Source organism: Bos indicus x Bos taurus, chromosome 5, assembly GCF_003369695.1.
Source record: "Bos indicus x Bos taurus breed Angus x Brahman F1 hybrid chromosome 5, Bos_hybrid_MaternalHap_v2.0, whole genome shotgun sequence".
Classification (NCBI taxonomy): domain Eukaryota; kingdom Metazoa; phylum Chordata; class Mammalia; order Artiodactyla; family Bovidae; genus Bos; species Bos indicus x Bos taurus.
The window spans coordinates 32,119,439-32,392,426 of NC_040080.1; the positions used below are offsets into that span (position 1 = coordinate 32,119,439).

The window sequence follows — 272,988 nt, forward strand, 5'->3', positions numbered from 1 at the left end:
TTGGCAAAGTAATATCTCTGCTTTTCAATATGCTGTCTAGGTTGGTCATAACTTTCCTTCCAAGGAGTAAGCGTCTTCTAATTTCATGGCTGCAGTCACCATCTGCAGTGATTTTGGAGCCCAAAATAATAAAGTCTAACACTGTTTCCACTGTTTCCCCATCTATTTCCCATGAAGTGATGGGACCGGATGCCATGATCTTCGTTTTCTGAATGATGAGCTTTAAGCCAACTTTTTCACTCTCCACTTTCACTTTCATCAAGAGGCTTTTTAGTTCCTCTTCACTTTCTGCCATAAGGGTGGTGTCATCTGCATATCTGAGGTTATTGATATTTCTCCCAGCAATCTTGATTCCAGCTTGTGCTTCTTCCAGCCCAGCATTTCTCAGGATGTACTCTGCATATAAGTTAAATAAGCAGGGTGACAATATACAGCCTTGACATACTCCCTTTTCCTATTTGGAACCAGTCTGTTGTTCCATGTCCAGTTCTAACTGTTGCTTCCTGACCTGCATACAAATTTCTCAAGAGACAGGTCAGGTGGTCTGGAATTCCCGTTTCTTTCAGAATTTTCCACAGTTTATTGTGATCCACACAGTCAAAGGCTTTGGCATAGTTAATAAAGAGAATAAAGAGAAAACTCTACACATGGACATCACCAGATGGTCAAAACCAAAATCAGACTGATTATATTCTTTGCAGCCAAAGATGGAGAAACTCTATACAGTTAACAAAAACAAAAACAAGACCAGGAGCTGACTGTGGCTCAGATCATGAACTCTTTATTACCAAATTCAGACTTAAAGAAAGTAGGGAAAACCACTAGACCATTCAGGAATGACCTAAATCAAATCCCTTATGATTATACAGTGGAAGTGAGAAATAGATTTAAGGGTCTAGATCTGATAGATAGAGTGCCTGATGAACTATGGATGGAGGTTCATGACATTGTACAGGAGACAGGGATCAAGACCATCCGCAAGAAAAAGAAATGCAAAAAAGCAAAATGGCTGTCTGGGGAGGCCTTACAAATAGCTGGGAAAAGAAGAAAAGTGAAAAGCAAAGGAGAAAAGGAAAGATATAAGCATCTGAATGCAGAGGTCCAAAGAATAGCAAGGAGAGATAAGAAAGCCTTCTTTAGCGATCAATGAAAGAAATAGAGGAAAACAACAGAATGGGAAAGACTAGAGATCTCTTCAAGAAAATTAGAGATACCAAGGGAACATTTCATGCAAAGATGGGCTCGATAAAGGACAGAAATGGTATGGACCTAACAGAAGCAGAAGATATTAAGAAGAGGTGGCAAGAATTCACAGAAGAACTGTACAAAAAAGATCTTCAAGACCCAGATAATCATGATGGTGTGATCACTCACCTAGAGCCAGACATCCTGGAATGTGAAGTCAAGTGGGCCTTAGAAAGCATCACTATGAACAAAGCTAGTGGAGGTGATGGAATTCCAGTTGAGCTATTTCAAATCCTGAAAGATGATGCTCTGCAAGTGCTGCACTCAATATGCCAGCAAATTTGGAAAACTCAGCAATGGCCACAGGACTGGAAAAGGTCAGTTTTCATTCCATTCCCAAAGAAAGGCAATGCCAAAGTATGCTCAAAGCACTGCACAATTGCACTCATCTCACATGCTAGTAAAGTAATGCTCAAAATTCTCCAAGCCAGGTTTCAGCAATAAGTGAACCGTAAACTTCCAGATGTTCAAGCAGATTTTAGAAAAGGTAGAGGAACCAGAGATCAAATTGCCAACATCCGCTGGATCATGGAAAAAGCAAGAGAGTTCCAGAAAAACATCTATTTCTCTTTTATCTCCCTTACCAAATTGTAAATTTCCTACAGACTGGGTATAGAACGTAGTAATTTTTATATTCCTCAAAAAGATCAGTGTAGTGCTAATAACTGATTCTCAATAAATATTTCTTGAGTTAACATGACATAAAAACTAAACAACTAAGCTATCAATATTTTCATTTGACATGTCATTGTGTGTGAGAGCCCCCTAGCGTGCAAAAAGAGCTTTGTGAAGGAGCCCAGGTCAATGGCAGTTTGAGTGCGTTTTCAAGGGAACCATCTCATACTCACTCCTTTGATTCAAGATCCTTTTTAAAATTTCTCTTATCTCTCTGATTTATTCTTCTGAGATAGAAAGATGGGTTTTAGAATATTAGAACTCATTAATTCTCCTTGACAGCAGCACTGACTGCTTCAGTCTCTTTCACAAATGCCTTTTCATTCATCCCATTAATGGAAAATAAAACATGTTATTGATTCTAACATACACCTTTTCACATTTCTGAAGTCAAACAGCATCTTAAAATCGATGCCTTTCACCATCACTCTTAGCTGAGCAGTATTCCTAACATAGCTGCCATTGTCTACACGTGGGCACACTTGGTTATGGCACATCTCACATCAGTTGAGTTATGAGCACTGTTTATACCGTTTGTTAAATTTATCTGTCATTTGAATATCTTTTGAAAGATATATATTAAGACACACTTAACAATTGCACATCCATATTTATACACACACATATACATATACATAGAGAGATAGAGCCACACTTGTCTTTAAAATATAAAGCTAGTGCATATGCAAAAACCACAGGAAAATTATACTAAAATCAATTAGTGTAAGCTGATTATTTTTTTAAAAGAATTATGATTGTGTTGCACAACAACAACAAAGTTTCCTACAAGGCCTAAGAGGGGGAAGAGACCAGAATCAATGGAGCTGTGTTGCATTCTATTACTGAGATACATGCAAAAAGATTGCTTAGTATGTGCTGAGCAATGCAACTAGAGGCAGGAAATTTGGCAACTCTCCCTCTGAATAGACAAGAGAAACTTCAGAGTAACAAGTGACGATGTGATCTATTTGTACTTTGTGTAGGGCTATCAATAAGATGTTAATTTGTCATCACATTCCTGATTTTTTGGAACAGAAAGAGTTTGCTTGTAAAGGTATATGATTCATTTGAAGTAAAAATGGAAACAGTGATAATGGTACATTGAACATCCTGATGAATCTCTAAGGTAGAAACATTTCTCAAGATCATATTGATGATGATAAAAGCATTAACAAGATCAAGATAATGAGCACAAGTAATAAATCAGCATAACTGCAGCCACTATAGAAAACAGTGTGGAGGATCCTCGAAGAATTAAAACTAGAACTACCATATTATCTAACCAGCACGCTTCTGGGAATACATCCAGAGGTGAAAAAAAAGCACTAACTTGAAAAGACATCTGCATTCCCATGTTCATTGCAGCTTTATTTACAATAGCCAAGACACAGAAACAACCTAGTGTCCATCAGTGGACGAACGGATAAAGAAGTTGTGCCATATATGTACGTATTTTACAAATTACTTTGTAAAAGACCTGTGAATTTTTGTAGTATTTGTCATGGGATGACATTTTATTACTTTCTTGCTATGAAAGAGAACAACTATTTTTTTCAAATTGAATTTTCTAGCTGTTAGAATATACTAGTGATAAAAAATGAAATTGATTTTCATATGTTGATGATATATCTGGTTCAGTTCAGTTCAGTTGCTCAGTCGTGTACGACTCTTTGTGACCCCATGAACTGCAGCACACCAGGCCTCCCTGTACATCACCAACTCCCCAAGATTACCCAAACTCATGTCCACTGAGTCCGGTAATGCCATCCAACCATCTCATCCTCTGTCGTCCCTTTCTCTTCTTGCCCTCAATCTTTCCCAGCACCAGTGTCTTTTTGAATGAGTCAGCTCTTCACGTCAGGTGGCCAAAGTATTGGAGTTTCAGTTTCAACATCAGTCCTTCCAGTGAACACCAGGGCTGATCTCCTTTAGGATGGACTGGTTGGGTCTCCTTACAGTCCAAGGGACTCTCAGAGTCTTCTCCAATACCACAGTTTAAAAGCATCAATTCTTTGGTGCTCAGCCTTCTTCATAGTCCAACTCTCACATCCATACATGACCACTGGAAAAACCATATCCTTGACTAAACAGACCTTTGTTGGCAAAGTACTATCTCTGCTTTATAATATGCTGTCTAGGTTGGTCATAACTTTCCTTCTAAGGAGTAAGTGTCTTTTAAGTTCATGGCTGCAGTCACCATGTGCAGTGATTTTGGAGCCCCCCCAAAAAAGTCAACCACTGTTTCTACATCTATTTGCCATGAAGTGATGGGCCTGGATGCCATGTTCTTTGTTTTCTGAATGTTGAGTTTTAAGCCAACTTTTCACTCTCCTCTTTCACTTTCATCAAGAGGCTCTTTAGTTCTTCTTTGCTTTCTTCCATAAGGGTGGTGTCATCTGCATATCTGAGGTTATTGATATTTCTCCCGGCAATCTTGATTCCAGCTTGTGCTTCACCCAGCCCAGTGTTTCTCATGATGTACTCTGCATATACGTTAAATAAGCAGGGTGACAATATACAGCCTTGCTGCTGCTGCTAAGTTGCATCAGTCGTGTCCGACTCTGTGCGACCCCACAGACGGCAGCCCACCAGGCTCCCCCGTCCCTGGGATTCTCCAGGCAAGAACACTGGAGTGGGTTGCCATTTCCTTCTCCAATGCATGAAAGTGAAAAGTGAAAGTGAAGTCTCTCAGTCGTGTCTGACTCTTTTTGACCCCATGGACTGCACCCCACACAGCTCCTCCATCCATGGGATTTTCCAGGCAAGAGTACTGGAGTGAGGTGCCATCATCTTCTCTGATACAGCCTTGAGGTACTCCTTTTCATATTTGGAACCAGTCTGTTGTTCCATGTCCAGTTCTGACTGTTGCTTTCTGACCTGCACAAAGATTTCTCAAAAGGCAGCTCAGGTGGTCTGGTATTCCCATCTGTTTCAGAATTTTCCACAGTTTATTGTGATCCACACAGTCAAAGGCTTTGGCATAGGCAATAAGCAGAAACAGATGTTTTTTGGAACTCTTACTTTCTCGATATCCAGCGGATGTTGGCAATTTGATCTCTGGATCCTTTACCTTTTCTAAAACCAGCTTGAACATCTGGAAGTTCATGGCTCACATATTGTTGAAACCTGGCTTGGAGAATTTTGAGCATTACTTTACTAGCGTGTGAGATGAGTGCAATTGTGAGGTAGTTGGAGCATTCTTTGGCATTGCCTTTCTTTGGGATTGGAATGAAAACTGACCTTTTCCAGTCCTGTGGCCACTGCTGAGTTTTCCAAATTTGCTGGCATATTGAGTGCAGCACTTTCACAGCATCATCTTTCAGGATTTGAAAGAGAGCTCAACTGGAATTCCATCACCTCCACTAGCTTTGTTCATAGTGATGCTTCCTAAGGCCCACTTGACTTCACATTCCAGGATGTCTGGCTCTAGGTGATCACACCATCATGATTATCTGGGTCATGAAGATCTTTTTTGTACAGTTCTGTGTATTCTTACCATCTCTTCTTAATATAGTCTGCTTCTGTTACATCCATACCATTTCTGTCCTTTATTGAGCCCATCTTTGCATGAAATGTTCCCTTGGTATCTCTAATTTTCTTGAAGAGGTCTCTAGTCTTTTCCGTTCTATTGTTTTCCTCTATTTCTTTGCACTGATCACTGAGGAAGGCTTTCTTATCTCTCCTTGCTCTTATTTGGAACTCTGCACTCAAATGGGTATATGTTTCCTTTTCTCCTTTGCTTTTGGCTTCTCTTCTTTTCACAGCTATTTGTAAGGCCTCCTCAGGCAGCCATTTTGCTTTTTTGCATTTCTTTTTCTTGCGGATGGTCTTGTTTCTTGACTCCTGTACAATGTCATGAACCTCTGTCCATGGTTTATCAGGCATTCTGTCTATCAGACCTAGTCCCTTAAATCTATTTCTCACTTCCACCGTATAATAATAAGGGATTTGACTTAGGTCATAGCTGAATAGCCTAGTGGTTTTCCCTACTTTCTTCAATTTAAGTCTTAATCTGGCAATAAGGAGTTCATGATCTGAGCCACAGTCAGGTCCTGGTCTTGTTTTTGCTGACTGTATAGAGCATTCTCCATCTTTGGCTGCAAAGAATATAATCAATCTGATTTCTTTGTTGACCATCTGGTTATGTCTAGGTGTAAAGTCTTCTCTTGTGTTGTTGGAAGAAGGTGTTTGCTATGATCAGTGCATTCTCTTGGCAAAACTCTATTAGCCTTTGCTCTACTTCATTCTGTACTCCAAAGGCAAATTTGCCTGTTACTTCAAGTGTTTATTGACTTCCTACTTTTGCATTCCAGTCCCTTATAATGAAAAGGACATCTTTGGGGGATGTTAGTTCTAGAAGGTCTTGTAGGTCTTCATAGAACCATTCAACTTCAGTTACTTTAGCATTATTGATCAGGGCATAGACTTGGATTACCATGATATTGAATAGTTTGCCTTGGGAATGAACAGAGATCATTCAGTCTTTTTTTTTTAATATAAATTTATTTATTTTACCTGGAGGGTAATTACTTTACAATATTGTATTGGTTTTGCCATATATTGACATGAATCTGCCACAGGTGTACATGTGTTCCCCATCCTGAACCCCCCTCCCACCTCCCTCCCCATACCATCCCTCTGGGTAATATCAGTGCACCAACCCCAAGCATTCTGTATCATGCTTCAAACCTGGACTGGTGATTCATTTCACATATGATAATATACATGTTTCAATGCCATTCCCCCAAATCATCCCACCCTCACCCTCTCCCACAGAGTCCAAAAGACGGTTCTATACATCTCTCTCTTATGCTGTCTGTCTTGCATACAGGGTTATTGTTACAATCTTTCTAAATTCCAAATATACGCATTAGTATACTGTATTGGTGTTTTTCTTTCTGGCTTACTTCACTCTGTATAATAGGCTCCAGTTTCATCCACCTCATTAGAACTGATTCACATGTATTCTTTTTAATGCTGAGTAATACTCCATTGTGTATATGTACCACACACAGCTTTTTTATCCATTCGTCTGCTGATGGACATCTAGGTTGCTTCCATGTCCTGGCTATTATAAACAGTGCTGAGATGAAGATTGGGGTACATATGTCCCTTTCATTTCTGGTTTCCTTGGTGTGTATGCCCAGAAGTGGGATTGCTGGGTCATATGGCAGTTCTATTTCCAGTTTTTTGAGGAATTTTCACACTGTTCTCCATAGTGGCTGTACTAGTTTACATTTCCACCAACAGTGTAAGACGATTCCCTTTTCTCCACATCCTCTCCAGCATTTATTGCTTGTAGACTTTTGGATAGCAGCCATTCTGCCTGGCATGAAATGGTACCTCATTGTGGTTTTGATTTGCATTTCTCTGATAATGAGTGATGTTGAGCATCTTTTCTTGTGTTTGTTAGCCATCTGCATGTCTTCTTTGGAGAAATGTCTGTTTAGATCTTCGGTCCACTTTTTGATTGGGACGTTTATTTTTCTGGAATTGAGCTGCAGGAGTTGCTTGCATATTTTTGAGATTAATTGTTGGTTGCTTCATTTGCTATTATTTTTCCCATTCTGAAGGCTGTCTTCTCACCTTGCTTATAGTTTCCTTTGTTGTGCAGAAGCTTTTAATTTGAATTAGGTCCCATTTGTTTATTTTTGCTTCTATTTCCAATATTCTGGGAGGTGGGCCATAGAGGATCCTGCTGTGATTTATGTGGGAGAGTGTTTTGCCTATGTTCTCCTCTAGGAGTTTTATAGTTTCTGGTCTTACATTTAGAGTTTGTTTTTGTGTATGGTATTAGAAAGTGTTCTAGTCATCCTTTTACAATTGGTTGACCAGTTTTCCCAGCACCACTTGTTAAAGAGATTGTCTTTTCTCCATTTGCCTCCTTTGTCAAAGATCAGGTGTCCATAGGTGCGTGGATTTATCTCTGGGCTTTCTATTTTGTTCCATTGATCTATTTCTGTCTTTGTGCCAGTACCATACTGTCTTGGTGACTGTGGCATTGTAGTAGAGCCTGAAGTTAGGCAGGTTGATTCCTCCAGTTCCATTCTTCTTTCTCAAGATGGCTTTGGCTATTCGAGGTTTTTTTGTATTTCCATACAAATTGTGAAATTATTTGCTCTAGCTATGTGAAAAATACTGTTGGTAGCTTCATAGGGATTGCATTGAATCTATAGATTACTTTGGGTAGTATACTCATTTTCATTATATTGATACTTCTGATCCATGAACACAGTATATTTCTCCATCTATTAGTGTCCTCTTTGATTTCTTTCACCAGTGCTTTATAGTTTTCTATATATAGGTCTTTTGTTTCTTTAGATAGATATATTCCTTCTGTCGTTTTTGAGATTCCATCCAAGTACATCTCAATACAGCCTTGAAGAACTCCTTTTCCTATTTGGAACCAGTCTGTTGTTCCATGTCCAATTCTAGTTGTTGCTTACTGATTTGCATACAGATTTCTCAAGAGGCAGGTCAGGAGTTCTGCTATCCCCATCTCTTTCAGAATTTTCCACAGTTTATTGTGATCCACACAGTGAAAGGCTTTGGCATAGTCAATAAGCAGAAATAGATGTTTTTTTCTGGAACTCTCTTGCGTTTTTGATGATCAAGTGGATGTTGGCAATTTGATCTCTGGTTCTTCCTCCTTTTCTAAATCCAGCTTGAACATCCGGAAGTTCACAGTTCACGTATTGCTAAAGCCTGGCTTGGAGAATTTTGAGCATTACTTTACTAGCATGTGAGACGAGTGCAATTGTGTGGCGGTTTCAGACTGGTCCCACATAGGAAAAGAGGTATGTCAGGGCTGTATATTGTTACCCTGCTTATTTAATTTATATAAGAGTTGGACTGTGAAGAAAGGTGAGCACTGAAGAATTGATGTTTTTGAACTATGGTGTTGGAGAAAACTCTTCAGAGTCCCTTGGACTGCAAGGAGATCCAACCGGTCCATCCTAAAGGAGATCAGTCCTGGGTGTTCATTGAAGGACTGATGCTGAGGCTGAAACTCCAATACTTTGGCCACCTCATGCAAAGAGTTGACTCATTGGAAAAGACCCTGATGCTGGGAGGGATTGGGGGCAGGAGGAGAAGGGGACGACAGAGGATGAGATGGCTGGATGGCATCACTGACTCGACGGACATGAGTTTGCGTATACTCTGGGAGTTGGTGATGGACAGGGAGGCCTGGTGTGATGCGATTCATGGGGTCGCAAAGAGTCAGACATGACTGAGCGACTGAACTGAACTGAATGCAGAGTTACAACATGAGAAACACTGGGCTGGAAGAAGCACAAGCTGGAATCAAGATTGCTGGGAGAAATATCAGTAATATCAGATATGCAGATAACACCACCCATGGTAGAAAGCGAAGAAGAGCTAAAGAGCCTCTTGATGAAAGTGAAAGAGGAGAGTGAGAAAGTTGGCTTACAGCTCAACATTCAGAAAACTAAGATCATGGCATCTGGTCCCATCACTTTATGGGAAATAGATGGGGAAATAGTGGAAACAGTGGCTGACTTTATTTTTGGGGGCTCCAAAATCACTGCAGATGGTGATTGCAGCCATGAAATTAAAAGACACTTACTTCTTGGAAGGAATGTTATGACCAACCTAGACAGCATATTAAAAAGTAGAGGCAGTACTTTGCCAACAAAGGTCCTTCTAGTCAAGGCTATGGTTTTTCCAGTAGTCATATATGGATGTGAGAGTTGGACTGTAAAGAAAGCCGAGTGCTGAAGAATTGATGCTTTTGAACTGTGTGTTGGAGAAGACTCTTGAGATTCCCTTTAACTGAAGGAGATCCAACCAGTCCATCCTAAAGGATATCAGCCCTGGTGTTCACTGGAAGCACTGAAGTTGAAGCTGAAACTCCAATACTTTGGCCACCTGATGTAAAGAAATGACTCATTTGAAAAGACAGTGATGCTGGGAAAGATTGAGGGCAGGAAGAGAAGGGGATGACAGAGGATGAGATGGTTGGATGGCATCACCGGACTCAATGGACATGAGTTTGGGTAAACTCCGGGAGTTGGTGAGGTACATGGAGGCCTGGAGTGCCACAGTCCATGGGGTCACAAAGAGTCAGACATGACTGAGTGGATGAACTGACTGACATCTCAACAGGTACACAAATGCATTTGTAAGTAGCAACAGTCACCCATGGTAACAATTCTCAAAAAATCTAGCAATAGAATTCAAATTTTTCATTCTGGTAAGTGGCATATACCAAACAAACAGACTAGAGCTAGCATCATTTTAATGCTGAAGGATGAAATGTTTTTATTTAAGATCAGGAATAAGGTAAAGACATCTATTCTCTGCATTTCTATTCAACACTATTCTTGTAGTTGAAGCCAACTCAATAAGGCAAGAATAAAATTAAAGGCATTCTTCTAATTTAATTCTTTAAAATTAAAAGCATATTGAAAAAAATAAATACATGTGTCTTTATTTTCAGATGACACTAAAGTGTTATCTTTATGGAAAAACAAAATGAACTTCATAAAAGTTAAAATTCTTTTATTTCCAATAGATATCATTAATAAAATGAAAAAATAATTCAGACAAGTAAAAATATTTGCAAATCTGAGAAAGGATATGCATAAAAAATAATTTTTTTAAATCTAAGAACTCAGTAATAAGAGGAAACACTCCTCACTCCAAATGTACAATGCAAAGGATTTTAATAGACATTTCACCAAAGGAGATATATGAGACTAACAAACACTGAAAATACACTCAATTAGTCCTTAGGGAAATGAAAAGTCCATAGAGATATTATTATACTCTGTAAGAGGGATATTTTTGTTTACTTTCTTTTTATATCATTTTTTATTGTAGTAAAAACCGTGTCACATGAGCTATAACCTCTTCACCGAGTTTTAAATATATGGTATAATATTGTTAACTATAGATGCAATGTTGTATGAAAGTTCTCTAGAACTTTTTAACTTCATACCCATTGAGAAGAGGGATATTTTTAAAAAGATTAACAACATACTAATTGTCATGGAGTATGTGGAGAAACAATCATATATTTATGTTGGGTGTGTAAAATGGCATAGCTACTTTGCAAAATAGTTTTAGTAGTTTCTTAAAAGGAAAATATTACCATGTGAATCAGCAATCTGCACACAAATGTTTACAGAGTCATTATTCAAAATAGCCAAAGGCCTAAGCCAACCCAAATATACATTAATAAATTAATGAATTAATAATCAAAATGTATTAAATGCATGCAATGGAATGCTATTCAGCAATAAAAAGGAGCAAACTACTGATACATGCAAAAACAGATAAGTCTCAAAAATATTTTACTAAATGAAAGAAACCAGACACAAATAACTGAATATTGTATTATTTCATTTATATAAAATACAAATGCGTTTATTTAAACTTTATTTACATAAACTTATGTACATAAATTATTTCATTTATATTATTTCATTTACATAAACTTTATTATTTCATTTAAATAAATTTTCCATAAAAGGCCAAACTATAGAGACTGAGGGAGAAGGCAATGGCACCCCACTCCAGTACTCTTGCCTGGAAAATCCCATGGACAGAGGAGCCTGGTAGGCTGCAGTCCATGGGGTCGCTAGGAGTCGGACACGACTGAGCGACTTCACTTTGACTTTTCACTTTCATGCATTGGAGAAGGAAATGGCAACCCACTCCAGTGTTTTTGCCTGGAGAATCCCATGGACGGGGGAGCCTGGTGGGCTGCCATCTATGGGGTCACACAGAGTCGGATATGACTGAAGTGACTTAGCAATAGAGACTGAAAGCAGATTCATGGTTGTCTGGGGTTAAGACTGAGAGACAAGGTTTACTACTGGAAGTAGGAAATTTGGGGGACCTATGAAAGTATTATAAAACTGGACTTTGGTAATGGTTTTACAACATAAACTTTACTAAAATTCATTGAACTGTACATTTACAATGGGTAAATTGTGTGGTACATAAAATACCCGAAAATATAATGGTTAAAAATATATTAGCAACCCAATTCTGTTTTAACCTTTAAGATGAAATGTAATATTCATCTCCCACAGAGACCTTAGGTAGGTTGTCTATTAAATAGCAATAGCAATAATAACTCTGTCAAGCTATTAGCAATCAGAGCAAAGAGGACTGGAAAAGTCCTCAGGTGCAACAACAATTTACTTGGCCTGACACTTCCTGCCCTAGTAAACTACTAACAACAACCTTCTTGATGTGAAAAGCTTAGTTAAATTGGGCCTGAAAAATGTAAGAACTTACATAGTTTAGCATACTCTGGTGATATCTAGAACTGGAGACTTTGTTGTTAAATCCAAATGTAAAATCTGTGTCATGGTGCTGAAACACAAAGATAAAGAAAAATATTCTAAAAGAAGCTAGAAGGTGAAAAAGAAGCTAAGATCACACATAATATGACAATAATGTTAGCAAAATCCTCATCAAACACAAAGCAAACTAGAAGACAATGGAGTAACGTATTTTAAATGTTAAAAACTAAAAAGCTACATTTCTATATCCAGTGAAACATATTTCAAAAATGAAGATGAACTATAGACATTTTCAGATAAACAAAAGCTGAGAGATTTTACTGCCAGCACTATTAGAAAAGGAATTTTCGTCAAGCTGTGAGAAATGATACCAGTTCTACAAGAATAATAATAAAGCATGAAATTAGTAAATGGGGGTAAATATGCAAAGTATATTTTAATATGCCAATTTCTTTGAAAGACAAAGTGAAACAACAATATTGCATTGCAAGGTTTTGTAACTGTATTGCATAAAATACATGGTAAAAATATACATATTGTCTTCATGTCAGTCTGAGCAGCTAAAACAAAGTACTACATCTGGGTGGCTTATAAACAACAAAAGTTTATTTCTCATATTTCTGTAAGCTAGAAGTCTCAGATCAGGGTGCCAGCATGATCAAGTTCTTGCGAGGCCTCTCTCTGAGGTTTCAAATTTCTGATTTCTAGTTGTGTCCTCAAATGATAGAGAGCAGAGAAAGGAAGCAAATTCTTTGGTGGTTCTTCTATATACACTAATTTCTTTTATGAGGACTCCACACTCATGACCTCACTGAATCCTAATTCAAGCCCTAAATCAAAAGCCTTACATCCTAATACCATCACATTGTGGTATAGAATTTCAATGTTTGAATTTGGGGGGGACATAAACACTTATTTCAAAACACACGAAAATATGAATAAGAGGACAGGAGAGACAGAGTAAAGTGACTTTGTTGTTGTTCAGTCGCTCAGTTGTGTCCAACTCTTTGCGACCCCATGGACTTCAGCATGACAGGCTTCTCTGTCCTTCAACATCTCCAGGAGCTTGCTCAAACTTAAGTCCATTGAGTCACTAATACCATCTGACCATCTCGTCCTCTGTCATCCCCTTCTCCTGCCTTCAATCTTTCCCAGCATCAGGGTCTTTCCTAATGAGTTGGCTCTTCACATAAGGTGGCCAAAGTACTGGAGCTTCAGCTTCAGCATCAGTCCTTCCAGTGAATCCAGTGAAGATTTCCTTTAGGCTTGACTGGTTTGGTCTTCTTGCATGCCAAGGGACTCCAGAAAATCAATGCTTTGGCTCTGTACAAACCTGGTGAGGCCGGGACAGTTTCTCCTCATGAGGCCTGCCAGGCAAGGCCTTGAATTACCTATGGTTGGGGCATAAAAGATCAGACAATTGTTTGGCCTGGACTCAGATTCCTCAGTGTATGTACTTTACAAAAGAAATGCAAAGTATATAAGGATAAGTTTTATAGCACTAAAAATAAATGGAATACAATTGGAAACTTTAACACTTCTTTTTTCTGTAACTGAAAGAGCAAACAGGTAAAGTGTGAGTGAGGATACACTTGACCGAGTAAACAGTTTTAGTACACTCCTGCCAACAACTGTGCTCGTGCACACTGGGCTATCAAACCAGATTCAATAAACTTCAAAAAATTTAAATCATGCATAGCATATTTCCTGATCATGAGAGAATTAAATTTAGAAAGAGATAGCAAAAACATACTAGTAAACCTTCCATATATTTGTAAATTGAAATGTATATGTCTAAAACCCATGAACTAAAGAAGAGTCACAATGCAATTAGAAAATATTCTGAATTAAACAGCAATACAAGCATGTAGTTGTTGTTTTTCAGTTGCCCAGTCATGTCCATCTCTTTGCAACTCCATGGATTACAGCATGCCAGGCTCCCCTGTCCATGGAATTTTCCATGCAAGAATACTGGAGTGGGTTGCAGTGCCCTTCTCCAGGGAATCTTCCCAACCCAGAGATTGAACCCACATCTATGTCTAATGGATTGGCAGGCAGGTTCTTTACCACTAGTGCCACCTGGGAAGTCTGTGATAAAGAGTAATAGTTGTTAATTCCATAGACATAAGCTCCTTTCTGCACTTATTTTGCTGTAAAATATTGTTGTTGTTCAGTCACTAAGTTGTGTCCGACTCTGCGATCCCATGAACTGCAGCATGCCGGGCTTCCCTGTCCTTCACTATCTCCCAGAACTTGCTCAAACTCATGTCCACTGAGTCAGGGATGCCATCCAACCATCTCATCCTCTGTCATCCTCTTCGCCTCCTGCCTTCAATCCTTCCCAGCAACCAGGTCTCTCCTAATGACTCGGCCCTTCACATCAGATGCCCAAAGTATTGGAGCTTCAGCTTCAGCATCAATCCTTCCAATGAATATTCAGGGTTGATTTCCTTTAGGATTCACTGGTTTAATCTCTTTGCTGTCCAAGAGACTCTCAAGAGAGTCTTCTCCAGCACCACAGTTCGAAAGCATCAATTCTTTGGTGCTCAGCCTTCTTTATAGTCCAACTCTCACATCCATACATGACTACTGGAAAAACCATAGCTTTGACTATATGGACCTTTGTTAAGAAAGTAAGGTCTCTGCTTTTTAATACATTGTCTAGCTTTGTCATCAGAGAGGGCAATGGCACCCCACTCCAGTACTCTTGCCTGGAGAATCCCATGGATGAGGAGCCTGGTAGGCTACAGTCCGTGGGGTCGCTAAGAGTCGGACAGAGTCGGACACGACTTCACTTTCACTTTTCACTTTCACGCATTGGAGAAGGAAATGGCAACCCACTCCAGTGTTCTTGCCTGGAGAATCCCAGGGACGGGGGAGCCTGGTGGGCTGCCGCCTATGGGGTCGCACAGAGTCGGACACGACTGACGCGACTTAGCAGCAGCAGCAGCACCTTTGTCATAGCTCTTCTTCCAAGGAGTAAACGTCTTTTAATTTTGCAGCTGCAGTTACTGTAAAATACGTCCATGGTCAAAAGGACGCTGTGTGTTATATATACCAATATGGTACATAAGTCGTTGTAGATGGTGATGTATGTAATATATACATAAGCCATAGAAGATGGTGGTGATAGCAGGAGCACTGAGGACAATAAAGACAAATCCAGAATAAATGTCTACTTCAATGACAACAAACTGCTGCATCTCCATGATGGAAAGCACTGAAAGCACTCTTGACCTTTTAAGGTATTAACTGCCCCCATCTCAGTCTTAACCTTTATAAGAGATCGAGACAAAACAGTACGTTGTACAGATACCATGAATCTTTTCTCGGTTCTTGATAGTCTTCTATATACAAAATTCTTTTAGTAATTGTTGGTGACTGCAGCCATGAAATTAAAAGACGCTTACTCCTTGGAAGAAAAGTTATGTCCAACCTAGATAGCATATTCAAAAGCAGACATTACTTTGCCAACAAAGGTCCGTCTAGTCAAGGCTATGGTTTTTCCTGTGGTCATGGACGGATGTGAGAGTTAGACTGTGAAGAAAGCTGAGTGCAGAAGAATTGATGCTTTTGAACTGTGGTGTTGGAGAAGACTCTTGAGAGTCCCTGGGACTTCAAGGAGATCCAACCAGTCCATTCTGAAGGAGATCAACCCTGGGATTTCTTTGGAAGGAATAATGCTAAAGCTGAAATTCCAGTACTTTGGCCACCTCATGCAAAGAGTTGACTCATTGGAAAAGACTCTGATGCTGGGAGGGATTGGGAGCAGGAGGAGAAGGGGAAGACAGAGGATGAGATGGCTGGATGGCATCACTGATTCGATGGGCATGAGTCTGGGTGAACTCCGGGAGTTGATGATGGACAGGGAGGCCTGGCGTGCTGCGATTCATGGGGTGGCAAAGAGTCGAACACAACTGAGCAACTGAACTGAACGGAACTGATGGAGATTGTACATACAATCAATAATCCTGCTTTCACCACTGCTGGGTGCCCAAGCATTAACAGCATAGGCCAATATAAAACCATTTCCAAACAGATCAGTAATTCACCTGGTGTGATGTTAATTACAGCAGACTCACCGAAGGAACACTCATACTCCATTCTTACTGTGCCCTCTTCCACCACACACAAAGGTCAGAATCCTCTTGATCAAAGGATATCTTGAGACCAATAGACTCTTGATTGTTTTGTAACATAATTTTTGATTTCATTGTTTATGATGAAAAAGTTTCCAAATATTGAGGCTGATTTTTTAATTCATGCCTGGAAACCATGACTCTTGTGGAGGACAGAAATTAACTTTCTATCCATATAAAAGAGTTAACAAAGTATTTGTTTTCCCATATTTTCAAAATCCTAGAAACTAGTTAATATGTTTCAGAATCACGCATTAAGCATTAGGAGATAGGGCCTCAATTTCATTCCATGGTTTCCTGATCACTCACAATGAACTTCACAAGATTTAATTCAATCATCCTATGTGTTTAGACCTTTATCACCAAGAATCTAACTGAATATCCAAATAATAATTTTTCAAGCAAAAATACAGTCTGTGACATGTAATTACCCTTTACTTCGGTTTAGGAATTCTTGAGTAATTAATGCCTTTGGACTCTTAATATCTGCTTTTGAAGGCTTAAATCAAAATAACATAGAACAGCAGGATTCAGTAATACCTAGATTTTTTTACTTAACGATAGTTGGTGAAAACAAGCAGGATCTATTTTTCTCATGTGATCTGAGAATAGATTAGAGTAACCCACATTTATGCTGGAGCTCTGTCCTTTTCTCCCAAGTGATTCAGCTAAACCTCATGAAGATTTAACATTAGGTAATAGAATGTCCTTTCCTAAAATAGCTACAGTCCAAAAAGCTGTTATGTGAGAATGAAGTCAGAGAATTAATAAGGAGAACTGCACAAAGCACCTGGTCATTTCTGAGGTGAAGTGCATGGTAATGGATGGACCAAGGTCATTTTTCCTGATATCTCTCCCTCTTGAAAAAGTGGCAGAACGGGGCCACCAGAGCTCAAGGGAAAATGGGAGTTTGAAGCAGTTATCTAAATAATTTAGGCAAGAAGGCACACTTAGGCTTGTCCAAGTCACTGAATTGAAATATTTTAAAATGTATCTCAAGGACACACATACTGATACTGAATTATTGCATTCAGGAAAAATGTTATCCCTGGAAACAGTGGGTTCATGTACATACACCATGTTAAATAAATATTCCATTTTCTTTCTACTTTATGTTGCCCAGTAGATAGTAACTTTCACGGGCATAAGAAGTACAAATAATGTCCTTGTATCCTAGACACAGCATTTATAATTCTGTATTTCTAAAGTAATTTTCTCACTAAATAGCACTGAATTTGCACCCAGAAAGAAAAAAAAAAAAGTGTAGCTGATATGCATACAAAAATAAAGGAAGAAAAGAAAATAGAATTACCCAAATGCTTCTGGGAAATAAAAAGACTTCACAAGCTATATAAAAAAACATTTTATTCACAGAGTACATTTCCAAAATTTCTCCAAGTAAGGGAGGTAGAGAAATTGAAACTTACTGAAACTTCTCAGTACCAGCCATAATTACAATGAACACAGCAAAGAAAAAGACATGTTTTAACAGCAAACCTCCTCCTATGACATTGCGTTTAAATTCTGTGGAAAGAACAACTCAGCAGAACCAACAGAGATACCGTTTTTTTCAAGTCATACTATAAAAAGTACCAATTAAAGTTTTTTTCTTACCTGCTACATTTTCTATGAAACAAAACAAAAAAAAAAAGAAATGAAGAGCACTGATTTTCCCCATACCTACTGCCAGTGGAGTTTGGCTTTATTAGGAAGAAGTAATTTTACATACAGTTCAAAAGTGATTTCAATTTTATGGTCTAATCTAACATCTTTTCCAGAATTACTGCATCTATCGACTTGGAGTCAGACTACACTGCATGAGAAAGTCTATTTGAATTTTTCTATTTTTTTCCTGAGCTCTAGTCTCTGCAAATTTACTCTTGAAAAATAGCCTTCACACATGCAGAATAATATATAATGTTCAATCATCAAGTTAAAGAGAAATTTTCTTTTTCAAAGCTTTTCAGACCAACTATGTTGTATAGTGACTGAAGTTCTAGTCATGTTCCAGAATTTCAAAAATTTAGGCAAGCTTTTTCTTTTTTCCTTTTTAATTTTCCTTTTAATTTTTGGGCTGTGTCACTTGGCAGGAGGGATCTTAATTCCTGGACCAGGGATGGAACCCATACCCTCTGCTGTGGAAGTACAGATTCTTAACCAGTGGACCACCAGGGAAGCCCCGAGGCTAGCTCTTCAGTGGAGCTCTGTTGTTCAGTGGAGCTTCCGTGTTGTCTGTTCTCACCCCTTTTTAGTGTCTCTGACGTACCCAAGTGGTCATCAATCATCACAAATTGTGAACCCTATACACATTATTATGAGGGCTTCCCTGGTGGCTAAGTGGTAATGAATCCTGCCAGTGCAGGAGACATGCATTCCATCCCTGGGTCAGGAAGATCCCCTGGAGAAGGAAATAGCTACCCACTTCAGTATATTTGCCTGGAAAATCCCACGGATAGAGGAGGCTGGCAAGCTACATTCCACGGGGTCACAAAGAGTCTGACGTGACTTAGTGACTAAACAACAACAATACACATTATGAAAGTCTCTAGAAACCTTTCAACAAGAAAGCCCAATGGATTGGTGTTAAAGAATAAATGAGAAATGGGAAAAAAATTGTTTTCTTGCTTCCACGAATGCTAGAATTTGCTGAAAAAACAAGCATTTTTAGTCTGTGTCCTTCTGCAGCTATCACCTAAGGCATTCCCTATGAGCAGGTTCTACTACTTCAACAAAGGATATTTACATACTGTTATCAGATGTCTCCAAGGCCTAGATACTATTGTGCATTTATATAAAATAGTCACATTCACTACACTTGTAAGAGTTCTTGCTGATGATAAAGATACAACTTGGAACAGACATGGTTACACCTCTAGAGTGACAGGGGTACACGAAGGAAATACATAAGGAAGTGGGAGCCAAGCCAGAAAAAGTTAAGGCACCCTCTGCCACCCCCAACCAGGTCAGCCATCTTTCTCTTTCAATGGGCCTAACTAATGTAAGGGGTGTGTGTATGTGTGTGTTTACACTAGCACATAGGAGAGAAAACACATCTAGTCTGCCTAAGTAATAATGAATATAAAAGCCTTTTACTGAGGTATAATTGTGGGAGCAGTAACGAAAGCTAACTTTATGCATAGCACATGGTGATCATGTTTCAAAGGGTCAAGTTCAAGGTGACACTTGCTACTATATTGCTGCCTCATCATGACAAAAAATCAAAATCACCTTATTTTGTGAGTATGCATCAAGGTAGAGATGGACAAGGGTGTGAGAATGGGAGTGTTTGCATATTCAGGCTCAAACACGAAAGAAAACCCAACGTGGAGAGGACAGGAAGTGGGGAAGAGTTTAGACCCTGAGGGTCCAAGTAGGTAAAGAGGTACCACTTCTTCTTTTTTCCCCAAGTGTTGCACAGTCTCACACTGCTTCCTCTAGCATGTTTCCATCATTAGCAATAACAGTTACATGACAATGTATTTCCTTTAAAATGTTTTGAAAAGGTTCTTGGGGCTGACAACAAGGACAACCACCTCCATGCTTCCTCTTCACTGCACACTAAGATCCCTCCCACTGACATACATACACTGTGTATAAAATAGATAACTAATGAGAAGCTACTGTATAGCTTAGGGAACTCTATCTACCCAATCCTCCATGGGGAACTAAATGGGACAGAAATCCAAAATGGGGGGATATATGTACATGTATCGTTGATTCACTTTGCTGTACAGTAGAAACTAACACAACATTGTAAGCAAATGTACTTTGATTAAAAAAATAAAGATTCCTCCCAGTGGTCCCTCTCAAAGCCCTGATTTTTGTTCTGTCATTTTCATTAAACTCCTTTTTTTTAATGACAGTTCTCCATTTGTCTTATGGTAGAGAGAAAAACAGACATATCTATCTCCTAATTTTCTCTGCCCTGGATAAAATCACATCTCTTAGATGTTTATTCGTATCATGTGAAACAGGAGCTTTTAAAATGACAAATAACTGGAGAAAATCTAATTATATAGAAGCAGAAAGAGACATGATCAATACATTTAGACAGTATTCTATAAAACTTCAAGGTCGTTGCACATTATTGATTATATCCCATAGCTTCAACAAGAAAGCAAATCAGAAAGAATTTTAGCACAATGTAGAGATCAATATGAATACAAGAGGTAGGTAAATGAGTGACCATAGCCAAAATATAATTCCTCTTTTGTGCTTTAGAATTTATACTTATGGGCTTTGGCTATCGTACAAGTGATCTCAAGTATTATAAGTTAATTTATAATGTTATTTATTCCTTAACTATTAGAGCAGAACAAATCAGAAATGCTGGCACCAGAAAATCAGAAGGAAATGGAAGCACATATTTTTTTCTTATTGCAATGACAAGTGGAATTTTTGTGTTATGTGTGAATGAGTTTTCCACTCATGTATTTATTTCAGGTAAAAAATTCAGATAGGCCTACGCTCGGAGTAAAGTCAGTAGTATCCATTTTCTTACGATAGGAAAAAAAATGGCCAACACAATTGGAGATTCACATAAATTTCCTTTCACTTACAAAATAGAAATTCTATGGTGTTCAACCTAAATACAGTAGCTTCTTATTTAGGAATTTATAAACAGGCAGTCTAGGCCTTTGCATGCATCTCCAGAGCTTTCTCCAGGCTACTGGAGAACTAGCAGAATATTTGATATCTTCCCAGGTTCGAGAACTTAGAAAAAATGCATCAAAGTGGGGGGAAAATGTTTCATTTTTAATAAAGGCTGGCAGGGCCATAATTAGGTCAAGATGATCAGAATTCTATCATGGGACACCCAAATTTACAGAGCACAAGTATAAATCAAAAAAAAAAAAAAAGAAATGTTTAATGTTTAAGTGTAAAATTTTAAGCTTCCCAGCAAATTTGCACACCAACTCTCTAATCACAAGACTACTAGCTTGACCTCAAAGCCTGGAGATCTTCTGTGGTAGTAGACAGAGATAGAGAGTGCTGGAAGGCCAAAGCCAAGAGCAGAGACTTCTCTGACCTTTTGTACGTGGAAAGCTTGGGGACTGGGTTTTCCTTCCTTTCCATTTGCCTCTTCTTCACCCCAGCATGCTGTTCACTGAAGTTGCCTAAACTGCTAGTCATATTCAGTTGTATTTTCTGTTCATTTGGGGCTTCCCTGGTGGCTCAAAGGGTAAAGAATCTGCCTGCCATGCAGGAGACCTGGGTTAGATCCCTGGGTTGGGAAGATCCCCTGGAGACAGGCATGGCTACGCACTCCAGTATTCTTGCCTGGAGAATCCCATGGACAGAGGACATGGCAGCCTATAGTCCATGGGTATGCAAAGAATCAGACACAACTGAGTGACTAACACATACATACATACACACACACACACACACACACACACACACACACACACACACACACACCACACACACTGTTCATCTTCTAAGAGGCTTGACCCACGTTGCAGGTGCCTCAGTATTGTCCGCCCATGTCCATCCCTGATGTGTGCCCACCAAAATCAGATCATCTCAGAGGAGACCTCTACACTGGGAAACAGAAGAAATAAAAAGCACAGTATTGTTCTCAAGCCTTATTCCTCCACATGCTCTTCCTAAAGCTCCCATAAAAGTCCTCTTAGAGTTTGATCTTTGAAACTCTACTGACAGAGAGCATACATTACCTGATTTTGGTGGGAAAGTTTTTATACAATCCAATAAGCATTTCCTGAAGTTTTCAGTGGACTGTGACTTTTTTTTTCCTCTTTAGGTCCCTCCTAACAAGGGTTTATCAGTTAAAATTTTCATACAATCAGTATTTTTAAACATAGAAATGAAAACCCTAGGTGACTGATTTTCCAAACTGAGAAACAGGAGGTGGTATATAATAAAATGACAAACCTACCTGAGTTGCTGACAATGTTATGGGTTATTATTTCTATTTGAAATTATCACTAATACTACTGTAAAGCTTTGGACTAATCTCAGAATACTTTTGGCAAATTCAGAATCCTAGGATTTCCCCAGTTGTTTTCCAAATAGATTTTTAAGCCAGGTTGCCCATTGCTTCAGGTACAAGTTATATTTAACCTAAACAAGGTTTTTAGTCCAGAAAAGGGCCTAAAACAGCACAAAGCCAAAAAACAGAGTACTGTTTGAACATCTGTCACTCTGGATCTCTGTATCATTTTGAATCATTTGCCCTTGTTAAAACAGGTAAAAGTGAACTATACAGAAAAAAAATCCAGGAAGCACGCCTTAACTTCTTGTGTTACTTTCAATTTAGACGCACAGTGTTGTATAAACTGTTGGTCAAATACTCTATAGAAAGCATGTGTCCAGTGTCTTCTTCCATAAAAAATCTTTCATATAAAAAATTACTTTCTTATGAAAGACTTAATCCTTCAGGCATCTTAATTTGACCTAAGTCTGATTAAAATCAAACAGAAGTTTTTCTTACTCATGATCCATAATATTAGTGCAGCTCTCCATATGGAGCTAATAAAAATAAAAATTCACATCAGGTACTCATTTTCAGTCTCTTCATCCCCTCATTTATCCCCATGGAGCAACCTAATTTTTGCCACTGAAATGTAACTTAAAAATTAGACTAATATGTTAGAGGATGATGCCTTCTCCTTGCAGGTGCATCAAAAGTGATGAAATACTTTCTTATGAAATGTGTCTACAACACATGTGTGCAACCTAACTCTCTTCTGAGCTGAATCTTAAGGGTCAGTAACATTAAAATGTACTCAACCAAATTTGACAAATAATGAGGCCCAATTCTGAAGGTCTCAATTTCAAAAAAATAAAATAATGGGAGCTTAGAATTTAACTTAAGAGTAATAGAGTATGCCAGAGTACTGTGTGAGATAATTCTAGAAAGATCCTCACTTAGGAACACATATATTTCAATAAGGATGGATATACTAACTTTATGCTATAAGCACATGTACACACACATAAGCATACACACTCACAACTCCTACATTGAGATATATCTAACCACAGAAAAGGAAATATGTATGGCATACTTGTGAATTATCACTATAAAATAATGCCAAACTGTAATCTACTCTGAGAAAGCATTCCCATTAAATTGTAGTCATACTTTGAATGACATGAGCATATAAGTGAAGATAATATGGGATAATCAAAATATCATTTTGGTCTAATCTGGGGTTTCTCAACCTTGGCACTACTGGGATTTTCACATGGGTAATTCTTTGTTGGGGGTGCTGCTCTGTGCATTGTAGATCTTTAGTAGGACCCCTGGCCTCTATCCACTAGATACTGGCAGCACCCTCCAAGCCACGACCATCAAAAATGTCTCCTAAGAATTCCCTGGTGATCCAGTGGTCAGGACTCTGAGCTTTCACTGCCGAGGGCCTGGGTTCCATCTCTGGTGGGGGAACTAAGATCCCACAAAAAAGTCTGCTGCTGCTGCTGCTGCTAAGTCGCTTCAGTCGTGTCTGACTGTGCGACCCCATAGACGGCAGCCCACCAGGCTCCCCTGTCCCTGGGATTCTCCAGGCAAGAACACTGGAGTGGGTTGCTATTTCTTTCTCCAATGCATGAAAGTGAAAAGTCAAAGTGAAGTCGCTCAGTCGAGTCCGACTCTTCGCGACCCCATGGACTGCAGCCTACCAGGCTCCTCCATCCATGGGATTTTCCAGGCAAGAGTACTGGAGTGGGGTGCCATCGCCTTCTCCAACACTGGCAAATGTCACCAGATAGAGGAGGAGAATCACTCCAGTTAAGAAGCCGGGATCTAATTATACTCTATCCATTTGCTTGCCTTTCAGAAGCCCCAAATGTACAACTAACCACTGTACAAATCTCTTGCACAAACCTAGCCCAGGAATTACAAAATGCAAAATTTCCAGAAGACATCTTCAATGGAGCCAAGACACATGAGTTCGATGGAGTTCATTAATTACTGATTTTAACAATCAACAATTAAAGCACTAATTTGAGTATTATCTATTTTATTAACTTTTATGTGTGTTTTTTGTTAGGCCTTTTATATTTTGATGAAGTGTATAGGTAAAAATGCATTCTTTTTCAGGTAGTTATTAAATAATAATAACAGCTCAAAAGAGGAAATATATTCAGGATTGCACATACAGTGCATATTTAGTGCAACTCACTCATAGCACATTCTCATTACATTTTTGCTGCCAAATAGGATCAAAAGAGCAAATCAGATCTGTACAGAATCAATATCCTTAAATTCTTAACTTTCTAAGTATCAATAGAATCTGTGTTATGTCACCAGTCATATTTTAATTGTTGATCTCTATAATAACCTTAATATTCAATCTTATTTAGAAATTGCCTGGACAGGAAGAACCCCTGGAGTAGGAAATGGCAACCCACTTCAGTATTCTTTTCTGGAAAAGTCCATCGACAGAGAAGCCTGGCGGCCTACAGTCCATGGGGTTGCAAGGAGTCGGACACGACTGAGCGACTGAGCACCACCACATCCCAATGATGTAGAATTTTCCCAAGGGCTTTGTTATCTCGGTATTATTTAAATGAATCCATCCCAAAACTGCCACCTGGTTTGGTCTACATTGTATACTACGTCTTTTTCATGGAAAATGAAGCAGAACTTTTGGGTACAGTTTACCTACATTTTGGTGACACTTCAAAGAATCAAGTTAGTGATATGTACTGTCTCCTTTTAGATTAAGATATTCCCAAACACAAAGACCATGTGAGGTTTCTTTTACCTTTCTCTGTATGTAAACACATCTGGCTGCCTGTAAACTGTCCACAGAGTTTGTGTGCAGTGTGTCAAAGCTGAGGTAGCAAGCCTTCTAAGCTGTCCTACCTGTTACTAAGGAAATCAACAACTACTAACTCACATCCCTGTACTGCTGCGAACCATGTGTTGATGACCGCATGTGACACAGGATTTACTCATGAGATGTTGGTGGGGGGGAGTCACATACACTAAAACAGTTCTGTTCATTTGGAATGATTTGGGGCTAAGGCTCACATCTCATGCTGGTATGAGCATCAGAGCAGCAACCAGTAAGCTGGTTTGTCTTGTAGCAAGGTGTGGTAGGTAGCACATAATGCATTCATAGCTCTCCAACACGAGTTACAGATTTCTGCCATCCCAGGTCATATGGGTTCCGCTTTCATAGCTGCACAGGAATTAGCTTTGTCTGAGTGTGTGTATGAGTGTACATGAGTCTATGCATGCTTTTATCTGTGCATGCATATGCTTCATCTTGGAGAGAACCTATTTACCATGGCAGAAAGAAAAGGGAGTATCTTCCAGTCTGTCTTCCAGAGACTAAGCTTGATGTCATTGTGCTTTACTTCATCTCCGAATATTAAATTATGAAGATAATTATGCCAATTTGCAAACAAATAATGCACTTGTATTTCTAGTTTTTTGCACTAAAATAATAAGCAAGAGATATGGGTTTCGGTCCCTGGGTCAGGAAGATCCTGTGAAATAGGAAATGACAACCCACTCCAAATCCCATGGACAGAGAAGTCTGGCAGGCTATGGTCCATGGGGTCACAGAGAGTAGGACACAACTGAGCAACTGAGCACACACAATAATAATGCAAATAGGCTTGCATAATGCAGACCTAAAACTGAGTTTATGCCCTAAATTCTGAGGAGGGAAAGTGATTTGTCCTCCTGACAATGAATCAACACAATCTAAATTCAACAATGTTTCACATTGTCTAAGTGGACTTGACAAAAGGGGAGGAAGTAATTCTTATTTAACAATTTTTTAAATGGAAGGGAGGGGAACTCTAGTTAACAAAGACTTGGTTCAACAAATTACAATTATCAGCTGTAGTGTTTTGTATCCATATTACTCAGTAAGGGATTTTTTAAAAATGCACCCCATCACCTACTCACTGCCCTTAAATAGGGCAAAATTAAATAAGAATTTTTTAAAAACCTATAGTTCTAATGTTAGTCTGATTAAGATAGCTTTTTTTTTTTAACTAAGTCAGTTCAGGTTGATAACCAGTAACACTTCTACTCTGGCATTTCACTTAATCTACCTTAATTCCTCAGCTTCAATAACTAGTTTTGACTAGTTTGTGAACTGTACCTTCTCATGTAAATGTGCTTTACCAACATCACTTCATCAGCATATTACTAGTTGCAAATCCACCATGTGCCAAATATTTCATGGGATGGTTCACTTCTTTTTTTGTCTTCCAAGCCATAGTCAAAGCAGAGTTTCCCTTGGGTTTCTGTTGTCATTTTTTTCCAAGTTGTCCATGCAAATCCATGAAATGACCTGATCATTTCCTTTTGAAGTTACGTAGAAAACCTAACAAAAATACCCTGGCTCAGTCCTTTCTTTTTCCACAGTCCCTAGGAAGTGGGCTGGAGTGAGTTGTCCTCACATGGGTCTAACTGCATTCTCAGTGCACCAATTTTATGAAGATACCAGAGTTGAAGAAATTCCTCCGGCATGGCATGAAAGCCAGAAAAGGGCAGGACATTATCATAGTAGTGGTGGCTGATGGGCTGTTCATGCATATTCACCGAGAAGGGCCAGAAGCCATAGATGGCCACCTCTTCACAGAGGCCCAGGGCTGCGCTCACCAGAAAGAGTCCTGTGGACAGGCGCTTGGCGTGAATTCCCCTACTTTTCCAGAACTTCCCAATGCTACGCAGAAAGTTGGGGTTGGCAAAGAGCACTGTCTGATTGGCACCAACATCTGACAGTGTGTAATAAACCCGGAGGGATGGCTCTGTTCCCGTCTTCATAGAAAAGGCAGGCATGTAGATGTAACTGTGGTTATAGACCTTCATGTGGTCCACAAACGTCTTTCTGGACCACAGCAGGTTCTGAAACCTATCAAAGAGAAGAGGCTCAATTAAACCCAGGGAAAAGTAACTCATCAATACCCACTCTACAGTTCTTCTGATGCCCTGATAGGCATGTCATCTCTGCAAAAAACATAAAAAGCACTTCTCTTGATTTAAAACCCACCTTGAACTTACCAATTATCTCTCATCAAGTAGCCTGGCTTTCCCCCACCCCAACATCTTAGGTTAAGATTTCTTAATGAGATTCTGTTTGAACTGAAATGCATCGCACATGCTGTTCTCTTTTAGAATTTACTTGCCTGGAATATAAAAATGATTTAATACTCATGAATTCACAAAGGTTGTTGGTTGTTGAATAGACTTGATAAAAGCTACCTGTGGGGCAGACATAAACACAGGACTTTTTTCTTCATCTGCAAATCAAAAGAACCATTTCAGAGATACTCTTCCTACTGAAATGCTCTGATTCTACAGGTACGAAGCTTTATTAATGAATGCTACAACTATAATAATATATGGAAAAAGAAAGACTTGTTTCTATTAAACAAGGTTGCTGAGAGCTGCTCACATTGCTAGCTCCAAAGAACTCTACTTTTCTATGTTCTTTCAATTTGGATTATATAGGAGGATTTTTGACTGAAATGTACTCAGTTAAAACTTATGGTGGACATCCTATGTGTCAGGCATTGGGGAAGTAAAATTTTTGATCTAAAGAAATTCAAGTCCAGTTTTGAAACAAAAATATAACTGAGCACATTAATATAATATAATAATATTACATTAACATTATATATTAAGCACTTAATATAATAACTTTAATGTTCTAAGACAAACAGTTGACAGTTATATAAATTACTATGGAATACAGATGAAAAAATAATTCTGCCTTGGGAGAGTGGGTTCCAAAAAGAGCTACATTGAGGGGATGGCACTTAAATACATTTCCTTAGGGGAACAAAAGAAGAATAACCACGAGACTATAAAAGATACCAATTGCAAGGGTGCACAGAGTCCTGAAGCAATGATAAAGATCCTGGGATAGAGATTCTGTGTCTCTGGAATGAGCGAGGCAGGGATGACTGGAGGAGGCAGTGGCAGAAGACGAGGTGTGTTGCAGAAACCCTTGTGTGTCTCTCATTTGTTTGGACTGCACTCTGATGATGGGGAACCTTCACAGAAGTGAGTACGCACAGCACTTTACTACCTGGATTACAAATATTCCATCATTTGTTTAGCTCTCAGTCTTTGTCAAGAAAGCTGACTCTGGTGATCTGGGGAAGGAAGAAGCTGATGGCCTGGAGACCAGTTAAGGGACTGCTGATGTAGATCAAATGAAAAAAGACAGAGAGTGAGAGGAAGACCTTGCAACTTCTTCTTCTTCCACATGGAAGTCATTTGTCTCAGGTTACATGCAGGTAAAGAAGCAGCATCTGATGAGGTGGAGAGGGAGCCAGGAGCGGGGTTCAGGATGGGAGGACACATGTACACCCATGGCTGATTCATGTCAGTTCAGTTGCTCAGTCGTGTCCGACTCTTTGAGACCCTGTGAATCATAGCACGCCAGGCCTCCCTGTCCATCACCAACTCCTGGATTTCACTCAAACTCATGTCCATCGAGTCGGTGATGCCATCCAGCCATCTCATCCTCTGTCGTCCACTTCTTCTCCTGCCCCCAATCCCTCCTAGCATCAGGGTCTTTTCCAACGAGTCAACTCTTCGCATGAGGTGGTCAAAGTATTGGAGTTTCAGCTTCAGCATCATTCCTTCCAATGAACACCCAGGACTGATCTCCTTTAGGATGGACCGGTTGGATCTCCTTGCAGTCCAGGGGACTCTCAAGAGTCTTCTCCAACACCACAGTTCAAAAGCATCAACTCTTCGGCACTCAGCTTTCTTCACAGTCCAACTCTCACATCCATACATGACTACTGGAAAAACCATAGCCTTGACTAGATGGACCTTTGTTGGCAAAGAAGTATCTCTGCTTTTCAATATACTATCTAGGTTGGTCACAACTTTCCTTCCAAGGAGTAAGCATCTTTTAATTTCATGGCTGCAGTCACCATCTGCAGTGATTTTGGAGCCCAAAAAAAGAAAGTCTGACACTATTTCCACTGTTTTCCCATCTATTTCCCATGAAGTGATGGGACTGGATGCCATGATCTTAGTTTTCTGAATGTTGAACTTTAAGCCAACTTTTTCACTGTCCTCTTTCACTTTCATCAAGAGGCTCGTTAGTTCTTCTTTGCTTTCTGCCATACGGGTGGTGTCATCTGCATATCTGAGGTTATTGATATTTCTCCCGGCAATCTTGATTCCAGCTTGTGCTTCTTCCAGCCCAGCGTTTCTCATGATGTACTCTGCATATAAATTAAATAAGTAGGGTCACAATATACAGCCTTGACATACTCCTTTTCTTATTTGGAACCAGTCTGTTGTTCCATGTCCAGTTCTAACTGTTGCTTCCTGACATGCATATAGGTTTCTCAAGAGGCAGGTCAGGTGCTCTGGTATTCCCATCTCTTTCATAATTTTACACAGTTTATTGTGATGCACACAGTCAAAGGCTTTGGCATAGTCAATAAAGCAGAAATAGATGTTTTTCTGGAACTCTCTTGCTTTTTCCATGATCCAGCAGATGTTGGCAATTTGACCTCTGGTTCCTCTGCCTTTCCTAAAACCAGCTTGAACATCTGGAAGTTCACGGTTCATGTACTGCTGAAGCCTGACTTTGAGAATTTTGAGCATTACTTTACTAGCGTGTGAGATGAGTGCAATTGTGTGGTAGTTTGAGCATTCTTTGGCATTGCCTTTCTTTGGGATTGGAATGAAAACTGACCTTTTCCAGTCCTGTGGCCACTGCTAAGTTTTCCAAATTTGCTGGCATATTGAGTGCAGCACTTTCACAGCATCATCTTTTAGGATTTGAAATAGCTCAACTGGAATTCCATCACCTCCACTAGCTTTGTTTGTAGTGATGCTTCCTAAGGCCCACTTGACTTCACATTCCAGGATGTCTGGCTCTAGGTGAGTGATCACACCATCGTGATTATCTGGGTTTTGAAGCTCTTTTTTGTACAGTTCTTCTGTGTATTCTTGCCACCTCTTCTTAATATCTTCTGCTTCTGTTAGGTCCCTACCATTTCTGTCCTTTATTGAGCCCATCTTTGCATGAAATGTTCCCTTGGTATCTCTAATTTTCTTGAAGAGATCTCTAGTCTTTCCCTTTCTGTTGTTTTCCTCTATTTCTTTGCACTGATTGCTGAGGAAGGCTTTCTTATCTCTTCTTGCTATTCTTTGGAACTCTGCATTCAGATGCTTATATCTTTCCCTTTCTCCTTTGCTTTTGGATTCTCTTCTTTTCACAGCTATTTGTAAGGCCTCCTCAGACTTAAATTGAAGAAAGTGGGGAAAACCACTAGACCATTCACGTATGACCTAAATCAAATCCCTTATGATTATATAGTGGAAGTGAGAAATAGATTTAAGAGACTAGATCTGATAGACAGTGCCTGATGAACTATGGACAAGGTTCATGACATTGTACAGGAGACAGGGATAAAGACCATCCCCATGGAAAAGAAATGCAAAAAGCTTCATGTCAGTGTATGGTTAAAACCACCACAATATTGTAAAGTAATTAGCCTCTAATTAAAATAAATTAATTAATTAAAAAGAAAAACTAATTAGGGAATAATATGTAGCTATCAGAGAAAATGAGGTAGTGCACATGTATACAGAAGTCAAGACATACATATATGCAGAAAAGGTGTCAAGTATAATAAATATATGAAATTATAAAAGAGAAAAAAAAAGCAGCAGCATCTGAGAATGGAACTGAGCCATATCAGCAGAGGAAAGTCTGGTCTGACGGGTTGGCAGGGCTCATCAGAAATAAGTGAAACTGAAATTCTGAATACACAAATCCACAGGATTTTATGTTGCAATCAGTGTTATGAACTCTGCCTGCCAAGAAAGGTGGGTCTCTCAATCCCATAGGAAAGGAAATTGCTCAGGTTTTCTTCATGTCCTTGATTCAGCAGCCTGCCTTAGTAACTTTTCCTGGGCCCTGACAAATAGAGAAGTGATAACAGGTTTTTAGGTGTGATTACTTTAACCTATAAGAAGCCATGGAAGCACACTGATCCCTACCGTGGAACTGGGCCAGCCTCTTCAACACAAATGCCTACTTCCAACTTCCATAGGCTCTGTCTAATATTCTTTTTTTCTCTCCATTGCCCACCCATATCTGCTGCTCACCAATGCTTTCCCGATCATATAGACATATCCTGCAAATTACCTCCTACTTAATTTGAACTTTGGTTCTCCAACTTTAGTTAGAATAACTTGTATCACAGATTCCTAGACTTTGATGACAGTCACACAGGGAGGTGAATTTTTATCCAGCCCTCCCTGCTGATTCTGATGCAGACGTCAGAGGCTACAATTATTCAGAAGATCAACACCATCAATGTAAGTTATCTAACTCTCTGTACACATCTATGGGCATCTCTTTCTTTACATCTTCTAATTTCATCCTTGTTGCTTTTCTAAGAGGAAGAAGTTTCTCTTAGAAACTGTGAAACAGGCTGTTTCACACCCCCTAGTGCGGGGGTGTGAAAACAGTCAAACTCTCCATCTCTATTGAATCATTCCCTTTTATCTACTAAACATGGTTCTAACTTAATACAAGAAAATTCATTGTATGCCCAGGCTGTTCCAAGAGCTACCCTCTAGTCCTCTCATTTCATCATCAACATTCTAGAGCAGTACGTATACTCCTGCTTGTTCTCTTTCTTGCTTGCATTCCCTCCTCATTGCTGTACAGAATGGTTTGTATTCCATAGGGTTCTGTTGGCAGTTGGAACTTATCCCTATTTTTGTAGTAGACTACATACTAAAGAGAATAACAGACAGCTCCAATAAAATCAGGGCGATTGAGTTTGTGTTCCCTGTCTTAAAGCTGACTGATTATTCACAAAGAAGGCAGTCTTCCTTCCTTGAGTTTTAACCTTGAAAAGAAACACACATCTTGAATGTACTATACTCCCAATTTTATTGGTGTGGTTAAAAAGAACCTATGTATTTTATTATTTTTATCTACCTCATTCTTCAGAATAGCTCAGAATTGCTGTATACTGTATGAATGGAAAACTATTAAATAACAACTGAAAAATAAGAAAAATGAAACTGACCAGTCAATAAATCATTAAGCATAGAAATGATTAATATGTCATGAATATGGACATGTAGTAGAAAAACACAACACAAAGCACAGAAATACAGCACATTTGACAAATGAATTTAATATGTGGTAGTAGAAAGTTGATGAAATTTTTTAAATTAATTAATAGACAATATCAAGATAAAGTATTAGTCACTCGGTCATGTTCGACTCTTTGCAATCCCAAGGACTAGGGCTTGCTAGGCTCTTCTGTCCATAGGATTCTCCAGGCCAGAATACTGGAGTGGGTTGCCATTTCCTTCTCCTTCTTATGTCAAGATAAAGTGTTAACAGTTTGGAAATTTGAGGGGAAACATATTTGTACTTGACAAGAAAATTTCAAAAAAAAAAAAGGATAAATATTTAAAGTCCATATTAAAGAATACAACTAAAACTAAAGAAAACAATCAAAATCTTATCATTTACAAAGTACTTTTTCCAAAGAAAAATACTGACAAAATTATGTTGAGATGTGAAATTTCATTGCCATGAAAAATAAGATAAATGAAATAAAAGAGGGAATGACTCCAAAAAATATGTTCAGCCAACATGACCAACAGAATGTTAATGTTGATAACATTATGAAAGAAAGTATGAAAGAAAGTGTGAAACACTAAGAAAGAAAGTAGCTCAGTCATGTCCAACTCTTTGCGACCCCAAGAACTATAGACCACCAGTCTCCTCTGTCCATGGAATCTCCAGGCAAGAATACTGAATTGGATAGCCATCCCCTTCTCTAGGGGAACCTTCTGACCTAGGGATCAAACCTCGGTTTCCAGCATTGCAGGCGGATTTTTTTTTTTACTGTCTGAAGCCACTAGGGAAGCCACCAACATGAAAATGGACAAAAACAGAAAATCTGAACTGAAATTCATAAAATATTCAGCTTCAGGTTGCCAGTCAAGATGCAAACTGAATAGAATCAAGGAAGATTAAAGGTCCAGCTCTCCTCTCCTACAGCAAATCTCTAGAAATGAGAGAAAAGACATTTTTAAAATCTATATTTATTCTAAAAAAAAAAAAGAAAAAAGAAAGCAAACCTTCAGTGAATTCCCACATCTGGAATACTTCTGAAAACAGAAAGCTTACGTAAAAAAAGCAGAACATAAACTAATTTGCCAAGTATTGGTCTAAAAGTTAGCTGTGCCCTATGCCTTAAGGCAGGAGACCCTGGAGAATGTAGGTGTCTTGGAACAATCAACAAGGTTATTATTCAGATTATGGAGCAGCAGGGACATGCAGATGCATTGAACCCTAAAATCCTGCACTGGCCAATTATCACTGTGTTTAGTGAGGAGGGAGTGTCGATCTCCAGGGAAGGGCAGTGGCTGTGTGCATAGGTGACAGCTGGCTCAGCCTATGGGAAACTGAGGCTTCTTTTCAACTCATACAATATTGGCAGCCAGGCTTATACCAGGCTTGACGCTGATGGGTCAAGAGAGAGATCTATATATTATGACATCTGAGAGTCACCCAAGAGAAAGCCACCTTGCCACTTTTTTTTCAACTGAAAGTGAAGCCCACTTGTCAACAGGTCCAGTCTCTCACAGAGCTCCAAACAAGAACAGATACTCAGGATTAGAAGATGCTGAAGGGAAGTCTTCAGTATGAGGGTTAGAGAACAGAATGGAAGAAAAAAAGAACTCAGAAAAGGCCAAGATCAGAAGACTCTTGGAAGTCCATAATTTGTTTAGAAATAGTAATAATTATCACACCTATGAACTAAGATTGGGATGCTATAAAATGAAAGAGAACATTTAGGTAGAAAGAAAGAGCTACTGGTAATTAACATACATAACAGATGGATTCTGGTAAAGGAAAGCCCCAGAAAGTCAGCGTACACAGCAGGCTGAGAAAGCCATCAATCAGATTCTAGTGAGAGAAAAGTTTCTAAAAGGATGTCTCAACAGTAAAAAAGAGCCCCTGATAGATTACATGCTGGCAGTAATGAAAGAAGATTTGCAGCTCTAATGAGAGTCTGGAGATGAATTAGTGACTGTTGCATCAAAAGTCCTTATTCACTTTGGAGAAATATTAAAAAAGTTGAAAGTGAAAGTCACTCAGTCATGTCAGACTCTTTGTGACCCCATTGACTATACAGTCCATGGAATTCTCCAGGCTAGCATACTGGAGTGGGTAGTCTTTCCCTTCTCCAGGGGATCTTCCCAACCCAGGGATCAAGCCCTGCTCTAGCACATCGTAGGCAGATTCTTTACTAGATGAGCCACAAGGGAAGCCCAAGAATGCTGGAGTGGGTAGCCTATCCCTTCTCCAGCAGATCTTCCCGACCCAGGAATCAAACCGGGGTCTCCTGCATTGTAGGCGGATTCTTTACCAACTGAGCTATCAGGGAAGTATCATTAAAAGTTGAACTGAATATTAAATATTTGTAATAGATTTTTTTTTTTTTGGTCTCAGATGCGAACAGGACTTAGACACTAAGGTAGGCACTGACCATTGATCTGATTGTGATGTATCTGGATTGAGAGATCAGGAAAGTATAAGTGTATGAGGTGGGGAGCGGTGCTGTGAGGAGCACTTTAAGAGAGGAAAAATCTTAATTTTCCACAAGAAATCAATAGGTAAATGGAAAAAATTTTAAATTACAATTAATCATGTGGCTTTAAAATGTGAGAAGAGAAAAATCAGCTAGAGAAGCTGAAGGCTTTGGAACATTTTTTGAGAGAGTATATGACCGGAGACTGCTGCTTTCTGTATGAAGCTTTGTCATATCATTTGATCTTGAAAACTGTATACACATTTTGGTAAAATTAGAATCTAAAGTTTTTAAATCATAAAAATATGAAGTAAAGAATATATATGTGTGCAACCGAATCACTCTGCTGTATAGCAAAAATTAACACAAGACTGTAAATCAACTGTACTTCAACAAAATAAGTTTTAAAAACATAAATGAATGTATATTAATCCAAAGAACAATACCACCCAAAAGAGTAATAGTCAAGGAACTTTATGCACCTAACCAGATAGTTTCAAATATACACATAGCAAAACTAATTAAAATTCAGATAGATATTCACAAATTCACATTCATAATTAAGTCTTTAATTTTAAACTGTCTATTATTTTTAAACATGAACAGAAATTTTCTAAAATGATCAGATATTATGTCAGAAAAGAAAACATATAGTATGATATATATGTATACACAAATATATTAAAATAATTACCACCATTCAGTCCAGATCATCTGATCAAAAATGTAATAAAATGAGAAGTCAACAATAAAAATACACATCAGTTCAATCAGTTCAGTTGGTCAGTTGTGTCTGACTCTTTGCGACACCATGGACTACAACACGCCAGGCTTCCCTGTCCAATACCAACTCCCAGATCTTACTCGAACTCATGTCCATCGAGTCAATGATGCCATCCAACCATCTCATCCTCTGCTGTCCCCTTCTTCTCGCACTCTATCTTCCCCAGCATCAGGATCTTTTCCAATGAGTCAGTTCTTCACATTAGGTGGCCAAAGTATTGGGGTTTCAGCTTCAGCATAAGTCCTTCCAATGAACATTCAGGACTGATTTCCTTTAGGATGGACAGGTTGCATCTCCTTGCAGTCCAAGGGACTCTCAAGAGTCTTCTCCAACACCACAGTTCAAAAGCATCAACTCTTCGGCACTCGGCTTTCTTTATAGTCCAATTCTCACATCCATACCTGACTACTGGAAAAACCATAGCTTTGACTAGATGGACCTTTGTTGGCAATCTGCTTTTTAATATGCTGTCTAGGTTGGTCATAGCTTTTCTTCCAAGGAACAAGCATCTTTTAATTTCATGGCTGTAGTTACCATTTGCAGTGATTTTGGAGCCCCAAAAAATAAAGTCTGACACTGTTTCCACTGTTTCCCCATCTATTTGCCATGAAGTGATGGGACAAGATGCCATAGAAAACATATTTTAAGAGGAAATTTGTCAACTTTTACAGATGACATAATTACCTATTAGAATATATAAGAGAACCAACTGAAAAATTATTTATTTAAACCAAAAAAGACTGGATAAACTTCTAAAAATCCATAGTTAAACTTCATGGATAGAGGTGAAATTCATCAGCTTGATAAAGAATATCTACAAAAAACCTTACACCTAACATCATACTTTATGGTGAGAAACTGGAAGTTCCCCCACTAACGTCAGGAACAAGTCAAGGATACCTTCAAGTCAAGGATCTCACCACTACTTTTCAACATTATCCTAGAAGTCACTGCTAATACAATTAGATACGAGAAGTAAGTAAAAAGTACACAGATGTGGAAGAAATAAGCAAAACTGTCTTCGCAGATGACACATATAGAAAATCTGAAAGAATGGAAGCTGGTGGGACTAATAAGTGATTATAGCAAGGTTGCAGGATTGCTTTCCTATGCACCAGTAATAACAAGTGGGATTTGAAATAAAAAAAACACAATACAATTTATACTAGCAACCCCCAAAATGAAATACTTAGCCAGAAACCTATCAAAATATGTACAAAATCTATGTGAGGAAAACTGTAAAACTCTAATGAGCTAAATAAAAATCAGGCAACTAAGTAAATGGAGAGACACTACATGTTCACAAATAAGAAGACTCAATATTCTCAAGACGTCAATTCTTCCCAACTTGATTTATAGATTCAATGCAACTCAAATCAAAAGTCCAGCAAGTTCTCTTGTGGCTATCAACAAACCATTTCTAAAGCTTATATGGAGAGGCAAAAGCCTGAGAATAGTGAATACAACATGGAAAGAAAAGAATGAAGTTGGAGGACTGACACTATCTGACTTCAAGTCTTACTATAAAGCTATAGGAATCAAGATAGTGTGGAAGTGGAAAAAGAATAAATAGATGAATGTAACAGAAGAGGGAGCCCAGAAAGAGACTCATAAAAATACAGTAGGTCTTTGACAAAGGAGCAAAGGTAGTGGAGCAGAGACAGTCTTTTTAACAAATGGTGCTGGAGCAAGTGGACATCTACATGCCAAAAAAAAAAAAAAAAAAAGGAATTTAGACACAGACTTTACACCTTTCACAAAAATTAACTCAAAATGCAACATAAGTCTAATTGTAAAATGAAAATCTATAAAACTCCTAGAAGATAACAGAACAGAAAATCTAGATGACTTTGGGTATGGCAATGACTTTTTAAATAAAACACCAAGGCACAATCCATGAAAGAAATAATTGATAAGCTGGACTTCATAAAAATTAAGAACTTTTGCTCTGTGAAAGACAATGCCTGGAGAATGAGAAGACAAGCTACAGCCTGGGAGAAAATATATGCAAAAGAGACAGCTGACAAAGAACTCTTAAAACACAAGAAGCAGAAAACAACTCAGTTAAAAAATAGGCCAAAGACTTTGACAATTCACCAGATGGCAAATAAGCACATGAAAAGACGTTCTACATCATGTATTATTGAGTTCAGTTCAGTTTAGTTGCTCAGTCGTGTCTGACTCTTTGCGACCCCATGAACCACAGCACACCAGGCCTCCCTGTCCATCACCAACTCCCAGAGTTTACCCAAACTTATGTCCATCGAGTTGGTGATGCCATCGAGCCATCTCATCCTCTGTCATCGCCTTCTCCTCCTGCCCTCAATCTTTTCCAGCATCACGGTCTTTTCAAATGAGTCAGATTTTCGCATCAGGTGGCCAAAGTATTGGAGTTTCAGCTTCAACATCAGTCCTTCCAATGAGCACCTAGGACTGAGCTCCTTTAGGATGGACTGGTTGGATCTCCTTGCAGTTCAAGGGACTCTCAAGAGTCTTCTCCAACACCACAGTTTAAAAGCATCAATTCTTTGGGGCTCAGCTTTCTTCACAGTCCAACTCTCACATCCATACATGACCACTGGAAAAACCATAGCCTTGACTAAACGGACCTTTGTTGGCAAAGTAATGTCTCTGCTTTTTAATATGCTGTCTAGGTTGGTCATAATTTTCCTTCCAAGGAGTAAGTGTCCTTTAATTTCATGGCTGCCATCACCATCTGCAGTGATTTTGAAGCCCAAAATAATAAAGTCAGCCACTGTTACCACTGCTTCCCCATTTATTTGCCATGAAGTGATGGGACTGGATGCCATGATCTTCTTTTTCTGAATGTTGAGCTTTAAGCCAACTTTTTCACTCTCCTCTTTCACTTTCATCAAGAGGCTCCCATAAGGGTGGTGTCATCTGCATATCTGAGGTTATTGATATTTCTCCTGGCAATCTTGATTCCAGCTTGTGCTTCTTCCAGCCCAGCGTTTCTCATGATGTACTCTGCATAGAAGTTAAATAAGTACGGTCACAATGTACAGCCTTGATTTACTCCTTTTCCTATTTGGAACCAGTCTGTTGTTCCATGTCCAGTTCTAACTGTTGCTTCCTGACCTGCATATAGGTTTCTCAAGCCAGACTCATCAAGAAACAAAGGGAGAAAAATCAAATCAATAAAATTAGAAATGAAAATGGAGAGATCACAACAGACAACACAGAAATACAAAGGATCATAAGAGATTACTATCAACAATTATATGCCAATAAAATGGACAACGTGGAAGAAATGGACAAATTCTTAGAAAAGTACAACTTTCCAAAACTGGACCAGGAAGAAATAGAAAATCTTAACAGACCCATCACAAGCATGGAAATTGAACCTGTAATCAAAAATCTTCCAGCAAACAAAAGCCCAGGTCCAGACGGCTTCACAGCTGAATTCTACCAAAAATTTAGAGAAGAGCTAACACCTATCCTGCTCAAACTCTTCCAGAAAATTGCAGAGGAAGGTAAACTTCCAAACTCATTCTATGAGGCCACCATCACCCTAATCCCAAAACCTGACAAAGATCCCACAAAAAGGAAAACTACAGGCCAATATCACTGATGAACATAGATGCAAAAATCCTTAACAAAATTCTAGCAATCAGAATCCAACAACACATTAAAAAGATCATACACCATGACCAAGTGGGCTTTATCTCAGGGATGCAAGGATTCTTCAACATCCGCAAATCAATCAATGTAATACACCACATTAACAAATTGAAAAATAAAAGCCATATGATTATCTCAATAGATGCAGAGAAAGCCTTTGACAAAATTCAACATCCATTTATGATAAAAACTCTCCAGAAAGCAGGAATAGATGGAACATACCTCAACATAATAAAAGCTATATATGACAAATCCACAGCAAACATTATCCTCAATGGTGAAAAATTGAAAGCATTTCCTCTAAAGTCAGGAACAAGACAAGGGTGCCCACTTTCACCATTACCATTCAACATAGTTTTGGAAGTTTTGGCCACAGCAATCAGAGCAGAAAAAGAAATAAAAGGAATCCAAATTGGAAAAGAAGAAGTAAAACTCTCACTATTTGCAGATGACATGATCCTCTACATAGAAAACCCTAAAGACTCCACCAGAGGATTACGAGAACTAATCAATGATTAGTTGATTCACTATAATCAATGATTATAGTAAAGTTACAGAATATAAAATCAACTCACATAAATCCCTTGCATTCCTATACACTAATAATGAGAAAACAGAAAGAGAAATTAAGGAAACAACTCCATTCACCATTGCAACGGAAAGAATAAAATACTTAGGAATATATCTACCTAAACAAACTAAAGACCTATATATAGAGAACTATAAAACACTGGTGAAAGAAATCAAAGAGGACCTAATAGATGGAGAAATATACCATGTTCATGGATTGGAAGAATTAATATAGTGAAAATGAGTATACTACCCAAAGCAATTTATAGATTCAATGCAATCTCTATCAAGCTACCAACAGTATTCTTCACAGAGCTAGAACAAATAATTTCACAATTTGTATGGAAATACAAAAAACCTCGAATAGCCAAAGCTATCTTGAGAAAGAAGAATGGAACTGGAGGAATCAACCTGCCTGACTTCAGGCTCTACTACAAAGCCACAGTCATCAAGACAGTATGGTACTGGCACAAAGACAGAAATATAGATCAATGGAACAAAATAGAAAGCCCAGAGACAAATCCACGCACATATGGACACCTTATCTTTGACAAAGGAGGCAAGAAGATACAATGGATTAAAGATAATCTCTTTAACAAGCGGTGCTGGGAAAACTGGTCAACCACTTGTAAAAGAATGAAACTAGACCACTTTCTAACACCATACACAAAAATAAACTCAAAATGGATTAAAGATCTCAACGTAAGACCAGAAACTATAAAACTCCTAGAGAAGAACATGTGCAAAACACTCTCCGACATACATCACAGCAGGATCCTCTATGACCCACCTCCCAGAATATTGGAAATAAAAGCAAAAATAAACAAAGGGGACCTAGTTAAACTTAAAAGCTTCTGCACAACAAAGGAAACTATAAGCAAGGTGAAAAGACAGCCTTCAGAATGGGAGAAAATAATAGCAAATGAAGCAACTGACAAACAACTAATCTCAAAAATATACAAGCAACTCCTACAGCTCAACTCCAGAAAAATAAATAACCCAATCAAAAAATGGGCCAAAGAACTAAATAGACAGTTCTCCAAAGAAGACATACAGATGGCTAACAAACACATGAAAAGATGCTCAACATCACTCATTACCAGAGAAATGCAAATCAAAACCACTATGAGGTACCATTTCACGCCAGTCAGAATGGCTGCGATCCAAAAGTCTACAAGCAATAAATGCTGGAGAGGGTGTGGAGAAAAGGGAACCCTCCTACACTGCAAACTAGTACAGTCACTATGGAGAACAGTGTGGAGATTCCTTAAAAAACTGGAAATAAAACTACCTTATGATCCAGCAATCCCACTGCTGGGCATACACACTGAGGAAACCAGAAGGGAAAGAGACACGTGTACCCCAATGTTCATCGCAGCACTGTTTATAATAGCCAGGACATGGAAGCAACCTAGATGTCCATCAGCAGATGAATGGATAAGAAAGCAGTGGTACATATACACAATGGAGTATTACTCAGCCATTAAAAAGAATACATTTGAATCAGTTCTAATGAGGTGGATGAAACTGGAGCCTATTATAAAGAGTGAAGTAAGCCAGAAAGAAAAACACCAATACAGTATACTAACGCATATATATGGAATTTAGAAAGATGGTAACAATAACCCTGTGTACGTGACAGCAAAAGAGACACTGATGTATAGAACAGTCTTATGGACTCTGTGGGAGAGGGAGAGGGTGGGAAGATTTGGGAGAATGGCATTGAAACATGTATAATATCATGTATGAAACGAGTCGCCAGTCCAGGTTCGATGCACGATACTGGATGCTTGGGGCTGGTGCACTGGGACGACCCAGAGGGATGGTATGGGGAGGGAGGAGGGAGGAGGGTTCAGGATGGGGAAAACATGTATACCTGTGGCGGATTCATTTCGATATTTGGCAAAACTAACACAATATTGTAAAGTTTAAAAAAAAAAAAAGATGCAGGTCAGGTGGTCTGGTATTCCCATCTCTTTCAGAATTTTCCATAGTTTATTGTGATCCACACAGTCAAAGGCTTTGGCATAGTCCATAAAGCAGAAATAGATGTTTTTCTGGAACTCTCTTGCTTTTTCCATGATCCAGTGGATGTTGGCAATTTGATCTCTGGTTCCTCTGTCTTTTCTAAAACCAGCTTGAACATCTGGAAGTTCATAGTTCACATATTGCTGAAGCCTGGCTTGGAGAATTTTGAGCATTACTTTACTAGCATGTGAGACGAGTGCAATTGTGCAGTAGTTTGAGCATTTTTTGGTATTGCCTTTCTTTGGGATTGGGATGAAAACTGACCTTTTCCAGTCCTGTGGCCACTGCTGAGTTTTCCAAATTTGCTGGCATACTGAGTGCGGCACTTTCACAGCATCATCTTTCAGGATTTGGAAAAGCTCAACTGGAATCCCATCACCTCCACTAGCTTTGTTCATAGTGATGCTTCCTAAGGCCCACTTGACTTCACATTCCAGGGTGTCTGGCTCTAGCTGAGTGATCACACCATCATGATTATATGGGTAGTGAATATCTTTTTTGTACAGTTCTTCTGTGTATTCTTGCCACTTCTTCTTAATATCTTCTGCTTCTGTTAGGTCCCTACCATTTCTGTCCTTTATTGTGCCCATCTTTGCATGAAATGTTCCCTTGGTATCTTTAATTTTCTTGAAGAGATCTTGTGTTATTTACTTGCTTTTTTAATATTTTGGATCAACTACTATGTTCATAGTTGCTGTCATTTTTCTATCTCTGTGCAGCTGTTTACCAGCTGTTGCTTCCTTTTTCTCTGTCAATGAACACTGATTTGTTAATTTATAATACCTTCCTCCTCTGGACCTTCTCAACCTACAGGGGTGTCTTTTCCACAAGAAATATTTTACCAGATGGCAAACAACACATAATAAGAAGCTATTCTCTTCATATACAGTACATATTAAAATATGCCCTAAGAAGGCAAACTTTAAAAATATTTTCAGGGTGAAGCTTTCAAACCTAAACTGAGGATGTTGCTAGAGGATGTTCCTCTTAGAGAGAAATTTAGGACAGGCCTTTAAGAGATGGATATATTTGAACTGAATTTTGAAGACTGAGCAGAAGTTAGCTATGTATATGAAATTGAAAAAAAAAAAAAGAGCATTTCTGCCTTGAGAAAGCAGCATGGGCAAAGGAACAGAGGGAGAGAGGGGGTTCTGGGAAGTGCAATTAATTTAATATGATAGAGTTTTAGCACCTTGGGACTATCTAGAGTTGAAGCTAGCGTGGTGCACATATGTGCATGCTAAGTCACTTCAGTTGTGTCTGACTCTGTGCGACCCCATGGACTGCAGCACTCCAGGCTTCCCTGTCCTTCACTATCTTTTGAAGTTTGCCCAAATTCATGTCCATTGAGTCAGTGATGCCATTCAACCATCTCATCCTCTCTTGTCCCCTTCTCCCCCTGCCCTCAATCTTTCCAAGCATCTTTACAATCTTTCCAATGAGTCAGCTCTTCCCATCAGGTGGCCAAAGTATTGGAGCTTCAGCTTTAGCATCAGACCTTCCAATGAATATTCAGGGTTGATTTCCTTTAGGATTAACTGGTTTGATCTCCTTGCAGTCTAAGGGACTTCAGCACCACACTTCAAAAGCATCAGTTCTTTGGTGCTCAGCCTTCTTTATGGTCCAACTCTCACATCTGTATATGATTATTGGAAAAACCATAGCTTTGACTATACCAGCCTTTGTCAGAAAAGTGATGTCTCTGCTTTTTAATATGCTGTCTAGTTTGGTCATAGCTTTTCTTCCAAGGAGCAAGCAGCTTTTAATCTCATAGCTATAGTCACTGTCTGCAGTGATTTGGAGCCCAAGAAAATAAAATCTGTCACTGTTTCCATATTTTGCCCTTCCATTTGCCATGAAGTGATAGGACTAGATGCCACGCTCTTAGTATTTTTTCAGTTGAGTTTTAAGCCAGCTTTTTCATTCTCCTCTTTCACCCTTATCAAGAAGCTTTTTAGTTCCTCTTCACTGCCAGTCAAGGTTGAGACTTTACTCAAAAGGAAAAATGGAGACTAATTAGCAATCATCACTCTGTGAGGAAGATGATGAGGGTGTTACCCTCAGAGCTACAGTAGAGGAAGGAATAGCTGCCCCTGCTGACTGAAAGGGACACTGAAGAGTGGTGTAAGCAGTGGAGGTCTACGATGCAGTATCCATGCTGATTTAGTGTGAATTCTGTACCAGTTGTCAGATTTCTGTCCCTCTAAGATGTGCCGGTGGTTTCGGTTCTTGTGGCTCTTACAATGATATGTAACACAGGAGAAGGTTGTCTGAGGGGAAAGATTATTACCCAGGTTTGAACCTGTTGAACTCTGGGCACAGGATCACCCAGAAGAACAATGTGCCAACCCAGGAAAATATTGACAAATCATAGCATTTAAATGGTGGGCAATGTGGGTAGAAATTATAGCAAAAGGTATGATGGGCAGTGAGGTAAGGGGACACCAGGAATGGGATCAATAACAGAAGAGAAACGAGTTTCAGAAGTTTGTCAACAGTGGTAGGTGGTGAGGAGAGATTATGCGAAATGAAGATAGAAAACGCTACCTGGAGATTCAACAACATACCCGTTTTCGGCAGCATCAGCTATTTTAGTAGAAATCAGTCTAGATCATGGGTTGAAAACTCACATGTCCAGGGCCAAGCTAATTAGGAAAATATGTAAAGGGACAAAGAATCAGACAAGAGGGAGTGGATCTGAAAATGGAATGTCCATGTCCAATTTAAAAGGATTTCTAACTAAAAATAAAAAGTAATGGCTAAGTAAATGTTATGCAGACCAGGTCCGACCCAATGATAACAGCTCAACCCTCAAAACTTATTCAAAATTCTGAATGACAATGACACCATGGAACTACAATCCCTTTGAGGCAGATGAAAAAACAAATATAGTAGATATGGCCTCTTTTTTATGACGTTAGTGATAGTCTCAGATAAGAAACAGGAAGACCTATAATCAAATTACAGAAATAATAAATTCTATCATAAGATGCTTGCTTAACACATGTTATCCTACTTAAGCCTTGTAGTAATTCTATGAAAAGGGCATTGCCTGTTTTCTGCTATGAAGGAAACTAAGGAGCGAGTGGTTAAGTATTCCAGCGAAGTTTCATAGATGGAATGTATACAGTAGGCTCCAGATTTCAGCTCAGCTCAGTCTGACTCTTGACTTAACACTCTTTCAATTCCACTGTGTAGCTTTTCCCTGATGGAAACACAGATCCTTCCTGCACTGATTGGAATTCATTCCCATGATCTAGCATATACTCCTTCTCACGTTCTCATGGATTTGGCCCACGTTACCCTCTTTATTGCCCTTGTCTTCATCCATTTCCTCCCAGTGGCCCATTTCACCCACACGAGCTCTTGACCAAGTCTTCCTCACTGAAAACCAACTAATAACAAACAAACATTTTTTCAAGAGTGTATTTTTCTCTAGCTGCTTCCAGATCTCTTTCCTTCCATCCATAACTGATTTCTTCTTATCTCAAGTCACTCATACTCTGAGAATATTCATTCACTTTCATTTCCCAAACTAGGATTGTACTCAGAGATCAGATAAGATCAGTCACTCAGTCGTGTCCGACTCTTTGCGACCCCATGAATCGCAGCATGCCAGGCCTGCCTGTCCATCACCAATCCCGGAGTTCACTCAGACTCACGTCCATCAAGTCAGTGATGCCATCCAGCCATCTCATCCTCTGTTGTCCCCTCCTCCTCTTGCCCCCAATCCCTCCCAGCATCAGAGTCTTTTCCAATGAGTCAACTCTTCACATGAGGTGGCCAAAGTACTGGAGTTTCAGCTTTAGCATCATTCCTTCCAAAGAAGTCCCAGGGCTGATCTCCTTCAGAATGGACTGGTTGGATCTCCTTGCAGTCCAAGGGACTCTCAAGAGTCTTCGCCAATACCACAGTTCAAAACCATCAGTTCTTTGGCGCTCAGCCTTCTTCACAGTCCAACTCTCACAGCCATACATGACCACTGGAAAAACCATAGCCTTGACTAGACGGACCTTTGTTGGCAAAGTAATGTCTCTGCTTTTGAATATGCTATCTAGGTTGGTCATAACTTTCCTTCCAAGGAGTAAGCGTCTTCTAATTTCATGGCTGCAGTCACCATCTGTAGTGATTTTGGAGCCCAGAAAAATAAAGTCTGACACTGTTTCCACTGTCTCTCCATCTACTTCCCATGAAGTGATGGGACCAGATGCCATGATTTTCGTTTTCTGAACGTTGAGCTTTAAGCCAACTTTTTCACTCTCCACTTTCACTTTCATCAAGAGGCTTTTGAGTTCCTCTTCACTTTCTGCCATAAGGGTGGTGTCATCTGCATATCTGAGGTGATTGATATTTCTCCCGGCAATCTTGATTCCAGCTTGTGTTTCTTCCAGTCCAGGGTTTCTCATGATGTAGTCTGCATATAAATTAAATAAACAGGGTGACAATATACAGCCTTGACGTACTCCTTTTCCTATTTGGAACCAGTCTGTTGTTCCATGTCCAGTTCTAACTGTTGCTTCCTGACCTGCATACAAATTTCTCAAGAGGCAGATCAGGTGGTCTGGTATTCCCATCTCTTTCAGAATTTGCCACAGTTTATTGTGATCCACACAGTCAAAGGCTTTGGCATAGGCAATAAAGCAGAAATAGATGCTTTTCTGGAACTCTCTTGCTTTTTCCATGATCCAGCGGATGTTGGCAATTTGATCTCTGGTTCCTCTGCCTTTCCTAAAACCAGCTTGAGCATCAGGAAGTTCACGTTTCACATATTGCTGAAGCGTGGCTTGCAGAATTTTGAGCATTACTTTACTAGTGTGTGAGATGAGTGCAATTGTGTGGTAGTTTGAGCATTCTTTGGCATTGCCTTTCTTTGGGATTGGAATGAAAACTGACCTTTTCCGGTCCTGTGGCCACTGCTGAGTTTTCCAAATTTGCTGGCATATTGAGTGCAGCACTTTCACAGCATCGTCTTTCAGGATTTGGAATAGCTCAACTGGAATTCCATCACCTCCACTAGCTTTGTTCGTAGTGATGCTTCCTAAGGCCCACTTGACTTCACATTCCAGGATGTCTGGCTCTAGGTGAGTGTGAGTGATCACACCATCGTGATTATCTGGGTCGTGAATATCTTTTTTGTACAGTTCTTCTGTGTATTCTTGCCATCTCTTCTTAATACCTTCTGCTTCTGTTAGGTCCATACCGTTTCTGTCCTTTATCGAGCCCATCTTTGCATGAAATGTTCCTTTGGTATCTCTGATTTTCTTGAAGAGATCCCTAGTCTTTCCTATTCTGTTGTTTTCCTCTATTTCCTTGCATTGATCGCTGAAGAAGGCTTTCTTATCTCTTCTTGCTATTCTTTGGAAGTCTGCATTCAGATGTTTATATCTTTCCTTTTCTCCTTTGCTTTTCGCTTCTCTTCTTTTCCCAGCTATTTGTAAGGCCTCCCCAGACAGCCATTTTGCTTTTTTGCATTTCTTTTCCATGGGGATGGTCTTGATCCCTGTCTCCTGTACAATGTCAAGAACCTTATTCCATAGTTCATCAGGTACTCTATCTATCAGATCTAGGCCCTTAAATCTATTTCTCACTTCCACTATATAATCATAAAGGATTTGATTTAGGTCATACCTGAATGGTCTAGTGGTTTTCCCTACTTTCTTCAATTTAAGTCTGAATTTGGCAATAAGGAGTTCATGGTCTGAGCCACAGTCAGCTCCTCGTCTTGTTTTTGCTGACTGTATAGAGCTTCTCCATCTCTGGCTGCAAAGAATGTAATCAATTTGATTTCAGTGTTGACCATCTGGTGATGTCCATGTATAGAGTCTTCTCTTGTGTTGTTGGAAGAGGGTGTTTGTTATGACCAGTGCATTTTCTTGGCAAAACTCTATTAGTCTTTGCTCTGCTTCATTCCGTATTCCAAGGCCAAATTTGCCTGTTACTCCAGGTGTTTCTTGACTTCCTACTTTTGCATTCCAGTCCCCTATAATGAAAAGGACATCTTTTTTGGGTGTTAGTTCTAAAAGGTCTTGTAGGTCTTCATAGAACCGTTCAACTTCAGCTTCTTCAGTGTTACTGGTTGGAGCATAGACTTGGATTACTGTGATATTGAATGGTTTGCCTTGGAAATGAACAGAGATCATTCTGTCATTTTTGAGATTGCATCCAAGTACTGCATTTTGGACTCTTTTGTTGACCATGTTGGCCACTCCATTTCTTCTGAGGGATTCCTGCCCGCGGTAGTAGATATAATGGTCATCTGAGTTAAATTCACCCATTCCAGTCCATTTCAGTTCGCTGATTCCTAGAATGTTGGCATTCACTCTTGCCATCTCTTGTTTGACCACTTCCAATTTGCCTTGATTCATGGACCTGACATTCCAGGTTCCTATGCAATATTGTTCTTTATAGCATTGGACCACTTGCTTCTATCACCAGTCACATCCACAGCTGGGTATCGTTTTTACTTTGGCTCCATCCCTTCATTCTTTCTGGAGTTATTTCTCCACTGATCTCCAGTAGCATATCGGGCACCTACTGACCTGGGGAGTTTCTCTTTCAGTATCCTATCATTTTGCCTTTTCATACTGTTCATGGGGTTCTCAAGGCAAGAATACTGAAGTGGTTTGCCATTCCCTTCTCCAGTAGACCACATTCTGTCAAATCTCTCCACCATGACCCACCTGTCTTGGGTTGCCTCACGGGCACGGCTTAGTTTCATTCAGTTAGACAAGGCTGTGGTCCTAGTGTGATTAGATTGACTAGTTTTCTGTGAGTATGGTTTCAGTGTGTTTGTCCTCTGATGCCCTCTTGCAACACCTATCGTCTTACTTGGGTTTCTCTTACCTTGGGCGTGGGGTATCTCTTCATGGCTGCTCCAGCAAAGCGCAGCCATTGCTCCTTACCTTGGATGAGGGGTATCTCCTCACCACCGCCCTTCCGGACCTTCAACGTGGGATAGATCCTCTAGGCCCTCCTGCGCCCGCGCAGCCTTGGACGTGGCTCCTTGGACGTGGAGTTGGTCCTCCTGGCCACCATCCCTGGCCTCAGGCGTGGGGTTGCTCCTCCCGGCCGCCCTTGCCTCAGGCGTGGGGGTGTGGGGAAGCTCCTCCCGCCCACCGCCTCTGGCCTTGATTGTAATAGGGTGGAAAATACCATCTTAACAACAGACACCAGAGTCTCTTTTGGAAAGATAATTCCCCTTGTTTAAGTGGTGCTAGAGAGGACTCTTGAGAGTCGCTTGGACAATAAGGAGATCAAACTAGTCAATCCTAAAGAACATCAACCCGGAATATCATTGGAAGGACTGATGCTGAAGCTGAAACTCTAATATTCTGGCCATGTGATGCAAACAGCTGACTCATTGGAAAGGATCCTGATACTGGGAAAGATTGAGGGCAGGAGGAGAAAGGGAGAGCAGAAGATTAGATGGTTGGATGGCATCACCGACTTAATGGGCAGGAGTTTGTGCAAACTCAGGGAGATAGTGAAGGACAGGGAAGCTTGGCATGCTGCAGTTCATGGGGTCACAAAGAGTCGGACATGACTTAGCAACTGAACAAGTTTAGAGGTGCTTTTGGGTGTTAAGGTTATATTTTAAGAATAGGTCCTGGAAACAGAAAGGAAAATAAGTAACTAACCTCTCCTCATATGTAATTAAGGGGAATTTGGAGGTGGAGAGAGCCAAAGGTTGAAATGAAGGGAGAATTTAAGAAAGGAAATAAAGAGTAACAACACCCTGAGAGGCTAGTGAGTAGCTGTAATACACCCAGTGGGACCTTCTCAGTGACAGGTACTGAGAAGAATTGTCCTTCAAATACTTTTACAAACAGAAATGTCAGATGTTTCCTCTTTATATTCTTTGCTTGAGTTTTTCAGTGTTTCTGCTCTCTTACCTCTAACCTTCTATAGATTTCGCTACTTGCATAATGCCTTTGGGAACAGTTATTCTGGAAAAGCTAGGGAAAGAAAGCTTTCATCCATGTCTACACTGATGTGAAGCAGAAAGAGAGGAACAGTCACAGGAAATCCTATGAGGAGACAAGTAAACTAAAAGTAACTAAAGGAAATAGGTAATTGTAATAGACAATGGTCTAGTAAATTTAAGCTTATGGAAATTCCCAAAATAATGGGGAGAGCAATGAACTCTGGCAAATTCAGGGTAAGAGTTCCAGGTCAATCTGAAAAAAATTTCAATGCATAGTTGACCTCTACTCACATTTAAATTCATCTGATGACTTCATCCCCTGAAAGAGGAAATGGCAACCCACTCCAGTATTCTCGCCTGGAAAATCCCATGGACAGAGGAGCCTGGTGGGCTGCAGTCCAAAGGGTCACACAAAGTTGGATACAACTGAGCACACATGCACTGATAACTTCTTAATCTCAGGCTCCAGTCCAGCTCCCAAACGTTTTAAAATTAAGTGTCAGAATAGCATAATGGTTAAGAGTGTAAACTCTGAAACCCTAATAACTACATTTGAATCTCATATCTAGCACTGTGAACTTGGCCAAGTCTCTTAAGCTGTATGCACTATAGTTTCTTCATCTGTAGAACAGAGATACTAGTTGTATCTAGCTTACAGGCATGCTTTATTACATGAGTTAATACTTGCAATGTATTTAGAGCAGTATCTGTCCCATTGTCAATACTCAATAAACATTAGCGTTCATTACTACAACCAATAGACTGCTGGCAACTTCCACTTTGATTCATTTACACACTCAACACTTACTTTTTGAGTACCTGTTACGTGCCAGGCATTGTTCTATGCAATATGGGAGACAGTGGTGAATATAAACAAAGTCATTTTTGCTCTCTTGGAGCCTGTATTTGAGTGAGAAGAGACAACTAATAAGCAAAAAATGAACACTATGTGGGGAGTTCCATAAAGAAAATAAAGGAGGATCATAGGGAAAGAGAGGGTGGCATGCTGCTATTTTATTTAGTGACATTTTAGCAGAGGTCTGAAGAAAATGAGACAGCATGTCCTGTGGAGATCTACAGGAAGCATCTCAAACTCAGCATCCTCTTCTCATTATCTTTTGCAATGACCATGTTACTTATGTGAACAAATAAACATACATTCTTTCCCTTCTCGAAGCTTCTGTACCCAACTGGTCACTATTTTCCTTTTTATAACATCCTTTGAGTCTACTTTCTTGTCTCTATTACATACAGATTGAGCCACATGAAATGGACATTTTATAGATTAAAAATAGTTGAATATGGGTATGTGCTCGCCCATTACTTACATACTTATGCATGTATATATAGGTATAGTCAAAGCTATGGTTTTTCCAGTAGCCAGGTATGGATATGAGAGATGGACCATAAAGAAGGCTGTGCCAAAGAATTGATGCATTCGAACTGTGGTGCTATTAAAGACTCTTGAGAACCTGGACAGCAAGGAGATCAAACCAGTCAATCCTAATGGAAATCAACCCTGAATATTCACTGGAAGGACTTACACTGAAGCTGAAGCTCTAATACTTTGGCTACCTGATGTGAAGAACCAACTCACTGGAAAAGGCCCTGATGCTGGGGAAGATTGAAGGCAAAAAGAGAAGAGGTCAGCAGAGGATGAGATGGTTAGATGGCATCACTGACTCAATTGACATGAGTTTAAGCAAACTCTAAGAGATAGTAAAGGACAGGTAAGTCTGGTGTGCTGCAATCATGGGGTCGCAAAGAGTCAGACATGACTTAAGTGACAGAACCATGCTCACCAAGCTCCAGAGCACACAGAAGGACTATATCCCAGAATCCCTTGTGGCTGGGTAGAGCCACATGATGTGCTCTGGACAGAACTACTGTATGACACTGCTGAGCAAGGACCCTCAAATCTCTAATACTCAATATTTGCTGCCCTAGTCTTTATTTTGTCAGTAAGACAGAATAAAGTAGACATAGTCAAGGATTCTATGGCTCTAGGAAAATGGTGGAACCACTGTGGAGAAATTTAGGTTCATAAATGACAACATGGAATTGATCCCTTCCCCTTCCTCAAATGACCTCAAATTATATTTGAATGGGAAAGGTTATATTATTGTATCAATAAAGATTTGGAGTAGTTCATTAGAGCAATTAGCACACCCTAACTAATGTATATCCTCAATGCCACAGTTTTATTTCAGATAATCATATATCCTCCTCTGTATCATAGCAACAATATCCAAACTGATCTCTCAGTTTCCAGTCCATCCTTCTCAAGGCTCCCCAAGTCACTGTCCCAGGTCCCAGTGTGACCATATCACTCCCTATCAAGGAGGAATTCTTCAATGGTTTGTCCTTAGCTTGTCCAACCAATCTGGATATTCAAAACCTTTCATGATATAATCCCTGTCTACTTCTCCAGCATCTCTTTTTGCTATCACCATCAGCACTCTTTGCTTTTGCTCAGGCCAATTACCTGATGTTGCTCAAGCGGTCCACACACACTCATGCCTCCAAGCCATTGTACATGCTAGCTTTCTGTCTGAAGTGAACACCCCTATTGCCCTGCTAATTTCTACTAATTTTTCAGGACTCAACTCATAGCATCTGCTAGAGAAAGTTTTCCATGACCCCAAGCCTCGATTAGGTAGCTAACTTTTAGCACTCCTCTAGCACTTTAGTTTTATTAAGGTACTAATTACCTTGTCATGTAATCTTCTCTTTATGTTTCCTTTACTGAATTCCTTCAGAAAAGGCTAATATCCTTTATCTCTGTGTTCCCTAAGCCAAATACTGTGCCTGACACAGTGAAAGCATTCACTGTGAATAAATGCATACAGGAATCAAGGAATTCCTAAGCATGTTTGCATCTTTGTCACAGAATGTATTTAATCCATTCCAAAATATTCTGCAGAACAAAATGTCTTTTTTTTTTTTTTTCAGGAATACTAAGAAAATACAAGAGATACTTCTGATTGCCTTCACATTTGTCGAGCAACATTTTCTTTCACTAGCTTTTATGCAAACTATTACCCTGCCTTACCAGAAAATGGGTAATTAGAAACTGAATAACGCACTGAAATACAAATCTCTCATTACAAGCTGGTTCATTTTCCTGTAAAAAGAATATGATAATTCTTGACAAACATCAAACTCTCTAAGAATCCAATAATCATTTTTCAATCTCAGGAACCATTTAGAAAAATTTCATTGTTTTCCAGGACAAATAAAATTGTGCTTATTTTTCTGATCAAAGTTGTTCTTTTGTGGCTTCTTTTGTAGTTCTCAGAATAACAGTTATATTCATTTCTCTAAATTTCCATATTTAAAGCCTGGCCTTCCCAAGTGGCACTAGTGGTAAAGAACCCATCTGCCAATGCGGGAGACATACAAGACACAGATTTGATCCCTGGGTAAGGAAGATCCCCTGGAGAAGGAAATGGCAACCCACTCCAGCATTCTTGCCTGGAAAATCCCATGGACAAAGGATCCCAGCGGACTACGGTCCACGGGGGTCACAAAGAGTTGGACACGACTGAAGGGACTTAGCATGCATGCAATAAACACTTTACTTGCTTCACTGCTTTCCATCTTTGTGGGAATTTAATGCCACCAGTAAACTTTAAAAACGGAATTTCTTTTAAGATATAAAGTTAAGTGAGGTATATTCTAATCTGTGGAATATGACCATATAAGTAACAATATATGGCAATGTTGGTACCAAACAGTAATACTGTATTTTAAAAAAATAGATTCCATTTTAAAAGCCAACAGATTTTGCTATATTTGTATCTCACGAAGATTTTAATACAGTAATGGGCTTCCAATTATAGAGAGGGTACTTTAAGACTACACACTCAGTCTCTTCCTTGCTTAATGCAAACTATGCAACCTCAAGCAAGTTACTTCATCTCTTTATGCCTCAGTTTTCCTTCTCTGAAAAAAGATGGAAATGACAAGAGCACTTGTCATAGTTATAAGGTCACTGTGAGGTCTAGCTGAGTTCATATATATGATATGAAGAGTGTGTGGCACATAAGAATTCTACAATTTTTTCTCTTTCGTCATTACCACCATCATGATCATTACTATCAACATGGTCATCATCACCACGATCACCATCATCATCATAATCACCATTATCATATTCACCATCATTACCACCATCACCATCATCACCACCATCAGCACCATTATCATATTCACCACCATCACCACCATCACCATCATCACCACCATCATCATCACCACTATTAACACTGTCATCACCATCACCATCATCACCAGCATCATCACCATCATCACCAGCATTATCATCATAATCACCATTATCATATTCACCATCATCACCACCATCACCATCATCACCACCAGCATCATCACCACCATCATCATCACCACTATTAACACTGTCATCAGCATCAACATCATCACCACCATCATCATCACCATCATCACCAGCATCATCACCACCATCATCATCACCACTATTAACACTGTCATCACCATCACCATCATCACCACCATCATCACCATCACACCACCATCATCACCACCATCATCATCATAATCACCATTATCATGTTCACCATCATTACCACCATCACCATCATCACCACCATCAGCACCATTATCATATTCACCACCATCACCATCATCACCACCATTATCATCACCACTATTAACACTGTCATCACCATCACCATCATCACCACCATCATCATCACCACTATTAACACTGTCATCAGCATCAACATCATCACCAGAATTATCATCGTCATCACTGTCATCATCTTTCTATCTCTTTTCTCTGCAAGAACAAGTGATGAAAAACTGATTCTTAAAGAACCCAGAGAAAGAAAATATTACTGCCAAAGGAACAAGTTATAAATGAACAGAAAAGCTACTTACTAGGCAGGATATGGCTGGCACAAGTTTATATAGGCATTACTAGAATACTGAAGTGAGTATTAACTGTACATTTGTCAGTTTTTACTATTTTGTGGAAAAAAATTAAATACATGACTGATATTCAAACTGTCAATGAACACTTGGAAATAACAAGAAAAGAATAAGTCTAAGGGTCAGTGAAAATGGTCAATGTCAGGTAATTTGTCAGAGATTTATTGAGAGCAAAAAAGGAATATCAAACAATCTTTTCTATAATCAAAAAGAGAAAAGCTAAATATCATCAAAGTTTTATGAAAGAATGAGATTTCTCCAAAATACAATAAAATGTAGCATCTCTATTTATCACAAAGAATGTATTTGTGCCCTCCAAAATGTAATTTAAAAGTTAATGGAACCACTTGTACGAACACCTTTAATGTTTATTCTAGGTATCACATTTACTTAATTAATGATATATTTCATTATTTGACTATTTAATTTAAAAATCTGTCAATAAAATCACTGTCATAAATCTAAAGTAAATAATGTCTTAATGTCATTGAATGTGAATGTGTTAGTCGCTCACACATTAGTACAACTCTTTGTGATCCCACGGATGGTAGCCTGCCAGGCTCCTCTGTCCATGGAATTTTCCAGCCAAGAATATTGGAGTGGGTAGAGTCTTTATTTCTTTGATTACTTCTCAATCAAAAAGTTAGAAGATAACTTACATTTTATTTTGTGGTATAAACTCAACTCAAACTGAAAATCTGGGAAAAGTCTGAAGAAAGGGATCTTTTCCCTCTAGGAATCTGGGGGCAGGGGTATAGAGGAGGATATCAGTTGAACTTAAGAGCTAAGAAATAGTTAAGGCAGGAGCACTTGATACCACTGTGCAGTCTGCTGACTGATCCAAAGAAACAAAGACTTCATGTTCTACTCGACTTTGGATGACTTTGCAGGTTGAATGCTAGATACTACCACCAAAAGATATGACTAATTTGGGGAGATATTTTCATGAGAATTTTTTAAAATGAAATTATTATCAACTAATCATTTACAAATCCCAAAAGCCACCAGAGAGTGTATTTAATAGTCATGGGAGAGCTAATGGAAATATCCCACTAGCTGTGCCACCTGTACCTTGCAAAGAATACTTGTACAGGCAGCCACAAGACATGTCAGGGTGTCCATGACTGATCTGCAAAGAACACTCATTGTATTTGATGTGGTCATTACATAGAAAGGTCATTATCTCTAAAACATAATCAACTACCAGACTTAACTTCCACTGAACCTTTCTAATCCATTCTTGTGTACGGTCATTTGATCACTAGGGTTTTGTGCTACTCAAGCAAGCTTGCTCTACTTCTGAAAATCAAGACAGAATGCTGGTTTGTATATAATCACAACACGGTAGGTCTAAAATTGTGAATGAAAAGGTCTGTGTAGGAAGTAAGCTCTGTATAAACTCTACAAAATGATTACTGAGAAGCTTGGAATTTACAATTAACTAAACTCATAAACATTCAGAAAACTAAGATCATGGCATCTGGTCCCATCACTTCATGGGAAATAGATGGACAAACAGTGGAAACAATGTCAGATTTTATTTATGGGGGCTCCAAAATCACTGCAGATGGTGATGGCAGCCATGAAATTAAAAGACACTTACTCCTTGGAAGGAAAGTTATGACCAACCTAGATAACATAATAAAAAGCAGAGATATTACTTTGCCAACAAAGGTCCGTCTAGTCAAGGCTATGGTTTTTCCAGTGGTCATGTATGGATGTGAGAGTTGGACTGTGAAGAAAGCTGAGCACCGAAGAATTGATGCTTTTGAACTGTGGTGTTGGAGAAGACTCTTGAGAGTCCCTTGGACTGCAAGGAGATCCAACCAGTCCATTCTAAAGGAGATCAGTCCTGGGTGTTCACTGGAAGGACTGATGCTGAAGCTGAAACTCCAATACTTTGGCCACTTCATGCGAAGAGTTGACTCGTTAGAAAAGACCCTGATGCTGGAAGGGATTGGGGGCAGGAGGAGAGGGGAAGACAGAGGATGAGATGGCTGGATGGCATCACCAACTCGATGGACATGAGTTGGAGTGAACTCCGGGAGTTGGTGATGGACAGGGAGGCCTGGCGTGTTGTGATTCATGGGGTTGCAAAGAGTCAGACATGACTGAGCGACTGAACTGAACTGAAACTCATAAACATATACTCGGGAAGAGAAGAATCCAACTTCAAGGCTTGTTTACAACTCACATGGTGGGATACAGATCATTGAAATACCCCATCTTTGAGTAAACTGGATAAACTCATTTTTAAGTAGCATTAAATGATGTTTTTCTCTTTATGTAAGTGAAGCATAGTAATTGTATAATTGTAGAGAAATTAAGAAATATAGATAAGCATAAAGAAGCATGTTTGGCATATGGTAAATGTTCAATAAATACATGTTGAATGATGAGAAGGAAAAATAAAATAATAATCACATAACAATTTCACCATTCAGAGTTGACCTCTATTAACACACCGATTTCCATCTTTCAACACACACACACACACACACACACACACACACACCCCTAAAAGCAGGACTGAAATTTATATACTACTCAGAAAAATCTCACTCACTTTTTACCCTTTACAGTTGCCTTCATCTTGTTAGATTCTTACTAATGACAGAAGAAAACCTTCAATTTGTCAGTTTAAAGTAATTCAGTGTCTTTTGAAGTAAAACAGTCTTTGGGGTAAATATTTTATCCATTTAAAATGCAAAACTAGGGGCTTTCTTGGAGGTCCAGTGGTTAAGACTCTGAGTTTCCAATGCAGGGCTTGGGTTCAGTTCCTGGTAGGAGAACTAAAATCCCACATGCCTCATGGCCAAAAAAACAAAACATAAAACAGAAGGAATATTGTAAAAAATTCAATAAAGAATTAAAAAATGGTCCAAATTTTTAAAATCTTTAATAAAATAAGATAAAAAAAATAAAATGCAAAACTCCATCAGAGCTATTTTTCCTCTTTCAGGGAGTCTCTCCTGCTCATCTCTCTTCTTGAGTCTCATAGTAATAATGGATTCTCTGGTCATCTCTAACTTGGTGTGGTTGCTGTTATCGGATTCTTAGGGTTTAGCTCTAGTGTCTCTGAGATGTGGCTAGTATCTCTGGGTTTTTTGGACACCAAGCTGACTTCTACTCAAGTCATGGTCCCCTCTGCTGTTCTGTAATCCATGGCTGCCTGCCTTTCCCCAATGTGGGGCCTCTTCTTCTCCACTGGTACTTTATTTTTTTTTTCCCAGCCAGGCAGCACCGCATATGGGATCTTAATTCCCCAGCCAGGGATCAAATCCATGCCCCTGAAGTGGAAGTGCAAAGTCCTAACCACTAAACTGCCAGAGAATTCCCCCTCCATTGGTATTTCTAATGTTTTTGTATCTTTCTACTGGAAATATGGAAATGTCATAATTCTCAAAATATCCAGGGAGGCTATGGAGATGTGGAGATATTATCTCAAGCCCACCTTTGGGCACACTCTTCAGTCATTTTTAATTCACCTCCCAGCACCAACACCAGTAAACTCCACTTGGGCTACCAGTTGCCTTGGAGAGATATGTGGTCCTTTCAGACACACACCCTGCTCATACACTCTCTGAATACCCCAACTCTCCAATGTATACCATCACCTGGAAAAAAGAAAAGGAGGCATGAGGACAGATGGAAAAGAAAGGAAAAAACAGAGAACAGAAGAATAGGAAACAAAGGGACAAGAAGAAGAGGTGAATGAAAAATGCTACCAAGAACAAATGGGAAGGTAAAATCAGGGGATCAAAAGCTTGTGTGCTACAGAATTAGAGAAATAAATAGAGAAAAGGAACAAAAATCACTTCACTTCTTTCCCTATCACTGACTCCATTCTTTATATGCCACAATGATCAACAATCTAGAGAGAAATAGCAAAGGGAAGAAAATAATAAAGAAGAGGAGGTGAAAAGGTCTGTCCCACTTGCTCTCTTCAACTTCAAGGACTAATTATACACCCATTCCTCTCACCTCTAATTCTTTCTAATCATGAACTGCAAACAGCCCCAAACAGACCTCAGCAGACTGCAAAACAGTTGATTCTATGGCTAGGCAAGAACAGAGGCTAAGAGTTAATTATATTACAGTTGTTGAAAACAGAACGTCTATTTTAATGTTGTGATTCAAGTTTTAGTAGATTACATCAGCTTTTAAAGTTAACCATCTTTGGCACTTACACGTAGATGTGGAGCAAATAGCGATTTCTTCCATTTCTCCGTCCTGAGTCACTGCCTACCTAAGCTAGAAAGTATTTTGATAACAAATTTAATATTTTATATATACACAAAAGTCATTCTCCTATCTCTTGAAAACATGGTTAATATCAACTTCTCCCACTGTTCAAAACTGGGAAAGAAAGGTTAAAAAAAAGAGAACAGCACATATGCTGAAATCATCTTAATATCGTGCTCTATAATCACAGTGTTTTAGGATGATAGACCAAATATATTTGTAGGAAGGATCACTTTGGGGGAAAATGCATTGATTTATTATATCTGCTTTTGGGTTAATTTTATTTTTAACACATGAGTCAATATCATTTAGCATCATCCTGTAAGGGTTTCCTGCAACTAGGTGGAGCAGTTAAGTGCTCCTCAGAATCTCTGGAAAAAGTCTTGTTAGGTCATATGCTGAGTTGAAAAAGCATGGTCCAGAGAAATGTTCAGCAAGAGAAGCTGACTCACAAGAAGGCGTCATAGGGGGGGAAAAAAAAAAAACACCTTTTTGCTCTTCTTGAGTAGTTTTAATCCATGAATCAAGGTACATGAGAAAACCCCTAATTTTCCAAAAAGAAAATGTCCAATACTTAAAGAAGAGAGAAAAGACACTAAAGAGTTTGTGTCTTTGTCATAGTTGGTAAAAATTACTCATTCAAAATACCAAAGGAATATTAATTAAATAAGAACTCAATGTGGAAGAAAAGCAAGTAATATTCAGTCAGTTCCATCACTTAGTCATGTCTGACTCTTTGTAACCCCATAAACTGCAGTACACAAGGTTTACCTGTCCATCACCAACTCCCGGAGCTTGCTCAAACTCATGTCCAGTGAGTCGGTGATGCCATCCAGCCATCTCATCCTCTGTCGTCCCCTTCTCCTCCTGCCTTCAATCTTTCCCAGCATCAGGATCTTTTCCAGTGAGTTAGTTCTTTGCATCAGGTAGCCAAAGTATTGGAGCTTCAGCTTCAGCATCAGTCTTTCCAATGAATATCCAGGAATGATTTCCTTTAGGATTGACTGGTTTGATCTCCTTGCAGTCCAAGGGACTCTCAAGAGTCTTCTCCAACACCACAGTTCAAAAGCACCAATTCTTTGGCACACGGCTTTCTTTGTGGTCCAACTCTAACGATTTTCATAGTGACTGTTCAGTTGAAGATTCTAGGTTCTTTTTTCAAGTGTTTAGCTTTTTTAAGAGACAGATATTCTCCGATTGCCATTTCTGATCTGAACATCATAGCTGAGGCAAGCAAGGAGAAAGAAGTATTGGCCGCAGGAAATTCTACAGAAGTGGGGGACAAAGGACCAGAAGGACCTTACCGAGGCTGTGGAAACTCAACTAACTCCAACTGGGTGTCTTTGCTTGGTCATTTCCTATGGAAATTCAGCCAAATGAACAACTTCAGTCTCGGGAGTGCAGAGCAAAACTGGAAACAACTGTCTTTATTTGCAAGTCAGATTCTGACTAAAGAAGCTGGAGTCTGGAGCTGGCAGCTGCTGGTGTGGTTTCTCACTGTGGCAGGCTTCCTGCTCTGCACCCTACTGATCACACTTGTTCAGCAGTCTAGCTTTGGGAGTTGTTCTCTGTTTCCTCAATGTTTCATCAGCCTCCCAATGATTTTAAGATCCATTTTTAAAAGTCCCTTTATGCTTAGACTACCTAGAATGGATTACATTCTCCACAATAAATCTTCAACAATAGAATGTTTCTAATTATTAAAAAAAAGACTTAATTCTTTGATTCCCTCCTTCCTATTTTTTTTTGTTTTGTTTTGCTATACAGATTTCAAGATTATCATTGTAGGATTGACTTTCAGAAGTGTTATTACTAATTCAAAAGGTAAGAACATTTTTAAGTTTCTTAATAGATGTAAATTCTTTTGTTTTTCTAAAACAAAAGATTGCACTAATTTAGTCCCCCACTGTTCTCCTGTGAGAATGAACATCATTATTGTTTCTCTTTATTTTTGCTATTCTGATGGTTAAAAATAGATAGCTTGCTACTTTGATATAATTGTATTTAACTATCAATACTGTGAATACTTGCTCATCTCATGGGCCCTCTGTACTTCTTTATGACTTTTCCACCTTTATATCCAATTATCTCCTGGGCTGTAATATTTTTGGTGTCTATTTACATACTATCTTTAAATATGGAAGAGTTCTACCCTTTTTCTTTTCATAGCTGATGTAAATTCTCCCCCAAATCATTGTTGGATTTTCTACTTTATTCATGTTCCGGGAATGAAGAAATTTAAAAGTTCTGGAGTCAAATAATCATCCTCCTGTGATTTCTGCCAGCAGAAAACATTCCATCCTCAGAACAATAGTAACATTAATGTTATTTTTGTGTGGTTGTTGTCTTTTTCTAAAAAAACTTACTCTTATTTTAAGATTTCATTTATATATTTATTTATTTGGCTGCATCCGGTCTTAGTTGTAGCATGCAGTACCTTCATTGCGGCAAGAGGGCTCTTTCCTTTCTCTGGTTGCAGAGTGCAGGCTTCTCTCCAGTTGTGGCATGTGGGAGCCCAGTTCCCTGACCAGGGGTCAAACCTGCGTCTCTCTCATTGAAAGGTGGATTCTTAACCAATGGACTACCAGGCAAGTCCCTGTTTTCTTATGTTTCATGTATTAATCCTTACACTGGGTTGAATAGAGTCCTTCCCAAAATCTCTGTCCACCCAGAAACTCAGAATGCAACCTTATTCGGAAATAGGGCCTTCATGATGTAATTAGTTATGTCAAAATTAGGTCACAGCAGATTAGGATGGGCCCTAATCCAATGACTGATACTCTTGTAAGACGAGAAGACACAGCCACGCAGAAGCACACAGGGAGAATGCCATGTGATGGCAAAGGCAGAGACGGGAATGATGAATCTACAAGTTGATACCTGGATTCCAGACTGCCAGCCTCTAGGGCTGTGAGACAATACAACTGTTGGTTTCAGCCACCCAGTTTGCTATGGCAGCGCACAAACTAATATAAGGAGTATACAATACATACCAAGGATTTTGGTATGTGAGCTTAGAGAGAATGTTTAAACTATTTTTTTTTTCTCAAATTGTGAATAACAGATCAGCTGAAGTTAGCTCCTACAGGCACATGAGTCCTTTGCACTTCTCAATTCCAATCAGACATCACACTTGCAGCTTAAAATTGGTCACCATGGCCACTCTTATACCATGGTGGTAGTGGTGATGGTACAGTCTCTCAGGTGTGTCCAACTCTTGTGATGCCATGGACTGTGGCCCACCAGGCTCCTCTGTCCCTAACATTTCCCAGGCAAGAATACTGGAACGGATTGCCATTTTCTTCTCCAGGAAATCTTCCTGACCCAGGGATCGAACCCACATCTCCTGCATTGACAGGTGGATTCTTCACCACTGAGCCACCTCGGAAGCCCAAATCAATTATACCTCAATTTTAAACGAAAGAAAAGCATCTCAAGGGAGGAGAAAAATGTTCAAACAAATAATAACTGAAAGCTCCTTCACAATAACACAAGTGTTTCTAATCAGAAAACAAGTATCTAATGAGAATTCATTAGGAAGCCTATGCCTTCTGGACTTTTTAATGATATCTGGCACAGGCTATTATATAGCAAAGATTTGAAAAAGGCAGCCTTTTTGTTTCACAGAATTTGTTGCAGTGATGAGCTGAGATGTAACCTAAGAAGGAGACAACCTTTCAGGAGCCTCTGGTCTTAGAAGACAGCAGCAGACCACAGGCTCTGTGACAGAAAAAAAGCAGAGTCTGTTTCCTATTAGTTCTCCAAAAACCATCATTAATCTTGTGGCAGCAGGGTCAGCTCTAGGAATAACCAGCTGTATACCTATTGTGGCACAAACAGCCCTAAAGTTGACTCCTTTCCAATCCTTCACATAAAATACCTCCCCAGGTCCCACTCCTAAGATAGTGGAGGTGTCTGCCATTTCCAGAGTTAGAGAATTATTCTCATTTGCTAAAGCACTTAGATTCCTCCAGGTGGTTCCATAAAGACACTGAGAGGAGTAAAACACTAACCCATTATCAGTCATTAATATGTCAATAAAGATCTGTTCATCAAATGACTTGTTACTGTCTTAGGGAAAAAAGAGTAGGGACTGGGCGTTGAAAAGATCTGAATCAAAGGGTCCTGCCTCTGGGACAGGGCTCTTGTAAAGAAGGAACTCCCCATCACTGGAATGGGAGATAGGATGCTGAAATAAGAGAAAGAGATAATATAAAGCAGAGTTTCTCAAACCAAATTTCTCCTTAAAAAACATTATGGATTTCCCTGGTGGGCTGTGGTAAAGAATCCACCTCCCAATGCAGGGCACACTGGTTCCATCCCTGGTCCAGAAAAATTCCACATGACTCAGATCCCTAGAGCCCATGCTCCATGACAAGCGAAGCCACCACAGTGAGAAGCCCGTGTGCCAAAACTAGAGAAAGCCCTCACACAGAAACAAAGACCCAATGTAGCCAAAAATAAACAAATAAACATTATGATCTCTTGGATCACTGTCCCTACACTGTACTTCCCAAGGCAGCTGTGACGTCCACTAAGAATCACAAATCTTTAAATCCCAAACAACCAAAAGAAAATGTGGCTGAACATGATTTCATTTAATTTGAATTGTGAAAACAACAAAAACGTTTCTTAAATTTCCCAAATGTAAATATTTAAATATACAATTATATTATAATCCTGCATATGTTTTCCCAAAGACCCATGTCCTGCTGGAGATCCTGATGTGAAATACCATCTGTACTACCATCACTACCCCGTCACTAACATCTGCACTCCCAGACAGGTAAGAGGCAAGCAACTGAGCAGATTAACAAATACTAGCCATTTTCCCACCCTTGAGCTGAAGAACATCACAGAAAATAATTGTTTTAAGGCTGAGGCCAAAATTTAAAGCAGAAAAACCAGCCCATGTGGGAAGAAAGTGCCTGAAAAGAGAATGAGGAAACAAAAGAATTTGGGATGGCCAAGACTAACTCTTCCATTTTATGCTAATACTTAGATTGGGTTGTTGTGGGTTTACAAGAAGACAAGAATAAGAATTTCTTATCTGTGTGGTGACTGGCTTAAAAGTGTTAGAAAAACTGCCAATGGATTCAGGTACTGCTATGGAAAGGGACGGTTGCTAGTGTAATGCTATAAGAATCATAAGAAGACAGGAAACTCAAGGATACAGATAGGAAATCCACAGGATGCCAAGAGGAAGAAGAAAGGCCCTCTTCCTCCAGTCTCTGTCTATTGCCCCCTATTGGAAAGCCTCAGGGAACCAGCTGGCAAAGGAAAAATATGATTTGTAGAGTCCTGGTTCCAACATCACAAAACACTGTATAGGAAATTGTGTCCATAGCTAAGAGACAATAGCCTACTGAATGGCACACGTGGTAAGAGTGGAAGCATAAAAATTTGTTGGAAGACTATTGCATAAACCAGAAAAGAGACCGTGGTGGCCTGGACCAGGTAGTAGCTGTGGATAAGGTGAAAAATGGTTACAATGTTTAAGAGAAGGTTCATCAGCACTGGCAGTGGAGTTAATCAAATGCAAGGTATGCAAGAAAGAGATAAGCCAAGATAGACTCGAAGGTTTATGAACTTAACGAGTGGAATCTTCTGAACTGAACAACTGAAAATTTTTCTTTGTTTTTTCTGACAAAGAAGATGACAGAACCCATGGGTCTTAAAGGGAGAAAAAAAGAGTTCTGCACAGATAATTTGAATTTGAAATTCATATTCAATATCCAAATAGATTAGCCAAGCTGGGAGTTGGGTATATGAGCCTGGAGATTATAGAATTAGGTCCTGGCTACAGTACAAATTTAGGAGTCATCAGAGTACATATAGTATTTAAAGCCATGAAACTGGGAGAAATCCTGTAGAGAATGAACAAACAGTGAAAAAGAAACGTTAGAGGATAGATTCCTGGGCCACTCCAATGTTTATAGATTTAGAAGATAAGCCAGAAAACGCTACTAAGAAGCAGTGGCTTTTGAAACAGCATGAAATCAAGAGTGTGAAGTTAAGTGAAGCTAACTAAGTGAAGGAAGCTTCAGGAAGCTAACTGAAGACGCATTAAGAGGAAGGATCAAATGTGTCACATGGTACTACTAGGAAAAGTAAGATGAGAACTAACAAGTAACAACATGGAATTAAAGAAATAACCCAAGGCAATTTCCTAAAGTGGGAGGACATGAGCTTTCAGATTTAAAAGGTCCAGAGTTCTAACATGATAAATGAAAGTAGGCCAATAATAACAAGGCCCATCATTGTGAAATTTCAAAATACTGGGGGTGCTGGAAGACGAGGAGGTAAAGATAAGACCAGTTTGGAATGCAAGGCGAAACAGAACTCCCGGTCATATACAAAAGTAAGGAATCAGAATGACATCACTTTTCTCAAAAGCAACTCTGGAATCTAGAAAATACTGGAAAAATGCCTTCTAAATGCTAAAAGGACTTCCAAACAAGAAGTAAAATTCTAACAATAATGTCAATCAAGTGTGAGAGCAGAATAAAGATAATTTCAGACACTGCTGCTGCTAAGTCACTTCAGTCGTGTCCAACTCTGTGCGACCCCATAGATGGCAGCCCACCAGGCTCCCCCATCCCTGGGATTCTCCAGGCAAGAACACTGGAGTGGGTTGCCATTTCCTCCTCCAATGCATGAAAGTGAAAAGTGAAAGTGAAGTCGTTCAGTCGTGTCCGACTCTTAGCGACCCCATGGACTGCAGCCTTCCAGGCTCCTCCGTCCATGGGATTTTCCAGGCAAGAGTACTGGAGTGGGGTGCCATTGCCTTCTCAGAATTTCAGACACACAGGGTCTCAAAACCTTTAATTCCCTTGTACCTATTCTTGGTAAGCTATTGGAGACTATGCACTAGCAAACTGAAGAGATAATCAAAGCAAGATGATACAGATTACATGAATTCAGCGATCAATACATGTAAAAGGTGAAGGGAATCTTTAGGATGATAGTAAAGGAAGATTTACACACACACACATACACATATACAGACACACACGGGAAGATTCTAGACTACCAACTTGCATCTAGTAGATTAGAATGATGCTTCCCAAGTGGTGCAATGGTAAAGAATCCACCTGCCAATGTAGGAGACACGATGTGGGTTCCATCCCTAGGTTGGGAAGATCCCCTGGAGAAGGGCATGGTAACCCACTCCAGTGTTCTTGCCTGAAAAATTCCATGGACTGAGGGGCGTGGGGGGCTTCAGTCCATGGGGTTGCAAAAGAGTTGGACATGGAGCACGCAGCACACACATATTAGAACACGTGAAAAGATTCCAGGACTCATTCTTTAAAAAAGCTGAAACTGCTGATACAGCTAAATGTCATTTAAACCAGGGGTCCCCAACCTGAAGCCTGTTAGGAATTGGGCCACACAGCAGGAGGTAAGAGGTGGGCGAGTGACCAAAGCTTCATCAGTATTTACAGCCACTCCCCACTGTTCGCACTACTTACTGCCTGAGCTCTGCCTCCTGTCAGACCAATGGCAGCATAATAAATGAAATGAGCTTGAATTATCCTGAAGCTATCAGCCATCCCTGGTCCATGGAAACATTGTCTTCCATGAAACTGGTCCCTGGTGCCAAAATGGTTGGGGACTGCTGACTTAAACAAATGGTTAAGATTTGGGAAGCTATACTATAAACAGGTACTTTAAAAAAAAAGAAGGAATAAGAGGTGGATTAACTCCAGGCAAGAGGAACTGGGATTGTGGAGGGGGAGCGGGGAGGTTTCCTTCTCATCTATTTTCTCTGGAAAGTGGAAAGCAAGGTTATCACCTTGAAGAAGCGGGATGAGCAGGAGATGCTGGAAGTCTGAGAGAGAAGACAGTATATAATCATCTAGAAGTGGAAGAGTAAATGGACTTGGAAAATGCTGTGGAACTGCCTACCAGTTCTTAGTGGCACATCGGAAAGCTGGTTTCTTTGGCCTGATAAATACCGCTAATGGAAGGGGAGAGCAGTAAGAAAGAGAAACTCCTCCAATATGAGAAAAAAGGACACTAAGCAGAGAGTGTGGCTCACAAGCCTGAGTGGTCACAAGGAAGAGCGGAAGTCAGCTCCAGTGGAGAGATGGCAGGAGTGGTCCAGCAGAGGAGGTACGCCGGGGAAGAGTACTCCCACAGCAGTGCGCGTTGAACTAGAAGGTGATGACAAGGGCCTCATCTGAAGGAAAGCAATTGGAGGCATTTAAAGATCTCAGTTAAAATATCACAAGATAATCTGGCTGTGAGAATTGACTGTAAAAAGGTGAATCATAATAGAAGAAGAGAACCCAGTGAGGGGTAATCACAATTTATCCTGAAAACGAGTAATCAATTTCCTTTTGTGCAGGTGGGAAATACTTGTTGCTGTTGTTTAGTTGCTAAGTCACGTCCAACTCTATTGCGACTCCATAGACTGTAGCCCACCAGGCTCCTCTGTCCATGGGATTTCCCAGGCAAGGAATACTGGAGTGGGTTGCCATTTCCTTCTCCCTAGGATCTTCCCAACCCAGGGACAGAACCCAAGTCTCCTGCATTCGCAGGCCGATTCTTTTACTGCTGAACCACAGGTGAAGCCTGGGAAATGCTTAGGGGTGAGTTTAAAGCTATAAAGAAGAAAAGCAAGTATTTAGTGAAGGGGTGCTTCTCTTTGAAACAGCCCCCAACAAAACAACTTGAAATAGGAGAGATGGTAAATTCAGCCTTAATACAAAAGTTTTCTGTATTAACTTGCAGTGGCCAGGGTCTTTTTCTTTCTGACTCTTCATGTCTCAGTAGTAATCCCGTGGTTTCTTCTGTTTTTCTTTTTTTTAACATTTATCGAGATTGCGTTCTCTCTTTCTTTCCTGCTGCTGTCAGAATCTTGCTACTACAGTATTTTTGCTGTTGTTCAGCTACTCACTCATGTCCAACTCTTTGCTACCCCATGGACTGCAGCATGCCAGGCTTCCCTGTTCTTCGTATCTCTCAGGGTTTGCCCAAATTAATGTCCATTGAGCCGATGATGCCATCCAACCATCTCATCCTCTGTTGCCTCCTTCTCCCACTGCCCTCAATCTTTCCCAGCATCAAGGGTCTTGTCCAATAAGCCAACTCTTCCCATCAGGTGGTCAAAGTATCGGAGCTTCAGCTTCAGCGTTAGTCATTCCAATGAATATTCATGGTTGATTTCCTTTAAGACTGACTGGTTTGATCTCTTTGGAGTCCAAGGGACTCTCAAGAGTGTTCTCTAACACCACAGTTCAAAAGCATCAATTCTTCAGCACTCAACTTTCTTTATGGTCCAACTCCCACACCTATACATGACCACTGGAAAAACCATAGCTTTGACTAGATGGACCTTTGTCAGCAAAATAATGTCTCTACTTTTTAATACACTGTCTAGGTTTGATACCTGGGTTGGGGAGATCCCCTGGAGAAGGAAATGGCAACCTAGTTCCAGTACCCTTGCCTGAAAAACCCCATGGACGGATGGGCCCTGTAGGCTACAGTCCATGGGGTCACAAAGAGTCAGACATAACTGAGCGACTTCACTCACTCACTCTAGGTTTGTCATAGCTTTTCTTCCAAGGAGAAAGCATCTTTTAATTTCTTGGCTGCAGTATGTAGTATTACAAATGCATAAATCACTTCTTTTTATGTCCTCAGGAGTTTCACCCAATTGTTTCCTAATCAAAAATTCTCCCTTTCCCTTTTAAATGGTAAACTCCTTCCTGGCCTCTTGGAGTTTTCTCTTCCCTCTTCTCCCAGAGATAACAATTAATTATAAGCTGTGATAGCAACTATAAACCCCTAGGTGATAGTTCTCCAACTACTCTCCAGGAAAAGAAAGGAGTCCAAAGTCCTAGGTTCAAGCCAATTTGACACAATATTTGATTGAAGCCAATCTCTTCACTTGCCTGTCATTGAAAAATCAGGATAATGCTAATACTTGTCTTAGCAGCCTCTCCATGGGTCAGTCCTATATACCTAATGCTTATGCAATGGTTAGTGTTTCTTTCTGGTATGGGTCACTCTTCCTCCATTTATTCTTTCCTTCTACCTAATAATTTTTATTTCTCAGTAATTAGCAAGTATTATTTATATAAAAGAAATAGTATTTAATCAGATCTGAGATGTTATTATAGTATTTAACAATAATACACACAAAAAAGAATACTGCAATGAAACTACAACTCAATGATTTTACAACAGTGCTACAGATAGTCCTACACTAGCCTCTTTTTTTTTTTTTTTTAATCTTTTAGGCATGCAGCAGGTGGGGTCTTAGCTCCCTGATCAGGGATCAAACCTGTACCTGCTGCATTGGCAGCATGGAGTCTTAACCACTGGACCACCAGAGAAGTTGCCACTAGCTGAACTTCCTCACTTAGATATTTCCTTGATCCATTCTAAGAAACTGGGGAGCCTGGCGGGCTACAGTCCATAGGGTCGCAAAGAGTTGGACACAATTGAGCACACACAAGCAACACAAAAAGGAACCAGCAATTTTTCCTACTTTCACTTTGCACTGTTTGACATTTGATATGAAGACAATCATTTTGCACCCATCTTGGTAACTATTTATAATACAGTTTCATCTACTTGTGGGTATTTTCTTCCTTCGCTTCATTTTGCGGCCTTACAAGAAAATATAGAGTTGCTTTCAGCATTTCTCTGAAATCACTTGTTTATAAATCAAATTGGCAACTCATTGCTGTTTCCATGCCTTCCTTTATACACAACAGACACTCCAACATTTTGGTTATATTTTAAATGTCAACCAAACTTAACATGCAGGACCCACAATGCACAAGGCCTACATAGGCAGTGTCAACTCTGCCTCAGCTTCTAACTGGTCACCAGAGACTGTAAAAGGCAGCTCAGTTTCACTAATGGTATAATATGAAATTGGACTCCTCTGATCAATTATTTTATCTTGTGTGTATCCCTTTTTTTTGCCCTTCCCTTCATTAGTACTTGCAGTGTGTGTGTGTGTGTGTGTGTGTGTGTGTGTGTGCACGCATGCACGTTAGGAGCTCAGTTGTATACGACTCTCTGCGACCCCATGTACTATAGCCCCACCAGGCTCCTCTGTCCATAGAATTCTTCAGGCAAGAATCCTGGAGTGGCTTGCCATTCCCTTCTTCAGAGGATCTTCGGAACCCAGGGTTTGCGTCTCCTGCATTGCAGGCGGATTCTTTACTGTCTGAGTCACCAAGGATCATATTTATCAAATATGTTCTCTCTCTCACAAGTGTACATTCCTCCCACGTCAATAATTTACATCATGACTCTGATCCTTAAGACGCTTGTTCTCATGGGCTGTGGTTGTGTGTGCAGGTATGAGTCATACAGAGATCAGATATGAGAGCATATCCAGATATCGTTTAAATTAAAATGCATATCACAATTTATAGGGTCAAAGAATAGACTTCTTATTTTTTAAAAGTTCTACTAAACAAATGAAAGCAATTTACTAATAAAAACTTACAGAGGCATGCTCTTATAATTCAACCTGTTGCAAGTAAATATAGTAACTTAGTAACTCTGCTGGGTCAACCCCTTAAGGTTTCTCACTGGAGTGTAACTTACTCTCAATGGACCTGCATGAAAGCATCATGAGAATTTAGGCTACTTCAATATTTATTTATTCATTAAGTACTAATTATTCTTTTTACAGTTACATTTGATCTGACCAGCTACTTAATTCTGAGGATCAGAACTTCATAGATGGAAAGAATGCTGCAGTCCATGGGGTTACGAAAAGTTGGACACGACTTAGCGACTGAACAACAATAACAAGAAGGAAAGAGAAAGGGAAGAAACAAATGGACATTGATGTGATAACTACTCCATGTCAGGAGCTGGGTTCTTATTGCCAGGCTCACTTCTGCTGCTCCTGGTACAATGTTCCCAAAAAGATGCATAGAATGTTCTAACTTTCGGAATTTGGTATATAAAATTTGGGTATCAAGCCAATCCCACTTAGATCTGGAAAAGCAGGAACACACACACACACAGAAAATCAGGGCTTCATTCTATTGTTTGCTCCTCTATTGCTGGAGGAACTACTATATCATCAAAATGAGTTAATATTAGGAGATAATGTAAAACAACTAGGCTTTCTTTTTAAAGATTTTTTCCTATTATAAACCTTTGCAGCAAAATCAGAAAATGTTGATTTATCTCCTTAGGCACGTAATTTTATATAATTGAAGCAATGCATTTATATATTTATTTTTCACTTAAATAAGCATTTTACCATTTGCTAAAATTATTCATGAACATTATTCCATAACATCACTGCATAATATTCCATCAACATGGACACAAGTTACAAAACCATTGCTATATTTTTGGATATCTAAAGAGTGCAACTATTTTCAAATTACTTACAACATGATATATGTGCTTGCACACACTAGAGATTTTTCTCTTTGTTTTTAGGATAGATTTGTAGAAAAAGGATAAAATGTCTCTTTTAAGTAATTTTTGTCAACTTTTCAGAGAATTGATTTTAGCTTTTTGGATCCCCTTTGTTGTACTTTTGTTTTCAAGTTATTCTTTTTTGAGTTTCTGTTATTGTTGCTGCTCCTTCTTTCAACTCTTCAAAGATCCTGGGACTTGAAACTGATGCTGTGATGAAGTAAGTCTTCATGGAGGAGTTAAGTTTATTCTGAATAGTCGAGGGATATGAATTGTTGTGACGTAAGGCAGACAGTAGCAGATTATGTTGTCCAAAGATGACCTAGCATACACAAGGATTCCCTTATGGCTCAGCTAGTAAAGAATCTGCCTGCAATGCAGGATACTTGGGTTCGATCCCCGGGTTGGGAACATCCCCAGGAGAAGGCCATGGCAACCCACTCCAGTATTCTTGCCTGGAGAATCCCCACAGACTGTAGCCTTCCAGGTTCCTCTGCCCATGGGGTCACAAAGAGTCAGACATGACTGAGTGGCTAAGCACAGCAGCATACATATTCTTTTTTGGGGGGAGGGGGCTGCACTGGGTCTTCGCTGCCACACATGGGCTTTCTCTAGTTGCAGTGCGTGAGTTTCTCATTGCAGTGGCTTCTCTTGTTGAGGAGCACAGGTGCTAGAGCACAGGCTCAGTAGTTCCAGCAAAAGGTCTTAGTTGTTCCATGCAGAATGTGGGATCCTACCAGACCTGAGCATGTCCTGCTTTGGCAGACAGACCCCACCACTGGACCACGAAGGAAGTCATATTCTTTTAACAATGTGACTTTGGCACTTCTCCTAATATCAGGAGGATCTGTGCCAGGACTCTTCCGCCTCAACCCTGGATGGGTCTTTGTGGTTGCCTCAACCTAAAAAGTGTGATGGAACTGACCTATACATCATTCCAATGTGAGGTCATAAAAACACCATGACTTCTGCCCGCCATGTTCTTTCTGGATACTAGCTTTGGTGGAAGCCAACTACCATATAAACAGTGCAACTGTCCTGAGCGAGCATGCTGTGAGTGACCACAAAGAGATTCCTGAGACCACAAGGAGAAAGAGAGATGCCCAGCCTATCCCAGCTGCTCCAATTCTTCACTATTTCAACTCCAGCCACCCTCTGAAGTTGATTTGATGCATCAGATCTCCCGAGCCTGGTCCTTCCTGAATTCCTGACCCACAGAAACTGTGAAAGACAATAAAACGACTGTTGTTTAAGCCATGGAGAATGACTTGCTATTGAGCAACAAAAACTGAAACAAGAGTTTTAAAAAACATCAGTCTCTCCTCAATTTAAGTGATGCTACTTTCCAGTACAGTCATCCCTTGGTTCCAGGACCCAGTTCATGGATGCTCACAGCCCTTAAACTGGGCTCTCCATATCTGTGGCTTCTACATATCAAATGTAAAGATAACACATAATTATTACTTCATGCAGGTGAGGTTTGTTTAGATCTGTTTATATGTTTATCAACTTCTTTGCATCTCAAATTTTCTTTCTGAAGTAACATTCCTTTTTCCTGAGATACAATCTTTAGAATTTCTTTCAGTGAAGGTTTGCTGATGATAATTAATTTTACTGTTTTTCTAGAAAAGGTTTTATATTATTTGAAAGATAATCTGTACACACTCCTATGTTGATAGCTTCCTTCTCTCAGCACTTGGAAGATCTTGTCCCACTGTCTTCTGACTTCCATTGACTGTTGGAAGAAGTCTGTTTTTAGTCTAATCTTTCTTTTGCAGATAATGTCTTTTTTCCTCTAGCTGCTTTTAAAAGCTTCTTATTATCTTTAGTTCAATTTTACTGAATTGCATTTTTAATTTTAATTTCACCCATGTTTGATACCTTGCTTTCTCTATTTACGGAGTATATTATTCTTTAATTCTGAAGATGTCTCAGCCATTGAAAGTAGTGAAAGTGTTAGTTGCTTAGTCATGTCCAACTCTTTGAGACCCAATGACTGTAGATGGCCAGACTCTTCTGTCCGTGGAATTCTCCAGACAAGAATACTGGAATGGATAGTCATTTGCTTCTCCAGGGGATCTTCCTGACCCAGAGATTGAATTCCGGTCTCTTGCATTGCACCTCTATTTTATAATTCCACAATTCCATTTAAATAAAGATTGGATTTTAGGCCTTCTCATTCCATCCTCCCTGGTGGCTTAGATAGTAAAGTCTGCTTATGATGCAGGAGACCACGGTTCAATCCCTGGGTCAGGAAGATACCCTGGAAAAGGAAATGGCAACCCACTACAGTATGCTTGCCTGGAAAATCCCAGGGATGGAGGAGCCTGGCAGGCTGCAGTCCGTGGGGTCCCGAAGAGTTGGAGATGACTGAGCAACTTCTATTCCATCATCCAAGTTTCTTTGTCTTATCTTCATATTTTCTAGCAAATCTAGCATATTTTCTAGCATATCTCGTATCTAGCAAATTATCTGCTCTATCTCCCAGTTCACTGATACTCTCTTCAGGTATGTCTAATCTGATGTCTGTTCATCTCAACAATTATATTTTCATTTCTAAAATTCCTATTTGGTTTCTTTAAAGCTATCTATGTAATTTTCATGTTTTACTACTGACTTAACTCATGTTTTTTTTTCTATAAGAATTTCATACTTAGTAATATATTGCATCTGAAAATTTCAGTAAGTTCTCAGGCATGTTTATCCACAATTTTTATTTTCTATTTTTTAATCTCTGAGGACTCTCAATATTGCTAATTTCAATATTTTCTTAAGAGCTTATGTCTGTTTGAAACCCCATACAGATCTACACCCTTTCAGAGGTGTTTCTTCTCTGTCTTCTGTTTGTTCTCTGTAGTTCCAGTTTTAGCATCTGTCTTTTAAATTCCCTTACATCATGGCAGATGTTAAGACAGAATGGCTATCAGTGACTGCCAAAACTTGGTGCAAACACTGATAAGTTGCTCTAAGTTTGGAGAGAAAAGGAAAAAGAAGTCAGCTGGCAGAAGAGACGAGGACATTTTAGGAACACAGTCTGGGGCATGAGTCATATAAAATATTAAACAGAAGTTGCTATAACCCTTTTAAGCTCAAATTATTTTTAAAAAGTACATCAATAAAACAAATAATTGTTCTCCCAGATAATATCTCCATAATCCCAACTGCTTTGAGTAAAATTAGAGGTGATAACCATTGGATCCCATGGACTGTAGCCCTCCAGACTCCTCTGTCCATGGGATTCTCCAGGCAAGAGTATTGGAGTGGGTTGTCATTCCCTTCTACAAGGGATCTTCCTGGCCCAGGGATCAAACCTGCATCTCCTGCATTGGCAGGCAGATTTTTTTACCATTGAGCCACCAGGGAAGCCCATATATATTCGCTGAGATCTCAAAAGCAAAGATAAACAATTAGTGACCCCAAGCTGTTCACCCTGATACTACTATCTCTATTATCCTACATGGAAACACACAAACGGAACATTGCTGCTCCTTTTTGTGGCTGCAAATAATAACTTCCCAAGTTGAAGTCTCAAAGTTCGAAAGTGAATTCTTAATATCATAATAAAGCAATCAATTAAGTTCCAGTTTTTATTTGTTTAACCATCATTGGCCCAAATATGTATTGACCTTCTGTTATGGGCAAAATGGCTGAGTTTTCAATTCGATTCAGAAACTGAGAAACAAGCTTTGAGAACTACAATCTCTCCTTTTATATCATGTTAGGATAAAATGACTCAGTTTAGGCCAGTGAATTTTAAACCGATTAAGAGTAATGGAAACCTTCAAAAAGCTGATAAATAATATATAATACATACACATAAATCTTTAAAATAAACTTCAGGAGGTGTTCAGAGATCCCCTTAAGCCCCTTATGAACACTTAGACCACAGAATATCTCTTAATTGGGAGTAACTTCAGGGTATAAGTTGTCCATCTTCTTCAACTCTGTATATTCTGTCCCAGAGTAGATTTCAAACTATATTTGTCGAATGAGCACCTCTGCAACTCTGTTCCTGTAAAGCTCCCATATTAACACCCCTCCCCCCCATGAATTTTTAAACCTCAACCTCTACATACATGTTTTTTGAAAACATTTACTCAAGACTAATCTGATGGTCTAAACAACTATTTTCCAAACTCCACTTCCATAATTTTCCCTTTTCCACTTCACAAAAGAAAGACATACCTCCTATTATCCCAAATATTATAATGATGCATTGCCCCAGAGTGCAAACACCAGCTGGTCACCCAGGAAAGAAATATTGGTAAGGTACACAGCTTCTGAAAGAGTGTCCTCTGAGAAAAGGCAAAAAGATCTTTATAAGAAATAGAAAGAGGCTGTGCCTTATTTTATCTGGGGGACAATTCTTGGAAAGTTCTATACCTTATTTATATGTTGAATAATTAGAATTCAGAAGCGAGGTTATATGCTAACCTTGTAACCATATAAGGTGTTATATGTTAACACTTTACTGAATAGAAGGTAGTCAGTTTTTTTTTTCTGACAGAAAGCCAACTCAACTTAATGAATCAATTTGACAAAGAGCTTTGGCTTTGCTCTAAGGACATGTAGCATACAAAAAGTTAAATCCGCACTGCACTTCAGAGATTTTGTAACCATATATTTAAACATGGACAATGCAGCATGCTCTAAAAGTACATATTTGGCAACAATTTAACTTTATGCCAAAAATATTAGGTAACTTGTAAAAGATGAAGGAAATAATGTTGGATTTAAAAAATTATATTTTAAAAATATTATTTATTTTTAATTGGAGGATGATTGCTTTATAATATTAATGCTATATTAATGCTGTTTCTGCTATATATCAACATGAATCAACCATAGATATACGTAACACACCCTCCCTCTTGAACCTCTCTTAGTTCTTTTAAAGAGTATTTGAACAAAAATGTTTGCAGACCAATGGGTTAGAGCCGGTATATGTTAATGAAGAGTAAATTCATGAAGAGATCCTTATTGCCTGCAAGACCCAGCAAAGGAAAGAAGACGATGACAGCAATGGGTCTAAAAATCCAACAGACCCTGCTGCCACATTAGAATAACCTCACTTCTCCTAGGCCATTAAGGTACAATCCAGAGGGTGACTGCAACTGCAGAGCCCTTTCTAATCTGTGTCCCAGACACCTTAACTAATCCTTTCATTCTGGGTGCTATCAAAAGGAGTTCACTTTCTACCCATTGAACAACAATTTGTTAACAGAGCAGATTTCACGTTAAGTGTTCTTATTTTTACCACACACTCAAAAAAATTAAAAAAAGGACACAAGGAAATTTTAGGAGGTGATTGCTGTTTATGACCTTAATGATGGTGATAGTATCACGAGTGTTTGCATATGCCCAGGCTCATCAAATTGTACACAATAAACATATGCAGTTTTGGGGGTATATAAACTGTGCCTCAATAAAGCTGTTTTTTAAAAAATAAGAATGTATGCTGGACAAGATATTCTGACAAAGGCTATAGCAGAGCTCCTTCTTACTGAGTGAAAATTTCTATTAAAAAATGTGTATTTATTTATTTGGCTGTGCTGGGTCTTAGCTGGGTCACGGGGGATCTTGCATCCTGGTTGTGGCATGCAGGATCTTTAGTTGTAGCATGCAAACTCTTAGTTGCGGCATACAGGATCTTAGTTCCCTGAGAAGGAATTGAACTCGGCACCAACAGTGAAGGTGCCAACTCCCAGCCACTGGACCATCGAGGAATGCCTATTGGCTAATTGTTAAGTATATAAAGTTCTCTAATATTATTGTAAGTGGTATGTTTTTCCTTATTTCACAAAATGGAATTGCTGTATGCATTTTGATTTTGTCTTCAAAAACCTTGCAACATTGAATACATTTTGTTAAATGAAAAACTTTCACTCCCTTTTCCAAAATGACATCACTTGTGAAAACTTAATTGTCTCCTTGTGCAATATATGGCTCATCTGGAAAGATCAGGTGTGCAATGGTCACTGGTTAAGAGTGACTTTGGATTGAGACAAGTCTGGGTGAGGTCCCAGACCGATGAGTAGCAGCTGTGAACATAAGCAGATGACAAAATTTACATCTTGTTTTCCGTAAAAGCACACATTAAGACACTTCCTTATTAGGATTATTCTGAGGATTAAATGAAGCAAAGCACAAAAAGAACACAGAACCTGGCATGCCAAAACACTGACTAAATGTTGACCCAAGATTAATCATAACAACTCTTGCTTGCCTGGTATTAATTTTTTATATTAAATTTTTTCCTTTTAAACACTTAATTATTGTGTTTAAAGGAAAGAAATACTTTGCTTTCTCCTGCTGTAGTTAAAACATTTCTCAAAATCACCATCTCAACCTCTCATCTTGCTCTAAGTCTTGTTCTAGATAAATACTCTTTTTCACATGCTTTTAAAAATCTTATCACCAATTCCACATAGTCAGGTAGAAAAATAGAATCTTTTATCCTTCAATATAATGTACTGAATGTTTCATTTCCCTTCATAAGAACATTTATTTGTTCTTAAAAGTGATTTTATTTCCTACTCAAAATGAGAGTTAAAGTATTATACTGCAGTTATACAAGACACTACCATTTGGGTACACTGGTTGAAGAGTACAAAGGACTTGCCTACATATTTTTTGTTTGTTTGTTTTACAACTTCTTGTGAATCTGAAATTATTTTTTAAAATTTAAATAAGCAAAGAAAAATAATTCTGCAAGTATTCTCTTGATCTTTTGCTCATTCTCTTGTATCTGATATGAATCCTTCTCAATTTTCCCAGAACCTCAATCCACTTAATTGAATTAAAGAGACATCACCATCATCCCTGGTGATTTTCTAATATTTTCCTGATCAGACCTCTCATTCCCCTCAAAAATAAAATAACCACAGAAAACCAAGACTGAGTGAGGGTCAGTAACTAAACTATAAAATAGAAATGTTTCATTTTCTTACTCTTACTAATTCCTTGCTATGCAACATTAGCTATGTCAACAAACAAATCACACTAAAAATAATACAGAGCACTAATTTGGGGAAATTCAGTTAAGTTACTAACTCATAAATTTGACTGGCACTTTTGGTTTTCAGTGATACTTTTAAAACCAACTATTTTAAATATACTCCACCAACAAAAAGGCTTATCATATAAAAATGAACAGAAAATTAAAGTATAAATTTTAGAAAATGTCATTAAGTCCAAAAAAATAGGAGGAATAATCTGCATATAGAAAGAACAAAAACACAAAAGTTGTCTTGATGATAACTAAGAGGACATTATAGCCATAAAAAATGATACGGAAAAATAATTTGGCTCATGGAAAACAAAAACACAATTAAAAAATGGAAGTAGACTACATAGCAGAATGAACACAACTACAATACTTGGGACATAATACACACACACACACACACACACACGTATACACACACAAAGCTACATAGTACAAGGAAAGAGTTACAAATAATGGTAATATGCCCAGAAGTTCTAATATCCACCTAATAGGAGGACTAGAAAGAGAGAGCAAACATAATGGAGAAGAAGACATTATCAGGCATCTGAAAGAATGCTCACAAACATGAAAAACAATGCTAATGGTAACTAACATTTATATATTGCTTACATATAGCAGGCATAAATAAGCATATATAATATATTGATACAGATATACCCACATATTTACCATATACATACATACATAGTTTAATTCATTATATCTATTATGTAAGAATTATTATCCTTGCTTTATAGATGAGAAAACTGAAGGAGAAGCTGTTAAGTAACTCCGTCAGGCTCACACAGCTGTGAGTGGGTGAGAGGGAAGTGCAACCTGAGTCATCATGCTTTAGTGGACAGACTCCTAACCACTACATCCCAACTACTACATCCCACGGCGTCCAGCAACATTAATGAAAGAAGACCCACTCTAAGATAAAACATGTCTTGGTAAACTTTCTGAATTTCAATGATAAAAGGAAATGTATAAAAACTTTAGTGGAGGAGATAAAGATTTCCCTCAAACAAAAAATGAATAAATTTCTATTAGGTTTCTGACTGGCAACTTTGAGTGAAATGAAACAGTACACTCAAAGTTCTGAAGAATGTAAGAAATATCTGAAAAAAGTTCACCTCATGTTAATTACAGTTATCTACAAATAGTGAGGTTTGGGGTAAATTTTTTGTTACCATCTTTTTCTTCTTTTTCTCTTTTAATTTCTTATAATGATCATATATTTTTGTTGAGAAAATTAAGATCGTTGTTATAAAAATAAAGATATTCAAATGGATTAAATTTCTTAATATAAAAGTGAAACTATAAATGCACTAAAATATTAGCAATAATTAATAAATTAAAAAATATTAGGATAATATTTTCTCATTGAAGTGGATGTGGTAAGGAAGACTCTCTACAGAAAAATTTTTTTGAAGAAAAAGACTAATAAATTTCACTGTATAGAAATGTTGAATTCTGACAGAACATAAGCTAAACAATATGTGTCAGGTTAGAAGAAAACATTAATATTTGCTATATACATAATATAAACTGTTTGTATAAATCAACAGGAAAATAGTTTTTAAAAAGAAAAAAGCACAAAATTAGCAAAAAATACAGGTAATTTACAGAATAAAAAATACAGAGTCAACACCCACTCAGCTTTCTTGTATTCAGAAAACAACGCATATGAAGTAAAAAATCAAGTATCATTTTTAACTCAACAAACCGAAAAGAAAAGATGAATAGCACGTAATGTTTTCAATACTGGGAAACAGGCAGTCTGATGCATTATGGAAGAGGAAGTAATGGTACATTCTGGAAGTGTAATTTCATGGTATCTGTCAAATTAAATGTTGTTTGGTTGTGTTTCTGAACGTCTATTTTATGGGAATACTTACTTCAGAACTGAAACAAGGAGCGCAGCATTGTTTACCAAGTGACACTCAAGTGCTATTCAGTCGGATAAGACTTCCTTAGGTGACAAGTGCCTGCGCCCAGACTGTCTGGATATTTTACCCTTAACTGCTGGTGTACATGAGACAGCGTTAAGGTGATGCTCAAGTCTTCTTTTCACAGAGATCAAGAATCTCCACATGAGCAGTCCTTGGAAAAACAGCTCATGGCTCACCGCTGGGCTTCATCAGATAGAGACTGACCCCCAAAAGCTCCCACAGCAGCTGCCAAGATTTCTGGAATCGATACTAGAGCAGGAATTTCCCATCTCTTCCCCAAAATGTGACTGGATATCATTTGATGTACTATATTGTATTATCATATAATCACACATTCTTGTACACTCCCACAATATTGCTATTTTCATGCATGCAGATGCAGCAAAGTGGTCATTTCTTTGTCTTTAATAAAACTGATCTGATTTCAGTTCACCAATCAATGCCAATCAATGAGTTGGGACTGAAGCCAACAAGTTGGAAAGTAGTAGTAATGAGTAAACATGATATATTATTACTTCTTTGAGCAAAAACGGTGGATTCGCATGTTATTTTTTACCATCTCTAAAGGCAAAAAACAGAAACCCAGCAGAAGCATGAAACAGTGTTTGGATTCCCTTAATCCTGCCTAGTTTATTTACAATTCCCTCCTTCATCCTTCCTGCCTGTCCAGATGGTTTTTGTCTGTTTCCCAAGCTGATTTATGTTCACTGTCTTTAAGATGTTAAATACCCTGAAAGCCTTCTTTCTAATTCCTCACAAGCAGAAGTCATAAATTCTTACCTTTGTCGAATTATGCTGGGGTTAGCTGTCACTAAATGACTTTTGGATCCAACATCCTTAGTGTATTCACTTGACAACGGAGGAAGATTGCATCTAGAAAAACAAAAACAAGCACTTCAGAATGATTTACATACTTTTAAAACAAGTCAACTATCATGGCAAATAGGAATTTACTAAGTCTAGCTCAATTCACAAATAAATGATTTTTGTCACCTCTTCCTTTTAATAGATGTTAGAGGACTATTACAGAATCTTCAGAATGTTGTCATAAAAACTATTTCTGTGTTAGAAGAAAGAAAATGTCAGCAAGAGAGGTAAGAAATCTACTAAAGGAAAGATACAACTAGAGTTAATTTATTCCATTCAAAATATTTTTGAGGTGAGAAGTCAGGGTGCATTAGACTTGAAATGAGCATTTAGGGGTGTGGCCCCTGGGCAGTGGTCCCCAACCTTTTTGGATCCAGGGACTGATTTTCATGGAAGACAACTTTCTCACGAACTGGGTGGGAGGGAGGGTCTCAAGATGATTCAAGCGCATTACACTTTGTGCACTTTATTTCTATTATTATTACATCAGCTTTACCTCAGGTCATGAGGCATTAGATCCCAGAGGTTGGGGATCCCTGTGCTAGAAGATACAGGACCTACAGTCCTCTCTGTGGATACCAACAAGCCTCAAGAGAAATGGAAGAATTGTATTTGCTTGTGTTTCTCATTCTTTTCCCGAATTCTAAATTATGAGTACATTTGAGGCAAACTCTGCCACCTAAATCAGTGCATGCATGACCAACGTATGGTTGACTTCCAGTGAAAATGTTTTGTCATCCAAAAAAATGCAGTGATTCTCCACCATCCCAGTCTAAACAAAGGAAAGAGTGCAGGTGACAGAAATAGCCCCTCCCCCCTCCCACACACAACACCCTGCCCTGGGTGCTCTCCTTGACTGCAATGTCTTATGAATGCTTACAATGGAAAATGCTGCAACTGCAAATCCAATCTCATGGCTTTCTACTAGTGGGCTGTCATCCAAGTTATGACATCTGCCTCAGTTTCCCCATTACAAAATGAAGATAATGACTTTTCCTTCAATAAGCTGGGTGTAAGGATTAAAGTAAGAAATGTATTAAAAAGTCCCTACCTTGATGCCTCACACATAGCAAAAGCTCAAAAATATTCCATATCAGAAATATCATATCTTGGTAACTCAGTTAGTCACTCCGTCATGTCTGACTCTTTGCGACCCCTTGGGCTGTAGCCTGCCAGGCTCCTCCATCCATGAAATTCTCTAGGCAACAATACTGGAGTGTGTAGCCATTACCTCCTCCAAGGTATCTTCCCAACCCAAGGATGGAACTCGAGTCTCCTGCACTGTCAGCAGGCAGATTCTTTATCACTGAGCCACCAGGGAAGCCCCAAAAATACTGGAGTGGGTTGCCATGATCATATAAATATAACTAAATACATATTTATTATTTATGACCACCCCAAATAAGTCTATAGCTTCCACTGGACTTTTCTTTTATTACTGAGTACTGATTTCTCCTCTCTAGCCATATCTCTAAGTTGACTCCAACCATCAGAGCACCTCTAACTTTGTATTATTTCATCAAAGTAAAGAATCATTTATTTGTTGTTAGAGATCTTACAAATATCAAGGCCTCAGCCACTTCCCAACTATTAAAATTTCCTGGACAAATTTCCTTCAGGACATGGGGTTGTCCAGAATCGACTCAGCTGATTAGCACAAGTTCCTTGATGTTTTCTTGTATTTATCCCCGTGACTCCCACCACATCAGGGCATCTGAGGTAGAAATTTGTCTCACTTGATTTGGAATCTTACTTTCATCTGCTCTTTGGTAATAAGATCCTGATTCTTCTGACAGCTCCCCACAGAGTAATGAGTCAGCCAGTTGGTGACTTTCGCTGAGTGCCCATTGAAAACAAACACAATGGGCATTGTGAGAAGCCCGGGGGAAGCCGAGTCTCAGAGCCTACTTGAGGCGTCCACAGTCTAACGGTCCCATCACATCCATGCGGTTTCTGAGGGCTGTGCTGGGGAATGAGCTTACTCATAATGGCCAGGCTCATCTGACCATGGTGCTGACCTTGGGATTCAACTGATCTCTGCTAAGATCAGTTTTATCTCAGGATAAAACACAGGCTAGAATTCGAGCACCTTTTTCTCTCTTTTCTTGGATGAATATAATTATTTACTTAGTTTTTTTTTAGTTTTTATTGGAATATAGTTGATTTACAATGTTCTGTTAATTTCAAGTGTTTACAGCAAAGTGAATCAGTTATACATATATATTGATATGTTTCCATTCTTTTTCAAATTCTTAGGTTATGACAGAATATTGAGTATAATTCCCTGTGCTATACAGTAGGTCCTTCTTAGTTGACTATTTTATATATAGTAGTGTGTGTATGTTAATTCCAAACTCCTAATTTATCACTTCCCCCTCGATCTTGATGGCCCTTCATAACATTTGAGAATCAATCTCACTATATTAAAACTGTAAACTCTATTGCTACAAAGTGCAGTCAACCTATTCTGTCATCAGTAAATGAAAGGAGTTGGTGTTCATGGATAACAACTTTGTTTTTCCGTGTGTTCCTTGTAGGTTGATCCACGGCTCATATGTCTGGATCCCTTCACATCTCCTTTGTTGTCCAGTTGCTCAGTCATGTCAGACTCTTTGTGACCCCATGGACTACAGCACACCAGGCTTCCCTGTCTTTCACCATCTCCCGGAGTTTGCTCAAACTCCTGTCCATTGAGTCGGTGATGCCATCCAGCCATCTCATCCTCCATCATCCCCTTCCCTGCCTTCAATCTTGTCCAGCATCAGGGTCTTTTCCAATCAGTCAGCTCTATGCATCAGGTGGCCAAACTACTGGAGCTTCAGCATCCATCCTTCCAATGAATATTCAGGGTTGATTTCCTTTAGGATTGACTAGTTTGATCTCTCTGCTGTCCAACAGACTCTCAAGAGTCTTCTCCAACACCATAGTTTGAAAGCATCAACTCTTCAGCGCTCAGCCTTCTTTATGGTCCAACTTTCACATTCATACATGACTACTTGAAAAATCACACCTTTGACTATACAGACACCTCCTATTACAAAGCAAAACCTCAGAAATACACTTCCAGAGACTAAATGCCAAATTCTATAACATAGTGAAATGTTTAAAACAATAAGGATAATATTTTATACATCCATTTCTGGAAAATAATGCCATTGTACTCTGGTATAAATAACTGTTCTTCTGGGTAAACTTTGTCTTCAAGTATGAATGCTCGTGATACTTCCCTGCAGCTCCCAGGGAAAAAAAAGCACACTGTAATTTTAGCTCAACTTCTAAATTGATAATTACATAGATTTACATAAAAGGCACATTTAATACAATCAAATTGTTTCTTATAAGGCATAATTGTGTAAAAGTGTTTCAAACTTTGCTTTATTGTTTATTGGCACAATGAACGGATATTACTGGCTGAAGTGTCTTAGTAACTGTGCCCGGGATCATAGAGGATGTGACCACAGAATTGATGAGAAATGAAAATTCTTTGAAGTGGGGAGTGAAGATGGGTGGGGAATGGGTAGAATGGAATAGAATACATTTAAAAATTCCTTTTTAAATTATATGTATACTTCAATACATAAAACACATATAATTGAGTATAATTCACAAGCACCAAAATTATACTGTCTTCACTCATATTCCTGAGCCAGCCAATTTCTTGCCAGGATATAATCACTGTTACCTCTGTCTTTCAGACCTTCAAGCTAAATGATATTTAACAATATTATTTTTTTTAAGTGTCACTTTTGGTTACAAATGTTTAGAGCAAATGTTTACTTTGAAATATGGGAAGGTATATTTTAGCATTAAAAGACGTGTTTGAAAATGTCCAAGCAAAGGAAATTATGGCATTGTTACAATTCTGGAAAACATCTTGAACTGTAATCCGGTACACCATTGTGTATAGGTAAGGCTATTTTGGGATCTCGTCTTTCACTGTAATGGTGCATGTACCCTATAGTCTAGGATCAGACATACATGTTTCTAATCATATTCACTAAGTGTTTCATTTTGAACATATGCTATTACCTCAATTTTCGCAAGGTGCCCCCAAAATGTGTATTAATCAACCATGTATAAATAGATCCATAAGTGGTCAAATAAGAATAATTTACAATTAATCAACATTTAATTACTCCCATATTATAAATTCTTTGTGTGTATGTGTGTGTGTGTGTGTGTGCTCAGTTGTGTCCGACTCTTTGTGACCACATAGACTGTAGCCTGCCAGGCTCCTCTGTTTTTGGGACTTTCCAGGCAAGAATACTGGAGGGGATTGCCATTTCCTTCTCCAGAGGATCTTCCCGACCCAGGGATCAAACCCGTGTCTCCCATGTCTCCTGCACTGCAAGCGGATTCTTTCCTGCTGAGCCACTGGGGAAGCCCCATAAACTATCAATTCCATTCAGTCACTCAGTCGTGTCCAACTCTTTGTGACCCCACAGACTGCAGCATGCCAGGCTTCCCTGTCCATTACCAACGAGCTTACTCAAACTCATGTCCACTGAGTCGGTGATGTCATACAACCATCTCATCCTCTGTTGTTCCCTTCTCTTCCTGCCTTCAATCTTTCCCAGCATCAGGGTCTTTCCAGTAAGTCAGTTCTTCCCATGAGGGAGCCGAAGTAGTGGAGTTTCAGTTTCAGCATCAGTCCTTCCAATGAGTATTCAGGACTGATCTCCTTTAGGATGGACTGGTTGGATCTCCTTGCCGTCCAAGGGACTCTCAAGAGTTTTCTCCAACACCACAGTTAAAAAGCATCAATTCTTCAGTGCTCAGCTTTCTTTATAGTACAACTGTCACATGCATACATGACTACTGGAAAAACCACAGCTCTGACTAGACGGACCTTTGTTGGCAAAGTAATGCCTCTGCTTTTTAATATGCTGTCTAGGTTGGTCATAGCTTTTCTTCCAAGAAGCAAGTGTCGTTTAATTTCACGGCTGCAGTCACCATCTGCAGTGATTTTGGAGACCAAAATAATAAAGTCTGTCACTGTTTCCATTGTTTCCCCATCTATTTGCCATGAACTATAAATAAAGCTTTTTAAAGATTCAAATGTGTTATGACAATGGCACCATTCTTGAAATTGAATCAAAGGCACATGCACATATACCTCTAGTTTTGATGCTGCCTTCTTTGAATTCTTTTCAATCCTCACCTCTCTCATCATCCCATGAACATCCCATGAACATTGTTTAATCCTGTGCTGTGCACCCTAATCACAGGCACTTATTAATTTTGAATGTGAATATATCAACAGTGATTGTATACAATGCAAATGTGGTCTTGTGTATTTGTAATAAATAAATGTGGATAACCCCATAAGATGCTTAATACTGATCTTCTACACATTAAGTTTAAAAAATATCCATCTTCCTAAATGTGGTGCCACACACATGTGTGCTCAGGAATAATTTAAGAAAACACATTTATTGTACTGCCTTCTTCTACATTGTACTCAGACATCTTAAAATCAATTAACTTTCCTGAATCTGTGAATATAATATTTCCACTTCCTCCTTACATAGTTTCTGGAAAAAGCAAGTCAACTTATACTTGAGAGCAATATGAAAAATCAAACTAGACTACACGAATGTGTTACAGTTGTGTGATAGTCACATTATCACAGAATCAGAGTTTCCACAATGGAAAGGCTTAGGGAATTGTCTGCAGCCACCTCTGCAAGATTATCAGAAAGCTGAGCTGCAGCAAAGGTACCATGGTGCGCTGTGGGTCACAGAGCGAGTCTGTGGCAAGGGCTGGTTCTTTGCCCTCAGACCCCCCCTAACGCCAGTGTCATGGAGGGAGTGCCTCTGCTCTCCTCCTCCACTCTGCTCTCCAGGTGATCGTCTCCGCTTCTATAGCTACCATCTCACCATGCTCACCCCATGGCTCACAACCCTGTGGAGCCTTGGTGTCCTTCCCACATCAGAGCTTGGAAAGGCTGGCCTGTACCCAGAGTGGAATGGACAGAGGGCTCCATCCAGACACCCCTTCCCCACAGAAGGACCCCACTCACTCATCGTTCACCTCTGAGCCACCCTGACCTCGGCAATGACACAGCTCCAGATTCTAAGTCCATGATGGACCTGTCCAACATACCATTTCCAACCCCAGTGAAGACCCAATACAGATCAGATACTCGTGAAGCAGATGTTGACCTGAATTAAGAGAACTACATTTTTCTCTTCTCCTCGCTTCTATTTTTTTTATCTTTCTTGTCTTCTATTTTTATTGCAAAAATTAATCATTACAGTGGAGAGGAAAACACAGTCTCACACTGGAAAAACTAGGGCAGGGTACCTCCATAAAGGAAAGATACAAAAGGATTCCCCCTCTGCTGCAGGCTTCACCAGTGAGATGAAGTCTTCTGAGGAGCCCAACCCTTGCTCTCTCAGAAGGAATCTGACCCTCCCCTTGAAATGGCTTCCTTGAAACACTCTCAGACAAGCTTTACTCTCCCCTACTCCACTTAGCTCAGAGTCCAGAGGAGGCCAAATGTTCCCTCAGCTACCTTTTTTTGGTTTGTTTCGTCACTTTAGACCATTATTTATTTATCCTTATTATCCTTAAAAATGAACACAAAACCCCAACCTCCACCCCACTTCAGCTTTCCACCCTCTGTGTTGCTTGAGAGTCAGTCGTCCTGGCCCCAGAGCCTTCTCAGAAGGTAAAAAATCTGCCTGCAATGCAGGAGATCCAGGTTCAATCCCTGGGCTGAGATGATCCTCTGGAGAAGGAAGTGGCAACCCACTCTAATATTCTTGCCTGAAGAATTCCATGGGCAGAGGAGTCTGGCGGGCCACAGTCAGACACAACTGAGCGACCAACACAAAGCCTCAATGCCTCACTTACTCCCACTTCAAGGAGACTTTGGGGCCATCGTGTAAGACACTCCCCAGAGTAGCCTCCAAGCTCCTACATTTCTTCAGTAACAAGTGTCCTCTTTGTCTATAACATATCTGCTCATCCCAGAGAAGCTGACGTCAGATTCTTAAGAAGTCACATGTTCCAGCGGGCCATTCTTTGACACTAACTCTCATTTTTCCATCTTCCTTTATCTTTCCCATTTCCACTCCCTCAGGTCTGAATGGTCCTGTCGTATGGCCCCATTGCACCCCTTCCTTTCTCCATGCCTCTCAGGGCCAACATCCTTCCAGCTCAGATTCCAAAGCTCTCTCCAGCCATGCTGTCCCTCCTCACCCTTCTCCTCTCTCCCCCAGACAATCCTAAGCCTGTGTCCATCTGATCACTCACTGTCTTTCTTTCTGGTCAAAATCACCCAGTGGTGCAGGTTGGCACCATTTCAGTGTCACGGTCTCTATCCTCGGCTGGGTGTGTCTTAGCAGTCCCCTTACACACCCCTGCAGGAACCTCCTGTTTTCCAGTACAAGCGACATCACGTCACCACTCCACTCAGTCCCCTTACTAAGCTGCCACCTTGCTCAAAATGCATTCCCCCTCCTTCCTTCCAGTTTTCCTAGTCCTGCACAGATCCACTCCCTCTTTGAATTCCACTCACTACTTCCAAATGCTTTTGTGAAAAACAAAGCAGCAAAGTGTGCAGAATGAAATGAAATCGTTTATTCATTGAGAATTCGTCTTAAGGACAAGTTTTAAAGTTGGAGTCACCCAACTGTATCATCTAAAATAAGATGAGTGTTTCCACTTTGGGTATCTCCCCTTGGCCTCTGAGTGTTTCTTTTCTTTGTGCTTTCTTGGGGCCTGTTCCCTGGTTCCCTGGCCCTCTCCTCAACTCACTTGTATGTGAACCTGGAGGGAAGTCGAAGAGAAGCTACAGCTGATTAATCACCAGTGACTGGTCGCCAAAGGCCCCGGGGCTGGCGGGAGGGGTGAGGGAGAGGAGAGAAGGCGGAGGCCGCGCTGTGGGAGCTCTCTCTTACCGCATGACAAAATCTGCTTCATCTATTTGACGGCCACAGCCACTCTTCTTCAGAATCCCACCATTTCCCACCACCGCGCATTTCTTCAAGGGCAGCTGGAATGGGGTTGCCTAGCAACAGAAAACAAGGCGGGTTTTCACTGCAGAGAACACACAACCGCTCACCAAATCATTGTTTACAGCAGACCCGGCCGGAGAATTTGATTGAAGACTGGGCAAAGTGAAAAGAGTGCATAGAAAGAAAGATGCCAGGAAGCCTGCAAGGAGCAAACTAGCCCATTCCTTTGAAATAAAAACATTTCTTTTTTAACTCCCTGAAGTGGATTTCAATACAACCACATTTTGGGTCTCAAACTGGCCATGCATATAATAGGGAGTGACTGCTAAGGAAAATGGAAAAATCCCCACTAGACACTGGATTCTTTTCAAAGGCATTAAGCTGGGAACAAACTCAAATGAATTCTACTCCCCTATTTAGATGCACTTTCATTCGTTCATACAATCAGTCATTCACTCAACAGACGTTGCTGAGCGTTTCCTATGCTAACTGTTGGGGATAAACACAAAGACAGCGAAGTCACAGGTCTCAGGATTCACAGTTTGGGATGCGAGGAGAGTGTGAATATATAAGCTTATGTAACAGACCGTATTGTGAAGGTGACCTCGCTGTACAACAGGAATGTTTCACATGTGGTGGAGAAGCCAGAGAGGGATGAGAAGGCACGTCTGTGAAGCCGACTCAGGGAGAGCTTTCTAACTTGAGATGAATCTTTAAGGATGAGTAGGATTTTGCAGGCAGGGAGAGCAGCATCAACAGAGGTGCAGAAGTATGTTGAGAGCGAGTGCAGTGTTTATGAGCAAATGCACACTCTGGGTCTGTTTAGAACTTAGGAGCGACTCAGGGGCAAGTGACTTGTATCTAACCAGGCAGCATGTGACTTTCTGCAGACACTGACCTGGACTGCAAAGAAAATGTCCCATGTACCTGAATGTTCCCTGGAGTGCTATTTATAGTACCAGGGACTATCAAAACCCAGCAACAGCCCTGGAAGTGAAATGTGACATTCAGTCTCTTTTAGCTGGGTCAGCAAGAACCACCAGCACAGCATTTCCTGCTTGCTGAAACCAGGCACAGTGGCTGGCAGTCTCTGGCGGAAGACCTTACATCTGTATAAAACAACCATGACCATATTAAGTCACCACTGTTGATGAATCTGAGGGCATCATATGGATTACACCAAAAGAATAAATGATTATATGACCATATGCACATAGGTATAAATAATTAAAGCAGAAAAATGAAATTCCAGGAATGTACATAGTCACTGGGAGCTGAGGGGCACTCAGCAAAGCTCAAGAAGGAAATTTAACTTCCTTGATTTCTAGTTTGTAAAAGGAACAGGCAGAGCTCTGACAATAAAGGTAATGAAGATACAGCACTGAAACTGCAGTGTTAAGCATATGCCTGCAGATGGAAAGGCTTTCCGGAGACTGTCCAGTGACCTCCAGAGCAGGATACAGAGAAGGAGGGTCAGGAAAAGGGCTGTACTCCAGCTCTCCCGGATGAGCCAGGATGATACATGGCATTTTTCTCACTCACTCCTGGGAGGAAGATTTGAATCAATACTAGAAATACACAAGTCAGATCTGTAATTTGCTAGATGTAGATTAAGGTATTTATGCTCAAGTTAACTGCCCTTTTATTCCACAAATATTTACTGAGTTCCTACTATGTTCCAAGCACTGTCCTGGGTGACCAGGATATAATAATCCCTGTTCACAAGGAGGTCAGATTCCAGTGGAAAATGGATGATAAAGACAAATGAATAAAATAAACAGAATATCATATGGTGGAGAGAAAGAAATCACTGGCATGAGAAAATCAGGAAATACTTTTGAAGAAAACCTGCCATTGAACTAGGGTGGTCAGGAGATATGGAAGCAAATCCCTTGAAAGTGAGGGGATAGTGAGCCTTTCAGGCACCTGGGGGAGTCGCTGGGGCAGACATGGAAGAGGGACATTCCTGGGTTTTAAATGAAGAGAAAGAGGTCACTGTGTCTGGAGATGAGTAAGCAAAGGACAGAGGAGAAGAGATCAGAGACTTAGCTGGTAGGAAGGTTGGGGAATAAATTCTAAGGGCTTTGGAGGATACTGTAAAGACTCTAAGTTTTATTCTCAGATGAGAATCAAGTCAAGGTAGGGTGAGCAAAGGAGTGGCATTCTGTCATATTCTAGAACAATCACTCTGCTGCTGGGTGAATAGGCTGCAAGATGTCACGCACAGAAAGAGAGACCAGTCTCCTGAAATGACAGGCTAGAGATTATGGTGGCCTGGGCTAGAGTCAGAGCAGTGGGGGTGGCAAGAAGTAAGCAGATTCTGGAGATGTTTTGGAGGAAGAGCTGACCAGAGCTGCAATGAAAATAGGATAAGGGAAGAATCAAGAACAATGCCAAGGCCGGGGCTCAGACAACTGCAAAGAGGGACTTGCTGTTTACTGTGACGTGGACAATAACAGAGAGGCAGGTCTGGGTGAGATGATTTGGAGTTCACTTTTAAGGACATAAAATATGAAATCTCCATAAGCCATTTAAGTGGTGATGTCAAATAAGCAGTTGAATATATGAGAATACAGTCAGGGAACCTATTTCTCCTGAAGATAGAAAGCATACAATTGGTATTTAAAATCAGAGGACTACCTGGTGAGCGAGTTTAGACAGGAAAGAGAGGAGGTCTTAGATCTGAATCTCCAGATGCTCCAAGAAAGAAATTAGGAGACTGAGAAGAAATAGGTAAAAGACACTGAGGAGTGGTCAATGGAGGAGAAAAAAAAAAAAACAGGAAAGTAATGTGTCTTAGAAGTAAGTTTTTTCTTTTTTTAAAAGTAACCTAAAGATACTCAAGAAGAACAGGAGAAAACTGCAGCAAATGCTATTGATAGATTATATAAAATAAGAGCTGAAAATTGCCATGGGATTTTGAACACAGAGGTCAATGGTAACCTTCACCAGGACAGATCTGGTTCAGAAGTGAGGATGGAAGCCTGATCGGAGTACAGTGAGTAATATGTGGATATTTGCAACTATTCGTATATAGTTTATATGAAAAGTACGGTCTCACTCATGCTCAACTAATATTTAGTTTGCTTTGTAAAAGTCAACTTAAGCCCCACTTCCAGACCCCCACCCCACCCCCGTTGTTAAGGAAAAGTCCCTGGACCAGATTGACTGGCAATCTCAGTTTTCTGAACAAGAATCTGGGCACAGAACATGCAAATCTGGAAAGCAGTAGTAACAGCATAAACCTGGGCACAAATACTACCTCCTAACTTCCAGATTTTGGGACCCCTTGACATTTCACTTCCTGTCTCTAAAGACGGAACATGCTGCATAGGATTACATGAAACGACAGAGGTAAAGCATTTCACCAAGCTACTAGCATGGTGGTTCGCCCATTACCCTTCCCCCTCTTCTTTCACCTTTTTCCTTCTCCTAGCAAGGTTACTGACTTGTTAAAGCCGCAGAATACTCAGATTCCATGAGTTTTGGGGAATACATGGTAAAAGAGTGATTCTCAAAATCTGTCTTAACACAGATGATCTTATGGCAGAAAATTTACCTATTTTCTATGGTGTTCACCTATTTGAGGTGACCCTAGTGGTAAAGAATCTGCCTGCCAATGCAAGAGACGTCGGTTTGATTCCAGGATCGAGAAGATCCCCTGGAGGAGGAAATGGCAACCCACTCCATTTTGCCTGGGAAATCCCATGGACAGAGGAGCCTGGTGGGCTACAGTCTGTGGGGTTGCAAATGAGTCGGACAAGACAGAACACACACACGTACATATGTAATCTTCCTGTATGTATAAAGTGAAGCCACTTAGTCGTGTCTGACTCTTTGCGACCCCATGGACTATAACCTACTAGGCTCCTCTGTCCATCGGATTTTCCAAGCAAGAATACTGGAGTGCGTTACCATTTCCTTCTCCAGGGGATCTTCCCGACTCAGGGACTGAACTAGGTCTCCTGCATTGCAGGCAGACACTTTACTGTCTGAGCCACCAGGGAAGCCCCTTCTGTATGTATATATGTATATAAATATATATACTTTTCAAAGCCTTTGAACTGAAGTCTGGTTGAGGAGGAAGCCATTTATGAGTTGGAGCTGGTAATATTTGCTTACTTCCTCTTCATTTGGTCAATACTGGCCCTCACACAGCAATTTCATTTCAATAACTATTTCTCCAGTGCCCTGAGTGCACTCTTCAGGGCATTGGCAGCAGCAAACAGAAGAGCTCACCAAAGTTTAAAAAGGAAAAACTTAATAGGGAAAATACTGTGAATTTTTTTTAACTAATTGAGATAATACTACCATTATTCTATTTAAGATGCAGAATATCTCATCTTGGCAATGGTCAATGCTTATTAGAATGATGTGTGAACAAGGTGTTCTCCATTTGGTTGTTTATTACACAGAAAGGGGGGCTTCCCAGTTGGTGCTAGTGGTAAAGAACCCACCTGCCAACGCAGGAAACTAAGAGATGTGGTTTCAATCCCTGGGTTGGGAAGATCCCCTGGAGGAGGGCATGGCAACCTGCTCCTGTATTCTTGCCTGGAGAATCCCATGGACAGAGGAACCTGATGGGCTACAGTTCATAGGGTCACAAAGAGTAGACACAACTGAAGCAACTTAGCACATATGCATCCACATAGAAAGAACTGATAATGTTTTGGATAGTCCATTTCCACATAAAGATTGTGATTCTGTTAAGGAGTATTTTTATTAAGGTACTAACTTCATTCTTTCTTTTCAAAGGTATCTCCTTGCATCCATGTAAGAAAATATCTACTAGATCTGAGAACACAGCACTATGCTACAACACTCCTCGTGCTAACCTTAAAAGTACTACTCTAAATGAAAGGCTGGATTAGGCAAATTGATTACAGCCATGGGCTCAAAATATTGCATGACCACCAATTCACCTTATAAATCTTTGTCCACGTTTTTTCACCTATCACTCTTCCATCTGTTAATGGCCATCTTCTTAATGACTATATTATATTAACCATCTGGATTCAGATTATGGTTTGCCAGGCCCCTCAAACTCTCAGTGCTTCACTGGAAGTCAGGCATGATAATAACCATTCCCATCTGTCTCTCAGTATGATTATGAAAATTAAAAATGAACTGAGGTGTTGAAACTTATCAGAAAACTCTGAAATCCTATATAAATGAGATTAGTACATTACTAAACACTAAAAAACTAAATTCTCTGGAGAAAAAATATCATTACATTGCTGGACCACTACTATTACATGTAGTTTATCCTTGTGTGAGGGGCTTGCAATGTCAAAGGTTTTATATAGATTTTAAACAAAGCACTTTTTATCATTGGCCCTTTGAGGGTGTATCTACTTGACCAAAGAAGTTTTTTTTTTAAATAATTATTTATCTTATTTATTTATTATTTTTACTTTTGGCTGTGCTGGGTCTTTGTTGCTGTGCACGAGTTTTCTCTAGTTTTGGAGAGCAGGGACTACTCTCTAGGTGCAGCACACCAGCTTCTCATTGCAGTGGCTTCTCTTGTTGCAGAGCACAGGCTCCAGCATGCACAGGTTTCAGTAGTCACAGCACACGAGCTCAGTAGTTGTGGCTCCCGGGCTCTAGAGCACGGACTCAGCAGCTGTGCTGCACAGGCTTAGCTGTCCTGCAGCACGTGCGATCTTCCTGGACCAAGGATTGAACCAGTGTCCCCTGCATTGCAAGGTAGACTCAACTACTGGATCACCAGGGAGCCCAGTCAATGAGTTTTTAAATGCACATATTTGTATGAATCATTCCAAATACCATATTTTTTTTTTGCTCACTGCTCTACACACAAATTAAGAATAGATGAGATGATCAACAGCTTGCTCAATAAGCTAATTATTTATATTTAATCCGAAGAGTTCTGTTGAGCATCCAATCTACTTGAAAGAGTGTCTGCCCTAAACAGTGGCATTTTCTTAACATCATAATGGATATATTATTTTATTTATTTTTAAAATATATTTTATTGAAATACAGTTGATTTACAGTGTTAACTTCTGCTGTACAGCAAAGTGATTCAGTTACACATATACATACATTCCTTACTTATATTCTTTTTCATTATGGTCTATCACAAGATACTGAATATAGTTCCCTGTGCTATACAGATGGATTTTGTTCTTTATCCATACTGTGTATAATAGTTTGCATCTGCTGATCCCAAACTCCTACTTCATCCCTTCCCCATTCCCCCTTCCCCTTGGCAACCACAAATCTGTTCTCACGTCTGTGAGCCTGTTTCTGTTTCGTAGGTTAAGTTCACTCGTGGCATATTTGAGACTCCACATATAAGCAATATCACGTATTTGTTCTTCTCTGTCTGACTTACTTCACTTAGTATGATCATCTCTAGGTCCATCCATATTGCCGCAGATTGTATTATTTCATTCTTTTTTATGGCTGAGCAGTATTCCATCTTCTTTATCCATTGTCTTTTGATGAACATTTAGGTTGTTCCCATGTCTTGGTTATTGTGCATAGTGCTGCTATGAATTTAGGGGTGCACGTATCTTTTTGAATTATCACTTTGCCCAGACATATGCCCAGGAATGGAATAACTGGATCACATGACAACTCCATTTTTAGTTTTTTGAGGAATCGCCACACTGCTTTTCACAATGGCTGCACCAATTTGTATTCCCACCAGCACTGTAGGATGGTTACCTTTTTTCCACATCCTCTTCAGCACTTACTGTTTATAGATTTTTTCAATGGTGGTTACTTTGACCACCGTGAGGTGGTACCTCACCGTAGTTTTGACTTGTACTTCTCTAATAATTAGCAATGTTGAACATCTTTTCATGTGACCATTGGCCATCTGTATGTCTTCTTTGGAAAAAATGTCTATTTAAATCTTCTGCCATAATGGATATATAATTTAATCTCCAAACTTTAAGAACAAACACAAATTCCACCACTCTCTAAATAAGAGTCAATTAATGAAGCCATTCAGAATCTTGCTTCTGAGATTACCTCATCCTCATCACTGTCCATAGCCTACACTCTCTGTGTCTCTTCTTAAATAGCTCTGATGCCTGGTTTGCCTTTAATTCAACAATTATTTGTTGAGCCCTGTTAAGGAGCAGGAGCTGTTTTGAATTCTGGAAAGGGACTGATGAACAAACGTGACATATATCTTGCTCATGGAAACAGGAAACAAAATTTAACAAATAGGAAAGTATAGAGTGTTATATAAGGTTAAGAAAAAGATCTTTCTGAGGAAATGACGCTGGGACCTGAGGACTACAGTTTTTAGGCATAAGAAAGACAGTTGAGATTTCTGGCCTATTAGATAATCTTCAGTTCTGTTCAGGTCAGTTGCTCAGTAGTGTCCGACTCTTTGCAAGCCCATGAATCGCAGCATGCCAGGCCTCCCTGTCCATCACCAACTCCCGGAGTTCACCCAGACTCATGTCCATCGAGTCAGTGATGCCATCCAGCCATCTCATCCTCTGTCATCCCCTTCTCCTCCTGCCCTCAATCCCTCCCAGCATCAGAGTCTTTTCCAATGAGTCAACTCTTTGCATGAGGTGGCCAAAGTACTGGAGTTTCAGCTTTAGCATCATTCCTTCCAAAGAAATTCCAGGGCTGATCTCCTTCAGAATGGACTGGTTGGATCTCCTTGCAGTCCAGGGGACTCTCAAGAGTCTTCTCCAACACCACAGTTCAAAAGCATCAATTCTTCGGTGCTCAGCTTTCTTCACAGTCCAACTCTCACATCCATACATGATCACTGGAATAACCATAGCCTTGACTAGACAGACCTTTGTTGGCAAAGTAATGTCTCTGCTTTTCAATATGCTATCTAGGTTGGTTATAACTTTCCTTCCAAGGAGTAAGCGTCTTTTAATTTCATGGCTGCAATCACCATCTGCAGTAATTTTGGAGCCCCAAAAAATAAAGTCTGACACTTTTTCCACTGTTTCCCCATCTATTTCCCATGAAGTGATCGGACCAGATGCCAAGATTAAAAAAAAAAGACAAAAATTAGAGTCGCTGATGTCTTATGGCATGAATGAAGGTAAAAAGACTTGTTACAGGCTGGAAGACTTTTTCAGATAAAAACCACAAATGCCAACTGTGAAAATATTCCTGGCTGAGAATATGACTTTTGACAAAGGCTATTAAAAACTGAAGAACTTAAACCCGGTTCTTCCTGCCTTACATAAATAGCTCCAGAGGATCCAGGAATGGATTTTATAATTAAATGAATAAAAGCTTTATTTGAAAAGTGAAAGTCGCTCAGTCATGTCCAACTCTTTGCGACCCCATGGAATTCTCCAGGCCAGAATACTGGAATGGGTAGCCTTTCCCTTCTCAGGGGATCGTCCCAACCCAGGGGTCTAACCCAGATCTCCCGCATTGCAGGCAGATTCTTTACCAGCTGAGCCACAAGGGAAGCCCAAGAATACTGGAGTGGGTAACATATCCCTTCTCCAGCGGATCTTCCCGACCCAGGAATCGAAGCGGGGTCTCCTGCATTGCAAGTGGATTCTTTACCAGCTGAGCCACCAGGGAAGCCCTTAAAAGCCTTATTCAACAAGTCATGTCCAAAGCCAAGTGCCTGACTTCTGCCTCCTCCTCATGGGCAATCCACACAAGACAACAAAGTAGTAAGACACAGTGACCACGATCACTTACTCCTCTTCCATCCCACAGACCTAACTAGATGTCCTGAATGATAATTACACTACCTCTGTGGAGGACTGAGTCGACCACCATCAATCTCTAAAACTCTTAGGAGCTTGAGCTGGCCTTGGGAAGAGGGGAGGAAGGACAGGCATGGGAAAAAAGAAACATGCAAACCATTTAATATAGAAAGAACTGGGCTAAAAAATGTTGCCGTTAATTATTCTCACGGGAATATAGAACATTTCAGTAAGAGTGCCTCTGACTGAAAATTAAGTTACAACAGTCTTGGAGAGAGAGGGTAACTTTTAGGCATTCAGTGTAAAAACTAGCATCACACACTGATGTAAACTCAGAATCAAAGAATAAAAAGTGTTCTACAGAACCACGGTAGGGCAAAACTGAGGACTAGGTTGCAGGCTGTAATGTCTCTACATCGAAGTAATAAATATAACTAACTTTAAAGCCAGGGGCTTCCCAGGTGGCACTATGGTAAAGAACCCGCCTGCCAATGCAGGAGCTGCAGCAGACACAGGTTCAATCCCTGGTCAGGAATGTCCCCTGGAGAAGGGCCTAGCAATCTACTCCAGTGTTCTTACCTGGAGAATCCCATGGACAGAGGAACCAGGTGGGCTATAGTCCATAGGGTCACAAAGACTCGGACACGACTGAAGGAACTTAGCGTGCAAGCACAACCTTAGATCTAGGCTCCAGTACTCTTGCCTGGAAAATCCCATGGATGGAGGAGCCTGGTAGGCTGCAGTCCATGGGGTTGCTAAGAGTCGGGCATGACTGAGCAACTTCACTTTCACTTTTCACTTTCATGCATTGGAGAAGGTAAGGGCAACCCACTCTAGTGTTCTTGCCTGGAGAATCCCAGGGATGGCGGAGCCTGGTGGGCTGCCGTCTCTGGGGTCGCACAGAGTCAGACACGACTGAAGCGACTTAGCAGCAGCAGCAGCAGCAGAAGTAGGAACACCAGGAAGTCAAAAAGTTTGAAATCTTGTAAGTGTCCCACTTAGATTCTTTCTACAGTGGAGTTCAACCAGAAATAACTTAGGTTCTCAAAAGGTGAGAAGCAGCTCTGGGGTGCCTAGCATTAGGAAAATTAAGTAACAGACTGAATTAGATTAAGCAGACTAGTGGCCAATTAAAACACTTTAATATCAAGAAATTTCTGTAAGCAATAAACTTGTATGTTTTTGATAGACAAGGAGTAGATGTATTAATATAGGATGCTTGTGAGAGATGCAAATGGGCAGGCAAGGGGGCTCTGCCCCCAGGATTAAGTGGACTACAATTTTATAATCAAAGGGAAGTGAGAGAGGGGGAAAAGACCACCTTCTTTGAGAAGATTTCAGGCTTACATCACTAGGTCCTCCTTTGAATTGAGCAGGAGAGTGTTTGACCCTATGAGGTCAAACTAGAATTACCATAGTGCTGGGCCTTGTGACATTTTTCTTCCACCTAAAGGCCTGGGGCATATTTTGTGCTTTTACTTATGGCTTTATAGTTAAGCAAGCCAGCTTCTGAACTTGTATTTTAAAATGCCCTCTTGCTTTTCAAGATGGCAACAAAAGACACCACTGTTTCAAGTTTAATATAGGATACTTCGGTTATTATAATTCTCACCATACTTCACTGATTCAATATAAGTTTCTCAGACTCACTGAGTGATTTTCACTTACCCGCTACTCTAGATTCTTCCTCGTCTAGCTTTCTTCTCTCCCTCTTCTATCCCTCTTTCTTCTATCCCTACTGTATCTATAACCTCTATTCCTCACCTTGTTGCTTTTATACTTGGAGGGAAGGGGAGAAATGCCATAAATATTTCTGAATAAACATGGTTTCATAAACAAACAAAAAAAGATGAGGCTGTCAAGCTAAATTTTGTTGGTTTTGTTACGCACGTAACTTTACACTGATACTTTTAGCTAGAAGAGTTGGCATTTCTATTTTCACAATTCAAGGGAAATCTTTTTTGTTACCTTTCAAACTCCTCTTTGATAGGAAGGAAAAGTAAGTCTTCCTTGTCATGCAGTTGTGTTTTCAAGCTGGAAAATTTACCAAATCTTTCAGTACTTAGAACACCGTAAAGTGCCATGATTAAGAAGAATAATCAATGTCATTGTTGGATGTGGGTCTCAAGTTCTAATAGAAAAACAGGGGGGTTTGATTTGCAGCCCTTTAGAATGGCCTGAAAGGCTGTCACTAGATGTCAGCTGCTATTACTCATGAAGTCAAAACATATGCTTGCCCTTACTTGATGAAAATATCAAGTTTTTGTCCAAAAGAAGATGAACTCACACCTAACTGCAGTCCAAACCATTCATTTCTATGTACCCTCACCCACATATCCACATGGACTCCCACATATAATTATGCTTCACCCACACACATAATTTAATTTCTCATCCCTATGTTAATTATATCCTCAGTCTAAGCATCTAAATACACCCCCTGCCTCACATCTAATTACAGCCCCCCCCTTATGAATGTAATTATACCATTCAGCCACCCATCTAATTATGCCCTCCTTGACGTATTTAATTGCACTGTCCTGCTCAAGGACCTAATTACATTCTAACCAGTCCATCAATTAAGCCCCCAACCCTCCAACCGTATTCTTCAGATGCACATCTCTTTATCTCTGTACCCCACTTTATTATTTCAACTAGAGACTGCCAACTTCCCACAAGCAAATTCCTAGCAAGTATGGCACCAAGATAAACATGCAAAATAATGATGCATGTTCAGATGCAGCTGAATCAAAAGCAGCTTTGGTGCTTTCAAGTAAATAAGCTTTTCCGGTATTTGTTTTTTCAGTTTTATTTAGCCAGGCCCTTGGAAGTCAAAATTAAAATTTCAGCTGTATTTTTTTTTAACTTTGCATGCTTAAGCATTTTTGTGATGAAAAGATCTAGTAATTAGTTAATTTATTTCAGAGACAAATGCTTCTCATTACAGATATTTAATTATTGAGCCCTTTAAAAAAGCATTACCCAAAATTTTGCCTGGGGATATATATTTATAAATACTAATGATAGAATATTTGCACATCCCTTCCATTTAAAAAAGGTTAACTGTTCTTCAATTACACAAAATGAATTTCCAGAAAGCTGTTGCTAAGATCTGTATTCCCCATTCCACTAATAAAATTATGATTATAAAAAGACTAGTTCACTATTAATAGTTCTGTTACACAGGATGCATCTCTGGCAACTGAATGATGTTGAGTATTTATATGTGCTGTACTGTGCTGAGTTGCTCAGTCTGACTCTGTGACCCCATGGACTGTAGCCCACCACCTCTGACCATGGGATTCTCCAGGCAAGAATATTGGAGTGGGTTGTGATGCCCTCCTCCGGGGTATCTTCCCAACCCAGGGATCAAAACCCAGGTGTCCCACACTGCAGGCAGATGCTTTACCTTCTGCGCCACCAGGGGAGCCCGAGTATTTATATATGCAAAAGTAGGAAGTCAAGAAACACCTGGAGTAACAGGCAAATTTGGCCTTAGAGTACAGAATGAAGCAGGGCAAAGGCTAATAGAGTTCTGCCAAGAGAACGCACTGAAGATAGCAAACACCCTCTTCCAACAACACAAGAGAAGACTCTACACATGGACATCACCAGATGGCCAACACTGAAATCAGACTGATTATATTATTTGCAGCCAAAGATGGAGAAGTTCTATACAGTCAGCAAAAACAAGACCGGGAGCTAACTGTGGCTCAGATCCTTATTGCCAAATTCAGACTTAAACAGAAAAAAGGAAAACCACTAGACCATTCAGGTATGACCTAAATCAAATCCCTAACAATTATATAGTGGAAGTGAGCAATAGATATAAGGGACTAGATCTGATAGACAGAGTGCCTGATGAAATACGGATGGAGGTTCGTGACATTGGACAGGAGACAGGGAACAAGACCATCGCCAAGAAAAACAAATACAAAAAAGCAAAATGGTTGTCTGAGGAGGCCTTACAAATAGCTGTGAAAAGAAGAGAAGCGAAAGGCAAAGGAGAAAAGGAAAGATAAACCCATTTGAATGCAGCGTTCCAAAGAATAGCAAAGAGAGACAAGAAAGCCTTCCTCGGTGATCAGTGCAAAGAAATAGAGGAAAACAATAGAATGGGAAAGACTAGAGATCTCGTCAAGAAAATTAGAGATACCAAGGGAACATTTCATGCAAAGATGGGCTCAATAAAGAACAGAAATGGTATGGACCTAATGGAAGCAGAAGATATTAAGAAGAGATGGCAAGAATACACAGATTTATACAAAAAAGATCTCCACGACCCAGATAATCATGATGGTGTGATCATTCACATTCACTTAGAGCCAGACATCCTGGAATGTGAAGTGGGCCTTAGGAAGTGGGCTTTAGGAAGCATCACTACGAACAAAGCTAGTGGAGGTGATGGAATTCCAGTTAAGCTATTTCAAATCCTGAAAGACGATGCTGTGAAAGTGATGCACTCAATATGCTAGCAAATTTGGAAAACTCAGCAGTGGCCACAGGACTGGAAAAGGTCAGTTTTCATTCCAATCCCAAAGAAAGGCAATGCCAAAGAATGCTCAAACTACCGCACAGTTGTACTCATCTCACATGCTAGTAAAGTAATGCTCAAATTTCTCCAAGCCAGGCTTCAGCAGTACGTGAACCATGAATTTCCAGATGTTCAAGCTGGTTTTAGAAAAGTCAAAGGACCCAGAGATCAAATTGCCAACATCTACTGGATCACTGAAAAAGCAAGAAAGTTCCAGAAAAATATCTATTTCTGCTTGGCTGACTATGCTAAAGCCTTTGACTGTGTGCATCACAATAAACTGGAAAACTCCTCAAGAGATGGGAATACCAGACCACCTGACCTGCCTCTTGAGAAACCTATATGCAGGTCAGGAAGCAACAGTTAGAACTGGACATGGAACAACAGACTGGTTCCAAATAGGAAACGGAGTACGTCAAGGCTGTATATTGTCATCCTGCTTATTTAACTTGTATGCAGAGTACATCATGAGAAATGCTAGACTAGATGAAACACAAACTGGAATTAAGATTGCCAGGAGAAATATCAATAACCTCAGATACGCAGATGACACCACCCTATGGCAGAAAGTGAAGAACAACTAAAGAGCCTCTTGATGAAAGTGAAAGAGGAGAGTGAAAAAGTTGGCTTAAAGCTCAACATTCAGAAAACGAAGATCATGGCATCTGGTCCTATCACTTCATGGCAAATAGATATAGAACCAGTGTAAACAGTGGCTGACTTTATTTTTTGGGCTCTAAAATCACTGCAGATGGTGACTGCAGCCATGAAATTAAAAGATGCTTGCTTCTTGGAAGAAAAGCTATGACCAACCTAGACAGCATAATAAAAAGCAGAGACACTACTTTGCCAACAATGGTCCGTCTAGTCAAGGCTATGGTTTTTCCAGTAGTCATGTATGGATGTGAGAGTTGGACTATAAAGAAAGCTGAGTGCTAAAGAACTGATGCTTTTGAACTGTGGTGTTGGAGAAGACTCTTGAGAGTCCCTTGGACGGCAAGGAGATCCAACCAGTCCATCCTAAAGGAGATCAGTCCTGAATTTTCATTAGAAGGACTGATGCTGAAGCTGAAACTCCAATTCTTTGGTCACCTGATGTGAAGAACTGACTGATTTGAAAAGACCCTGATGCTGGGAAAGATTGAGGGCGGGAGGAGAAGGGGACAACAGAGGCTGAGATGGTTGAATAGCATCACTGACTCAATGGACATGAGTTTGGATAAACTCTGGTAGTTGGTGATGGACATGGAGGCCTGGCGTGCTGCAGTTCATGGGGTTGCAAAGAGTCGGACACGACTGAGCAACTGAACTGAACTGAGCTCCCTATTAAACTATTTGACTCAATTCATTATTTAAAAATAACATTTAATCATTCTAAGGAGTAATATGTATTTTCACATATCCATTATTCTGGATATAACTTCTGGAAACCAACTACAAAATAAAACATCAGTTTAAGTTTCAATTGTTGTATTATGTATTTTGCACATATTTGGATATAAATTCTGGAAGCCAACTATAAAACATCAGTTTATATTATAATCAGTTCAGTTCAGTTCAGTTGCTCAGTCGTGTCCGACTCTTTGCGACCCCATGAATCGCAGCACGCCAGGCCTCCCTGTCCATCACCAACTCCCAGAGTTCACGCAGACTCACATCCATCAAGTCAGTAGAAAAGAACAAATCTGACTCCATATTAGATCTGTTCCTTTTCTTGTGCTTAGTCATTCTGGTTTTGCATCTTTTGTAAAAGAATGTTACAGGATGGCTTGCTTATTCTTAGGGTTCTGACCTTTAGAGTCCCTTCATATGGAGATAAAAAGTTGCAGAACAGAGAATAACTTTTGTTTCATTGCAGGTTTGCAGGACATTATGACCTGACCTATGTAAACAGCTGCAAGAACAAAGAATTCTGATGCCAAGAAGTTTGCAGCAAACTAATCACATCCCTCCCTCAACTTGCTTTAAAAGTTCAGTTCAGTTCAGTCCATTCACTCAGTTGTGTCCGACTCTTTGCAACCCCATGAACTGCAGCACGCCAGGCCTCCCTGTCCATCACCAACTCCCGGAGTTCACTCAAACACACGGCCATCGCGTCGGTGATGCCATCCAGCCATCTCATCCTCTGTCGTCCCCTTTTCCTCCTGCCCCCAATCCCTCCAGCATCAGAGTCTTTTCCAATGAGTCAACTCTTTGCATGAGGTGGCCAAAGTACTGGACTTTCAGCTTTAGCATCAGTCCTTCCAAAGAAATCCCAGGGCTGATCTCCTTCAGAACGGACTGGTTGGATCTCCCTGCAGTCCAAGGGACTCTCAAGAATCTTCTCCAACACCACAGTTCAAAAGCATCAATTCTTCGGTGCTCAGCTTTCTTCACAGTCCAACTCTCACATCCATACATGACTACTGGAAAAACCATAGCCTTGACTAGACGGACCTTTGTTGGCAAAGTAATGTCTCTGCTTTTCAATATGCTATCTAGGTTGGTCATAACCTTTCTTCCAAGGAGTAAGTGTCTTTTAATTTCATGGCTGCAATCACCATCTGCAGTGATTTCGGAGCCCAAAAAAATAAAGTCTGACACTGTTTCCATTGTTTCCCCATCTATTTGCCATGAAGTGATAGGACCAGATGCCATGATCTTCGTTTTCTGAATGTTGAGCTTTAAGCCAACTTTTTCACTCTCCTCTTTCACTCTCATCAAGGGGCTTTTTAGTTCCTCCTCACTTTCTGACATAAGAGTGGTGTCATCTGCATATCTGAGATTATCGATATTTCTCCCAGCAATCTTGATTCCGGCTTGTGTTTCTTCCAGCCCAGTGTTTCTCATGATGTACTCTGCATATAAGTTAAAAAAGCACCCTGGAGAAGGAAATGGCAACCCACTCCAGTATTCTTGCCTGGAGAATCCCATGGACAGAGGAGCCTGGAAGGCTACAGTCCATGGGTGGCAGAGTTGGACATGACTAAGTGACAACACTATCTACCCTAACTGGTATGACCAAACCCAGCAGGGCCCAAGTATTGGATGGAAGATTATTTATAGTAATATGCCTAAATTACAGTGATTTCAGTGAGACAGAAGTGTATATGTGAGAATATTTTGACAGAAAAATCAATAGGACTCTCATCAGTATTTGGTAAGGCAAGAAAAAAGATCAACCAACCATAATTTAATGAAAGGAGGACAACACACTCTTAATTGAAATAGAGAAGTCAGAAGCAGGTTAGGTTTGAGAATGATGAGATCAACTTTCACCATTTAGAATAAGACATTCAAAAACAAAAAAAAAGCAGGGTGACAACATACAGCCTTGACATACTCCTTTTCCTATTTGGAACCAGAATTATCTCACAGTAAATCTTCATATAAACAAAGGCTAGTGTGAATCACTTCCCTATCAAAAGAAAAATGTACAAAATATGTTTGCTCTTTATTCACAGGCAAAAATGTTTGAGATCTTCATTGAGACACTAAGGACCCATCAACATGCTGAAGTCCCTGTTCATCCTTTACTCAAACCACATCATCTATGCTCACACCCCAAGTTCTCTCCACACCATTTTATTTACAACTGTTGACCTCCAATACAGCCTGAATTTCTTGTCTCTCTGTACTTTTGTTAGAGACTTTCCAGGTCGCCCAAGTGGTAAAGAACCTGCCTGCCAATACAATGCAGGAGACATAAAAGATGTGGGTTTGATCCCTGAGTTGGGAAGATCCCCTGGAGAAGGAAATGGCAACCCACTCCAGTATTCTTGCCTGAAAAATCCCATGGACAGAGGAGCCTGGCGGGCTACAGTCCATGGAGTTGCAAAGAGTCAGACACGACTGAAGGGACTTAGCACACACGTTTGAGGCTGCTCCAGTGCCTCTTCCTCTCCCCTCTTCATAACTTCCCTCCTCTATTATCTACCAAACAAATTATTTTTTACTGTTAATATTTATGAAGTGTCTGCAGGTTTATGTCCACTAAGATCCCCTACAAATTCAAGGAAATACTCCAAAAACTAAAGCAGAAGAGAAAAACATTGTAACTCATTTATGCTCAATGAGTCATGAGAATTAGGTATTAAAGCTCTGCACAGAGGCTTGTAAATATGTGTGGAATTGAATCAAATCACTTCTTCAATACTTCAGAGACTTTTAAACTTACTACTGTTGATGTTGTTATTCTGTTTGCTTTGAAATGGAAGTCTCTTGTTTTTTCAAACAAGATTGTATGAAGAAAAACTCCATAAAAAAAAAAAGAAATACAAAAAGCAAATGAGAAGATGTTGTTTTGAGGTCAAGGTGGGCATCCTTCCACACTGACCTTTTGTGTTAGTTGCTCAGTCATGTCTGATTCTTCGAGATTCCATGGACTATAGTCCACCAGGCTCTTCTGTCCATGGGATTCTCCGGGCGAGAAAACTGGAGTGGGCTGCCATTTCCTTCTCCAACTGACCTCTTGGTCTCTCTCAGTTTTGAAAGTGACACTGAGACACAGTGAGGAATTTGATACTGCAGAAAACTACTAACCTAATCAAATTCCTCTTTCCCCCCAGGAATGAAGAACCACAAACATCAAACACCTTTTAGCTAAGAAAATGCGACAAGTATTTACTGAGTGCCAACCAGCCATAAACCAGTTACCATATGATGTGTTGGGGCAAAAACCCTGACCCCCAGTTCAATGTTTATTCCACTAAAATATGGTGGGAATTAAGACATCTGTTTTGTTTTCAACTATATATAGTGCACAGTTACTCAGTAATGCAGCAGACTCTTAAACCGTTAATCCAATTTAACTGATTAAGCACTTGAAGTAGCAACTGCCTGCTAGTTAACTATTAATTATTACATTTTTAAAAATCAGTATTGTCCCATATATAGCTATTTCCATTAAAAATGAAAAAGGAGGGAAAAATTGGGAGATTGGGATCGACATATACACATGCTCAGTCGCTGCAGTCATGTTCTACTCTTTGCGACCCTATGGACTATATAGCCCACCAGACTCCTCTGTCCATGGGATTTCCTAGGCAACAATAGTGGAGTGGGGTTGCCATTTCCTATTCCAGGGGATCTTCCCGACCCAGGGATCGAACTGGCATCTCCCGCAATGGCAGGTGGATTCTTTACTGCTGATCCACTAGGGAAGCCCAGGACCAAGAATACACATCTCTAATAAGCATGGCGGGGGGACTCTGACATACATGGGCCACACTGAAGGAACTGGGGAGAGTGGGAGGGTGAAATAAACAGAGGTAAGGATGCGAGTATGGAATTTAGAGGCTGTAAAATTTAGCTGATTGGAGGTTTGTCGGGTAAGGGCGTTCCTGGGAATTGACTAAGGGAGCAAAACTGGGAAAAGGGGTGTTCTAGAAAGAACTTTTCCTTTTTTCTCACAAGTAAGGATGACAGATTTTTTAAAAAATACAGTTAGGGGAGGTAGGAAGCTCAGAAGCCAGTAACTCTGGAAGAGAATATTCCCCACTTGATTTCCTCATTTAAAAAATGTTTTTATTGAAGTATAGTTGATTGGCAATGTTTCATTAGTTTCATGCGTACAGCAAACTGAATCAGTTATACATGTACATGTCTCCATTCTTTTAAGATTCTTTTCCCATAAAGGTTATTACAGAGTATCGAATAGAGTTCTCTGTGCTATGCAGTGGGTTCTTATTATTTATCTGTTTTATACAGGAATGAATGCATGCTCAGTCACATCTGATTCTTTGTGACCCTTTGGATTGTTGCCCTGCTGGGCTCCTCTGTACATGGGATTCTCCAGGCAAGAATACTGGAGTGGGTTGCCATGCCCTCCTCCAGGGGATCTTCCCGACCCACAGATCGTACTGGTGTCTGCCTGTGTCTCCTGTATTGCAGGCGGATTCTTTATTAACTGAGCCACTTGGGAAGCCCTGAAATATACACACTACTATATATAAAAAATGGCTCAGTGAGTAAAGAATCTGCCTGCAATGCAGGAGCTGCAAAGATGTGGGTTTGATCCCCAGGCTGGGAAAATCCCCTGAAAGACAGCATGGCAACTCACTCCAGTATTGTTGTCTGGGACATCAGAATCACCCTGCCATGCATAGCTGAGATGAGTATTCTTGGCCAGACACGACTGAGTGACTGAACTGAACTGATTCTTGGTCCTGGGCTTCCCTGGTGGATCAGCGGTAAAGAATCCACCTGCCATTGTGGGAGATGCTGGTTCGATCCCCTGGAATAGGAAATGGCAACCCCACTCCACTATTGTTGCCTGGGAAATCCCACGGGCAGAGGAGTCTGGTGGGCTACAGTCCACGGGGTCAAAAAAGAGTCAGACACAATGAATCGACTAAACAACAACAATATTCTTGGTCCCACCTCAGCCCTCTTGAATCACTATCTCTGAGTACAGCGTGAAAAGTTGAAAGTGAAAGTGAAAGTCACTCAGGCATGTCTGAACTCTTTTCAAGGCCAGAATACTAGAGTGGGTACCCTTTCCCTTCTCCAGGGGATCTTCCCAATCCAGGGATTGAACCCAGGTCTCCCGCATTGCAGGCGGCTTCTTTACCAGCTGAGACACAAGGGAAGCCCATTGAAAAGCTGAAGTTCTATAAAATTCACGTGCACGATAAAGATTGTGAGTCACCAGATTCTGCCAACTTTCAAATACAGGCTAAGGTCTTCCTTCCTTAGAACTTCCCCTGACCAATCTCATTTTCTAGGATTGTCATCCACAGTCCTGCCCACTGCCACCAAAAAACCTACACCCTCTAACCAGACACTCTGGACACTAGGCATTTAGTACCAATTGCTATCCTCCATTGTACGTATACATCCTCCACAAATGGAGAATAAGCCACCCAAGAGTATAAAGCATGTCTTGTAACTCCTAATGTCCTCAGACATTATACACTCACCACAGTAAGTACGATGAAAGCATCTACGTACTTACTGTGGTCAGTATATATAGATGTTTTCATTTGATTGGTTTCAGTTCAGTTTAGTTGCTCAGTTGTGTCTGACTCTTTGCGACCCCATGGACTGCAGCAGGCCAGACTTCCCTGTCTTTGACCAACTCCCAGAGCTTGCTCAATCCCATGTCTATTGAGATGATTGATGTACCTACCCAGAAATGCCAAGAATATAAGCAAATGAAGCAAATCTGTTAACTTTCTCAGGCCACTGGTATAAAGGTTAAGGATACACAGCTGCGCTAAAAAGAGTCTAGCATAGAGAAGTTGCAAAATCACACATCTACAGAATCCAGGTTGGAAGCACAAGCAGAATGGAAGGAAAATAACAGGGAGTGCTGAGGACTGGGGTAAACAGAAGACACCTGATCAAACTGAAAAGATCAGGAACTGATCCATATTCTGTTGATGGGCACTGCGACTCAGTGCTGCCAGATATACTGATGCTTTTTCTAAGGAAAACTAAAAACCCATATTTTTATATGAAATCTAGTCTTTAATATTGATCGTATAATTCACATGGCTTTAAAAAAAAAAAAAAAACAAACAGTAAAAGCCAAACAAAATACACTTGAGGGCCAGTTTTGCCTTGCTGGTAGCAATTTTTCCTCTAGAACCCAAGGAGGGCCCTAGCAGATTTATATTCATTCAAAGAGTAGGAAGCTAGAGGAGAAGGGCATAGAAACCCACTCCAGTATTCTTGCCTGGAGAATCCAATGGACAGAGGATCATGGTGGGCTACAGTCCCTGGGGTCGCAAACAGTCAGACACGACAGAGCAACTAAGCGCCAGCACACAGCACAGGAAGCTCGAGATGAGAGTAAATCTCAAGTTATTCAGAAATACATAGGAAAAGACATGTGTTAGAGAACCTTTAGCCAAAAACTGAGGAAGACTCTCTTCCCCTTTTCAGGCCCAGAGAAGAAACAGGTCCTTTCAGAAGGCAGTCTGTGAAGAATTCAGGACATGAAGAGACAACAGATGGAAAGTTTTTTGAGAAGTCTCCCTAAGCCTTACTTTAAAGTAATATTGTCATATTCAGATATTACCCACTGTGATTTCTCAACCCTTAGTGGCTGAAGCCTCTCATTCCAAACAGTTGTTTGTTTTCTAACCAGAATGGGATCATCTTATCCCTGCTATTGCAACATACAAGCTTATTTAACAAGATATGATGGGCAAAGCTTATTTAATGGTATGGGCCCATACCATATCTTTATTTAAAGATATGAGCATATCTTATTTAACAAGATATGATGGGCATTATTTTAATGCCAGGATATTATTTGACTGGATAGGTGGCTCATAATTTAACCAGTTCCTTACTGTGAGTATTTTAGTGCAAAGTTGCTTCAGTTGTGTCCAATTCTTTTTGACTCTATGGATCACAGCTTGCCAGGCTCCTCTCTGTCCATGGGATTCTCCAGGCAAGAATAGTGGAATGGGTTGTGATTTCCTCCCATTGGGGTTTTCCCAACCCAGGGATCAAACTGGAGTCTCCGGCGTCTCCTGCACTGGCATGTGGGTTGTTCACCACTTAGGGCCACCTGGAAAGTCCCGTGAGTATTTAAGTGGTTCCTAATTTTTCACTTGTGTTAAATAACACTGCTAGAAACATCTTCAGATTGTGGCAAATCCAGGAAGGTGGATGGGGAAGAACAGATGAATCCATTCTTCTTTCTCCTTTTGTATAAACAATCAAGTTGGCTTAATTTTATGTAAAGCACCATGCAAGAGTCTCTTCACGATTGCCTTCCAGAAAGATTGTCATCCCTAACCCATTCCACACAGAATTCCTTATGGATTGTCATCCCTACCCCATACACACAGAATTCTGCATGAGGAATATATATACTGACCTGATACATATAACCTTGAGAACTTGATCAATTATTTTAAAGTAAATCCTTACTATATGGAATCACTGGGTCAGATAACAAGCACGTATTTAAGGCTTTTGATATACACTGTGAAATTTCTCACCAGAAAAAAGCTGTACCAGGTTCACTGACACCAGTGTACCCTGCATTGAAAATAACTTGGGTCGTATCAATAAAAGGGAGCAACTGACCAAGTATTCATCCATTTCCATAAGAAAAGCACAATGGAAATTTCCTTGTATACTTATAGCTCTCTCTCCCAGACATACTAAAGGAGAGACTTTATTGTGTAGTAATCATTCTGTGGCAGTTACTTAATCTGAAGAAAGGCAGTGCCGTTTAAATGGATATATTCACAGTTTGGCATCAGTGGGCCTAAGTTCAAATCCAGACTCAGCTTGGAACCAGTTTCTAGCTGGGAGACCTGGGTCCCATTAACATCTCTCAGCCTTAATTTCTACATGTAAAATGGAGATGATAAAACCTTTATCAGATGAAGCGTTTAGCAAGAAGCCTAGCACATAGTAAGTCCTCAGCCAACTACAGCTGTACAGTATATCTACACTTCACTGTGCGTGTTAGTCGCACACTCGTGTCGGACTCTTTGAGACCCCATGGACTATAGCCCGCTAGACTGCTCTGGCCATGGAATTCCCCAGGCAAGAATACTGGAATGGGTTGCCATGCCTTCCTTCAGGAGATATCCTGACCCAGGGACTGAACCCAGTTTTCCCACATTGCAGGCAGACACTTTACCATCTGAGGCACCAATTACAAAAATATAATTAACTCCCTCTTTCATAGATTTTATTTAACATATTTGATTTTCATGAATATTTATTAGACATTTTACTTAAAAGATAACAGTTTTATAAATGTATTTACTTTAAATTAGAAATAATACATTATTTAAATAAATGTACCTATTGTTTCTAATTTAAAATAAGAACAGTGAATTAAAACAAAAATATGTTCAACATTATTCTTCTTCTAAATAGAAGTATCGCAATTAAGGAACTTGTAGAGGAGTCATAAGCAGCTTATACTCATTGCTTTATTTGCATATATGCTTGTTGTAGAGTCATAATTAGTAAATTGAAACGTATTTGAAACTCCATTATGTCTTTTTTCTATTTATTTGGCCATCTTCATTTGCATGCACTCCTCACTGCTACCCTGTCTCTCCTGCATTTACGGCAGCCTTTCATGTGCTGTAGGATAGTTCCATGATATCTTTCTTTTCCCAGAGACACAAAGATTTTTTTCACTTACCAATAAGATTCTCAAGTAAATGAAGCTTCATTGTTTTGTCAGCAGCAGCTTTGATGGACCATTTGGCTCACATAACCCTCAACTGACTTACTGAGAAAAACTGTGCATTGACAGGGTGATTTTCAAGGCTAGAACGAATTCAAGTGTACTAAACATAATGCCAACCCCATAGCAGCACTGGCAATAGAAAGTTCGAGGTTGGCCAATTTAACCCTCAGCACTTCTCAAACACATCCTAACTGAAGAAAACTTTGCAGACAGATAGAAGAATAACATATACAGACTGCATATTTATACGTGCAACATAACACATCTATATTATTTGTCAATCATTCTCTAAGTGTCCAGGTCATGGAAAGGACTCAAGTCGTGGAGGGCGTAACACATAAATGACAGTCAGAGATTCTCCCACCAACTGTGTGACCCTGAGCTTTTTACTGAACCTGAGTCTCAGTTTTCTTTTCTATAAAATGAAAATAAAAGTACCTTCTGAGAGGTATTAAGAGAATTAGATAAGATGATAATTAAAAAACGTGCCAAGCCTGGCACTTCAAAATTACTCAGTAAATATTAGCAATTACTAACTTTAATTAACCACTTCAGTTCAGTTCAGTCACTTAGTCATGTCTGACTCTTTGTGACCCCATGGACTACAGCACGCCAGGCCTCCCAGTCCATCACCAACTCCTGGAGTTCACTCAGACTCATGTCCATTGTGTCAGTGATGCCATCCAACCATCTGATCCTCTGTCATCCCCTTCTCCTCCCGCCGTCAATCTTTCCCAGCATCAGGGTCTTTTCAAATGAGTCAGCTCTTTGCATCAGGTGGCCAAAGTATTGGAGTTTCAGCTTCAGCATCAGTCCTTCCAATGAATATCCAGGACTGATTTCCTTTAGGATGGTCTGGTCATAACCAATAGCCACATTGCTTTGATTTCCTCCCTGTTTTCCACCGTTTTTCCAGTGCCCACTTCCCCATGTCTGCTCTGCCTATCCCCATAGCTTACATACTCCTGCCCTATTCAGCTTACAACTTCTCTCAACTATCTACAAGGGTGATTGACCAAGATTCCAGTGGTTTTTACAAACTAAAACATAAAACCCGAGTTTCCTTCAGGCACTCTCTTTTTAAAGACATGAGATTATCCATTACATTTTAATGCCACTATTTTTTATTAATATGATAACAGTTTGCCTTTCCTGCCCCCAAGGTCTCCTAGTCCTCACTTAATCCACCTCACTGCTGACAAATCCTCACCATGATTTAATTTTCTGGACCTAAATCTTCATGTTCCAAACCTTTCCTTGCCTCTATTTGTTCCTTAAGGGAAAGGTCAGCAATGAAGTGATAAAATGCCTTAAGAACTTAATGCCTGTCATTGACTTTTAATTTTTGACCTGTTTTATCGTCTTCCTTCTGAATATTATAGAGCATTCCACTATTTTAGCTGCAAAGTCTTTTCCATGAAATAGGATTACAATCTGAAAAAAGAAGTCTTAGAGGATTACTTAATTGGCTTTTACTACTTCCTGGAAAAGTCATGAAATTTTCAAGTCAAAAGATGATTCTTCTAACCACACACTCAACATACTAGTTTAGTGTCTATAATCTGGCTGAAATATTTTTCCTTATTAGAGTTCCAAGGGGCTAAAATATTATCACAGTCTCTGGCAAGGGGTTGTTTGGGAGCTATATTGATTGGTTTGTTTCCTAAATATCTTGACTCTGCAGTGCTACAAAGACTAAAAAATGTTTCCCTCCAGCAGCTGAGGCAAGATACCTTGAAAACAAGCAGGGAAAGAGTATGTTAATTGAAAAGATGGTGGTATTTTAAGAGCCGTCATCTCAAAATACAAATCCCACACGTTCGTTTTGCAAGAAAATTGGTGCTGGGATATCTGATGGCTGGAAAACTGAAGAAGAGAGCATGATGGCCTCAACACAGGGGCCTAGAGCCGGGGGATGCCAGCTCCAGGCAGGGAGGAGACCCAGGGGACACCTACTCTTCTAGCTCCATCACTGCTCCTGCCCTTTAGTTCTGCTTGGGCAGAGGGCAGAGCCTGGCTGAACTGACATCACTGACAGTGATTTTAAATCTTTGAAAAGAGAAGCAATTTCTTCATTGTTAAGATTGCAAGATTGATTTCACTGCAACACCTGAGACCCTGTATTGATAAATAACCACCTAAGGGCAATAATAGTTACAGCAACAATAGGGGTTCAATGTCTATTTGGGCTGTTCAACCCTACTTGAGCATCACCACCAGGCTTCTCTTATAGGCTTCAGTCTCAGACAATCATTTAGGGGCTTCCCAAGTGACTGCATCCAATGTGGGGCTTTCTCCCTCTGCTCTGTGATAATGAACTCCAAGTTTCTTACATATAAATATATATGTGCGTGTGTATATATATATGTGTGTGTATATATATATGCCACACCTAGCTGGGAGGTCTATCAGGATTACAGTTGGTGATTTTACACAGTAAAATCAAGCTGCTTCATTCCTTCCACTAAAATTTACTGACCCTCTATCACATCCCAAGCTTCAGGGTAATAACTGAGATACTATAACAGAGAACAAACCTGAAATATACTCAACAGCCCTTTCTCAAAGCTCTGCCTCCCAGGCTTGACTTTTACAGCTATAACACTTTCATTCATATCGAGATAAAAAGTTGCAGAACAGAGAATAACATTTGACTTCCTGGATGTTTACAGGATGTCCTAGAGAATAACATTTGTCTTCTTGTATGTTTACCTGACCTGTGGAGACAACTACAAGAACAAAAGGATTCTGCGCCAAGAATTTTGCAAAAACCAGCCATACCTCTTCCCCTTTTACTACAGAAGACTGAATCCGAATTTGGGTAAGATGGATCTTTGGGACACTAGTCTGTCATCTTCTCCGTCTGCGGGTTTTCTGGATAAAGTCATGATTCCTTGTCCAAACATCTCATCTCTCCACTGACTGGCCTGTCGTGTGGCAAGCAATATGAGCTGGGACTCAGTAATAGAAAGTACTACAGAGCTCCCTATCCTCCCAAATTAAATACTGTCCGTGGGACAGTGAATACTGTCTCAAATGAGAGAGAACCTTGAATCAAATACCTAAACAACTAAATGTGAAGTGATGAATGAGAGGTGTCTGAAGAAAGGTACCTGGAGGAACTGATACTCAAACAGGATCCAAGGGATTAACATGAGTGAACCAGATAAGAGAACACAAGAGCTTTCCAGGGAAAGGGACAGAGTGTCAAAAAGCTGTATAGAAAGAGAGCACATAGTATTTATTAGGGACTGAAAGCAGGCCAGAAAGGTGAAGAGTCAAGGGTGAGAGGGAGCACCATGCAAACTGCTGCTAGAGCCCCGGGCAGGGAACAGAGTAGGCAGAGCCTTGTGGCCTAAGAAGGCTGTCTTATCCTGAAATCAATGGAATAGCTGATCAAGGATTTTAAACAATGGGATGACACAATCTGATCTGCATTCTAAAATAGTAACTCAGGCTGCAATTTGGAAATCGACTGGAGAGGAGGCCAGATTAGATAGAAGGCCAATAAGGGACTACTATAAAATCCTGGGCAAGAGGCCACTGTCACCTGGAACAGGAGGGGAGAGGCAATGGTGGAAAATAAGGAAGAGAGATGTGAAAGAGAAAGAAATGATCTTCACAAACATTCAAATGCCCTTCAGCTCTATCCAATAACAATTTCTCAAGAATAATATATTTGAAAACTGGTTTAATAATAGCAAAACAAACTAAAATAAAATACAGTAATGGCAGAAAGTGAAGAGGAACTAAAAAGTCTCTTGATGAAGGTGAAAGAGGAGAGTGAAAAAGTTGGCTTAAAGCTCAACATTTAGAAAACGAAGATCATGGCATCTGGTCCCATCACTTCATGGGAAATAGATGGGGAAACAGTGGAAACAGTGTCAGACTTTATTTTTGGGGGCTCCAAAATCACTACAGATGGTGACTGCAGCCATGAAATTAAAAGACACTTACTCCTTGGAAGAAAAGTTATGACCAACCCAGATAGCATATTGAAAAGCAGAGACATTACTTTGCCAACAAAGGTCTGTCTAGTCAAGGCTATGGTTTTTCCAGTGGTCATGTATGGATGTGAGAGTTGGACTGTGAAGAAAGCTGAGCACTGAAGAATTGATGCTTTTGAACTGTGGTGTTGGAGAAGACTCTTGAGAGTCCCTTGGACTGCAAGGAGATCTAACCAGTCCATTCTGAAGGAGATCAGCCCTGGGTGTTCTTTGGAGGGACTGATGCTAAAGCTGAAAGTCCAGTACTTTGGCCACCTCATGCGAAGAGTTGACTCATTGGAAAAGACTCTGATGCTGGGAGGGATTGGGGGCAGGAGGAGAAGGGGACCACAGAGGATGAGATGGCTGGATGGCATCACTGACTCAATGGACGTGAGTCTGAGTGAACTCCGGGAGATGGTGATGGACAGGGAGGCCTGGCATGCTGTGATTCATGGGGTCGCAAAGAGTCGGACACGACTGAGCGACTGAACTGAACTGAATCCCCTTATATACAAACCTTCAAGTTACAAACTTTTAAAGATGTGAATGTGTGTTTCATCAATGTCAGGCATCAGTGACATTTTAGTTTGCCTTCCGTCTCCTATTGCTGACCATCCTTCAGCTCTACCATCTCCCACCTCCTCTCCCTCCTCCAGTCAGTAACTCTTCTTGCCTGTTCACTCGATGCCAGCCCCCATATGCCTTGGACTGTACTACTGCACTTTTCAAGGTACTGTACTATAAGGCTAAAAATGCTTTTATTTTTGTATTTTTATGTATTATTTGGGTGAAAAGTATTATAAATCTATTACAGTACTCTACTATATAGGTGATTGTTAGTTAGGTACCTAGGCTAACTTTGTTGGATTTAAAAAATATTGGATTTATGAATGCGTCCTTGAAACAAAACTCATTCATATGTAGGGGACTTACTATAACAACTACATGTCCAGCACCAAAACTGTGGCTTAACTTTACAACTGTATGATTGTGTTCATCTCAAATCTAGAATGAAACCCTAAGTGATCTCGGACATGCCACATCCCACACAACGTGGATCACTGTTAACACCCACTCCCTTTCCTTCTCCCAGTATTGTGGCCTTCACAGGACTGATCCTGGGTCCTTCCAGTACAGGCAGCATCTCCTTCCAAAAGAATGAAGCTGCAGTCATGTGGTTGCAAAGGCTCTGGAAGAACAACTCTCCCTTCTATTGTTAATTCAGCTTGTTTTCACTTACCATCTGCCATGCTATGTGCCAGAACCTGTCTAGATACTGCCCTCAGAAGCTTTCTGGTGTGCAGAAAGCATGTGAACAAATCACTGCTATTCAGTAGTACAGTGACAGAGATATACAGGGCAGAGGAGGGGGAGAACAGATTTTTAATTGACATGGCAGGCAACAGAGATTTTGGAGAGGAAACTGGGAAGATAATACACATATGAAGATGTTTTAGCTGGATCTTGAAAGATGAAGAAAAATTTATCAGACAACAAAAGGAAGAATATGCTGGGCAGAGGGAATAAAAAAGCACAACTTCTGAGGGAAAATGCAAGTCACGTGGTAATCACAGAGTACAGCTGATTCTTGAATGTAGGGGGAGGGGTGGTTAGGGAGCCCAATCCTCTGCACAGTCAAAAAATTCTCATGTTAACTTATAATAAGCCCTTCTTATACATGGTTCCTCTGTATTCATGGTTCTGAACCTAAGTTTCAACCCACAGGAGATGAAGTAGTACTTTAGTATTTACTATTAAAAAAAATCGGCATATAAGTAGTCCCATGCACTTCAAACCTGTGTTGTTTGAGAATCAATTGTATAAAGTAATAAGCAGCAGGGGAAGAAGGTGGATGGCTATTACTAAACTGATACCATCTTATATTCTCCAAGAGTTCAGATATTGAAGGCCTGTGTGCCACTGCATGAAGTCTGACCTTTATCTATAGGTGGTAATCAGGCAGGATTAACTTGTCCAAGACTGAGGGCCTGCAGTCTAGAAAAGGAAGTGGCCTCTGGGAAAAGCACCATTGAGGCCAGCAGTGGTCTGGCACTGAAGGCCCTCAATCCAGGCCAATAGCAAGGCAGGATCCCAGCCCTCCCATCATGCCAGGGAAGAGGCCAACTCTTATCCATCCCTGAGCCAACTGATAAATCCTTTTCTGGCAAGCTATGTTATTCACCCATGGGTGCAAGGCTTGTCCTCTGGCTGCTAGTCATGACTACAGAGGGCTCTCTATCAGCCACAAACACTGAGATGATAAACCAAGACAAAGTCAAGCTCTGCTGCATCTTAGTACAAAAATACCACAGTGTTTTGATCACATGAGAGGAAGGGTTCAGTTCAGTTCAGTTCAGTTCAGTCCAGTCGCTCAGTCGTGTCCGACTCTTTGCGACCCCATGAATCGCAGCACGCCAGGCCTCCCTGTCCATCACCAACTCCCGGAGTTCACTGAGACTCATGTCCATTGAGTCAGTGATGCCATCCAGCCATCTCATCCTCTGTCATCCCCTTCTCCTCCTGCCCCCCAATCCCTCCCAGCATCAGAGTCTTTTCCAATGAGTCAACTCTTCGCATGAGGTGGCCAAAGTACTGGACTTTCAGCTTTAGCATCATTCCCTCCAAAGAACACCCAGGGCTGATCTCCTTCAGAATGGACTGGTTAGATCTCCTTGCAGTCCAAGGGACTCTCAAGAGTCTTCTCCAACACCACAGCTCAAAAGCATCAATTCTTCGGTGCTCAGCTTTCTTCACAGTCCAACTCTCACATCCATACATGACCACAGGAGAAACCATAGCCTTGGCTAGACAGACCTTTGTTGGCAAAGTAATGTCTCTTCTTTTCAATATGCTATCTAGGTTGGTCATAACTTTTCTTCCAAGGAGTAAGCGTCTTTTAATTTCATGGCTGCCATCACCATCTGCAGTGATTTTGGAGCCCCCAAAAATAAAGTCTGACACTGTTTCCACTGTTTCCCCATCTATTTCCCAAGAAGTGATGGGACCAGATGAGGGGAAGGGTTAGCACTCCTAATTAGATGATTAATATGCCAGCCTAGCTTAAGGGTCCCTCTCCTGGAGTCTAGAACATCTAGAATCTCATCATTTTTAATCATGCAAAGGCAGCAGAGTATCTGCCAGCTGCTACTTGTCCTTCTCCATGAGTTTCCTGCTCTGACCCTGTTCCAGCAGGCTTGGCGAGTGTTCAGTCTGGCCACTTGCTTTTGTTTGCTTGCATGGCGAGCAGAGAGGAGCAGCCTAAGAGAAGCTACACAAACCATTTACATTTTGTCACGACAGCCACTGGCATCAGGGTGCAGGGCATTGCAGGGAAGCAAGTTCGTTAACAGTGAAACTTGTCAGAAAGTTCTCGAATGAACCCATGTAACAGATGACAAACCCTGACCTACTGCAGTGGCAGAGAGGTCTTGAAAGAAGGGGTGAAATCAAGAGATATTTACAAAAGGAAACGGCACTGGAAAAGTGGTTGGTACAGAGGATGGACTCAAACGTAAGTACAACTCCAGTGATTGAGTGGGTTATGGTATCATTTCCTGCAGCAGAGAATAAAGAGAAGCTGATGGGGAGGGAGGGAGTTAAATTTTGAACATGTGGAAGGTAAGGAGTCTCTGGGACACTGAAGACAGGACCCAAATAAGGGGAGAGAAAGGTCTCTTTTCACCCACCACCACCTCCCCAGGAGTGAGTCCAGTCCCTAGTACACAATAGAAGTTGCTTAATAAATGCCTGATGAATGAATGTGTCAACTCTCTATTTTGTACAGAATTACCCAAATTTTAAGAAAGCATAGTTTTTCTGGCACAGGGCATATTCATTTTGGTGGCAAGTTCAACACACATGAAAGGGAATTTCTGGGGCAGCAAAGCCTTATTTTAAAATTTAACTCAACTCTTATTATATGTTGTTGATTCTCGATTTGTGCTAAATTTTATGGATCACATAGAAGTACTATAGTTTTTATATAATCAACAAAGACCTACTGGAAAGCACAGGAAACTATACTCAATTCTTTGTAACAAGGGAAAAGAATATGAAAAAAAATACATATGTCTATATAGATGTATATATACGTACAACTGTGCTGTATACCCATAACTAACATGATATTGTAAATCAGCTATACTTCTTTAAAAAAATGACACTTGAACAGGACCAATAGATACTTGTAAATAAATAAGTAAATACAAATAAAATTAAGATTAAAGCTTATTTTTATTGGAAAAGAAATACTATACTTTTCCCTGGAGTCCATACCTATCACTGGCCTTCAGGTTTGAAGAACTCCAACAATCTCCATCTCATCTGGAAGCACCTGCCAACTGCAGTTATTTCATTTCTTAATGACCTTGTGTGTAACAGTCAACATCTATGTCAGGCTTTAACAAACAAAACAAAACAAAACAATTTGGAAATGTATATGTTTTACGGTTCCAGAATAATAATACTTTGTGAATGTGCTATCATCTGAATAGTAGATGAGACCCCAAATTGTATTAGATTGGTCTAAAGGTTCATTTGGGTTTTTCTGTAAGATGGTATGGAAAAACCCAAATGAAACTTTTGGCCAACTCATTAGAGTAGACTGAACCCTAAGAAGAGAAAATTTTAAGCAAAATAGTCATATACTTGTAAGGAGCTGCTAGCCAATGCATTAACAGCAGATCGCCCAGAGTAAAAATTCTCGAATGAATTTAATTTGCTATTGTCTTTTTGCTCAGCACCTTTTTATTTTCCTTAGCAAAGAGTTAAAAGTCTGAGTCTCAGCAGACAGGAAAAATAAAATGTAGCAAGAAAAATTTTATGTGTAATAGTTTTCAGAGTATAAAATGTTGGTTATTCTCAGAAAGCACTTCTGTTTCCATTATAGTCAGTGAATCTTGATCCACACTCTATCCATCCTAAATTTCACCACACTTAGCCGGTCACCTATCCCTCCAGCCTCCTCTGTCCATGGAATTCTCCAGGCAAGAATATTGGACTGGGGAGCCAGTCTCTTTTCCAGGGGATTTTCCCCAGCCAGGAATCAAACTCATGTCTCCTGCATTGGAGGCGGATTCTTCACCAGGGAAGTCCCATATTTTTCAGACAAACTGCTAATACATTGCCTTGGTTAACAATTTGCCCAGATTCTCTCCTTCACTGAGTGTCTGTGTCCTCTGGACTGTCAGTCCACAGAGGTGACCCAGGAGAGGGTAAGAACTTAATATTTTGTCAGAAAATTCTTCTTTATCAGGCCTAATTCTCAGCCTGAACCCACACTCAGGTCACTGCAGACTTGGCAGGAGCCCTGGGAAATGTGGACCAGCCCTGGCTTCAGGGAAATGATCTGGGGAAGTAGCCACCCAAAGCTGTGGGAACCAACATCAAGTTACCCACAGTCTTCTGCCTCCAGCCTTTTGGTGTGACGCTGGTAACTTGGCTTCTGTCTTATTTTCAAAACACACTCCCATGTTGCTCTTCCAGATTCCTGGTACCCAGCTCAGACTCAGTTCTAGAAATGTGCCTCTGCCTTGTTCTCAAAAATTGTCCCAATTAGGCCAGGATTAGGGATGAAATTAACATCGTTGACTTCAAACACTCCTTGGAAGGACTGATGCTGCAGTCATTTGATGGGAACAGACGACTCATTGGAAAAGTCCCTGATGCTGGGAAAGACTGAGGGCAGAAGGAGAAGAGGGTATCAGAGGATGAGACATCTGGATGGAATCACTGATGCAATGAACATGAACTTGGGCAAACTTTGGGAGATGATGAGGAACAGGGAGACCTGGCATGCTGGGGTCACAAAGTCCCTGGGGTTGCAAAGAGTCAAACATGACTGAGCGACTGAACAACAACAGGGATGCATTTGAACCTGCAGCCATACGGATAGTGTTTCATGCCACCATGTTTTCAAATTCATCCACGTTAGACTTAGCAAATCTCCACTTCCTGGACATATGGATTTTCTGGCCACCAGGGAACTTGAACTTGGCCCTGCAGAGGGCCTCAATCACATGCTCCTTGTCCTTCAGCTTGGTGGGGATGGACATTACGACTTGGCCAAAGTGGACCCTGGCCACTGTGCCCTAGGGCTTTCCAAAGGCACCACACATACCAGTCTGGAGTCTATCAGCTCCAGCACAGAACAACATCTTATAGAAACAGATGACATAATGGGGTGGAGCCACACCAGGATGTGAAAACCACCTTTGCCACAGCTTTTCACCATGTGATGGCAACTCATCCACTTTTGCCTTCTTCCACCCCAGGTCAAAGATGTAGATCTTAGCATCTGAGACACCTTGGCAAAAGGGAGACTTTGGGTATGGCTTTTTCTTATAGTATCCATAACACCGTGCGGGGCAGCAGCAGAAACTTGGGACACCAGAAATACGGGACACCAGAAACTTCGGTGGTGGCAAAGGGAAAGAGCCAGTAATTCTCTGCTTTTTGGAGCTGTGGAGCTTCTGGTGGCCAGGAAACTTGAACTCGGCCCTGGAGAGGGCCTCAATCATATGCTCCTTGTTTTTGCAGCTTGGTGTGGAGGGACATTATGACTTGGCCAAGTCCTAACAATGTCCATGCTGGAAACGTCCATCCTGTTCCCCTGGGTCCCTGCCTGGATTAAAGAATCAGCTCCCAAGTCTCTAGAAGGATGGGACCCTGCCCTCCTCTGGTCTGTACCTCCCTGAAGCTGCCAGTTCCCAAAATGTCTAGCCCAGTGGCTGGAAACTTGAAATCACTGACAGATGAATCTGGCTCTCTGGATAGAGCTTCACACTAGTGGAACATTATTTTATTTTTTCTTTTTTAAAGTATAATTGATTTGCAATGTTGTGTTACTTTCAAGTGTACAACAAATTGATGTAGGTGTACATATACATCTATTCTTTCTCAGATTCTTTTCATTACAGGTTATTACAAGATACTGAATATAGTTCCCTGTGCTGTACAATAGGTCCTTGTTGTTCATCTTTTTATATATAGAAGTGTGTATATGTTAATCCGAAACTCCTAAATTAACCTTCCCTCTCCTCCCTTTCCCCTTTGGTAACCATTCGTTTATTCCCTTTTTATTTTATTAAAGTATAGTTGATTTATAATATTAATTTCTACTGTATAGCAAAGCGATTTGGTTTGTATACATTCTTTTCCATATTTTTTCATTGTGATTTATCACAGACATTGACTATACAGTTCCCTGTGCTATACAGTAGGACCTTGTTTATGCATTCTCTATATAATAGTTTGCATCTGCTGATCCCAAACTCCCGCTCTATCCCTTCACCACTCCCTCTCTGCCTTGGCAACTACGAGTCTGTTTTCTATGTCTGTTTCTGTTTTACAGATAAGTTCATTTGTGTCCTCTTTTCAACTCCAGACTTATAAGTGATACCATATGGTATTTGTCTTTCTTTTGCTTCTTATTATCTCCTGGTTACTGACAATAGTTACCTAAATTGAGAATCTTAATCTACTTGGCTACTACTGGCTGGACCTCCTTTTAGTCTCCATAGCTAAATTCACTTCCCTATTCTATCCCCTCCCTACCCCCTCTTCACCCTGTTGGGCAAGTCTACCCTGAAGTTCTGACCTGCAGATAAGAAGGTGTGTCAGGCCATGAAGGATGACAAGAACATTGCATCAGCTCCCAAGGGACCTAAAGACTACAGGCCAATTAGCAGAAGAAAGAGAGTAAATTGATTTGAACAGATACAAACATTAAGAAAATGTTCTCCATACTCATTTTGTATCTTTTTATTCCCTGACCAAACTAATTAAGTTAGAGAAAATTTAGTGTATGCTCTAAGTTAATCAAATGTATCTTTATGCAGTTACTGCTGCTGCTGCTAAGTCGCTTCAGTCATGTCCGACTCTGTGCGACCCCATAGATGGCAGCCCACCAGGCTCCCGCATTCCTGGTATTCTCCAGGCAAGAACACTGGAGTGGGTTGCCATTTCCTTTTCCAATGCACGAAAGTGAAAAGTGAAAGTGAAGTTGCTCAGTCGTGCCCGACTCTTAGCAACCCCATGGACTGTAGCCTACCAGGCTCCTCTGTCCACGGGATTTGCCAGGCAAGAGTACTGGAGTGGGGTGCCATTGCCTTCTCCGTTATGCAGTTCCTGCTGCTGCTGCTAAGTCACTTCAGTCGTGTCCGACTCTGTGAGATCCCTAATAGAGTTAAGAAGTACAAATGAGTACATCAAGAGCAAAAAAGAAACAGAGGCTTCCTGGTATGAAAACAAAAGCTCAAAATGAAATCAAAATCAGAAATACCTCTCTACATCTGGACATTGGCTCCTAAGAAGGACCAAGATAAAGACACCAGCTGAAGAAAAACAGAGATATACCAGTTTTCTCTGCAGGAAAACACCCTGTCATGTCAACCAAATCTAAGAAGAAAATGTTCTATGGAACATGCAAACCTCCTGAAAAGAGTTATCGCTCCCATCACACCTGCAGATGAGACCTGACTCAGTGGTAACTGGTGTCATGCAGGCTTTTCAACTGTTTCCAGGAAGTTGTAAGTCTGAGCCATGATCAGTCTTTGCACTAAATTTTATACACTGCAAACATTTTAGAAAGGTCCACACCATGGCAAGATAGACCACTCATTACATCTCATTTTCATTTTATCTTCAACCATAGACAACCTATGATAAATATTAGAAAAGTGAAAGTGTTTGTTGCTCAGTCATGTCCAACTTTTTGGGACTCCCTGGACTGTAGCCTGCCAGGTTCCTTTATCCATAGACTTCTCCAGGCAAGAATACTGGAGTGGGTTGCCATTTCCTCCTCCAGGGGATCTTCCCTACCCAGGGATCCAGCCCAGATCTCCTAGCATTGCAGGCAGAGTCTTTACCATCTGAGCCACCAGGGAAGCCCAATTTTCATTATTGAAAGATCTTAATTTGTAATTATTTTTAAGTTTGAAAGACAAACACATCTTTCAGTTTACCTTCAACTACTCTGTGGGGCAACTCACTTCTTTTTTTTTTTTTTCCTTTTATGTTTATTTTAATTGGAGTATAATTGCTTTACAATGTTGTGTTAGTTTTTGCTGTACCATAGTGTGAATCGGCTATATGCATACATATATCTCCTCTCTTGAGACCCGCCCCTCATCCCACCCCTCTAGGTTATCACAGAGCACTGAGCCAAGCCCCCTGTGCTATACAGCAGGCTCCCACTAGCTATCTGTCTTACAATGGTAGTGTAGTGTATATATATCAATCCTAATTCCCCAATTAGTCCCACCCTCCTCCCTCATTGCGTCCACACATCTATTCTCTGCTTCTGTGTCTTTATTCCTGTCCTGCAAATAGGTTCATCAGGGCCATTTTTCCAGATCCCACATATAAGTGTTGTTGTTTAGTCACTAAGTGATGTCTGACTTTTTTGCAACTCCATGGACTGTAGCCCATCAGGTTTCTCTGTCCGTGGGATTTCCCAGGCAAGAATACTAGAGCCTGTTGCCATTTTCAGCTCCAGGGGATCTTCTCGACCAAGGATAAAACCCGCATTAACTGCATTGGCAGGCAGATTCTTTAGCACTGAGCCACCAGGGAAGCCCCAATATACGTGATATATTCTATATTTGTTTTTTCTCTTTCTGACTTACTTCACGCTGAATGAAAGACTCTAGATTCATCCACAACTCACTTATAATCTTGTGCTTTCCTCTCCTCTGAGGATAACAGACATGCGGAAATCCTGGGATGACCCACTCTCCTTATCCTCTCAGTTACAGAACAGTATGAGGAACAGTAGCTAATCCACTGTTTAGACATAGAATCTTAATTCACTAGAAATTAATAATGTTTCTCACACTGCATATTTCTCACATCACATTTCAGCATATCATCATTATTATCCAACTATAAGGATACAAATGTCTGACTGCCAGAGTCTGAGGCATTCTCCATCACTCCTTATATTTTCCCAAATCCAAGACTCAACAGATTTATCTCCTCACTACTCACCAGCATGGAAAACTGACCCCTTTCCTAGTGCTTCCACTCCCCCATTGGTTCCTTTATTACCAAAATTCCCAAGAAATGCTTACATGCCATAAATGCTTAAAAAGATAATAAAAGTAACATTATTATATGTTTGCATTGTGCATTCATTACAAAGTACTTTTACATCCCTAATTTCATTTTAACTTTGTTTCTCATAAGAACACTGAACTATGAACACCAGGTATTATCAATCCTGAACTGAAAATTCTAAAATTCAGGCTGAGAATAGTTACAACCACTAATGACTTACCTGAGATGACAAATACCATCATAGAAAGGCCAGGTCTAAACCCTAGATCTTTAGATTCCATTCCCTACATATTTTTTCTCTATCGCTGGCACTCAACCAATGATGAAAGAATAAATGCCCTGAGGTAGTTAATGGCAGTGGAATCGTGTTCTGGGTTTCTGTAATAAAGAAGCAATGTACAGAGAATAAAGTGCTTCCCTCTGAGAACCTGGATTTCTCTATGACAGATGTGATGTGATTTATAAGGAACAAATATATTTGGTCATTCAGATGACCAAAATATGTTTCTGAAAGATATTTGGTCTCCTGCCTTATGGCTCCCCAAACTCTTGTAATTTCCTGAGTAATGAGTGAAGGGAGCATCTTTTATAATATTTGGTCTCTTGTCCCCAGTTCTTGGGGGCTTCCCTGGTGGCTCAGAGGATAAAGCGTCTGCCTGCAATGCAGGAGACCGGGGTTTGATCCCTGGGTTAGGAAGATGCCCTGGAGAAGGAAATGGCAACCCACTCCAGTATTCTTGCCTGGAGAATCCCATGGACAGAGGAGCCTGGCAGGCTATGTCCACGGGGTCGCAAAGAGTCGGACACGACTGAGTGACTTCACTTCACTTCGCTTCACTTCCCCAGTTCCTGAAACTCCTTCAGAGCCATAAAGGTGAAATGGGTGTCTTGTTATTCATCACAAGCCCCTTCACACCACAACTGGCTTTATGTTAATGCAGATGGGGGCTGGTTGTCAAGGGAACTCATCATGAACAGAGGATTGGAAGTTTCAGTCTCACTCCCTGGATCTCCAGGGAGAGGAGAGTGGCTAGAAGTTGAATCAAATACCAATGGTCAATGTTGTAATCAATTATGCTGACATAATAGAACCATCACAAAACACCCTAAGGATGAGGTTCAGAGAACTTCCAGGTTGTGGAAACAGGGTGCTTCCGCTTGCAACCAAGCAAGGCCTCAAGGTCCCCAAGAACAGAAGCTCCTTTGTTGGGGACATTGCTCTATGTAACTCTTCATCAGGCTGTAGATCTATATCCTTTAATAGCCTTTGTAATAAATCGGTAATGGAGAAAGTAAACGGATTCCTTGAGTTCTGTGAGCAGTTCCAGCAAACTCACAGAACGCAAGAAGGAGGTCATAGGAACCTCTGATTTATAGAGGGTCAGTCAGAAGTCAATCAGGATAAGACCTGGACTTGCGACTGGCAGCCTGAGTTGGAGAGAGTCACTGGAACCTCCAGTGCATAGTCAGTCAGTCAAAAGCAAAAGCCATAACCTGGGCTTGCCACTGATGTTTGAAGAGGAGGGCAGTCTTATTGGACTGAGTCCTTGGTGTGCTTCAGTTGTGTCCTCTCTTTGCAACCTCATGAACTGTAGCCCACCAGGCTCCTGTGCCCTTGAATACTAAGCAAGAATACTAGAGTGGGTTGCCATGCCTTCCTCCAGGGCATCTTCCTGACTCAGGGATCAAACCTGCATCTCTTAGTCCTTGGAATCTGATGCTAATTCCAGGTATGTAGTGTCAGAATTGAGCTGAATTGTAAGACCACCAGTTGGTGTCTGAGAATTGCTTGGTGGTGAGGCGAAGTCTCCAGTCACACACATTGGAATTGGGCCCAAGAACCCATTTAATAGAAACCAAAATAAAGGGACTAGTCTTATTTCTCCTTCCTAAGTGGGCCAAAAGGCACTCAAAGTTAAAGAGAAGCTACACTGCTTCACGAGATCCTAGAGCCTGCATGTCTGTACTCTGTTTTTTTTTTTCTCTCAGATAGCTACAAAAAGAATTTCTCCATTTCCTTTAAGAATATTCATCTAAGGGAAGTAAAAAACTTAAAATGGTTTCAAGGTGACTGATATAAATTAACAATAAATAGCCAGAACCCATGATTGTTCAAGAAGAAAAAAAAAAGAGAATAAACAATAATACATTGGAAATCAGATGGGCCGGGTTTTACATGTCAGCCCTCCACTTGCGATCTCTAGAACTGTGCGTAAGTTATTTAGCCCATCTCAGTTCTCAGTTTCACCTATGAAATGAAGGCCACAGTAACCATCACACAGAGTTGCTATGAGGATAAAGCGAGCTAACACGTGAAAAAAACTAAGGCAGATAGTGCAGGTCAACACAAGGCTTCTCAGGTGGCACTAGTGATAAAAAATCTGCCTGCCAACATAGAAGACAAGAGACACGGGTTTGATCCCTGGATTGGGAAGATCCCCTGGAAGAGGGCATGACAACCCACTCCAGTGATTTTGCCTGGAGAATCCCATGGACAGAGAGGCCTTGTGGGCTACAGTCCATGGGGTCACAAAGAGTCCTGAAACGGCTTAGCAGGCATGCACAGGTCAGCACATGGAGTGCATCTGTCCAGAGATGAAATACTAAAATTTCCTAGCCTCTCTTTTGGTTAGACACAGCCATGAGACTCAGTTCTGATCACTGGCACATCAGCAGGAGTCTATCCAAATTTTCCTCTTCTGTTTCCTCTCAATCCTACAGGGATCCTGGATCAAAACTAGGTTACCTGGCCATCAGCTAAGGCAGGAGCCTGAGAACTAGATGGCACTGTGTGGCCACCACCCAGCCTTAAACTACTCACCTAATTTCAAATTACTGCTTGAGATAAATAAGTACCTATTTGGTTAAGTCCCTGTGTCAGAATTGGAGAAATTTGATAATAAAGCCATGGGGAATCGTAAGAGGTCCAAAGTTTAGCCAAACACAAGTCTGACAGCATGAACCAACACTGGCTTGGCAAAGATCTATGCCCACCAAACATTAGTCTCTTTAGTTTCCTTCAGCTGAAATGGTATGTATTTGGAAAATGACTACCATCATATTGGTAAGTAAAAAAGCTGAATTACTGAAAGCCATAGATCGCACAGTTGAATCTAAATTTTGTTAGGAGAAAAAAAAAAAAAATTGCTCTGTGAATGTCCAGAAGCTCAGAGGATTCTATTAAGCACATTACTCAGAAGGAAAATAAAAATGTGTATTTTCATTTTAACAAAGTCATTTTGACAAAACTGCTTCAACATGTTCTGCTGGGTTTCCCACGGGCCAAGGGTATGGTGGATCTAGGCCAAGTGGAAGTCTATGGCAACCAGAGAAACTGGAAATGAGTGTCTGTTTGAGGTGCATTAATTATGTGATTCCTTACATATGGCCTTGGGTGGATATTTTGAGGAAAAATGACTCATCTAGTTTGTGATGTATATCACGTGACTATCCAGCACAATGTAAGAGAATGGTAGGCTGACCATGTTTTTATTACACCAATGAAAAATATTTCTCAGATTATATTAGCACAGTTGTGGTTTCTAACATTCCTGCTACTTCCTCACTCATTCCCAAAGAAATTCATGCTCTTTCTGGGCAAAAATATGTTATAAGTCAAGTGACAGTGAAAGTCGCTCAGTCATGTCCAACTCTTTGGGACCCCCATGGACTGTACAGTCCATGGAATTCTCCAGCCCAGAATACTGGAGTGGGTAGCCATTCCCTTTTCCAGGGGATCTTCCCAAATCAGGGATTGAACCCAGGTCTCCCACATTGCAAGCAGGTTCTTTTCCAGCCGAGCCACCAGGGAAGCCCAAGAATTCTAGACTGGGTAGCCTATCCCTTCTCCAGCGGATATTCCCGACTCAGGAATCGAACCGGGGTCTCCTGCACTGCAGATGGATTCTTAACCAGCTGAGCTACTAGGGAAGCCCCAAAATAGTATTTAGTCGGCATTATCTACAAATATGGACCACGCAGGCTTCAAAGAGACAGGCAGAGCAAGGAGTTGATTCCAACCCAGGGGATGGAGGGATCCTAAAGTATTCTCAAAATGGGAACACCTATGAACACACCTTCCCCTCCAAACACACACATACAGTACATTCTAGAAAACTCACATAAAGATTAAAATTCAGCCTTTCATGTCTAAACGGTACATGTGTGCATGCTCAGCCATGTCCAACTCTCTGCGACCCCATGGACTGTAGCCTGCCAGGCTCCTCTGTCCATGGAATTTCCAGTCAAGAATACTGGAGTGGGTTGCCATTTCCTACTCCAGGGGATCTTCTTGACTAAGGATTGAACCCACATCTCCTGAAGCTCCTGCATTGGCAGGTGGATTCTTTGTCACTGCACCACCTCATACCTAATAATAATCAAGAAGTATCTCATCAAAATACATTGATAGAGCCATTTGGAAACAACTACATCTAACTATCCTGCTTGGTCTCCTGTGGTTCAAGCCAGAGCAGAGCAGTGGTCCAGCCCAGGCGGGATGTTTCAGAGGAGATCTTGGCAACCGTGAGCAGCTAGAAATGAACCTCTACACTGAGTGCAAAGCACAGTACAAGGCACAAAAATTAGTTCCCACAAAACCTCACAAGATAGTATTGAGATCAGCAAATAAAGAATTTTAGAAAATTGTGATAGATAATTATGCAGATAATTGCATACGATGTGAAACTGAATAAATTAAAGCCAGGCTACTCAGGTGGCTCAGTGATAAATAATCTGCCTGCCAAGCAGGAGACGCTGAAGATGCAGGTTTGAACCCTGGATCAAGAAGATCCCTTGGTAGAGGAAATGGCCACTCCAGTATTCTTGCCTGGGAAATCCTATGGACAGAGAAGCCTGGTGAGCTACAGTCCATGGGGTTGCAAAAGAGTCGGACATGACCTGGCGACTAAACAGCAGAAGCAGCAGCAGATAATAAAGCCATGGGATGTTGTAAGATGTACAAATAAGAAGCCGCTAACTGTAATTACAAAATACACACCATCTCTACAGGGCCTCTGTGGACCCTCCAACCTTGATTCAGGACCTATTACTTTACGCATCAAACACATAATCTTGGATTGCACCTCAGCAACAACAATAAAAGCAGTGGATAAAAATGGGCGAAGGAATAATACCAATAAGAACGGTAGCTAACTTATATTGAGCCTTTAGGGGAGACGTATAATACATAATTAAAATAAATACATTAAAATATATAATTAAAAGTGTAATATAAAGCTATACATCTCAGTTAGAGAAGGAGTGATTTAGCATTATTTTGCTGAAATACAGGGAAAGGAGAGATGTTATACTCAATTGACAACATGGAGCCCAGCTCACCCACCTGCATTTCTGCCTAATGAGCACATGGCAGTTTCTTCTCGCCAGGAGCATGAATGAAGCCTAACAATTAACTGACAATTTAGCTTCCTGATAACAAACTAGAATTCTTTCACTAAGAAATAAGAGGGCCCAGGGATATATACCTTTTGTGTTGCTGCAAACTGATTTTCCAGGGTTTCTATAAATTAATTAGTCATTTCAGAATCTCATCAGAAGAATATACATGTAACTTTTTTTTTTTCAAGTCCACCCATTGAACTGGTTCAGGCCTTTGGAATGACTGTGCACACACAGTGATAGAATGGCTTAACGCTTTCTAAGAAAAAGGTACGTTTCCTTTATTATTCAGGGATGGTTCCTTGATCTCGAAGCTGGCAGGGAGAGACAGAATTCATGCGCATGCACTTGAAAAGGACAATGTTTCCTGCTATCTGACTGCTGCAACTTACAGATAAGATGGGAGGTTAGTTTGTATTTCTTTAATCATTTCTTTTCTTCAAATCTATTTCCTAGCACAGAGTCAGTTAGTATGACTGAAAGCCTTCATCTATAAAATCCTATTTTGGATTTCTTTAAATATTTTTCTATTTGATGCGCTGTTAAAGGAGATTGCTTCCTTATCTCATCTTTATTTCATAGCAAGTTGGTATCAGTTTTTGCACAAAGAAGATACTGCAAATTGGCTCATTCAACCTCAATTCCACTCTTTTTCTAGCTTCCTGCTAAAGCTTGACTGCTTTAAAGAAAACTGCCCCTCTTGGATTCTCTGCAACTAGTGTTCCGGATGCAAATTAATCTTCCCCTTTAGATGCACTGGAGGAAGGTCTGGAGGGAGGAGGTGAGTTGAAACAACTTCTCGGGGCTCGTTTCTGCTAATGGCAGTGGCCACTGTGTTTTCCTAATCTCTAAACCACAATTATGGCAGTAACTTCTTGTTCTAAGTAATTTCAGGAGCGACCTCATGACTCCTACTCCACCTTTCACCTAATGACTTCTAGGGCTCCCTAGAAATAAGGATTTCCTTTCTTTCCCCCTCACTTGCTACATAGATTCTCTGTGCTGTGCTAAGTTGCTTCAGTTCAGTTGAGTTCAGTCGCTCAGTCGCTCAGTCGTGTCCGACTCTTTGAGATCCCATGAACTGTAGCACACCAGGCCTCCCTGTCCATCACCAACTCCCAGAGTTCACTCAAACTCACGTCCATTGAGTCGGTGATGCCATCCAGCCATCTCATCCTCTCTCGTCCCCTTCTCCTCCTGCCCCCAATCCCTCCCAGCATCAGAGTCTTTTCCAATGAGTCAACTCTTCACATGAGGTGGCCAAAGTACTGGACTTTCAGCTTTAGCATCATTCTTTCCAAAGAACACCCAGGACTGATTTCCTTTAGCATGGACTGGTTGGATCTCCTTGTAGTCCAAGGGACTCTCAAGAGTCTTCTCCAACACCACAGCTTTCTTCACAGTCCAACTCTCACATCCATACATGACCACAGGAAAAACCATAGCCTTGACTAGACGGACCTTTGTTGGCAAAGTAATGTCTCTGCTTTTGAATATGCTATCTAGGTTGATCATAACTTTCCTTCCAAGGGGTAAGCATCTTTTAATTTCATGGCTGCAGTCACCATCTGCAGTGATTTTGGAGCCCCCAAAAATAAAGTCTGACACTGTTTCCACTGTTTCCCCATCTATTTCCCATGAAGTGATGGGACCAGATGCCATGATCTTCATTTTCTGAATGTTGAGCTTTAAGCCAACTTTTTCACTCTCCTCTTTCACTTTCATCAAGAGGCTCTTTAGTTCCTCTTCACTTTCTGCCATAAGGGTGGTGTCATCTGCATATCTGAGGTTATTGATATTTCTCCAGGCAATCTTGATTCCAGCTTGTGCTTCTTCCAGCCCAGCGTTTCTCATGATGTACTCTGCATATAAGTTAAATAAGCAGGGTGACAATATGCAGCCTTGACATACTCCTTTTTCTATTTGGAACCAGTCTGTTGTTCCATGTCCATTTCTAACTGTTGCTTCCTGACCTGCATATAGTTTTCTCAAGAAGTTGCTTCAGTTGTGTCTAACTCTGCAGCCCCACAGACTGTAGCCCACCAGGCTCCTCTGTCCATGGGATTTTCCAGGCAAGAATACTGGAGTGGGTTGTCATGACCTCCTCCAGGGGATCTCTCAACCCAGGGAGCAAACCTGTATCTCCTGTGTCTTCTGCATTGCAGGCAGATTCTTGACCACTAAGCAACCGGGAAAGTCCACTGCTACATAGATCTATTTTAATAAAACATTTGATTTCAGTGCTTGGAAAACCACAGAGGAAAACATTAAGGGAGCAAAGCTTGATTTAGACCACTTCAAAAGTGGTCAGATACTCTCTTTCCATCACCACCACTCCTCCACTTCAGAGCAGTAATCTAACCACAGGGTTAAGATTCACGAGCTCTAAGAAGCAACTTCTGACCATATGGTCCCCACTCCCCGAGAGCAATACCAACCTTAAGAAAACATTCCAGTATTGCAAATCTTCAAGATCATTCCACAGCCAACCTCAAAACACTAGAATTCCACAATTCCCTGGCCTCGCCTCCTTCTCTGCTTGCCTCCTTCAGTCTCATATGACTCAAATCAGAAGCGCTAGGAAATCTGTTATTCTATACTATCCTACTGCTGCCCCTGTATCAAAACACCATTTGACTTCTTCCCACACATACACACAAATGACAGTTATAAAGGGGAGAATTTATAATTAAGAAGAGAATACGGACTTCTCTGGTGGTCCAGTGATTAAGAATCTGCCTGCTAAGGCAGGGGACACAAGTTTGATCCCTGGTCCGGGAAGATGCCACAGGGCAACCAAGCCTGTGAGCCACAACTACTGAAGCCTACATGTCTCGAGCTGGTGATGTGCAACGAGAGAAAGCAATGAAAACCCAGCACAGTCGTAAGTAAATAAATTTTTTTTTTTTTTTTAGAAAAAAGAAGATGAAAAGAAGTAGATCTGATTGGTAAGAAAAGGTCAGTGATCCCTTTCCTATGATATCAAGACATGTAAGAAATTATATTGAAAGGCAGTAAACTCTTTACTAACCTGGGGGAAGAGAGAATAAGTTGAATTATCAATGGTGAACGAGTATAAAAACTCCCCATCGTACCACAGGCTTTTCCCCATGGGGGAATTCATTTTAGTCATAGCAAAGAGATGGGCGGGGTCGCAGCAGTCTTCCATCTGTTTCCTAGGAGAGAAAATGGAGAGAGAAAAGAACAGCAGGTTAAGAGAGCAGCAGACTCATTCACTTGTCATTCCCACAGAGATGTGCAGCCTTACCTCACCACCAGCTCACAAAAGCATCTGTGTCTCCAGGGGGATTAGACAACTATTCATTCACCCTTCCAGCCATCGGAATGCACGACTGGAATATTTCATGTTTTAAAAAGTTTCAGAAAAAAAGACATCAGGTGGTAGGATTGTAAATTGGTGCAACCACTATGGAAAACAGTATGGCGATGCCTCAGACAATTTAGACTAGAACTATGGTGTGACCCAGCTATTCCACTTCTGGGTATTTATCACATGTGCACAAAAACACTAATTTGAAAAGAAGATATATACACTCCCTATGTTCACTACAGCATTAAAGTTGTCCCTTGGTATCTGCAGGGAACTGGTAACTCAGAGTTACAGAGATCAGATTAGTGGTTACCAGAAGGGAAAGAGGCTGGGGGATGGGTGAAATGAGTAAAGGGGTCACCTGTCTGGTGATGGATGGTAATTAGATTCGTGGTGGTGATCAATTTGTAGTGTATACAGATGTCAAATTACAAGGCTGTACACCTTACACCTGAAACTGACATAACTAAACAGAAACAAAGAAACATATCAGCTCTCATATGCAGCTGAAATGTGTCTGAATTAGTCATTGTAATTGCAGACTGATGGATTTAAATATCCAAGGCTTGGATGGCTAACATCTCTTCATGGTGATGTAACCATCAAGTGGTGACTTTCAGAGATCAGGGATTTTAGGAGAACTGTACAGAGTAGGAAATACACAGACTGGCCCTAAAAAGGGTACACACCCCCAAAACTGAGGATATGATCCAAGAACAAGCCCTGGGAAATCTCTGGAAACAGAAATTGAATGAGAAGAGGGATGTGATTTCAGGCACTGATGAAGCAACCTGCATTCCAGCTGGTCAATCTCGTGTGCTTCTCCTGTTCTTGTTTTGTCTGACCTCTCAGCAGGGTGGGACACAGCTGAGCACAGGAAGGAGCTGAGAAGTCCCACTCCTTCCTCACTCCCTTTCTCTCTGAAACACCAGGGTCTTCTGGATCTCCCCCACCCACCCTCCTGGAATGGCTCACAGCTGTTCTTCTGCTGTTCCCTCACATGGAGGCCACTATTCTACAAGCCAATCTTCACATTCTCCTCAAATTCAAAGCCTGTCAGAAACCAACTCTGTTTCCTCACTGAGCTTTCAGGAATAAAAGAGCTTATTCCCCAGTCCCACTTCTAGAAGGACCAATAAAATAAACTGCTGACATAAACCACTTCTGAATGGCACCCCCAAGTAGACTTGCTGGCTCAGACATCTTTAGCCACCAGGGGTGGCTCCAAGCTTGGAGCTGAAAAGTGGCAGGTAATTGGAATATAGTCAAGCTTGGAGCTGAAAAGTGGCAGGTAATTGGAATATAGTCATGCTCGGCCTCACAGGGTTGGTTCTGTAACCCCCCTCCACCTAAATACCAAACCCCAAGGATGCTCAAGTTCCTTACATAAAACAGCACTGTGTTTGCAGATAACCTACACACTTCTTGCCCTGTACCCTAAATCATCTCTAGATTACTTATCATACCTAATTCCATACAAGCATTATGTAAATAGTTATAAAGACAATGTAAATGCCATTAAATAGTGACCAGTGTGCAGCAAATTCGAGTTGGCTTTTTAGATCTTTTGGCATTTTTAATTTTCCCAAATACTTTCTATCCACCCATGAGTTGAATCCTTGGATGCAAAATCTGAGGATGAGGATTTGCAGGCAACTGTACTTGGGTTCCAGAGAAGGCTATGGCACCCCACTCCAGTACTCTTGCCTGGAAAATCCCATGGACGGAGGAGCCTGGTAGGCTGCGGTCCATGGGGTCGCGAAGAGTCGGACCCGACTCAGCGACTTCACTTTCACTTTTCACTTTCATGCATTGGAGAAGGAAATGGCAACCCACTCCAGTGTTCTTGCCTGGAGAATACCAGAGACGGGGGAGCCTGGTGGGCTGCCGTCTATGGGGTTGCACAGAGTCGGACACGACTGAAGCGACTTAGCAGCAGCAGCAGCAGTACTTGGGTTCAAAACCTGGTTCTGCAACTTACAAACTCTATTACCCAGGAATGTTACTGGGCTTCAGAAATGGTCTCAGAAACTATTCTTGGCAATTCCCCCGAGGACATACAGGTGCAGCATGTAGACCAAGTTCAAGCTCAACGCAGGGACAAATAAACCAAGTCATAGTCTGGGGTTCTTCCCACCACCTGGTGCTTTTTGTTTGGCACCAGGGCAACTTCACAAAAGTTTCAACAGAAAGGACAGGGCTGGGGTCTGGGGAAGGTGGCCTTCTTCTTTCACATTTGCCAGTATCTGTGTCCGTCCTGCTCCTACATCATCATCCCATTTCCTCCAAGTGCCCCTCTTCTCTTGCCTCCTCTATGTTCAATAATTTTTATTGTGTTTCATTACCCAAAAGGCAGCCTGAACAGAGGCAGGAAAGTTTTACAATGAATTGCCTTCATTTTCTCAAAAGGGCATCCTGGGTAATATCGTCAGTTAACATAGAACAAGGTCTTTAAAAATGAGAACTGCGGACTTCCCTGGTGGTCCAGCAGTTGAGAGTCCACCTGCCAGTGTGAGGGACACGGGTTCAATCCCTGATCTGGGAACTAAGATCCACGTGCCTCGGGGAAAGTGAGCCTGTGCCCTCCAACAAGAGAAGCCAATGCAGTGAGAGGCTCATGCACCGTAACTAGAGTAGCCACCCACTCACCGCAGAGGGGCAACTAGAGAAAGCCCTTGCACAGCGACGAGACCCAGCACAGTCAATGATAAAATAAAATAACAAATAAAAATTAGGAGAATTATCTTAGGCATGAGTCTGAGCTTTGTGAGGTGAGGAAATTTTTGAGCCCTTAATCCTTTTCTAGTTAAATGGAAATAACCAGAAATGGAATACCTTTTAGTTCTTAGAGTGGTCCTAAGAGATAATTAAGGGAATACATGGGCTTTCCTGGTGTCTCAGAAGGTAAAGATTCTGCCTGCAATGCAGGAGACCTGGGTTCAATCCCTGGGTCAGGAAGATGCCCTGGAGAAGGAAATGGCAATCCACTCCAGTATTCTTGCCTGGAGAATTCCATGGACAGAGGAGCCTGGCAGGCTACAGTCCATGCGGTCTCAAAGAGTCAGACGCGACTGAGTGACTAGCACTAACTATTATTAGTCCCAATTCACATCTGAGGAAACGGTATTAGGGTGATTGCAGGACATGCTTTTTCCTCTCTGCAAGGCTGCCTATCAGGACCATTCTGACTTACCCTTACCTTTCTCTTCCCTGAAGAAATGCTTTCTAAACACCAAGCATTCCAGGTGCCTTCCTAGATCTTTCTCTACTTAATTCTCACAGTGAGTGACCTTGGAGCTACATAGCTTTAGGATTTTTTTTTTTTTTTCAGTAATTTAACTTGGGGCAGATAACTAGCAAAGCAGGGTGGAGCACGGGTTTGCTCCCAGGTCTTCTCACTTCATGTCTGGTACTTACTTTCAGCCAGACCAAAGCTCTTGCCTCCAAACCAAGCTAAACCTGCCATTTAGCACAAAGTGCTACAGAAAATTCAGAAGAAAAATTTGTCCCAGCTACATAATAAGACCCCATTTAATCTTTATCAGTGGAGAGTGATATGTAAGTGACCTAGCCACTTACATATCACTTTATACTGGCTTCCTCTTTTCATCCTCATAAAAAACTAAGATAGAGATGATTACATTATCCTAAATTTACAGACAATGAAACCGAAGCTCGGTCCAAGAGACTTGCTCAAGTCAAGTTCATGAGGTAAATAAATGTTTGCTTAATTATCGATCAAATTGTATGTTTAGACAGACTCAAGTTCACACCTTTTCCTACAGCATCATCATGCTCAGGGCAACTATACCTTGAGGAGGGAAACCAAACACTGGACAAAAATAGAAAGCATCACATGCATATAACTACTTTTAAAAATTCAAGAAAGAATTATGAATTCAAATTCATAATAACCATAGCACCATTTGCAGTATGGGAGTGCTTTCCCTAGAAAGTTATGAACTTTTCCCTCTATCTTCCATCCAGAGTGCCTCTGCATCTTCCGTCTGTCAGGCCCATTGTCTAGAGGGTGGCTGAAAAAAGACTACAATGTAAAAGTGTGTTCACCCCTCCATGCCTGAGAAGGGCCCCAGGAGCTCACCAGCCATATGGCTATATAACCACAGAAGCAAAAGCAGAAGTGGAAATAGTTCTCCCAGCAGTAGGAGTGGGAATCAGGGTAGTGGTAGCAATGATTTTTACTGAGCTCTTGCTTAACACCACTAGGTTTGGGGGAAGAGAAAGTTGAGCTTCACCTCCTGCCATCCTACAGGTGATCCTGGAGAGAAGACACGTACCAGCTTTTAGAATGTTTAGCAATTTTTATTCCCACCCCCTTTTTCATGCTTGGCACTGATGCTGCCTATTCTTTGCTTCTCTTATGCCTGCAAGCAAAGCTGCTTCAGTCGTGTCTGACTCTTTGTGACTCTCTGGACTATAGCCCACCGGGCTCCTCTGTCCATGGGATTCTCCAGGTAAGAATACTGGAGTGAGCTGCCATGCCCTCCTCCAAGGGATCTTCACAACCCAGGGACCTAAACCTATGTCTCTTATGTCTCCTGCACTGGCAAGCCGGTTCTTTACCACTAGTGTCACCTAGGAAGCCCAATTTTTATGGCAGGCAATGAAATCGCAGGGTTAAAATGGTAAAAGTAAATCCATTTTTATGTTCCAGTTTAAATCTTCAGATTATTCATTTTTACCAGTTGAGTGTAAGGTGAGTATTGGAGTTAAAATGCAAGTGGTTTTTATTATTTGAATTCAAGCTTCAGCAGAGCTCCTACCAATGACGCTATAGTTGCTTTGTGAAGTTAAGTAATTAGGAGCCACATGCTAAAAACTCACTCAGGTTCTCATTGCCTACCAGTGAAAGCCATGCATATCAACAAAGCCAAAAGGACCATATTGGCTTCCTGTGCCAGAAAGACTGAGAGACTAACAGACAAGAGTGAAAACCCAATCACTCAGTTAATAACACCCAGTTATAGCAGAAAGTGAAGAGGAACTAAAGAGCCTCTTGATGAAGGTGAAAGAGGAGAGTGAAAAAGTTGGCTTAAAACTCAACATTCAAAAAACTAAGATCATGACATCTTGTCCCATCACTTCATGGCAAATAGATGGGGTAAAAATGGAAACAGTGACAGACTTTATTTTCTTGGGCTCCAAAATCACTGCAGACAGTCACTGCAGCCATGAAATTAAAAGACGCTTGCTCCTTGGAAGAAAAGTTATGACAAACCTAGACAGCATGTTAAAAAGAAGAGCCATCACTTTGCTGACAAAGGTAGGATTTTTCCAGTGGTCATGTACGGACGTGAGAGGTGGACCATAAAGAAAGCTGAGCGCCGAATTGATGCTTTTGAACTGTGGTATTGGATAAGCCTCTTGAGAGTCCCTTGGACAGCAAGGAGATTAAGCTAGTCAATCCTAAAGGAAACCAACTCTGAATATTCATTAGAAGGACAAATGCTGAAGCTGAAGCTACAATACTTTGGCCACCTGATGCGAAGAGCCAACTCATTGGAAAATACCTTAATGCTGGGAAAGACTGAAGGCAAAAAGGAGAAGGGGATGACAGAGGATGAGATGGCTGGATGGCATCATCGACTCAATGGACTTGAGTTTGAGCAAACTCCAGGAGATGTTGAAGGACAGGGAAGCCTCGCGTACTGTAGTCCATGGGGTTGCAAAGAGTCAGACACGACTGAGCGACTGAACAACAAAGCAATGTGAACCCTGCTAAGATCTCTTAGATGCCATGTTCATTGCTCTAGGCACCAGACACGATGAAGGCTGGGAGGCTCCCACTCCAGTGACTGACTCTATCATGCCCCTCCGGAGGAAGAACTGAATTTGAGAAAGCAAACTTGAAGAAGAGTTCTACCTCTAAAGAGTTCAGCTTTAGACTCAGCTAAACATCTGATCTGATGCCATCTCTGGCCTTCCTGAACACGTATGTGACAAAGGCTTGTGTGATCACACCCTTCATTATCATATCTAAACAGGGTATTGAAGTAACCCAAACAGGAAATACCATAATGTTTATAACTGAGTGTGTAATTTAAAATTCTATAAGCAACCCAGGAGTAAATGGAATGAGGATTTCCTTATGTGCTTTCTGTATTGAAATTCTAGCCATCAGGTGAAGTATAAATAAATGTATCTTTAATACTGTAAGAGGAAAATGCTGTAATAATAAATTTACTGTGAAGGTGATTAATTTTACATACAAAATTTATGAAGGATTATTGATTACAGAAGAGAATAAACTGTCAGTTAAAGGAAATATTAAGTGTGCCTAGACGATAATTTTAAGGAAAATACTGCATTTTTTTTGCCAATAAGTGCTTACAAAATTCTACATAATAATATAAGACAGTATAACAGAGTTGAAATTTCATGAAAATCCAAATCTTTGTATAATTAGTTGATATACTAGCATTCAAAATATTTTAAAAAAAATAACCTTTAAGAACTATATTTGATTTTTAGTTATTTAATTACATTTAGAGAGTGAGTTGTTCAGGGAAAAAAAGCCATAGTTGGGAAATCTTCATATGCAAGATTGTCAAATGCCAAATCTGCCCCTAAAAACTTCATGAAAATAAAAAAACCCCACAAACATCATGAGAAATCATCATGACCCAGTCATAGTAGAGAATTCCTCATATCCTTCTTAATTGCTTTATTCTTCTTAAAAGCACTTAACACTATTTATATACTTAAAAAAAAAAAATTATTTGCTTAGCGGCACTGGGTCTTAGTTGCAGCATGTGGGATCTAGTTTCCTGAACAGGGATTGAACCCAGGCCCCCTCTGCACTCGGAGCACAGAGTCTTAGCGACTGGACCACCAGGGAAGTCCCTATACATTATACATTTTATCTATAGTTTTACTTATTGTCTGTCTCCCCAAGTCCCACGATTTAAACTCCTTGAGGGCAAAGACTTTTGTCTTACACCAAATAAGTGCTTAATATATGCTGATCAACTGGATGAATAAATTACAAGTAGGAAGAAAAGGAAAAAAAACACACATTAGAGAATCAGGAGAACCTCAATGCACATTTTGTTCCCACTGGTCAAAATTCAAATTGAGGAAGTCAATTCTTTACAGTTTTAGACTATGGAGACCAAAAAACAAAAGCCTGACAAAATAGTAGCTACAGGTGAGTAAACATTTTCAGTAGCAGCAGATCCAGGATTTTTAAGGTTCGATGATGGGTGAATCCAAAGTTCCTTAACACTGTGCACTAACAAACATTACTCTGATCAAAGTGAGCATGTCTTTGGGATTACAGGCCTGCAGCACAGGGACCACAGGAGTGCTCCATCAGTGAATGGTGCCGATAAATTCTGTTTCCTTCACCACTGTCAAACTTTCAAAATTTGACTTCTAAAATGTTAGATAAGTTTCCAGATTTTAATCTTGCCTCCAAAAAGTCCCTTCTATTCTAACGCTACCTGACTTTAGTCAAGTATTGATTTTAACATTTGGCTTTTGGCCATATGTGTATCTAATGCATTTCCTCCATTCAATCAATGGTTCTTATTGTAAACTGTACTGAGTTCATAAAATTCCTTTTAGATTAGTATATGTTAACTCCTTGGGTTAACGTCATAGAGCCCAGATTCATTGCTAAAAATGTGCTCACATAACCACATCAGAGGATGGTTTTGAAAGTGAAGTAATATATATAAAATGCTTAGCACATTATATGCTTTCCGTAAGTATTCATTCTCCTTAACAGTCAGGCACCATATGATTCTGCTGTTTCCCATGATCTGAGGTTATGATTGCTTTCTAGATATAATAATTAATAGTTATCCCCCTTCCATTCCCAAATATGTCCCTATTTGGATGATAAATTATGTGTTCACTCCATTAAGAGTAGAAGATAAACAGAGAATCCTGTAAAAGACGGCCTTCCTTTAAGTGCAGAATCTAATGGCCTAAGAGAAATCAGACAAGTTTCTTTTTTATATATATGTAAATTACAGATTTCACAGAGATTACGGCAGGTAGAGTTTGGACCACTCTGAAGTTTTTTTTTTTTTTTTTTTTGCCCTAACATAAAGAAATCTGTGTCTTAAACTATCCGTTCTGAGGCGAGTTTAGAAATCAGGAGTCACTACTGACTGAGAGTCCAGGATCTGGAACAAGCACTAGAAGTTGCTCTGAAGTGAACGAACAGCAGGGCCCTGCCTGCAGCAGACGCGGGAGCAGGTGGTGACAATACCATCTCTATGGCAGAGACCACATCTTCTGTCCACAGCATGGTCCCATAGATGGCTTAGATCCCTGACCTAAGAGATTCAAAATACCCCCTCAATATAGGGGAGAGACCTGTATTCATCTTATTTCTCTGCAAAATTCTCTTGAATGGTGTGGAGGAGAATTACTTTCATGAGATTACTGCTTACAATAATCTTTTCCACAGTTATAATAAAAAAGCTTCTCAAAGATTAATCTTCTGTATAATTTTCCAGGACTACAAAAACAGGGAAAAACAACTCTTGCGTACTACTTGAGATGGCAAGCAATCTTTTATTTAGCGGCATTTTATTCTTTACATTTGAAATGACTACATAATAAGGAAAAAGTACTCCAAAGAGAAATCAATTTATGCCACGTGTAATTTGCATTTCTCTACCACAGGCAGAGCAGACTTTAAGAAAGGAACTTTTGGAAAACAAGTATTTCAAAGGTGATCTGGTTTTCCTAAATACATATTTGTTCTGTAATGTGCTTAACAAGTACATATGATTATTTGAACTGAAGAGCATCAATTTTTCCAGGAAGAATCTCAATAAGCACTTACCTGCAATCTTCCTACTTATGCTTATATATCTATACAACTAGAAAAACTCTTAATATTGTCCTTTGAGAATCACCTGTTTGCTTTTTTGGTAACTGAAACTGACTAGACTCCTTTGACAGCATTCATTATTTTATTCATTCAATAAATATTTATGGAGCATTTTCTATGTGCCCAGTGCTATCCCAGGCACTACAGCCAGAATGGGAGCTGGGAAAAGGAGAGGTGGGAATACTTTGCCCTTGTAAATTCTAACAGAGAAGATAGACAAATGATAAATAAAGTATGTGGGTAAGGGGTGGGGTGTGATTTTCAACAGAGCGCTAAGTAAGTCCTCACTGGGTAACTGAGTTTACTCAGATGGAGGTGAGGAAAGTAAGTCATATAGATATCCAGGATATCCCAGAGAAAGCATTAGGAAGAACGAACAAGTACAAAAGTCTCAAGGCAGGAGCGACCCTGGTATGTTCAAAGAACATGAAGGAAACCAACGAAGCTAGACTGTGGGTTGGGGAGAGGGGTTCATGGAAGGAGGATCAGGTCAGATTGTGTATGTGGCTTTTACTCCAGTGAAAGGAGCAGAATCTGTCCTCACCACTAAACTTCTTGTGGCATCATCCACAGACTGCCAAGAATAAATCCAACTCCAAAATCATACAAATATTTGGATTTTATTGAAGTTGTAATGGAGGGGGCTGGGTCACCACACAACAGAAACTTCAATATCTATCTCTCCCCTGGGTACAATTCTATCATTTCCTCTAGACTATTGGAAGGACTGATGTTGAAGCTGAAATTCCAATACTTTGGCCACCTGATGCGAAAAGCTGATTCATTGGAAAAGACCCTGATGCCGAGAAAGATTGAAGGTGGGAGGAGAAGGGGACAACAGAGGATGAGATGGTTGGATGGCGTCACCAACTCAATGGAAATGAGTTTGAATAAACTCTGGGAGTTGGTGATGGACAGGGAGGCCTGGCATGCTGCAGTCCATGGGGTTGTGAAGAGCCAGACATGACTGAGCAACAGAACTGAACTGAATCCAAAAACTGGCCTTTTCTCCATCACCTCTCTCTCTCTTATCCAGAGAAATTTCACTTGATTAAGCCCTCTAACTTTGACTCCTTCCATAATCATTTAACATCAAACTTAGGTATGAGAAGATCTATTACACAAACTTATTTTGGATTTTTCCCCTCTTTTTATTCCTAGCCACAATTAGACACGGGGAAAAAAAATCACAGGAATCCAAATCAAAAAGGAAGAAGTAAAACTGTCACTGCTTGCAGATGACATGATACTATACACAGAAAATCTTAAAGACATCACCAAACAATTAATAGAACTCATCAAGGAATTCAGCAAAGTTGCAAGATACAAAATCAATAAACAAAAATTTATTGCATTTCTAATAACTAAAATAAATTATCATAAAGAGAAATCAAGAAAAAATTCCATGTACAATCATATCAAAAAGAATAAAATACTTGAGAATAAATCTAACTAAAAGATAAAAGACTTACTTGGAAAACTGTAAGACACTGATGAAAAGAAGTTGAAGATGACACAAAGTAACAGATATACTGTGTTCATGGACTGGAAGAACTAATAATGTTAAAGTGACTATATACCCAAATGCAATCTGCAGACTCAATGTAATCACTATCAAAACACCAATGGTGTTTTTCACAGAACTAGAACAAACAATTCTAAAATTTGTATGGAATACAAAAAAGACCCCAAAAAACAAAGCAATCTTGATAAAAAAGGATAAAGCTGGAGGTAGCCCTGATTTCAAACTATATTACAAAGCTACAGTAATCAAAACAGCATAACATTGATGAAAAACAGATACACATCTCTGGAACAGAATAGAGAGCTCAGAAACAAACCCACACTTAAATGATCAATTCAGTTCAGTTCAGTTCAGTCACTCAGTCATGTCCAACTCTGCAACCCCATGAATCGCAGCACGCCAGGCCTCCCTGTCCATCACCAACTCCTGGAGTTCACCCAAACTCATGCCCATCAAGTCGGTGATGCCATCCAGCCATCTCATCCTCTGTCATCCCCTTCTCCTCCTGCCTCCAATCCTTCCCAGCATCAGGGTCTTTTCCAATGAGTCAACTCTTCACGTGAGGTAGCCAAAGTATTGGAGTTTCAGCTTCAGCATCAGTCCTTCCAATGAACACCCAGGATTGATCTCCTTTAGGATGGACTGGTTGGATCTCCTTGCAGTCTAAGGGACTCTCGAGAGTCTTCTCCAACACCACAGTTCAAAAGTATCAATTCTTCGGCACTCAGCTTTCTTCTCAGTCCAACTCTCACATCCATACATGACTACTGGAAAAACCATAGCCTTGACTAGATGGACCTTTGCTGGCAAAGTAATGTCTCTGCTTTTTAATATGGTATCTAGGTTGGTCAATTAGTCTATGGCAAAGATGGTAAGCATAAACAATGGGAAAAAGACAGCCTCTTCATTAAATGGTGTTGGGAAAACTGAACAGCTACATGCACAAGAATCAAACTGGACTATTTGCTCACACTATATAAAAAATAAGCTACAAATGGATTAAAGACTTAAATGTAGACCTGAAACCAAAAAATGACTAGAAGAAAACATGGGCACTAAGCACTTCAGTATCAGTCTTAAGCAATATTTCCTTAAACAAAGGAAACAAAAGCTAAAATAAGGAAATGAAACTACATCACACTAAAAAAAAAGTGTTTTACGTAGGAAAGGAAACTATCAGTGAAACAAAAAGGCAGCCTACTAAATGCGAGAAAATATTTGCAAGAAATATATTTGATAAGGGGTTGAATTCCAGAATACACGAAGGACACATACAACTCAACATTAAAAATTCCGATTAAAAAACAGGCAAAGGACCTAAACGGACATTTTTCCAAAGAAGACATACAGATGGCCAACAAGCACATGAAAAGATGCTCCACATCACTAATCATCAGAGAAATGCAAATCAAAACTGCAATAAAATATCACCTCACATCTGTCAGAATGGCTATCATCAAAAAGACAACAAATAACAAGTGTTGGCAATGATACGAAGAAAACGGAACACTGTTGGTGAGAATGTAAACCGACGCAGCCACAATGGAAAACAGTATGGAGATTCCTCCAAAAGTTAAAAACTGAACCACTATATGATCCAGCAATTCCACTCCTGGGCATTTATCTGAAAAATGAAAACACCAATTCTAAAAGCTATAAATGTTAAGCATTCGGACAGTGTGAGTGTGTGTGTTGTTGACCCAGAACCACCTCACTGTCTCCTGGTGGGAAGTGGAGGGCTTGACTCTGCTAGAAGCAAAGTCTGAGTCAGTGAGAGTTAAATAGATGTGGTTGCTGTAACAAAAAGATCTCAAGCCACAGCAGCTATCTAAAAAGAGAAAACAATTTATTTCTTTGGACACTTCTATGGGATGGACAGGGAGGCCTGGCGTGCTGCGATTCGTGTGGTCACAAAGAGTCAGACATGACTGAGCAACTGAACTGAATTGATGGGATCACTTGGAAACTCTGTTTTCTTTCTGTTTCTTGAGCTGCCTTCACCTTGGGTGTGGCCAAAGCTGTATCACAGGGCACATCAGTGCTCCAGCTCATGGGAAAGGGAAGGGAATGTGGAAGAGCCCCCACCCAGACCCAGCGTTGGCACATGTCACATTCTGCTTATGTTTCACCAGTGAGAACTCAGTCCATGGTTACACCTAGCTGCAAGGGAGGCTGGGAGTGCATCCGACTACAGTTCTGTTATAGCAGCAGGACAGATCTGGGGAGTAGCTGCCACTCTGGATATCACGTATTTTTCCTTTGCTCCCTCATCCATCCACATTTTCCCTGTAGGGCCAGGCCCTTCTCGGTAGGGGTCCTTTAGTCTTAGCTCTTCCTTGGCTGGGTGTCCTCGGGCAAGTGACTCAGCTCTGAGCCTCTATGTCTTCATCTGTCAAAGGAGCTCGCCTCTCCCCTCCTGAGGTCGGTTCAGGCTGTAGCCTGGAGCCTGCAGTGGGGCCCAGGAGGCCCAGCTCCTCAGGTGTGGGCAGGAAGTGTTTCTCATACTGAGAGTCCAGTGGCACCAAGGGTTTAGGCAAGATATGGAAGCACCTAAGTGCTCATTGATGGATAAACGGATGAAGAAGATGCAGTGTACATATATAACAGAACACTGTTGTTGTGTAGTGGCTGAGTCACATCCAACTCTTTTGCAACCCCATGGACTATAGCCCATGAAGCTCCTCTGTCCATGGGATTTACCAGGCAATAATAATACCAGAGCTGGAAATAATACCATTTCCTTCTCTAACAATGGAATATTACTCCACCATAAAAAGTGAAATCTTATCATTAGTGAGAACATGGATGGACCTAGAATGTATTATGCTAAAAGTGAAATCAGTCAGACAGAGAAAGACAAATACTGTATTATTTCAATTAGATATGGAATATAAAAACAAATGAACAAATGTAACTAAATAGAAAGAGACTCATAGATACGGAGAACAAACAGGTGGTTGCCAGAGGGAAAGGGGGTCAGCAAAGGAGAGAAATAGGTGAGGGAGATTAAGATGTACAGATTCATAGTTACAAGATAAATGCCACAGGTATGAAATGTACAGTGTGGGGCTGCTGTACATATAACAGATTATCAATAAGGGTCTACTGTATGCACAGGAGACTATACTCAATATTTCATAATAACCTATAAGGAAAAAGAATCTTAAGTATATGTACTTATGTATATATATGGGCTTCCAAGGTGGCACAAGGGGTAAAGAACCCTCTTAGGTCAGGAAGACCCCTGGAGGCAACCTACTCCACCCACTCCAGTATTCTTGCCTGGAGAATACCCATAGACAGAGGAACCTGACAGGCTACAGTCCATAGGGCCACAAAGAGTTGGACACAACTGAAGCAACTGAGCATGCACACACGTGTGTGTGTGTATATATATGTATGTAGCTGAGTTTGCTGTACACCTGAAATTAAAACAACACTGTAAATCAACTATACTTCAATAAAAGATAAAATTTTAAAAATAATGTACAGTATGGGGAAGATAGTAATTATGTAATATCTTTGTATAGTGACAGATGGTAACTAGACTTACCATGGTGAGCATTTTGAAATGTATAGAAATATCACATTACTATGTTGTATAACAGGAACTAACATAGTGTTGTAGGTCAATTATACTTCAAAAACAAAACAAACCCACAGAAAAAGAGATTAGATTTTCAGTTTCCAGAGGTGATGGAGTGGGGAAAAGGCAATTGGATGAAGGTTCTTCAAAATGTACAAAATTCCAGTTACAAGATAAATAAATATTAGGAATATAATGTACAACATGATAAATATAAGTAACACAGATATATATATATAAAGGTTAAAAGAGTAAATCCTAAGAGTTCTCATCCTAAGGACAAATATTTTTTCTATTTCTTGAATGTTGTAGCTATGAGATGATGGATGCTCAGTAAACTTATTGTGATAATCCTTTCATGATGCATATAAGTCATTATGCTGAAAATAAAATAAAAACATCTCTCTTCAGAACCACTTTTCTTATTATAGTAAGGCCTAGGTCTGAGATTATTTTCTGTGAAAGATAAGAAGTGAGAAAATAAAGGATATTACAAATGTAGATGGCAAGGAGTTAGTAGAAAAGGAGACAAATGTGATGGAAACCACGTAAGTCTTCCAAACTATACAGATTTTTCTAAACTAGGAAACTGAACCAACAAACATAAGATGACCTAAGTGGTAAATTTTAGAAGTTCAAGCCCAGGAGTCAAGTTTGTTGGATTCACCTCAGCTTTGCCTTCAGTGCAGGACTGGAGCATTAGTCCTAAAATTTTTCCAGACCATGGCTGTCTCTTCTATGATTTATGGCACACACACCTGGCATTTCAGTGAATAATCATTCTGGTATTTGAACATGTTCAAAATTATTTTCTGAGAAAAATTTTGGCTTTTGCATTATGACCCATTTTCACAGGATGGAATTCTGTGCAACAACACAAACCAGGGATTCTCAGTTTTCTTACCAGAATATTAACTGTGCCACCTGCTGTCTAAAACATATGGGTCTCTCTTTACTCAGTACAGAATATCAGCCATTCAGGTTGTCAACAACCTTCAATTGACCATTATCTAGTTTCCATTAAATGTATGGTTAAAGGAAGAGAGACATAGGGATGTGTTAGCTGGTTTCTCCTTGGAGTTAGAGTTACATTTTCTTTATATCAAATCAAACCACAAACAAGTCAGCTATTTGCATGACTAGTATCTATTTTTAACTGTCCACTCTATAAACTTCCATAGATGAGAATACACCTTGTTGTCCAGTTCAAATGTATAAACTCAGTTTACCTGCAACATGTTGTGAAAACAATCAGGCAGGCATTTTCATTTCATCTATTATCCCTCTTCTTGTTGCTAGGTTCACTACATTCGTACTCAATTTTGAATTGTTTTGTGGATATCATTGACCCTATCTACATAGAAAAGCATTGAGAGAGTTGACAGCAACAGTTAAGGAGAAGCATATGCTTAAAAATGGAAACAAAAGTGGAGATGACTTTTAAAAGCTAAAAGCACTGAGAAAATAAAGGATATTACAAGTGTAGATGGAATGAGTCATTTGATAGAGTGGATAAAGAAACAATTGGAAAAAGAGAAGGAAAAATGATAGATTAAAGGGGAAAAAAAAAACATTTTTAGTTTGTCAATAAAAGACAAAAAAAAGCTGCAAACTAGAGACCAGATAAGCCTACTCAATGCTTTCACTGCTTAGAGGTGAACAAGACTGCATTCAACTGAGGGAAATACAAAAAAACATTATCCCTCCAGGGAGAGAGAATCACTATTAATAGATTTTTGTGTGCATTTTTCCTATGCATTAAGTCAATTACTCCCTTAGTCAGTAAATACTCAACAAATATTTATGGAGTACCTACCATGCATCAAAGATTTCAGACACAGCAGTAAACAAAATACTCAGTAGTTGCCCTTTAGAAATGGGAATTTAGTCTGTTTATAATTTATTGATGCTATATACAACACTGTGGTAAACATTCGCATTATTAGATTTGTAAACATACACATGATTGTTTTCCTGGGATAAATTTTTCAAAGTATTTACTTTAAATTCTATACTAATGAGGTTCCTCTTGATTCAAAAAAATATTGTTACACAAAATAGTTACAGAGCTTAAGCTACTATAAGGCAACAAAAACAAATGTTCCCTTTCATATTCTTCACAAAGATGTCTAGATTAAAAAGCAATGGTATTCCTATTTCTGACTACCATTCAAATAATGCTATTTTTATTTTCTAATTATTTGTACTATCAACTAACTGAACTACGGAAGATGAAGATGTCACTTTTCAGTCCCACCCCAAATTAACATGCACAGACTTCTCTTCATTCCACATTCCCTAAAGAATTACATAAACTATTTAACTTAACCAACATTATTACAGTGTTATGAGTCTCTAAGTATGATTTAATAGCTGAGTATTATCACTGTATTTCCTGTCTTGAATTTGCTCTTCCTGGAGTTAAATATTGCCTAACTTTTTTCATTAGCTTCATTTATTAATAACATGCACTTTCCAATAATTCCCCTTCTAATTCTTCAAAGAACTGTAAATTTTTGTCAATGTGGTCAAACACATCAAGAAATCAGTCAGTTTGATTTTTTTTCTTGGGAACATCTCTTCTGGAGCCCTTTGCCCTCTAGTTCCAATCTGGGCTGCATTCTTTCTAGCTCTGATAAACACGTGTCATCTTGAAAACTGCCTTCACCTCTTTTCTGTATTGTATTATTCAGTTACTTTATCCATATTTTCTCTTTTTTAGTACTTTCTTATTTGGGTATAGCATATATTTTATTTCTTTCTTGAGAAGCAGTGCAGCAAAGTACATTTTTGACTCTTTGAATGTTGAAAACACTCTTACTTAGTTTGGCTGGGTGTAAAATTACAATTTAGAATTTTTTTTTCAAATTTTGAAGGCATTATCCATGTTTTCTAGCTTCCAGTGTTTTTGTTGAGAAATGTGGGATCGTTCTTATCTCTAATCATTTGATTTTAATCGTTTTTCATCTTCTTAAGATCCTAAATTAGGAATTCTGAAATTTCACAATAATATGGCTTGGATAGGTCTTTTGCATTCACTGTATTAGACACTTGGTATTCCCTAGCAATCAGGAAGCACGTCCTTCAGTTCTGGAAACAACCTTATATTATGTCTTTAGTAACTTTTACCTTCCCTTTCTTCTATACTTCTCTTTCCATATCAAACGTCTCACAGTTTCCCCATTTTTTCACTGTCTTATTTTTCTTTCCTATTTCGAGATGATATTATTTTCTAAACGTTATTTTACAAATTCACCTACTCAACTTTTAATTTCCACTACCACATTTTTAATATCAAAAAGTTCTTTCTGGTCTTCAGAAAGTTTTGTTCATAGCTTCCTAACCTTTGTTAATGCAATGTAATTTGTGAGACTCATAACCATATCATTTGTTATATATTCTTCTGCTTCCTTATCGTTTGTTTCATGTATGTTTTTCCTGTTGGTTTACACTGGTCTCTTTCATGTTAGAGATTTTCTAAAAATATTTACAGATTTATACATGTTTACAGTTAAAAATAATGTACTTAAGTGATGAATAAAAGATCTTTGTGTGTAATTACCAACTGCTGAGCCTCATCAGAGTATGATCCAATAGGGACCCAGTCATTTCATGAGAGGATCCCTAAATGTCAGTATCCACATCTTTTTCTCTTTTACTAGTCAGTTTTCCCATTGAGGAATCTTCCAATTTCTTGATGTTATTGGACTGGCCAAAAGGTTCACTGGCCAAAAAGATACTATGGAAAAACCAGAACGAACTTTTTGGCCAATCAACATAAGCCTGGTTGATAACATTCTAAGAGCTAAGTGAAAAGAGGAGGCTGATATCTCACTCCAGAATACAACCTTTCTCTTAATTCCCCTGTTCTCAGCTGATGTACCAGGTGCACAGCCTCTCTGTCTCATCTCTAGTCGTCTGACACATGGACAAAGGCAGCTCCTTGTGTCTGTGGGCAAGGGGAGATCAGGAACACTTTCAATCAATCTTCCTGCTTTTAGTGTCATTGGCACTCACCTCTAAGTGCTGAGTCTATCAGGAATTCTGCAACATAAACTGGTTTCCTTCTTGCTGGGTTACCCTGTTGTATTTCAAATTTATGTACTCTACATGTTGTCAGACGTGATTGGGCCATCTGCTTCTTATCTCCAAAAATTGTGTTGATGTCTTTTGTCTGCTATTGTCTCCTCTTCCATTTTATTCACTCTTACAAGTTTATTCATATTTATATTCTTCTCTTATTATTTATTAGTCTTTCAAGATAGGTCAGAAAACCAGAAGCCAGGTGGTATTAACCTTTTCCAGTTTAGCTTCTTTATTGGTGATTGTCAATAATGTTTTCTGATTTGAAAACATATGTGTATAAAACTAAAAGGCTGCCAGGGAAAATCATTCTGATGATGGTTGCTTTAAAGAAATAGAAATGGGCTATTAGGATATGTAGGGACTTTTATTATTTATCTTCTATGTTTCTATACCTTTTTAGTGCTCTGAAAGTTATCATTTTTGTTATTTTATCAATTTATCACATTTGTCATATTTATTTTTATTCATTCACATTATGTATTTATATTTACCATTTTGTTACTTTATCAGATTAAATTTGATTAATTTTTAGAGCTTTTACAAATTTAAGCTAATAAATGCTTGTTATAGAAAATCTGAAAAATATTTAAAAGGACAAACAGGAAACTGAAATTTAAAAAGCAATACATCCACACTGAGAAAAGTGTAAGTAATAATTTTTTTCTTCCTGTGATCTTAAGACCATATTCTCAGATTTTCTTTAAAATTGATTTAGATTGACTAATCACTTACCCCCCTGCCTCCAGCTTCTTCCAAGGCTCCTTCTTATCTAAGTCCTTAGCTTTTGACCATAAAAATATTTATATTTGTCCTTAACAGAAGAAAAATTCCCCCCAAAATGCCTCCTTCTTTAAGATATGCTAAAATCTCTCTGAAGTCTTTTACAAACAAAACATCTCAATGCACTCATTGTTTCTACTTCTTCATTAATCTTTTCACTTGCCTCCAGTGCATCAACTTGACTGAAACTACCCTCTCTAACGTCTTCAAATATATCCAAATGAGCAAACCAAGTCAGATAGCCTTTCCTCATTCCTTACTCATTCTGGTCACTCCAGCATTTAGCACTGTTGACCACCTGCTTTCTTCTTGTAAGTTTCTCTGCCCTGGATATCCAAAACAGTGTATCAACCCACCTAACCACCTATTTGCTTTTTCTCTCTTTCCTGACAAATAGCACTTCTTCCTCCCATCACCTAAATGTGGTTATGTCCCAAGGCTCGAACTTTGGTTCCTAGTACTTTTATTTGATTCTAATAATAATGAAGGAACGAATCACAGTCACATTCCTTACACTCAACCTGAGAACACTAACAATATCACGTCAAGAGCTACAAAAGAGAACAAATCTAGAATGGACCATCAGGAGATATCTAAAACTGGGGGGCAAGGTTGGACTAATGGAGAAAGGAAGACATAGAGAAAAAGGAAGGAATTAAGAAAAGCATTCCTACGCAGCTCTGTCAGTAAAGAATCCACCTGCAATATAGGAGTCAGTCTGCAATGCAGGAGACCCAGGTTCAATCCCTGGGTTGGAAAGATCCCCTGGAGAAGGAAATGGCAACCCACTCCAGTATTCTTGCCTAGAGAATCCCATGGACAGAGGAGCCTGACGGGCTACATTCCATGGGGTCGCAAGAGTTGGACACGACTTAGCTACTGAACCACCACCACAAGAAAAGCATTCAGTTCTTATGAGGCACAAGACACTATGCCAAGTCCTTTCAAATATATGCTACCTCATTTAGTTCTCGACACAATCCCATGCTGCTGCTGCTGCTGCTAAGTCTCTTCAGTCGTGTTCGACTCTGTTCGACCCCTGAGAAGGCAACCCACCAGGCTCCCCCGTCCCTGGGATTCTCCAGGCAAGAACACTGGAGTGGGTTGCCATTTCCTTCTCCAATGCATGAAAGTGAAGTCACTCAGTCGTGTCCAACTCTGAGCGACCCCGTAGAGTGCAGCCTACCAGGCTCTTCCGTCCATGGGATTTTCCAGGCAAGAGTACTGGAATGGGGTGCCATTGCCTTCTCTGTACAATCCCATAGTCAGGTACTTTATCTCTCTTTACAAGAATTAAGCAGAAAACCCAGGTTACCTGATGAAGAAGGAGGCACAGTGCTGGAAAAAACAGAGGCTTTGGGATCACACAGCTTTAACTCTGCCACTTACTGCAGAGTTTGGCCAAACTACTTTACACTCTTGTTTTCAATCTTCTCATTTATAAAATGGGGAAATTTTAGTTGATAAGTATTGAAAAGATTGTAAATAAGACATATAAAGTACTTAGTACATAGGAAGTGCTCATAAGTTGTTGTGATTATTATTATTCTGACAATATAAAGTAGGGGTATTTTCATAACAAAAGGGCATGCCATGGGAAGCAAAGGAAGAGAGTTTCAAGAAGAGGAGCAAATGTTTCTTCCAAGGCACAGACCCAAGCCCAGACTGAAGCCCGGGCTTCCTGTGGCTGCACAACTTTAGAGAAGAACTCTCAGTCATTTGCTGTTTACATGGAGCATCTCTGTGAGAAGGGTCGATGAATGGGTCCCACTGTGACCGAGCAAGTCAGTGAAATAACATGAGTTAAATTCATCTTGTGAGTGGGGAAAGTGCTCAGCCCAGGACCTCCTACTGCCTAGAGACTGTATGTCCCCAAAAGAGGGGGCTTGCGTCACTACTGAATCTCAAGACAAGCTGTGGCTATCCTTTCTGGATAAATTATTTTGACATACATTTTAAAAGGCAAAAAAGGTATGTATTTTTTGAAGGAATAATAACAAAAAGGAAAAGTATCATAAGCCCATGTGGATTTAGAAAGATCAGACTACAACAAATGCTAAATATTCTCCATACCTCCCTTATAGCATATCTTAACATTCCTTTGCCATAAAAATACATAAAAATGTGATCACTGACATAGTGAACCAAAAGTGAACAGACTACAAGAAAAAGACAAACTGACCAGAAAAGCTGACAGAAGCACTATGGCCTGTGGAAGTACTCTAGACAGCAGCTGCAGACTTTTCCCAGACACTCTGATAATGGAGAATGTAATTAGTTTTCCTTGACAAAGAAAAATAGGAGAACTGATGAGGTCAAAAATCCATAAATTAATTCAGTTCAATGAGTGCTTGTGTTTGTTTGAATAAATCCTCTGTGCTGGAAATTGCAGGTCACAAAAGATGAACAAGACACAAGCCAAGGGCATAAAGGGTACCCAGATAGCCATGCATTCATTCATTCACTTATTCATTGATTAAATGCTTATTTCACACTGTGTGCAAAGACTGTATGCTAAACCTTATGAATGAAGGTGAATAAGATGGGTCTCTGTCTCCTGATATCTCACAGTCTTTTTCAAGAGACAGCAGCAAATAAACAACCTCAGCACCATTTATCAGTGTCTGGAGGAGGATGCACAGAACACCATTGAGGAGAGATAACTGAGGGGCTGGGTTGTGTGGCAAAGAATAGGTGGAGGAAGATGGAAAAAGATTTTCTAAGGTCAACGCGTAAGCTGAGAATAGAAGGACTAAGAGGATTTAGCCAGACAGACTAAAGGCTTGAAGCATGAGAAAAACAGAGATTTTCTGACCAAGAAAACAGCATGTACAAAAGCACCAAGCTCCTAAATTCCACAGGCCAGGGCCAGTCCAGAACATTTTTTTCAACCAACTCTGGTAAAATGAGGAAAATACAGGCAATGAATGAGGCTTTCATATATTACTTTAATTAGCAGCCTGTTTTTCCTGAGATTATGTCCTTTCTACTTCAAATTTTATTTTTTATTTTTATTTTTTTGGCCGTACCACACAGCATGTGTGATGTCAGTTCCCCAAAAAGGGATTGAACCCATGCCCGCTCTATCCCTGCATTGGGAGTACGGAGTTTTAACCACTGGACATCCAGGGACGTCCCTGTCTTTCATACATTTTTATGGTAATGAGTAAAGTCTTTAATGAAATGGTGGTATTTTAGAATTTCCTTACTTGCCAGAATACAAAATTATCCACTTTATTAATGTCCACTGCTTAATTTCTTTGGTAATTTTCTAGTCCATTAAGTTTTAAATTTGAGTAACCCTGAACACAATGAACAGAGCCACAAGTACTCCGAGAAGGCAAAATATACATGGCAAATAAGCATGCGTTAGATTACACAGGAGAATGAACTTAAAAAGTAGGTGAGGACCAGATTAAATTATGAAGGACTTTATATGGTTAGTTAATAAGTTTAAACTTTATCCCACCAGCAAAAAGGAGAGAGGGCTTCTGTGGTGGCTCAGTAGTAAAGAATCCACTTGCCAATACAGGAGATGCAGGTTCGATCCCTGGGTCAGGAAGATCCTCTACAGAAGGGAATGGCAACCCATTCCAGTATTCTTGCCTCGGAAATCCCATGGACAGAGGAGCCTGGTGGGCTACAGTCCATGAGGTCGCAAAGAATCGGACACAACTGGGCAACTAAACAACGACAACAAAAAGAAGAGGAGTAACATTCAAAAGGGAGAGTAGTTCGTAAGTATGATGCTGGACAAGTTGCTTATGGCAAATGGGCTTCCCTTGCGGCTCAGCTGGTAAAGAATCTGCCTGCAATGCGGGAGACTTGGGTTCAATACCTGAGTTGTGAAGATCCCCTGGAGACGGGAAAGGCCACCCACTCTAGTATTCTGGCCTAGAGAATTCCACGGACTATATAGTCCATGGGTTGCAAAGAGTCGGACACAACTGAATGACTTTCACTTCACTATTCGGCAAATACTGTTCGTGGGGTTCTCAAGGCAAGAATACTGAATGTTTGCCATTCCCTTCTCCAGTGGACCACATTTTGTCAGAACTCTCCACCATGACCCGTCTTGACTGGCCCCACACGGCATGGCTCATAGTTTCATTGAGTTAAACAAGGCTGGGTCCATGTAATCAGTTTGATTAGTTTTCTGTGATTGTGGTTTTCATTCTGTTGAAGAATTGATGCTTTTGAACTGTGGTGTGGGAGAAGACTCTTGAGAGTCCCTTGGACCGCAAGGAGATTAAAGCAGTCAATCCTAAAGGAAATCAGTCCTGAATATTCATTGGAAGGACTGATGCTGACACTGAAACCCCAGTACTTGGCCCCCTGATGTGAAGAACCGACTCACTGGAAAAGACCCTGATGCTAGGAAAGATTGAAGGCAGGAGGAGAAGGGGATGACAGAGGAATGAGATGGTTGGATGGCATCACCAACTTGATGGATATGAGTTTGAGCAAGCTGAGAGTTGGTGATGGACAGGGAAGCCTGGCGTGCTGCAGTCCATGGGGTCACAAAGAGTCAGACATGACTGAGTGACTGAACTGAACTATTTGGAAAATACTGATGCTGGTAACCACACCACACCTACCAGACCTATGGGTGCTTAAATCAAACTCAAGTTGATGAAATATTTCTTAAATTCGACTGCTTATTACAAAGATAAAGGGTTAATATTAATAGGATCCTCACTCTTCTCTACATAAATATTTAAACTAATCAGCTTTAAACTCCTACCTCCTTCCCCATCCCTTTTGGCCAAAATACTAGACCAACAGGTCTTACCGATAGGACATGAAGTGACATAAACAGTAAGACACTTGTTGAGTCCCAATTGATGAATAACAAGTCTCTCTACCAGAGTCTGATGTTACTATATGACAAAGCACCACCTCCCAACAATCTACCAAGTTAACTTTTGAGAGCTATGAAAAATTTAGTCTCCAAATACTAGAATTATGACATTTTTAGAGGGTATCAAGAATTCCCATTCTACAGAGAAGCCTGGCTGCTGTACCACACTTGGCTGTAGAACAATGCTTCCTTTGAGCCCGACACAGGCAGTATTGAGATTCCCACAATTGCTAGAAAAGACGTGTCATATTAGCGCGTCATCAGTGTTGTGGGGAACTGGCTGTGATTTTCAATGGCTACTGCTCATTTGTAAATATAAATTACTTTAGTGTTTGCTGGATTAACCAAAAGGCAGATGATGTTTGTATGTGGCATGCCAACCAAGAAAGGGCATGACAGAAATGGGAAAAAAAAAATTTTTTTTAATAACTTAATACTTGAATTCCTAAAAAGCATTGAAATAATCATGGGCAAATTCAAAAAACTTTGCTGAACCAAGCATCCTATATTCTTTTCAATTTTTAGGTCCTTTAAAATTTTAAGCAGAACTTTTGATTAATTTAGCCAACAACTTTAGTTTCTCGTTCATTATTAGACTAACTCTTTGGCAGGTAGAGATGAGTATGTACATTGACAGTGTCATATGCTATAATTTTCAAATAACTTTGAGACATACCTCTATTATTTACAGTTCAAATGTGAATCATCCATTAGTGTGCTGGTATAATTATAGCTCGTGGCCCTGAATTTGAATGCTGGTCCTACTCTTAATACATAGGAGACCTTAGGCACTTTCCTTAAACTCTCTAAGCCTGTGTTTGTTTTCTCAACTGGAAATATAAGTAAAACAGTATCTACCACATAGCTAAGTGGAGAAAACAAAACAAGATCAGTCATAGAAATTCCTTTTGGGGAACCTGTCACATTGCCCAAACTAATTAGCCTTTATTACAATTACAATTTTAATTCATTTTTAAACATAAAGTAAACTAGGTTACAAAGAAGGACAAGAAGAATTCATGGATTAAAGCTACCAAATAAACACACTTGAGTTCTGCCAACAAGAAAATAGGAAAAATGCAGAACAAATGATGGAGGACTTATTTCCACACAGAAACCATCAGGAAGAGAAAATGGGACAAGACCCAAGGGAGCAGAAAATGAGAAGGGAATTCCAGCCTGAGCCAAAGGACTTGGGTAACCACTTGTCCACAAATGTCACCCTATTTCAGGGAAATGGACTACTAAGCCAGACAGACCTGATGATCAACAACAAAAGAGAATTACTGAAATGTAAACTAATTTGTACCAAAATTGATGAATGTGTGCCTAAGCTCAATTTCCCAGTTTTAATGGAAAGTACTTGAAACTTCTCACCAGGTACTTTTATATATGGAATACGCTAGGAATGTCCATGAAGCCAAGGGCATGTGTTGCCAGCAGGAAGGTCCTAGGCCATATGGGCTACCAATTAGTGGTCAGATACCTGGCATCAGCAGACCTGCTCTGATTATGCCTTGGAATGCGCTGATAATGCAAATTTAGTGACTTTCATTTTTATTAAATGTCTAGTGAGAAAGTATTTGCTTCATGTGGGCACATGCATGTGTGTGTATGTGTCTATGTTTGAGTGTGTTGAAGGGAAAGGGGTGCATTTGCAATAAGTGCCCTGTGATCGTTAGAGCACTGAGTTGGTTTATCAGAAGATGGATAAAGGAAGGGCATAAATATGCCAAGATGTCTGCCTGTGCCATCCATCCAGACCCTACCAGCTCAGGCCCACCTGGTACACAAACACCCAGAGCTCATGGGCCAGAACAGAGCAAACGACCAAGTGACTAACATGGAACTGGGCCAGCCTTATACTCTCCACTTCCCTCCTCCATGATCACTGGTGGTGGTTGTTTGGTCTCTCATTTGTGTCTGACTCTTTGCAATCTCATGGACTGTAGCCTGCCTGGGCCCTCTGTCCACAGGATTTCCCAGGCAAGAATACTGGAGTGGGTTGCTATTTCCTTCTCCAGGGGATCCTCCTGACCCAGGAATCGAACCCGTGTTCCCTGCATTGGCAGGTGGATTCTTTATCATTGAGCCACCAGGGAAGCCCATGATCACTGGTCTCAGCATTCACTGTAGATCTTCACTCATCCAAGAGCTCTCAAACACAGTATCAAAGACAGAAAAGGAAGCCAGCCTCTGTGTCTCCTAACAGAGATTCCTAACTGCCCCTCTATTTATGCCATCATGGTAAGAGCTTTGACTTTTCACTCATTGGAGCATTTTCTGGAGGATCACTTAAGGACAAGTCAACACATAGCCGAAGCAAGAGCTAAGGGAATGCACTGAGAATCCCATCTAAAATGGGGCAAAGATTTAAAGAAGAAAGACGGAATGATAACTGGCTCAACCAGCAGAAGAAAATTCGATTCCAGTGCAGACTCCATGACTCAGGAGGAGAGTATGCAGATAATGCCAAATTGATCTATTGGTCCAGATTTGTATAGTAGCACCTGAGGCTCAAATCTAAATTATGCTGTATCTTCGTTTTTGTCCATTAACCGTACCAAATCATTTTTCAGTCCAGAGGGTTTTCTTCTAGGTCTTTTATTTTTGTAATTAATTTTTATTGAAGTATAGTTGCTTTACAATGCTGTGTTAGTTTCTAGTGTAACAGCAAAAAGAATCAGCCATAATACATGTGTATCCTCTCCCTTTGGACTTCCTTCCCATTCAGACCACCATAGTGCATTAAGTAGAGTTCCCTGTGCGATACAGTATGTTCTCATTGGTTATTTATTTTATGCATAGTATCAATAGTGTGTATGTGTTGAGCATCTCCTAGGTCTCTTAGATCTCCACTCTATGCCAATTCCATCTCTGCACTTAACATCGAGCTCTTGGCATGCCAGGCTCTTAACTCACACTCCTGCCTCTGCCAATCTGCCCCCACGCCACTACCAGACGTCTGCTCCTAATCACAGTTACTGAGTAATTTCCACATCCAGGATCTTACAGTGGCTCTTAAACGCCTATTGAACCCCATCCGAACTGCTTGGGCTTTTCTCTCATTCTCACACTTACATAATTCTGTTGAAACCAACCATTCAGCACTAGCTCACAACCAGAAAGCATTTCTTAGTCGCAGAGTGTGCTATTACTATTTCTCTGCCAATTCAAATCCCACTCGTCTTTCAGGCCTAGGTTCAGTGGTCTTCTCTACCACCAAGTACCATCACTGACTTGTCTGACGCACTCCCTACAAGCACGTGGAGGTCAGGGACTATGCCTTACCCTTTCTCTGTATCCCTCCTCAAAGTCACCATCATAGCAGGAGAGCAACAATAATTTGCTGAATAAAAGATGCACTAAGCAGAGCTGAAATTCTATCACTTGCAAGTAAGAAGTTGCTATTTTTCTCATTTTTCCTACTCCTTATCCAGCCCCATCCCAGCCACTTATGATAAACCGGTGCTTCATTAACAAAACAACTTGGTTCAGAGCAGCCAGTCTCTCTCTGAAGTAAGACACGTGCAGAAAAAAAAAAACACAAAATTAACACATACCGATGTTTCAAACCTATCACCAATTTCCTCTTTTCTGAACAGAACTTCTATTTTGTCTCTTGCTTTCCATTTCCCCACAAAAATCTAAACTATTTTCCTGCCCTCCCTCTTGTGCTCCCTCCTAAAATAATGACATTTCCAGAAACCAGATTCATGTAAGCCTCTCACAGTGAGCTGTGTTTCCCTCTCCAATTGAGGACCTTACAGTAGTGAAGGCTAAGGGGAGAATATGCAGCAAGAGTCCTTGAAGGAGTGAAGAAATAATGACTTTGAATAATCTGGAGAAGATGAAAATGGTTAGGGCAAACCAACCAGCCAACTCAGGACCCTCCTCCCAAAGGCCCTCAAAAAGAGGAGATGCTATATGATGAAATCTGCTGTTTCTTCAAGTCAGAGGTCCATCTTATCTTGTTTCCAGTCACCATAAGGCTTTATCTGGATGTTTATTATGTCAACTGCAGAATCCCACCACCACTATTCCAACAGGATGCAATCTGGGATGAGGTCTGGTGACTAGATTTAGAGGATCTATAGGCAATAAGCAGTGGGGAGGGGGAGAGAGTGGAAAAAGAGAGGGAGAAAGGGAAGGAGTGGGAGAGACTGGGAGCAATGTGAGGAGGATGAGGAAGGAAGGAGGAGGGGGATGAAAAGGAGGAGGGGTGGGAAGGGGAAGAGAGGAAGGGAAGAAGGGAGGGAGGGGGAGAATGAGAGGAGGAGGAGAAGGAAGAATAAGGAGGAGGAGGAAGGGGAGGGGTGGGCGGAGCAGTGGGTGGGGGCGGTGGCAGGCAGAGGGAGACAGAGAGGCAGGCAGGAAGGAAGGGGAAGAGAAGAGGGAGATGGGGAGCAAACAAGCCTCCAAAATCATTTTTGAGGCCACATTTAGAGATAGGCTTAGAGAGTGAGTCCTGAGTCAGAGTTTTGCATCCTGACTTAGCCACTCACTACCTCTCTGAGCTCCACTTTCCTCATGAGTCTTGAGGAAAGTCCCCATGGGACTTGCCCCAGGTCCCAGAGTTAGAAACTGACTAGGGACAAGATTCAACTGAAGAAAGAGACAGAAGAAGAAAGGAATCCAGCGCCAAATCCACTGAAGAAACACCACAAGCAAGCCCATTAAAAAATAGGACAGAAATGGTAAATATTAGAAAACAAATCATTATTTATAAAGTATTTTTATTACATATAAAAATACAAGTGCATATATGGAAACCCAAAGAAGATAAACTGAAAATAAAAACACTTGAGAAACTTAAATAAGGTAGACTGTTATAAATAAAAATTAATAAATTTCCTCTAATCAAAAAATAATCACAAATAATTATGAAAAGAAGATATTAGTGGGTATAAAAAAAGAAGCATCAAAAAGATAAAATAATTAGGAGCAATCTCAATAAGAAATGTATAGAATCTAAGAGAAAACACTATTCTGTTTTGGGAAATAAAAGAAGGATTGAATATGTAAGTAAACATATCTTATTCCTGGGTACAGAACATCAACTTTGTAACATATAAATTAATGAAACTCAAATGAAAATATCAACAGGAATCACTTGAACTTCAAAAGCAATCTCAAGTGTACATAAGAGAAAAATAGGAAAGAATTACAAAGAAAACTCTGACAAAGAAATGATGACTAGCCTTTACTATAAAGCTACAGTAATTGAGACAGTAGGATTGTAAAACAGAACTACTGAGATAGAGTTTTGCAAGGAAAGTGAAACTTCCAAAACAGACCCACACATATAGAATTATTTAGCATGGATAAACTTGACATTTCAAATCAGTGTGGGGAGGGTAAGTTTTCTGTTTTGTTTTTAAGTAATGATGCTAGAACATATGGGGAAAATACTGGATCTCTACCTCATTATACTAAAATAAGTCACAGACAGATCTAAAATTTAAATGCAAAAAGTTAAATCAGAAAAATACCAGATGAAAATATCCTAGGCTGCTGGAATCATGATAAGAAGGTTTAAAAACCATAAAAGAAAAAAACAACAAAAAAAAACTGGTGAAGTTGATTGCCCGATTCTTGTGTTTACAGAAAAAAAAAAAAAAAACCTTTCCTTTTAATTCTTTTTATTTTTATTGGGCTTCCCTGGTGGCTCAGTGGTAAAGAATCTGCTTGCCAATGCAGGAGACACAGGAGACATGGGTTCAATCCCTGCATCCGGAAGATCCCCTGGGGAAGGAAATGGAAACCTGCTTCAGTATTCTTGCCTGGAGAATCCCATGGACGGAGGAGCTTGGTGGGCTACAGTCCATGGGGTCGCAAAAAGTCGGACACGACTGAGCAACTAACACTAGTTAACATGTAAATTTTTAATCTGTCCAGAATTGAACTGGGTTTAACACTTAAGCTCAGGATTAGCTGTATTTTTCTGTTTAATCTGTTTGTGAAACGTCATCATTTCTCCATCTGGGTTGGAGAGAAAGGGTGGATTAGGAGACTTGAGCACCTACGATATCTATTAACTGGCCCTCCCCAGCCTAAATTTGATATGGACAATTAATATTGCCTCAGCCTTCAAGAATCATGCACAGCCCCTACCCCGACCCCAGAGACCAGAGAGTAACCCTGAAGATTCGTCTCTAAAAGAAGACTGAAGCCACAACTATGCCACAATGACTGGGGTGTCAGTCCTGCCATGTCTTTCTTATACATCCTTGGCTCTATTTTCAGTCTGGTCCATCTCCTCATATGCACCACACACTCTTAAGACCAGTGTAGCTCTCACATGCCTTACTACAGGCTGGGGCAAGTACCCTCTCACCCTTTGCCCCCAGTCATACCTATTTCTCTCCCCCACTAATTTCATTATTGCTTATTTACTCTTCTTTCAAAACACTGGAATAGTTTCATAAAGTTACAAAAGAAAGATAATAGCATTGATATCATGGTTGTAATTGCATTACACATATGCCTTAGATTTGGAGAAAACTGGTATCTTTATAATATAAATCTTTTCAATCAGTCAGAAAAAAAAAAAAAAGACACTACCCTGTGGAGACAATTGAGGAGCAGAAACACCTATTTCCAGAATGTTACGTCGCTCCTGGTTTTAAAAAGAAGGAAAAAAAACCCATCATGGTCAATTCTAAAATGCAATTTTATATTCTCTCCATCTTTTTGTTTAATGAGATAGTACTGCTTTGTGCTACACAAACTAAATGAGGTATCAACTGATTGATACTTTGTGGGCAGGAAAAGATGGATGCTATTAAAAATAATTTTTATGTGATCTGATAATTACTTTATAAATGTGTTAGCCCTTTATTATTACATTAACAAGTTCCTCAAAAACTCAGCAGCTTCAAACAATAAAGACATAGTTCTCACACAGTTTCTGAGGGTCAGGAGTGTCTGAGCTACATGAGTCTGGCTCAGGGTTTCTCAGGTCAAGATGTTGGCTGAAGTCACTGCAGATGTTGGCTACAGAAAACCAGAGGACCCACTTCCTAGCTCCTTCCTGTGGTTGTTGGGAGGCTTGGTTTCTCACTGGCCGTTGACAAGACACCTCAGTCCCCTGCCATGTACTCTGTGCCAATTTCTTACCCCAGTTCCAAGAACGGCCTGAGTGCCCTTACAACATGGCAGATGTTTCTCCCAGAGCAAGTGACCCAATGGAGAGAGGAAAAAAGAATACTTTAATCTTGGAAATGACATACCATCATTTCCACAGTAATCTATTCTATTCCAGAAGTGAGTCACTAAACCCAGCCTGCATTCAAAAAGACGGGATGACACATGAATACCAGGATGTAGGGAGCATTGGAAGCCATCTTAGAAGCCATCACTATATAATATATATGGAGTTTATCTAGATGTTTACAGAGATGTGAATAAAAACACTTATATAAAGTAGAGGGGCTGTCTCAGTACATTCCAGCTTGTTTGAAATAGTCCTATTTTATTGCTGTTGTCCTGGGATAATGATAGTATTTTACCACATGTATCCAGTTTGGGTACTAAATTATACTCTAAACAGAAGAAACATCAGAATGATACACATCAAAACATTAACATTCTTTACCTACAGGGAATGAGACTGAGAAGAATTTTCTCTTTGCTCAGTGCACACTTGTGAGTTTTAACTTTTACAATAAAAAATGCATTACCTTAATAAAGAATTCTCAAAAAGCAGAAATTACACATTGGATTGATGAATTACCTTTTCAGTTCAGTTCAGTCGCTCAGTTGTGTCCGACTCTTTGTGACCCTATGAATGGCAGCATGCCAGGCCTCCCTGTCCATCACCAACTCCCGGAGTTCACTCAAACTCACATCCATCGAGTTGGTGATGCCATCCAGCCATCTTATCCTCTGTCATCCCCTTTTCCTCCTGCCCCCAATCCCTCCCAGCATCAGAGTCTTTTCCAATGAGTCAACTCTTCGCATGAGGTGGCCAAAGTACTGGAGTTTCAGCTGTAGCGTCAGTCCTTCCAAAGAACACCCAGGACTGATCTCCTTTAGGATGGACTGGTTTGATCTCCTTGCAGTCCAAGGGACTCTCAAGAGTCTTCTCCAACACCACAGTTCAAAAGCATCAATTCTTCAGTGCTCAGCTTTCTTCACAGTCCAACTCTCACATCCATACATGACTATTGGAAAAACCATAGCCTTGACTAGATGGACCTTTGTTGGCAAAATAATGTCTCTGCTTTTGAATATGCTATCTAGGTTGCTGCTGCTGCTAAGTTGCTTCAGTCGTGTCCGACTCTGTGCGACCCCATAGACGGCAGCCCACCAGGCTCCCCCATCCCTGGGATTCTCCAGGCAAGAACACTGGAGTAGGTTGCCATTTCCTTCTCCAATGCATGAAAGTGAAAAGTGAAAGTGAAGTCACTCAGTCATGTCTGACTCTTAGCTATCTAGGTTGGTCATGAATAACTCAAATATTATCACATGGCTTCCATTTCAGACACAGAGACTGACACCAAAAGAGAAGCCCCTGGGGATTTCAGCAACGGATAAAAGAGAGAGGGTAACTTCCCTTTTCAGGTGACACAGAAAAGGCCTCCACGTGGCTGGCTGTCCCACTTCAGTTTCTCAGTTTTATAGATTTCAGTTCCCTGACCATGGCATAGTTGGTATCATTTCTTAGCATCCATCTCAGAGAATGAATGAGAATTCATTGAATGAGTGAATGAGAATTAAGTAAGTAAGCTATGACAGCTAGATAAGAAAGAAAAAAATAAAACCAATTCTAAAACTAAGCCATTGGGATGAATAAGAGATGTTAGGCAGAGAGAGAAGGAAGGAGGCACCTTCCCACTGACTTGAACCCAAGATCTTTGTTTGACTTGCAGGATCCTTGAAAAGTGGGCAGGTAAAAACAGTCTTGGATAATAATAAAGTAAAGATACAGCAAGTGATAATTCACCTTCACAGACTGAAATTTTACCATTTGAGATTCTTTCCACTGTTAAAATTTCAATATAAGGAGATACGGGCTTCCCTGCTGGCTCAGAGAGCAAAGAATCTGCCTGTAAGGCAGGAGACCCAGGTTTGATCCCTGGGTCAGGAAGATCCCCTGGAGGAGGGCATGACAACCCATTCCAGTCTTCTTGCCTGGAGAATCTCATGGACAGAGGAGGCTGGCGGGCTACAGTTCATAGGGTTGCAAGGAGTCGGACACAACTGAGCAACTAACAGTTTCACACACACACAAGGAGATATACTAGGCTTTAACTGAAAGCCCTGAATGTTGATATTGATTCTACAGCAAAGGGGGCATCCAGCATAGTAAGGAGCCCCCGAACCCTAGATCCAACGAGCTCTAGGGCCAGACAGACTTCTTACTAACTGCATAAGCCCGAGCAAAGTCTTTACAAACTCTCTTTGCTTCATTTTCTCCATCAATAAAATAAGACTATCAGGTTTTTCAACAACTGGTACTGAAATAATTGGACATCCACCTGCAAAAGAAATTAATCTAGACACAAATTTACACTCTCCACAAAAAATACCTCAAAATATATCACAGACCTAAATGTAAAATGCAAAACTATAAAACTCCTAGAAGACAACAAAAAAAAACCTAGATGACATTAGATGTAGTGATGATTTTTAGATCCAATACCAAAGGTGCAATCCATGACAGAAATAACTGATAATTATTTTCAAATAATTGACTGCTGCTGCTGCTGCGTCACTTCAGTCGTGTCCGACTCTGTGTGACCCCATAGACGGCAGCCCACCAGGCTCCTCTGTCCCTGGGATTCTCCAGGCAAGAACACTGGAGTGGGTTGCCATTTCCTTCTCCAGTGCATGAAAGTGAAAAGTGAAAGTGAAGTCGCTCAGTCGTGTCCAACTCTTAGCGACCCCATGTACTGCAGCCTACCAGGCTCCTCCACCCATGGGATTTTCCAGGCAAGAGTACTGGAGTGGGGTGCCACTAACTTCTCCCAAATAATTGACTAGACTCTATTAAAATTAAAAATTTCTGCTCTGTGAAAGACGTGTCAAGAGAATGAAAAGATAAGCCAGAAACTGGGAGAAAATATATGCAAAGCATAGCTGATAAATGACTTATCCAAAATATATCAACAAGAAAACAATAACTCAAATTTTAAATGGAAAAAAAAAAAAAACACAAAAAGTAAAAACCAACTCATAGATACAGAGAACTGATTGCTATTTGCCAAAGGCTGGGGGTGGAAGTGGGTAAAATGAGTGAAAGAGGCCAAAAGGTACAAATTCCCTGTTTTAAAATGAATAAATTCTGGGTATATAATACATGGCACAGTAACTAACTGAGTAATGTGCTAAGCTCAGTCACTTCAGTTGTGTTCGATTCTTTGTGACCCCATGGACTGTAGCCCACCAGTCTCCTCTGTCCATGGGATTCTCCTGGCAAGAATACTGGAGTGGGTTACCATGCCCTCCTCCAGGGAATCTTCTTGACCTAGGGATCAAACCCAAGTCTCCTGTGTCTCCTACATTGCAGGTTGATTCTTTACCAGCTGAGCCACTTGGGAAGTCAGTATTTACAGTCAGTAACACTGTATTGTATATCTGAAAGTTGCTAAGAGAGTAGAGCTTAAAAGCTCTCATCACAAGAAGAAAAAAACTCTGTAACTATGTACAGTGGTGGGTTTTAGCTAGACCTATAGTGGTAATCATTTCACAATACATACAAATACTGAATCATTACTTTGTATACCTGAAACTAACATAATGTTACATGTCAATTAGTTCTCACATTGAAAAAAATGGGCCAAAGACCTTAACAGACACCTTATCAAATGGCAAATAAACAGGTGAAGATGCTCCACATCATACGTAATAGCGAAAATGCAAATTAAAACAACAATGAAATATCACTGCACATCTATTAGAAGGGCCAAAACCTGGAACACTGATAGCACCAAACGATGGTGAGGGTGTGGAGCAACAGGAACTCTCATTTGTTGCTGGTGGGAATGCAAAATGGTACAGCCACCCTGCAAGACAACTGGACGGTTTCTTACAAAACTAAACATACTCTTATGCAACTGAGTACATACACACACACACCATACAATCTAGCAATCAAACTCCTTGATATTTACCCCACACAAGTTTAAAAACTTATGTCCACATAAAAATCCGCACACACATGTTTATAGAAGCTTTATTCCTAATTGCCAAAACTTGGAAGCAACCAAGAGGCCCTTCAGTAGGTGAATGGATGAATAAACTGTGATAGATTCACACAATGGAATATTACTCAGGGCTAAAAGGAAATGAGCTGTCAAGCTGTGAAAAGATATGGAAAAACATTAATGCACATAACTAAAAGACAGTAGCCAATCTGAAGAGCTCATATACTATATGATGTTATATATATATATATATATATGTGTGTGTGTGTATACATATATATACGTATATACACAACTATACGACTTTCTGTAAAAGGCAAAACTGGAGTCAGTAAAAGATTAGTGGTTGCCAGGGGTTGGGAGGAACGGACAGGGGTGAATAGACAGAGCATTAATAGAGCAGTGAAAGTACACTGTATGATCCTATAATGATGGATACATGTCATAATGCATTTATTTAAACCTGTAGGATGTACAACACCAAGAGTGAATTCTAATAAGTTAAACTATGGACTTTGAGTAATTAGGTCAATTCATCAATTGCAACAAATGTCCCACTCTGGTGGGGGATGTTGATAATGAGGGACGTTATTCATATGTGGGGGAGAGGATATACAGGAAATCCCTATAACCGTCTCCATTTTGCTGTGAACCTAAAACTGCTCTTTAAAAATACCATCTTAAAAAAGGCAGGGGCAGGAGGTGAGAGGTGGGATGGGGAACCCAGCCAGCTCTTGGGAGTTTTTCCTTCTTCTTAGCTGACTTATTTACTTGCCTGCACTGGGCCTTTGGTGTTGCACACAGGCTTTCTCTAGTTGCACAATCAGGGACTACTCTTCCTTGGGGTGCTCAGCTTCTCATTGCTGTGGTTTCTCTTGCTGTGGATGGAGCAGAGGCTCTAGGGGTGCAGGTTTCAGTAGTTGTGTCTCATGGGCTTAGCTGCCCCTCGGCATGTCGGATCTTCCTGGACCAGGAATCAAACCCAAGTCACCTGCATTGTCAGGTGGATTCCCATCCACTGCGTCCCCAGGGAAGTCCCCCGGGGGGTTTTAAGGAAGAAGAAGGGAAACATAGGCCAGGGAATAAGGGTGGCCTTTGGGGCTTCCCTGGTGGCTCTGGTGGTAAAGAATCAGTCTGCATTGCAGAAGCCCTGGGTTCGATCCCTGGATCGGAAAGATTCCCTGGAGAAGGGAACAGCAACCCACTCCAGTATTCTTTCCTGGAGAATCCCATGGGCAGAGGAGTCCGGTGGACTTACAGTCCATGCGTTTGCATCTTACCTGGAGAATCCCACGAGCAGAGGAGTCCGGTGGACTACAGTCCATGGGGTCACAAAGAATCAGACACGACTAAGTGACTAAGCAAGAGCACACAAACTCTGGAAGTCAAAGACAGTCTTCAATTGGCAGCCAGCAAAGAAACGGTGACCTCCTCCTTCAACCACATGGAAGTGAATGCTGCCAACCACCTGAATGAGGAAAGAAATGGCCCCTCCTCTAAAACCTTCAAAAAGAGATGAAGCCTGCTGACACTTTGATCTAAGCCCACTGAGAGGAGGCCCATGTTAGACTTCTCTTCTGTAAAAATGTAAAATAATAAATTTGTGTTGTTCCAGAGTGAGGAAGGACTAACTGACAAAGTTCCTATGATGATGGTAACACACATAAATATTTAAAAGAGGATCTGACACATAGTAAGCATTCATTAAACGCTAGCTCTCAGCACCACCTACAATCTAAATGGACTTAGCAAGTAATTACTCATAGCCTGTTTCTTTATAAAATAAGGACAATAATATCTCCCTCCCAGAGCATTTGTGAATGTTAAATGATAACACTGTGTAAAGTGCTTAAAGCAGGGGTTGGCATATGGCAGACACAAAATAAATAATGACAATACTACTAAAAATATCAGCATTACTGTTTGAAAAATGGAGCTGATTTTAAAATCCAGGGTTAGATGGATATATTGCGTATAAGAGCATCTAACACAGTGCTTGCACGTAATGGGTGCTCAATAAATGCTAATTAATATAAACTTAATTTTCCATATTGCATCTCTATTTTTAAAATGTAAAGAGAATCTTTCAGACTGCTTAAAGTTCTAAATCTTGAAATCTGATACACCAGGAGCTATCTTCTGGCTTATCTACAAGTTCTCTTTTTTCCGTAACAAGATTTTCAGTGGGATTTTATGCTGGAATTATGGTTGAAGTCCAAAACTGGAGACACAGATGCTAAGTAAGCCATATTCTGAGTTAAGAGTCACACTGGACATGTGGTCAGTCCCCCAGGAGGGCTTGAGGCACTTTCATTAGCAATCAAGGGCCCTACTACTACCACACCATAGCCTCATCAGAAAGAAAAATAAAAGAAAAAACTGGGAAGGGGAAGGGACCAATTAGAAGTTTGGGGTTAACATACACACATTACTTATATACAAAACAGATAGCCAACAAGGACCTACTGTATAGCACAGGGAACTAGATGCTGTATTTTCTAATGATATTTTAAGGAAAATGAATCTGAAAAATAATATGTGTATGTGTGTGTGTGTCTATATATATGCTAAGTTGCTTCAGTCATGTCTGACCCTGTGCAACCCCAAGAACTGTAGCCTGCCAGGCTCCTCTGTCCATGGATTCTCCAAGCAAGAATACTGGGGTGGGTTGCCATTCCCTTCTCCAGCAGATCTTCCTGACCCAGGGATTGAACCCGTGTCTCTTAGGTCTCCTGCACTGAGAGGCGGGTTCTTTACCACTACTTTCATGCACTGGAGAAGGAAATGGCAACCCAATCCAGTGTTCTTGCCTGGAGAATCCCAGGGACAGAGGAGCCTGGTGGCCTGCCGTCTATGGGGTCCCACAGAGTCGGACATGACTGATGTGACTTAGCAGCAGCAGCACCACCTGGGAGTAGATATATAGAGAGAGATAAATATATAGATATATAGTAGATATATATATATATATAAATCACTTTGCTGCACAACTGTGACAACATTGTAAATTAACTATATGTCTATGAAAAAGAGAGAAAAGGAGAAAACTTGGAGTCAGAGAACCCTGCTGAGGCACTAGTGGGGATTCTCCCCTACTCTGATGAAGAGGGAGCACCCAAGATAATCAAGACTGGGGGTACCTGGCCAAAGGGGTATCCTTCCATAGGATTGGCTTAAGCCAACACACTTGTTGATCTGTCCCCTCTCGACTAAAAAATATAGTCACAACTTGAATGTACAGAGTTATTTTATTTGGTGGGAATGTTTAGGACTCCCAGCCAGGGAGACAGCATGTCAGTAGCTCTCATAAAACTGCTCCAAAGAGGCAGGAGAGGAATTCAGGCTATATTCCAGTTTGCAACAAAGGGAGCTGGGCAGTCTGAAATCAAAGATCAGGTATCAAGTTAAGCAATTTAGCATTCTATGTATGGGAAGATTCAAGTCTCTGGGCTCACTGAATTCATTCCTTTCATATGCACCTCAGTTATCTGGGGCCAATTCTGTTTCCTTGTTCATCTTGCTTCTTGCATTCCCCCAGCTCCTCAGCAATTACCCTGGTGGGTGGCAGCATCCACTGGATCGTAGTTTAGGGAGCCCTCATTCACAGTTGGAGGCCAGAATTCGAGGCTGGCTGTGATATTTCTTATTTATTGATACGGCAGGAGATATTTTCATTTCACACTCCCCAAGCTTTTATTTCACGACTACAACTGTGAAAGCAAAAGACACTTGCTCCTTGGAAGAAAAGCTATGACAAACCTAGACAGCTTATTAAAAAGCAGAGACATTACTTTGCTGACAAAAGTCCGTCTAGTCAAAGCTATGGTTTCTCCAGTAGTCATGTAGGATGTGAGAGTTGGACCATAAAGAAGGCTGAATGCTGAAGAATTGAAGCTTTTGAACTGTAGTGTTGGAGAAGACTACTGAAAGTCCCTTGGACTGCAAGGAGATCAAATCAGTCAATCCTAAAGGAAATCAATCTTGAATATTCATTGGAAGGATTGATGCTGAAGCTGAAGTCCCAATATTTTGGCCACCTGATGCAAAGAGCTGACTCATTAGAAAAGACCCTGATTGTAGGAAAGATTGAAAGCAGGAGAAGGGGATAACAGAGTATGAAATGGTTGGATGGCATCACCGACTCAATAGACATGAGTTTGAACAAGCTCCAGGAGATGGTGAAGGACAGAGAAACCTGGTGTGCTGCAGTCCATGAGGTCTCAAAGAGTTGGACACGACTGAGTGACTGAACAACAGAGCTTTTAAACAACAACAACAAAGCTTATAAAGTGAAAGGAAAAGGAAATGAAAACCAACTGGCAGCAGAAGAGTGACCCTAAACTATGAGGCAACAGTTGGAAACACTCATGGTAAACCCCCAAAATGAGAGGGAGGGGAGCATGGATGCCTTTTGTGATGTGAGACCTTGATCACCTGCTCAGGATAAAGTGAATCAACTAGGTTGAAAGTTTCACTGTTCCTGGGGCCATGAGGATCTTTTAAGAAACAATACATAATAACTGAGTTTTAGAAGGATGCACAAACTCATCCAGGGGACAAATAGAACAAAACATGAAGGTTTTTCTTCTATCTGGGCATTATGATCATTGCCCAAAACTGAGACCAAAGTGGGCAATAAGTTCCCCATGCTTTAAGTTCAGGAAGCTGCCAGAAGTCAGAGCAGCCACCCCTCTACAAGTCTTGTAAGTGATGGTACCTGACAGAGGAGCAGCACTGGCACCATGCCACTGAGCCACGCTCGGAAGGCGTAGGAGGAATGAGCAGTCCCACTTCTGCCATGATGCCACTGCTTCCCCACTCTACAGAGAGGCTAGATATCCCTCTCCTTCCTTGCCAACTAGGGAAGAAGAGGGGTAGGGGAACAAAAGAACCACTTATCAAGGGCCTGAGGGTCTGCATTAAAAAAGAAACTGTCACTTCATCCCAGATGCTTTGATGTGCTGGTCCTGAGCTGTCTGGGAAGAAGAAACAGACATGGAAAGATATGGTGAGGCTGAGGCTGAAAGGTGGTGAAATTCCCTTTGGTATGGCAAGGACAGCATCTTTCTTCCACCTTAGAAGACTTCCCAGCAAGCAAAGGAATAGGGACAATTTGCTCTTAAAAGACATGGGCAAGGACTTCCCTGGCAGTCCAGGGATTAAGAATCACACTTCCACTGCAAGGAGCACGAGTGTGATCCCTAGTCAGGCATCTGAGCCTGAACATGGTGCTCCTGGGAAGGAAAGTTATAACTAACCAAGACAGCATATTAAAAAGCAGAGACATTACTTTACCAACAAAGGTCCATCTAGTCAAAGCTATGGTTTTTCCAGTAGTCGTGTATGGATGTGAGAGTTGGACTATAAAGAAAGCTGAGCACCAAAGAATCGACGCTTTTGAACTGTGGTGTTGAGAAGACTCTTGAGAGTCCCTTGGACTGCAAGGAGATCCAACCAGTCAATCCTAAAGGAGATCAGTCCTGAGTGTTCACTGGAAGGACTGATGCTGAAGCTAAAACTCCAATACTTTGGCCACCTGAAGTGAAGAGCTGAGTCACTGGAAAAGACCCTGATGCTGGGAAAGATTGAAGATGCAGGAGGAGAAGAGGACAACAGAGAATGAGATCACTGAATGGCATCACTGACTCGATAGACATGAGTTTGAATAGGCTCCGGGAATTGGTGATGGACAGGGAAGTCTGTCGTGCTGCAGTCCAAGGGGTTACAAAGAGTCAGACACAACTGAGCAACTGAACTGAACTGAACTGAATGGTGGTATGTAGCAAAAAAAAAAAAAAAAAAAAAAGATGTGGGCAGCCCATCAGGGTTCACATGAAAAGCAGCAGTCACCAAGAGACGGACTGTGAAATAGTCTCATTCTCCCTGCACAGCGGGAAGGGAGTAGTTCTCAGGCAGGGGACAGATTGCGGCTCTGCACCAGAGGGTGCCCTGCACACTCCCACCCCAGATGTGTGCATGCATGCTCACTCACTCAGTCATGTTCAACTCTTTGCGACCCTATGGATTGTAGCCTTCCAGGCTCCTCTGTCCATGGGATTCTCCAGGCAAGAATACTGGACCGGGTTGCCATGCCCTCCTCCAGGGGATCTTCTGGACCCAGGAGTCAAACCCAAGTCTCTTCCATCTCCCACATGGGAAGGTGGATTCTTTACGACTAGTGCCACCTGGGAAGCCCTCAAAGCTAGCAGAGGTGGTAGACACACAAGAGGTTTCATTGTGCTTTAAAAGCAACATAACTGAGCTCAATACCAGAATAAGTCTATCCCAATAATCAAGGTGGATGTAAATTGATACAGTCTGGCCAGGTTGGTCACAGATCCATTGGCATCCTAAAGGGGCTTAAGGGTGAGGATCAAGCAATAGATTTGACAAGGCATAGTTGGAGCAGTTACCAGGAAAAGAATAAAATGACCATGTTTTTACCCCCAAATTGAGGCTCCCCAATCCCAGTGGACACCTCCTGCTTCCTGCCTCTCCAAGTCCTATTGAGCTCCCTCTCACTATGGCAGCCTGGCCAGAGGAGGGCAGATCAGCTGTTCATCCAACCCAGCTGGCTACTCCATCTCTTTTATTCCATAGTAATTGTTGTGCTTTCCCCTCATGTATCTTTTAGCAATGCTTTAAAGAGCTTTTCCTCTCTGACATCTCATATGTTGCACAGTTTACCCAGAGTCAAAAGATATTATACCACTGAACTGTGTGGAGACCTCTGGGTGCATCTCCCCATGTAGGTCAAAACCTCAGTGGGCCAGAGGAGGAACTTGGGCCTTCTCTGGACTCTGCCAAATACAGACATTATCACAGCTCAGTTCTGAAAGTGAAGGTCAACCGGCATTTGGCTTTCCTCCCAAAAGGAATTGAGAGGGTATTTGGAGACCATGGCTGTTCCTAAAAATACTGTGTGCTTCTATGTTCTCTGCAGGAAGGCCCATGTCCTTCTGACTAACTTCTTTATTTCCAGAGCCTAGCAACAGCACCCAGCACATAGAAAGCACCGAAGAAATATTTGCTGAAGGAAGGAATGAGTGGAGGAGTGAACGAATGAATTGGGAGTGAATATTTATATGACATCAACAAACACTTCTTAAATTTGTAATGACTGTGATGAGGGATCTAAAACAAATTAAAACAAGACTCAATCTCTGACCCTAAAACACCAAAGCAACAATGTGTAAGTTGCTTCAAAAAGGTGCAAGGGGACAAGGACATGGACAGGAATGACAGGCAACGTCAACTCAATCATCATCACTCAACCTCCAAAAACCCAACCGAACCAAATATCATCATGAGGGTTTTGTGCCTTTTTACTGCACCTTCACCCTCCACTCATGTGGTTATGCTCTGCTCCAGATTCAAGCTCAAGAGTTTTAATTTCAATAAACAAGAAAAAAACTCTTAACAGAGTCAGAAAATACAATTGCTTTAACACAGCTGCAATTTTCCTTGAAAGCTCTATAATGAAGCAAAAGTTCATTTCCCTTTTCTTTCCACTTATTATTATTTAGCCACATTATGCAGCATGTGGGATCTTATTTCCCTGACCAGGGACTGAACCCGAGCCCTTGGCAGTGAAAGTGCAGAGTTCTAACCACTGGACTGCCAGGGAATTCCATTTTCCCCTTTAAATCACAGTTTTATTTAACTGCTTAAGTTCTGGGAAAATGATACAAATGATCTCATAAAGGCAGTGCCTTTATGAGATATAGTTGTTAATCAACTATATAGTTGATTAAACAGTTTTTTATTAGTTGTTAAAACAACTAATATAGCTGTTAAAAAAACAACTATAGTTGATTTACAATATTGTGTTAGTTTCAGATATACAGCAAAGTGTTTCAGTTGTGTGTGTGTGTGTGTATACACATATATATATTCTTGTCAGACTCTTTTCTATTTAGGTTATTACTAGATATTGAATATGGTTCCCTGTGCTATATAGTAGGCCCTTGTTGGTTATCTATTTTATAAATAGTAGCATGCATCTTAATTTTAATCCCATCCACCTAATTTATCCCTCCACTCCTTTCCCTTTCATAATCATAAGTGTGTTTTCTGTGTCTGTGCGTCTACTTGCTGGAAAGTATGAAAATGCAAATTCAAAAAGATGCATGAAACCCAATGTTCACACCAGCACTGTTTACAATAGCCAAGATGTAGAACCTAAGTGTCCCTCAATAGATGAATGGGTAAAGAAAATGTGATATAGACACATGTATAATATATATATGTATACACACACACACACACATATTTCTATGATGAAATATTACTCAGCCATAAAAATGAGTGAAATATTGCTATTTGCAGCAACATGTATAGACTTAGAGATGATCATACTAAGTAAAGACAAATATTATATGATATCACTTATATGGGAAATCTGAAAAAATAATACAAATGAACTTATTTACAAAATAAGGTACTGCTTTTTAAAACTACATGACAGACCATGCTAATGGGAAGGATAACCATGGCAGATAAAGGTACATGCTCCACTGCACTAAATAAATTCCTCATAGCTATTAATAGGCCTGCAATGCTCAGTAAGGGAAAACTGCCACTGTAAGTATCCTGTTTTGTGGGAATCTTTCTTAGCTGCTTTGGCTTCTTGAAAATTCCCTAAGGGGAATTTCATCATTTAATGTTAACAATCATTGTATGCCTGACTATTTACACAATTGCTATCCACACTGAAATGGAGGAAAACTCAAATCTGCCCTTTAGCCGAAGTCAAACTTCCTATGCACAACCAAACACACCAGTTATAAAGAACTGATGCTAGTGGGGAAAAACTATCAAGAAACCACTTTTAGAAATTTATACTTAGAAAATAAATAAATACTTAAAGTTATACAAGATGTTCATAAAAGCATTATTTACATAGGTGAGAAATTGCAACATGAATATCCAATGACAGTGGTTACTTAAATAAATTACTCTCCCACAAAAGGAAAATCTTACAGCCATTAAAAAGGGATGATGAAGATCTACATATACTGTTACTACAAAAATATTCACAATGTCCTGTCCAAATTCATTGTATACACACACAGGCATAGAATGAACAGTCTAGAAGAACATATACCAAAATATTAGAAATGTTTCTCTTTGGGTGAATACATGTCAGTCACTTTCACAAATAAAAACAGTATTGCTCTTATCATTAAGTGTCAACTTTGAGAAAGAAGAACTCTTTAAAGAGGCTTTATGATTTTCCATATTCAGTATTTCCCTTGTGGCTCAGACGGTAAAGAATCTGCCTGCAATGCAGAAGACCCCAGTTCAATTCCTGGGTCGGGAAAATTCCCTGGAGAAGGGAATGGCAACCCACTCCAGTATTCTTCCTCGGAGAATTCCATGGACAGGAGGAGTCTGGCGGGCTATAGCTCAAAGAGTCAGACACGAGTAAGTGACTAACACATTCAGTATTCACCATATGTATGAAGAAATTTTAAAAGAATCTAACATATCCTGTCAATATCCTTTTTAAGGATCCTTTTTAAGAAAGTAATTTGTTCCAATAAAAATTTTTTAAAAACATAGGTAAATAATCTTTTTCCAAAATGAAAATCACAAAACTATCACAAGGTTGTAAGTTAAAAATTAATTATATGAGAAAATGTTACAGATATAACACTGAATGATTTTAAAAGGATATAAAACTAAATATACAAAATACATACAATTTAGTATGTATTTTGTATTAGTATCACATGCAAACACAAAAAACTGTTCACAATGAGTACTTCTGAAGGACGGAATTACAAGTGATTGTTTTCTTCTTTTTCCTACATTAAAAATTTTCCTACAGTTGGTATCTTTGACTTCCAAAATCAGACCAATAATAAACATTATAAATTTTTTAAATAAGCATGAAGGATATAAAAATCATGTATACATTTGTCTTATCAATAATTGAAACAAGCACTTGGTTCAAAACAAGCCCTTTCTCATTACATTCACTTGGAAATAAATCTCTGGCTTGCAGTCTGTTACTTAAGCCTTGAATAATGGAGAACTGTAGCTCTGAATTCATTTCGGCTTCCTCCTGGCACCAATTAAAGGAGTGACACAGCTCTTACGGTCTTGGCTGATTCCCTCTCATGCAGTGCCATAGCCAGAAGACAGTCCAACAGAAAGGGGAGAAAATCGGCTGCTTCAAAACTCAGCATGATTACTTAAAACAAACTCTCACCCTTGGAACACATGACTCAATTTCTTAGTGACTTAACTAATGACACTTGATGCAACTGTAAATTCTATAAAATCATAAACCATGTCTAACTTTCATCATGTATCCCAGCACCTAAGTGGCACGCAGGAGGCATTTACTAAATGTAGATAAAGGAATGACTGAATGAATGAATGAACAGGAGATTTATGCCGGGGGCCTGCTCTCTCGCTTAAAATTCTCCTGGCCACTTTATAGCAGCCTTCACTCTAACACTACGGAAGAACGATATCATAAGGTCACATTTTATTGTCATTATTCTATTACTAAAAGTGTAATAACAGGCATAGGATGTGTCTCAGGAAGCAGCATTTCTCATCATTATGGCTTAATAATTAGCAATTATTCAGCACCTAATACTCTCACGGTAAAAACTGCCACCCACAGCTAAGGCTCAGAAAAGCCAGATAAATTTTTCAAGGTCACAAAGTTAATAAATGACAGAATTGGGATTAAAACCTGACTCTCTGGGGCTCTGAAGTCCAGATTCTTTCCAGGTGGGAACAATCATTTTGTCACCTCACCAAGCCAGGCTGAGGATGGCTCCAGACTGTACACTAATTATCTCCCTTAATTAACATCATAAACCTAGGAAGTGGGTTAGCAAAGTACACCATTTTTCAGATGACATAACAAAGGAACTGAGAGGTTAAGCAGCTTGCCCAAGGTCACACAGCTCCCAGAAGAGCCAAAATAGAATGAAAAAGTTAAAAAGGATTTTCCTGTAAATAGATCAACTTCATTGTTAAGGACTGCATTGATGATACATACATAGTCAGCATCACTTCCACAACGATTCACAGTTGTGATGAGAAAAATGACCCTTGAGGAAAAGAAAAAAACGTTTTACTGACTTGCTGCCTAGGCATTTAACAGTATGATAACCCTGCTCACACTCAAGAGTCTGGACATTCTGATTAGGACTCAAGTTTAGGATGCCTGCCATAAGTTCCCTCTTTGCCTTTTCCCAGTCACCTTTTAAAATAACCACTTAAGAGTTTAAGCCCGCGAAAAGTTCCAGTCACCCCCCACCCGCCACCACCTTATAAGTAATAGATGCTTGTTACCCTGCTCTAATACTTTGGCCACGTGACGTGAAGAGCCCACTCACTGGAAAAGACCCTGATGCTGCGAAAGACTGAAAGCAAAACGGGGCAGCAGATGATGAGATGATTGGATGGCATCACCAACTCAGTAGACATTACTCGGAGCAAACTCAGGGAGACAGTGGAGAACAAGGGAGCCTGGAGTGCTGTAGTCCATGGGGTCGGAAAGAATCGGACACGACCGAGCCACTGAACAACAGCAGCAACGCTGCTCTCCTATCTCCTGCTCCTAGCCTGGGACGGAGGGCAGCCCCTCCCCCAGCTCACAGCGCCCCCTGGCTTCTTAGATCTGTAAGTAACATATCTTGGACTCTTCTTTGAGTGTATTAAAACCTTGTCCTAAATCAATTTGACCATGGGTTTCACCTCCCCAAAATGGGAACTGGATACTGACGGAGGTACCTGCCCTCCCAGTGGGAAGCTTATATTGCCTCCTTTAGCAGGTTCCAATCTGTATGTTCTTAGTTTGATACAACAGCTCTGGCTTCCAGACAGAACTCTGTCAGAAGACAAACTGGCCATGCTCTAGACTAACATATACAATTATCCAGTTGATCCAACTAGCTTCCTAAATACCCCTCTGCAAAATTAAGACAAATAGGCTCCCACCTTGCCAAAAAAAAAAAAAAAAAGACCCTACTTGCAAGGCAGAAGACAAAGGTATTACAAATGTGTCTAATATTTAATTAAAAGTTATAATCACATTAACAAACAAGTAAAATATATATTCTCTCCTAATCTTTTCCCTGGACAAACATACCTATATAACAACCTGGAATGCCAGATTCCAATTTAGGCCTCTCAAATCCCAGAGCATTTCATACTGAAACATGGCAACACAAGGAGAACCTCTCCCCACGTGTGTACACATGAATCCCCCTAACCCCGGAGGCAAGTTGTTCTCACAGCCTCCCATTCTTGCAAAGAGCTGTTCCTTGTCTGGGGGTCTAGGAGTGCACACAGCAGAGGGGCAAGCCACCCTTAGGATGGAGAAGGGGGAAACACTCCCTGAGGGCAGGCAGGCTACAAAGACCCCATTGAGCCTTGCCTGACTGAGAAGGGGTGAGATGAGAAAAGAGCCAAGTGAGCTTCCCCAAAACATAGGACACGAAGCACGGGCTCCTCTCGCCAAGGTCTAAGGGGGCAACTGACAGGCTCACATACAAGCTTTCAAAAGACACAGATGCTTATCATAAATCTCCCCAAATGTGTCCCGGGTTCCCTACCCTTCCCTAACCAAGACCTGGCCATCTATCAAAGTACCATTCATTCACTCCTCTTTTGGTAGTCAGAGCATTCACAGTTTGCAGTTTGCATTTCACTGTTAATTGCGTGATGTTTTCTGGATTTCTTAAATCTTGTCAACTGGATTGGTTTTGTTTCTCTAAAGTAGTGATTCCCAAACAGGGGCCATTCTGCCCCCCTCAGGAGACATTTTACTAAGTCTGCAGACATATCTGGTTGTTTCATTCAGTGGACAAAAGACATGGGTGTTGCTGAACATTCTACAATGTATAGGACAGGCTGCCAAAACAGTGAATTATCCAGCCCAGGATGTTAGTGGCTCCCCAGGTGGCGCAGTTTGTAAAGAATCACCTGCCACTGCAGGAGAGACAAGAGACACAGGTTTGATCCCTGGGTGGGGAAGATCCCCTGCAGTAGGACATGGCAATCCACTCCAGTATTCTTGCCTGGAGAATCTCAAGGGCGGAAGAGCCTGGTGGGCTACAGTCCATGGGGTCGCAAAGAGTCGGACACGACTGAGCGCGCGCACACACACACACACACACACACACACACACACACGGGTGTTAGTAGTGCTAAGACTAGGAAACTGTTCTAGAGGAAGAACTCTTAGAAATTACAGAGGATGCTGTTTACTCCTTTGACCCCACACAGCCAAGCAGAATGTCGAACCTCAATAAATCTTTGCAGGTAACTGACTGGCTAACCGGGCCCACTCCTTTATAAAATGTTCATTCACACAGTAACTCAAGCAAAACGAGTGTGACAGTAACCATGCTCAGCTCCAGGTACGCAAATATGAAGGAGTTGGCAGAAAAGGCAGACAAATAAACTGGTACTTTTAATACAGCTTGAGAAATTACCAGATACTTATATATATATATATCTGTTTATGTCTCCCCTCATCAGCCTATAAATCTCCAGGAAAGTAAGGATTCTGTTAAGTTCATTGTTGTGGTTCCAGCACCTTCTATGTTAATAGTGGTAGAAACAGTAGTAGATATTTTGGGTCAGTGGAAAAAAATGCAATAATAGGCATAATGTTTTCTTCTTGCTGGTTTTGTCTGGTTTGTTTTAAAGGAGAAGAGTCTAACACAGCCTGGGGGAGAAGGAAGGAAAGCTGCCTTGAGGGAAGTTAATGTGAACCAAGCACTTATTACACTCAGTCTCAGGACCCTCGAGGGATTGGTTTCAGGCCGCCATCCCAGCTCCCTACCCTCCCACCCCCACCCGGCTCCCAAAATTCCCCAATGCTAAAGTCGCTGATGTACAATGGCTAGTAGAGTCTGCCCTCCATATTTGCAGATTCTGCATCGGACGATTCAGCCAACTGCGGTCTTGAATTTCAACCCGAAGCTGGTTCAGCCCATTGAGGTGGAACCCACAGATACGGAACCTGTGGATAGGAAGGGCCAACTCTATATGCCAGAAACAGCTCTCAGCATTTTCAACGCACTATCTATTTTAAACTCACGACACTTCTACAAAAAGCCAGCCTTTACATGTGAGGAAATGGACCAGGAAGGCCGGTTAGCTCAAGAACAAAACAAACGGTGGAATCAGGATTTGAACACAGCTAACTTCGGAAACTTTGTTCTTAACCACTATTAGGCACTATGGAGACAGAAGTAAGGATTGGCCCCGTGAAGGCTGGACCTTGTGGTCTTGAAAGAAAAGATTCCAGGTAGAAGGCATGGTACAAGCAAAACCAATACAGCCTGGCTTGTTTCAGGGACTGTATCCTTTATCAATCTGACTAAATCATAAAGGGGAATACTGATGAAAGATGATGGCAGAGGAGTAATCATGGCCAGATCGTAAGAGACATCAGCAATGCATCATTTCCCCAAGATTATCAGGGAACAAGCATGTGCTTAGAGTCTAATATCTCTAGGTGGAATCCCAACTCCGTCACTTTGTAAATGGTTCTCTCTGAACCTCCATTTCCTCAACTGTAAAACAAAGAACATACAAATATAAAATGGGAACTTAATAAAATAGCTATGGAAAAACAAGATAACCAATACAAGCACTAAGAACAGGAGCTGATACATATCATGAGTCCAAGCAATGTTCATGACTTATTTTTGCTATTTTGGAGAAGGAAATGGCTACCCACTTCATTATTCTTGCCTGGGAAATTCCATGGACAGAGGAGCCTGCAGGGCTACAGTCCATGGGGTCAAAAGAGTCAGACATGACTTACTGACTAAACTGACCCCACCACGGTCATTGCTGGTCAAGTTTTTTCACGTGTGAATCTGCAACATAATGGCAGCTTATTTTCATTAAGCACCAAATTTATGAAACCATTGTCTTCCTAAATGACCTTTGCAGTGAATTCCACGAATTCCACACTTAACAAAGATGAACCTACATTCCATATGCACAGACATCTGCACCCCGCCTCTCATCCTCTCACTACCACCACCCAATGCCCTTCTGCACTCACCAGGGCAGCTGTGGAAACACCCAAAGCTTCTGGAAACCATAGATTAAACACAAGGACAGAAAGGAACGTGCAGAAAGCTATAACTGCTTAAAGACTTAAAGACTAGCAACTTAAAGACTTTCCAGGCAGGAAGCACACACCTGACCCTTCGCCACCCTTCCGCTCTCACTACTGGTGTCCTCTCTGCCCGGAACATCTTTTGCCCTCTCTCACTACTCCCCCATCCTAACAACCTTCAAGCCTGAGTACAAATACCACTTCCTTTCAGCTTCCCTCCTTCCCCAGAATCAAGCGCCAAGTTCTGTGAATTTCCCCAGCCCTTTGCTTTCTATTTTGACTGTTGCAAGGATCACTTATTAAACAGAGGTACGAAGCAAGCAACGTCCTTTTAAGTGCTATCTGTATGCTATCAGGTAACTTTCACAATAAACCTGTAAGAAATGACTACAAGCCCCATTTTACAAACAGGGATGGTGAAGCTCTGAGAGTTGAACTTACCAGTGGTCATACAACCAGACAGGGAACTCCAAGCATTTGCTGACAGCTCCACAATCTGCTAAATTTTTCACTCTGTTATGCTGTCTCCCTTTAACAGCTCTATTGCCAAGACATTGGTTGATTAAATACATATATGCTTGTCGCACAGGATGACAGCAAGTCCCTTGATGGCAGGGACCAGGGCACATTTATCTTTGTAAACAATGGATAGTACTGTACCCATTTATATAACATTCTTAGGAGAATTAAATCAGACAGGATATTTAAACACTTAACATACTGCCTTAGGAAGCATCATTATGAACAAAGCTAGTGGAAGTGATGGAATTCCAGTTGAACTATTTCAAATCCTAAAAGATGATGCTGTGCAAGTGCTGGACTCAATATGCCAGCAAATTTGGAAAACTCAGCAGTGGCCACAGGACTGGAAAAGGTCAGTTTTCATTCCAATCCCAAAGAAAGGCAATGCCAAAGAATGTTCAAACTACTGCATAATTCCACTCATCTCACACACTAGTAAAGTAATGCTCAAAATTCTCCAAGCCAGGCTTCAACAATATGTGAACCGTAAACTTCCAGATGTTCAACTTGATTTTAGAAAAAGCAGAGGAACCAGAGATCAAATTGCCAACATCTGCTGGATCATCGAAAAAGCAAGAGAATTCCAGAAAAACATCTATTTCTGCTTTATTGACTATGCCAAAGCCTTTGACTGTGTGGATCACAACAAACTCTGGAAAATTCTTCAAGAGATGGGAATACCAGACCACCTGATCTGCCTCCTGAGAAATCTGTATGCAGGTCAGGAAGCAACAGTTAGAACTGGACATGGAACAACAGACTGATTCCAAATCGGGAAATGTCACCCTGCTTATTTAACTTATATGCAGAGTACATCATAGAAATGCTGGACTGGATGAAGCACAAGCTGGAATCAAGATTGCCAGGAGAAATATCAATAACCTCAAATATGCAGATGACACCACCCTTATGGCAGAAAGTGAAGAAGAACTAAAGAGCCTCTTGATGAAGTGAAAAAGGAGAGTGAAAAAATTGGTTTAAAGCTCAACATTCAGAAAACTAAGATCATGGCATCCAGCCCCATCATTTCATGGCAAATAGATGGAGAAACAGTGGAAACAGTGGCAGACTTTATTTTGGGGGGCTCCAAAATCACTGCAGATGGTGATTGCAGCCATGAAATTAAAAGACGCTTACTCCTTGGAAAGAAAGTGACGACTAACCTAGACAGCATATTAAAAAGCAGAGATATTACTTTGCCAACAAAGGTCTGTCTAGTCAAGGCTATGGTTTTTCCAGTAGTCATGTATGGATGTGAGAGTTGGGCCATAAAGAAAGCTGAGCACCGAAGAATTGATGCTTTTGAACTGTGGTGTTGGAGAAGACTCTTGAGAGTCCCTTGGACTGCAAGGAGATCCAACCATCCCATCCTGAAGGAAATCAGTCCTGAATATTCATTGGAAGGACTGATGCTGAAGCTGAAACTCCAGTACTGTGGCCACCTGATGCAACAAGCTGACTCATGTGAAAAGACCCTGATACTGGGAAAGATTGGAGGCAGGAGGAGAGGGAGACGACAGAGGATGAGATGGTTGGATGGCATCACCGACTCGATGGACATGAGTCTGAGTAAACTTCAGGAGTTGGTGATGGAAAGGGAGGCCTGGCATCCTGCAGTCCATGGGGTCGCAAAGAGTCGGACAGGACTGAGTAACTGAACTGAACTGAACATAGTGCCATGCGCATAACAGGGCCTAATAATTCTTTGGCTTTGCTGTCACTGTTACCACGTCAGGTGCCAAGAATAAAGCCTTGCATGTAAACCTGGAACAGAAGCTTATTTCTGAGGAACAAACACAATGGGTAAGGACCTGACAGAAGAGACAAATGCCACTCTCCTCATGCTACTTAAGGACCTTCCAAGTGGCTCAGCAGTAGAGAATCCACCTGCCAATGCAAGAGATGCAGGAAACGAGGGTTCAATTCCTGGATCAGGGAAGATCCCCTGGAGAAAGGAATGGCAACCCACTCTGGTATTCTGGTCTGGGAAATCCCATGGACAGAGGAGCCTGGTGGGCTGCAGTCCATGGGGTCCCAAAGAACAGGACATGACTGAGCACACAACACAGAACATACTACCTGACTGTTTAATCAGAAGCAGCACGAGTTGCCTAGAAAGTTTAAGTTTCTGTGATAGGGTGAACTGATTTATGTATTTTCTACCGCTATGTGGATGAGAGGGAAACTTTCTGTTTAGCAACACTCCTAAAGCTTGGTTGCTTTCTTGCTGCTCCTCATCCTCAGGGGGGATTTGTCAAAGTTCCCCTCTGAGGGATCAGCACTTAACAAGCTCTAAGCTTGGAGAAGAAAATCACAAAAGTAAGTGGAAGCACAAAAGGCAAAATGGAATCTGAAATTCTGATGCTTATAAACCTAAGCAAACACTTTCTTTTGTCCTCACAGGATTTTACAAGACTTAAAGACCATCCCATTCTTTCCTCATATGTTTTTGTCAGTCACCACCCAGGAGGAGGTAAGCTGTCTCAGAGAAAGCAGCTGTCCATCCTGTCCACTGCTATCCTAACTCATATCCGGTGCACTGTAGTCACTCATTAAATATGGGTTGACTGACTGGCTGCAATTATTTGCATGTGTGTGTATATGAATACGGGCTTCCCAGGTGGCTCAGTGGTAAAGAATCACCTGCAATGCAGGAGCCGCAGGAGCTGTGGATTCAATCCATGGATCAGGAAGATCCCCTAGAGGAAGGCATGGCAACTCACTCCAGTATTCTCGCCTGGAGAAACCCATGGACAGAGGAGCCTGGTGGGCTACAGTTCATAGCATCACAAAGACGTAGCGTGCATGCACACATATATGAATATATGTATTTATGTCAATACATATACATACATCATTCCATGGTTTATGGATAAATGTGTGTATATCCCCACACATATGTGTACATTGTACATTTATGTACACGTGTTTGTATTTGTGCAGAAGATTTGTCAGACTGGAAAACACAGATACCTGTTTGCCAAAGTTGTGTCTCCTTAACACAACAAAGGCTTCTGGCTGACCTGTTTCATATTTAACAAACATATGACAAATGTCATAGCTCACAATGCTTCCCTCATAGCTCAGTCAGTAAAGAATCTGCCTGCAATGCAGGAGACCCCGGGTTGATTTCAGGGTCAGGAAGATCCCCTGGAGAAGGAAATGGCAATCCATTCCAGTATTCTTGCCTGGAGAATCCCATGAATAGAGGAGCCTGGCAGGCTACAGTCCATGGGGTCGCAAGAGTTGGACACGACTTAGCAACTAAACCACCACCACATGACAAACGTAGACAGTGTATTAAGAAGTAGAGACGTCACTCTGCCAACAAAGGTCCGTGTAGTCAAAGCTATGGTTTTTCCAGTAGTCATGTATGGATGTGAGAGCTGGACCATAAAGAACGATGAGCGCCAAAGAATTGGTGCTTTTGAACTGTGGTGCTGGAGAAGACTCTTGAGAGTCCCTGGGTGGCAAGGAGATCAAACCAGTCAATCCTAAGGGAAATAATTCTGAATATTCATTGAAAGGACTGATGCTGAAGCTGAAACTCCAATACTTTGACCACCTGATGCGAAGAGCTGACTCATCAGAAAAGACCCTGATGCTGGGAAAGATTGAGGGCAGGAGGAGAAGGGTACAACAGAGGATGAAATGCTTGGATGGCATCACCGACTCAATAGAAATGAATTTGAGCAAATTCCGGGAAATGGTGATGGACAGGGAGGCCTGTCGTGCTGCAGTCCATGGGGTCACAAAGAGTCAGACACAACTGAGCGACTGAACAACACTACTATATACATACTAATGATCCAGATGTTAAAAAATCAATTAATCATTCAGAGTAGAAAAAAAAAAGACTTAACAAACAATGATATTTTGACTATCTTTCAAAATCCTCCTCCCTGTTTATTAGCTTCAGTGTAAAGTGTCGGGGTGGGGTGGGGAGGGCAGTGGGGCATATTAGGACTAATAATGATTCTTTGCAAATCTGCCAGGTGAAACATTCCAAGTTCTTTTGGCCTGGCCAAGTGCCCTTATTTAAGTTGTAACATATACAACTTACAATTTATAACAACTGGAATGATACTACTGACTGATTATATGTGCCAGACACTGGGCAGTGTTGGTTTTTTTTTTTTTTTTTTTCCTATTTAAACTTTACACCAACTCTGCCAGGTAGATGTTATTATCTCCATTTATTCATAATGAAACTAAAACTCAAAAAGATACAGTAATTTGCTGAAGATACTCTGCTGTTTACCTAGTCATGGCAGTCTAGGATAAACTCAGGATTCGACTCTGAAGCCCAAACTCTTTTTCAGCTCGCCAAGCTCTTCTGTCCATAGGATTCTCCAGGCAAGAATACTGGAGTGAGTTGCCATTCCCTTACCCAGGGGATCTTCCTGACCCAGGGGTCAAACTCAGGTCTCCTGCATGGCAAATAGATTCTTTACTGCCTGAGTCAAGCAGCATGCATTCAACGGTACCTCTTACACAGTTTTATAAATACTAACTTTGAGGGACATGTGTTCAGGCAGTTTTTATTTGTTGTCCTTGTTCAGTCGCTAAGTCGTGTCCGACTCTTTGCGACCCCATGGACTGCAGCATGCCAGACTTCCCTGTCCTCCACTATCTCCCTGAGTCTGCTCAAATTCATGTGGATTTTCATAAGTAATTCTCTGCACAGAGAGACTAGCCCACATGCCAGCCAAGCACACTGAACATCACCCCAGGCTACAGACAGTAAGAGGCAAGTGTGTCTCAGGAACAACCCGCCTGGGCTTCTCAGAAAATGAAGCATTTTCCTCTTGATGATGTCCTCCGAAAGAAATCCAGTCTCTAACAGAGCTTCATTCTTACTCCTCCTATACAAAAAAATGGGCTCATTCATTGCAAACGAATGGGAAGTTCTGAACTCATTTCCTTATAGTACTTGAAATGAAAGTGCTTTCTGTCTTTAGAGCAAAGAACTGCTGCATGCTATGCCCTTTGAGTAAAACAATCAATATCGTGAAGGTGAGAGAAAATGAGCTCTTATATATTTTTAAGGGGAGTGGAGTTATTTTTAAACTTAATGATAGCAGAATTCTGAAGAGAGCAAAGGAAATTCCCAGTTTAGAGAATTCCGCTGCCTTTCCCTGCAAGGATTGGCTGTTACCTCTTTGACCTTCTTTTCAGGAGCAGGCCTGAGAAAGGGAGGGAAACCATATGTTTTCAAAGTTTGTTTGTTTTCTTGTTTAATTTACAGATGTTTCTGAGCATTTGTAACAGCTGTGAAACTGTTTCAGTTGGTTCTCACCTGGCCCTATACTCCTTTGCTCCGCATAGGAAAGCACTGTCTACCCCCTCCATATCCCTAGACCGCAACCATCCCTGGAAGAGCCAAGGGCATCATCTTCAGCTGAAGGGACTGAAGGTGAAAGGGGCCCCTGACAGTGAGAGAAGCACCAGGGTGTCCCTTCAACATGACCAGGAGGACTGAGAAGCAGCAGAGGGAAGCAGGTCAGCCTTACCTCCAGTCTTCCCGCACAGTTCCTCCTGCCAAGAACTCATTTTTAGACCCTTAGGCTGAACGTCCCAGAAAGGAAGGGAAACTTCGACCTCTGAGTGATCCTCAGAGTTCTGATTTCCAAGCTGGTTTTAGTTCTGTGTGTTTTCTGAGTTCAACCCCCTGCCTAAAGCAATCTCCCGGTCACCAGAAGACAGCCACCGTGTAAGCGGAGCAAAATTGCTTTATGTGACAAAAATTTCAGCCCTGATCCTGCAAAGGTACCTGACCTTGGGGGAAATTAACTCCTCCTTCTGAAGATTTAGTTTGGGGGGCGGAGAGGGTACAATGAGGATATAATATCCATTATTAGAAAGTTGATAAAGCCCCAATAAAAATCACCTAGTCCCTGACTCTTTAGCAGATAGGGTTATCAATGAGTGTCCTGTGTTTATTATGGGCTCACTGCACAAAGCAGCGGAGCCAGGCTGGGTGTCCATGTTTTCACTGTCCACGACTCCCTCGTTAGTGACTTCTCTTACCAACCATTCACCAAACCCCAGGAAGATGCCTGGTACCTGCTTCTAGTTCTCCACTGCTCTGAACTTCTACAGAGCCTAAGATACATTCTCATTAAGTTCAAGGGACAAAGTTAGCCTAGCTTTTTCTTCTCCTCGGTCATCGGCAAATCGCTGACTACCAGTCAGGCTTGGGAAGAAAGGCGAAAAGACTTTTCATGGCCAGGGCAGGTGTCCGCACATCTCTGGGGGTTAAGGGCTGGGGAAGGGCCCCCTGACTACCGTCTCCAGGTTGGGGAACGACAAAGAAAGGGCAGAAGGATAAGAAGATCCGGAAGAAAGGGCCGCTGCGAGGCAGTCCTCTCCGGTGACCCTGTCCTCGGCGCCCCGGGGAGGAAAGGACACGAGTGGGGTGGAGCCGCGAGGGCAGGAGTACCTGAAGATTCCGGCGGCCGTCCGGTTCCTCCTCCACGCAGTGCCCTGTTGCAGGACTCCCTGCACGATCTCCTTCTCGTCCGGCAGCCGATAGACAGGGAAGACGTAGAGCCAACAGAGGACCACAACGCAGAGGGCACTGGCTCCCACGGGCAGCCGGGTCCGCGGGAACTTCCACGCCAGGACGGCCATGGCCCCTCTGGATGTGTGTCTCCGGGCCCGCCCGCAGGGGCTCATTGCAGCTCCGGGGTCCCGGGGTGGGGGTTGGGGGCGAGGGCCGGAGCCTCAGCACCAGGCTAGGCGCAGCGGCAGCGGCGGGTTCCCCCCACGCCGGCCCTCCATTCACACACACCTTCCGCTTTCTTGCACGCACTGGGACGCCCGCTCCTTGGGCGCCCAGGACCCCAAAGGTCAGCGCAAAGATGTTTTTTTCCAATGCAACTTTTTCAAGGATATCTTGCTAGGGTAAGTAGCCGGGGAGCAAGTCACGAGCTACGGCCATGGTCGTTTCTCCCTGCAGAAGGCGGGCGCCGGGGTCTCCGAGAGCGCGGGGACAGGGGGTGGGGGGCGGCGGCGGGGTGTTGCTCCCGCCGGTTCTGCAGCATCACCGTCGCCCTCGGCGTGGGTCCGGGGAGAGGCTCGGCTCCCTCCCAGACATCTGGCCTTCCGAGCGATGCTCCTGCGCCCTTCGCCGCCTCTCCCCGCCTCCGGCTCTGCTGCGCCGCCAGGCACCCCCCCGCCCGCCCCACGCCGCCCCCTAGACGCGCCAAGTCCTTGGAAATTTCCACGGCGGCCGGGACCGCTAGCCCGCCCCGGGCTTCTCCTCCTGGCTTGCCAGGACCCCCGCTCCCCACCCCTCCCGGAGAAGAAAAGAACTCGCTCTCATCAGTGAATTCAGCGGCGCGCCGCAGCCTTCCGCGGCGCCCGGGACTTCGCAGACACACGCCCGGGGATTGGTGGAAATCAAGGTCTCCCCTCCTTCCCCCACCCGCAAAATTGCCTCTTTTGACCCGTTCAGATCCGCGACGCTCGGCTGGAGAAAGAACCCCCCTCTCCTGCTCTGGTCCCTCCGGAGGTAGAGGCAAACAATAAAATAAAAACAATAAATAATAACCCCCCTCCCCCAAAATGTATATATTCAAATCCCTGAGCGTGGCCGAGGCTGGCGGACAGTCTGACCCTCCGACACGCAGCCGGCTCGCTGGGGCTGTCACCCCGCCGCCGTCACGCTCGGCTCTCTCTAACTGGTTGGTTATTAACCCGCAGTGAGGCGCGAGGAGGCCGGCGGAGACTGAGTCCTTGCTGGGCCCCCACCCCCATTCCCCGGTCCCGAAGCCGCGGCTCCCGTGGTCCCCGTGCGCGCGCACAGGCGGGCACACACGCTCGCGGGCTCGCGGGCCCGCGCGCGCTCACGAGGAGGTACTTGCACCCCGGGGTCCTCCGCTTCGCCTCCGCCCTGCGGGGAAAGGCGCTGCCGCATCCAGATGTGAGGTCGGCTGGTAGCCAAGCGAGCCGACCTCGGGACGGACGTGACAATGCCTTGGAGGCCCGGTCGCCTTCTCTCCCTGTTAGACGACAGGGCCGTCTGTTCCTCGACGTCTTTCTAGCTCAAGCGACCAGCTTATCGCAACCCCGACCTTGGAAAAGCGCCACCCGCCTGGGCCGGCGGAGTCCAGAGACCCTTAGTGTCTGCGACCACTGGTGGCCGGGCGAATAGCGCGGCTACCTCCTAGCGGCTGCCTGTACTGTTTGCTTAGGCATCGCGTCAAGCATGAAGTGTGCAGGGACAAAGAAATCCCGCAGCCTGCTACCGGGGTCGCCTTCGTCGTCAGGAGATCACAATTTAAGGCCATAACTTCAGCTGCTCAAGCCCACTTTGGCTACCGCGTCCCTCAAATCTACAGTGACTGTTAGGTAGCCTGATGCATCTTTATCTACTGAGAGATGGGACTTAAGAAGTTGATGGAAAGTTATTTATCAAAAATCACCACCAAAGTTTCATCCTCCCTCCAAGGCCCACTGCCCTCCGCCTGCAAGCATGCCCCAGAAATACCTCCTACTTACTTTAGGCAAATCAAGAGAGACGAAAAAGCCTGAAATCCCAAAGTTACATCTTACACAGTGGAACCTAATCCACAGTCTTTGAAATGATGATTACCTGAAGTCCGGCAAAATACCCAACCCACTTTCTTCTGCTCTGGGAAGGGGATTCAGGGAACGGGGGTGGTCCAAGGGGCCAGGGAAACGTGTCCCATAGTTGCCAGACTGGATAAATCATATGCCTCCTTTGTTTCAGTGATTTAAATCGAACCCAGACTATCCTAATTTCTCTTCCCCACCCACCCCCCCAGTCCAACGGATACACCTATTCCAATTTAAGGGCTACAAATCAATAGGACAGAAACCACAAATATGGTATGGTTATGAAGGGTCTGTGTGAATGTTCCCCTATTTAACATCATTTAAAAATGCAGCAAAGTTGTGCCTTAAACTGAGGGGCTTCTGTGATGCAGTGTGCTGTTTTTCCTTCTTCTGAAAATTAAGATTCTATTTCCCTACAATCCAGCCTCATTATCTGCTTATCTGGAGCTTGAACACTTGAATCTAGGCAGACCATTGCCTGTCCCCCTTCCAAGTCTCACAGGCATCTCTTTTGTCACTGTGTTTTGTGGTCCGTGTACTTCTTGTATGGGATATCTTTTTTTCTCCCTCCATACAAATACAGTGCATCATTGAAGGCCAATCCAAGGTGCTGGGGATTTCTCCCTCTATGTGTTCCCAGATCACCTAAAACATAGACTTTGTGAGTAGGAACTCATTAAACGTTTCTGATTTCTGCTTCTATTCCCTTTGACCTCCTGATCTGAATGTCTGTAGAGTTACCTGTCTCTGACAGATGATTAAACATTAAGATGTGTCGTGTTCTGTTGCTAGCATTATTCATATGTAACTTTGTCTCAGCAATGGGGTAGTAAGAATATTGGGTCTCATGTATCAAATGACAAGCCTATACTTTTCATCCAAAGGAGGATCAATGTCTGGGGAAGAGCAGAAACAATATTTTACATTTTTTTCATGTTCCTCCAGGTGCCATCTCAGGCTTGAACACATACATACTCAACAATTGTTGCTTGATTCCTTTCTTGATAAATCTGAGCATTTCTAATTTATTCCAGCTGTTGCTAAGGCAGCACTGTTTAAGGAAAGGTATAAACCTCCATGTTTAATGTTTTAAATAAAATATTTTACCTGATATTTAGCCCTTTGGCTTATATGACTTTTAGTAGGCAGTTTAGGTGTTGTTTTATAGTTCAGCATCTGAGTACACACAAGCGGGCTTTGCTCTATAAATGTCTTTTACTGGACCAGTAAACATCATGTAAACACCATGGGCAAAACTACCTGATACCATAAGTAAACTTGATGGGCAGCACTTTTGTGACATTGGAGTTCTGAAAGTGGTCTAAGATACATCCATCACAGAACTGAAGCCATGGAGAAGAGAGAGAAAAAGAGCCCCTCTCATTGAACAGTCAAGAGAGACCAAAATGCAGAAAGATAATCAGAGTGAATGGGTCAGGTGCAACTTACAAGTTAGCTTGGACACTAATGGTATGTAGAGAAATATTAATAGTCACATAGAAGTATCTCATTAGAAGATTAAAAATTCAAAAATGTCATCCTTTCTTCAGTCTCCTCTCAAGTTCTTGTTGTCAGAATGACTTGGAATGAAGAGATAAAAGCCAAAAACATGCCCTTTTCACAACAAGTTATAATACCAAAGTAAATAGGGTTGTAGTGTGAGAAAGACTGAATAAATGCATTTGCTTATCTTCACTCCATCTTGTGACCCCACTAAAAGGACAATAAAGGAATAAAAGAGGCATAAACTCAAAAAAAAAAAAAAAAACAAGAGAAAAGGAAAGGATGCATAAAGAGAAAAATGATGTCAAGAAGTTCACAAGCGAGTAAGCAATTGAAGAGTGATAACTGATTTATCAGAATGGAGAAAACTCTAGGCCTTCAAGTGATATTGTGTGTGTGTGTGTGTGTGTGTGTGTGTGTGTGTGTGTGTGTGTGTGTAGGCACACAGGATAGAGCAATATAGATTGAAGCCAACAAGAGTCAAACTAATTGGCACGATGGAGTTCTTCAAAGGCTCTGTAAGTAATGGGTGAAAGAAAATAAGAGGTTTGTTTGAAAGTCTTTAGAAGGAAGTAATGTCTCTAGGAACAGTCGTGTCCTGTAGCCTGGCTTAACATAAGAGATCAGCTTTCTAGAGAGACTGACCAGCACAAAGAAGAAGACCTACAGATTGTGATATATGCAGGAGGTCTCCATCCAAATAGCCATATCCCTACCTCGCACCCTGTGGTGAATCCCATCAGTAGATAAAGTCAACTCACACAGACCCACTGGCTTCTTTGTTAGGCTTCAATCTTAAATAAGAGTGGGGAGTCAAGGATCTAAAAAAATGCAAAAGAAAAAAAAAATCAACCCAGAGTGGGGAAATCTCCAATAAAAACTATAATAAAATCTTCACAGGGTTAAGAGACAATCCATGAAGTGAGAAAAAAAAAGGCATATTCAGATGACCAGATTAAAAACATGTAAACACACACACACACATACACAAAATTCATAGAAGAGTTGAAACACAAATTTGAAGAAGTCTCCCAGAAAGTAGATCAAAATGATAAAAGAGCAAAAAAGAACAGATTTGAGCAGAAAAATAAACATCCAAAATAATAGGAATGGAAGAGAAAAAAAACTAGGAGAAAATTTTCAAAGACATACTTAAAAAGTCTTAAAATTAGAGTCCATCAAGGACTCAACATAAGGAATAAAAAAAACCCACAACAAAGGATATATGACAGTGAAATTTTAGAAAGCAAGGAAGAAAAATTTTTGAAAGATTTTTTTTTAACACAAAAGACTGGAAATAATGATGGCATTAGATTTACCCAAAAAAAGCATTAGAAACCAGAAGGAAATGGGGTTAAGTCATCAAAATTCTTAAGGAATTTTTTTATAGCCTCAAGTTCTCTGTAGAGTCAACATGTGACTCAAACCTGAGGATAGAATAGAATTTTCAACTGCAGATTTCAAATTTTCAAAAGTCTTAAAAATTTTACTCCTGGGCACTCTTTCCTGGGAAGATACTGGAAAGAGTCCACTAAAATAAGTTTACCAAGAAAAAAATGAATTAGGGATCCAAGATTCTCATACAAGAGGGGAACAAAGGGAATTCCTCAGGAAATAGCCTCAGATCAGAAGAACAATTAATAATGTCTGGTTTTAGCTCAAAAGTAACTTGGAAATTGTAACTCTCATCCTTCCCAGAAAGCTGAACAAGCTATAAATCAACTTCTCTTGCACCATCAGAGAACTGAGGTCACAAGGCAAACCACCAGTCTAGAGACATCAGATCAGATCAGATCAGATCAGTTGCTCAGTCGTGTCCGACTCTTTGCGACCCCATGAATCGCAGCACGCCAGGCCTCCCTGTCCATCACCAACTCCCGGAGTTCACTCAGATTCACGTCCATCCAGTCAGTGATGCCATCCAGCCATCTCATCCTCTGTTGTTCCCTTCTCCTCTTGCCCCCAATCCCTCCCAGCATCACAGTCTTTTCCAATGAGTCAACTCTTCGCATGAGGTGGCCAAAGTACTGGAGTTTCAGCTTTAGCATCATTCCTTCCAAAGAAATCCCAGGGCTGATCTCCTTCAGAATGGACTGGTTGGACCTCCTTGCAGTCCAAGGGACTCTCAAGAGTCTTCTCCAACACCACAGTTCAAAAGCATCAGTTCTTCGGCGCTCAGCCTTCTTCACAATCCAACTCTCACATCCATACATGACCACAGGAAAAACCATAGCCTTGACTAGATGAACCTTTGTTGGCAAAGTAATGTCTCTGCTTTTGAATACGCTATCTAGGTTGGTCATAACTTTCCTTCCAAGGAGTAAGTGTCTTTTAATTTCATGGCTGCAGTCACCATCTGCAGTGATTTTGGGGCCCCCAAAAATAAAATCTGACACTGTTTCCACTGTTTGCCTATCTATTTCCCATGAAGTGATGGAACCAGATGCCATGATCTTCGTTTTCTGAATGTTGAGCTTTAAGCCAACTTTTTCACTCTACACTTTCACTTTCATCAAGAGGCTTTTTAGTTCCTCTTCGCTTTCTGCCATACGGGTGGCATCATCTGCATATCTGAGGTTATTGATATTTCTCCAGGCAATCTTGATTCCAGCTTGTGTTTCTTCCAGCCCAGCGTTTCTCATGATGTACTCTGCATATAAGTTAAACAAACAGGGTGACAATATATAGCCTTGACAAACTCCTTTTCCTATTTGGAACCAGTCTGTTGTTCCATGTCCAGTTCTAACTGTTGCTTCCTGACCTGCATACAAATTTCTCAAGAGGCAGGTCAGGTGGTCTGGTATTCCCATCTCTTTCAGAATTTTCCACAGTTTATTGTGATCCACACAGTCAAAGGCTTTGGCATAGTCAATAAAGCAGAAATAGATGTTTTTCTGAAACTCTCTTGCTTTTTTGATGATCCAGCATATGTTGGCAATTTGACCTCTGGTTCCTCTTCCTTTTCTAAAATGAGCTTGAACATCAGGAAGTTCATGGTTCACATATTGCTGAAGCCTGGCTTGGGGAATTTTGAGCATTACTTTACTAGCGTGTGAGATGAGTGCAATTGTGCGGTAGTTTGAGCATTCTTTGGCATTGCCTTTCTTTGGGATTGGAATGAAAACTGATCTTTTCCAGTCCTGTGGCCACTGCTGAGTTTCCAAATTTGCTGGCATATTGAGTGTAGCACTTTCACAGCATCATCTTTCAGGATTTGGAATAGCTCAACTGGAATTCTATGACCTCCACTAGCTTTGTTCGTAGTGATGCTTTCTAAGGCCCACTTGACTTCACATTCCAGGATGTCTGGCTCTAGGTCAGTGGTCACACCATCGTGATTATCTGGGTCGTGAAGATCTTTTTTGTACAGTTCTTCTGTGTATTCTTGCCATCTCTCCTTAATATCTTCTGCTTCTGTTAGGTCCATACCATTTCTGTCCTTTATCGAGTCCATCTTTGCATGAAATGTTCCTTTGGTATCTCTGATTTTCTTGAAGAGATCTCTAGTCTTTCCCATTCTGTTGTTTTCCTCTATTTCTTTGCATTGATCGTTGAAGAAGGCTTTCTTATCTCTTCTTGCTATTCTTTGGAAGTCTGCATTCAGATGTTTATATCTTTCCTTTTCTCCTTTGCTTTTCGCTTCTCTTCTTTTCCCAGCTATTTGTAAGGCCTCCCCAGACAGCCATTTTGCTTTTTTGCATTTCTTTTCCATGGGGATGGTCTTGATCCCTGTCTCCTGTACAATGTCACGAACCTCATTCCATAGTTCATCAGGTACTCTATCAGATCTAGGCCCTTAAATCTATTTCTCACTTCCACTGTATAATCATAAGGGATTTGATTTAGGTCATACCTGAATGGTCTAGTGGTTTTCCCTACTTTCTTCAATTTAAGTCTGAATTTGGCAATAAGGAGTTCATGGTCTGAGCCACAGTCAGCTCCTGGTCTTGTTTTTGCTGACTGTGTAGAGCTTCTCCATCTTTGGCTGCAAAGAATATAATCAGTCTGATTTCGGTGTTGATCATCTGGTGATGTCCATGTATAGAGACATAGGCAGATCCAAAGCCAGAGCTCAGACCTGTCTATTTGAAGTAGAAGATACGAAGCCAAAAACTCATAGGAGCAAAGAATCATAACTTGGAGTTGGTAAAAACGGAATTTCTGGGAGTTGAATGTGGACTACCAAGAGTCAGAAACTCCTAGGAGTAATAATGAGGTGGGTCCCTATTTTGTAAAATTTAACTCCAGGAATCCCACCAGGCTCTCAGGGTAAAAAACTGAGAAAGATCCTTTTAAGGCTCTGGTAGGGGTAGAGAAGAGTAACCATTGTAAAATATGTAAAATATGCTCAGAAGATTCTTGATAGCAAAGTCCCATCATATCTCTATCCCATCTAGAGGAAGAGCACTTCTCCCATTTTAACAGGTATCTTCCTGCCTCAATTAAGCTGAGAAAACAAAACTATGTAACATTTGTGAAGTTCACAGCCCAGGGACACAGGTCTTTGATCATAATATCATGGAACGTTTGCCTTCCTCCATATCTTGTGCTGTACTGTGCTTACTCAGTTGTATCGAACTCTTTGCGATCCCGTGGACTGTAACCTACCAGGCTCCTCTGTCCATGGGGATTCCCCTGGCAAGAATACTGGAGTGGGTTGTGATGCCCTCCTCCAGGGGATCTTCCCAACCCAGGGATCAAACCCAGGTCTCCTGCACTCCAGGCAGATTCTTTACCATCTGAGCCACCAGGGAAGCCCAAGAATACTGAAGTGGGAGCCTATCCCTTCTCCAGGAGATCTTCCTGACCCAGGAATTGAACAGCAGGCTCCTGCACTATAGGTGGATTCTTTACCAGCCAAGCTACCAGGAAAGCCCCTTCTACCCCTTACAACCAGACTAATACGTTTCTAAGCAGAGGATATAGCTGAAAAGTTACAAGATGCAAATTCTCTCTGAGGAAAGCACTTAGAGGAAGCCCCAAGTCAATAGATGAGTTAAAACAAGTGATGTTAGAGCAATTTGAAGCCTATGGCACTTTGGAGCTACTACAAACATTAAACATGGGCAAAAAATCAGCTAAATTATCACAAAACTTTACACTAAAGGCCTAATTATGTCTGTTCTTATTACTCAATACATCATCTCTGGCTTTCAAGAAAAATAATAAGGCAAGACAATTATACATTATCTATTACAAAACAAGAAAAGAAAAAACAGCATGAAAAACAAAGCAAGCATCAGAACCAGACCCAGCAAAGAACATATGACCCAAGTGTAGGAATTATCAGACAGAGAATTTAAAATCATTGTGATTAAGATGTTAAAAGCTTTTACGAAAAAGATAAATAGCACACAAGACCAGTGGCTAATGTAAGATGAGCAATAGAACCTCTAAGCAAGGATCAAATGAAAATGCTGGAAAACAAAAACACTATAATGGAAATAAAAAATATATTTGATGAGCTTATCAGTACTGCATATAGCTGAGGAGAGAATCAGCAAGCTAGAAGACAGGTCTAAGTAAATTCCCAAACTAAATGTGGGATCAGTTCAGTTCAGTTCAGTCACTCAGTTGTGTCTGTCTCTTTGCGACCCCATGAATCGCAGCACGCCAGACCTCCCTCTCCATCACCAACTCCCTGAGTACCCAAACTCATGTCCATCGAGTCAGTGATGCCATCCAGCCATCTCATCCTCTGCTGTCCCCTTCTCCTCCTGCCCCCAATCCCTCCCAGCATCAGGGTCTTTTCCAACGAGTCAACTCTTCACATGAGGTGGCCAAAGTATTGGAGTTTCAGCTTCAGCATCAGTCCTTCCAATGAACACCCAGGACTGATCTCCTTTAGGATGGACTGGTTGGATCTCCTTGCAGTCCAAGGGACTCTCAAGAGTCTTCTCCAACACCACAGTTCAAAAACATTGATTCTTCGGCGCTCAGCTTTCTTCAGTCTAACTCTCACATCCATACATGACCACTGGAAAAACCATAGCCTTGACTAGACGGACCTTTGTTGGCAAAGTAATGTCTCTGCTTTTTAATATGCTATCTATGTTGGTCATAACTTTCCTTCCAAGGAGTAAGCGTCTTTTAATTTCATGGCTGCAATAGAAAATAGTTAATTCAAAAGATATTAAATAGGCATTTCCTGGAGGATGACCAAAATTGAGGAGTAGGAAGATTGAATTCACCTTCCACAGACATACCAAAATTAAAACCATGTACAATATATTATTTAGTTCAGTTCAGTCACTCAGTCATGTCTGACTCTTTGCAATCCCATGGTAATTATATATATATATATAATTACCATTATATACAATACACTTTTGATGAGAAAGACCAGAAGATTAGCAGAAAAGATATTCTACAACTAAAGCTATAATGAGGAAACCAGAAAAGGGTGGGCAGAAAGGGTGGAGACATGATATAGCCAAGACCCATACTTCTAAATGGGTAACCCACAAATGAGAGGATAATTACAATTTCAAGGTTCTTCCCAAGGAACAAGGGGAAGACCTCCCTAGCCTGGGGGTCCTGCACTGGGAAGATGAGGCCCCAGCACATTTGGCCTTGAAAGTCAGTGGGTCTTACTCTTGGGAAGGGAGATCCAGAGGGGTGTGGGAAATAGAGACTTCACTTTTAAAGAATGCACACAAAATCGCAAATGGTTGAGGACACAGGTCAGAGGCGACAGCGTGAAAGGAGACTGGGAAAGACTCACCCTGCTTTTGGAGAGCCTCCCAGAGAGACAAGAAGAAACTGGAGCTCACCTTGGGGACAAGGACACTGGGGACAGTAATTTGCAGAAGCTTGTTCTGCTATGAGAAAAATGTTGCTGGAAATCACCATTTGGAAATATTCCCTTTACCTTTTTCATGCCAGAACCTGGCCCCACCTATTGCACTGTTGGCACCAGCACTGGATCTCCCACAGCCAAGAAACTAGGCAGGTAGGGACACAGACCCACCACCAACAGGCAGATACAAGCCTCAGAACTGTGGGAGCCCTGCAGCCTGCCATGTAAAGATACAACCCATCCACCACTAAGCCAACACCAGCTCTGGGACACCATGGACAATTCAGCTACTCACCCTGGGATCTGACCTCACCCACCAGAAAGGCAGCACAAGCTTTGAGACACTCCTGATCTCACAATAAGAAGAGTTAGGAACTAGCCCCACTGACTAGAGGGCCAGCACCAGCTCCAGGACCCTCACGGCCTTGCAACCAGAGACCCCAGAACCTGGCTCTGCCTACGAGCAGACCAACACCAGCTCCAAGACACCTTGAACTCCTTAGGATCCAACAGCTTTGCGACATCTCTAACACCACATCCAGCTGTATCAAGAACTGGACCCATCCACCACCAGGACAAAATTAAATCCAGGATCCCTGGTCCCACAGCTTCTGCCACAGAACCCAGCTCCAACCACCAGTGGGCCAGCACTAGTTCTGAGACATGATAGGGCTCTGTAGCAAGCCACCTTATGATCTGGCACCAACTTCTACACAAGACAAGGCCTGGCAATCAAGTGGACCGAGGGCCAGCCACACTTAGCAGACTGCTCACAGTAGTGAGCCCATGACAGCAGAGGGACACACAGACCACAGAGAGAGCACCACTGGGGCATATAGTTCTGATGATCAGAGGGGAGTACACTGTTGGATGCATAGGATGTCTCACCCTCTCCCCAAAAAAAAGCATCTTCTCCAAGGTTGGGAAACAGCCAACCTACCATATACATAGAAATAAATACAGCAAAGTAGGCAAAATGAGGCAACATAAGAATATGTTCCAAAATAAGGAACAAGATAAAATTCCTGGAGAATTAAGTAAAGTGATGATAACGATAAGAAATCTACCCAATAAAGAGCATAAGGTAATAATCACTGTTGGTTGTTGGTTGTTCAGTCGCTAAATTGTGTCCAACTCTTTGCAACCCCATGGGCCACAGCATGCCAGGTTCCTCTGCCCATGGAGATTTCCAGGCAAGAATACTGGAATGGATTGCATTTCCTTCTCCAAGGGATCTTCCCACATCAGATATTGAACCCATGTCTCCTGCACTGACAGGCAGATTCTTTACCACTGAGCCACTGAAACTGTTCAAAGAACCTGGAAGAAAATTAGATGAACAGAGAAGTTGAAAGTTTTTAACAGTTAAAAATATAAAAAGAAAACAAAAAGAGATAAAGAATATAATAACTGAAATAAAAAGTACACTAGAAGGAATCAACAGTAGATTAGATGATACAGAGGAATGTATCAGCTAGGTGGAAGAGAGTAGTGGAAATCACTGAAGCTAAACAGAAAAAAGAATAAAAAAGAAACGAGGACAGTTTAATAGAACTCAAGGACAACATCAAGCAGTCTAACATTCATATTATTGAAGTAGATAAAGGGGCTGAGAATATATTTGAAGACATAATAACTGAAAATTTTCCTAACATGGGAAACAAATATACAGGTCCAATAAGCACAGAGAGTCCCAAACAGGATCAACGCAAAGAGGACCGCACCAAAGCATATTGTAATTAAAATCACAAAAGTTAAAGCTAAGGGAGAATATTAAAAACAGCCAGGTAAAAATAGTAAGTTATATACAAAGGAACTTTGATAAAGCTATCGGCTGACTTATCAACAGAAAATTGCAGGCGAGAAGGAAGTCACAGGATATATTTAAAATGATGAAAGGGAAAAACCTACAACTAAGAAAACTCTGGTTGGCAAGGCTTTCATTCAGACTTGATGGTGAGATCACAAGTTTTACAAACAAGCAAAAGTTAAAAGAGTTCAGCACCACCAAACCAGCTTTACAGGAAATGTTAAAAAAGACTTCTGTAAGCAAAAGAAAAGAAAGCCAAAATTAGAAATATGAAAATTACAAGAAGAAAAAACTCACTTGTAAAGGCAAATATGTAGGAAGGGTAGTAAATCAACCACCTATAAAGCTGGTAGGAAGATCAAAAGGCAAAAGTAGTAAAAGTATCTATCTCCACAACAAGTAGTTAAGAATACACAGAACAAGATGTAAAATATGATGTCAAAAACAGTGAAAGTGGGGGAGGAAATAAATATACCAGATTTTTAAAATGCATTTGAACTTAAGAGATCAGGAACTTAATCACACATATGTAGAGATTGCTGTATATAAACCTCATGGTAACTACAAACCAAAAATCTATATTAGATACACACACACACACACATATACACACACAAATAAAAAGGAAGGAACTTGAACAAAATACTAAAGCTAGTCATCAAATCACAAGGGAAGATAGGAAAAGAAAAAGAAATGAATAAAAAAGAGCTACAAAAACAAAGCAAATAGAAAAAATAGCAAAAGTATGTACCTTTCAATAATTTCTTTAAATTTTAATAGGCTAGATGTTCTAATCAGAAGACATAGAATGGATGAATAGATACAAAATACATACATATGTGTGCTGCCTAAAAAAGACTTACTTCAGATCTAAAGACAAACAGAGACTGAAAGTGAGGCAATGGGAAAAATTATATCATGCAAATAGAAATCAAAAGAAATCTGGGGTAGCAATCTTATATAAGACAAAATAGACCACAAAGCAAACACTGTAATAGGAGACAAAGAAGGCCATTGTGTAATGATCAAAGGATCAACCCAAGAAGATATTAGAATTATAAATATATAGACACTCAACATTGAAACATCTGAATATATAAAGCAAATATTAACAAGCATAAACAGAGAAATCAACAGTAACATAACAATAGTGGAGGACTTTACTACTCCATTAGTGGACAGATCATTCATAATCAGGAAATACAAGGCTAAATGACACTTTAGACCAGAAGAATTTTACATATATATGAAACATTCCATCCAAAAAGCAGCAGAGCACACGATATTTTCAAGTGCACATGAAGTATTCTCCAATATAGATCATATGCTACAACACTAAACAGGTCTCAGTGAATGGAAGGAAATTGAAATCATATCAAGAATCTTGGTGGTTCAGTGGTCAAGATTCAGTGCTTCTAACACACGGGAAATGGGTTCAATCCTGGTCAGGGAGCTTATATTCCACATGCTGCATGGCAAAAAAAAAAAAAAAAAAAAGGAAAAAAAATTTTCTGACAATTTTATGTCACAAGAAATTACCTACAAGGAAAAAAGAAATGTAAAAAACACAAGTAATGGAGGCTGAACAATATACAACTAAACAACAAATGGATCACTGAAGAAACCAAAGATGAAAGAACATTCTGGAGGCAAATGAAAATTAAAACACAATGATGCAAAATATAAGAGATGCAGCAAAAGCAGTTGTAACAGGGAAGTTTATAGCAGTACAAGCTTACCTCAGGAAATAAGAAAAATGTCAAATAAAAATAAAATCATATACCTAAAGGAACTGGAAAAAGAACAAACAAAATCCAAAGTTAGTAAATGGAAATAAAGCATAAAGATCAGAGAAGAAATGGTGAAATAGAGACCAAAGAAACAGAAAAGATCAATGAAACCAAACACTTCTTCTTTGAAAAGATAAACTTATAAACTTTTAGCCTAGACTCATCAAGAAAAAGAAAGAGAAGACCTGAATAAATAAAATCAGAAACAAAAAAAGTTAGAATCAATACCACAGAAATATAACTAAGGATCATAAGAGATTACTGCATAGAACTATATACTAACAAAATGGAAAATCTGGAAGAAATGGAAAAATACCTAGAAATGTACACTCTCCCAAGTCTGAACCAGGAAGAAATAGAAAATATGAAGAAACAAATTATCAGTTCGGTTCAGTTCAGTCCCTCAGTCGTGTTCCGACTCTTTGCGACACCATGAACTGCAGCATGCTAGGCCTCCCTGTCCATCACCAACTCCTGGAGTCCACCCAAACTCATGTCCATTGAGTCAGTGATGCCATCCAACCATCTTATCCTCTGTCGTCCCCTCTCCTCCTGCCCTCAATCTTTCCCAGCATCAGGGTCTTTTCCAATGAGTCAGCTCTTCGCATCAGGTGGCCAAATGGTGTTACAGCTTCAACATCAGTCCTTCCAATGAATATTCAGGACTGATCTTTAGGATGGACTGGTTGGATCTCCCTAAAGTCCAAGGGACTCTAAGAGTCTTCTCCAACACCACAGTTCAAAACATCAATTTTTCAGCACTCAGCTTTTTTACAGTTCAACTCTCATATCCATTCATGACTACTGGGAAAACCGTTGCCTTGCCTACATGGGTCATTCTTTGGCAAAGTCATATCTCTGCTTTTTAATGCACTGTGTAGGTTGATCATGGATTTCCTTCTCAGGAGCAAGCGTCTTTTCATTTCATGGCTACAGTCACCATCTGCAGTGATTTTGGAGCCCCCCAAAATAAAGTCTAACACTGTTTCCATTGTTTCCCCATCTATTTGCCATAAAGTGATGGGACCAGATGCCATGATCTTAGTTTTCTGAATGTTGAGTTTTAAGCCAACTTTTTCACTCTCCTCTTTTACTTTCATCAAGAGGCTCTTTAGTTCTTCTTCACTTTCTGCCATAAGGGTGTCATCTGCATATCTGAGCTTATTTATATTTCTCCCATGAACCTTGATTCCAGCTTGTGCTTCATCCAACCTGGCATTTCGCATGATATAATCTACATATAAGTTAAATAAGCAGGGTAACAATATACAGCCCTGATGTACTCCTTTCCCAATTTGGAACCAGTCCATTGTTCCATGTCCAGTTCTAACTGTTGCTTTTTGACCTGCACACAGATTTCTCAGGAGGCAGGTAAGGTGGTCTGGTATTCTGTCTGTGGGGTCACAAAGAGTCAGACACGACCAAGTAAATTTCACTTTCTAAATCACTTTCTAAAACCAGACAAATATTCCATAAAAAAGAGAATTACAGGCCAATATCACTGATGAACATAGGTGGAAAATCCTCAACAAAATATTAGCAAACTGAATTCATCAATACATTAAAAGGAACAAACACCATGTTAAAGTAGGTTTTATCTTAGGCATCAAAGAATGGCTCAATATCTGCAAATCAATCCATGTAATACACCACACAAACCACACAAAATTGAAAACCAAAAGTCAAGTGTTTTTCAATAGATGCAGAAAAAGCTTTAGACAAAATTCAGCATCTGTTTATGATAAAAAAAAACTTTCCATAAAGTGGGCATAAAGGGAACATACCACAACATAATAAGGGCCATATTTGATAAGCCCACAGCTTGCATCATCCTCAGTGGTGAAAAGCTGAAAGCATTTCCCCTAAGAGCAAACAGGACAAGGATGCCCTTTCTTTCAAACTTTATTCAACATAGCATTGGAAGTCCTAGCCACAGCTATTGGAGTTAAAAAAAAAAAAAAGTTAAAGGAATACAAAATGGGAGGGAAGAAGTAAAACTGTTACTGTTTGCAAATGACATGCTAATATACATAGAAAATTCTAAAGATGCCACCAAAAAACTATGAGGGTTCATCAGTAAATTCAGTAAAGTTGCAATTAAAATTAATTGAGCAATCTGTTGCATCTCTATACACTAACAACAAACTATCAGAAAGAAACCAACTAAACAATCCCATTTATGATCATATAAAAAAGAAGAATATACATAGGAATAAATCTAAGGAGGCAAAAGACCTGTCCTCAGAAAATCAAGACACTGATGAAAGAAACTGAAGATGATACAAACATATGGAAAGATATAGTGCTTTCTTGGATTTGAAGAATTAATATTATTAAAATAACCATGCTGCTGCTGCTGCTAAGTCGCTTCAGTTGTGTCCGACTCTGTGCGACCCCGTGGAAAATGAAAAGTGAAAGTGAAGTCGCTCAGTCGTGTCTGACTCTTAGTGACCCCATGGACTGCAGCCTACCAGGCTCCTCCGTCCACGGGATTTTCCAGGCAAGAACACTGGAGTGGGTTGCCATTGCCTTCTCCAAAAATGACCATATTCCCTATCAAAATATCAATGGCATTTTTCACAGAACTAGAACAACTAATTCTAATATGTATGGAAGCCCAAAGACCCCAAAGAGCCAAAACAATCTTGAGAAAGCTGGAAGTATAATGCAACCTGATTTCAAAATACCCTACAAAACTACAATAATCAAAACAGCATGGTACTGGCACAAAAACAGACACATGGACTAATTGCAACAGAATAGAGAGACCAGAAGTGGACCTAAACTTATATGGGCAATTAATCTATGACAAAGGAGGCAAGAATATATAATGAAGAAAAGACAGTATCTTCAATAAATGGGGTTGAGAAAACTGGAGAGCTATTTGCAAAAGAATCAACCTGCACTACCATTTCACACTATATGCAAAGTAAACTCAAAATGGATTAAAGTCTTGAAATCTAAGACCCAAACATAAAACTTCTAGAATAAAATATAGGCAGTACTCTCCTTCACATCAGTCTTAAGCAATATATTTTTGGATGTTTTCTCACGCAAGGGAAACAAAAGCAAAAATAAGCAAATGGGATTACAACAAACTAAAAAGCTTTGCATAGCAAAGGAAACTATCAACAAAATGAAAAGGCAATCTACTGAATTGGAGGAGATATTTGCAAACAATGTATCTGACAATGAATTAATATCCCAAATATACAAAGACTCATATAACCCAACACCAAACAAATAAGTAACTCAATTTAATAAAATGAGAAGACGATCTGAATAAACTTTTCTTCCAAAGAAGACATAGAGATGGCCCATGAGCATATGAAAAGATGCTCAACATCACTAGTCATCAAGGAAATGCAAATCCAAACAACAATGAGATATCAACTTATATCTGTCCAATTGCTATTGTTAAAGTCTACATATAACAAGTGTTGGCAAGGATGTAAAGAAAAGAGAACCCTCATGCACCACTGGTGAAAATATAGACTGATGCAGCCACAATGGAAAATAGTATGGAGATTCCTCAAAAAATTTAAAATATAACTACAATCTGATACAGCAAATCCACATCATGGTATATATCTGAAGAAAACCAAAACACTAATTAGACAAGCTATATGTACCCCTATGTTCACTGCAGCATTATTTACAAAGGTAAGATATGGATGAACCTAAGTGTCAACTGATAGATGAATAAATAAAGAAGATGTAATATATATGCATATACTATATGGAATAAAAAAAAAGAAAGAAATCTTGCCATCTGCAACAACATTATGGACCTAGAGAGTATTATGCTAACTGAAATCAATCATAAAAGAAAGACAAATACTATGTTATTTTGCTTGCATGTGGAACCTAAAAAACAAATGAATAAATATAAAAGAGAAACAGAGTCATCGATATGAAGAATGAACAGGTGGTTGGTTTCCAGAGGCGAAGGGGTCAAGGGAGAAAAGAAACAGGTGAGGGAGATTAAGAGATACAACTTTGTTACAAAATATAAGAGTCATGAGTATGAAATGTACACTGTGGTGATTATAGTCAATAATTATGCAATATCTTTGTATGGAGACATATTGTAACTAGATTTACCAAGGTGATCATTTTGTATAGAAATGTATAGAAGTATCAAATCACTGTGTTTTGTAACAGGAGCTAGCATAATGTTATAGGTCAGTTACACCTCAAAAACAAACTCATATAAAGTGAGATCAGATTTTTGGTTACCAGTTCTGGAGTAGGGGAGAGAAGAATTGGATGAAGGTGGTTAAAATGTGCAAACTTGTCGCTATTAGATTAATAAGTATACTAGGGATATAGCATACAACATGATAAATTTAATTAACGGTGCTATATGTTATACATGAACATGATTTAAACAGTAAATGCCAAGAGTTCTTATCACAAGGAAATTTTTTTCTGTATCTTTAATCTTGTTTCCATATGAGATAATGGATGTTCACTAAGCTTATTTTGATCATCATTTCATGATGCATATAAGTCAAATCATTACACTGTACACCTTAAACTTATACAGTGAAGTATGTCAATTATATCTCAATAAAACTAGAAGAAAAAACAAACAACCAAGAACAACTTTTTTAAAGGTGTTAAATAGGTTTAATTGCGATACCAGAAAGAAAACTAAGAGAGAAAGGAACAGAAGAAATACTTGAAGTAATAATAGTTTAGAATGTTCCAAAAGTAATAATAGACATCAAACCACAGATTCAGAAAGCTCAGTAACACCAAGCCAGATAAATATACACACACAAAAAAAACTGCATATAAACTTATCATATACTATAGAAATCAAAAACATTTTCTCATAAAATCTTGAAACAAGTCAACAAGGAGTATACACAGAGGAAACACAATAAGAATTACAACCAGTTCCTCATCAGGAACTATACAAGCAAGAAGATAATATAGTGAAATATTTAAAGTGTTGAGAAAAAAAAAGTCACTCACCTAGGATTGTATACTCAGTGAAAGTATTCTTCAAAAGTAAAAAAAAAACCAAACTCAAAGAGACTTTCCCAGACAAAAAATGAGGGAATTCATCACCAGTAGATCTACCCTGCAAAACATATTGTTAGAAGTTCTTTGAGAGAAGGAAATGGTATAGGTCAGAAACTCAGAGCTAGGTAAAGGAAGAACGACCATCAGAGAAGGAATAAATGAAGGTACAATGAAAATGTTTTCTTTCTTATTCTTATTTTAGCTAAAGATAATTGCTAAAAGTAATAGCAGTAACAATTTATAGGGTATTTACAGCAGATGTAGAAGTAGAATGAATGCCAGCAATGTCATAGGAAGGATCAGGAGGGAGGAACTGGAAACACTCTGCTTTAAGGTATGTGAACTTCCTGATGTTCAAGCTGGTTTTAGAAAAGGCAGAGGAACCAGAGATCAAATTGCCAAAATCTGCTGGATCATGGAAAAAGCAAGAGAGTTCCAGAAAAACATATTTCTGCTTTATTGACTATGCCAAAGCCTTTGACTGTGTGGATCACAATAAACTGTGGAAAATTCTGAAAGAGATGGGAATACCAGACCACCTGACCTGCCTCTTGAGAAATCTGTATGCAGGTCAGGAAGCAACAGTTAGAACTGGACACGGAACAACAGACTGGTTCCAAATAGGAAAAGGAGTACGTCAAGGCTGTATATTGTCATCCTGTTTATTTAACTTATATGCAGAGTACATCATGAGAAACGCTGGGCTGGAAGAAGCACAAGCTGGAATCAAGATTGCCAGGAGAAATATCAATAACCTCAGATATGCAGATGACACCACCCTTATGGCAGAAAGTGAAGAGGAACTAAAAAGCCTCTTGATGAAAGTGAAAGAGGAGAGTGAAAAAGTTGGCTTAAAGCTCAACATTCAGAAAATGAAGATCATGGCATCCGGTCCCATCACTTCATGGGAAATAGATGAGGAAACAGTGGAAACAGTGTCAGACTTTATTTTTCTGGGCTCCAAAATCACTGCAGATGGTGACTGCAGCCATGAAATTAAAAGACACTTACTCCTTGGAAGGAAAGTTATGACCAACCTAGATAGCATATTCAAAAGCAGAGACATTGCCAACAAAGTCCCGTCTAGTCAAGGCTATGGTTTTTCCAGTGGTCATGTATGGATGTGAGAGTTGGACTGTGAAGAAGGCTGAGCGCCGAAGAACTGATGCTTTTGAACTGTGGTGTTGGAGAAGACTCTTGAGAGTCCCTCGGACTGCAGGGAGATCCAACCAGTCCATTCTAAAGGAGGTCAGCCCTGGGTGTTCTTTGGAAGGAATGATGCTGAAGCTGAAACTCCAGTACTTTGGCCACCTCATGCAAAGAGTTGACTCATTGGAAAAGACTGTGATGCTGGGAGGAATTAGGGGCAGGAGGAGAAGGGGACAACAGAGGATGAGATGGCTGGATGGCATCACTGACTCGGTGGACATGAGTTTGAGTGAACTCTGGGAGATGGTGATGGTCAGGGAGGCCTGGCGTGCTGCAATTCATGGAGTCGCAGAGTCAGACACGACTGAGCGACTGAACTGAACTGAAATGAATCTGTTCACATTGAAAAGACTATATTATTGATTAACTCTACATATGATATACATCTTTCTTTAAGAAAATTCTAAGTCCCTAGGTTATAGGTAGAAAGAATGAAGCATTAGTGAATGTATCTCATCTAATGGGTACTAAGTTTGGCTAATTCTTTGTGTGTCTTTAGAATCCAATCTTCCTGAGTTGCTCCCAAGAGTCTGCTTCTGATTTTATCTTACTAATCCTTGCCTGCAGTCCTTTTGCTCCTCCATCTTGTGGACTATTGACATGCTTGTCTTTCTAAGAAACTCTTAATTGTGTCATCCTGCCATTAAACAAGGACTCCCAGTTTCCACGTATGTGTGTCTAAATCCATAGTCAAGCAGGCTGCATGCACCATAATCTCACTAATCATTATTCTCAGACTTGTATTCCCATTCAAGTCACTGCCTCCAACCAAGTCATTCTATTCATGTTCCTACTTTTCCTGTGTTTACTTTGTTTATACAAGCTTCATTTAACATTCTGCCCGTGTAGATCTCACCCATCTTCAAATCCCATCTTTTTCATGAATGTTCATTTCTCCCCACAATATTCTAAGCCACGGTCATAACTCCCCTGGTTGATTTTATGCCAATATCTATAAATCTCTTTTAGTAGTGCTTCTAGAACAATTTCAACATGGTTTGAATTTTCACTTTGTCTTCCTGAAGGAGTCTTTGGGCCTAGAAAAGAAAACAACAGTATCAAAGGCCCTTGTTGAATCATCTAACTTCTGAGAAAACAAAACTGAACTTTAGTCCTGCCCTGATGCTCCAGGCCAGTTGTATATACCAGGGACTTATCACCCCCCTGCCCAACTACAAATGCCATCTTAACTAAAGAATACCCAAATCATCCCGCCTGACTGAAGTTTCCCTTATTGCTTCCACAAACCTCCCTTTCAGTATGAAGCCTCCCTGATCCCTCTCGCTCTCAGTCTGGTTGTTAGGCTGACTGTCACTCCTCCTTGCCTAAATAAAGGTAACCTGCTTCCGTTGAGATCATCTCTCCTTCTTTTCTGCCTCGACCCGAACTATACCTTATGCCTCCTACCTATATATTAAATTTACATGATTTGCCTTCTCAGTTAAATTTTAAATGATTTAGGTAACATCAAATACAAATAAAAGGCTATCTTTTAAGGCTAAACCACTGCTGCTGCTAAGTCACTTCAGTCGTGTCCGACTCTGTGTGACCCCCAGGCAAGAACACTATAGGTATAAAAATACAACTATGAACAAAACAGACACAGTCCCAGTTCACACACTGCTTAAATCCCATCCTTTTTGACACTAATCTTCTTTTGTGTGTTAATGGAGATAAAACAGGTATTCGGTGACTTTGCCTACCCATAATTCCGATAGCATATCTTAAGACAGACTTTTATATTATACAAAGTGCTTGTGAAACAGGAAAAAAAGTGTTTATCAAGACAAGTCTGTATCCCCAAGTTCACAGCCTAAAGCAAAGACATTTCCTCTCTTTAGAGTCAAATACCTTAGGGCATTGATGGTATAGTGGTGAGCCTAGCCACCTTCCACAGTCCAATACCTTTGATCCTGTAAGTAAAAACATCCAGAGGGAAACTTGTATTGAATGCTGTTTCAGTGGCCTACGGTGATTTTTATCACACGGCCTTTTTCAAATAGATTCTTTGGGTACCTTGTAAGATAATCTATTTTATGAGACCCATTGCAGACTATTGCCCACTCCATCTGGCATAATTTATTTTTCCTAAATGTCAATATGTACACTCTATGAAATTCCACCCACAATAGATTACAAAGTCACTTAATTTTTCTAGGCCACATAGTTCTCTCTTCTAAAATTAGGGAATTGTGCCTGCTTATCTTGAACATCCCTCTAGTTATAAAATTCTGCCATTATTCTTACATTCACACCACCTAGAGTTAAAATTGGAGTGATAAACGTAGAAAAGGTGAAGAACAAAAAAATTTCTTTGTGTGATGGTTACTTTTCTTTGTCAACCTGACTGTGCCAACAGGGTGCCCAGAATTAAGCCTTATTTCTGGGTGTGTCTGTAAGGGTATTTGTTCATGAGATTAGCATTAAAATTGTTGTAGCCATATGTTCGGGGAAACAAACTCACTCAGAAGGACAATGCAGATAGTGGAGTTTATTGGGCCGCCAGTGTAATAAACTGGCGGCCCAAGACAGAATCTCCTCTTAGCCAAGGACCCTGAGCAGTTTTTGTGAAAACCTTATATACCCTAAGTGTGTAAGGTTCCTTGAAACTAGTCTGAACAAAGGAAAAAGAAAGATACAATCAAACTTAACCCGTGATCATAGGCCTTAAGCCTAGGTTGTTAACAGTGGACAATTATCAATAGGCCTGTGGTCATCAAATTGCCAACATCCGCGGGATCATGGAAAAAGCAAGAGAGTCCCAGAAAAACATCTATTTCTGCTTTATTGACTATGCCAAAGCCTTTGACTGTGTGGATCACAAAAAACTGGAAAATTCTTAAAGGGATGGGAATACCAGACCACCTGACCTGCCTCTTGAGAAACCTGTATGTAGGTCAGGAAGCAACAGTTAGAACTGGACATGGAACAACAGACTGATTCCAAATAGGAAAAGGAGTACGTCAACGCTGTATATTGTCACCCTGCTTATTTAACTTATATGCAGAGTACATCATGAGAAATGCTGGGCTGGAAGAAGCACAAGCTGGAATCAAGATTGCCAGGAGAAATATCAATAACCTCAGATATGCAGATGACACCACCCTTATGGCAGAAAGTGAAGAGGAACTCAAAAGCCTCTTGACGAAAGTGAAAGAGGAGAGTGAAAAAGTTGGCTTAAAGCTCAACATTCACAAAACCAAGAACATGGCATCCAGTCCTATCACTTTATGGCAAATAGATGGGGAAACAGTGGAAACAATGTCAGACTTTATTTTGGGGGGCTCCAAAATCACTGCAGATGGTGACTGCAGCCATGAAATTAAAAGACGCTTACTCCTTGGAAGGAAAATTATGACCAACCTAGACAGCATATTAAAGAGCAGAGACATTACTTTGCCAACAAAGGTCCGTCTAGTCAAGGCTATGGTTTTTCCAGTAGTCATGCATGGATGTGAGAGTTGGACTATAAAGCAAGCTGAGCGCTGAAGAATTGATGCTCTTGAACTGTGGTGTTGGAGACGACTCTTGAGAGTCCCTTGGACTGCAAGGAGATCCAACCAGTCCATTCTGAAAGAGATCAGTCCTGGGTGTTCATTGGAGGGGCTGATGTTGAAGCTGAAACTCCAATACTTTGGCCACCTGATGCGGAGAGCTGATTCATTTGAAAAGACCTTTATGCTGGGAAAGATTGAGGGCAGGAGAAGAAGGGGACGACAGAGGATGAGATGGTTGGATAGCATCACCAACACAGTGGACATGGGTTTGGGTGGACTCCAGGAGTTAGTGATGGACAGGGAGGCCTGGCTTGCTGCAGTTCATGGGTCGCAAAGAGTCGGACAGACTGAGCGACTGAACTGAACTGAACTGTGGTCATACCCCAATAATCATAATAGAATGTGTGATTCTATTAGGTTACACAAATAATCAGGGTATTCTTTTAGGTGATGGAGAGCCCTGGGCTCTTCCTTTTAGGGGCCTGGTTTTCCAGTTGGTATGTCGTTTCCATAGATACTGGGCATATAGCTCAAAGTCCACAGTCCAGCCCAAGAGGGAGTCCTGCTTTCAAGATAGAGCCTGTTCTGTTTCCTCCATCAAAATCAGTGGACTAAGTAAAGTATATACTGGCCTCCACAATATGGGTAAGCATTATGCAATCCATTTAGGGCCAAAACAGAACAAAAAGCAGAGAAAGGAGGAGTTTTTCCTATCTTTCTGCTTACTTGCTCAAGCTGGATTATTCGTCTTTTGATCTTGCACTGGAATTTATACCATAAACTGCCCTGATACTTCGGCCTTAAGACTCAGACTGGAATTACACCACCAGCTTTTTTCCTTTGTCCCCAGCTTGCAGATAGATGGAAGATCACAGCACTTCTCAGCCTCCATAATCATGCAAGACAATTCCTATTTATAGGAATATATATATATGCATGATTGCTATATATATATATATATATATATATATATATATATGCATGTGTTTTCTATTGGTTCTGTGTCTCAGGAGAACACTAATACAAGCTGTAAGATGAAAATGAAATGTGGGAAGATGAAGTCAAAGGCAGGAGAGGATTTAGATGTATCCATGTCCAACTCTACAAACCCACAAGTCCCTCTTAGTATATTGTGGCCAGTATTGATTTGGGCACAACAGATATTCCCATCATGTATTTGTGGTCTGAGTGAAACTCAGAGCTGTCCCCAACCATCTACCAATAGAGATGTTTGGGTGAAATGAAGCAAGAAAAACTTAACCTGGGCATTGTGGATAAACATTTGAGTGAGTGAGTGAAAGTTGTTCAGTCGTGTCCGACTCTTTGTGACACCACGGACTACACAGTCCACAGAATTCTCCAGGCCAGAATACTGGCGTGGGTAGCCTTTTCCTTCTCCAGGGGATCTTCCCAACCCAGGGATCGAACCCAGGTCTCCTGCATTGCAGGAGGATTCTTTATCAGCTGAGCCACAAGGGAAGCTGATAAACAAGGGACGGGATAAGCATTTGGCACTTGACAAATCTCTTTTACACTAGATAATATAGCTTCCCAGGTGGCGCTATTGGTAAAGAATCCACCTACCAATGCAGGAGGCACAAAAAACATGTGTTTGATCCCTGGGTTAGGAAGATCCCCTGGAGGAGGGCATGGCAACCCACTCCAGTATTCTTGCCTAAAAAATTCCATGGACAGAGGAGCCTGGGGGACTACAGACCATGGGGTTGCAAAAGAGTCAGACATGACTGAACAACTGAGTACACATGCACACAAATATCAGAACCAGGCAAAGTCCCTAGTTATTCTTTCAGATCTACTGACAGAAAAGGAAAGCATTCCTATATCATAAGAAGGATTTAAAAAAGCCTATTCCAGTGTCTCCCAAACCTTAATGCACATACAGTTCACCTGGGCATCTTGTTAAAATCCAGATTCGATTTCATAAGGTTTGGAGTCTGGGCCTGCTATTCTGTGTGGTCAACAATGATACTTTACTTGTCAAAAATCTAACCAACATATGCCACAGGGAATATAAATATATTTTTAATTAATGGCACCATGGTGTAATGGAACCAAAAAAAAAGAACCTACTTTCTGGTGATATCTTGCCATAGCTTAGGCTGGGTTCAGTTTTTCTGCAAATGCCCCCTCCTAGCCTGAACCTCTATTGTATCCTCGGGCACTGCCCTTTTAAGTATATCAGATTCTGTTGTAAGCAACGTGCCAAGGCTCATGCCTTCCCCCAGAGTTATTATCAAGCCTGGCCCTCCATCAGATTAGAAATAAGGAAAGTCCATTCTCCTATTGCTTCATCATCTTTCCAGACCCAATGCCAAGCCTGTAGCTATCTCACTAGTTGTCATTTTCCAGCTTAACAGATCTTTACTATCATGATGCCACCCCCTATCTCCACTTGTTTTCATGTACCAAATCCAACGCCCCAAACCTGAAAGTCCCTCTTAGTAAATTATGGCTAATATTGATTAAGGCACAACAGATGTTTCCCACCATATGTTTGTGGTTTGAGTGACATTCAGAAATTGTGTTCATTGAGCCTATGAAACTCCTAGATACAGTTCATTTTAAGTAAACCGTAAAACTCTCCATAATTTTTCTTTTTGAAGTTCCAGGCATAAATTACCAATGATATATGATAATCATATCAAACCAGTATTCACCCTCTGGAAGATCATCCTTATTCCATCAAGACAGGCTTGTAAAGCACTCTTATCTGCATTCACATCTGGTATTATTGAAAGAGCAAAGTAGATCCTGATATCTAAGGCAGGCAGCAAATCGTCTCCCATCATACCCAGTTGCCTCAGCAGGCTATCATCTTGGCAAGCCATGGTATCAGCTATAGATGCTAAACCTGTGATTCCTCTTCCAGTTCAAAGATACGTTTCTTTTAAAACCACAAAAGATTCAATACAATAAACACAATCAATAGAACATCACCCAAATGGCACTTGCAACCTGCTCTCATTCCAGTGATTCATCATAAGATGCTGTTGATTAAGCTTTTCTCCAAGTTTCCCAAGTACATTCTTCAGATGAATCTTATAGTATGGCTTCAGTCCAGATCTCCTTCTCAGGGGAAAACAAATCTCGGGGCTTTGCCTAGCCTTGGCCATGACTCAACAGTGCATCTGAAACAGCTACAAGTATTGATTCTCTTGTTCTGAGATTGTTCTCCCAGGAAAAATGTGATGATGCCTATTCCTAGCATCATCACCCTGCTACCTAACTCCTTTCCATCCTCTGCAGTTTCCATTTGCTTTCATTTATTACCTTTTTTCAGCCTTCCTGGCTGAGAGTCCCAGCCTAACCACAGAGCAAGCTGCAGGCACAGCCTTGCCAGAGTTTCCTCTTCTGTCCTTGCTGAGGAAACAGGACTAGAGTTAGAAAGAGTAAGGGTGATGAGCCTGTTTCCACCACCAGGCAGTGAGATAGCCTGGTTTAAGCACATGACATGCTACCCAACTCACTGTTCCCTTAAGAATACACTGAGTCAAATTCAAAGCAATTAAAACAGTGTTCTGGGACTTCCCTGGTGGTGCAGTGGTTAAGAATCAGCCTGCCAGGGCAGGAGACACGAGTTTGATCCCTGGTCCAGGAAGATCCAACATGTTGCGGGACAACAAACGCCATGTGCCACAACTACTGAGCCTGAGCTCCAGCCACAACTGCTGAAGCCCACATGCCTCAAGCCTGTGCTCTGCTGCAAGAGAAGCCACCACAGTGAGAAGCCCGTGCACCACAGCTAGAGAGCAGCCCCCGCTCGCTCTAACTAGAGAAAGTCTGCACAGAGCAACGAAGATCTAGTGCAGCCAATAGTACATAAATAAATAATTTAAAAAAACATTTCTTCTTTAAAAAGTAGTGTTCTGAATACTATTTTCCTTTTCCAGACCCACAAGAGCAGTCTCAGAACCAGCCCATTTGAATGAGGGAAAACAAGAAAAAAATGTTGTGAGACAGGAAGAAAGCAGAATTGCTGTGAGTGCATCAAATTCCGCTCCTTTCTTCCCAATCCGCATTCCAGAAACTTGTCCAAAGGTGTCTCCCCTTCATTACCCATATAATCAGATGAAACACGCATTCATCGTATGAGTCAGCCATCTTTTCTTGCCTTATCATCCCCAGGTTTGTTATTAGGTGCTTTAATTGCTCATTCTAGCTCTCAACCAAACTTCTACTCTGCATGTGGTCAGGGACATCTGTCCACATGTTACTTTCTTTAGTCCAGTTCTGTACATAACCAGCAGCTAACTATAGAGTCCAATGAACTCTGGTCCAGTGGACCAGCTAATGCATAACTGGTGCCCCATACCTTAGATGAGCTTCTCAGCCATTGCTGAGGTCACTGGGGAAGCACAGGCCAAAAAAAAATTACATTCTATTCCAGGGAGGACCCACTGGAAGCCAGCTAGGGCTACTCATGAGAGTCCTACTATCCACCTGTCGGCTAAATGCTGGCTCTTGAACTCAGAGACTGTTATCTAAAGCCGTCTTCAGCCATCTTTTCTTCTTGACGTTTTCTACAATCTTTTAGTTCATTAGTAGCTTCAGGAGGAGGCAAAGGAATTTGTCATGTTTTCACCGACATTTCATAACTTGAGCATCTATCATGCAGCTCAGTTCATGTATCTGGGTAGCTATTTCCAGGGTCTGGACAACGACAGTTCTACATTCCAGTCCCCTTCTGAGGCACCCACTGGGCTTCCCTCATTGGCATCTACGTAGGCCACTTCAGTTCATCCTTGGAATTCCTATAGGAATTTTCATAACTATATTCTCCACAAAGCATTTCCTGACTATACATTAAGATCTTGGTAAGATCAAGATCTTGCTGTACCACAGATATATTACCCTCAATTTTGACCACTGTTCAAACTCATCCTTGCTTTTTGCAGCTCAGGTTTTCTGACCCACTGATCAAATGGGGCAAATTTCGAGACTGCAAAGCATTCTCCAGTTTGGGGACTTCTACCAGTAAATCAGGAAATTGACTTTGCTTTAACAAGAAGAGAAACCAGTGATTCAAACCATTTAGCACTAAGAGCTGCCAGTTTGGGAGGATCCTGTGGTTGGCTCTAAGGGCAGGGTGGTGATATAATTATGGATGCAATGTCTTAATACATCCCCAGGGCCATAGCCTATGGGATATTCCTATATATATCATTTCCATTTTAACACTGAACTCTTCTGAGCTGCTTCTTCCTAAATGGCATGATTCTGACATTGCCCAAGACATGAAGGTATTTCGGATCTCAGAATTATTTTAAATACCTGAGTGGCAGGAACAATATCCATTAATGCCCAGTAAAAGGCTGGTAATTCTCTCTCAAGAGTCATATCTCTTTTCAGCATCAGGGAACCTTGAATCCAATATTTCAGCAACTACCAACTTGGGCAGGGAAGGGTAGTGTTAAAGACTTCTGCAAGAGACTAGTCTGTGTGTATTTAGCTAGTAAAAGCCTCCACAATAATCTGTGCATTAGGGTAACCCAAATGGTACTATTTGAGGCCACAACCCTCCTCTGCAAATCTCTCAAAGCCTAGTTTTGTTTTGTATCTCATTCAGATTTCTTTCTTGTCATTTAATATATTAGTGCTTGCAAGATGCTCAGGAACAGTCAATGGTGTCCCCCCAAACCTAAAGTGCCCCACAAGTTCTGTATCTTATTAGCTCCTCTGTTCATGAGATTCTCCAGGCAAGAATACTGGAGTGGGTTGCTGTTTCCTCCTCCGGGGATCTTCCCAACCCAAGGACTGAACCTGTGCCTTTTATGTCTAACCTGCAATGCAGGTGGGTTCTTTACCACTAGTGCCGCCGGTGAAGACTATCTTATTAGCAGGGCTTGGCAAATATATCAGTTTATTCCCTGCCTTGGGTGGCCTCTCATGGTCTCCAACCCAAGGAATTCCCAAGCATTTAGGTGATGAACTCAGCTCTGTGTCTTAGCCACACATATTAACCATCTTCAACTAGTCATATGTACCAGTGCTGTTTTCAAATCCTGGGGTCTTCCTTCTCTGAGAGGGAAACCTTTACATGATCATTAATGCACATATTCACTTAGCCTTTGACTGTGGTTGGGCTAAATTTCCCTAGGTTGTCAAAAGGCACTGGAAAATTCAATAACCCTTAGGAGAGGATGGTGAATGTATATCAGTGATTTCTATGAAAAAGGAGAATTTTGCGTGACTTGCTTCCAAGACTGGGACAGTAAAGAAAGTATTAGCCGAGACTATAACAGCATCCCAGTCAGCTTAGCTTACTGCATTTTCTGAGCAGCTTTCCACACTTGTGACACAGCAGGAGTGATCAGTGGAACTACTTGCTTTAATCACAATAAACAGCACTTCATCTCCATGAATCATCTGTTTTTTTTCTCACAGACCAGAGAGGATGGTTGCAGAGCCAGTTTCTGGGAATTAATATCCTTTAAAATATTTAAATTAAAATTTAAAACATTTAAAAATTAAAACTGAAATTTCTTGTTATTTTCTTAGGTCTTGGTCGTGTTTAGTATTTAGTAGCAAGGAGGGTGTAGGCAATTTAAAAAATCCATAATTAATATGACCAATTAAAATCAAGCAACAGAGATTGCACACAATGGCAAAGCCCTTCTTTCACAAACATATTTATTCCAACTATGCACTCAGGTACATAGGAAATGCCACTACTGGTTTTTGCATTTAGGCGGTTTTATTTATTTATTTTGATATGGTTCTTTTGTTTCTCACTTTCCAAATAATGGTTTTGCCATAATGCTAGTTCTTCACATTGTAATCACCATATCCCTAAAGACTTGTTTTGGTCTCCTGATTTTTCCTAGCGCTATAGAGCAAGTGTTGCAGTACATTATTCACCAGTGTGCTATAACTGTATCACCCAAGGCTATTTAGTGTAGCCATAGCATATGGCCTTGGACCCCTCCCGTAGGACTCAAGTCAATCATCTTTTCTTTCACCGCCTAACAGTTGGAGCAACCTCAGCACCCTCCTCACACATCCTTCTTCCACGCCCCATCAGTACTACTGAACTTAAATTTATCCAAGCTGGAACAAATAGAGTGAATTTGACAAGACCCTTTAGGCAAGCTGGTCACCTTATGGAAGGAGTTTTTCTTTTCCCAGCTAGCAATAATGTGCAATCTGGTAATGTGCAGAGTCAGTACATTTTCCTTTGGTTTCTAAAGAACTACTTTATGTTGTCTCACATGGTTTTTTTTTTTTTTTTCCTTAGCCCCATCAGGGATTTAATTTTCATGAAAGCAGTTTGCTGTAATCAAAGGACTGTATTTCTGGCCATTTATTCCTTATTTTTCCTCTCCTTCGCAATGCATTTTACCAATTCCTCAAAAGTCTAAATTTTAGATTTCACATATAGATGATCTTATTTGCAAAACAGACATAGACCAAAAAAAAAAAAAAATCAAAATTTTAGAGTCCAAATTTCATAGGTAAGATTTGCCCCAAGTAATTTGTCACAGAGTTTCCACAACTCCAAACCTAGGGCAGGTGGACTAGCAACTTAGCTTCAAAATGTGTTTAGATTTCCACTCTGGCCAGGATGGTGTCCATCTACCATAGCCCAATTTCAACTCTGGACAAGACACAAGACACACCCACCGGAGAGCTTTGAAAATTAAAAAGTAGCAAGGAGATTGGGAAGCAGAATCAAAGAATCAGTATAAGAGTGAATTTTTAAAAATTTTTCCTCCCCTTGTCACCCTACTTTGACCCAAGTGTGGCCCAGTGCACAGCAAATAAGAAAAACTCAAAGAGAAATCTTCTTTTTCCAGCCAGCAGACCAAAAAACAGCAACCCACTTCAGTATTCTTGCCTGGAGAATTCCCAGGACAGAGGAGTCTAGTGAGCTACAGTCCATGGGGTCACAAAGAGTTGGACACAGCTGAGCGATTAACACACACACATATATTACGATTTTACTGATCCTTAGGATGAGTGATTCTGATAGTATTCTGGACATTCTGAGTATTGTCATGAGACTCATTTAAACCTCTGATTTAGCAGATGTTCTAACACCAGGCCAGTTGGGGAGAAGTGGAACTTTCCTATTACTCCCAGGTGGGCACTGAAGTCCACGTCCCCATGTTCTCTACTGATACCGCGGGCAGTGGGAGGAGGTGGGGAGAGTCATTACAGCTGGGCGACGGTGAAGTCTAGCCTCCTCAGCCTTGGAAGAAGAACATATGGCAACTATTTATTCTGGGTTTTAGTGGGTTGCATTAAGGTTGTTAGTGTCTAAAAGATTTCCTTCTTGCTCATCTTCCACCTTCCTGGTCCTTTGGCTAGAGAGAGTCAGTTTTTCTTGAAACATTTTTTGTTATACACATTGGTGTTTCAGTGGCGCTAGTGGTAAAGTAAGGGCTTCCCTGGTTGCTCAGATGGTAAATAATCTGCCTACAGTGCAGGAGACCCAAGTTCGATCCCTGGGTTGGAAAGATACCCTGGAGAAGGGAATGGTTACCCACTCCAGTATTCCTGCCTGGAGAATCCCATGGACAGAGGAGCCTGGTGGTTTACAATCCTTGGGGTGACAAAGAGTTGGACACGATTGAGCAACTAATCATCATTACACTGGTGTTTCCACGTTTTCTTCTGCAGCACCCAGGCCAGGGGATATTAATCAACAACAGCAACAGCAGTAACAGAAAGGAACTCTGCCAGTGACTCTGCCAAGTCCTTAGTCTTTCTTCTTTTCTCTCTGTCTTTCAAAGTCTTCTCTGTTTGCTTTCGATATGCTGTCCAGGATTTTTAGCTGTACTTATTGGGAAGTCTAGGGAAAAGTCAATAATAGAAAGATATATGGAAAATTCCCTCCTACAATTGAAAATTAAACAACTTCTTCTAAATGCCATAAGGGTTAAACAAGTTAAGAAAAAGTCATTTAAACTGAATAAAAATGAACATGAAACATCAAAATTTGTAGTGGGCTACTAAATCAGGAATTAGAGGGATATATATATATATATATATATATAATGTGCTTAGACTATTTATATTTTATATAAATATAATTAATTAAAAGTTTGTGCTAGAAACAATGTCTCAAATTAGTCATTTAAGATTCCACTTAAAGAAACTAAAAAAAGAAGACCAAATTGAATCCAAAACAAAGAAAATAACAACAACAACAAAAAAGCGGAAATCAATGACTTAGAATTTTTAGGAGAAAATAAATAAAACTAAAAGCCAATTACTTGAATCAAATTATAAAAATGATAGGCCTCTCAGGGAAAAGCACAGAAGATACACATTGCTAATGACAGAAAAGAAAGAAGAACTATTACTACAGACCATGTAGACACTAAAAAGATAAAGAGAAAACACTACCAATTTCTCTATGCCCATAATATTAAATGTGGATAAAATAAAATAATCCCTTAAATGAATTTTTTAAATTCTTTGAAAGACTACTAAAACTCACTTAAAAAGAAACAACTAAAACAAAAATTCCATGTACAAAGTGTTTGACTGTCAAATTCTACCAGCCATTCAAAGAAGAAATAATACCAGTTCTATATAAGCTCCTCAGGGAAAAGAAAAGGAAGAAACACTTCTCCACTTATGTTATGACACCGCACTACCTAATACCAAGACCACACATAGACATTACAAGAAATAAAAACTAGATAAAATTATCCATCAAGAATAATCAAAAATAAATTAAAAAAGAATACAAACACAAAACTTTTCAACAAAATATTAGCAAATAGAATCCTACAATGTGTTAAAAGGATAATACATCACGACCAAGTGGCTGTTTCCTAAGAATTGAAGGATAATGATCAATGTATTTCATAATTTTAGAAGAAGAAAAACTACAAAGTTATCTCAACAGATACCAAAAGCGAGCAATTTACAAAATTCAACATCCATTCATGATATAAACCTTTAGCAAACTAGGAATACAAACTTCATTAACCTAATAAAATATATCTACATAAAACCTGTATTCTGCCTCCCACTTAAATGATGAATGATTGAATGCTTTGCCCCTGATAATGAACATCTACAAAAATACTCAGAAAAACCTACATTCTATATAACACTTATTGATAAGACTAAAAATTTTGCTGCTAAGATCAATAATGAAGTAAGGATATCTACTTCCACCCTTCCTATGCAGTATTATACTGGAAGTTCTAACCAGTGCAATAAAACAGTAAAAGAATAAATAGCTTGCAGATAAGAAAGGAACAAATAAAATTTTCTCTACTTTTAGATTAAATAACTATCTACGCAGAAATTCCAAAGTAAGCTATAAAAAAGCACCTAGAACTAATAAATGAGTGGCAAGTTCGCAAGATACTATGATCTAGTCACTAAGTCATTTTTTTTTAAGTTGATAAAGTGTATTTCATCGAATTTACAGTATTTATATCTCTGACAGACACTATAAAGAGAATGAAATGAAAATCCACAGAATTTGAGAAAATATTTATAAGTCACACTACTGACAAAAAACTGGTATCTAGAATAAAGAACTCTCAAAACTTAGGAATGAGAAAACAAACATTTCAGTTTTTCAAAAAGGACAAATGATATCAATAGACACTTTAAAAAATAGATATACAAATGGAAAATAAACACATAGATGTTTGTCATTATGAATAATGAATACTTATTTAAAACTGTAGTATCACCACACATCTATTAAATAGCTTAATTGATTAATTATATAAATTTAATTAAAAGCCATTACCAATACTAAATGCTGGTGAGTATGCAAAGCAATTAATAGTTTCACATGCGATTGATGGGAATGCAAAATTGGTACCGTCACTTGGGAAAACAGTTTGCATTTTCTTATAATGCTAAGTATACACTTTGAACTTCCTTGGTTCCTTCTGCAGTGCAGAAGACTTGGATTCGATCCCTCGGTCAGGAAGATCCCTGGAGAAGGAAATGGCAACCCACTCCAGTATTCTTGCCTGGAGAATCCCATGGGCAAAGGAGCCTGGTGGGCTATAGTCCACGGGGTCTTAAGAGTCAGACACTTAGCCACTAAACCACCATCACCAGGTATACATTTACTGTGTGATTCAGCAATCTCATTCCTAGATATTTATCCAGAAAAATACAAGCTTATGTTCACTCAAAATCTGTACAAGGATGTGCATAGGAGTTTAATTTATAACTGTCAAAAGTTGGAAACAACCCAAATGTCTTCTGGTGAGTGGTAAACTCTATTACATCCATAAAAAGGAATATTACTCAGCAATATTTTAAAAAGAGCTATTGATACCACAAAAACAAGAGTAAACCTCAATGCATCATGCCAGATTTAAAAAGCCATACTCAAGAGGCTGCATACTGTACAATTCCAAATATATAATATTCTGGCAAAGGCAGGATCATAGGGTAGAGGACAGATCATTGGTTGTGGGTTTGGGTTTGGATGGTACTTGTTTACAAAGGAGTAGCATGAGAAACCTTTTCTTAGGTAAAGAAAGGATTATGTTTCCTGATTGTGATGGCAGCCATTGTTGTTGTTTAGTTGCTAAGTCATGTCCAACTCTTTTGTGACCCTATGAACACACCAGGTTCACCAGGCTCCTCTGTCCATGGGATTTCCCAGGCAAGAATCCTGGAGTGGGTTGCCATTTCCTTTTTCAGGGGATTTTCCCGACCGGGATTGAACCCCCATTTCCTGCAGTGCCAGGTGGGTTCTTTACCACTGACCCACCATGGAAGCCAGTGGTGGTGATTATATGACTTTATTAATCTTTTACAACACATAGAACTGTACACCAAAAAGTGCACTTTTTACTGTATGTAAATTCAACATATTACAATAAAGTATTAAGTAAAACCTTGTTAGATCCCATCTCCATGTACGTTTGATTGCACCTGGGCACTTATTTCTAGCAATAATTACTATAAGGGGAGAACAGACTTCTGTGAACAATCAGTAGGGTCCACTGTAGAAAGTTTAATTCTGTATATGATTATTCACTAGTGAAAAACCTTTTGGAAAGGCCCATAAAGATAAATGGTAAGAGGATTAAAAATCTGCAGTCAGTAGAATTAAATAATTGCAGCAATTCTCTCATTCATATAGAAACTCAGTAAAGCCATTTCAGGCTGTTCAATGACTATTAAGAGATGAAGAAACTAAGCCAAAGGGAAAAAACAGAAAGGAACAGAAATAATATTTAAAATGGATAACCAATAAGGACCTACTGTTTGGCACAAGGGACTCTGCTCAGTGTTATGTTGTGGTGTGGATGGGAGGGGAGTTTGGGGGTGAATGTGTGCTAAGTTGCTTTAGATGTGTCTGGCTCTGTGACCCTATGGACTGTAGCCTGCCAGGCTTCTCTAGCCATAGGATTCTCCAGGCAAGAATACTGGAGTGAGTTGCCATTCCCTTCTCCAGGAGATCTTCCTGGTTCAGGGATCGAACTCAGGTCTCCTGCACTGCAGGCAGATCTTTACCGTCTGAGCCACCAGAAGAAAACTGGAGTGGGATATACCATGCCCTCCTCCAGGGACTCTTTCCACGACCCAGGGATAAAACCCGTGTCTCCTATGGCTCCTGGATTGTAGGTGGCTTAGAACTGAGCCACCAGGGAATGGATACATGTAGATGTACGGCTGGTTCTCTCTGCTGTGCACCCAAAACTATCACTAAACATTGTTAACTGGCTATGTGCCAATGTGAAATAAAGAGTTTTTTAAAAAAGGAAAGAGAAATGAAAGGAAAAGTACAAATCAGGGTAAAAGGAGAATGCAGTGTAAAAAGGGGAGAAGAGGTAAAGTTGGAAAGGGGAGACAAGATAAGTGGGGAAAATAAAATGGAAGAAATAGGGTATATGAGATCTTTATTTCTTATGCAGAATACATTTCCCATAATATAGATACAAAAGCAAAAACCTTAGTTGGGTACAAAGTATTACCGTTTTTTGGATTTGAATTAAGTTTCTCACACACTAAAACAAATTTCTAAAAGTCTTCTTCTGTGCAAAAACATTGTCAATTATTTTGCCTTAGAGCTGGCATATAAAAGATTGCTGTGTTTCTCAGAAAATGAAATTGTCTAAGTGTTCTCCTATGAGTATCTTTGATGCCAGTTCTCATATTCTTTAAGCATGCAGAAATTGCTTTTTCCATAGTTGTTAGGTTGAAAACAACATTAAAATCAACTTATAAGATTACCAAAGTTATCAATAAAATACGAGATGCTTAACATTTACAGTACTGCAGTGTGGCATGAATATATTTATGGCATAAGAAAGTAACCTCTTTCGTTAAAATAAAACACCAAATCCTTTCAATCAAATAGTATTAATTAAAATGACAATGAAAATATATACAGAGAGGCTGCCATGAGCACTATAAATTAAAGCTAAGAGAAGATGATATATCAAATTCTGAGAAGTTCTACTAAATGCATTGTCTACTGAGATGAATTGTTAAGAACATTCTTGAACTGTGGACCAGAATACATCAGAACATTCTTCTTAGAATTTCCAATGAGCACATTTAGAATGGTCGACTTAGTTTTCCATCTTCCCTGTCTCTAATTCTTTTTCTTCAAGTCCTAGCATAAGGAAAGTCGAACATCCTTAAATATCTGTCCATGTTAGGACTTCCTTGGTGGCTCAGTGGTAAAGAATCTGCCTGCCAATGCAGGAGACAGGGGTTCAACCCCTGACCAGGGAAGATCCCACGTGCTGTGGAGCAACTAAGCCCATGCACCACAACTACCAAGCCTGTGCTCTAGTACCCAGGGAACCGCAGCTACAGAACCCACTTGCCACAACTACTGAAGCCCAAGTGCCCTGGAGCCTGCACTCTGCAAAAACAGAAACCACTGCAATGAGAAGCTCGTGCACCAAAATTGGAGAGTATCCCCCACTCCCTGCAACCAAGAGAAAAGCCTGTGCAGCAACAAAGAACTCAGCACAGCCAAAAATAAATGCAATTTTAAAATAATAAAATATATGCTTAAAAAATATATCTGTCGATGTCACTTAGGTAAAGCTGACTATCCCAGTTTCTGGAACAGGCTTGTGGACAAAGCATGGACAATAAAAAATATGAGGCTCCCTGTACCAGAGTGATTGATTCAGGAATGGGCACCTGACCCAACCTGGGCCAACCACTGCCAATAAGACTCTGTTTTAAGACTTTTATAAAAATTTGTTGGGAAAGTGAAGCTCTCTTTCTACTGAACTTGAACTAGTAGAGTGTATATCTTAAGATATTGGTGTCCATCTCCCCTGGTGGCTCAGATGGTAAAGAAGCTGCCTGCAATACAGGCAACCTGGGTTCAATCCCTGGGTCAGGAAGATCCCCTGGAGAAGGAAATGGCAACCCACTCCAGTATTCTTGCCTGTTGAATTCCATGGAGCCTGGTGAGCTACAGTCTGTGGGGTCACAAAGAGTTGGACATGACTGAGAGACTAACACTTTACTACTATGCAAAGAGAGTTGAGCAAGGAGTCAACACAGAGAAAGCAGAGCCTCTAGATGTAGATAGAAACTGAGTCCCCGATGGTATCATGTACATCTCTGGGTCTATTTCTGTAGCTCTACCTTTGAACTTTCCAGTTATTGAGTGAATAAATTTACTACGTTTGTTAGTCCGTTTTAGTTAGGATCTGCCAAATCTAATGGAAAGCACCCAGGCTAATACAATTTATAAGTGTCTTTTTCTACATTTATGATTCAAAAAAACAAAAACCAAACTGAAAAACCAGCAGTAAGAGTGAAGGACCAGTAGATAGGGCAACTGATTGCAAAAATGAGTCGGGAAACAGGAAGTGTGGAGTGCCCCTCTGCCTCATTTCCCATCAGCAATATCAAATTGAGAAAAGTTTTTTTTTCGTTTTTTAAGGGGGTGGGCTATGCTGTGCCTTCATTGCTTTTCTCTAGTTGTAGCCAGCAGGGGTTACTTTCTAGTTGCAATGCGCAGGTTTCTCCTTGCAGAGGCTTCTTGTTGCAGAGCACAGGATGGCTCCAGCCTCTAGAGCACAGGCTCAGTAGTTGTGGTGCACGGGCTTAGTTGCTCCACATCAAATCGGATCTTCCTAGATCAGCGATGAAATCCGTATCTCCTTCATTGGCAGGTGGATTTTTTTTTTTTTTTTTTTTTACCACTGAGCCACCAAGGAAGCCCAAGAGACGATTTTTAAAAAAGCTTCTATTTGTGTCTGATTCTGAAGCACAAGCTGGAATCAAGATTGCTAGGAGAAATATTAATAACCTCAGATATGTAGATGACACCACACTTATGGCAGAAAGCTAAGAAGAACTAAAGAGCCTCTTGATGAATGTGAAAGAGAAGAGTGAAAAAGTTGGGTTAAAACTCAACATTCGGAAAACAAAGATCATGGCATCTGGTCCCATCACTTGATGGCAAATAGATGGGGAAACAATGGAAACAGTGACAGACTTTGTTTTGGGGGGCTCCAAAATCACTGCAGATGATGACTGCAGCCATGAAATTAAAAGATGCTTATGTCTAGTCAAGGCTATGGTTTTTCCAGTGGTCATGTATGGATGTGAGAGTTGGACTGTGAAGAAGACTGAGCGCTGAAGAATTGATACTTTTGAACTGTGGTGTTGGAGAAGACTCTTGAGAGTCCCTTAGACTGCAAGATCCAACCAGTCCATCCTGAAGGAGATCAGCCCTGGGATTTCTTTGGAAGGAATGATGCTAAAGCTGAAACTCCAGTATTTTGGCCACCTCATGGGAAGAGTTGACTCATTGGAAAAGACTCTGATGCTGGGAGGGATTGAAGGCGGGAGGAGAAAGGGACGACAGAGGATGAGATGGTTGGATGGCATCACCGACTCGATGGACATGAGTTTGAGTAAACTTCAGGAGTTGGTGATGGATAGGGAGGCCTGGCGTGCTGCAGTCCATGGGGTCGTAAAGAGCTGGACACGACTGAGCAACTGAACTGAACTGAACTGTGTCTGATTCTCCGTTCAGCACCATACAAGTGGATTATGACATATGTATGTCAGCAGTCTTCAACCAAAGAGATTTTTTCTCCAGGTGCTGCTGGGCAATGTCTGGATGGAGACAGTCTTGGCTGTGATAACTGGGGGAGAGGGTGCTACAAGCATCTAGCGGTAGAGACCAGGAACAGGGGCGCCAGCAAAGTCTACAGTGCACAACACTGCCTTCCACAACAAAAAATTACCCAGTCCAAAATATCACGAGAATCAAGGCTGGAAAACTCTCATCTGTGTCTCTCAACATCTACATGCTTATTTGTGTCTATTTTTAGGTCAAGTACTTGTTTGGGTTTCCGGTGGCGTTTACAGTTTTCAATGTTTGGGGTTTTCTGATAAGTATCACAGGTTCTGGGTGAAAGACCACAGGCTCCACTACCAGACTTTCCTAAGGCCTTAAACAAAGATGTTTTCAGTCATACTGACCATTTGCAATTAGTTTCTGACTCAAGTGACAGAGCCCTGATTTATACAACCACATAAAACCCTGAAAAGGAACAGATCCTGTGATCAGGAATGGCAGCTTCCACAGTTCTGAAGATTGCACAGCTGGCCTCCACTGGAGAGGTAATATTATTCCTGTGGCACTTCTTTAAAATGATAGCAAAAGGGAGGGCTAAAAAGGAAACTAGCTTTTGGTGTAGAATGCCAGCATGAATATATTTTCAAATACTTGGGAAACTGGTACTTCTTTACCTGGAATCTGGTGGCTTAGATGGTAAAGAATCTGCCTGCAATGCAGGAGACCTGGGTTTGATCCCTGGGTCGAGAAGATCCCCTGGAGAAAGGAATGGTAACTCAGACCTCCAGTATTCTTGCCTGGGAAATTCTATGGACAAGAGAGGCTGGTAGGCTACAGTCCATGGAGTCGCAAGGAGTCAGACACCTCTGAGTGACTAACACTACCTGGAATAATAATAAGTAAATTCGATTTACTCCTAAATGGGTATTCAGGCTCAGGTAATACTATTCATCTCTGAGAGGCACTGAAAGTGCAAAACTTAGGTTCACCCTGTTAAGTGGATAGATGATTTATGTATGAAATAAATCAGAGAAAATCTTTATTTTTGAAAATGGAGAGTGTCTCAATAAATCAAACGTTTACTAACAAAAGAGTATGGGGGAGGGAGTGAGAGTAAAAACTGAAAAATTCTCTAGTTTGCATGTAGCAAAACCTCTCTATAAGAGTAAAAAGATAAAGCTACATTTTGAGCCGTGGTATATTTAAAACTGGCTTGGGTATAAAAACAAAGAAAAAAGTCTTTTTAATCGTTGCTTTATTTTAAATGCATTTTTTAAAGATTTCAAAAAATTTTTAAAAATTTGCTGGGCTAGACTTACGAAAACTTTGATTACAACCATGTTTAAGTATGTGGAAATTTTAATTGACTACATAAATAAATTTCTACATATAGTTATAAAAATAATTTGTAAATATTTGTATTAAGGATTAAACAAACATAAAAGTGAAGATTCCTCTACACACATAAAAAACCTTCCAGAAGAATGTTCATTTTACAAATTACTACTTCATATTTGTCTCCCTTTACTCTAGGTTTCTCTGATTATAATGTCATAAGGAAGCATGAATCCACTGAGAAAAATCATTTGTTATAAAAGATTAAATTACCCCATTACAAAATCCTTTCTCTGAATCATAATATTTTATTTAAGAGTCCATGTATGAGAACTAGATTTCATAGATTTAACTCCTTTGGCTCAGCCATTTAATACTGGTGTCCCGTGGACAAATTATTTAGCTTATTCAATTATTCTCTAACTCAGTTAATTTATTTATAAATGGGGAGAATAATAGGGTGGTTATGAGAATTGTTGTTATTATTAAGTTGCTAAGTCGTGTCCAGGTTTTTGTGTTACCCCATGGAATGTAACCCAGCAGGCTCCTCTATCCAGGGGATTTCCCAGACAAGAACACTGGAGCTGGTTGCCATTTCCTCCTCCAAGGGATCTTCCTGACCCAGAGATCAAACCCGAGTCTCCTGTGTTAGCAGGGGGATTCATTACCACTGAGCCACCTGGGAAGCCCAGCTATGAGGATAGAATGAGATTTTTTAAAGACTTGGCATAACACATGAAAGATGGATAATCTTATATTACTCAAAACACTGTAAACTTTCTCCCTGTCCCCTAGAATTGGCGGGGGTTTGTTTTTGCTATTGTTGTTTGATTTTGATTTTTACATTTCAGAGACACAATCCTGAAAATCAGAAGGGGAACTAGATAAAAATTTTCAAAATATTCCTCTGACTTCACCAAACTGTACAAGAAATGTTCTGTTACTTTTAGTAAAATGTTCTAATTGTGCATTTAACAAATACAAACAAAAAAAGTACAAGGTTGAAAATAGAACATAAGATACATCACTGAGTTCCATTTAATACTTGACTGGATCAGAATGAGATAAAACTTAGAATAAAAGGAGTCATATGGACTTTCACAGTGATGGTGATATGGGGATATGGGGATGGTTCTGATTTGTTGGATGTCTACTGTACCCACAGTCTCTATTAGGTATTTGTTCACTCATATTCATTCAACTGGTTTTCAGAACATCCTTGTAAGTGGACACAAGTGTGATTTTCATTTTTGTAAATGAAGAAGCTACACACTGAGAAGTTGAGAAGTTTACCCAGGTCTGTGACAGATGTCACGCCAAAAAGGTTGAGACTTGTGTCTGTAAGAGTATAACATTTGTCTTTTATTATACTTAGTTTACTACATTGTGTTAGTTTCAAGTGTACAGCAAATTGAACCAGTTATGCAAGTATGCTGCTGCTAAGTCGCTTCAGTCGTGTCTGACTGCGTGACCCCATAGACGGCAGCACACCAGGCTCCCCCATCCCTGGGATTCTCCAGGCAAGAACACTGGAGTGGGTTGCCATTTTCTTCTCCAATGCATGAAAGTGAAAAGTGAAAGTGAAGTCGCTCAGTTGAGTCCGACTCTTTGCGACCCCATGGACTGCACCCTACCAGGCTCCTCCGTCCATGGGATTTTCCAGGCAAGAGTACTGGAGTGGGGTGCCATTGCCTTCTCCAATATGCAAGTATATATTGATATATATATATATATTCCCTTTTCAGATTCTTTTCCATTATGGTTTATTACAAAATATTGAATATAGTTCCCTGTGCTACACGGTAAGTCCTTGTTGGCTATCTGTTCTATGTATAGTAGTATGTATACATTAATCCTAAACTCCTAATTTATCTCTCTGTCTCCACCATCCCCTTTGGTAACCATAGAATATAATATTTTTAAATTACTTTTATTACTGTAATAATAGTTTACTTATATGAAACAATAAAGTTAATAAAATGCTTTTTAGGCTAATAATTGTAGCAGGTAACACTTAATGCTTACTATGCCCCAAGAGCTATTCCAAATGCTTTACATATGTTAGCTCTCTTCACACTCAAAACTCTAGGAAATGATTTGCTGTTATTTGACCCAACTTGTAGATGAGGACGCCAAGGCCCAAGGAAAGCTAAGTGACTTGCCAAGGAGTATCCATGTCAGGGAAAGGAAAAGGGTCAAGTTGCATCAGAAATCTATATCCAAGAGGAATACTGCCTCTTACTATGAAAGAAATAGTCTTTCTACCTTAAAACAGTAAATGATAAATATGTATTATGTATCTGAAAATAGTAATAAAAGGCTAATTATGGGAGAAATAGTTTAGTTCCTATGTTGGCTCATAAATTCATATTTTCATCTAACTCCTTTCAAATGTGTACTAAAAATTGTTCTCCTTAGTGACAATCCTGGCGTGAATCACTAATACTTATACAAACAAATTAGATTCAAGAAAAATGTGTTGCTTCAAGACAGAAGCAAGAGACAGAAATGTTTCTCTATTTGAACTAGGTATTTAATAGATTCCTGAAACTTTCATTGCCAACGTGTACAGCAAATAATTTCTTTGTAAATCTTTGTATTTATCTGGGCCAAGCAAAATAGAATATTACCTTGATTAAATGTCTTTGAGACTTTTATAAGCTTCATCATTTGCATGAAAATCTATCTTACTCAATTAAAACCTGGCACGGAGAGAAAGCTACTAAAGTGTTCAATTTTTCTATTTTAATCTTCAATATTTCAAATATTTCTATTTTATTATTTTTTATTTCATGTGTAAATCTTGTTAAGTAAGAATGATCTTCATAAACTATAACAGAAATCATCTGAATGAATTTATTTACCAAACACAAACAGATTCAGTCACTACCTTTATGTAAAAGTTGGTGGTTAACCTTTATGGTTACTAAAGGTGAAAGGTGAGGGCAAGGGATAAAGTAAGACCTTGGGATTAACATATACACACTACTATACATAAATAGGTAATCAACGAGGATGTACAATTTATCATGGGGCTTCCCTGGTGGCACAGTGGTAAAGAATCTGCCTGCCAATGCAGGAGACATGGTTCGATCCCTGGATGGGGAAGATCCCCCAGAGGAGGAAATGACAATACACCTCAGTATTCTTGCCTGAGAAATCCCTTGGACAGAGAAACCTGGCAGGCTACAGTCCACGGGATCGCAAAAGGATCAGACACTGCTTAGCGACTAAACAACAGCAATATCATACAGCACAGGGAACTCTGCTCAGTGTTTTGTAAGAACCTATATGTGGAAAGAATCTGAAAGAGAATGGATACATGTATAACGGAATCATTTTGCTCTACAGCAAAAACTAACACAGCATTATAAACCAACTATACTCTAATATGAAATAAAAATTAAATTAAATTTAAAAAAGAAACAAGCTGGCATCATACCCATACCTCACTGACATTTTAAGCAGTGAGGAAAATATAATTCGGCTTAGGTAGTTTGAAACCCTGGTCTGAGGCCACAGCTTCTGTAGCTTTGAACTGTTTCACAAAGAAGTCGAAGTTTGAATTCTCCTTTCTACATTTTTTCATAAAAAGAGGGATGTTACATGAGCGACACTTTATTTGTTCATTTATTTATCTTTGTTGGTGTTGGCTCTTCATTGCCGTGCTGGCTCTTCTCCAGCTGTGGCGAGTGAGGGCTACTCTCCAGTTACAGTGAGCGGGCTTCACGTCGCAGTGCTTCTCTCGCTGTGGAGCACCAGCTCTAGGGCATGCAGGCTTCATTAGTTACACATATAGGCTCAGTAGTTGTGGCTCCTGGGCTTTAGAACACAGGCTCGATAGTTGTGATGCACAGGCTTAGTTGCTCCGAGGCATGTGGAGTCTTCCTAGATCAGTGATTGAACCCATGTCTCCTGCATTGGCAAGTAGATTCTTAGCCACTGAGCCAACCAGGGAAGCCCTAGATGAGTGACATTAATCAAAGAAAAAAACTATATTTTCAGAGTTAGTCAACATGCATCAGAAGTCCAGATGCCAAGAGTCGGAAGAAGTGAAGGGTGAGAAAGTGATCCCCAAACTGAAAGCCGATGTGTAGTATCCAGACTCCAGTAAGACTGTGGGATTCCCTCATCCCTGGGCATACAAAGCCTGGACACAGCCATGCTGGCAGAACCAATTTAAAAAGAAAGCATCAGAGAAAAACTGAAGAAACAAAGCAATGCCCAAGAATGAGGGAGGCAGATAGATGCAGGCTAGAATGAGTAATTATGATTAGCCTCATGGAAAAGCACATCATCTCTGCTTTAAGTAGATGTATGGTAGGACCAAGCATCGTCATCATTCATCTAGAAAGACAAAGTAGCCCTTCCTGAAATTGTTGGTATGAGGCTTAAAGATGAGGTCACTTAAACTGTATGTAATGCTACTCTATCTTCAGACATGTGCTATTTAGACTTGCAAAACAAGACACTAATAATTACCAGCTCCAAACAAATAATTTAGGGTATTTAAGCTCTTGGGAATCACACGCTTAGGGGTATTCCTAAAAAGCCCACGCAGTGGAAAATGTTTTTATGACACTTCTCGACCTCATGCTGGCTGAATTTCTTTATCATCACTCTAGCTGAAAATAACTATAAATGTTGCATACAATTTATATGTTTTTATCTCATCTTAAAGTCACTAAAGAGAAAAAGAGATAGTAAGCAATCTCAATGTCTAAATCTAAATGAAGGCAGAGACCCACAGAGGGAAACCAAGCCTTAATTTTTCCCTAAGAGTATTTGATAAAACTAGACAACTTTTGATTTTGTTTTCACCACCTATAAGAGTGTATAGTCATGGGTGGAAGGAATAGGCAAAGACAATGTATGTGCCAAACATCCCCTTTCTTCATCCTAGACCTGCAGGGTGACTGTATTTCCCATTCCTACTTATAGGAATGTTGAAGGCACATGTCTAGTTTTGGACAATGGAATAGGTGCAGAATTTAATGTATGCAGCTTCAGGCCTGACTCTTCGCATAATCCACAAGGTCCTTGGCTTGTTAAGCTAAAAGTTCAAGGTTTCTAGAAAGGGACTGTGATGGAGATTAACCCAAGAGAGCCATTTGACTTACATCTGATTGTGACATGAGCAAAATAATAAATTTCTATTTTTTTAAACCACCAAGGTTTTGGCTGGGGCAGCTTGTGAGCATTATGTTAACAAATTTGGAGACTAAGAAGAGCCCTTAAGCCCCATAAATATAAAAACAATGTCAACTCATGCTATTATCCTAAACCTAGGAAACAAAGGGAACACCATCTCAAGTTGAACAAAAAATGGAGACAGTGAGAATGAGCTTGAAAAATTGGAAACACTAGTGATTATTAGATTATTAGATGGATTATTAGATTCTATTCTTATTTCCTGGATAGCGAAAAACACCTCAAGTTGAAAATTTGGCTTAAAATTATCTCAGATGATATTGAATAGTTTTACCTGGAAATATCAAATGAAAACAAAAATTCTTTCTGTGGAATTCATCTTCATCCTGGGCATCAAAGAACTTCCAAAAATAATTTTACAGGAAACACTCGTGAATCACCCCCCAAAATCACTGGAAACAGGGAGAAACAAAGCAGCAAAATAGCAGAAATAATACACAGTAGAAACAGACATTAAAAAGGATGATATAGTAGAATCATCAGATATATAATTCTATAATTACTATGCTTAAAACATAAAAGATTTATTTGAATGTATCTGAAATCAGAAAACTGTAAAGAATGACCAAGAGATTTGAAAAGCATGAAAACAGAGCTTCTAGAATTGAAAAAATCTAATAATCAATTTCATGAACATAATACGTATTTATTTCTCCTTTTTACTTCTTTGAAGTTGAGAGGTTGCTCACAAGCTATGACAACACTGTTACAAAGAAACATCATCACTGAAATGAAAATTCGTTGGAAATTTAAACAGTAGATGAGACAGAGCTAGAGAGAGAACTGGTAAAATGCAAGATAGCTCAGAAGGAATTATCCAGAAAGATGCACAATGAGAAAAAGAAATTGAAAATATTTTTTGAAAGATTTTCAAAACATGGGGGGAAAGTACTTCCAGAATTGTGGAATATGGATCTCTGAAAATCATCTCCTTCATAAAAGTAGATGTTGTCAAAATCAAGTTTCTTAGAACTCTGGAAATTAACTACTAGTTTACAACAATCTAAGGGGTATTATTCAAGAAAACAGCTGCATCTCAGTAGTAATTATGAGCCTTGTGATGTTTTAATTTGCTCTAGTCTCATCTGCCTTTCCAGCTCCATGGTAGCCATGAAAGCCAACAGCCTCACAACTGTCATAGGTGTGAAAACCAGCACACTAGAGAACCTAGAGAGGACAGACAGATTTGAAGCTGCCTGAAAATCCCATATGCAGAAAATTGTCAGTATCTGAATATCTGTTAGTTTCCTGAAAAAGCTTCATTCTCAAGACTTGACTCAGCACATGGTCTGTGCAAGCTATTCTCTCCTAGCATATTTCTTGAAACAGTAAATGGCAATTGTTTAACACAATCCCTAACTTCTCACAGACCTTGAGACTGTGCAAGCAAGAAGAGAGTTAAGGCAGAGTTGTGAACTTCCTGCTGTAGCATTGAAAACAGGTCCAGTGCATGCATCCGCGCAAAAATACTTAGCAAAGGCTGGGATAGTTATTGAAATAACTATTAGAATCATTACCTGATCAATAAGTTAACTGATTTCAGTTGCTGCACAGAATGCAGAATATAGACTTTATAGAATTAGTCCAGGAAAGTCACTAAACAATCAAACAGCAACAACAGTAATAATACCAATGAAAAGCAACAACTAACCCTAAAGGAGGAAGAAGGAGACTGTGATTCCCAGAATTAAAATATTTTATTATTTAAATATTAAATCTTAAACAAAAAAAAAATGATGAGAAACCAGAAACTATGACCCATACTCAGAAAATAAAAAGTTAATAGAAATTGTCCCTGAATATTTCTACTGGATGTACTAGACAAGAACTTTAAGCAAGCTATTATAAATATTTTCAAAGAAATAAAAACAACCATGACTAAAGAATTAAGGGGAAGTGTGAGAACCATGTGTCACCAAATAGAGAATATCAACGAAGAGACAGAAATTATGACAAAGAACCAAAGAGAAATTATGGAGTTGAAAAGAATAACTGAAATGAAAAATTCACTAGACGGGCTCAACATCAGATTTGAAATGGCAGAAGAAAAAACTATAAAACTATAACCTAGGTTACTTGATATTATATACACTTAGGAGTAGGAAGAAAAGAGAATAAACAAAACTGAACAGAGCCTCAGAGTCTTATGGGAAACCCTCAAGCATTCAACATACATATAATGGGCATATTAGGAGGAGAGGTGAGAGAAAATTGAGAAGGAGGAATATTTGAAAAATAATAATTAATAAATGCACACATTCCATGACTTTGCATCAGGAATCATGGAGCCAAGGAACAGTAGGACAGCATATTCAAAGTTCTGAGAGAAATAGACTGTCAGCCAAGAATATTATATCCAGAAAAACTGTCTTTCAAAAAACAAATGTGAATTTCAAGACATTCCCAGATTAACAAAAACTTAAAAAATCCATCACTAGCAGATGCACCTTACAAGAAGTATTAATTTTACCGAAGCTACAGTTGATCATTGAGTACAGGCTCATCACTTTTATATAACTTTTTATTGAAGATTCTAGGGAAAAATTTTATTCCTAAAAGGAAAACATTTATTCATAAAAATAAAACATTCAGAAAATATAAATTTTTTAAATGTGTACTTTCCTGTTTATAACCACAAAATATAGAGAGTAAAATTTTACATAACTATAAGGGAAAGTTAATACTTGTGCAATCAGAATGGAAAAATTTTAACACCTCTTCCTTCAGTAGATTAGAATTCAGATTTAAAAAAAAGCTATAAAATGTTTGAATAGCGCACCCTACAAATCTGACCTGATGAACAGCAGTGCTTCTGGAACATAAGCACAAACTCTACAAATCACATTCTTTCAAATACACATGAATTATTTACAAAAAGATTTGAAGTCACATAAATGATATACTATGACCTTAATTCAACTTAGAAGTCAGTAACAAAAATATAATGGAAAAAACTTCCAAGTTTGGAAATAAAGAAATATGCTTTTGACTGAGCCATGGTCCAGTTAATGAATTATAATGGAAGCAGATGACAAGGAAAGTAAAACTGTCTTCTGAAAATGAAATAGACTATACAGTAACATAATAAAAGAGGAAGAAAGGAAGGGAATGATGTCTTGAAAATATAAAAAGGAGTTAGGAAAGAAGATAGTAGGTGGAGAAACCACGAATATCTTTAGAAACAATAGAAACAAACAAAATAATAGGAACAGAATTTTCAGAAAGTAAGGTGGAATGGACAGAATTTACATCAATCTTGACATGTAAAATTCAACAAAATAGGAGCATCTGAATATGTCCTTTACACATTCACCACACACACATTTCAACCACCTAGTCTGACTGACTTACTATCAGGACAGAAACAGCAGAAGAATAAAATCAAAAGAAAGGAAAAAACTTTATTACACTGAAGGGAAAAAAAAAGATATTTTCTTAGGAAGTGGGATTGAGGGCATACTAGAGAAACATGAAAGGAAAATGAGATTTTAGAGACTAGCAAAAATACACCTAAAATGGAGAAAAAGATCTATCCAGCTATTGGAAAAGAGAGATGTACAAGCTGTATAACAGAAAGGGCGACTGGAGCCCCAATAAACCGGACAAAGGAACAGCGATGAGGTCTCAGACCGTCATCAGGAAGGGCCCAGCCTTTGACCCCCAACAGGAGACAGGATCAAAGGTGCAGAGAGACCACAGTACAATTAACTGGGAGAATTACCCTTGAAGATTGGGAAAGGTTTGCAAAATTGCTAAATAAAATTTGGACAGATTTGATGGGGGAAACCAAGAACAGAGTAAATTATTCAAAGAATTATTGGATGAGCTTCAAAACAACACATTTACTCTAAGTAGACAATGCAAGCATTAGCCAGGCCCTGTAGAGACATGCCAAGAAATGTATGGAATTTGGGACTCTTAAGGAAAGACCCAACCAGGATGAGCCAAGATAAAAGGGAGCCAGGTAGGACAACAATAGATCAAAAATAGGCCTGTGGTAGATGTTCACAGAATACAAAATACCTCCTCTGTCAGATTAGTCAGTTCAAAAAGGTGAAGATGGATGAGGTTTGTTTCAACATTGATGCTTTTAATAGATCCATAACTTAAATGACTCATCTATCTTACTATGAGAAATACCACAAAGCAAACTCCAATAGAACAAATGAGAAAATAAACATATGGGCTGGGAAAAAAGAATTAAAAACAAAAATGCATTCATCTTGGGGTTTTTCTACAGTAGAGAAGTAAAGGGTACAAGCATTTTAAATGCAAGGATCTCAGCCAAACCTTTCTGAAAGAGGTCAAGAAAGAGCAGAGGGGAAGCAAAATACTTAAGATATATCCTGCAATTGACAAAATAAAGATATAAGAGTAAGAAATGCTACTTAGGGCATGAAACAAAGGCTGACAGAACATGTCTTAAGGAGCAGATGGCAGAGGTGCCCATCCACCTTATGATAACCCTGGTGGCACAATTTTGAGACCCTCAGTTCAGGAACTGAGGGTCTTCTCAGTTCAGGCATCTTCTCTAGTTGAAACCTAAATGGAGACTAGGTAAAATCTTCCAGAAGAAGTAGGTTTCACACACACTTCATCAATGAGAGGCAGTCACAGTTGCCCCTGTGTCATGAGCTGAACTTGGCTCACAAAAGTAGAACAGCGCCCAAATTCAAAGGATCAGTGGAAATAAAGAGATTTTGTACATTCTTGCTGAGGTAAAACTAGAGACCCACGAAAGACCTGAGAACTGGGATTGCCACCATTGAAATCCTCAATTCTTGAGAAAGACCATAAGGTACACAGGTTGGGACATCCCTCCTCTTCATGGATCACAGCCTTGTCATAGCGAAGAGGCTTGTGTAACTCGGTGAAGCTATGAGACTTGCTGTGCAGAGCCACCCAAGGCAGGCAGGTTGTAGTGAAGAGTTCTGACAAAGTGTGGTCCACTGGAGGAGGAAATGGCAGTCCACACCAGTATTCTTGCCTGGAGAACCCCGTGGACAATAGGAAAAGGCAAAAGATATGACACCAGGAGATGAGCTCCCCCAGGTCAAAAGGGGTCCAATATGCTATTGGGGAAGTGGTGGTGGTTTAGTCACTAAGTCATGTCCAACTCTTGCGAACCTATGGACTGTAGCCTGCTAGGCTCCTCTGTCCATGGGATTCTCCAGGCAAAAATACTGGAATGGGTTGCCATTTCCTTCTCCAGGGGATCTTCCTGACCTAGGAATCAAACCCAGGTCTCCTGCGTTGCAGGCAGATTCTTTACCGACTGAGCTATGCGGGAAGAGCAGAGGATAACTATTAATAGCTCCGAAACAATGAAGTGGTTGGGCCAAAGTGGAAACAATGCTCAGTTTTGGATGCATTTGGTGGTGAAAGTAAAGCCCAATGCTGTAAAGAACAATTATTGTATAGGAACCTGGAATGTTAGGTCCACGAATCAAAGTAAACTGTATGTGCTCAAGCAGGAGAAGGCAATGGCACCCCACTCCAGTACTCTTGCCTGGAAAATCCCATGGACAGAGGAGCCTGGTAGGCTGCAGTCTGTGGGGTCACTAAGAGTCAGACACAACTGAGTGACTTCACTTTCACTTTTCACTTTCATGCATTGGAGAAGGAAATGGCAACCCACTCCAGTGTTCTTGCCTGGAGAATCCCAGGGACGGGGGTAACCCTAGTGGGCTGCCGTCTATGGGGTCACACAGAGTTGGACACGACTGAAGCGACTTAGCAGCAAGCAGGAGATGGCAACATTGAACATTCACATCTGAGGAATCAGTGAAATAAAATGATAAAAGTGGGAGAATTTAATTCAGATGACCATTATATCTACTACTGTGGGCAAGAATCCCTTAGAAGAAATGGAGTAGCTCTCATAGTCAACAAAAGCATCCAAAATGCAGTACTTGGTGCAATCTTAAAAATGCCAATATGATCTCAGTTAATTTCCAAAACAAACCATTCAATATCACAGTAACCAAAGTCTATGCTCCAACCACTATGCCAAAGAAACTGAAGTTCACCTGTTCTATGAAAAACTACAACACTTTCTAGAACTAACACCACAAAAAAAAAAAAAAAAAAAATGTCCTTTTCATCATAGGGGATTGGAATGCAAGGGTAGAAAGTCAAGAGAGACACAGAGTAACAAATAAGTTTGGTCTTGGAGTACAAAGTGAAGCAGGGCTGGCAGAGTTTTGTCAAGAGAGCATAGTGGTCATAACAAACACCCTTTTCCAACAACACAAGACATGACTCTACACAAGGAGATCACCAAAATGGTCAATACCAAAATCAGATTAATTATATTTTTTGTAGCCGAAGATGGAGAAGCTCTATACAGTCAGCAAAAACAAGGCCTGGAGCTAGCTGTGGTTCAGATCATCACCTCCTTATTGCAAAATTCAGGCTTAAATTGCAGAAAGTAGGGAAAACCACTAGGCCATTCAGATACTACCTAAATCAAATCTATAATGATTATACAATGGAGGTAATGAATAGATTCAAAAGATTAGATCTAGTAGACAGAGCAATTGAAGAACTATGGGCAGGGCTTCATAACATTGTACAAGAGGCAGTGACCAAAACCACTCCAAAGAAAAAGAAATGCTAGAAGGCAAACTGGTTGTCTGAGGAGGCTGTACAAATAGCTGAGGAAAGAAAAGAAGTAAAAGGCAGGCGAGAAAGGGAAAGATATACCCAACTGAATGCAGTATTTCAGAAAACAGCAAGGAGAGATAAGAAGGCCCTCTTAATTGAACAATGCAAAGATATAGAGGAAAACAGTAGAATGGGAAAGACTAGAGCTCTCTTCAAGGAAATTGGAGATATCAAGGGAACATTTCATGCAAGGATGGGCACAATAAAGGACAGAAGTGGTATGGACCTAACAGAAACAGAAGAGATTAAGAAGTGGCAAGAAGACACAGAAGAACTATATAAGAAAGGTTTCAATGACCTGAATAACCATGATGGTGTAGTCACTCATCTAGAGCTGGACATCTTGGATTGTGAAGTCAAGTGAGCCTTCAGAGGCATTACTGCAAACAAAGCTAGCTGACATAACAGAATTCCAGCTGAGCTATTTAAAATCCTAAAAGATGATGCTGTTAAAGTGCTGCACTCAATATGTCAGCAAATTTGAAAACTCAGCAGTGGCCATAGGAGTAGAAAAACTGTTTTGATTCCAATCCCATAAAAAGGCAATGCCAAAAAATGTTCAAATTACTGCCCAATTGCACACTCATTTCACATGCTAGCAAAGTAGTACTCAAAATCCTTCAAGTTATGTTTCAACAGTAAGTGAATTGAGAACTTCCAGATGTACAAGCTAGATTTAGAAAAGGCAGAGGAACCAGAGATCAAATTGCCAACATCAATTGGATTGTAGAAAAAGCAAGAGAATTCCAGAAAAACATCTACTTCTGTTTCATTGGCTACATTAAAGCCTTAGACTGTATGGATCACAACAAACTGTGGAAAATTCTGAAAGAGATGAGAGTATCAGATCACCTTACCTGTCTCTTGAGAAATCTCTCTATATATAGCTCAATAAGCAATAGTTAAAACTGGCATGGAAAAAAGGATTGGTTCAAAATTGGGAAAGGAGTATGTCAAGGCTGTATATTGTTACCCTGCTTGTTTAATTTATATGCAGAGTACATCATGTGAAATGTGGGACTGGATAAAGCACAAGCTGGAATCAAGATTGCTGAGAGAAACATCAACAACCTCAGATATGCAGATTACACGACTCTAATGACAGAAAGCGAAGAGGAACTAAAGAGTCTCTTAATGAAAGTGAAAGAGGAGAGTGAAAAGACTGGCTTAAAACACAACATTCAAAAAACTAAGATGATGGCATCCAGTCCCATAACTTCATGGCAAGTAGAAGGGAAAAAAGTGGAAACAGTGAAGATTTCATTTTCTTGGGTTCCAAAATAACTGTGGATGGTGACTGCAGTCATGAAATTAAAAGATGCTTGCCCCTTGGAGAAAAGCTAAGACTAATCTAGACAGCTTATTAACAAGCAGTGACATCACTTTGCCAACAAAGATCTATATAGTCAAAACTGTGATTTTTCCAGTAGTCATGTGCAGATGTGAGAATTGGACCATGAACAAGGCCGAGAACTTAAGAGTTGATGCTTTTGAACTGTGGTGCTGGAGAAGACACTTAAGAGTCCTTTGGACTGCAAGGAGATACAACCAGTCAGTTGTAAAGGAAATCAACCCAGGATATTCACTGAAGGACTGATGCTGAAGCTGAAACCCTACTACTCTGGCCACATGATGTGAAGAGCCAACTCATTGGAAAAGACCCAGATGCTGGGAAAGATTGAAGGGTGAAATGGTTAGACAGCATCACTGTCCAAATGGATATGAAACTGAGCAAACTCTGGGAGACAGTGAAGGGCAGGGAAGCCTGGTACGCTATAGTCCATGGGGTCACGAAAAGTTGGGCATGACTGAGCGACTGAACAACAACAACAGGGACTTCCCTGGCAAGACTTAGCCTTTCAATGCACAGGATATGGTTTAAATCCTAGTGTGGGAGCTGGGATCCCACGAGTTTCAAGACCAAGAAATACCAAGACATAAAACAGAAGCAATACTGTAACAAATTCAATAAAGGTTTTAAAATGGTCCCCATTAAAAAAAAAAAAACTTTAGAAAAAACTATTTTAAAATATAGACAGGGGATATTCTAACAAATGCACAGTAGCGTAATTGCCTCAGGAAACCCCATGGCTCAGATGGTAAAGAATCTGCCTGCAATACAAGAGACCTGGGTTCAATCCCTGGGTTGGGAAGATCCCTTGGAGAAGGAAATAGCAACACACACCAGTATTCTTGCCTGTAGAATTCCATGGACAGAGGAGCCTGGCAGTCTACAGTCCATGGGGTCGCAAAGAGTTGGACACAACTGAGCAACTAATACACACACACACGCACATAATTACCTCTGGTGAATTAATATTGACAAACCATGGAATCCAAACAACTCACTTAGATGGATTGGCATCCTGGTGAGCCAGAAATCATTCATGGTTCTCTCTTTTCCATCAGTCTCCTTAATACACTTACAGAGTTCCCATCTTTGGAGTTTACCAAGTTCTAGGTTCTAAGATGGAGAAGGAAATGGCAACCCACTCCAGTACTCTCGCCTGTAAACACCCTTGGACGGAGGAGCCTGGTAGGCTGCAGTCCATGGGGTCTCGAAGAGTCAGACACGACTGAGCAACTTCACTTTCACTTTTCACTTTCATGCATTGGAGAAGGAAATGGCAACCCACTCCAGTGTTCTTGCCTGGAGAATCCCAGGGATGGGGGAGCCTGGTGTGCTGCTGTCTATGGGGTCACACAGAGTCAGACATGACTGAAGTGACTTAGCAGCAGCAGCAAGTTCTAAGAACATCATTTTGCTTGGTATGGGTCTTCTCTAGGAAGTATTTTTTTCTTTCTTTTTTTTTAGTCTTGTGGTGGGGTAGGTGTGGGGTCTGAAGCTGATTATGCTGTGTAGCCTGTCATTCAAAGATGAAAAGTGAAAATGAAAGTTGCTCAGTCGTGTCTGACTCTTTGTGACCCTGTGGACTATACAGTCCACGGAATTCTCCAGGCCAGAATACTGGAGTGGGTAGCCTTTCCCTTCTCCAGGGGATCTTCCCAACCCAGGATTTGAACTGGGGTATTCTGCATTGTAGGCAGATTCTTCACTAACTGAGCTATGAGGGAAGAACCATTCAAGGATGAGTCATATTTAATTTTCTGAGGTCCCCAAAGAACCACACCCACATCGGTTACAGATAGTACCTGCTGAACATTTTCAAACAGTGGTTCTCAGCCTTGACTGACATTAAAATCAGCTCGGAGCTTTTAAAAAACTGCCAGTTCCACAGCGCAGTGAGTGTCAGGGTTTGGTCCCCAGACTGCTACCAGAACCACCAATAGCATCTGGGAACTGTTCAGAAATGCAAATCAGGGACCTCCCTAGTAGTCCAGCAGATGGTACTCTGTGCTTCCACTGTAAGGGGGGCACCTCTTGATCCCTGGTCAGAAAACTAAGATCCCACAGTCCACGTGGTTCAACCAAAAAGAAAAGAAAAAGAAAGTACAAACCAGGGGATAGGGTCCAGCAATCTGTGTTTTATCAAGCCTTCCAGGGGATTCTAAGATACATAACAGTTTGAGAACTACTGCTCTAGTTCATCTCAAGCAAAAGAAATTAGAATTTTTGGAGGAAAGGCCTAAACATAAGACTAAGGACCACTGTATTAAAAAAAAAAAAAAAAAGCAAACACTAAATCTATTCATGCAATTGGAGATGCACCTGGCTGAGATTAAGCAGAAAAAAAGACTGGGAAATTGGGGTAGGGGGTTAATTTAAGAAAGTTAGATTATAATTTCTTTGGACTTTCAAAGATCAAGAAAATTTGATTAGGAGTTACATTTTTTGGATTTATGACTCACAAAAGTAAAATAATTTGATTTTAGATTTTAAATCTTCTGTTGTTCAGTCACTCAATCATGCTGACTCTTTGTGACCTCATGGACTGCAGCACACTAGGCTTCCCTGTCCTTCACCATCTCCCAGAGATCACTCAAACTTTAAAAGAAAAATCTATTAAAATGAAAGTTGTCAAGCATACAGAAATGTACAGTTAATAGTATAAGTGAACTACATATTTCTCAGATTAAACTGTTATTACTATTAACACTTTAAAAATACTCTTTTCAACTAATTTTTTTTTCCATTTTTCTTTCCTTCATTTTTGTTTCATTATGTTTTCTTTTCTAGGGGTATGTGTTGGAGGGTGGAGTTGGTGCTACAGTATTTTCAGGAAAATTCTTGGTATTATCTTATTTAAAATCACAAGTACTTCCATAGATGTCACTGAAATTAGGAGCATTATTCATGTAATAACAATCTTATTTTCTTTTGTAACAGAATTAACAATAATTCTTTGAGATTATCTAATAACTTGTTTGTAATAGTATTTCCTCAGTTGTATCAAAAATATCTTTTGCAATTCCTTTGAAATAGAAAAAAAAAACAAGGTTCGCACACGGCATATGATGGTTATATTTCTTAGGTCTCTGTTAGTTTGGGCTACCCAGGTGGTGCTAGTGGTAAAAACCCTCCTGCCAACGCAGGTGCACCTAAGAGATGTGGGTTCAATCCCTGGGTTGGAAAGATTCCCTGGAGGAGGGCACAGCAACCCACTTCTTAGTCTTTCCTGGAAAATCCCATGAACAAAAGAGCCTGGTGGGCTACAGTCCAGGAGGTCACAGGTCACATGACTGAAGCCACTTAGTATGCGCTGTTAGTTTAGAACAGTCACCCTCCCTTTTGTATTCATGTCATTGACTTATGGATGAAATAAGATGGTTCTTCTGTAGAATATCCTCCTTCAGAATTTGTCTATTTGCTTCCCCCTGGTGATATTTAACTTTCCCCCTGCTCTTCTTCTCTCATTAAACCAGAAGTTAAATTAATAATCTCACTTACAGTCAAGTCCAAGATATTTTGCAAGAAATATTGACATGTTTACATTTGCTCACACGTAAATTCAAGAGTGCCTGTCTGATCTTTCTATTATAGTCATCAACTTTCCTCTTGATGTTTTGATATCCATTAATGATTATTGCTTGAAACAGTTATTACTGTAGAAGTTATAAAATGGTTCATTTATAATACTATCACTCTTCCTATATTTTCATCTGGAATTCTTCTATAAAACCAACTACTTTTGTAACTGAATAACAAGCTCATACTGCTCACCACACAGCAGGCCAATAAATCGAGTGATGAGTTGTTGGGACAAGAAACAGTGATTTTATTTGGAACTCCAGCAAACCGAGAAGATAATGGACAAGTGTCCCCCAAAAATCTTACCCAAGTTAGAATGCAGGCTTCTTTATACTAAAGGGGTAAGGGGTGTGTGCAAACATTTTGGCACCAGAATCCTTTGTTCTTGCAGCTATCTGGAAGGTCTGGTCATATTATTCCTGTAAACCTCCAACAAGATCATTGTTATTTTACAACAATTTTAAACTCTGTTAAGGACTTTGAAAACAAACTCGATAAAAGGAGAGATAACCATGTTCATGGTTGAAAAACCTGAGATTGCAGAGATATTTTTCCTTACACAGAAACACATAAAGAAAAATAATCCAGAAATTCCTCATGGTCCCAATCAAAACCCAGGTGGATTTTGAGAAAAATATGACAAACAGACTCTCAAATTTAAAAGAAGGAATAAATGTTTAAGGATAATTGACACAGCTTTGAAAAAAAGGGTTAAAGTGACTATAACTGATACTATTAGCTGCCTATACAGCAACCATTTCCCCATTCTTCCTCATTACCAGAGGTCCAGTTGTGTTCACCTTCTTTGCTGCAGAAGGAATGCCCCTTTCCCATGTCATTCCTAGGGCTCATTGTAACTGGTCTTAGACAATCGACAATCATGTCTCATCCTCTTTGCCTCAATGTGGGTGTTTGGCGATCTGCCCAATGATGTGTAAGGGGGAAAGTTTTCTTCACTCTTTATTTTTTTTAACTGAAGTACAGTTAATTTCTTCACTCTTAAAGAAACAAGAAAAGACAGTTCCTCTTTCAAAACAATGCTTTGGCATATGCCAGAATACACTTTCTGCTACTACGACAGCCATTGTGTAACTAGGAAGAGAAAGCCGACTTGCCAATGACAACTGAGTAAATAAAGCCTTGGTGATTTCTTATCTCAGGATTTTTGGTTTATATAACATAGTTAATGACCCTCCTTATATAAAAATTGGGTGATATATATATATTCAAAAACTTGATAGTAGAAAAATAATTCAAAATAGTATGTATAGTATGATTCCATTTATGCAAAACAAAATACATATGTATTATTTACATGTCATATGCATAAAAAATTCATCCAAAGAAACAAAGCAAACTATTAACAATGTTTACTTTTTTGCATAATATTAGGCTCTTACTTTATAATGTTTTAAATTTTAAAAATTTTATTTTCTGTTTATTTTATTATTTTCGGCTGTGCCAGGTCTTCACTGATGCATGCGGGCTTTTTCTCTAGTTGCAGCAAGTAGGGGCTACTCTCTAGCTGCAGTGTGCAGGCTTTTCATTGCGGTGGCTGCTGTTGTTTGAGAGCACAAGTTCTAGAGCACGTATGCTTCACTAGTTGTGGCTCGTGGTCTCAGTAGCTGCGGTGCACAGGCTTAGTTGCCCCACAGCATGTAGAATCTTTCCAGATGAGAGATCGAATTTATGTCCCCTGTGTTGGCAAGTGGATTATTAACCACTGAAACCACCAGGGATGTTCTATAATACTTTTTAATATTTGAATGGTTTTATCATGATTATACATTATTTCTGGGGAAAAAAAATGAGATAGAAGAAAATGGCAATTTGTCAGGTCAGAATAGAGCACAGAGTAATGTAAAGAGTGGTGAATAAAGAACAAAAAAAAAAGGTACTAGCAAATAACAAATAAGTCTGACGTCAAAACCTCTGGGTGATGACATAGGTTGGACTAGGCTTCAGTATACTAAAGTGAAGCTTCAGTTTCAGTCATAGTCAAAATCTAGCTGCTGCCCCGTGTTCTGGGATTCTGGAACAGTGAATGGGGAAGGAGAATAAATTCCAGGTGGGCTCTTTGTATATCTGCCCCCTGCTGGCTGAGGAAATGTTTATTTTTGAAACCTTGGCTCATCTCATGGAATGCCCACCTGCATTGTCTGCCATCAATGGATTTGGGGCTACAAGAGGCAAGTTTCACAAGTCATTAATTATACCAGATGGTGGTGGAAGATTTAATAGACAACATAAATCTTCTGGGGAAAACAAACATCAACCAATCAGTTCAGAAAACAGCATCCATCCATATATCAGTACAGACAGTTACTAGTCTTGGCACAGCAGGTATCCATCATGGAAGTTGGTGAGGTAGTTGTAAATTACATCACCCAGATACAAAACATAAAATCCCAGAATGATCACCTCTAGGATAAAAAAAAATATATATTTTTTATGCTTCTGTATTTGAACAGAAATATAACTCAATGTGATAGAGTCACAGTACAGCCTGCATAGGACCCTGTGAAAATAGAAAATTGATTAAGAACACACATGTTACAGGGGCAGAGATCTTGAGTCTGTGACAGAGTTGCTCTTTTGAGTAGAAAATGGTGCTAATGTATTAGCAACCAGGTCAAAGTTGTGTGTTCAGTACCCCAGGTAGGCCAATTTTCTGTGTTTTCAGGCTACACTGTGCAATTTATCTATCTCTATTACTGGAAAGCCATTCAAATGGCTTAATCTGCCAGTGACAGGTCAGCAGTTTCACCTTTAAAACAAGAGAGAACCAATCATTATGAACACAGCAGACACTCATAATTCATATCAGTGGTGGAAATGTTAAATAATATTATTGGGTGTGTGCCAAGTTGCTTCAGTCATGTCTGACTCTTTGCGACCCTTTGGACTGTAGCCCACAAGGCTCCTCTGTCCATGGGATGCTCCAGGCAAGAATACTGGAGTGGGTTGCCATGCCCTCTTCCAAATATTATTATTATTAGATGTTAAATATTATTTCCAGAAATATGACTTTTACTTTTGGCATAAAGTAAAATGTGTCCCAGTTTTCAGGACACTGAAAACTATATCTTCTTTGCAATTTTCCTAGTTCAGCATTAAACATCAAAAGAACTCACCATAGTAACTCATGGAGAAGGAACATATTCTAATGATCTTGCCCCTGATATTGCAAAATGTCATTCTGTTAGTTCTTTTCCATGACACTTGTCATTACAATACTTTTAGCACTTGACTTTTCCTTTGTGAGTTAAAGAAATAGGTATTAAAAACTTAATAATAACACTAATCAGGCAAATACTACCACTGGTATATAAATACTAGTATAATAAAAGTAATAGTATTTATTTATTATGTTTAGAAATGACTCATTAGTTGGACACCTTGAAAATCTTTGCCAATTTGTCCAAACTGCTACTCATCAAATATTTCAAGTGTAGATGTTTAAATAAAAAAATTAACACTGAATCTAATTAAACCAAAACCTTGATACTTGCATTCTAGTCATAATTTTTGAAGATAAAGTTACCTTAGAAAGAAATGCATAGCTTCTTTAGTCTACAAATATAGCCCCTGGCTGCTTAACAGCTGCAGATGAAGAAAATAAAAGAAGAAAGAAGAAGAAGAAGAAAATAAAATCTATGGAATGAGGCAGAAGTGGAGAAATTACTGCTACATTTCTGGGTTGAGCAAGGAAGGTTCTTTCTGGGTAAATCCATGTATCAGGTAGGACTGGCAAATACTACAGCAACCCAGGAGCTCAATGGCTTAACCTTATAGAAGTTTGTTTCCTATCCAGTCCTGCCTGGACTCTGAGCATCATTGCAAATTTCAGTCAGACCTTTACCATTCTTTACCAGGACCGTCCGCAGGGTTATAGTTACTGTGTCAGCCTTGAAAGACGAAGTAATGTCTTCTCCACAGAAAAGGGCAGGCTTGATTCTGCTTACAATAAAAGTGGTGACTTCCCCAAGCTAAGTTTCCTTCCCTATAACGTAGCTCACTGCATGTGGAGACATCTCTCCCATGTCCTGTGTAGCCTGAATAGAACTTGGGAGACAAGAAAAATAGATAAAAACCAACAGGAAGCTCTGGCTACTGATTTTGCCAGGAATAGTAAAGCCTTTTGTTTCTGACTATGAAGTTTTATGTCTTCTTCCAAGATCCACGGAACAGTAGCAGATACACCAGTTATCCTGTGAGTCTTGTAAAATCCCAGATCCTTCATAATTCTTGACAGGTGGAGGTTGGGGCTCTGTTCCAAACACAATTGTTCAGGGATCAAGGCATATATCAGCTTTTCCAGCCAATGAGTCCTTACCTACATCTTCAGCACACAAATGATAGGTGAGGGAAGTAACAGGGAATGTATAGGAGGTTCTAGGGGCCAGACCGCCAAGCAACATAAATCACTTCCATCCATTTACAATAGACAGGACATGGAAACAACCTAAATGTCCATCAAGAGGTGAATGGATAAAGAAGGCATGGTACATATATAAAATGGAATATTACTCAGCCATCAAAAGGAATAAAATTGGGTCATTTGTAGAGATGTGGATGAACCTAGAGTCACATGGAGTGAGGTAAGTCATAAAGAGAAAAACAAATATTGTATATGAACGTGTGTATTCTAGAAAAATGGCACAGATGAACCTATTTCCAGGGCTAGGATAGAGATGCAGATGTAGAGAGTGGACATATGGACAGAGCGGGAAAGGGAAGGTGGGAGGAATTGAGAGATTGTTTGACATAAGTACAAAGAGCTAGTGGGAAGCTAGCTGTAAAACAGACAGCTGGTGGGAAGCTATTATATAGAACAAGAAGCTCAGCTCGGTGCTCTGTGATGACTGAGATGAGTGATGAGGGGGGTGGAGTGGGAGGGAGATCCAAGACGGAGGGCATATACGTATAATACCTAGCTGATTCACTATGTCATGCAGCAGGAGCTAACACAACATTGTAAAGCAATTATATTTCAATAAAAAAATAAATCACTTCTACATTCCATTGGCTGGAATGTAGCCATAGCCATAGCCAATAGCCCAACCTGTTAATGGGAATCTGAGATATAATCTCTGTGGTCAGGAAGATCCCCTGGAGAAGGGAATGGCTACCCACTCCAGTATTCTTGCCTGGAGAACTTCATGGGCAGAGGAGCCTCCCTGACGAGTTACAGTCCATAAGTCACAAAGAGTCAGACACAACTGAGCAACTAACACTTCCACTTTCAGGAGTAAAAAAGAAACAGGTCTTGAAAAGGATACAGGGATCTCCTTGCTACAGTCCAACAAGGTGATGTGATCATGGAAAACATGAAATCATTTTTGGAATTTTAGAATTTACTCAATAGGAGTTAGTGCCTGGACCAAATAAAGTTAACAAGCACATCTAGAGTTTTGTTTTCTGTGGAGGAATCAGCATTTCTACAATACTTTCAGAAGAGGGGGGAAAAAGAAGAAATGCATGGCATTCTCTATTTTTCTAGAGAACGAGGAAAGCTTTCCCATCTTGACCTGTAAAGGTTTGAAGCAATAAGTGCAATTAAATTTGCCAATGAAATATAACTTGGGTACCCATATTGTTTAAAATTCTACTCGGGTTTAACTTTTTTTATTTCAGGTGATCACTCAGGTGTTCAGAATGTTTCCTTTATCAGAGAATGTGTGGAGGTGAAGATGAGAAGGAAAGGATCCTGAGGCCTGGGGCTCTCACCCTGTTTGACTTCTCTGAGGCTGTTTCTGATCTTCCCTGGACACTGGGCATTTTTCTATTCGTTTGTTGTTGTTTAGGTGCTAAGTCATGTTCAACTCTTTGTGATCCCATGGATTGAAGCCCACCAGGCTCCTTTGTCCATAGGATTTTCCAGGCAAGAATACTGGAGTGGGTTGCTATACCCTCCTCCAGGGGATTGTCCTGACCCAGAGGTCGAAACTGCAGTCTCTGTTATTCGTTGCTAAAAGTCACCAGGAGGAAAACTTGCAGTCTTTTCTCTTTCCTGATCAGATCCTTGTGCTTGTCCCTCCACGATGACTGAACTCTGCCTTGGTTGGAGAGGCGAGGAGTCGACAACGCCCCCAACATCTGTTCTAACCTGTCAACTGGATGCACCTGGCTGGTTGCTCTACTTTCTGTCAGTCAGTCAGTCAGTTCAGTCACTCCAGTCGTGTCTGACTTTTTGTGACCCCGTGAATCACAGCATGCCAGGCCTCCCTGTCCATCACCAACTCCTGGAGTTCACTCAAATTCATGTCCATCGAATCAGTGATGCCATCCAGCCATCTCATCCTCTGCTGTCCCCTTCTCCTCCTGCCCCCAATCCCTCCCAGCATCAGGGTATTTCCCAATGAGGGGACTTGAAATTCCAGCCTGTGCCCAGAAAAAATGGAGAGAAAGCCCTTCTTCTCTTACATGTCCGAAACCTTACCTGGTTGTTTTTAACACCTCACTTCCAGGCCTTGATGTGAAACAGGGAGGAAGGAGTCATTGATCTGACCATGTCCTCTGTCTTCCTTTTCTCCACTCACCCCTGGGGATCTCCGGTTCTTCCCTGTGCAATCAATATCCTTCCTAGATCTCAGCCCATCTGCTCCCTCTTCCTGCAATCCCTAGTGAAAGCTGAAGTTCAGACCACCAATCTTTAAGGAGTTTGAAAATGTAGAAAGCCTTTCTCTCTCATCAAACCTTGCCTCCCAGGATACTGCTTTTTGCAAGAGTCCTATAAATATCCAAGCAATTAAGTAGTGTGTCCTAGCCTTTCACTGAGGGGCTTCCCAGGTGGTGCTAGTGGTAAAGAACCCACCTGCCAATGCTGAGGACACGAGAGACTCGGGTTCAGTCCCTAGATTGGGAAGATACCCTGGAGGAGGGCAAAGCAACCCACTCTAGTATTCTTGCCTGGGAAATCCCATGGACAGAGGAACCTGGCAGACTACAGAGCTGCACAGAGTTTGACACAACTGAAGCAACTTAGCACAACACACACACCCTTCTTCTGAAGAACTGAAACCCACTGGTTCATTAAGTGGAAAGTCCTGGGACACGATACTGGATGCTTGGGGCTGGTGCACTGGGATGACCCAGAGGGAGGGTATGGGGAGGGAGGAGGGAGGAGGGTTCAGGATGGGGAACACAGGTATACCTGTGGCGGATTCATTTCAATATTTGGCAAAAGTAATACAATATTGTAAAGTTTAAAAATAAAACAAAATTTTAAAAAAAATTAAAAAATAAAGGGAAGAAAAATATATCACTGTTTCAAGTAGGTATCTGTTACACTCTCACTCTTGAAGGAAAACAACTAAAAATATGGATAATGTTTTCTTCCCATACATATTCTTCCAGCACCACTTGTAACAAATATTCTCTTGTGGTATTTGGGGCTATCATAACTTTACCTTCCAGGACCACACTCACATCTTGGATGACTTTCAAATCCAGTGTTATGCAATCTACATCCAGTTGTTACTTCTTTGGCTCTTTTTTCCACATGAGTGTTGAGTAGTATCCATTGTCTTAGAACCACACTTGGAACTAGAGTATGGCTATTTTATTTTTTAAAAGGAAGCTCTTGTCTCATTTGAGTTTTCACTGTTCATATCACTATTATAATTAAAAAGGGAAGTTTTCTTGTTTACCAGTACAGTTTTTCAATGTGATTTTGAGACAGGGCTGGTCTTTGTGCTAGAGGCCTGGCTCCTCAGGTCAGAAAAATTAAAAACTGTCTCAAGTAGAGAATTAGGAAATAGACAGGACTTCCCTGGTGGTCCAGTGGCTAAGACTCCACACTCTTAATGCCTGGGTTCAATCCCTGGTCAGAGAACTAGATCCCACGTGCTGCAACTAAGACAGTGTACATGAGTGCTAAGTCGCTTCAGTCGTATCTGACTCGTTGCAACCCTATGGACTATAGCTCCTCTGTCCATGGGATTCTCCAGGCGAGAAGACTGCAGCGGGTTGCCACGCCCTTCTCCAGGGGATCTTCCCCACCCAGGGTTCGAATCTGCACCTCCTAAGGCTCCTGCATTTCAGGCACTTTCTTTACCTCTGAGTTACCAGTGAAACACATGACTCGGCACAGCCAAGTAAATAAATAACATTTCTAAGAAAAGAAAATTAGGAAGTAGAATTACAGAAGTTTGCTATTCTAAACATGCTACCAGAAGAATCACTCTAGGCCAGAACTCAGCAGAGTGGTGTCACGGAGTAAGCAACTATAGTTAAGCACGTCCCTAGATTCAGGTTCCAGCTTGGGGTGAGCATAGAGTATGAACACTAGTATTTGGGCAACCAAGAGGCTAAATATGGGGCCAGATACAGGCTGTGGGGAGAAGAAGTTGTGGAGTCCTGGTGGTTAAAGACCCCAAACAATATCCTCCATACACTTTTGTCAGATGGACGTTTCCTCAGCCACAGGTCATGAGGAATATTTTGTCCTTACACACCACGAAAACATGCTCTGACAATTGCCAACCGTCGATATCAATGTTCTCATACTCCAAGCTGTATTTCTTAAAATAGAAAATCTGTCCTCTGAGTTGTTTGATTCTTATCACAGGAAGTATTTAAACAGAGGCTGTTGAGGCTTATTATTGAAATGCGAAAATAGATTCGCCTTTTCCAAGCTCTACAGTACAAAGAGCAAAAAGACAAAATAAAGATTTGGATTTGCAGAAGAAAAATCACGTCATCCAAAAAAAAGATTTTGTCTGTAAGAATGGGCATATGTTCAGTATTAGGAAGTGGTTCTTGTTGATTTACTTCTACAATTTTTCCACTTCTCTATTTTTATAACTTCAACAACATAAATATCAAAACATCTCACGTTCTACAAAGAGTATCAGCAAGACATGGCTTTTATGTGTAAGCCAGTAAAAGACTGATCGAAGATTCTTTTCCCATGTTTGCCGAGCATTTGCAATAATTTCTATTTTAGGAGCTTCCAATGATCCAGAGTGGAATTAAAGCCAATGTGCACCTTTTTTTTTTTTTGTAAGAATCATAAATATCCTGTGATTTCCCTGGTGGTCCAGTAGTTAAGACTTCATCTTCCAATGTAGGGGGTGCAGGTTCAATCCCTGGCCAGGGAGCTAAAATCCCACATACCTCAGGGCCAAAAGAGCAAAACATAAGACAGAAGCGATATTGAAACAAATTCAATAAAGACTTTTTTTTAATTAATTACAATTTTTTTAAATTTTAAAATGTAAATTTTAAATTTTAAAAGACTTTTGTTTATTAATTGGGCATTCCTGATAACTCAGCTGTAAAGAATCTGCCTGCAATGCAGGAGACCTGGGTTTGATCCCAAGTTGGGAAGATCCCCTGGAGAAGGGAATGGCTACCCACTCCAGTGTTTTGGCCTGGAGAATTCCACAGACTGGTTGCAGAGTCAGACACGACTGAGCGACTTTCAGTAAAAATGGTCTATGTCAAAAAAATCTTTTAAAAAATTTGTAAATACCCAAAACACTGATGACTCAGGAGAAGCACTCAAAGCCCCTCTAACGCTCTCACACCTCCCTCCTCCAGCTCCCAGGCCAGCAACCACATAGTATTCTGGCACCTCCTTGATGTCCCTGGAGTAGCAATAGGAATTTCTTGTTCTTACTATCTTTGGGGAGCATAAGAAATACCCCAGGGGAGAAACACTTGTTGTTTTAGAGTATCAGTTTCCCTTTTTGTTCCTCTCTTGTGGCAGAAGAGGAAGCCATATAAAAAGATGTTAAAAATAGAAATAGCTGTGGTTACTCATGTTTGGCAAAGAGATTCAGAGAGCTTTGTCCAGGTTTTATTGCAGTGTTGGACTCAGAGAATTTAAATTGAAATGACAGTTTTGCCACTGCTAGCTGTGTGACTTTGGGGAAAAGACTTCATTACTCTGTGTTTCATGGAGCCCACAAAATAAAAAATGAGGAGAGTAAAATTCATCCCTTCCTGAACTGTTGCATGAAAGTTAAAAATTTAATAGATGTAAAGCTTTTGAAGTAGTAACTGTATATAAGAAGCATGATATAAATGTCAGCTGTTTTTGTGGTGGTTTGCTCAGGTGGAAATGAAGAACACAGATGGAGCCAGTGTCCTAACCCTCCTGTTATTTCAGTGTATTCCTTCCTGTTTGGTCTTCAGGAAAACTACTGGCTTATCCTCTTTACCTCAAAGCGTTCGTGTCATTCACATTTGCATGCTCAGTTGCTTCAGTCATGTCCGACTATTTGTGACCCCATGGACTGTAGTCACCAGGCTCCTCTGTCCATCAGATTCTCCAGGCAAGGATACTGGAGTGGGCAGCCATTTCCTCCTCCAGGGGATCTTTCCAACCCAGGGATCGAACCTGAGTCTCCTGAGTCTCCTGCATTGCGGGCTCTTTATCGCTAAGTCACCAGGGAAGCCATCATTCACATTTACTCAGCCTTAAAAAAGAATGAAATTTTGCCATTTGCAGAAACATGAATGGAATTGGAGGGCATTACACTACATGAAATAAATCAGAGAGAGGACAAATATTGTATGATATCACCTATATGCAGAATCTAGAAAAATAAAACAAACTAGTGAATATAACCAAAAAGAGAAAGCAGAGCCACAGATATGGAGAGCAAACGAGTAGTTTGAGAGAAGGGAGGGGGCAATATAAGGGTTAGGAGGAAGAGGTACAAAACTATTAGATATAAAATAAGTTACAAGGATGTATTGTACAACAGAAAGAATATAGCCAATATTTTATAATAACAGTAAATGGAGTATAACCTTTAAAATTGTGAGTCACTATATTGCATACCTCTAACTTGTATAATATTGTACAGCAACTACACATCAGTTTAAAAAATAAAGATTGTTTTCATCCAACCTAGAAAATGACTTCCAGTCACAGCAGAAGCATAAACAGAATCTGAAGCCACGTGTTAATTATTCTTCCTGTTGAGGGCACAGGGACCCAGGCTTTCAATCTCATTAAATGACACCATGATGCATAGAACCATCATCCATACAAGAGAGGCTTAAAGACAAGACAGATTTTCCAATCTAAGGATGTGTGACTTTTTGCTCTGATTTGAGACTGCTGTCTGTGATTCACAAAGGAGAATCATGGACAACAGCCTAAAGGAGCCCCTAAATGGAGCTCCTTTACCTTAGAGGAACTGAATACATCCAGTCTGCCTTCTCTAACAAACCACTGACTTTTTCATGTATTTTCTAATGGAAAATAAACACACTTTTTCCCATCTATTTCTGTACTAATTTATTTTCTCAAAGGCACCAACATGCCACAAGGATTGACTCCTTTATTTTATCAACTACTTCTACTGACTGCTAACCTCTTAATAATCTGATATCAAGAATAGGTGAGTTTTTAGAAAACTGGTAGAAACTGATAGAAAGTTTCTGGAAACAAGATAGAGATCAAAGGGGGGAAAGTAAAGGTAATTTGAAAAGTATAAAGCACTACAATTTAAATAATTACACAGGGTATAATTAATAACATCAATAACCCTGGTGGTCCAGTGGTTAAGAATGTGCCTTCCAGTGCAGGGAAAGTGGGTTTGATCCCTGTTGGGGGAAACTAAGATCTCACAAGCCACAGGGCTACTGAGCCCATGCACTCTAGAGTCCTGGAGCCACAACTGGAGACATGCCTGTGTGCTGCAAAGAAGGTCCATTGCAGCCTAATAAATAAATAATTTTAAAATAAAGAAATAATTACATATACATATGCACCCAAATATATTATTTATATATATGTGTATATATGTCTCTACCTTTTTTGTAGACCTGTGTAAATATTAATGAAACAAGGAGTGGAAAATGTCAGTTTTCATTCCAATCTCTAAGAAAGGCAATGCCAAATAATGCTCAAACTACCACACAATTGCACTCATCTCACACGCTAGTAAAGTAATGCTCAAAATTTTCCAAGCCAGGCTTCAGCAATACGTGAACCATGAACTTCCAGATGTTCAAGCTGGTTTTAGAAAAGCCAGAGGAACCAGAGATCAAATTGCCAACATCTGCTGGATCATCAAAAAAGCAAGAGAGTTCCAGAAAAACATCCATTCCTGCTTTATTGACTATGCTAAAGCCTTTGACTGTGTGGATCACAATAAACTGTGGAAAATTCTGAAAGAGATGGGAATACCAGACCACCTGACCTGCCTCTTGAGAAACCTATATGCAGGTCAGGAAGCAACAGTCAGAACTGGACATGGAGCAACAGACTGGTTCCAAATAGGGAAAGGAGTATGTCAAGGCCGTATATTGTCACCCTGCTTATTTAACGTACATGCAGAGTATATCTTGAGAAATGCTGGGCTGGATAAAGCACAAGCTGGAATCAAGATTGCTGGGAGAAATATCAGTAACCTCAGATATGCCGATGACACCACCCTTATGGCAGAAAGTGAAGAATAACTAAAGAGCCTCTTGATGAAAGTGAAAGAGGAGAGTGAAAAAGTTGGCTTAAAGCTCAACATTCAGAAAACAAAGATCATGGCATCACGTCCCATCATTTCATGGGAAATAGATGGGGAAACAATAGAAACAGTGTCAGACTTTATTTTGGGGGGCTCCCAAATCACTGCAGATGGTGACTGCAGCCATGAAATTAAAAGACGCTTACTCCTTGGAAGGAAAGTTATGACCAACCTAGATAGCATATTCAAAAGCAGAGACATTACTTTGCCAACAAAGATCTGTCTAGTCAAGGCTATGGTTTTTCCAGTATGTATGGATGTGAGTTGGACTATAAAGAAAGCTGAGTGCTGAAGAATTGATACTTTTGAACTGTGGTGTTGGAGAAGATTCTTGAGAGTCCCTTGGACTGCAAGGAGCTCCAACCAGTCAATCCTAAAGGAGATCAGTCCTGAATATTCATTGGAAAGACTGATGTTGAAGCTGAAACTCCAATACTTTGGGTACCTGATGCGAAGAGCTGACTCATTGGAAAAGACCCTGACGCTGGGAAAGATTGAGGACAGGAGGAGAAAGGGCCGACAGAGGATGAGATGGTTGGATGGCATCACCAACTCAATGAATATGAGTTTGGGTGAACTCCAGGAGTTGGTGATGGACATGGAGGCCTGGCATGCTGCAGTCCATGGGGTTGCAAACAGTCGGACAGGACTGAGCAACTGAACTGCACTGAACTGATGCAAACTCTGGGAGGTGGTGAAGGACAGAGACACCTGGCAGGCTGCAGTCCATGGTGTTGCAAGGAGTTGGACATGACTTAGCAACTGAACAACTATGTAAGGGATGCAGTGATGAACAAGAGACACCTTAAAGCAGAGGAAGCCGGGATGGCTGGGAGCTTCTGTCAGAGCGGGTGCCTGGGGACAATTCATATAGGATCTTGCAGGATTTTAGTTGCATTCTAAATGAATGAGACTTAAAAGCAGGGTAAGGGGGTTATTGGGGGAGAGTTTGACTTGAAAACTCTGTGTTCAGGTTCACTAATACAGTTATACCTGGTTTGTTGTTATTTTAACTCTTCTTTGTATTTATTCTATATGTGATAATATTTCAGGCCTTCCCAGGGTTTTTGAACACTTACATGTGGGATGAGTTTTTAATTTGCTGCTCAGTTGCTCAGTCGTGTCTGACTCTTTGTGACCCCATGAACTGCAGCACGCCAGGTTTCCCTGTCCTGCACCATATCCCAGAGTTGGTTCAAACTCATGTCCATTGAGTCAGTGATGTCATCCAACCATCTCATCCTCTGTCATCCTCTTCTCCTCCTGCCGTCAACCTTTCTCAATCTTTCCCAGCATCAAGGTCTTTTCCAACGAGTCAGCTCTTCGCATCAGGTGAAGGAGATCAGGGGAGAAGAAGTCATACATACATATGTTTCACCTTCTCCTCCCTTGATTATCCTTGCTTCAGCTTCAGCATCAGTCCTTCCAGTGAATACTCAGGGTTGATATCCTTTAGGATTGACCGGTTTGATCTCCTTGCTGTCCAAGGGACTTGCTTTCGAAGAGTTTTCTCCAGCACCACAGTTCGAAGGCATCAATTCTTCCTTGCTCAGACTTTTTTTTTTATTGTCCAGCTCTCACATCTGTACATGACTACTGGAAAAACCATAGCTTTGCCTATATGGAGCTTTGTAGGCAAAATAACGTCTCTGCATTTTAATATGCTTTTCAATATCCTTCACTAAAACCTGTAGCAAAATATTTAAAAATGGATAAGCAACAAGGACCTACTGTAAAGCACAGGAAACTCTGCTCAGCGTTATGTGGCAGCCTGGATGGGAGGGGAGTTTGGGGTAGAATGGATACATGTGTATATGTACAGCTGAGTTGCTTAGGTATTCACTTGAAACTATTTCAACATTGTTTATTGGCTATACTGCAATACAAAATAAAAAGTGAAAAAAAAAACTGTAAAAAAGAATAAACTTAATGGACAGTAGATGGGTCTTGGTAAACCCGAATTTACCAGGCATATAATTCCATATACAATCATTGGGAAGCTTCCAAGAAGGGGGAGAAAGTTACCTAGAAAAAGCATCCTATCTAATCTTCTCCAAGGTGTTAGCTGCAAATGGATAAGTGATGTTTTCCACATCCTCAGTTGGGAGACATCTCTTATCACCTCCATTTCAGGCCTTAGCATCTGCACAGAACCATAAACAATAAAAGATGTATTTAAATGGAGAAGGTGATGGCACCCCACTCCAGTTCTCTTGCCTGGAGAATCCCATGGATGGAGGAGCCTGGTGGGCTGCAGTCCATGGGGTTGTGAAGAGTCAGACAGGACTGAGAGACTTCCCTTTCACTTTTCACTTTCATGCATTGGAGAAGGAAATGGCAACCCACTCCAGTGTTCTTGCCTGGAGAATCCCAGGGACAGGGGAGCCTGGTGGGCTGCCGTCTGTGGGGTCACACAGAGTCGGACATGACTGAAGTGACTTAGCAGCAAACAATTGGCTTGGAACATAAATCTCTTACCCATCTTTCATTTTATTTGTTTATCCTGCATCTAATAATAAATTCTGTCAATGTTTTTGTGTCAAATTTCCCTAACTTGTTATTTTTCTTTAAGCTTTACCAAATATATATATATATATATATATATTTAGTGCCTTTATTATTAAAAAAAAGAAAACAGTTGACCAAGAGTGATTGTTCAAAATGCTAATAGTGTAAATTAGCATACATGTGGTTTGAAATGTGGCAGGTAGTTTTCCATTATGTAGGATTCTTGAAAGCTAGTATATAATGAATAATGTATCTGAAAGAGTGTGGCCATTAGTCTGAACCTCTAGGGTTTTGCAGTTTCAAAGGAGAAAATATATTCTGTATATCATTACTTGGTATTTTCAGTGCCTGCAGAAATACCAATAACTAAATACTTTTGATGATAATATTAGCAAAATAATTTAGCAGGGTACTTAATAATTTTTAGTAAATGCAATACATTCAGAACTGGTGGGATATTATAAGTATTCCTGAAGTCGTCTTTAAATATTGAAATGGGCTTCTTTCTAATCCTTCTTTGATTTTGACTTGGAAGTAGAATTTCAAATTATGCTGAGAAACAGAGTCCCAAGGTAGTGGGGGGTGTTAGCACCATGCCAGATATAAGAAGGGGTCTGAGAGGCAAGTTTACGACAACTTCTCTCTGCAGGACGTAACAAAACTGGAATGTTTCCTGGGGCACTAAAACTACGATAAATTATCTATTACAGGATGGCATTAAAAAAAGAAAGGAATGTGTACTCCATTGTTCTTCCCCAGTTCTCTGCGGAGTATCTCATAACCTAGAGAAAGAAACAGGCAGGAAGCAATTACTTACAATAGTCAGATACTGTCGGTAATAGCAAAAACAAAGGAGAAGTCAATCCAAGGTTTCCTTATTCTAGTTTCAATCATCTCACTGATGTGCAGAAGGTCACTGTGTCTAAGATATGGCCTCCTGAAACATAGCGAGGTTTATAGCAATTTCAAGGCCATAGAGATTACTTGGTGTAGGTAGCCATTCTGGGCAGTGCCTATAGACATACTTAGCTGGATGGTGTGCATACACACACGGGTTATCTGGTGGTTCATGGAGTTGCTCCCCAAATTTGTAGGCACTACCTTCAGGCTTATAAAGGAGCAATTCTGTATTCACAAAGTGTCCATTCAGCCATGTCTGGAGATATAAGACCCTGAGGGCTATGTACAGAAAGAATCAAGACAAAATTGGACAGACAAGATATTTTAACTTATGCCCATTGGGTCACCAGCAGTCAGACCAGATAGTCCTTTTACAATGTCTGGAACCTGAGTCTTGGTCAGGTCATCCCTTCTTTACATCGCGAGCCATATAGAGGTTAAACATATATTTGTTCCTGTCTGGAAACCCGCTCAATGATGTTTTTCTCTCTCTGATGGCAGTGTTCTGGGTGCTGTACACTCACTCACCATCTGCAACCGGGCAGCTAGGCAAAGGCACCAGTTAAGTGTGGTGAGAATCCCCACCCTCCACATAACTTACATCTTTTGAGCTGAGCTCTTGCACCTTCCATCAGTCTCCTGAAGAAATAGATGGGTGGGATTCTTATTGTCTAACCTGGAATTTTGAACATTTGAAGACCAAAATTAGTTAGAGGATTTTTTTTTTAATAGTTCACCTGAACTACACTGTCTTACATTTATACAACTCTAGCCACTTACAAAGAAGAGACAATTTTTCTTTTAGTAAAAAATGATCTTAGAGGGCTTCTAGTCTCACACCTTAATTTTCTATATTAGAAAACAAGACTCAAGGAATAAACTGGCTTGCCTAAGGACAGAGAGCTTCATTTCTCCAAGTATTCAAAACGCATTTATTTATTGAGTATCTATAACCCATTCGGGCAATTCATGGATGTACAATTTTTCATATTTTGACAACTCTGAAATCTGGGTGACTTTTAGAGTTGCTATCTGCCAGGCATTGACTGTCCACAAGCATCAAAACTTGCAGAGCAAATGTTACCCTCTGGGAAGAAAATCACAAAGACAATAATGGCTCAGTCTTTTAAGAAACACTGCTTTGCTAATGCTCTTGATGACAAAGACAATAATACTGTGTGAAAAGTGTGTGTACCGGCAACTTTTTATTGAAAATTGATACTGGAGAGTTGGATTCTGAGTGAGAAGTTGTTTCAGGAATAGGTTAACCAGTTTAGTTTTGCTTATGTTCTCATCTTTCAAGTGTTCGGTAAGATGTATGATAAATTTATGGTCTTTCTAAATAAATCTAAAAGAGCTCTTCAATATTTTGAGATTAAAAATCTAAAGTGACAAGAAGACATTGTGCCATAGCTTAAGTGGTGGCGTTTTTTACATACATATGTAAAATGATGGTGTATCTTATAATTGACATCATGCTAGATTTGGTGAGATAGGTATACTCCTGCTTCTCTTCTAGACGCTGGATATTTAGCAAAGAAAAAGACATAAAGTCTCTGAAGCTTAAATTCTGGGAGGATCAGTCACAAGAAACAAATAAGAAAAATATCAAGTAGTAAGTGATAAGGGCTATGTAGAGAATTAGTATTAGGTGATGTGTAAGAGAGAGATTGGGTGGCTTTAAAGATCAAGGAGTTAAGGAGGTGACTTTAAGGTGAAGAAGTAATAATACTAGGTGAGTGGAAGAGCCACCCACCTGGACACCAGTTCCTGAACACCAGTGCCTTTGCCAATATACCTACACAGGCTGAGAGTATAATTACTGTGCCAAAGCTTATCCATAGGTTTTTTTCCCACTCTGGAGGCACAATTCTTATTTCAAAGCGAATATGGACTTTAAAGCAAACTACTTTTTATCTCATCGTTTTAAATGGAAATGCCTTAGAGGGCTAGTGTTTTATGAATTAAAAAAAAAAAAAAACCACTGAAGCTTTGATTCATTGCGATTTTGGAAGAAATGAATCTCTCAAATCCTTGTGAAATGAAGAATGAAAGGAGGGAAGGAAAGAAGGAAGGAAGGAAAGAAGGGAGGAAGAATGAAGGAAGATGGAAAGGGAAAGAAAAAGAGAGAGGGAGGAAAGGAAGAGAGGGAGGGAAGGAGAAAAACAATTACTTAATATCAACTTTCCTGTGAAAACTTTTGCCAAAGCGTTAAATAATCAGACAAAACTGATTTTATTTTCTTGGGCTCCAAAATCACTGCAGATGGTGACTGCAGCCATGAAATTAAAAGACTCTTGCTCCTTGGAAGAAAAGCTATGACAAACCTAGGCAGCATATTAAAAAACAGAGACATTACTTTGCCAACAAAGGTCTGTCTAATCAAAGCTATGGTTTTTACAGTAGTCATGTATGGATGTAAGAATTGGACCATAGAGAAGGCTGAATGCCAAAGAATTGATGCTTTTGCACTGTGGTGTTGGAGAAGACTCTTGAGACTCCCATGGACTGCAAGGAGATCCAACCAGTCAATCCTAAAGGAAATCAGTCCTGAATATTCATTGGAAGGACTGATGCTGAAGCTGAAACTCCAATACTTTGACCACTTGATGTGAAAAACTGACTCATTGTAAAAGACCCTGATGCTGTGAAAGACTGAAGGCAGGAGGAGAAGGGCATGACAGAGGATGAGGTGGTTGGAAGGCATCACCGACTTGATGGACATGAGTCTGAGCAAGCTCTGGAAGTCGGTGATGGACAGGGAAGCCTGGTGTGCAGCAGTCCATGGGGTCGCAAAGACTTGGACATGACTGAGTGACTGAACTGAACTGAAAGACCCTGATGCTGGGAAAGATTGAAGGCAAAAGGAGAAGGGGGCAACAGAACATGAACTGGTTGGATGGCATCACACTGACTCAATGGACATGAGTTTGAGCAAACTGTGGGAGATGAAGGACAGGGAATCCTGATGAGCTGCAGTCCATGGGGACTGCAGTCCATGTGTCCACAAAGAGTGGGACACAACTTAGTGACTGAACAACAACAATTTCAGAATGGAAGAGTATCAATCTGGAGTTTGGGCAGAGGGATAATCAACCTCATTGGCTTTTTATTCTTCTCTTGATTGATTGCTATTTAGATAACATGTATTTAATATCAGGATGTTTACTTAAAAATGACCAAAAGATTCTTGGCCTGTGATCTTAGTTTTAAAATATCAGAGGTTCTGAAAATTAGATTCAAACAAACAAGTGTATGAAGAAAGTGATCAAATAAAAGATTCTTAAACACTAGGATCAAAAAAAAATTTTAAGTTAATTAAAAAAAAGACACACAAGGCAACTCCTAGGACAGATGAAAACTCAGGGAGCATGATGCCAAAATGATAAAATTTATTAGAGATACACAAGCACTAAGAGATATAACTGGTTTTTACCTTAAACAGCTTTATGCTTAAAGTTTATCTTGAATTGCATTTTGATTTTTTTAAAAGAAGAAACAAAAGCTTCTCATTCATTTTACTTGTAATAAATATTTACTCTGCCCTTACTATGTACCATTCACTGCATTAGAAGAGTGGCAGAACTCTTAATATACTAAGATCAGTTGAAGCAAAATAAAAGAAACTGTAAATAGGTTATTAGTAGTTTAAGACCTAAAATCTGAGGGATAAAGTGGTATCTATGTCCATCCCAATGAGCATCCAAGAAAACTGGCCTATAGTTTCCCAGCTAGAGACATTAAGTGGTAATCCCTTAGGGTCCATGCCTCTGAAACACGATAAGAATAAATGTGAAAGGCCTTTCTGGAAAATGCCTAAGGTTATGAATAGCAATCAGTCCACGGAACCCAGCTGCTCCCCACCTCCTTCCACCCATTACAAACTGATGCTTCATCTTTTATTTCCATCATTATAACCACTCTGGTAAATGAGGTATTTATGCCAATGTGTGGAGGAAAATCTTAGGGACCAATAAGTATCTCTTCTATCTATCCTGGGATCCAATAATGGCTGAGTACTTTATTTCAAAGTGGAGGATTAGGAGACTGATCAATGGAAATTTTGGCAAAGGTCCATCCAACATAACTGAATGTGACCAAGCAAAAATAGAAATGATTATTCCTCAATTTCCTCAACTTCAGAGAGGGAGAAAGAGATGAGAACGTCTGTAAATAGGTCCTTTCTATTTAGATTGTTTCTCTAAAAACACCTAGCAAACACCACCCAAGGCAGGCAAGAGCAATTCACCCAGGTGACTCTGCTATTAAAACATGCATGTGTGCCTTTTTGTCTTATGGGTATGGAATAGTTACCTTCATTCTTATGCCATAAAGAATCCATCTTGTTCCCTCAACCTGAAGCCTAGTAAGATTTTCAAAGAAAATTTCACAGATTTTCTTTGAAAATCTTACCTGTGAGGATAAAGTGCTATGTGCGACTAACTGCAATGCAAAATGTTTTCTAACCATTACAGATTCTGGTTCATTATTCATTCGAAGCTTCATCTGTCATCTTCTCTACAGACCTCATCAACTCCCTTAAACAGTCTCAAATAAATAATTTCCTGTCAAGAAAACATTACTGCTAGGAATATCAAGGCTTCTAATTAACCTTTTACACATAAAGTTACTTCAAAAACCATCACTATGGAAATGCTGTACTGATATACTAGAGAAGAGTCTTCAGATACACAATATATTTTGCTGTGGCAATATGAAAGTGAAGTGAAAGTTGCTCAGTCGTGTCCAACTCTTTACGACCCCTTGGACTATACACTGCATGGAATTCTCCAGGCCAGAATACTACAGTGGGTATTCACTATCCCTTCTCCAGCAGATCTTCCCAACTCAGGAACTGAACCGGGGATCTCCTGCATTGCAGGTGGATTCTTTACCAACTGAACTATCAGGGAAGCCCCTTGCTGTGGCAATATACTTTTTACTAATTGATGTAATTAAATCTCACAGGTCAAAGTTATGTTTGTGAAACATAATCATTTCCTTGTTTAGCAATAAAAAAAAAAAAATCAACCTTGTCAAATACTCTGAATCACTTGAAAGAGACACTCTCAAGCCCAGTAAGTGGATGTAGATTTAAATCAGCGTTTTGGAAATGCTTTTCAGTTCAGTTCAGTTCAGTCGCTCAGTCGTGTCCGAATCTTTGTGACCCCATGGACTGCACCATCACCAACTCCCGAAATTTACTCAAACTCATGTCCATTGAGTTGGTTGGATCTCCTTGCTGTTCAAGGGACTCTCAAGAATCTTCTCCAACACCACAGTTCAAAAGCAACAATTCTTTGACGCTCAACTTTCTTTATAGTTCAACTCACATTCATACATGACTACTGGAAAAACCATACCTTTGACTAGATGGATCTTTGTTGGCAAAGTTATGTCTCTGCTTTTTAATATGCTGTCTAGGTTTGTCATAACTTTTCTTCCACGAAGCAAGAGTCTTTTTCATGGATGCCATGAAATGCAGTCACCATTTCTGAGTAATCAATTACTTATTATAAAAATAATTAATATAACAAGTAATTGATTAAAATTTCACAATTCACAAAGAATGTTCAGGTCCATTATTTTCTTTTTATTTGGAAACTCACAAGACCATTGTGATTTAGGGCACAGATTAATATCCCCATTTTCAAGTGAGATTGTTATGTTAAGTGGCTTTGTCTAAACCAAACTGTGATAAGGAGCTCTGGCATTTAAGGCCAGTTCTTCTGAACGCCAGTCCATGTTTTCATCCTAATGATTATTTTCACTCTTCTGTTCTCTTAATATCTGTAAAGTTCATTCATTCATTCACCCCTAGGTATCTGGTGCTCTGCTAGAAAATATGGTACTCTTCGGAGGGAAAAATATTGTGAACCTAGAATTATAGAGTCAACTATACTACATAGTGAAGGTGGAACAAAAAAATTTCAGATACAAAATTTTAAATATGCACAGGACCCGAGCAAACTAAATTCTAATAAATATACTTGTGATGCAAGAATGAAAATAAACCCAGAAAAAAGGAATGGTACACAAAAAGCAATGCTAAGTAGATATCAGAAAAGTACATCAGTAATCTCCATAAATACATAAAACTCAGAAACAACCACAATTTGTTTATGTTTTAAAGTGTGAGAATTAAAAATCATAGACAGTAACATTAAATCTTTGCTTATTTGGGAGAAATATAGGAACACTCAAAAGTTTCGACTTGTTAGAGAAATAACATACTAAGAATGGGTACATGAGGACTTATCTCATGGTCCAGTGGTTAAGAATCTGCCTTGCAATGCAGGGGACGCAAGTTTGATCCCTGCTTGGGGAACCACATGTCACATACCCTGTGCCGCAACTACTGAGCCCATGTGCCATAACTAGAGAGAAGACCCTGCACTGCAATGAAAGAACCTGCATGATGCTCAGAAGATCCAGAGTGCCACATCTAAGACCTGATGCAGACAAATAAACAGGCAATTTTTTTTTAAGAAAAAAAAAAACATATATGTGGTAGGCTCCTTAAAGGGCCCCAGAGACAGCCATGCCCTAAATCCAGATCTGTGAATATTATTTTATACACCAAAGGGGCTTTGCTGACAGGATTAAGGATCTTGAGATGGGGAGGTTATCCTGGTTAATCCAGGTGGGTCCTACATGTAACCACAAGTGTCCATAAGTGTCCTTCCACTCTGAATGCAGGCTTTCTCTAGCTACAGCTCAGTCTCTTCTAATCTTTGGGATCAGCTATCAAAAACCTCAGATATGCAGATGACACCACCCTTATGGCAGAAAGTGAAGAGGAACTAAAAAGCCTCTTGATGAAATTGAAAGTGAAGAGTGAAAAAGT

The 272,988-nt window shown here is 40.3% G+C and overlaps 1 protein-coding gene and 1 pseudogene across 1 annotated transcript; both read right to left on the reverse strand.

The window, feature by feature from the left end:
* Positions 1-26,301: 26,301 nt before the first annotated feature.
* Positions 26,302-192,994, reverse strand: ST8SIA1 (ST8 alpha-N-acetyl-neuraminide alpha-2,8-sialyltransferase 1). The gene is made up of 5 exons (XM_027541513.1): positions 192,297-192,994; positions 135,064-135,208; positions 89,166-89,275; positions 81,172-81,264; positions 26,302-27,180 (listed from the first exon to the last, which is right to left on the reverse strand). The coding sequence occupies exons 1-5, from the start codon at positions 192,530-192,532 to the stop codon at positions 26,694-26,696; spliced, it is 1,071 nt and encodes a 356-aa protein (XP_027397314.1). The 5' UTR covers positions 192,533-192,994; the 3' UTR covers positions 26,302-26,693.
* Positions 122,426-123,453, reverse strand: LOC113892563 (annotated as a pseudogene).
* Positions 192,995-272,988: the final 79,994 nt, after the last annotated feature.

Coding starts and splice junctions, on each gene's coding strand:
- ST8SIA1 (XM_027541513.1), bottom strand. CDS start 192,532: ATGAGCCCCTGCGGGCGGGCCCGGAGACACACATCCAGAGGGGCCATG. Junction 135,209..192,296: donor ACGGCCGCCGGAATCTTCAG/GTACTCCTGCCC, acceptor TTTCTCTCCTAG/GAAACAGATGGAAGACTGCT. Junction 89,276..135,063: donor CTTATTCTCTCTTCCCCCAG/GTTAGTAAAGAG, acceptor TTCTGTTGCTAG/GCAACCCCATTCCAGCTGCC.